The sequence below is a fragment of the Pleurodeles waltl genome, chromosome 5 (genome assembly GCF_031143425.1).
Source record: "Pleurodeles waltl isolate 20211129_DDA chromosome 5, aPleWal1.hap1.20221129, whole genome shotgun sequence".
NCBI lineage: Eukaryota > Metazoa > Chordata > Amphibia > Caudata > Salamandridae > Pleurodeles > Pleurodeles waltl.
Genome location: NC_090444.1, coordinates 1,282,250,232 through 1,282,538,589, shown reverse-complemented (window position 1 = coordinate 1,282,538,589; position 288,358 = coordinate 1,282,250,232).

The following is a 288,358-nucleotide window of genomic DNA, read 5'->3' as shown; positions in this document are numbered from 1 at the left end:
TTTTTATTAAATGTGTATATTTAAATTAATCAAATATTTAATTAACAATTAAGTTAATAGTGCTACATTGTTTAATGTTCTACATTCAAAATAAATATACTAAATTAATTTACATTAATTATATCAATTATGTAACTTGGGGCCAGATGTATCATGCATTTTACTGATCGCAAACAGACAGATCCGCAGAATAAGGCCGTTTGTGACCAGTAAAATGCATTCGGGTATGCATGAACACTAAAATGCGATTCAGTAGCATTTTACCGAATCGCAATTTGGAATTGTGAATACATACCAATTTGGTACAAGGAAGGTGAGTGTTCAGGGCGTCCCTGCCTAATACTGAACTGCAGCAGTATGCAAGAATGTTTTTTGACCGAAATACAGTCGCTAAACATTTTCATTATACCACCTACTTCAAATAGGTGTTAACCCATTTGTAAATGAATGCTTGTGAATATATTTTTCAAGATACTCTTAAAAAATTAAAAGAAAACTTTTAATTTTTCTTTTCTAAATGCTGTCCGGTTTCCTTTAAGTAAAAGGGGCTGCATTTAAAAAAGAAATTCCCTTATTTAAAAGCAATCACAGACATGCTGATTTTTGCATTTTCAAATTGGTCACAAATTGCAACCTACCTCAATAATGTTAATGAGGTAGGTCAATTTGCGACCCATTAGGAAACATTCAATGAATCTCTACAAGTTTCATACATTAGGAATAGCGATTACCTAATTGTGATTCACAGAGGATTGCAATTAAGTAATCGCTATTTCTAAAAATGATACATCCGGCTCTAAATAAATTAATGTAAATTTTTGTTTTCTGAATTTTATATTAAAAACATATTTTAAAGTAATTTGAATTATAATGATACTTATTTAAAATGATGTGTATGAAAACTTAACAGCAATTTAATTATATTTGAATAAAAATGTTTATTTTTTAAATTGAAAAGGGTACAAATACTGTGATCCTAGGCGAATATTTTTTTTTTTCCAGAGCTGCCTTTTTCTTCATCTCACATATGAGTGCACTTTCAAATATATGAGTTCAGCATTTCAGCTGTACAAAAAAACTCTTTTGTTTGACTAAAACTAAACGGTTGCTCCATGCATAATAAGAATTTTGCCCACATGTAGGGTACAAATGATCCCTGACTTGCCTCTTAGTACTATTAACATTGCCATCAGGGCAGGGGCAGGAGTGTTTCTCAGTTTATGTTTAAACACTCACTTAAAAAAAATATATTGCTAAAGCATGATGTGGAAGTGCACTGTCACTCACAGACAGTAAATTCCCCATTCAAATGGCCAAACACATTCCCACTAACTTGCAGCTTTACCGATAAAAATATATTGTGTATTAACAATAATATGTGACAACTGGGTTTCAGAAAACATATTTATCATTTGCACATCACCAAGTAAAGTGCTCTGATTTTATTTAATCGTATTAAAATATTTTTTCTTCACATAGAAGTACAAAAAATGGGCATTTACAACTACTGAAATATATTTAGAAATATTTGTACAGTAACTATAACTCGTGCCCTACGGTAACTATAGCTCACGCCCCCGCCATGCACAATTTTCTTCTCAATAATTTTACTGAAAATGTTCTGTTGATATTATCAATGAGGTTATTAAAGATGTCATGAATGATGTGATATATGGGGTAAGTAGCAGTGCATGGCGAGGGCACCATTTATAGTTACCTAAGGGCACGAGTTATAGTTACTTGATCTAACCATAACTATAGTTGTTGAATTTTTCATTTTTTCTGCGAGTAAATTCACATCCTAACTATATTTCTATGTTTTACATTTTTTTTTTTTAAAGTAAAGTCATTTTAATTACTATACGTTAATCCAACCACTGCCACGCACAGCCCTTGGCCATGAATGGCAGGGTTGGCTGCAGGCCTTGTAGCCAACCCGCTATATCTATCTAAACCCACCTTTGGCCGTGCAATGCGGGGGTTGACCTGCTGCCAGGCCTTGCAGCTAACCCCTTATAGCTACCCAACCCTGCATGCATAAGTCGCTGAGTGGGTCTGTGAGTGTGTTCATGAGTACCTCAGAGGGCTTGTCAGTGGGTGCATGGGTCTGTGATTGAGTATACGAGTGGGTGCATGAGTCTCTAAGTGGATGTGTGAGTGGACGCATGACTCTTTCAATAGGTCTACGAGTGTTTGCATGACAGTTTGAGTGGGTCTCTGAGTAGAAACATGATTGTCTGAGTGTGTCTATGATTGGGTGCACGAGTGTCTGAATGGGTGCATGAGGGTCTGAGTGGGTATGTGAGTTGGTGCAAGAGGGTCTGAGTGGGTCTTCAAGTAGGTAGTGATTGTTTGAATGGGTCTGTGAGTGGGTGTGTGAGTGCCTGAGTAGGTCTGTGTGTGGGTTCATGAGCCTCTGAGTGTACAAGTTTTTGAGTGGGTCTGTGAGTGGGTACATGATCCTGAATTGGTCTGTGAGCTGGTGCATGAATGTCTGAGAGGGACTGGGAGTTAGTGTGTGAATGTCTAAGTGGGTCTATGAGTGGGTGCATGAGTGTCTACGTGGGTCTGTGAGTTGGTATGTGAGCATTTTTGATTGAGTACATGACTCTGAGTGGGTCTGTGAGTGGGTGCATGAGTATCTGAGTGGGTCTGTGAGTGGGTGCATGAGTGTCTGTGTGAGTGTCTGAGTGAGTCTGTGAGTAGGTGTGTGAGTGTCAGTAGCTGTCTGAGTGTCTCCACCACAAAGGAACCTTACCTGTCCCTTTATCCAACAAGAGTCCACAGCCTTGCACAAAATATCTAACCAAGTTGAGTTATTTCTGCCTCCTTGGGTAAATGTCCAGTATGTATTCCACACTACAGCTGTGTAATAGATCACAAGGAAATGTCACCTGTGACCTTGTGTGCACTTTGGCAACATGATTTTTCCTGGAGCGTCTTTCTCTAGAATTCTGTGATAAAATGAATCCTCCTATAGACCAATGAGACTACAAAGACATAAATCTCCATCAAACCAGGGTTCTTCCGTGTATTTATATGAGGAAAGAGCTTCTTTGTTTTGTGGAGATGTCCTCGTATTGCTTGTCATAAAAAACGCAACACTAAAATCGGCGGAAATGCACTGGCAGGCCACTTGGTAAGCTGTCCATCATGACAAAAGGCAGGAAGACCTTTACATACTACTAAGGTGGACGGTGCAAGGCCAAATGGGCAGAGCTTCCAGGTGATTTGCACATTTGCATACCCTTAGCAATTTAAAGGGAGAACCATGAACTCTGGTCTCACCAGGAGAGGACAAGAAGAAACCCACTGATCACTGTCAGTTTAACAAGTACCAAGAAGTCAAGAGAGCTGCGTCAGTTGGCAAAGGCTCCTTGTTTAGGCCATAAATTGTGGCATCCAAGCAATGTAGATGCAGGCTAGTGGCTGTAATTGAGGATGAGGAGGCCATTAGGGAATCTAACTGTGATAAAAAAGAGGAAGCCTCTGGTGCTTCTTATTTGCAAATGTTCATGGCATTGGCCACAAAGGCCGTGTAAAAGTAGTATTGGCTGGGAGCAGGAACCAGAGCTGTGAGCCGGATTGGGTAAACTAGAGGCATAGCAACCCTGTGCATCTCTCCTCTCCTTTCATTTCCTGTGGCCCAGCACGCTGCTCCCACAGGCTCTTAATGGGAGCTGGGTGGAAGGGCCACCATCTTTAAGTCAGGTAGTTAGGCCTCAAGGCCTCAAAAAGCATCAGGCCTCTCCGGTGGAGTAACGTTCCTCTGAGGGGAAGGAGGGTGTGACAGGTCTGGCCCCCTGCCACCGGTCTTGAATCTGTGGCCGTCCCAGGTAAATGCAGCAGAGTAAGTATTGACAGGTGTGTGCCGCGGGAGGGCTCCATGCCAGTTTTCACTGTAGGCCCACCCATAAATGAAGCAGCTCCCAGTCAGCAAGGATAAGTGTCGTCTATGCTTCCTGGCGATGTCCTTCCTGCACCGCAGATCCTCCTGGCCCCAGCACGTCTCTTATATGGGGTGTGACAGCTTACCAAGTTTCAGTGCCATGAACGGGAATCAGGAAGCAGCGAGATCGTCACTGCGCTTTCGCTGCCTGCGCCTGGCCATCGCAAGTGTGTGGTTGCAGCAAGTGGGGTCCAAGCCTGCCCCTCCCCCGACTCCCCAAGCTCCTCTTCTGGTTACCCCTCATTCCTGGAGAGATTCGGTATGAAGGCATAGGAAAATGGCCTGCAGTGCTCGTCAGCAGCCCATGGTTTTCTCCAGTGCTAGAGGGGAGCACTCGTGGATTACATCCACTCAGGCATCTTGGTTGGCCCCACCCTGTAATTACAGCTTTTACAATGATTTTGCCAACATGTAGTGAGTAAGTATTGGGCTGGCAACTGGCAAGATCATCAGGATATCGTGTAGGTTTGTTCAGGAATGCGGGGATCTGGCCTGTCTTTAAAGCTTCTGGGAAAATGCTTAAGTGAGGGAAGCATCAATAATAGTAAGTAGGGGGAAGACAGTGCCACCAAACATCGCTGATGAAGGACAATGGTGAAACATCATATTTAAAAGAAGTGGCTTTAAGGTGTTTAGTATGTTGGGAGATCTGCAAAAGATATGGGTTTCAAGGATAACCATTGTGGGATTCTATAGGAACAGATAGGTGTAAAGTGTGAAACAGGCTTAGTGTTGTCGATGTGCTGTTGGATGTTCTATATTTTATCACTGATGAAGAGGTTGATGGCATTGCACTTTTCTATGGAGTGAGGAAGAGGTGAGTCCAGAAGGGGTTGATGCAGAGCTTGATTGTCTGTCTTGAAAATAATTCTGCTTTTGTTATGACCTCTATAGCGATTTTGGTATACTAGTGTGGTTTGTCTGATGTGATGGCTTGTCAATATTTTGTGCAAAAGGACTTCAGTATTGTGGAGTCTTTGGAAGTTCTGTGTTTCTTGCATTTTCCTTCCTGTCTATGGATGGACAACTTATTGTCAGCAAGATCTTTAGAGTGCCAGGGTATTAAATGTGTTAGCCTGCACTTGTGTTTTAATTTGGTTATGGATTCAAAAGCACTTTGTTAACACAATTCATAGATATTATAATGATGTATGAGGCACTTGTCAGTGGAGCTAGTGGAGTTGAAAGACACCTTTCGGAGAAAGATGCTTAACATGAAGTTTCAGTATATATTGGCCTGTCAATATATTTAATTGATTAGAACATGTGAAATGGGCAATATGTACTTCTGCAGAACCACAGAGGCTAAACTTAGAAGACAATAATGTTTGATAGCCCGGCAAAACACTGATTAGGACATTACATTATGGGGGTCATTACAACATTGGCAGTAAAAGCCACTTACCGCCGTCCAGAAGACCGCCAACACACCGCAGCGGCCGCGGAATTCCGCCACTGTCATTATGACCCACAGCTCGGAATCCGCCAAAATCCAGACACCCACACAAGTCCGCCACACCAAAGGTCAGTGATAAACTGGCGATAACAAAACTTCCACCGTCACGCCAACAGGAATACGCCCACACTATCACGACCCATGAATCCACGCGGCGGTCTTTCAACCGCGGTATTCCATTGGCGGTACACACATTTACAAAACACAATCACATTGGACAAATCGAAATATACACACCTGATACACGTACACACACCACTCCCACACACCCAATACAATATAAAACACACACCCACATCACCCACAAACCCTTATGTCAACAATTGCAACTGAGGGCCAGAGAGAGACACCACCATCTACAAACTAGCATCCACAGGCACTCCACACCATCATTCACACAACATCCACGCACCTCACACAACACACCTCTAAATATCACCCCACACATCACAACACACACCACCCCACACATCACCCACACCACCCCATGGCACCGCAAAGACACCCCAGGTTCTCTGAGGAGGAGCTCAGGGTCATGGTGGAGGAAATCATCCGGGTAGAACCACAGCTATTCGGATCACAGGTGCAGCACACCACCATAACTAGGAAGATGGAGCTATGGCGAAGAATCATGGACAGGGTCAACGCAGTGGGACAGCACCCAAGAACTAGGGATGACATCAGGAAGAGGTAGAACGACCTACGGGGGAAGGTGCGTTCCGTGGTCTCAAGACACCACATCGCGGTTCAGAGGACTGGCGGCGGACCCACACCTCCTCCCCCACAACTAACAACATGGGAGGAGCAGGTCTTGGCTATACTGCAGCCTGAGGGCCTCGCAGGAGTAGCTGAAGGAATGGACTCTGGTAAGTCAAATCTTAACTATTACATCCCCCACCCACCTGCATGCTATCACATACCCCCACCCTCGCCCTCACCCCCATCACTCCAACTCCTCACGTATGTCCCAATATCACAAACCACACATCCCAAACTCAAGCCCTGCATGTAACACCAAAGCATGGACACCCATGACCAATGCATTGCCACTACACATACCCATACACCCTCCTAAACCATTATCACACAAGGTCCTACACAGGAATGCAAGCACTGGGGTACACGGTCACCCACCCATTGCACACCATGGCACACACAGATGCAATAATCATGCCTTTACACCCCTGCAGGACCCCTACCCAACGTCACCGGACAGGAGGGTCTAGATATGTCCACTCCACCCACAGAAAAGGCCCACAGTGATGACAGCAGCTCTGTCCAACTGGATATAGATGACCAGTCCGGCCCATCTGGGACCTCGGGACAGTCGGTTCCCCTCACACTGGCACAGGCCACTACAGAACTTACCCCCTCTGGAAACACCAGTGCAGCACCCACCCAGCGGGCCCATACCTCTGTCCCCAGGACATGTCAATCAGCAGTGTGTCCACCACTACAGGGAACCCAGGCTAACCCACCACCCCAACAATACCAGGGACCTGGGGGCAGTGGTAGTGGGCACACGGTTCAGGGGACAGAGGCCCAGGAACACAGGGGAACTGGGAGGGCTGCTGTGCGACAGGGGGAGGACAGGCCCAGGGAATCCATTCTCCACGAGTCCCTCTCCAACATCATGGGAGCCTACCACCATTCCCAGGAGACGATGGCAACGGTACTGGCCAAGTTTCAGGAGACCCAGCGGCTGCAGGAGGAACAGTATTTGGGCTTCAGGGAGGAACTCAACTCCATCAATTCCACCCTGGGCACCATTGTGGGGTGCTGAAGGAACTCGTCAACACCAGGAGGGACACTGTGGCACAACAAGGGGGCCCTGACACTAGCCTGGACGATGAACTGCCCACCACCTCCACCAGCGCTGTTGGACAGGAGGCACCGCCACAGGACCACCACACCAGCACTCCACCCCTTGCAGATGGAGAACCAACCCGCAAACGGTCCCTGAGATCCAGGACAAAGTCAGAGAACAATGCCAAGACCCCCGCCAAGAAATGAGACCACCCTGATTGTCATCCTTCTGCCCCACTTTGTCACCGTGTCCATACTTAAACTGCCCCAGCTCCACTTCCTATGCCCCTTTGGACAATGCACCTGTGAGACTAATAGACTGGACTCTGCCATGGACATTCCTCTACCATCACCCCTGACCATTTTACAACCGCCTCCACTATTGAGCACTTAAATAAACACCCTTAAATCAAAAAGCAATCTGGAGTCAGTCTGTGCTTTCGAAAATGTGTATTTGCAATAACAGTGGCAAAATGCTATATCAAATGTAATGTCAACATACCTATGTCACACAGCTCTAGTCCATGTGGAAACAAAGCAGATGTCACACAGTAGGACTCACATCTGTGAAATCGTAAGGGAAAGTGACAACTCAGTGACCATACAGTGGGTGAAAATGACGGTTATATGACGGAACACCGAATCTTAAACTACTACTAACCTTAACAACGAGGTCGGAACACCGACCTCGTCTTTACTACTAATGATTTTACCACGAATGCCTTAACAACGATATTTCGTTGTAAAGGCATTCCTGATAAAATCATTAGCAATAGGCACCATTCACCCTACATCCCTCACCCCACCCCCCCAACCCCACCCCAAAACCTAAAACCCCCTGACCCCCCACCCACTCCCCAAAACCAAAAACGCCCCACCCCCCCAACCCCACCCTAAAACCTAAAAACCCCTGACCCCCCACCCACTCCCCAAAACCAAAAACGCCCCACCCCCCAACCCCACCCCAAAACCTAAAACCCCCTGACCCCCCCACCCACTCCCCAAAACCAAAAACGCCCCACCCCCCCAACCCCACCCTAAAACCTAAAACCCCCTGACCCCCCACCCACTCCCCAAAACCAAAAACGCCCCACCCCCCCAACCCCACCCTAAAACCTAAAACCCCCGACCCCCCACCCCCTCCCCAAAACCAAAAACGCCCCACCCCCCCAACCCCACCCCAAAACCTAAAATCCCCGACCCCCCACCCCCTCCCCAAAACCAAAAACGCCCCACCCCCCCAACCCCACCCCAAAACCTAAAACCCCCTGACCCCCACCCCCTCCCCAAAACCTAAAACCCCCCACTTACCTGATTCGTCACCTTGTCATCTGCGTCGTCCTCCTCAGCTGACTCCCTTGTTTGTACCTTAACCATGCATGTTCGTTGTTCAGGACATGCGTGGTTAAGGCACAAAATAACGAAGTCGTGGTTAAAGAAAGCATTGTTCCGCTTTCGTTAACCAGGACTTCGTTATAAAAAATTCGGCATAAAGGTTGTTTACCGAAAATGACAGACAGATGAGAGGTAGTAGAATTAAATCAGATGTAGCAGGCTGTGTTGTCTTCTTACCTGTGTCCCACTGGAAGTATTGCAGGATCACCGTTGTGAAGCATACAGCAGGTCACGATGATCTGGCACACCTTTTTTGGTGAGTAGAATAGGGAACCACCTGTCATATGGAGGCACCGGAACCTGGCCTTCAGGAGGCCGAAGGTCCTCTCTATAACCCTCCTAGTTCACCCATGGGCCTCATTGTAGCGTTCCTCTGCCCTTGTCCTGGGATTCCTCACTGGGGTCAGTAGCCATGGCAGGTTGGGGTAACCAGAGTCACCTGCAAATGGCGAGGGACAACTGTTAGACACACACTAACTCATAGGGACATCCCCAGACCCAGACAACTATTCACACTGTATTGGGTCCATGTCCTCACCTAATAGCCACACACGGTGCCTCTGGAGTTGCCCCATCGCATAAGGGATTCTGCTATTTCTCAAAATGTAAGCGTCATGCACTGAGCCAGGGAATTTGGCATTCACATGGGAGATGTACTGGTCTGCCAAACACACCATCTGCACATTCATCGAATGGTAACTCTTCCGGTTTCTGTACACCTGTTCACTCCTGCGGGGGGGACCAAGGCCACATGTGTCCCATCTATGGCACCTATGATGTTGGGGATATGTCCCAGGGCATAGAAATCACCTTTCACTGTAGGCAAATCCTCCACCTGAGGGAAAACGATGTAGCTCCGCATGTGTTTCAGCAGGGCAGACAACACTCTGAACAATAAGTTGGAAAACATAGGCTGGGACATCCCTGATGCAATGGCCACTGTAGTTTGAAATGACCCACTTGCTAGGAAATGGAGTACTGACAGCACCTGCACTTGTGGGGGATTCCTGTGGGATGGCGGATAGCTGACATCAGGTCTGGCTCCAACTGGGCACACAGTCCTTGGATTGTGGCACGATCAAGTCTGTAGGTGATGATCACATGTTGCTCCTCCATTGTCGACAGGTCCACCAGCGGTCTGTACACCGGAGGATGCCGCCATCATCTCACATGCCCCAGCGGACGGTGCCTATGGAGGAGAACAGCGAGCAGAGAGTCAACCAACTCTGAGGTACGTAAACACATCATACTCTGAAATATTAGCAAATCGACATATGCCTGTATGAGTGTTTAGGCAAGGCCTAGATATGTGTAACGCAGTCCAAAATAATGGCATGTGGGCCCATGAAATGGCGGCTGCCTGACCTGTAAAGTGGGACAAAAGGATATGAGGTAACTGCGCTGGCGTTGTACACCGTCGCGGTATGCGGTCGAAGACCGCGGCGCATTCCTGCATTGGTTAACATTGGACCCTATGGGTCCCAGGAGCCAATGACGATGTACGCCGGCAGTGACGGTACGCACCGCCGTGGACGTGACTGCCATTTTCTCTCTGTTCATTCACTTGATACCTGATCTACGACAGGAGAGGACCTACACTGCAAGTGCTGCTGTGACCTTAGTCTGGAAGAGACAATGGCGTGTGTGTCTGGGGAAAGGGCCCCTGCCTTCAGCATGGAGGAGTTGGAGAAACTTGTGGATGGGGTCCTCCCCCAGTACATGCTACTCTACGGTCCTCCAGACAAACAGGTAAGTACACTGTGAGCATGCTGCATGGGCAATGCCTGTGTGGAGTGGTGTGGATGAAAGATGGGCGGGTGAGAATGAGGCGTGCATGAAACGACGGTGAGTGCATTTGCGTCATGGCAAGGGTAGGGATGCGGGCCAATGACTGTGACGGTGCGGACGGTAATAACTTCTCTTTTTCCCCTATACTATTCCTGTAGGTCAGCGCCCACCAGAAGAAGGACATTTGGCGTGCCATCGCCAAGGAAGTCCGGACCCTGGGGGTCTACCATAGACGGAGCACCCACTGCCGGAAAAGATGGGAGGACATTCACCGCTGGAGCAAGAAGACGGCGGAGCCCCAGCTGGGGATGGCCTCCCAACGTGGGAGGGGTGCCCATTGCACCATGACCCCCCTGATGTTCAGGATCCTGGCGGTGGCGTATCCGGAGTTGGATGGGCGCTTGAGGGCATCACAGCAGCCACAAGGGGGTGAGTACACTCTCATTCTGCTGATTCAGCACGCATTTTAGGTGTCTGGGTGGGGGAGGTGGGCTGTGGGTTTTCCTAGGCCAGGGCGAGTTTAGTAGGCAAGGACCCTTCTTAAGGCAGGCCCTGTGGCACCACACCTCACCTGTGTGCAGTGCCAACTACACCTAGTCAGGCTCCTGTGACATCCATCTGTGCAGTAATCGGGCATAGCCTTGTAACCCATGTCCCTGGGATTGAATAGGGAACTCCAAGTGCACGGCGTAGTGCAGGGGGCTTCTGTGTCTGTAGTGTCCGCCAACGGTAGCGGTATTGCATGCACTCAACATGTCTTTCTTTTGTCTTCCCCCCCCTTTTTGTTGTCTCCCTGTTCTTGTGTGCATTAGCATCATCAGGCGGAGTAGCAGTGGCACCGGAGCAGGAGGGAGCTGCATCCCACATGGCCCTGGAGGGCGACACTACGGAGTCTGAATTTACCTGTGGGACGGAGGGTGAGGGGAGCTCCACGGCAGTGACAGGAGCTGACACCAGCGATACGGACTCCTCCTCTGATGGAAGCTCCCTTGCGGTGGCGGGCCAATCTATGCCCCCCACATCTACAGGAACAGCCACCACCCCCTCCCAGCAGCCCCTCAACGTGTGTCCCGTGCCTGCTCACCCAGGAGGGTGGGCATCTCCTTCGCACCAGGCACCTCAGCTCCTGCCCCTGTCACCCCTGCTGCCCTCAGTGAGGAGGGCATTGACCTCCTCAGGTCCCTCACTGTTGGGCAGTCTACCAGTTTGAATGCCATCCAGGGTGTAGAGAGGCAGTTGCAACAAACCAATGCATACCTGGAGGGCATTCACTCTGGTCAGGCAGTCCATCAGCGAGCTTTTCAGACTCTGGCCTCAGCACTGATGGCAGCCATTGTCCCTGTCTCTAGCCTCCCCCCTCCAACTTCCTCCACCCAGACCCAAACCCCTGTACCTCAGCCTATCCCAAGCACACCATCAGACCAGCATGCACACACCTCAACACACAAGGGAAGCTCTGGCAAACATAAGCACCACACATCCCACAGGCACTCACGCAAGCATCACACCCATGCAGACACACCAACATCCACTGCCTCCACTGTGTCCCCCTCCTCCTAATCTCCCTCCTCCCTCCCTGCCTCGTCTCCACTCACACCTGCATGCACACCATCCTCAGCCACTACCTCCATCACCAGCACACCCACTACCACACCCGGCTCATGTGCAGTCACCACCTCCACTACAATTCACACGTCCCCTGTGTCCTCTCCCAGTGTGTCTGTGAGGCCACCTCCCAAGGTACACAAATGCAGCCACACACCCACCCAACAGCCATCCATCTCACGACAGCCTCCAGCCCATGCACCTTCACCCAAAGTCAGCAAACGTACACCTCCTACAACCACTACCTCTTCCTCCACTGCCAAACCCCCTCCATCTACCCGTCCCAGTGTTCCTGAGAAACTTTTCCTGTCCAACCTTGAGCTCTTTCCCTCACCTCCCCCACCCCTTCAGTCTCCTAGGGCCCGACTCTCCAGGTCCCAACCCAGCACCTCAGCCACAACATCTCCGGGACCAGTGGTGCCAGTAGTAACCGACTTCTGGAGTGCGCCAGGCAGCAGGGCAGCCAGTGTGGCAAGGAGCCAGAGCACGGACAGTCCTCCACCTGTAAAGCATAAAAAGTTGGCCAGTGTCCGGCAGGAGAGGGGAAAGAAATCAGCCACCAAAGCAGCTCCCAGGGGTACAGTTGGGGGTGTGGAGACAGCTGCGCCTCCATCCAAGGTGGGGAAGGGGCACAGTAAAACCGGCAAGTCTGGGAAGATCTGTACGGCGGACAAGACCGCCACCAGCCCCGCAGCCCAGGACACCGCCGCCAGCAGCACCGCTGCCCAGGACACCGCTGCCACCAGCCCCACTGCCCAGGACACCGCCGCCAGCAGCACTGCTGCCCAGGACACCGCCGCCAGAAGCACTGCTGTACAGGACACCACCGCCAGCAGCCCCGCTGCCCAGGACACCGCCGCCAGCAGCCCCGCTGCCCAGGACACCGCCGCCAGCAGCACCGCTGCCCAGGACACCGCCGCCAGCAGCACCGCAGGCCAGTGAGCGCCAATGATTCCAACGCTACTGAGGCTGCCACAGGCAGGATGAAGCACTCTGGGCACAAAGCCCCCTCCAGAACCAGTGGAGTATCACATCCACTACCTCTGTCCTTGGCAGGATGAAGCACTCTGGGCACAAAGCCCCCTCCAGAACCAGTGGAGTATCACATCCACTACCTCTGTCCTTGGCAGGATGAAGCACTCTGGGTACAAAGCCCCCTCCAGAACCAGTGGAGTATCACATCCACTCACACAGTCCTTGGCAGGATGAAGCACTCTGGTAACAAAGCCCCCTCCAGAAACCAGTGGAGAATGTTATCCACTTGAGAGACTGTGGCTTTGCACTCCCCAGAATTGAACAGTGGGCAAACCACCCACTGTAGAGACTTGAGAGACTGTGGCTTTGCACTCCCCAGGATATAGCAGTGGGCAAACCACCCACTGTAGAGACTTGAGAGACTGTGGCTTTGCACTCCCCAGGATATAGCAGTGGGCAAACCACCCACTGTAGAGACTTGAGGAGACTGTGGCTTTGCATTCCCCAGGATATAGCAGTGGGCAAACCACCCACTGTAGAGACTTGAGAGACTGTGGCTTTGCACTCCCCAGGATTGAACAGTGGGCATGGAGCCCCCTCGTGGATCTGGCGTTGTGCACTCATCCGGCTGAGGTGCCCCCCCTTCCCTTCCCCCTGAGGTGCCTGAGGTGCCTGTTTTATTTCTATCTGATGCCCCAGCAGTGTTCTCTCCGTCTTGTTCGGGTATTGAGTTTGGGCCTCGCCCATGCCTTTTTTTGTGGCCCAGTGGTCCACGGACTATGATTGGTGTATATATTTGTTTATAGTGTGAATATCTTAATATATGTATGTATTTTTGATTACTGTCTTCGTATATATTACAATCATTCAACTCATTTCCTTTTGTCCTTGCATTCTTCCAGGGGGGGTTGGGGGGTGTAACTGTGATGTATCATGATGTATTAGTGTGTGTGTTGTCATGGGTGAGGGTGGGGGTGGGAGTTTTGCGTGTTGCGTGTGTGTGTCACTGTTTTTTTCCTCCCCCCTCCCCTGTGTCGTAGGTGCAGTACTCACCGTGGTCTTCGCCACCGGCGTTCGTGCTCCTGGTAGAGGAGCAGGAAGATAAGGGCTGGAAGAATCTGAAGTGCCGGTTCCTTGGAGTCCTGGTTCCTAGTGGGATGTGTAGAGGTGAGCGTTTTCCCTTCCAAGTCCTGTTTCCGCCGTGTTTTTGTTTGCAGTGTATCCGCCCCGGAAAAGGTGGCGGATTGGTGGCTTGTAAAAATATGGGTGGTACATTGTCTTCCGCCTGTCTGTTGGCGGTTACCGCTGCGGTGTTTGTTTGTACCACCTTGGCGGTCGGAGTGTTAAAGTGTCTGTCTATGTTGGCGGTTTCCGGCAAGGTCGTAATTCCATTTTTTTTTCTGCTGGCCTGTTGGAGGTTTTACCGCCGCTTCAATACCGAATGCCAGGGTTGTAATGACAACCTATGTCTTTTGCACCTGTAGTGGTATATCATGTTTGTGCAAAAGTTACAGAAATAGTTCTTTTGGCATTGAATTACACATAAGACCACCCAGCAGGTCAATATCTGTAAGTTAGAATAATTAGATCGATTCCTGAAATAGTGCTCAGAACAATATATATTGAGGGCTATGAGAGTGGCCAAAGAAATTTGATTAGGAAACTAGGGAAGCAGTATATCTCCTAACATTGATGACTGAATTCAGCACATGTCCAGACTGGTAGCAATGGAAAACGCTTTTATTAGACACAATCTTTATCTTTGAGGGCTTATGTGATCCTGGATTGAAATTATCCATAAAATGAAGTATATTTGTTGGTATGTGACTTGTGTTAACATTATTTGACTCATCAAATCTCTCTTTATGCTCCTTGTGATTACCCATTTTTCCTCCTCACATGTGTTTTATGTGCTTTAGCTTCTTTTCACAGATGTTTTACTGGTTATGGGAACTCCATCTATCAATTGTGGGTGGAGCTATGGCTCTGTATGGCTAGTACCCCCACCAATACCAAACCGGAAAAAATTTACTTGGATGGATTATATCAGCTCTCCTGTTCATCATTAAGGGCATCAATGTCAGGATAAGGTACTCCTACTCACCATCTAAGATAGATCTGACATTGATGGCTTCCTCAATGTGAACGTAGAGGAAATGCGATGTTGAGGACCCCTTTGACACTGAGAACCCCTTTAATGATGGAACTCCTGATTTTCTCTTCAACCTTCAGCATCAAAGCACCCAGTACCACCTACAAGATGATTTTTTTTACCTCAGGTTCAGACTATTTCAAATGTTACTCTCCATCAAAGCAAGGCATACTTGGTATTGTGATTCCTTTATCTCAAGCAGAGGTGCAGCCTAAGGCTCCAAATCATAGTGCCTCAAAAATCACTGTCTCCAAAGAAGACACATTACTCTTCATTTATCAATTTTTCGGGGTTTGTCTTAGGTCCTCTACGCGGTGTGCCTGTACTTTATTCTAAAATTCCTAACAAAAAATTTGCAAGGGTTGGAATGCATTATTTGTTATAACCAATGCACCATTTAAAGTGTTAAAGTGCATGCTTAAGAAATTGGATAATTGGTTGGGGGATAGAAAACCCACTCAGACAAGCACAGTCCTTTTCAGGAAAAATCACAAAAAGTCACTAAATTACTTTATACTTAACCCTCTGGTAGTCAGGTTTAATTTAGAGGCAATGTGTAAAGTATTTATGGAATACACAAACAGTAATAAAGTGAAAACATAACACAAGAAAAATGGCATACATGTTTAGAAAAATTAAGAACATTTTTATAAATTAAATACATTCAATCTAATGAGTAGAACCAGAGTTATACATTTTTAAAGTTATTTGTGAAAAATAGTGCCATAAAGACTGAAGAACCAACTGTGGGTATTTGTTGGTGTGAGACCGTGCCAAAGTCACAAGTTAAGGCAGACCACAATAGAGTGCGAGTCAGACACCAGCAACAGGATGCTCCCGGTCAAGAAGTACCTTTGGACTTAGAAGAAATTCTGCAATTTCCTGTAGTAGTTAGGGTCCACAGGCGGGACAGGCAGGAGGCTGTAACTGAGAGGAGGGCGTAGATGATTGGAAGCTGCTGTATGACGTCTCGGTGAAGCCATGAACAATGGTGGGAAAAGCTCTAAGTGGAAAAACCTGGATCTTATGATGCCGAAGAGGTCATTGTCGTTGATAGAGTTCTGGTTGCTATCAATCCCGTAGTTAAATGTTTTTCTGGAGGTTGAAATACCCCTGGACAAGGCTTCAGGCTATAGCCGAAGAGGGCTACTCAAGGCTGGATACAGTAGTCAAGACTTCCCACTGAAAGGGAGTTGTTGCTGTGGAGAAGAACAAAGTTGGAGCAGCGGCAAAGTCAATGCCACCTTCAATGTACCTTCTGCGGATTGGCTTGCAGGTAGGACCTGGTCTGCTGTCAGTTCTCAGAGCAGTTTTGTTTGGGAAGTTTTTCAAGTCCTAGGTTTTGGGTTTTGGCAGGAGGCGGCAAATTTGGCACAGCACCCAAGGTTCCAGGACAAGAGGGGTACCACTGTTGGGCTAGGACACATTCCAGTAGTCACCATAGAAATAGCAAGCAAATGCGTTTCAGGGTATCTGGAGCTTGGTGTGTCCCTACAGCTCACACAGGAACACAGCCAGCTAGCCCTTGGAGTCATGCTGGTGATTCTGGGTTTAAGGAGCATTTATAGTTTTCCTTCCTAAGGCAACAGTACAGTACTTCCAGCAGCAGGTCAGTCTTTGTTCTGGGTCTTCCACAGCTCCAGAAATTATCTGATTTGGTGGTCTGAGAGTGCCACCTTTTATGTCTACTGCTAGCCTTTGTGTGTGGGCAACACGTGGCTCACTCTCCCTTCCTTCCAGGTTTTGCTCCCAAATGATGTTATGGCCATGGCAAGCGTCTCAAGGAGATCTGGGAATTCAGATGGTGTTCTGTCATTATTCACTTGTCGGTGGTGAGACAAGACATCGTGTGGCAATATACATGGACCCATTGCCATAGCCAAGTACTGGTGGCATTGTCATCAAAGGTCTGGTTAAGTTAAGCACACCCTTTCTGATACTGTTGTGACATACTTCTCATACTGTTTATTATGCCTATCATTCTCATCTGTACTGTTAATTGCGACTGTTATTCTCCAGCACTGTGTTTATGGACCGTTATGCTATTTTCCCATAGTATTATTGTTACCTGATTGTGCCTGGTATGATAAGGACTTCCTGTGCAATCTTGTTGGCAGCCTTTATTCACAGGCTGTTTTCCTCCCTCAAAAATGCTCCCATGCTCCAGACTCACTGCAGGTATAAACTGCCCAGACTCTAAAGTATGGGGCCATATTGGAAGGAGCTCTGGCATAAAACAAACCCCATCCATGAACATGTGCTCACTATTCACCTGCCTAGCCTCCAGAGCAGTTCCGGATGGAGTTCCTGGTTGCCTCTACAGCTTTGGGCATGGTCTTCAGCCTCTGGCTTCATCAGGGATCCGAAGGCTGCCTTCTTCGGAGGGTAAGACAGGAACGGCTGCTGACATCCCAAACATTGTGAACATCTCAGGTTTGAGATTGGACATATCTCAGGGGTAAGAGTGCATCACACTTCTCTTTCAAGAACGCATCCAAGAGGCATCATTTTTGGAAAACTCATGTTTATACTTTGGAGGCAGATCACACATGTTTGTTGCGCATTCTATAACTATGTGATAATTATTTGAGAAAAACCAAGTGATTCTGCTACGAGCTCAGAACTAAAGCCAAGAGTAACAATGTAACTAAACTGTTTTACAGAATAGGTATCAAGGCGTGCTCAAGCCCACTAGAGAGTGGAGCCTGGTAGGTATCACAGAGGAAATGTCAAAATGTTTATTGGTGTAATGTTACCAACCCCCGTGCTGTATTTCCTGCTCATGATCTGAACTATTGCTTTAAAGAAAACCCATCTACCACCTCTTCACTAGGAGACTGTGAAGCAGGGCCCAAGTGACTATCATAGGGGGTTTAAGGGATAGAGAGCATAAGGGGAAACTCCAGAAGGATTTAGTTATGAGTCTATTTTCTTCCCTTACAGGTCTTCCTCCCCGCAGTTCCTTCCCCAACACCCTTTCCCTCATCTGGCACTCCAATGGTCTGCACTGTAACAACATTCAGACTTGGTGGTGCCTGGAAGTGGAACCTTCTGGCATCGAGCAAGCTCCCACAAATTGCAGGGTTGATAATGTCTGAAGTGACAAAAGGCTAGTGTCAGGTTCCTATGTGTGTGCTGCAGGAAAGGTCTTCAAGGTGTAATTCAGTGCTGGATCAGCTCCTACCCCATTTATCCTGCCAGGATTGCCCAATCTGTCATAAACAAGACCCTTTTGTTCCCATGTATGAGAGGAATACCATCACAGAAGAGGCACACCGTCATGTGACCTTCTTTACTGACAAAAGGCACTGTAAATGTGAGCATAGAAATGCCAGCTTTCTAAAAGTGGCATTTCTAGAATTGTGACTTAAAATCCAACTCTGCCATGTTTTGGGTTGTGATAATAAGCACTTTAGCACTGATTGGCAGGGAAAAAGTGCACAGAGTGCTAATTCCAACAAAAATGGTGCACATAGCAGAAGGCAATAAATCTGGAGGTGACCCTGCCAAGAGGGCGAGGTCCATGATGACCACCCCCAGCCAAATCCAGGGTAGACTAAACAATACCTTGAAGGACTTCCCAGCTTAGGCGATAGAACATGGACAAAGACCATCTTATGCAGTGGTACCTGTCAGTTCTATGCCCTTCTAGGAATAACTGCATCCCTCTGCCATATTCTGCTTGGGTCACTACACTAGCCCAATGAGGATCCCTTCTCCTCATCTGTGGACCCCACCTGTGAGGCTCCTAAGCGTGAGTTGCTCCCAGAAGCATCCCAGCAGGCAGAGAGTACCACCATGACAAACAAGGTGATGTGGCCCATTCAATCCCTTGTGTCATACTTATGTCCCCAACCAAGGCACAACTCTACCCATAAATATAGTAACCAACAGAGGCCATTGAAAGCTGTCAGTGCCAAAAGCCAGGCCCGGGCCATCTACTGTCAGGTGGAGGCTCCAAGCAGAGGCCTTGGGTAGGCCTCCCCTCTAGTCTTGGGGCAGGCAAGGAGTACCCTACTTGCTCCTGAGGTTTCCCAGACCTCTGAGATTTCTTAGAGTGGAGGGCATCAACCCCAAATGTTATACACCCTACTGCCAGTCTTCCATCCACCAGCTCAGGGAGGTATCCTGAAGCTGGTCTCTCGGCTCAGGTCTGTAAACTGATGGTGAAAAGGGGCCAGGGGTAAACCTTTCTTCCTCCTGCCCCTCCATCTGGGCCTCTGTACCCTCCGTTTGGCAGTGTTAACCCCAGGAACCTGAGTTTGGAGGGCACCCTGGGTGGCCAACCCATCCAGCTCTTCTATCGCCAGTTGTAACTCATTTCCCAGTCAATGGGCATCTCGTGACTGACTATGATTCTCCTCTAGGTGACTTCCTAACCCCATTCCAGGGGTACCAGAGCCAAAGGGTGGATAAGGTCCAGCATCCTATCCACCCTATGGATCATGGCTGGTACTGAACTGGGGAAACCAGCTTTGCCACCACCTTGGTATGGCTCACACCAGTATCTTTTAGAGCAATCACAGGTATTCTATTCTCTGCGATCCGGTCGCAGTAGGCAGCCTCCTCCCTCTAGGTCACAAGCTTGCCTTTGAGTCTATCTCCCAACTAAGAGAGGTTAGGGCCTGTTCTACACTCTGCTGTTGGGACAACTTTCCCCTAAGGCCACACTGGCCATCCCTGTGGGGTTCCCATGAGTGGGTGGTCCCTTTGCTTGTGTCCTAACTGGAAACAAAGCAACAAGGTTGGGAATGGGCTGCCCTGGGCCACCATCCACCAGAACCTCCTCCCTGTTTCTCAGAAGGGGCTTGGGAACCTTTTCCCATAACTTATTCTGGGACCGCCTGTGTTACCTTGGACCTCCCCCTCACTCTGCTGGAGGAAACCTGAACCACATTTCTCAGGGTCACTCTCTTGTACCTTCTTGTCAACCCTGGTGCTGAGCCAACAGTCAGCTTCCCAGGCAAGCTACCTAGAACTGGTGTGTTTGCTATCTATCAGGTGTTGCGGTAGCCCGGAAAATAATGCCTGAAACTGTGCTCTCTAGAAAACAGATTATACGATACTCATAAGTATTTACTTCACTACTCTTCACCCAACAATCCAGTGTGTTACTGGAGTTTTCAAGAAAATATATCCAGGACTGGTGTGACAGCCTTTGGCTGTCCTTAAACTTCAGCATATAGTGCTCAGTGGTGAGTCCATATTTCCTGATAAGGTCTGCCCTCTTAAAAGGGTATTTCATTCTGTCACCCTTCCCTAAGGCCACCAAAGGATCCCTTCCTTATGTGCCAATCTGCCTCCAAAGACTGGCCCCCCAATCTTGCTCAAGGACCTGGTGCATTTCTAAGGCTACCTTATATGCCTCAAACCAGTTATCTACGTTGTTCCTCACTATAAAGCTAGGCAACAGATCTTTAAGTATGTGGACTCTCCTTTCTTCATGAGACACTGGAAAGACACTGTCACCAGTGTTGCTGGACCCTGTGTGTTGTTTCACTTTGTTCTCCAGCTCTTTCAGACTCACATCATGAGCCAACAGAAGTTTTTTTCCTTCAAGGCCCTGTCAGTTTGTTTCTCTAATGAGGCCTCTTAACCTTTTGTCTTCCAGGATCAATTTCCTTGACTGTAGTTGTAACTTGGCCAGCTGAAGCTTTCAGCTCCATCCCAGCATGCCTGTCCTCCAACTCTGCAGGGGACAAGTTGTGCGAGGAAAAACTGCTCCCTACTCTGGTACGGGACCTTACCCCTGAGGGCAAGTAGTCATCCTCCTCCTCAGGTTGCTGCAGCTCAGGGCCCGTGGCCAGACCATTGTCCTCCTCATCCTCCAAGTCCACATTTTTCATGTAAAAGACAATTCCACTAACCTAGATTATCAGGACTCTGCAGCAGCAAAGACTGTTTGCCTATGCCCCCTGAAGCCAGACCTCGACCTGTTATTGTCATCAGCTAGGTTCAGGAATTGCAACAAGGGGAAGGGGAGAATTGGAATCAGAGATTCTGTTATGCTCACAGGACTGGAGCTTGAGTCTCAGTAAAGTGTGGGGGCAGGACTTGGTCTATGTAGCTCCTCTACTGAGAATGTCTTGGAAAGGTATAGTGATGTCACTGAAATACAAATGCAAGAATTACTCATGGAATGTCCAAAACCTAGCCCTCATACCTTATACCACCCAAATGGCCTGTTCTTGGTTTCATGGGTATGCAAGCTTGTGCATATTCAATACCTTTCTCCGTATCTAGGGATGCTGCTTAGGATGTTGGCATTACATTTAGCCTTCTTGGCTCTTTGTTTACTCATTATCTAGTTGCTTGAGAGCCACTCTTGTCTTGGAGTCATTCAGGAAGTAGCACTTCCAAAGTTCAAATATTGCGGCAAAGTATGTCCAGTTCAAAATTCAATTGCTGCCACACAATATTTGCACATCAAAGTTCAAGTTGTTGCTTCACAAACTAAAAGAAATTCACAGTCTCAAAATAGGTTTAGTGCACTAACCTTTAGCCGCTACATGCTTGCTGCTGCTTTTGGGGAGGAAGGATGTGGTAATAACACTTACCACTTTTCCCTTTCTTCCTTTAGGTGCCAGGGCAAGAGCAGGCCAGATACCGTTGTTGAGAGGTCTCATTAAAAGGGATTTGCTGCTACAGAAAAAATCAATAGGCTGCTGAAGTGTAGTCAGTCCCGCTGGCAATGCACCTTTGGCAGATCTGCTTGGAGATAGGTCCTGGTGCCTGTCAGTTCTCAGAGCAATTTGTACTGAGAAATGTCCCCAGGTTTTGGGGTTTAGTAGAAAGAAGCCAAAGTAGTACCACAGCAAGGACCCAGAACCTGGAGGCACCACTTGTCAGCTAGCTTTCACTCCAGCAGGGACAAACAGCAGAAGGCATGCACGTTTCAGGGATTCTGGAGCTTTGTGGGTCCCTGTAGCTCACAAAGGAGGCCAGCAAGCTAGCCCTTATAGTTACCCTGGTGTACCTGGGTTCAAGGAGCAGGTCCAATTATTCTTCCTCAGGCAGCAGGGCAGTCCTTCCACAGGTCCAATAGTGATCTGATTTGGGGTTTGAGTGTGCCACCTTTTATTCCCATGGCCAGCTTTTGTGTGGTGGACAATACGTGGCCCTCCCCTGTCTTTCCTGGGTTTGGTTGCAAAATGTCTGGGGTGGCAAAAGACTAGTGTCCAGTTACTTTGAGTGTACTGCAGGCAAGGTCCTTGAAGTGTAATTCACTGCTGGGTAAATCTTCCCCAGCCATCCTGCCAGGAATGTCCATCCTCTCACAAATATTCCCCTTTTGTCTCAAAGTATGGAAGGAATTCATCATAAAAGAACTCATCATTTAAGATCCCTATCATAGAAGATACAGCCAGAGCCATGTGACCGTGTTTCCTTGCAGAAAGCAACTATAGATGTGGGAACAGAAATGCCAACTTTCTAAATGTAGAAACAATGAGGTGATGTATGGAATGCTTGAATTAATCACTGCTCCTTGCAATCACTTGCCCTCCATGCCTCCTCAGTTTGAACCCAGCAATATGCAAATCTGTCTTGATGCTGGTACTCATAAAAACAGTCCATCCGCAAACTACCTTGCCAGGTCCTCCCTGAACTGGGACACAGGCAGCCTAGGACCAGTTTTGTCCTAGTTGATCGCAAGTTTTGACCTGTTTGGGCAAATAAAAAATGAGGACTTAGCAGCAGGCATTTACTAAAGGGCTAACATAAAGTCCTAATAATTACACTGTCGCATAGGTTCTCATTGTCCTAATGAGACTACTGGATTTGGGCGGCAGAATCACTTGTACTGCGGGGGACTGAGTCTGAACCCACACCAGGTGACACCTATCGGTCTAACCCCGGTTTTGTTCTGACTAGCTAGCAGTGCCTCATCTCCACCCAAGAGCAGGGATGATTGGGCAACTGAGCGCATGAAACAAATGACTCCTCAGGGAAATCGTGGTCACTCAGATCTCATCCGTTTCTCTCAGTTACATTAGTCTCACATATGCAAGGACAATCATAGGCAGAGTATAGTTCAATAAGTTTTATTTAAGCAACTGCATCTTAGATAATAAAGCATGTATTGCAATAACTAGGACGATGAAGCATGACAGGGTTAAAATTGTGACAAGGAGAGTAAAACAAAAATAACGTTACCATGTTGTCACTATGTTTTTTAGAATAGTTCCTACCAAGACTATGTTAGCACAGCATGTTAATCTCTAATTCTGTCCTTCAGGTTCCCCTAGGAAGACATCATCCCTCATACATGAGCAAGAAGCCTGTAGTCTACATAAGCAGCTGCAGCAAAGCACTCAGCAATCAGCATACAGATGTGGTCATCTGGCTGGAATCTCCCTCTAACATACATGCCTTGAGAAGAGCACAGAGTGAAAGAAATGTCTTTCTTTAAGAATGCAGTGCTGGCCTAGGCAATGTATAGCTAGATAGAGAAAATACAACAAGACCACAAATGTGGCTATTGTTAAAATTATAAAAACAAAGCTGAATGAAATATATCTAGGTTAAAGTGCACAGCGTCAGGCCTAGTTTGCTAGAATAACATGTATAAAACTGTAGCTAAAATGGCTACACAACAACACTAAATCACTATATTGACTATGCGTTATATACTCTGAACTTGGAAGGATGTATTGTCCTATGAAGAACAAACCTAGTGTTGAAACATGCCACATTGCATGAATGCGTGTTCAATATCCTTATAAAAAGCTTTCTCCTACCACACCTTTACATTTCACCTCACAGTAGCTTACTTATATAGGTCCTGAGATTTCAGAAAGCCAGTCAGTAGAGCATTTCCATAGCCCACACATGAAATGACTAAAGCTTGGCCAACCAGCTATAGCATTTTTTGTGGAAAGATCTCAATCAATCAATATCTATTGTTATGGTTTGCAAATTTAAGCCGTACAATATAAAATTCATAATAGTACAAACATTGAAAAAAATCACTTTACAGATTAAATTTAATCAATTTTATAAAATATTCTGCTTCTACAAAGAATTAAGCTTATGAAGGATGTATGAATATAGTTCAATCTCTTCCTTGGCATCTGGGATCACCTTATTCACCTCCTAAAAGGCAGATTTGCTTACCAATTGATTTCATATCCAATGTTATACCCCCGGTTTACCCAGTTAAACACAAGGCAATCAAATCTCATGATTAATTCCTTCTGTTCATAAAGATTTTACCTTTCCCTCACCTTTGCCCTTTGGGTGTGTATATGGCCTATATAATTCAAAATACATGCATTACAATGAGGAATCCTCATGGTTGTGTCTCTTTATCTAGATTTCAGTTCAGCACAGGTCACAGCTCAGGGAGAAATAACATAAATAATTTGGGGTTTTGCATTGAAAGTAATATAATTAGAGATCAGCCTATAGTTGGGCATGTGTGGATACATTTCAATTTGTTTTGGCAGGTTTAGGGCTCTAGTAACTTTAGAAGTACATTTTCTCAATTGCTGTGGTCTTACTCTTTTGTGGGTGTGGGTTTTGTATTAGCATGCCTCTCCCAAGCTCCTCCTTACTTTTTCTCTTAGCCCGACCCAGCTTTGTGCAATTTTTCCCAATGTTCTCACTCTCTCCCAGTCCGACTTAAACTTGCTACAAAATAATGTACTTATGTGTGTGTGGACCTCTCTGCCCAGAAAAGATAGGAGTGGCAGACATTGAGATCTAAGTAGCACTTATGAAGTACTACATTACATAGGATTAAGAGCTTTCAATAGAATGGGAACCAGATTGTAAGCCTCCTAAGATGGACATCAAGGAGGTATAACAATGACTTTAATGTGCTCAATTGTGAGTTGTATGGGAGGGTGTTGTAATACCAGTGGTTGGCAATGTTGTGCTAGAATTATTCCAGGCCTGAGCTGGAGTACATTTATGGCTTTTTTAGGTTCCTTTTTGGCTTCTGTAGCAACTATAAAAATGCAATTTGTGAGTAGAACAGGGCTTTACTCTTTGTTGTGCGTGCATGTCCCTCCCTAAACTCCCCCTCGCCCCTCCTTACTCCTCCCTAAACCCCTCTCATTTAGTTGTAATTAGACTCCATTTATGCACTCCCCTGTCCTCCCACATTTATTTAAAAAAGGTATACCTATCTGTGTGAAGGTTTCTTCAGTTGGGGCGTAAATCTCCCCATATAGAAGATGTGAGAGGGAAGACCTCTGAATGTAGTTTGTGAATAGCATTTTTTGTGCATGACAAGTACTATTGTAGGGCTTCTAAAAGTATTACAAAATGCAGTTTGTCAATAGGCCCCAAGAAACTGACAAGCACTGTAAGCCCCTGTAAAACTGCAGTATATGTAAATTGTCTTTTATTTCAGGATGTTATTGAATGACTATTTTAGGGATCAATGACCTTGTCATAAGTAGGAAGACTTTAATTGCAGCATCATAAGCGCAACAATTCGATAAACAGCTCGGAAATGGTGAATTGCTTCCATTAAATGTATGAGCAAATTTAATGCATTTTTACAAAGCCCTGCTTTCCAACCAAGAAAATTACACTCAACTGGAGATGAAAAGATCATTAATGCCAACATCAGGGCAGATAAACATGTTACTTACGGTAGATTTGCAGATGCACTCCATTAAAAGGCTAAATAACGACTTTAATTACACCGAAGTTACAAAACAGCTCCCCGGGCTAGTTCTGCAGAACGAACGACCTTTGTCAAGGAGGAAATATGCTAATTTACTTTCAGTACAGTGCAATATGTCATTTAAATAATCACATACATTGTGAGTCGTCGAACATTTAGTCCATTAAACATTCATAGTGTAACGGTGTTGTTTCGAATTAGAATTTAAATAAACGTTTAGGGTTTGCATATGTAAATATGTAAAAAAAAAAAAAAGCCCTTAAATAAATAACAATCAATAACTTTACCTTTGTTGTATAATATTTAGCCATATTAAGATAAGACACTGAGGATAACTTTGGGCTAACATTCTTTATTGCTTCTCACCATAGCAGCATGCATTTTTTAAATATTGCAACTTGGACATCTTTGAGCTCATTGCCTCATAGTTAAAGTCATTTTTTACTTTTTTTTTTTTGAAAGTTCAATAAACAGAATATTAAAACGTTAACTAACATAGATCATAAATCCACATACATTAGAATCAGAGATACCAATGCCATCTGTCTCTGTGGAGTGAAACATATCATAACACCAAATGTTATCATTGCACATTGCACTTTGTTTTTTATTACAAGAGAACATTCAACTATGACGTTTGAATTCCTCATCCAAGACCCTGCCAAAACTTAAAAAATCTATCATAGGATCCAGATCTTGAAGCATATTTCCTGTCAAGCTCCTTAATTTTGCCCAATTCCGACCACCATTGTTGAAACAACGGAACTGATTCCGTGCGCCAGTTCTGAAAAATGAATGAACTGTTCATCAAGGCAAAAATAAAGTTTTGCTTACAGGGAACTAGTTTTGTTTGCGGGGCTTACAGAGAACTAACATTAATTTCAGATGAATATCTGAGCACTGCTATCTGAACATCTATCCCAGCGTACAGGAGCAATACCTTGCAATTTCTATCCACAATAGCCTTATTTTGGAGCAGCCCCATATGATATGAGTCCAACCATCCGCTTCCTCAATTGAGTAACAAAAGTATTTATCGGAAATTTTAGGATGAATGTTATGCAGGAAAGCTGCCATTCTATACAATAGCGATTTAGTATAGAAGTGCATGGGCCTGAAATTTGCGCCCTTCAGTAAAGAAGTGTTAAGCTCATCAACTTTATTCCAGGTGGCGGCTGTGAGCTGGAGATCTTCTCTAACCTACAATTTATCCTGAGCTTTTGTATATACTACATTTACCTTCTGCTGTCTAACTAGAGCAACCCAGCAACTGATGAACTTGTGGGTTCTAGACTCCATCAATTCTTCTGCCAGATCTAAAGTTGAGACTATCATAATTGAGTCAATTTCATTTAAAAATGTTGAATTTTAATATAAAACCATTCCAACACAACTTTAAAATGTCTAATATTAGCCTCTACTTCACTCCAGATCTTCCAGGATTCAAATTGTATAAAATCCCTAATTGTGCTGTAGCCATTGCTCTCCCATTTAGAAATATATTTTTCTCAAGAAGGGGTCGATCTCTGATAAATGTGTCTGCCAGTTAAGTGACATCATTAATATGGGGCATATGGAAATGTTTGAACAATTGTGCATTATGTTTTAACACCCACTGTAGGATCTTATATGTAACTTTCTTGAGGGTTTTCGTAAGCCTTAGGAAACCAAAAATCTCATATTCTTGGAAAATCAAACAAAGAAAAAAATTGTTGCTCATATTTACATCTGGTGAATTATGAAGTCGGTATGTATGTGTGCAAAGTTCGCAAAATAATATTCCCTTATATCTGGGAGATTAACACCCTCTTCTCTTCTAGATCAGCATAATGTATCCAGAGACAATCTAGGAATTGTATTGGCCCATAAAAGGTGGAAAACATTCCCTCCAGCTCCTTAAAAAATGTAATCTGCAGAGCTCAAGGAAGAGCAGCAAACAGAAAGTTACATAAGGGGAGGACAGACATGCAAATCAAAGCAGCGTGGCCTAGGATTGACAAAGGCAAATTGGTTCCTTTAGCAAACAGTGTCTTCATTTTAATAATTAAGGGGGCGTAGTATAACATGTATAGATCGTTTATATTTTTGGAGACAAACACCCCAAGGTAAAGCTTGGGTTTGGTGCTAATTAGTGGGTGAAACTTGGTGAATAAAGTATCTAACACGCGATTGCACAATCAAATCTCACTTTTAGACTTGTTTATTTCATAGCCTCCGAGCTCTCGAAGTTCTTGGAAAATCCCAAAGACCTTTTTTTGAATTTCTATCTCTGGTTTTAAAAACAGGGCTATATCATCCACATACAGTTTAATACTGGTCATCCGACTTATTGGTGGTGCCACTTCCGTGTTAGTGCTAATAGCTATTTGTTTGTTCAGAAAGCTTTTTCGATTTCATATAATAAAATCATAAAAACCATAAATCACTAAGGGCCTCATTATGACCTTGGCTGTCTAATGACCACCACATTACGACCGCAGCGGTAGCGATGTGGCTGGACCACCAGCACCGCCAGATTATGACTTAACATCGGTCTGGCAGTGCTGGTGGTCCTAATCCACCAGGGCAGCGCTGCAAGCAGCTCTGCCCTGGGAATTACAACTCCCTTCTCCACCAGAGATTTCATGGCAGTAACGGGTTGCAGGGGGCACCAGGGGGGCCCCTGCAATGCCCATGCACTTGGCATCGGCACTACAGGGGACCCCCAGCCAGTCCGTCGCAATGTTCACTGTCTGCTCTGCTCTGCAGACAGTGAACATTGCGATGGGTGCTGGTGCACCCTATGTACTACAGCATTGTCGCCAGCTCTATTAGGAGCCGGAGACAATCCTGACTGAGTGGGAAACTCGTAATGGAGCTGGCGGGGAGACGGCCACACTGGTGCCAACCTACCCGCCAGCACCAGCCAGATTACGACTTAACTTCGGTCTTCGAGATTATGACTCCTTTCTCTGCCAGCGGTTTCATGGTGGTAGCACCGCCATGAAATGGTTGGTGGGGATGGGGTGTAATGTGGCCCGGGTGAGGCCCTTCATTGCCCATGCACTTGGCAGTGCAGGTGCCACCCTGGCAGGCCCCGTCACAATGTTTACTGTCTGCTTTGCAGACAGAGGAACATTGCGACGGGTGCTGGTGCACCCTATGCACTACAGCATTACCGCTGGCTCTATTATGAGCCACAGACAATGCTGTAGGCCATTTCTCACTGGGCCAGAGGGCGGAAACTCAGTTTCTGCCCGCTGACCCAGCGGGAAGCTCGTAATGGAGCAAGCGCGGAGGTGGCTGCATTGGCGGCAACCTACCCGTTAGGACTTCGGCGGACGAGCTTTTCGGTCCGTCCGTCTGCCGAAGTCGCAGTGACCCCCTAAGTCATATGCACAAATATACATTCATTGAATACTAGAACATATACAGCAGTATAAAGAAGATGAGAATATATTACAGGTAAAAAATCATCAGTAAGTTCCTACGTTTAAACACTGCCCATAAAAAAGTTGCCATGCAAAGACAAATATGTATGTCCGAAAGAAACTGTAAGAATAAATAGGCAGGATGACATTGTTTAAAACCAAGGGACCTAAAAATTGGCAAAATCCCCCAAAATTTACAAAATAAAACACAGTGCATCATACTCAGTTCAGAGATATGGTCATAGGGGTATTTGTTTAAATTCCTAGACCAGTCATTGGTTAAAGAGAAACTGATTAAACAATGAACTAGAGCTAACCTGAAACGTGTTAAAATAAATTTATGCTGATCATTGAGTACAAGTAGTAGGTAAGGTTGCAAATTAGATGTAATCAGGGTAGTTACTGTCCTACAAACAGTGAGCATCATCAGTTCACAAGTTAACCTTTGATCATCGCACAAAGACAGGCAATCTGCTCTAAGTTGCTTTCTATATCTGGACATTAATAGTTCCAGCTGGTCAAAATATTCTGCATGCCCCAAGTCAGTCATAACATTTTTGACATATCTTACCCAGGGAAACTGAGAGGAAGCTTCTAGCTTTAGGCAATCGTTGACAATATCCCTAATTAAAGCAGCTTGCTCAGTAGTCCAAATCTTATGTCATTGTAAAATAGGTTCAGTTTTGACCAGATCACTAAGGAACGGAAGCCCCAATTCAGCGTGGCACACATAAGTGGAGCAACTGTCAGGAACTGCAAGAGCGAACCTGTAAAACCACATTTTTTAGCTGTTGACAATCAGAATGTTCCCGTACACCAGCACTGTAAGTAGCTGTGGACACACATTTTGAGTTATAAATGGCTAGAAGCTCCTTCACAGGTTTCCTCCCCAGCTTTCTAGAAACATTAAGAAGTGCTGTGGTAGATTTACTATAATGGAACTTCCTGGTATGTACAGCTGGCTTCCAGCTACCCCTCTGATCAATCATTATGCCTAAGTATGCAAAGGTTTTGGTAAACTCAATACAGGGGCCTTCAATAGATGGATTACTACACTTCATAACAAAAGTTTTCCTCTTGTTAATAGAAAGCCCCAAGTTACGCATGTACTTCGCAAACGCATTCAACAAGCTCTGTAGGCCAGTAGGGGTGCGGGCCATTAGTACGGTGTTGTCCGCATAGAGAAGGGATGAAATAGGGCATTGCCCAACAAAAGGGAAATCAATATACTGCTTAGTCAGAGCCTATCCTAAGCTATTAATATATAGGGAAAATAAAAAGGGTGCCAAGACACAACCTTGCCTGACACCCTTCTCTATGCGAAACGTACGTGAGCACTTTCCCTTAATCCCATATCTTACCAAGGCTGTGTTGTCCACATACAAATGCCTCAAGAAATCAACCAAAGGGGGGTCCACTCCAATTTCCATCATTATGCGCCATAATTCACTGTGAACCGTGCAGTCAAAAGCAGATGATAAGTCTATGAAGGCCAAATTGAGATTGCTGTTTTTAATCTGTGTATATTTCCCTACGATAAGGGCCAGGTTAAAACCCTGTTCAACTGTACTAATACCGGATTGAAACCCATACTGGAACTCAGATAAAATTCCCTGTGACTCAGCCCAATTCTCTAGTCTGTTCAATAACACATACCCTACAACCTTCACCAGAGAATCCTATAGGGATATTGAGTGATAACATGCAGGATTTGGGCAGTCTCTCTTCTTATAAACTGGGACAATGAGGGATTCAGACCAGGTGATTAAGAACCCAGAGTTGGCGCATGCTTGCAACACCAGGGATAACAACGGAGCCCACAAGGAAATTTGGCCTTGTAAAGATCAAGTGGGATGGAATCAGGGCCGAGGGGCCTTTCCGCCTTTACTTAATAGTGGAGCTAATGTAATTTCCTCCACTGTAAATAGGATTTCACATAAACCTGAGGGTGGTTTACGAGGGAAAGACTTGTCAATATCCAAATGGGGTGATGTCCCCCAGGGTTCTTATAAATACCTGAAAAGTAATCAACCCATTTGTAATCCTTAAAGACAATCTCCAACCTAGGGGAAACGTCAGCTTTCAAAATAGGGGTATTTACTGCTCACCAGAACGTCCTATTGTCTCCTGCCAGGCTAGCTTCAAGAAGTGACTCCCAGGCCTCATCTTGCAAGTTTATCTTTCTCCCGGCCAAAGCTTTCTTGTAATCTCTTCTGAGGATCTGCACTTTGGCTCTGCACCAGGGCAAATTTTAACCTCTTGTGAGCATGTGAGGCCAACGAGCCAAACCAGCCTCCGCTTTTTGCTGAATAATTTTTAGTATGCCCAGATAAGCCACTTTTAACTCCCTCCATGATTTTAATAAAGGCCCCAATAATGTCCTCCTGAGCATCTGTCTCCTCTAAGAGGTAGTGAATGTGTCTCTGTGGAAAGCCACCAGGTGTTTTTGGAATTTATCTGAATCAATCTGGGTCCACCAAGGACGATAGCTCTTAGTACTGGTGGTTTCAATATTATCCATGACATGCAGTTTACAACTACATGGCAAAAGGTCATTGTCACCCCATACTACAAGGAAACTCTGGGGGTAGTGGTCACTCATGGCAATCCCATCGGACAAACTTCTGTACTATCCCAGAATAACGCACCTGAAATAACGTGTAGTCTATAACTGTGTTGGCCCCCCTACCAAAAGTAAAATGGATGGATGTATGACAAAATTCATTACAGAAACCCAGATCGTACTGAGATAAAAAATCATTTAGGAGGTCACCATATCCAGAGTGAGTAAAATGTGATAATGCCCAATCATCGTAATTAGAAAGCCCACAGATTTTAGCTGATTGAGATCAAAACAAATTAACATTTGACCTGTTTTAGGTCTAGAGCTCGCCCCCGCGTCCTCAGCACCAACCTGCTGTCTCCTGCCTCTGACCCCCGCCCACGCTGCTGCTAGCGTGTTCGAGGCTCTCTTGATCCGTTGTGCCGTGTATTCCGCCGTCCTGTAAGTGGTTTCTGTTTTCTTCTGCGCCTCGCCTATTGCGCGTCTGCCCCCGTTGTGCCCCTCTGATTCGTGCCCCGTTTGTAGTTTGTGCCAATACTGTATTTTGTGACTGTTTTTCCGATTTTGTGCCCGACTTTCTTGTGCATTGTTTAAGTTGTTTTTCGCCCCTTGGGCGTTCCCCCTTGCTCTCCGCTCCCTGCCGCTGCCTCCCTGCGGCCCGCCCCCCTCGTGCCCCCATTCGCCGCTCCCTCCCGCCTCCCAGCTGCTCCTCCCTCCCCCCTCCCTTCTTAATGGCTGCGCGTCGCGAGTGAGCGACCTCTGACCTGTTTTAGGTCTAGAGCTCGCCCCCCGCGTCCGCAGCACCAACCTGCTGTCTCCTGCCTCTGACCCCCGCCCACGCTGCTGCTAGCGTGTTCGAGGCTCTCTTGAGCTGTTGTGCCGTGTATTCTGCAGTCCTGTAAGTGGTTTCTGTTTTCTTCTGCGCCTCGCCTCTTGCGCGTCTGCCCCCGTTGTGCCCCTCTGATTGCTGTGCCCCGTTTGTAGTTTGTGCCAATACTGTATTTTGTGACTGTTTTTTCGATTTTGTGCCCGACTTTCTTGTGCCTTGTTTAAGTTGTTTTTCGCCCCTTGGGCGCTCCCCCTTGCTCTCCGCTCACTGCCGCTGCCTCCCTGCGGCCCCGCCCCCCTCGCGCCCCCATTCGCCGCTCCCTCCCGCCTCCCGCCTCCCAGCTGCTCCTCCCTCCCCCCTCCCTTCTTAATGGCTGGCGCTGCGCGTCGCGAGTGAGCGACCTCTGACCTGTTTTAGGTCTAGAGCTCGCCCCCTGCGTCCGCAGCACCAACCTGCTGTCTCCTGCCTCTGACCCCCGCCCACGCTGCTGCTAGCGTGTTCGAGGCTCTCTTGAGCCGTTTTGTCGTGTATTCTGCCGTCCTGTAAGTGGTTTCTGTTTTCTTCTGCGCCTCGCCTCTTGCGCGTCTGCCCCCGTTGTGCCCCTCTGATTGCTGTGCCCCGTTTGTAGTTTGTGCCAATACTGTATTTTGTGACTGTTTTTCCGATTTTGTGCCCGACTTTCTTGTGCCTTGTTTAAGTTGTTTTTCGCCCCTTGGGCGCTCCCCCTTGCTCTCCGCTCCCTGCCGCTGCCTCCCTGCGGCCCCGCCCCCCTCGCGCCCCCATTCGCCGCTCCCTCCCGCCTCCCGCCTCCCAGCTGCTCCTCCCTCCCCCCTCCCTTCTTAATGGCTGGCGCTGCGCATCCGCGCAGCGGGCGCGCCAGAGGCAAGCCTGTCTGCGCCCGTCCGCACCTGGACCACGCCCAGCACCACCCCCCCTGGTTCTCACGCCCCCCGCAACTCCTACTTCCGATACTCTGCCAGCGATCTCCTCGCCCTCAACCCTGGCCCCTCCATAGAGTGCTTCCTGGCCACCCCGAAGCACACCAAAGGACCTTTTTCCTGCCGCACCTGCAACTTCTCCTGCAACAGAACAACGAAGCCAGCAACAAACAACACTAACCACCTGCACTGCATCCTCCTCAACACACGCTCCGCACGAAAACACGCTATCGAGCTCTGGGACTTGCTCGACACCACCGCCCCAGACGTGGCCTTCCTGACCGAAACCTGGTGGAACGACTCTTCGGCCCCTGACATCGCTATCGCCATACCGGACGGATACAAGATCACCAGAAGAGATCGAACCAACGGAATCGGCGGAGGAATAGCCATCACCCACAAATCCACCCTCAAGATCCACACCCACACGGACGACACTCTCAAGACAGCCGAACACCTCCACTTCCAGATCCACACGGACCCCAACACGACCCTCAGAGGAACCCTCATATACCGCCCTCCAGGACCAAGAGCCCCTTTCAGCGACACCATCTCCGACCTCGTAAGGAGATCTAAACTTCCACCTTGAAAACAACAACGACGCCAACACCGCTTCACTGACCTCCAACCTCCACAACTTCGAACTCCACCAACTGGTCAACACTCCCACCCACATCGCCGGTCACACGCTTGACCCCCTCTTCACCTCAAGCAACCACATCTCTTTCAGCCACACCTCCGAACTCCACTGGACCGACCATCACTGCGTCCATTTTACCTTCAAGAAAAACACCGAACACCACTGCATCCCTCTACCACCTCACCGCCGCTGGGGAAAAGTCACCAAAGACCAACTAACCAGCTCCCTCGTCAAACACCCACCACCCGACTCCAACGACCCGAGCGCCGCCGCCATCAACCTCCATCAATGGATCCTCGACTGCGCCAACACCTTAGCTCCACTCAAGAAACCCACCACCAACCAAGGAAAGAAAAAACCAGCCTGGTTCACAGAAGAACTGACCACCTCAAAACGCACCTGCCAGAAGCTCAAGAAGAAATGGATCCTCAAGCGCACTCCCGACAACCTTGCCACCCTCAAAGACGCCAACCGTGATCACCACCAACGGATCTGACTCGCCAAGCGCGCCCATTTCACTGAACGCCTCAACAACAACGCCCACGATTGCAAAGAACTCTTCGGCATCGTGAAGGAACTCTCAAACCCTAACACCAACATCAACCACGTCCCACCCTCCCAGAAACTCTGCGACGACCTCTCCACCTTCTTCCACCAGAAAATCGCAGCCATCCACAACAGTTTCAACACCGCTCCTCCGCCAGACCCCACCCCTGACAACGCCGCCCACGCCTGCCGCCTCACCGCCTGGACCCAAGTGGACGACGCCGAAACCCTAACAACCATGAACTCCATCCACTCAGGCTCTCCCACGGACTCATGCCCACATCACGCATTCAACAAAGCCGACGCCACCATCGCCCCCATACTCCGCAAGATCATCAACCTCTCCTTCAACACCGCCACCTTCCCGGACAGCTGGAAGCACGCAGAAATCCAACCCCTCCTCAAGAAACCCAAGGCTGACCCCAACGATCTCAAAAACTTCCGACCGATCTCTCTCCTCCCTTTTCCGGCAAAAGTCATCGAGAAGATCGCCAACGCACAGCTCGCCCACTTCCTAGAAGCCAACTCCATCCTAGACCCCTCTCAATCTGGATTCAGACGAAACCACAGTACCGAGACCGCACTCCTCGCCGCCACTGATGACATCAGACAACAAATAGACAACGGCAAAACCTCAGCCCTCATCCTCCTCGACCTATCAGCCGCCTTCGACACAGTCTGCCACCGCACCCTACTGGCCCATCTCCACGAAGCCGGCATCCAAGACAAAGCCCTCAACTGGATCTCATCCTTCCTCTCCGACAGAACCCAGAGAGTCCGGCTCTCCCCCTTCCGCTCCAAAGCCACCAACCTCATCTGCTGCGTCCCCCAAGGCTCCTCTCTCAGTCCAACGTTGTTCAACGTCTACATGGCCCCCCTTGCAAAAGTGGCCCGTCAACACAACCTCAGCATCATCTCCTACGCCGACGACACCCAGCTCGTCCTCTCCCTGACCAAAGATCCTCTCACCGCCAAAACCAACCTCCACGAGGGACTAAAATCCATCGCCGAGTGGATGAACAACAGCCGCCTGAAGCTCAACTCCGACAAGACGGAAGTCCTCATCCTCGGACGCTCCCCCTCGGCCTGGAACGACTCCTGGTGGCCCACTGCACTCGGACCCCCACCCACCCCAGCCAACCACGCAAGAAACCTCGGATTCATCCTCGACTCCGCTCTCACCATGTCCAAACAGGTCAACGCTGTCTCCTCTTCCTGTTACAACACCCTCCGAATGCTCCGCAGAATCTTCAAGTGGATTCCAATAGGAACCAGAAAGACGGTAACTCAAGCCCTCGTCAGTAGCAGACTTGACTACGGCAACGCACTCTACACAGGCATCCCAACAAAAGACATCAAACGACTCCAGCGCATCCAGAACGCATCCGCCCGTCTGATCCTCGACTTACCCCGCCGATGCCACATCTCCCCCCACCTGAAAGACCTCCACTGGCTCCCCGTGGAAAAAAGGATCACCTTCAAACTCCTCATCCACGCTCACAAGGCTTTACACGACACCGGACCCACTTACCTCAACACCAGACTCAACTTTTACGTCCCCACACGTCAACTCCGCTCTGCCAACCTCGCCCTCGCCATCGTCCCCCGAATCCAGCGCAAGACCTCTGGCGGCAGATCCTTCTCCTTCCTCGCCGCCAAGACCTGGAACTCTCTCCCCACCTCGCTACGCCAGACCCAGGACCTCCTCACCTTCAGGAGACTCCTCAAGACTTGGCTCTTCGAACGCTAGCAGCTCCCTCCCCCCCCCCCCCCCTCAGCGCCTCGAAACCCTGACGGGTACATAGTGCGCTTAATAAGTTCTCTGATTGATTGATTGATAAAATCACCACCCCACAAAGTTAGTAAATCCACATTAGGTCTCTTGAGAAATGTTGTAAATTCACAACTGAATTGCTTAAGTGTGCTGCATACTTCCAACATACCTATGTTATGATAAAAGTTTACCATGGCTAGAAGAAGTGTGGCCGACAACTTGGCAGTGATAATCTGAAAGCACACATAAGATACTGCCAAGCCGACCTCAGTGAGAGGGTTACTAATAACCACATAAGTACAAAGGCCCCCTTATGCTCTTCCAAAAGTGGATGTGGTAGCCGGTTTATGAAATGTTTTATAACCGTTTATGTGTATAGGGTCCACTTGCCAGGTCTCTTGGAAGCACAATAGTTGAAATCCTGCATTAAACTCAAGCTATTCAATAATCTGTAGTTTACTTTTTAAGCCAGCTATGTTCCAAAAAGCGATCTTAAACCTCCCGGAAACTTTACAAATGTTGAGGGCATTCCAGCTAACTGAAAGAGTAGATGTTCCATTGCTGGAAAATGGTACTGATTCTGGACTACATAATTAACAGTGTGTGTGCAAATTACATATGTCCCCGGTAGAAGGACTCAAGACAGTTCTATCAGACTCTGATCGAAACCGAGTTAAAATACAGTCAGTCAACACCATCAGAGTGAGCCAAACAGCTGAATCGATTCATTATGAGGACTGTAAACATAGAACCCTGTGTAAAACTGGAATTCAGAATATTCATTACCTCTGAGAATCCCGTGGCATAAAGGTTTGGTAAAAGAAACCTGTTGGAAAATGGGTTATTGATAGGGCAGGTAGGTACCTACACCTAGCAACAAGCCACAAACCTCCACAAAAGTACAGTTAGGTCTCAGTAAATTAATCCCAGCTCTACCCTTGGTAGCTTGGCATCGAGCGTCAAGGCTTAACTTAGGAGACAAAGTGTAAAGCATTCAAATATCACAAAACAGTATTTAAATAAAACACAGGAAACAGTTTAAAAATCCAAAACCAATTTATAAAAATAGCTTATATTTTTATCTTTAAAATGACACAAAAACGATTAAAATCGGTTCAGGGGAACCGGAGATATGAATTTTTAAAGTATTATTATTTTCTAGCGCATAGAAACAAAAAGCGCCAATCGGGTCATCTGGTTGCACCAGGACCGGGACAAGGTCAAACTTTCAGGCCGACCGCGATGGAGCCCTGCTCGGATACAGGTCGCGGGAAGCCTCGGTTAAAAAGTTACCTTCTGACTTAGTCTTTATTTTGAAGTTTTTCTTCACCGGGACGAACCTGCCAGTTGGATCCGACCTCCTGGAGCCCTTGTCCGGATACGCGAAGTCGGTTTCCTCGGTGGTGATTTCTACCTTCGGACTTAGTCGTTTTTTCGAGATGAAAATCCTTCGACCGGGGTAAACCTGGATCTTGATCCGACGTCCGTGGAGCCCTTCTCGGATACGATGGCTGGAAGGTCCCGGTCAACTTTTTACGTTCGGACTTAGTCTCTTTTTTGGATGTTTTTCTTTACCGGGACGAACCACGAAGTCAGGCCGGGTCGCGGTTGAGGCAAGCCGGCTAGAATTTCCGCGTCGGGTCGGTCACTTTATGGAGCTTTTTTCCAAAATTTCTCCAATCTTTTCCAAACTTCTGGGGCTTCACCCAGATGTTCTTTTAAGGTTCTTTTGGGGTCCACAGCTCACCCCAAGGGTCCAGAAGTTCTGTGATGGTCCTTGGGGGTGCGGACTTCAACTCCCAGAATGCACCTGGCGCAAACTCCTTTTTGGCCACTGGGCAGTGGTCAGCTGGTCGCTTCTTTCAGGAGTTGGTGCAGGGGACTCTGGTTAGCAATTTTTCACCTGTAGCAAACAGGGAGTCCCTCCTTGAACCAGTTGAAGCCAGGCAAAGTCCTTCTTGTGGTGAAGCCCAAGTGTGCAGCTGGTGCAGTCCTTCTGAGTGCAGGGTCCAGGTGCAGGCCAGGGGTCCAGCAGGGCAGTCCTTCTTCTTCTTTAGTTCCTTTCTTGTTGAATTCTGGAGGGGATCTGAGGCGTGGGTGCAGGTCTGCCAGTTTTATCCTTGCTCCTGGGTGAAAAGCAGGGGGGCCCTGGTCCTCCAATCAGGGACAGGGTCGTCCCCCTGTGATAACCACTTCCTGGGAAGTGTGGCAAAAATCCATCCCAGAAGGCAATAGTCTCTAAAAATCCAAAATGGATGAATCTGATTTTTGGAGGAGAGATCTGGCTGAGCCCACCCACTGGTGTGGCTAAAAATCATAAACACACCCCTCTCCTGCCCTCTCCTAATCTAATCAAGGGGGCACCTAGCTGTCTGGGGTTGCAGGATGTGGGGGTGTTGCTGGGTGCTCCAGATGTCCTTCTCTGCCTTTGAAGACCAGTTTGGCAGCCCTCCCCCTTCCTGCTTCCCCATCTGCTGAGGGGAGATTCTCTCCCCCAAGCACATTCCTTTGTGTGAAGTCAGGCCACTTCACACCTCATTAAAGTAGCCTGGCAGAAGCTGCTGCAGGCTGGCCAATCAGAGCACAGCAGCAAAAACAATGCAGAGCTGAAATTGGCAACTTTTTAGGTAAAGTCTAAACTTTTTACCTGCACTAGTTATATTAAATCCAACAACTGGAAGTTGTGGGATTTATTATAACAATCAATTTGATACCAAATTCTTGGTATGTAACATTTAAGGAGACTTTAAAATTTAAAATAAAGTCTGCCCATTCTAGCCTATGAAGGCCATTTACTTCAATGAGGGAAAAACGAATTTGGCTGTTTTTTACCTCACCAGGGCTTATAAATCTATTTTTATAAAGTCCCTGCTTATAGTTACATTGCACCCAGCCCTAGGGGCACATAGGGCACACCTTAGGGGTGACTTATATGTAAAAATAAGGTAATTTAAGACTTTGGAAGTACCTTTAATTCCAAAGTCGAATTTGCATATAACTTTAATTTAAAAGCAGCCAGCAAGGCAGGCTTGCTTTTAAAATGACACTGGGCACCTCAGCAATGCACCTAGGTGTGCACCACCTATGCTGTGGTCCCTAAACCTACATGCCCTACCATATACTAGGGACTTATAGGTAGGTTAACTTAGCCAATTATAATTAGCCTAATTTGCATATCCATTTTACACAGAGCACAGGCCCTGGGACTGGTTAGCAGTACCCAGGGCACCATCAGAGTCAGGAAAACACCAGCATAAAGTGGAAAATGGGGGCAAAAAGTTAGGGGGCCTCTGCAATCAGCCCCAGTTTCTCACACAACCCCCCCCCAGCCCACACGCCCAGGAGACTCAGCCCAACCCTGGGAGAGTCTTCCTGGCTTGTTAGGCGAGGAAGACAGTGCAGAAAACTGGCTGTCCCTTTGCAGGGCCTACTCTGCCTTATATCCTCCTGTCAGGGTCACTCCCTCTGGGTAGTGAAGCCATCCCAACAGTAAAAGGACCCAACCCAAACTGAAACTTCCCTCTAGGGGGGTCTTCCTCCTCTCTCTCTGCCAACTTGGGTAGTGAGGTGCCCACCTCCCCTACTCCTAACTTTGCTAGGGCAAGACCTAGTTTACCCAAAGAGGTCACCCAACACTTGAGCAACCCCACCATGACCAACAGGGTCAGGGGGCCTACTTTGCTATTGGCCTTGGGGTCTGCCTCCCAGGCCAAGTACAGTGCTGCCAGGAAGGCTAGCACCCAGCAGAGGCTACTGACAGCTGTCAGTACCCAGAACCACACCCTAAGCTCTCCACTGACAGGTGGCTGAGCTGCTTTAGGGGCATCTTTGGGGTCCTGGCACCCCTCTTGCTGTCTAGAGTGGGGGGCTACCACCTCCTGTGGCAGACACCCTCCTTCCACTCTCCCTTCTGTCAGTGCAGGGGCAACACCTTGCATCTGGACAGCTGCCTGACTACTCAGGACTTCCTTGGGGTCAGGTGAGGCCTCACCAGTGCCAACTCTGGGCTCCCCCCCTACTGGGGCAGAAGGCCTTTGGCTCCCTGGAACTCTCTTTAAGAGTGGCCTACCCTTCCTTTTCTTCTTTCCTTTTTTTGTGGACCCCTGTCTCCTAACTGTAGGGACTGACTCCCCAGGACTTTGGGTTGGGGGGGCGCCCTGGGCGACCACCCCATCTGTGACCAGACTCACCTCTGGGAGGTCATTGCCCAGGATACAATCTAGGGGAAGGTCAGCACTGACTACCACCCTAATCCAGTCAAGGATACCCTCCCTCTCTAGGGGCACTATGGCTACAGGTTTGGAGGTGACCTCCCCTGTGGCTATCCTGACTTTCTTTGTCTTTCCTGGGACATACATGTCTGGGGTCACTAACCGGTCACTCACTACAGTGTGACTGGCACAGGTGTCTCTCAGGCCAGTGGTAGGGATCCCATTCACTTGAATGTGGTGGAAGTGCCTACTCCCACCCTCAGGGATCACCAGCTTACCATCTGGTCCTGTCTCCCAGCACAATGCTAGGAGGACTTCATCATCTGAGGAATCCTCCTCTATGGCTACACTGGACAGCCCAGTGCTAACCACCTTCTTTGGACAGGCTGCATCTCCTCTGAAGTGACCTGTCTGCTGACAGTCAAAGCAAGCCCTACTGTCCAAGAGCTTTTTTAACCCTGGGTCTCCCTGTCTCTGCATGTCAGATTGGGAGTGGGATTTACTCTCCTCCTTCTTAGGGTTCTGGGGTACAGAGGGAGTCTCTGTGGTGGGCTTACCACCTCCCTCCTTAGGTTTTTGGGGACCTGTCCCCCCCTTCTTGGAGTCTCCCCCCTGGGACTTGAGAACCACCCTGGTTCTCAACCACTCATCAGCTGCCTCCCCTAGCTCTCTAGGGTTGGTCAGCTTAGAGTCCACTAGATGCTGGCGTAACCTTTCTTGGATACAATTGGTCAAGATGTGCTCTCTCATGATCAGATTGTATAACCCCTCATAAGTATTTACTTTGTTGCCAATAATCCAGCCCTCCAGTGCCTTTAGTGAGGTGTCTACAAAGTCAACCCAAGACTGGGTACTGACCTTCTGGGTGTCCCTGAACTTCATTCTATATTGCTCTGGGGTCAGACCAAACTTCTTGGCTAAGCACCTTTTCATACTAGGGTATGAATCTGCCTCCTCCCCCCTTAAGGTCAGAAGCCTATCCCTCCCTGAGTTGGGGACCAACTCCCACAAAAGGGAACCCCAGTATTGAGGCCTAACCCTTCTCATTTGGAGTGCCCTCTCAAAGGCCTCCAGCCACTTATCTATGTCATCCCCCTCTACATAAGTAGGGACCACCCCCTTGGGTAATCTGGGGCAAACTCCCCCACCCATGGACACCTCAGCTTCTTTATCGCTGCTTCCATCTCTTTTTTCTTTGTATGCCCACTTTTTCTTTTCTAGGGCCAGCTTTTCTGCTTCCAAAGCTATGTAGGCTAGCTGGGCTTCCAGCTCTCTTTCCCTGATGGATGGGTTCTCTCCTCCTGAAAGGACCCTCTTCCTACCACTAGCTTTGGGTCTGCCCCTAGTGACTGTATCCATTGAGGACCGTTCCTCCTCTTCCTCACTTGGGGTCTGATGCCTTCCCTCCCCTGAGTGGTTAGAGCTAGCATCCTCCCTTCTTTCTCCCTCCTCTGGAGCTTCTTCTGACTCTACCTCTTGGGCCTCAGCCCATGCTGTCAGGGATGTGATCAGGATTTGCTTCCTGAGATCAGTGGTTGCAGGCAACCCTCTTTCAATACACAACCCCCTAAGCTGGACTACTGTCAGTGTGGGTAGGCTAGCCAGATCAAGCTCCATGGTTCCCTAGTTTTGTGTCAACAAAAACTTTTTGCAAAAATTGGAAACAAGAATTTAGAAAAATTACAAAAATTCAATAATTGAAATTAATCCAAATTAAAAATTAAAAACAATTTTTGCACTAGGACAATTTAAAGGATTTTTAATTTGTTTTACCTAAAACTGTAACGTGATATTGAACACAAGTACAGGATCCCGTCGCTGCTTCCAATTATGTTGGAAAATGGGTTATTGATAGGGCAGGTAGGTACCTACACCTAGCAACAAGCCACAAACCTCCACAAAAGTACAGTTAGGTCTCAGTAAATTAATCCCAGCTCTACCCTTGGTAGCTTGGCATCGAGCGTCAAGGCTTAACTTAGGAGACAAAGTGTAAAGCATTCAAATATCACAAAACAGTATTTAAATAAAACACAGGAAACAGTTTAAAAATCCAAAACCAATTTATAAAAATAGCTTATATTTTTATCTTTAAAATGACACAAAAACGATTAAAATCGGTTCAGGGGAACCGGAGATATGAATTTTTAAAGTATTATTATTTTCTAGCGCATAGAAACAAAAAGCGCCAATCGGGTCATCTGGTTGCACCAGGACCGGGACAAGGTCAAACTTTCAGGCCGACCGCGATGGAGCCCTGCTCGGATACAGGTCGCGGGAAGCCTCGGTTAAAAAGTTACCTTCTGACTTAGTCTTTATTTTGAAGTTTTTCTTCACCGGGACGAACCTGCCAGTTGGATCCGACCTCCTGGAGCCCTTGTCCGGATACGCGAAGTCGGTTTCCTCGGTGGTGATTTCTACCTTCGGACTTAGTCGTTTTTTCGAGATGAAAATCCTTCGACCGGGGTAAACCTGGATCTTGATCCGACGTCCGTGGAGCCCTTCTCGGATACGATGGCTGGAAGGTCCCGGTCAACTTTTTACGTTCGGACTTAGTCTCTTTTTTGGATGTTTTTCTTTACCGGGACGAACCACGAAGTCAGGCCGGGTCGCGGTTGAGGCAAGCCGGCTAGAATTTCCGCGTCGGGTCGGTCACTTTATGGAGCTTTTTTCCAAAATTTCTCCAATCTTTTCCAAACTTCTGGGGCTTCACCCAGATGTTCTTTTAAGGTTCTTTTGGGGTCCACAGCTCACCCCAAGGGTCCAGAAGTTCTGTGATGGTCCTTGGGGGTGCGGACTTCAACTCCCAGAATGCACCTGGCGCAAACTCCTTTTTGGCCACTGGGCAGTGGTCAGCTGGTCGCTTCTTTCAGGAGTTGGTGCAGGGGACTCTGGTTAGCAATTTTTCACCTGTAGCAAACAGGGAGTCCCTCCTTGAACCAGTTGAAGCCAGGCAAAGTCCTTCTTGTGGTGAAGCCCAAGTGTGCAGCTGGTGCAGTCCTTCTGAGTGCAGGGTCCAGGTGCAGGCCAGGGGTCCAGCAGGGCAGTCCTTCTTCTTCTTTAGTTCCTTTCTTGTTGAATTCTGGAGGGGATCTGAGGCGTGGGTGCAGGTCTGCCAGTTTTATCCTTGCTCCTGGGTGAAAAGCAGGGGGGCCCTGGTCCTCCAATCAGGGACAGGGTCGTCCCCCTGTGATGACCACTTCCTGGGAAGTGTGGCAAAAATCCATCCCAGAAGGCAATAGTCTCTAAAAATCCAAAATGGATGAATCTGATTTTTGGAGGAGAGATCTGGCTGAGCCCACCCACTGGTGTGGCTAAAAATCATAAACACACCCCTCTCCTGCCCTCTCCTAATCTAATCAAGGGGGCACCTAGCTGTCTGGGGTTGCAGGATGTGGGGGTGTTGCTGGGTGCTCCAGATGTCCTTCTCTGCCTTTGAAGACCAGTTTGGCAGCCCTCCCCCTTCCTGCTTCCCCATCTGCTGAGGGGAGATTCTCTCCCCCAAGCACATTCCTTTGTGTGAAGTCAGGCCACTTCACACCTCATTAAAGTAGCCTGGCAGAAGCTGCTGCAGGCTGGCCAATCAGAGCACAGCAGCAAAAACAATGCAGAGCTGAAATTGGCAACTTTTTAGGTAAAGTCTAAACTTTTTACCTGCACTAGTTATATTAAATCCAACAACTGGAAGTTGTGGGATTTATTATAACAATCAATTTGATACCAAATTCTTGGTATGTAACATTTAAGGAGACTTTAAAATTTAAAATAAAGTCTGCCCATTCTAGCCTATGAAGGCCATTTACTTCAATGAGGGAAAAACGAATTTGGCTGTTTTTTACCTCACCAGGGCTTATAAATCTATTTTTATAAAGTCCCTGCTTATAGTTACATGGCACCCAGCCCTAGGGGCACATAGGGCACACCTTAGGGGTGACTTATATGTAAAAATAAGGTAATTTAAGACTTTGGAAGTACCTTTAATTCCAAAGTCGAATTTGCATATAACTTTAATTTAAAAGCAGCCAGCAAGGCAGGCTTGCTTTTAAAATGACACTGGGCACCTCAGCAATGCACCTAGGTGTGCACCACCTATGCTGTGGTCCCTAAACCTACATGCCCTACCATATACTAGGGACTTATAGGTAGGTTAACTTAGCCAATTATAATTAGCCTAATTTGCATATCCATTTTACACAGAGCACAGGCCCTGGGACTGGTTAGCAGTACCCAGGGCACCATCAGAGTCAGGAAAACACCAGCATAAAGTGGAAAATGGGGGCAAAAAGTTAGGGGGCCTCTGCAATCAGCCCCAGTTTCTCACAAAACCTAGGGGAAGTGCCATAATGTGGTTATCCAATATCCTTGGGACATTTAACTGAGATATAATCATTTTAACCAAACCTGAGGATTTAAAAAACAAAACAACACAGTCCTACTTCATGCTTTTTCTTTCTTGTCGACTCGTTTAACTCTTCCGACCATCTTAAAAGTGAAAACAACACTTCAATTAAACCCATATGTTTTCCCACCCAATGCAAAGATTTATTTCTTAGCAAGTCCCAAGATTCTTGACCACTTGATTGTAGGGTGGGGACGTTAGTTAAAACTACTACGTAGGGGATGCCTCCGGCAGAAGGTCAAGTTAGTTAGTCCGCAGAAGACAATACAATCTTACTTGTAGGGTGACCATTTACTGAGTGTGGGGGGGCTAGAGGGTGAGAAATCCCATTGCCTGTATACTAGTTTCCCCTATGAAAAATCATATCACTCTCCAGAGTACTAATATTGCATTGTGTTGCACGGATGGCAAATTGGGGAAAATTTGTAATGGTTCTAGAATTATTGTCCTCTCTGGGACGTATGTTGTCTCCTGACTGGAGTAAAGCGTATCCTCCTGCTGTATCATCTATATCTCGAACTGCAGAGGGCTGTCAGTCCTTCCCTTGAAATATTCCAGACACACAGAAACCGATCTCTCAACCTGATCCATTTTCATAAATATAGCCTTAATTTCAGATCTTACAGTAGAATCCAAAGTATCATCTGGAGAAACCTTGCTAAGGGATTTTACAGGTTCCTTCTTATGTCTTGACTTTACTGTAGCTGGGCTCAAAACAGCCTGTGACCATGTGGCTAACTCAGGCTCATGGTTAATAGAAGGGAGACAAGCCACAGTGTGTTCCGTGCCATGGGCAAGTGGGTCTCAAGTATAACATCTCCAGGCACTCAGCTGGTTCGAGCGGCCTCCTCCGCCCCAAGGAACGATGGAGATTGGAGTCCCACTCCACCCCAGGCACAAGGCAGCGCTAATAGCTTATGCTTATGGTGTAGTGAACAAGGCAAAGAGTGTAGGCGAGAGGGGACAGCCCTGACATGTACCCCTGCCCACCTTGCATGTGCCAACGTTGTGGGAGTTAATAACTATTTGTGCCGCCGTGCCCCTATAGAGACGCATTACTGTCTGTATGAAGCTAGTGGGAAAACCAAACTCCCTGAGATTAATAAAAGGCTTTCCCAGCAGACTAAATCAAAAGGTTTTCACAACCACCTCCAACATGAATTTGGCTATCAAAGACTGAGCTTGAATTAATTTTATCTTAGGGATAGGAAGTTTACTTAAAACACCTTAGTCATGTAACGTCTACCTGCTGCTGCTTCTTATAAACTTCCGTATAGTGTTTGAGGAATGCATGTTGTACCTCTGCAGGTTCAATTATAGAAGTGTGAGTGTCTGGGTCAACAAGAGATGTAACTCTATTTTGCGAAGAGTGCTCTTGTGCTTGACGTGCAGGGAATTTTACCTGCATATTCACTTTCTTCATACACCTGCTGAAGGTACGCAAAGTTCGCAACATGCCCCTGTATATAATAGTAGTCTAGCATGCACATTATTGCTTGCTAAGCACTTCCTTATCAGCAGAACGTCCATTGCGCAAGACATTGATGCTTGTGAGATTCAGAGATATCTCAAGCTCTGCCCTCTGGGGCGCTAAGCTTTTACGCTTAGTGATTTCTTTGGAAGTAATGTGGCTATAGATATTGTTGACTTAAAGGCCTCCCAGATATTCTCAACCTGGGCCTAGTTTATATTGGCCTTAAAGTAATATGTGATTTCAGTGCAACATCTTTGACCCATTCTTGCTTTTGCAGGTTAACTTTGCTAAAAGACCATCTACCATCTGCCCTTTCAATCTTAATGCCAGATACTTCCATTTTCACCCAAGCATTGTCGGAAAATCCGTTCTGGACATTCCCATAATTTTTTATTGAAGATTGCGCGAACAAAGGAAATAATCCAATCTGGACGCAGAGTAATATTTAGCCGAATAGCCTGAACAATCCTGGGCATTTAAATGTTTATCTTGCCACGGATCTATGAGATTAAGTGCTCTGGTGTACTGATCTAAGCATCTAGCCATACAAGGCTTATTCTGATGGCGCATGCTAACAATGAATCCAGCTCAAGGTTTTGCAGGAAGTTAAAGTCAACCCCCAAAATAAAAAAAACCGGGACATTAAGTAGCGTCTGGCCAAGTTCAGTCAGGGGCATTGGATCATCTGAGGCTGGTGAATATATGCTGCTGTAGTAAGCCTAGTTTTGTTAAGCAGTCTACTTACTAGCAGCCACCTGCCTTCTGTGTCAACCTGGGAGGACGTAAACTGAAAAGGGGAATGCCTATTAATATAAAGGGATACTCCTCTGCATGCAGCACTCACATATGACATACAACAGTACCCTGCCCAGTGCTTAAACATTTTATGTAAATCATTACTCTTATCCCCGAAATGCATGTCTTGAAGGAGCACGACATCCGGAGACTGTCCCCTAGTCGAAACATCTATAGCCCAAGCCTTACGTTTATTATTAAGACCGTTTGCATTTAATGTTACTCGTCTTACATAGTCCTTATGTGTCTTTGTTATATGTTCTAATAAGTTACAATGTGTATGGCCTACTTTTAAACTGTATTTGGAGTATACCTAATAGCATTTTTAATAGCATATTTCTAAGCGAATAAAGTGACTGAGTGGCACTGTAGCTGAGCGCAATCCTAGTTTGCCTTAACATAATAAAGTGTTGCAAATGCCTAAAATACCTGAGGTAGCTAACTTTGTCATCAACACTCTGAGATACATATACTGCAATTACACCATTTCAATATGCAGATAAATAGTGTGTCTACCATCTAGGACTAGAAATGTTATAGTGTCTCTGGAGTGAACCATACCTGGGCCAGACGGTTTCTCCCTTCTGTAATGCATGCATCACTTTGAATTATGCCATTATCCAACTCCATTGAATATTTCTAACCTTTGTATATTGAAATAGAACTCTCTCATTTTCCACCCTGCTCTGACCCAACTGCCCCATCTACCCTTGCCCCAGGTCGTGCCAACCCAAAGGATGAATTTCCCACATTTCCACAGGAGGTCCTAACAACCGAACGGTTTGTGTGGATGTAATTTGTGACAGGGGACCTGCCGTATTAGAGCCATCTGGCTCAGAACTAGGACGAGTAGGCTCAGTTAATCTCTCTGAAGAGCCATCTGCTGCTATTATGTCCCCCGAGCCTCAAACAATACCCATTATTTGTGAAGCAATCAGTTAGACCACTGGCACTGGTGGAACCTCAGGCAATGCTTCAAAATACACAGAGGGGCAGTCGAGAGGGGGGATGAAGAGGACCAAGAGGGACTTTTGCAGACTATTGGTGTAGTGGGGTAATGTCTTCACTGCCAACAGAAGACATGGCCGAGGTGGGACCCCAGACAGCACAACAGACACTAAACACAAGTGATCCCGAAGAAAGGTTTGCACAATCTGTGAAAAGCACTCTAGATATTAATTTGACTGAAATCAGGGATTTGAAGACCCTGCAGGCACATGAGATAGCTATGATTCATGAGAGGCTGTCAAAGATAGAGGAAGCCATGACTTTGATCCTAGAGAAGTTAAAGAAGGCAGACAGTTGAATTTCGACACTAGTGGGAGTTGCAGAGAGAAGAGAAGGCCCCCAAGTAAGGGAGTGGGCAGAATCTCTTTTGAAGCAGGCAGACCCAGAATTAACTAGTGACAAAGGGCCAGATGTATGAAAAAGGCCTTTTGCGAATCGGAAATAGCAATTTTTAAGAAATCGCTATTTCTGATTCGCAAAATGCAATGTATCACATTTGTGATTCGGTAATAGCGATTTCTTAAAAATCGCAAATGCTATTACCGAATCGCAAATTGCCATACCGGCCCCCATTCGCATCTATGGGCTTGTCGGTCCATATTTGCGAATATTTTGCATGTCCCAAATTGCGAATTCCTAACTGGAATTCGCAATTTTGGGAAATGCAAAGTTCAGGGTGCTGGGGGCCTAAAGCCCCCTCTGCTGCACCCCAAATTTTTTTTAACAACATGTAAGGTGCACACATGCCAAAAGGGCATGTGTGCTTTACATGTACATTTTTAAAATGCATTTTAAATGCATTTTTTAAATTTGCACATGGTTACCACCAAGTTCAACTTGTTGGTAATAGCGATTCCTTAATGCCCAATTCGCATTAAGGAATTGCTTCATACATGTGCTTTAGAAATCGCAAATAAGGATTCCTTATTTGCGATTTCTTATTTAGAGAGTTGCAATTTGCGACTCTCAAAACAGGGTCGCAATTTTAAGGAATCGCTTCTTTAGCGATTCCTTAAAATTGCATTCAGAATGTCTTTGATACATTCTGAAAGGGCTTTTTGCATTCGCAAAAGGGCATTCGCACCGTTTGCAAATGCAAAAAGCTTTGATACATCTGGCCCTTAATGATCACAAAAGCACACAGAGTCCTGACTTGAAAAATCCCTGTGGCAAAATATCCACACACGATCTTACTAAATGTTGCCGACTATTGTGTAAAGGAGCTTATTGTAGCTAAGGCTATTGCAAAGTTAACTCTCTCAACTCCGGAGGTGTCCCAATTTAGAATTTTTTCTGACATGTCAGCAGCCAAGGCATGGAAGCGCAGAGACTTTGGTAAATTGATAAGGTGGTAAGGTGCTTCTTCAGGAGTTGGCCAGCAAGGCTGTATAACAGACTGTTGCACTAGTGTGCGTACATTTTAAGATGCCCTAATGGTGTTTCAAAGCATTCAAAAAAGTTCTGCTCTTCACAATATTCGTGTAGAAAAGATATGCGGGGAAGTCTATTTCTATAAAAGACTGCTTACAATGTATGTGGGAGCAATGTCAGAATGAAAGAAACTGGGTTTGAACTTGTATGGTGCTTAGCATGGCGTGTGGGTGTATGGAGGTGTGTTTGTTTACATGCCTAATTAAGTGCAGTATCTGCATTGAAACTCACTACGTGGGAAGTGCGTGCCTGAAATGGGATTTATTGTGGATGGCAAGTAAAAAAATTTTAATGGAGACTGGTTACTTTCAGCCACATTTCAGTATAATACAGCAAAATGGATTTGTAAGCATTTGCTTTTTTCCTGGTAACCAGGATGATGGGTAGTTGGAGCTAAGTTGTGTGTGACTTACTAATGTTGGATGTTTGTGTTGGTGTTTACTTATTTAATGGATGTTGTGTTTCATGCTGATTCTCTATAAATACTCTTCCTGATTTAGACATTGGGTATGTGTGATCATACCATAAAGAGATTATGGATTGAGGTTGAAAGTTTGGGATATAGGATAGATTGAGACTTGTTCGATGCTTTTAGTTATGAAAAAAATCCTTATACTATTTTGGGCACCAATTATCTTTGGCAAGTGGAAGAAAGGGTTGTAAAGGAAACGTGCTGCAGAACAGTGCTACAATGTTCTCAATCCGGAAACTTTGCCTGAGGTTTTGCATATATGATGCATGTGCCATAGACAGAGCTCCTGCAGGTCAGAGATCTTACTTACTAGTAGGCCTGGACAGAAACTCAGCTCCGCTTGCAGAGTTTTCAGAATTCAGACACTTCACGCTACGCAGAGTAGCGTGGAGTTCCTGAATTCAGCCAACCGTTGCGAAACAGTTTTTCGTTTCTGTTCACATGTGCAAAATTTGTTTTTGGCACTCGCAAGCCCCATGACACCAGTGAGTGTGCACAAGATTTCATGGCAGCTCATGCGGCTTCCGGCCAAGACAGTGCCAATATAGTGCATTTTCCAAGCAGGAGCACACCTCAAGTAGATTTTCTACTCGTGAAGCAGACAAATCTGCTCAAAAAGAGGTTTTTGAGTGGATTTTCTATGCAACAGACCTTTCAAGATGTTTTTAGTGCGTGAAGCCTTTTTCAAAACTTTTTTTTCAACAGGATGGGAGTGCCCCGAAGACTCCACTTCCTGTTCCTGTCCAGCAGGCTCCTCTCATTGCTTTGTCCATCTCCTGGTCACTTCTTCCTTGAATTTCAAGGTGGAAGGATCTTTCTACCTGCTGGATATAGACCTTTTGATTTTTGTTTTTGTGATATCACACAAGTAAGTTAAAAAACTATTGTGTAAGGGTGTTGTTTGATTGATAGGGCATGCACCAGTATTTCTTTGTACTTTTATTTGAGTTTTAAATTCCGTTGTGGTGGGTGGCCTGGAGTTTAAGTAGGGGCCTAGTGATTTTTTTGTTTGTTTGTTTGTTTTTGTTTGGTAATGTGGTAGGTGGCCAATTTGTGCATCCAGCCAGTGTATTTTTCCTATATGCTTGCAGGTGTTCTTTGTTCTCCATGCCTCCTTGCTTGCTGTTGTTGTTTGACCATGTGGCTGGTGGCCATTTTGTGCATCCAGCCAGTGTGCCTTTGCCGTAGGCTTTCATGTGTTCTTTGTTCCCCATGCCTCCTTGCTCGCTGTTGCTGTTTGACCGTGTGACTGGCAGACATTTTGTGCATCCAGTCAGTGTGCCTTTGCCAGAGGCTTGTTCGTGTTCTTTGTTCCCCATCCCTCCTTGCTTGCTTTTGTTGAGTGACCATGTGGCTGGCAGCCATTTTGTGCAACCAGCCAGTGTGCCTTTGCCAGAGGCTTGCATGGATGAATGTGATATCAGTTTAGTAATATGCTTGAGGATCAGTGTTTCATATGTATATTATGAATATGATTTTGATGAACAGTGCTTATATTACATGCATTTTTTGCATGTTTCTTTGCACCTCTCTGCCTCCCAATAGGTTTCTTCTCATCCTCCCATACAAACATAAACAATTATTTAGCACTTTTTATTTTAATTTTTTGATAGGAACACGGAGTGGACTCCTGCAGAGCCCGGGAAATGCCAGGAGAGGCAAGGGAAAAGAAAAATTCCTGAAAGCCTTAGAATTATGGAAGGGGATGATGAGGAAAATGATGACAATGAGTGAGTCTTTGTGGGAGCTGGCACAGTGGAGTCTAACGTTACCATTTATCCTGCTCCGAGGGATGTGGCACAGGTAGCACCACCAGCTCCCATATTTGTAAGGCCCTAGCTGAGACCTGCACCAACCCCTACCTCACTAGAAGTATGCACTGCAGAGAGGCAGTCAACAATACACCACCTACTTCAAGTTCTTCCTCAGCATTATCAGTGGCCCTCCAAGAAAGTACTCCTTCCCAGTTTGGGACCTTTTTATGCCTAGCAAACAGAATGAGGACATTGCAATATGCTCCATTTGCCATGCAAGTGTTTGTCGAGGTTAGCCTGATTAACATTATGGTATTGGAGGCCAAACGACCCTTATGAAAAAAAATCATGCAATCCGGTGAGAGGAGCACCTTATAAAATTGCTGAAAGTGATCATAGTCATGAAGGTGAGGCAAGCCCGGAAACATCAGCTACAAGTCCAATCACGGTGGGAGGTGAGGATGAGGAAGAACAGGGTGACATCCTCATTCAAAACACCCCTGTCCCCAGCATTGCTACAGAATCACATGCCTCAGTGACCTCACAATGGCACAAGAAGACTCAGAGTCAAATGGAGATACTATGGCATACAGTGACTGCCCTATGATGCAAATTGAGTCTACCACCACATACTTCTTAAAGGTAGCCTGTGTCAGTGACCCCTGAAAAGAATAAAATCCAGGCTACTATTACAGGTAGTTTAAGCAGGAAGGGCCCTGTGACCACAACCATCCAATGGCACATTTGCACAATGGGAAGTTGTCAAAAATGTGAGCGCTGGACCTCCTCCCTTTTTTCATTTGTGGAAGGAGTGGATTCTTAGTATTTGTGGCAGCCATCTCCCCAGAATGGGAGGTTCCAAGTCATACCAATTTTGCCAGAGTTGCTGTATCAGCACTGCATCACAAAGTGCTGCAATTGGTTGGACAAGCTTTGCAGCAAAGTGTTGTTCACACTATCCACCTGATGACAGACATACAGACCAATTGTCAGGTGACTGATTGCTGCACGCGGGATCTCTTTTGCAGGTGTAAAGCAAAAGCTGTATAAAGGTCTTGGCCCTGAAGGAAGTTTTAAGAGTGTTCAGTGGCATGCAATGGTAGCCATGTTCACCATGGAGAAATCACGTAGAACTGCAAACATCTTTGATGCATTTAACAGCAAAGTGTCTGAATGGCTTTGACCAGGAGGTCTCAGAATTGGATTTGTTGCAAGGGACAATGGCAATAACATAGTCAAGGCCATGGCAGATCATGGCTATTTCAGGATTCTGTGTTTGGCACCTTGTATCAACCTGGTTGTGCAAGACTTTCTAAAAAAAGAAGATATAATCATCAACATACGGACCACCTACAGAAAAACCTGTACTCATTTCAGCCATTCTTTTAAAGCCTGTAAGTAGTTGCGGATTATTCAGCATGCTAATAGAGTACAAGTTAAAACCCTGACACAGGGAATGCAAATGCGTTGGAACTCAGCCTATTTCATGTTGCAATGTCTGTTTGAGCAGTACAGACAGATCAATTACTATGTCATTCAAACAGGAGGTCATACAATGTGGAAACCTATGACCATGGATGCAGACAAATGGGGTCTTATCAAATGCCTGACACAGATGCTGCTCCCTTTTGAGGTTTTCACATGGGAAGTTAGCAAGGAGGGCAGTATGATGGGCCAAGATATCCTGTTGTTGCATCTGCTTCAGGACCAGCTAAAGAAGGTGTCTGAAAGGTTTGCACTTGCAGATGTGAACGAAAACACAGAAACGCATGTCTTGGTTGAGAGCTTAATCTTTCGCTTGGCTTGTTATGCAAGACTGCAAAATTACATCATCTTGTCCAAAGAGTATATCTGTGCCACCCTACCTAATCCACGATACAAAAATATTCTAGCCACTTTAATTTCTTTTTCTAAAGGAGATGTTTCAAAATACAAGGGGTGGATGATTGAGCAAGCTGGAAACCAGGAAGAAGAACAGCTGGAACTTAAAGTCCCGCTCTGCAGTTCTGGGGTGCAGCCTTCAACTTGTAGAGAGGGCAGTCTTCTTTCATCACAGCAGCCACCACCAACAACAAGAAGACAATCAACAACAGCAACAGACGAAACTGACCCAACCTCTGCATTGGCTTGGTTTCAAGTGGCAGGTCTTAAGTCCAGCGCAGAGGTGAAGGCAAAAGATATTGAGCAATTGGCAGCATCAATGACCATTCAGAGGATACTCCAAGAATATCTGGATTACACAAAAGAGGTTTATGTGGAGCAAAACCCATTGAATTATTGATATGGGAAGATCCGCAAATGACCAGAGCTCAACAGACAGGCAATAAAATATCTGACAGTGTGTCTGATAAGCATGTGTTCAGTGCATCTTGTGAAGCTGTTACAGTGAGGACCAGTCTCTCTCCTCAAAATGTGGAAAGATTGACCATGATCAAAATCAACCAGAATTTCATACCACACGATTATACCATTCGTGAAACAGCACAGGAGGAGGATGATTGGTCAGAATCAAGTGTGTTAGCTGACCAACTTGTGGGACGAACTCTACTTCCCAGGCTGAGTATGCCAGTGCCACCATAAACTTTTTGATTAATTCTCATTGAACCTCTTTCTTTGAAAAAAATAGCTAATGGAACATTATGTTTGTGGCAGTTTCATGCTGCCCCACCATTGTTTAGTTACATATATGGCCGGATTGGAGTTGGATCAGTTTGCAGTGTAAAAGCAAACTGCTAATGAACTGGGCTGTTCATTTAATTGTAAACTTGATTTTGATGAATTTCAGTGTTTGGTGCCTGATGGGTGATCATGTTTCCTGAAGAAGGGTGGTCTACACAAACTTCCTTAGCGAAGATGTACCTGTATGGCCCACTCCATTTTTCTGGTTCTTCAGCGACCAGACCAGTCACTTCAGTTAACAAACACAAGTCTATACAAAATACTGCAAGTCTGTTTCTCTACTTGTTGTTCAACAGCAGCACTACAGCTCCTTTGCTGGTGTAGGGGCTAAGATGGAGTTAATCGGAGTCAAGAGGAGGATGGAAGGACTCAGGGCGGGACTACCTTATTAACAGCTAGAAGAAAGAAGTTATCAACTTCAAAGGGAAACCCTAACTCTGAGGCCTATTACTCAGTTGGTTGGAATGGAGAGAGATGTGAGGATTTGGACAATGCTGCTGAGTGTGTGTGTTACAATGGTGGTAAAAGTGAAACTCTGAGTTCTCTTGTTTGTGCTCTTCCTCTGAGTCTTCTTGGTACACTCCTCATGAAGTTTACCTTCCTTCTGTCCTTCTCCTTGACTCTATAATACAGTTTATGTTTTACAATTGGCAGACCTTCTCCTTTCCTCCATGAACAAAAGGCGAAAGCTGAGCTCAACACTCCTGCTTACCTACTGGACCGGTTCAGATAGGCACCCAAGAGTGACAGAAATTACAGAGGAGAATGCAGATGCACCACCCAAGTTTGCAAAACAGTATAATTTTTCTTTCAACAATCATATTTTTAGAAGTGAGTGGGTTCAAATCACTCCTCCATGATTTTATTTTTTCAAACCTAGAAGACAGAACATTTAGATATCTAATACTTAGGTCTCTGGGGCTGAAGGAATGTTTGCAATACATTTAACTGAACTGTGTCATTCTCATTCCTTTGTTTCCTTCCACAACAGATTAACGATGATGATGTGCTGCTCATTGTCCTTAGGAATATTGTTCTTTTATTGTTTATGTCTTTTTCACACATTTCCCCAAATACCCTTTCCCATCGATTCCTCAAACTACTAACCCGGGCTGCGTGATGTTTCTTAATTTACACCAAATAGATCACTCACTTGGTGGTGCAGATGTGGTTAAATGTGAAAGACACAATTAACTGCAGGATCTTCTGTTACCTGAGCAACAGCCCACACCAGCCCCACTTACCCAACCACGCATAAGAACATCATTCCTCAATGTCAACATCATCATTCAGGCCTTTATTATGCATAAATAAAATGCTTAACCTTGTTGATTACAGAGTACAGACTTTGAGATGGGGGCAGGGGCCTTCCACTCTGCCTTGTTTCAAAATGGCTATAACATACACATCAGGAAAACTATATCCAATTAAGAGACAGAGGGTAAACAACTGTAGGAAAGTGCTCCTCTTTCCTTTAAAAACTGTGATTTGAAGGCGGAGCACTGTACTACACCAGCAGAAAAGGCAGATAAGTTTAAGGAATTTGGCATCCTCAAGTACTAGCATGTGTACTTATTAAACTTGAGGTCCCTTCCGAAGCACAGCACAGAGCTCTTCATTCTTCTTGAGGAGAACTATCCGGACGCTGTGTTTCTAACGGAAACCTCACTGGATAATGAGTCCACTCCTGACATAGTGATGACTCTCCAACAGGGCTATAAAACAACCTGCAGAAATAGGAAACACGAAATGGGGGGTATTGCTATTATTTTTAAAAATAATGTATGGCCAGTTTTACACCTCTAGTTATAGCAGGCTGTGAATGCCTCCAGTTCTCTGTGGGGTTCACTCCCACCTTTACCGTCTCAGGAATGGTAGGAAATCACCCCCTGGGGCCTCCTCTCTATTAGTGACAACCTGACTTGAGCTGCTTGCAGAATACAGTCCCCAGAAAGCTAATTTTACCCTATCAAGAGGCTTAAATCTACACATGGAGCAAAAAAATAACACTTCAGAACAGGGTCTTATAGAAGATCTGCAAACTTTGCAATTTTGACATATTGTAAAATATCCCACACACAATAAAGGTCACCTCCTGGATTCAGTTTTTACGAATGTGAATGAATTATTGACAGGGGACCCAATTCTTATTTTATGGCCTGATCATTTCTTAGTCCAGACTGGAAGCCATCTACATTAAAGGTCAGGCGCATCTGTTCGAAACTGGATGAAAGGGAGTGGCAAGTCACGCTGACTGAGTCATTACAGACTCTGGTGGGAGATACAGGCTAAAGATATGGGAGATTTGAACATTGTTTATTTAATTCTTTACAGTTAAGGGTTCCCTGTAAAACTACCAGACCTAATCTGGCAAAGTGTAGAGCTCTCTGGTACACGCCAGAGTTAACTTTGTTATAGAAGAAAGCAAAAAAAGGGAGAAAGAGTGGAGGAAAGACTATAACGGCAAAAGTAAAACTAGCTACAGAACTGCCTTTAAAAAATACAAGAGTGCTATAAAAGAAGCTACAATTACTTATTTTGAAGAAAAAATAGATAAGGCCCAGAACGCCTTCAAAAACCATTTAACATAGTCAAAGATCTGATGCAGCTCCCTTGTGGTTCCTCAGGCCTTCACCCATCGGTGGAACAATGTGATTGGCTAGCCGCCTTTTTTGCTAACAAAGTCAATAAAATACTATGTCAGTTACCTCCCCCTGCATTATCTGTCCCACTGGAAAGTACAGCCTCAGGGAAGACATGGCAGAGCTCAGCCCTTTCTTAGTTCCCATTGATGACTCTAGAGGAGATAGAAAGTATAATAAAATCAGTTAAATCAGGATCCCCACTGGTTTCCACCCTTCCAATGTTCTAGTGAGAGCCAGGAAGACTCCTTTAATCGTCTTGATGGAAATTCTCAACCATTCATTGGCCACATGTTCTACTCCTCAAGCTTGGAAACATGCGATAATAAAGCTGGTAATTAAAAAACCTGAAGTGAAACCTGTCACAGCAGACGAGCTACAGACCCATCTCCTTCCTTCCATTCATAGCCACGGTCTTAGAACAGTATGTAACTAAGCATCTTTCATGCTTCCGAGATGACCGTTGTTAGAAATGGGGTCTTTGGTTGACAGTCTGGTTACCCCCTGTTCAAGCAAGGACCCTCACTCTAGTTAGGATAAAAGAGAATCACCCTCAGCTAACCCCTGCTTACCCCCTTGGTAGCTTGGCAGAGCAGTAGGCTTAACCTCAGAGTGCTAGGTGTAAAGTATTTGTACCAACACACACAGTAACTTAATGAAAACACTACAAAATGACACAACACCAGTTTAGAAAAATAGGAAATATTTATCTAGACAAAACAAGACCAAAACGACAAAAATCCAACATACACAAGTCAAGTTATGATTTTTTAAAGGTTTAAAATAAAAAGAGTCTTTAGGTAGTTGTAACACCACACTAGCGCTGCTAGCGTGAAAATGTACCTGGTTTGCGTCAAAAATAACCCCGCACGGGCGGTGTGCGTCGAAAGTAACCCTGCACGGCTGTGTGCGTCGAAAACAACTCGGCACGGCGGTGTGTGTTGAAGAAGCCAGCCACACGACGATCCGAAAGTCCCGCGGCGCAGGGTGCGATCTCTCAGCCTCCGTCAGCGATGCTGCGCGTCGTTTCTCCTGCTCCGGGCGTCGGTTTTTCGGTCGCGTTTCCTGCGGCGTCGTTTCTCAGCTGCGGAACCGGCGTCGCGTCGTTTTCTCAGCCGCGATCGGATTCGCGTCGATCTTTTCTCCGCACGGCGCTCGGTGCGTGTATTTTTGTCCTTAGGCTGCCAGCCTCTCCTTTCAGGGTCCCAGGAACTGGAAGGGCACCACAGAGCAGAGTAGGGGTCTCTCCAGAGACTCCAGGTGCTGGCAGGAAGAAGTCTTTGCTATCCCTGAGACTTCAACAACAGGAGGCAAGCTCTACATCAAGCCCTTGGAGATTTCTTCTTCAAGATGGAAGGCACACAAAGTCCAGTCTTTGCCCTCTTACTCTGGCAGAAGCAGCACTGCAGGAAAGCTCCACAAAGCACAGTCACAGGCAGGGCAGCACTTTTTCCTCAGCTATCAGCTCTTCTCCAGGCAGAGGTTCCTCTTGGTTCCAGAAGTGTTTCTAAAGTTTGTAAGTTTGGGTGCCCTTCTTATACCCATTTTAGTCTTTGAAGTCACCTTTCTTCAAAGGGGACTCACACCTTCTTGTGAAATCCTGCCTTGCCCAGGCAAGGCCTCAGACACACACCAGGGGGCTGGAGACAGCATTGTCAGAGGCAGGCACAGTCCTTTCAGATGAGAGTGACCACTCCACCCCTCCCTCCTAGCAGAGATAGCTAATCAGGAAATGCAGATCACACCCCAGCTCCCTTTGTGTCACTGTCTGGTGTGAGGTGAAAAACAACCCAACTGTCAAACTGACCCAGACAGGGAATCCACAAACAAGGCAGAGTCACAGAATGGTTTAAGCAAGAAAATGCTCACTTTCTAAAAGTGGCATTTCCACACGCACAATCTTAAAATCAACTTTACTAAAAGATGTATTTTTAAATTGTGAGTTCAGGGATCCCAAACTCCACATGTCCATCTACTCTCTAGGGGAATCTACACTTTAATCATATTTAAAGGTAGCCCCCATATTATCCTATGAGAGAGAGACAGACCTTGCAACAGTGAAAACGAAATTGGCAGTATTTTCACTGTCAGGACATATAAACCACATTACTATATGTCCTACCTCATCCATACACTGCACCCTGCCCTTGGGGCTACCTAGGGCCTACCTTAGGGGTGCCTTACATGTAAGGAAAGGGAAGGTTTAGGCCTGGCAAGTGGGTACACTTGCCAAGTCGAATTTACAGTGTAAAAATACACATACAGACACTGCAGTGGCAGGTCTGAGACATGATTACAGAGCTACTTATGTGGGTGGCACAACCAGTGCTGCAGGCCCACTAGTAGCATTTGATTTACAGGCCCTGGCACCTCTAGTGCACCTTACTAGGGACTTACTAGTAACTCAAATATGCCAATCATGGATGAACCACTTACATACAATTTAAACAGGAGCACTTGCACTTTAGCACTGGTTAGCAGTGGTAAAGTGCCCAGAGTAACAAAAACCGCAAAATCAGAGTCCAGCACACATCAACAACCTGGGGAACAGAGGCAAAAAGTTAAGGGAGACCACGCCAAGGATGAAAAGTCTAACACGTGTCCCCCCCAGCTAAAAGTGGGGAGCAACTACCCAACCTCATGGGAGTTCTCATCACTAAGGCGGAAGAACCTGGACAGACCATCAGCATTGGCGTGCTCTGTACCGGGTCGATGTTCCACCGTAAAGTCCATCCCCTGTAGGGAAATGGACCACCTCAACAGTTTTGGATTCTCACCCCTCATCTGCATTAACCATCTGAGGGGCCTGTGGTCGGTCTGAACTCGGAAGTGAGTCCCAAACAAGTAGGGTCTTAGCTTCTTCAGTGCCCAGACCACAGCAAACGCTTCACGTTCTATGGCACTCCACCTACGTTCCCTGGGTAGTAACCTCCTGCTAATGAAGGCTACGGGTTGGTCTAGGCCCTCTTCATTCAGCTGTGAGAGTACTGCTCCAATACCATGCTCTGAGGCGTCTGTCTGCACAACAAACTCCGTGGAGTAGTCAGGTGCCTTCAGCACAGGTGCTGTGCACATGGCAGCCTTCAGGGCATCAAAAGCGTTCTGGCAAGCCTCTGTCCAGATCACTTTCTTGGGTTGCTTCTTAGAAGTCAACTCAGTTAAGGGGGTAACAATGGTACCATATCCCTTAACGAACCTCCGATAGTATCCTGTGAGACCTAAAAAGGCTCTCACTTCAGTCTGGGTCTTGGGAGGCTCCCAAGCCAGGATCGTGTCAATCTTAGGCTGTAGGGGTGCCACCTGGCCACTCCCCACCTGGTGTCCTAAGTACACAACAGAACCCTGCCCTATTTGGCACTTGCTCGCCTTAATAGTGAGGCCTGCCTTCTGCAGGGCCTCTAACACTCTCCAGAGGTGTTGCAGGTGTTCCTCCCATGTGGAACTAAACACAGCAATGTCATCCAGGTAGGCGGCACTGAACTCATCCAGTCCTGCCAACACCTGGTTGACCAACCTCTGAAAGGTGGCAGGGGCATTCTTCATCCCAAAGGGCATCACATTGAAGTGGAAGTGCCCATCTGGGGTAGAGAATGCTGACCTCTCCTTTGCCCCTTCAGTTAAGGCAATCTGCCAGTACCCAGATGTTAAATCAAACGTACTGAGGTACTTGGCAGCTCCTAACCGATCAATGAGCTCATCAGCTCGGGGGATGGGGTGTGCGTCAGTCTTGCTGACCGCATTGAGACCCCGGTAGTCCACACAGAACCTAAGTTCTGGAGTGGCACCAGGAGCAGTAGCTTTTGGGACCAAGACCACTGGGCTGGCCCAAGGACTGCTGGAGTGCTCAATAACCCTTAGGGCTAACATTTTGGAGACTTCCTCCTTAATGCAAGCCCTCACCCTGTCAGTCACCCTGTAAACCTTATGTTTAACAGGTGTACTGTCCCCAGTGTCCACATCATGTGTGCACAGGTGTGTGACTCCTGGGATCAGGGAAAACAGTGAGGCGAACTGTCCCAGCACGTGGCGACAGTCCCTCTGCTGTTCCTCAGTCAGGGAGGGGGAGAGGATCACTCCCTCCACAGACCCATCTTTCTCTCCTGCAGACAGGAGGTCAGGAAGAGGCTCACTCTCTTCCTCCACCCCGTCATCTGTCGCTAGGAGCATGGATAGCTCAGTTCGCTCAAAGTGTGGTTTGAGGCGGTTGACATGTAGGACCCTTAAGGGGTTCCTGGGGGATTGCAAGTCTACCAGATAGGTGACTTCACTCTTTCTTTCCACCACCTCAAAAGGCCCAGTCCACTTATCTTGGAGAGCCCTAGGCTCCACTGGTGCCATGACCCACACTTTTTGCCCAGGCTGAAACTCAACCAGAGTGGCATTCTGGTCGTACCACCGTTTCATATCCTCCTGGCTTGCTTCCAGGTTCTCCTGAGCGAGACTCCTGAAGCGGGCAGTCTGGTTTCTTAGTGCCAGCATGTAGCTAAATACATCCTGGGGTGGTTTACTAGGAGCTTCCTCCAAAGCCTCCTTCACCAGACTGAGCGGTCCCCTCACAGGGTGGCCATAGATGAGCTCAAAGGGGCTAAAGCCAAGTCCCTTTTGAGGCACCTCCCTGTAAGCGAACAGAAGGCATGGCAAGAGGACGTCCCACTTACGCCTCAAGGGCTCTGACAGGCCCTGAATCATGCCTTTCAAGGTGCGGTTGAATCTCTCAACCAGACCATTACTTTGGGGGTGGTAAGGGGTGGTGAACTTGTAGGTTACCCCACACACCTTCCACAGAGACTTCATATAAGTGGATATGAAGTTTGTACCTCTATCAGATACCACCTCCTTGGGGAACCCCATGCGGGTAAAAACCCCCATCAAGGCACGTCCCACCACGGGGGCAGTGACCGTCCTTAGAGGAATAGCTTCTGGGTACCGTGTGGCGTGGTCCACCAAGACCAGGATGAACCTGTTGCCCATGGCTGTCTTGGGATCCAGAGGCCCCACAATGTCAATTCCTACCCTTTCAAAGGGAGTACTGACTACCGGTAAAGGTTGGAGGGGAGCTTTGCATTTCCCCCCACTCTTGCCACTTGCCTGACAAGTCTGACAAGATCTACAATAAGCAGCCGACTGCTTGTTCATCAAGGGCCAGTAAAAGTGGGAGACAAGCCTCTTATAGGTCTTGTCCTGCCCTAGATGTCCTGCCAAAGGCACATCATGAGCCAAACCCAGTAGGAAGGTCCTGAAGTCCTGGGGTACCACCAGCATACGAGCTGACCCCGGCTCAGGAACCTTAGGCTCACTATACAGGAGGCCATCCTCCCAATAAATCAGGTGAGTACCTGGCGCCTTGCCAGCCGCCTGGGCTGCAGCCTGCTGCCGCAGTCCCTCAAGAGTAGGGCACTCCTTCTGCGCTGTGCAGAATACTTCCCTGGTGGGTCCCCCTTCCTGCTGCCACTGCGACAGCTCAGGGACCTCCCCCAGTTCAGCCACCTGTTCCCCTGTAGGTTCCGGGGCATCACCCTCAGGCTCTGCCTCCTCCCGGACCGTGGGAACTTCTGGGGCGGGTTTCCCGCGCCTCCTGCCTTTCCTCTTCTTGGCGGTCCCCTGGGCCACTGTTTCAGGCTCCAGGGGCTCTTGACTACCCTGATTGGCTGCCATAGACCGGGTGGATACGCATACCCACCCAGGCAGACCCAACATCTCCAAGTGAGACCTGTGTTCCACCTCCTTCCAAGGGGAATCTTCCAGGTCGTTGCCTAGCAAACAATCAACAGGCATGGTTGGACTCACAGCTACTTTCCAGGAACCTGAGACCCCCCCCCCATTCAAAGGGAACCTGCGCCACTCTGCAGAGGCGCTCAGAATTGTCTACTGCAACTACTTGGTGAAGTACCCGGGGATCAATCTGCTCTTCAGACACCAGGTGACTCCTCACTGTAGTCACACTGGCTCCTGTGTCTCTTAGAGCCTCCACCCTCTGTCCATTGATGGTCACCCATTGCCTGTACTTCTTAGTGTTATCAGGCACTAGGTTTCTCTGGACCATCTCACTGTCCACTAGTGAGACAAGGGTCATTTCTGCTGGTTCCCACCCACCTGAAACCAACTCCTCCCCAAGCGCTACACTGGCCAAACCCTGGGACGGTGCACCAGTGGGTGCCGGTGTACTTTTGGGGCATTTGGGGTCCCCTCTCACATGACCCACCTGGTCACATGAATAGCACTTACGTAGGGGACCACCTGTCACTGGCTTCCCTTTGGAAAACCATGACTTCTTTTCACTGGGGGGTTGGGAATCCTTACCCTGGGAATCAGTTTGGGGCCCTTTAGAGAACTCATCCTGTTTGCCCTTACCCCCCCCTTTCTTCTGAGAGGGACCCTGCCCACCCTTGGCGTGGTCTCCCCCATACCTCTTCTGGACCCTGGTGCTCTCCCAGCGGTCCGCTTCCTGTGCAAGCTTCCTGGGGTCAGTCAGCTTGCTGTCAATAAGGTGCTGGCGCAGCTCTGGAAAACATAAACTGTACAAGTGCTCCCAAGCAATTAAATTGTAAAGCCCCTCATATGTGTTTACCTTACTGCCCTTCACCCAACCATCCAGTGACCTGCAACAAGAATCAACACATTCCAACCATGTTTGGGATTCCTTTCTCTTGTAGGACCTAAACTTCTCCTTGTACTGCTCAGGGGTGAGACCATACCTGGTAAGTAAGGCCTCCTTCATGGCAGGGTAGGTGAGACTCTGAGCATCCCCTAAGGCCGTCAGTGTGTCCCTCCCCTCTGCCTCAAAATGCTTCCACAGGGCTGCCCCCCAATGAGCTTCAGGGACCAGGTTCATGTGGAGAGCTGACTCATAACCCTTGAACCACAAGTAGATATCATCCTCCCTCTTATAATCCCTTACAAGGTCTTTTGGGATGTGTACCCTTCTCTCAGGCTGCACTGTAGAATTGCTGCCACCATCCTTACTGGACTGACTCCTCTGATCAATCTCTTTTAAACTGAGCTCATGAGCCATGTTTATCTTCCTTTCCTCAAGGGCCAGCTTTCTCTGTTCCACCTCTAGACTGAGCTTTTTCAGCTCCAATTGGTACTCCCTCTCTGCCTGTCTGTCCTGTAACTCTCCAGGTGTCAGACTCTTGGAGGACACACTGCTACCTGCCCTGGAGATTCTCCCCTGAGACATAGCAGGCCCACCCACTACATCAGTGTGAGTGACTTGCAACTCCTCTTCCCCCTCTGGCTCCTCATCTGTGTGCCCCTCAGCTGCTTTGGCTGTCACCCAGGCCCTCAGCGCCTTTTGCAGCTCATCCTTCTTGGATGAGCTCTTAATGGGACAGCCAACATTACTACAAAACTGCTTCAACTGAGCCACTTTGTAGCTCTCCAATTTCTCCAAGTCAAAAGCAGCTTCAGCTAGGGCATCTCCAGACTGAGACATGATGAGAGGTTAAAAAAAATATGCACAGTTCCAAAAACAGAAAAGCAAGTTCTCAAATGAAGTTCCAGAAAAGTCAATCACGGGATCAGCGAAAAAAAAAGAAACTGAATGCAGAGAAAAAACAGTCCAAGTAAAAAAACAAAAAAATCACAAGACTAGTAGTATGTGGTCACGTAGTGGTCTGAGATCAAAACCGTAGTGTACACTTAATTACTGTATGTCAAGTACAAATACAAGTCCAATCCCGACCGCTGGTCACCAATGTTAGAAATGGGGTCTTTGGTTGACAGTCTGGTTACCCCCTGTTCAAGCAAGGACCCTCACTCTAGTTAGGATAAAAGAGAATCACCCTCAGCTAACCCCTGCTTACCCCCTTGGTAGCTTGGCAGAGCAGTAGGCTTAACCTCAGAGTGCTAGGTGTAAAGTATTTGTACCAACACACACAGTAACTTAATGAAAACACTACAAAATGACACAACACCAGTTTAGAAAAATAGGAAATATTTATCTAGACAAAACAAGACCAAAACGACAAAAATCCAACATACACAAGTCAAGTTATGATTTTTTAAAGGTTTAAAATAAAAAGAGTCTTTAGGTAGTTGTAACACCACACTAGCGCTGCTAGCGTGAAAATGTACCTGGTTTGCGTCAAAAATAACCCCGCACGGGCGGTGTGCGTCGAAAGTAACCCTGCACGGCTGTGTGCGTCGAAAACAACTCGGCACGGCGGTGTGTGTTGAAGAAGCCAGCCACACGACGATCCGAAAGTCCCGCGGCGCAGGGTGCGATCTCTCAGCCTCCGTCAGCGATGCTGCGCGTCGTTTCTCCTGCTCCGGGCGTCGGTTTTTCGGTCGCGTTTCCTGCGGCGTCGTTTCTCAGCTGCGGAACCGGCGTCGCGTCGTTTTCTCAGCCGCGATCGGATTCGCGTCGATCTTTTCTCCGCACGGCGCTCGGTGCGTGTATTTTTGTCCTTAGGCTGCCAGCCTCTCCTTTCAGGGTCCCAGGAACTGGAAGGGCACCACAGAGCAGAGTAGGGGTCTCTCCAGAGACTCCAGGTGCTGGCAGGAAGAAGTCTTTGCTATCCCTGAGACTTCAACAACAGGAGGCAAGCTCTACATCAAGCCCTTGGAGATTTCTTCTTCAAGATGGAAGGCACACAAAGTCCAGTCTTTGCCCTCTTACTCTGGCAGAAGCAGCACTGCAGGAAAGCTCCACAAAGCACAGTCACAGGCAGGGCAGCACTTTTTCCTCAGCTATCAGCTCTTCTCCAGGCAGAGGTTCCTCTTGGTTCCAGAAGTGTTTCTAAAGTTTGTAAGTTTGGGTGCCCTTCTTATACCCATTTTAGTCTTTGAAGTCACCTTTCTTCAAAGGGGACTCACACCTTCTTGTGAAATCCTGCCTTGCCCAGGCAAGGCCTCAGACACACACCAGGGGGCTGGAGACAGCATTGTCAGAGGCAGGCACAGTCCTTTCAGATGAGAGTGACCACTCCACCCCTCCCTCCTAGCAGAGATAGCTAATCAGGAAATGCAGATCACACCCCAGCTCCCTTTGTGTCACTGTCTGGTGTGAGGTGAAAAACAACCCAACTGTCAAACTGACCCAGACAGGGAATCCACAAACAAGGCAGAGTCACAGAATGGTTTAAGCAAGAAAATGCTCACTTTCTAAAAGTGGCATTTCCACACGCACAATCTTAAAATCAACTTTACTAAAAGATGTATTTTTAAATTGTGAGTTCAGGGATCCCAAACTCCACATGTCCATCTACTCTCTAGGGGAATCTACACTTTAATCATATTTAAAGGTAGCCCCCATATTATCCTATGAGAGAGAGACAGACCTTGCAACAGTGAAAACGAAATTGGCAGTATTTTCACTGTCAGGACATATAAACCACATTACTATATGTCCTACCTCATCCATACACTGCACCCTGCCCTTGGGGCTACCTAGGGCCTACCTTAGGGGTGCCTTACATGTAAGGAAAGGGAAGGTTTAGGCCTGGCAAGTGGGTACACTTGCCAAGTCGAATTTACAGTGTAAAAATACACATACAGACACTGCAGTGGCAGGTCTGAGACATGATTACAGAGCTACTTATGTGGGTGGCACAACCAGTGCTGCAGGCCCACTAGTAGCATTTGATTTACAGGCCCTGGCACCTCTAGTGCACCTTACTAGGGACTTACTAGTAACTCAAATATGCCAATCATGGATGAACCACTTACATACAATTTAAACAGGAGCACTTGCACTTTAGCACTGGTTAGCAGTGGTAAAGTGCCCAGAGTAACAAAAACCGCAAAATCAGAGTCCAGCACACATCAACAACCTGGGGAACAGAGGCAAAAAGTTAAGGGAGACCACGCCAAGGATGAAAAGTCTAACAACCGTGGTATGCTGCAACCCACTCAGATTGGTTTTAGAGCAGTTAGTAGCACAGAGACAGGGGACCTGGTGCACTTCTAAGACACTCTTTGAAGTCTCCACCACTTCAAAGTCACATTTGGGTATATAAACAGGGCCTCTGCCCCTTCCAACTCAGACACTTCCTGGAGAAGAAACTTGTAACCAGAACCTGCATCCTGCCAAGAAGAACTGCCTGGCTGACCAAAGGACTCGCCTGACTGCTTTCTGTGAAGGACTCCTGCCTTGCTGTTGCCCTGCCTCCTTGCTGCTCCCTGGCTGTGATGAAGAAGTGCTCTCCAAGGGCTTGGATAGAGCTTGCCTCCTGTTCCCTGAAGTCCCAGGACCAAAAATACTTCTCTCTTGCAACTGGACTCCTTGTGCGGTAAAAATTCGACTTCGCTCCACAAGCCCAGGATTCCACGCACAGACCCCGGGGTGTCGGAAAACCCTGCAACCCGAAGAGGATCCACGACCGAGCGTCGGAAATCGACGCACAGCCGTCCCTGCGTGGAAACAGAACGACGCATCATCGCGTGTGGCCCGAGAAATCGACGCGCACCTCCTTTGTTTCCAATCTTCTCCTCCTCTGCGGCCCATTGTGGAGATTTTTCATGCGAACCAGGTACTTTGTGCTAAAAGGAGACTTTGTTTGCTTTAAAAAGACTTAAGACACTTTATATCACTTTTCAGTGATAGCGCTACATTTACTTATTGCACCTTTGATCGGTTTGACCTGCAAATATCCAGATAAATATTATATATTTTTCTAAACTCTGTGTGGTGTATTTTTGTGGTGCTATATTATGTTATTGTATGATTTATTGCACAAATACTTTACACATTGCCTTCTAAGTTAAGCACGACTGCTTACTGCAAAGCTACCAGAGGGTGGGCACAGGATAATTTGGATTGAGTGTGACTTACCCTAACTAGAGTGAGGGTCCTTGCTTGGACGGGGGTAACCTGGCTGCCAACCAAAGACGCCATTTCTAACATCCTGTATGTAAAATTCCACGACTGTGAGCAAGCACAGTAAACAAATAATCTTTGTCTCCTCCACTAAAGAATTCAAGGAAATTCACTCATACAGGAATCAACACTTTCTGACCTTCACACACAACCAGATAAAATCTTGACCAGCAGAAATCACCCTGACTGATGTAGCTTCACCTTCTCACAACAGGATCTACCAACACCAATCACTATTGGTGCTTTCACAAGCATCTGTTTTAGTAGCCCTGACCCCTCACCTGCAAAGGCCCACTGGGAAATTGGTATGACGCGCTGTACGAAGTAGAAGATGTGGTCTATGAAGACAGGAGTTGCCCCAGGAAATTCCAGAGACTTTTGGGATAATGGTGGGCACACCACCACCTTGTCTGGAATAGCTCCCTCCGTTGCACCAAGATAATCAAAGAGAGGGGACGTCCGGGATAGTGGTTGGATGGAAAAAGTGGGGAAAGAGACACCATCACTGAGTTCTAAATTGCTTAGTGATTTTGTGTAAACAGAAATGTTTGCCGGAGACAGGGACTGGAACGTTGTTTCTAGATGACGCAATACAGAAGGTGTAGTGGAGATTTGAATCCAAACATGTTTTGGTAGTGTGAAAGAACATCAAGTTACGATGATGAACGTATATGGAATGGTTGGTTTCTGTGCCACATTTTGAACATACAAGCAATCTATCTTGTCAGGGATGATCCCACAGCATAGAATTTTGTGATGATGTGAAGCCTAATGTATGGGTATTTTTTGGAGGGACACTCAATCAATCAATCAAGGCATTTATAGAGCACGCTACTCACCAGTGAGGGTCTCAAGGCGCTAGGGGGGGTTACTGCTGCTCGAAGAGCCAGGTCTTGAGGCGCTTCCTGAAGGCGAGGTGGTCCTGGGTAGTCCTGAGGTGGACAGGAAGGAAGTTCCATGTCTTGGCTGCCAGGTAGGAGAAGGATTTACCTCCAGCAGTGGTTCTGCGGATTCGAGGGATGGTGGCGAGAGCGAGGCTGGTTGAGCGAAGTTGACGGGTGGGCGTGTAGAAGGCGAGGCGACTGTTGAGGTATTCGGGGCCCTTATTGTGGATGGCTTTGTGTGCGTGGGTAAGGAGCCTGAAGGTGATCCTTTTGTCGACGGGGAGCCAGTGCAGGTGTTTCAGGTGGGCGGATATGTGTCTGTGGCGTGGTACGTCGAGGATGAGGCGTGCAGAGGTGTTTTGTATGCGCTGAAGACGTTTCTGAAGTTTTGCGGTGGTTCCTGCGTATAGGGTGTTCCCGTAGTCCAGGCGGCTTGTGATGAGGACATGGGTAACAGTTTTTCTGGTGTCGGAGGGGATCCAGCGGAAGATCTTTCGGAGCATTCGAAGGGTGTGGAAGCAAGAAGACGAGACGGCGTTGACTTGCTTGGTCATGGTGAGAAGGGGGTCCAGGATGAATCCGAGGTTGCGTGCGTGGTCTGAGGGGGATGGTGCGGTGCCCAGGGCCGTGGGCCACCAAGAGTCGTCCCAGGTGGACGGGGAGTTTCCGAGGATGAGGACCTCCGTCTTGTCTGAGTTCAGTTTCAGGCGGCTGAGCTTCATCCATTGTGCGACGTCTTTCATTCCATCCTGCAGGTTGGCTTTGGCGGTGTCTGGGTCTTTGGTGAGGGAGAGTATCAGCTGGGTGTCGTCGGCGTAGGAGATGATGATGTTGTGTTTGAGAGCGATGTTGGCGAGGGGGCTCATGTAGATATTGAAGAGAGTAGGGCTGAGCGAGGAGCCTTGTGGGATGCCGCAGATGATCTTAGTGGGTTCTGAGCGGAAGTGCGGGAGGTAGACTCTTTGGGTTCGGTCCGAGAGGAACTAGATGATCCAGTTCAGGGCCTGTTCTTGGATACCAGTGGAGTGGAGGTGGGTTATTAGGGTGCGGTGGCAGACGGTGTTGAAGGTCAGAGGTTTTACAAGATTCTCTGGTAATGGTGTTGTGACGTGTGGCCACATATTGCTTAACTGTAGATCATATTGCTAACAGTAGGGTTCCTCAGCAGTTTGGGGCTTATGATTAATTTTATTGAATCTAAATGTATATTTTCTCAGGTGTTCCCCCTTTTGTTTTCTATATATTTACACAGAAGTGTGTTCTTAAGGTAACTTGGGACAAACTGAGAAAGTTGGGAAAGGAAATATGCAACATGATTAGTTTGCAGATGATGTCATTAGTAATGTTAGCAGGAGTGATAGATCTACTCGCTTTAGCTTTCCAAACTATTTTTCTGATCCCAATATATTACAACATATTTCAGAATTAACAAATGTGTCCCCGGTAGATCCCTGCTGTTCCTGTCATTGGGTGTGCCATTTATGGCCCTCTTCCCCCATCAACTGAGGTGTGCTTCCTCCTGACCTTCTGATTGCTAGAATCATGCCTGTGTTCCACCCCCCATCCTGACAGGTACGTCCCTCCTCCCCAGCACAACTAGCCTAAGTGCATACTGTCTGAACAACAGCTCCCCAACATTTTCTTGAACTTCCAAAGCAGCCTCTCCCTTTATATGCCTCTCTCTCCACAAGTTTACAGCATTCCATGACAACCTCCCAGTCCTGAAACTGAGGGGGAATGCTGCTGCCTCATTTCTGGGTGATATCCTGCTTTTCCACCATTCACATCATATTCATTAGGATTTTCGGATAGCGCAACAAGTCTGTAGGCCCCTATATTCTGGAAAAGGCAAACATGGGTTGTAGTTCTATTTGTACCCCAATGGCCTCGTCCAGTGATTTGTTGATTGCCTCCCAAAAGAAATGCAGCTTCAGGTAGAACCAAATCGTGTGGATTAGTGTGCCTTTCAGTTCACATCTCAGTAGACACAGCACGTTCTCCGCATTCCCAATTTTATATGGCAACGTTCTTGTGTAGTACATTCTATGGAGGAGTTTTAAGTGGACCATTGTGACACTTCTGCAGGGAAGCCCAGTGCTGTTTGCCAGTCCTCCTCTTCCAGTTCTCCCAGATCCTGTTCCCATCTGCCCTGCAGTCTTGACAGTGGTCCCTGTGTGTTCCTCATTAGTGCCCTGTGGGTCAGGGAGATGAGCTTTCTGTAAACATGTCCATCCAGCAAAATTCCCTCCTGCGGGAGTCCTCTTGGTTCTCCTCTTCCTTGTATATACACCCTTGGAGTGCATGCCACAGCTGACCATATTACAACCACTGTATTGCAGGCATCTGCATTCCTTCCTTAGATATTGACATGGGCAATGTCATTTGCATCCCAGACATCTGGCAGCATAAATAGGCCAATGTTATCCCATCCACGAAAGCCTTTCAGCACCACAATCCATCCGAATCTGGTCCCTTCCCACAGTGGCGTCCTAGAGGTTAACCTCTTGTCCCATCCCGTTTCTCTATACAACCTATGCCATGTTGCTATTACCGTCACTGTAGTCAGAATCACTACGGGAGTAAGTCTCCCCACGTACAATGCATGGATATAGCTCCTTGTGCCTATTCCCAATTTGTCCATACAAAATGCTAGTTCGTCCCAGGCTGCATAGGCTCAGTCTTTAACCATGCTAACATGGTATGTCTCGTAGTACTTAGTGATATTCAGCCACTTTCATACTTAGAGCATTGCAGGGCCACTATTGCAATGCAGAGTCCCTCTCCCACCCAGAGAAAGGTTGTCATGAGCATGTGAACCTTGGCAGAAAAGGCATCCTAGACCTTATATGAGCTGTTTTGTAGAATATAGAGTAGCTTGGGCAGTGCAATCATTTTAAACATGCCTACTTTGCCCAAGATAGATATCGGCAGCGTGTTCCAATGATTCACATCTCTTTCCAGTTCCTTAACTATTGGCAGCAAATTTGCCTTGTAGTGGGATGCAGCCTCCAAGGAGATCCATATGCCCAGATATCTGAACCTGTGGGGTTCTAGCCTAAGTGGCAGAGTCAAGTTCCCATCTTGCTCCCACCCCTCCATAGGAGACAGCAGGGACTTTTCCCAATTTCTTACAAAGCCGGAGTACATACAATATATCAGGAGGATATCTCTCAGTTGGACTAGAGATTGGTCCGTTTGGGTCAGATACAGCAGGATATAAACCGCATAGAGCGATATTCACTCCTCCCAGCCCATATCCATCCAACCACATATATGGGTGTTTATTCACGCCCACTCTGCCAATGCCTCCACTGCCAGTGCAAAGCGCATCGGCGATAGGGGGCATCCCTACCTGGTGCCCGCTTTACTGCTGCCGTTGCCATTCAGTCTAGCTTTGAGCTCGCTATACAGCAGTTTTATCCACTTGGTGTACACAGGCTCAAACCCCATCTTTGCCAGAATCTCAAACAAAAAGGGCCACTCCACAGAATCGAAGGCCTTGATGGCATCTAATGATACAATGGCCCACGGTTCTCTCTCCGCCCCCACTTTAGCTTTATTATTGTGGACTAGATTCACCCTAGTCGAGCAATATGGCATCAATCACTTTTGATTCAGGTGCACCAAATCAGTCAGCCTATATTCTAGTACTTTTGCCAGAACTTTGGTATCTGCATTTAGCAGGGATATTGGCCTGTATGAGTCGCATCTATCTCGGAGTTTCTCAGCTTTGGGACTGAGAACAGCTGTTACTGTTTGCATATCCACTGGCAGCTCCCCAACTCGGAATGCCTCTACATACAAAGCGTTCCAGGGGGCTTGCCACCCTTCTGGAAATTTTACAAAAGGTGAGGGGGATCCCATTTGGGCCTGGGGATTTCCTTGTTAATATTTGCACAAGGGCCAATGTCACCTTTGAAAGATCATCTTCCAGTTCCCATCCCTGGTCCGGCCTCAGGTGTCTCAATGGGCAGTCCCTTACAAAATCCCTGATTGCCTCATCAGTGGCCAAAAACCTTGCCTTATAAAGATTTGTTTTGCAGCTTACGAATGCGTCAGGTATCTGCTTGCTCACTCCCATCCCATCCCTAGTGTGAGCTCTCTGATGTGCATTCCTTCCCTTTCCCTACTAGCCAGCAATGCCAGCAGCTTCCTTGCTTTCTCCCTGTTATCATAGATTTGTTTCTGCTTGGCGAGATAGATGGTCTTGCCCTTGCGACTGGCTGCATGCGTTATTCTTTCAGATCAACACTGTGCTTCAACTAGGGTCAAGGGAGGCTGCGCTAAGTCCTGTTCTAGGGTGGTTTGGCATCTACGTCTTCATCTCTTATCTCCTACCTCACCAGAAATTATAACACCCCTAGTCATAGCTCTGTAGGCTTACCACAATGTGATCAGTTTCTTCACTGTCCCCTTGTTTTCCTGGAAATAATGTTTAGTGGATTTGTCTAGTCTCTGTATTTCTGTTTTGTTCATGAGGTGCCAGGTCTATCTCCTCCATTCCCTGGGTTCTAGTGGTCTACTCTATTGGCTGTGATCCCCGTGATCCCCTTGCCAGATATCTGGCTTCAGAAAGTCTTTGTGACATTCCCCATGGAGTGAGACAGTAGTCAAGTCCAGACGGCATGCTGTGTGCTTTAGAAAAAAATGAGTATTCCTTCTCTTGCACATGGAGATCCTTCCAGATGTCCCACAATCCCAGTGCCCGTACAAATCCCTCCAGGTCCCCTGCTGTAACCTCACTTTCCTGCCTAGTGCTCATCCTATCTAGGTGTGTGTTTAGCACCAGGTTAAAGTCATAACCAAGTATTGTCAGGGCCAGAAGCGCTTCCGTCAAGATATCTCCCAATTTCTGAAGCACTGCGGTCTGAAGCCCTGGTGGGGCATATACATTAATCAAAATTACGGTCTCACCCTTCCTTTCACCAACTAATGCGGTATAGCACCCACTTTGATCCGTCCATGTACGGGTCACATGGAGCTCCAGCGATTTCTTGATTAGGATTCTCTTCACTTTATTCCCCAGCCCATTGACATTCCACGTTAACAGTGTCAGGTTCTGCCTCTGTGCCATGGTGTCTGTTTTTCTGCCCTTCTGCACACCCATCCTGTGCCCATGCGTATGTATTTAGTTGATGTTCCCATGTTGTGGTGTCCATGTGTGCTGTGAACTTTCCCATAAACTACCCCCCACCCTACCTTACCGTGCTGTGTTCCTAGAACTGAGCACCCCCTCAATTCATGGTACATGTGTTCCCGAATCTGACACAACATCACAATGTTATGCACATCTTGTGCAGGGGCACAGTCTCTAAGCTATATAGGAGCAATATAAATATTTCTGAGTCCCTCTTGCCTCAATCTCTTAGTTCTGTGCCCGTTTCATCTCCCTCACTGCCATTTGAAGCACCAGTTCTGGCATTTGTACCAGGAGGACAATACCTTACCACTTGCGGATCATCCTATAAACTATCCTCTGCGGTCATCATGGTGACCTTCGGAAGTCACTCCTCCTCGGTGTCTGGCTCTGTCCCTGTACATTCAGGTCCAATTGCTATCCTTTTCGGAGACTAGTGCTTGCCATTTGTTGTTGTTGATGACATCACTGCAGTGCTGGACTTCCAGTACAGTTTTTACTCGCTCTGCTCTCATGTGCATTTTTGTTGGTGAGGCTTTGTATCTGTTGCTGTTCATGCCCCGGATGACTTCATCCACCATTCAGTTTCACTCTGGAAAAGGACCAGCGGGGCTGTGCACAGTCCCTGGTGTTCAAGACAGTTCCATGCCTCATGTGCTGATTTCAGAAAGTGGGTTTTTTCTTAAAAGACGACCTGAAGTTTTGCTGGGAACAAAAGCGCATACTTCAAGTGCAGCTAGTGAAGTTCTCTTTTGTACCAGGTTAGTGTAGTCTGGGTGTATGTTGATCTCATGGGCTTCCATGTTCCATGTGCCTTGTTGCTGCTATGCTTGCAATATGATAACCCGATCTCTAAACTTCATTAGTTGAACTGTGACCGGCCAAGGGATCATCCCAGGGGCAAGAGGTAGTGCAGGAATTCCGTGGACCCTTTCTATAATGAAAAACCGTGACTCCCGACTGTGCAGTACAGTCTCTGCCAAACACTCCTCCACAATCAGTTCGACATTAGGGCCCTTGGCCCCTTCTGCAACTCTCACCAGTCTCACATTGTGTCATAAGGACCTACCCTCTGCATCCTCCAGTTGCCCGCCCAGCACCTTCAGTTCTTCCACCATATTGGAGCATATCTTTGTGAGGTCTTTAACAGTCAGCCGAACTACACATAACTGCGCTTTTGTCTCTTTCACTCATGTCACCAGCTTCTTGTGATCCTCGAGCAGCATGGCCCACATTCACAACTGCAGCATTCTGGGCCGCCAGGGTCACTTTGGTATCCTGGGTGGTTGCCAGGATTGTCGCCTTAAGAGTAGCCAGGGAGGCCCTTGCCTCTTCAGTCACCAGCACCTCTTCTGTGCCTTCATACGCCATGGAACCCTGGGTCTTGCTCTTTGCGGCCCAGATCTTCCCCATTGCAGATCGTCACAGTACTGTGCAGGAGGCCCTTCACACCTATGGCCTCTCTAACCCCAGTTCCTCTCCTTTTCCAGTGTCTGACAGCCAAGGGCCACTTGCCTGCATAACTCTCTGAGCAGGGCTATGGTAGTGTGACTGGCTGTTCCTCAGTCTGCATCTTTCGCAGTGCACTAGTTCCAATGACTAATCCTCACACTGTATTGTGTCCCCCAGGGCATACTGTGGATTTTTCTGTGGCCCATTCATGTCTAGGGTGGGGAGACTCCATATCTCCCCAAATGACACTCTGGGCAGTCCAGGTGGGGCACGACCACCTCAATTACCACAGTTCTCAATGTAGGGCAGCCCCTTTACCTTATGGGCCAGCTACGGTCTACTGCAGCAGTCAGCTCCTTTTACCTGCAGGCCCTCAGGGATTCGTCCCAATGGCTGCTGTTGTTTTGCCGCTCTCGTCAACAGGCCGAGGGTCTCATCTCTCCCTCCCTGGCTATGCTCAGCTAAGCGCCTGCAGCTTCAGGAGCCCCGGCCCCTCTTCACGAGTGACGGGTCCCATGACTGCACTCACCATGAATCATCACACACCGGCCTTCGAAGTTGCTGATTGTTACAGCCCGGCCCCAGTTGCATTCTCAGGCCACCTCACATTCTCTATGGCAGTTCATGCGGTTGCGAGCCCCCATGGCCACCATCTGGGACACATGTCATGTCTCCTGCTCCTGGTTTAAAGCGCTTGGCTCCAGCAGAATGGCTCTGTATTCACCTCTCACCCCTCAAAGGGTCAGTGCCTCTTGTTGCCTGTGAGTCATATCTCCAATATTAGCCATATAAATGACTCTAGGGCTCTGTCATTGGCAGGAGCTCAGCAGCACCTGTCGCATGCCATCGCTGATCGGGCCACGCCCCCAAATTCTCACATTTTGCAGTAGTTCTTTGCTTGATGTCTCAGATGACAGTCATAAGTTTTGGTGGTATCTCTGTAGTGGTTACAAATGTAGATCAGCATGTAGTGTTCTAGAAGGGCTATTTTCCAGTGGTCACTGTAATGTGGTGCGCGACCCCTCTCCGCGCTGGATAATAATGAAGCACTCTCATGGATGATTCCTCCAGAACTGCTAGCCCCGTCTTTATTTAACACCTTGGGTGATGGCCCGCCCTCCTGCCCTTGCTGGGCAACAAAATATAGGAGAGCCCGAGTGTATAGCATCCATTTTAGGACATCCTCATTCCTCACTCCTCATCCCTACTTCTCTTCCATCATCCCTACTTCTCATCCCTCATCCCTACTTCTCATCCATCATATATTACCCCTACTTCTCAGCCATCATCCGTACTTCTCTTCCATCATTCCTACTTCTCATCCCTGCGTCTCATCCCTGCTTCTTATCCATCATCAGTACTTCTCATCCATCATCCCTGCTTCTCTTCCATCATCCTTACTTCTCATCCATCATCCCTACTTCTCATCCATCATATATCATCCCTACTCCTCATCCATCATCCCTACTTCTCATCCATCATACATCCATCATACATCATCCCTACTTCTCATCCATCACCCCTACTCCCCTACTTCCTACTTACGGGGGAATCCTCCATGGCGGCGGAGCGCGCTCCGCCGCCATGGGGATTCAGACACCCCCTACCGCCATCCTGTTCATGGCGGGAAACCCGCCATGAACAGGATGGCGGTAGGGGGTGCCGCGGGGCCCCTGGGGGCCCCTGCAGTGCCCATGCCAATGGCATGGGCACTGCAGGGGCCCCCGTAAGAGGGCCCCGCAAAGTATTTCAGTGTCTGCTATGCAGACACTGAAATACGCGACGGGTGCCACTGCACCCGTCGCACCTTCCCACTACGCCGGCTCAATTCTGAGCCGGCGTCCTCGTGGGAAGGTTGATTTGCCCTGGGCTGGCGGGCGGCCTTTTGGTGGCCGCCCGCCAGCCCAGGGCAAATCTCAGAATCACCGCAGCGGTCTTTCGACCGCGGTGCGGTGTTCTGATGGGGTTACTTTGGCGGGCGGCCTCCGCCGCCCGCCAAAGTAAGAATGAGCCCCCAAGTTGTTTCTGGTGATTATGCAGGAGAATGAGGAGGAAGGAAAGAAAGCTACTAGGAAAACTAATAAAATAAAAGTCCTTTCGAAAGTAAGGAGGCTAGAAAGTCTTCAAACTATGAAGAGGACTTGGACTATTTAGTGAAATATGTGTTTTTGACTATTGACTTTGTGTTGCACCACTTTGCACCTGGATTAGCTGTCTAGTGTTCACCAGTTTAAGACTACATTTTTTTTTTCAGTTTAGCTGCCTATTGGCTTTATCGTAGCATTAGACACTGCCATGTTAAAGCTGACCGTACTTTTCCACATTGTAAACTGTGCATTCTCTCTTGTTTTCGTGCTTTTTCTCACCAAGGGCTTTTGTTGATAAGGATGTACTCAGACGGCAGAGAACAGGCTTGTTTTGATTTGACACCTTGGGATTGTGGCCAAACCCCAACACGTTATTTTCAAAGCATACCTAAACTAGCCAGCATGTTTGAATTGCAAAATGAGGGTTTTTTCCCGAAAGCTCCTTTTGGTTCTTTAAGATATAAAAAGACCCAGTGTGACAGGAAGAGAGAGAGTGGCCCCAATCAGGATCCTAAAAGTTGGATGCCTGATATCTGTCCCGTGAGGGTGGAAATCTCTTTCTCACAGTCGAACAGGGTCATCTTCTTGCTGGCATGAGAAAGACAAAGAGCTTGGCAGGGCCTACTGTGATGAATTACGTCATTATTTGCTTTGCATTATAACATAATATAAATACATATATTTGCTGTGTACATTGCAGTGGAGAATCATTTTGGTATGTTTTCCTTTCATTGCTGTGACAATTGTTGTACGTGTGCTTTCAACATGCTACTCTCCTTTTTAGGAACCTCATGGTGAAATAATAATGAATGTCTTCTTTGAACTAAGAGGTGCATTCCAGAGATTTTTGTCAGCTTAGTCATTAGTGGAGAGCAAAACAGACTATGATGAGTTTATTACAAAGTTATTGAGAGATCGACCACCACCATATACAGTACATGAGATTGGTCCAAGTACCAGTGTTGATCCGACAGCTTAGACACAGATAAATGGGACAGTGAGTCCAGTGCAGGTTAATGCTAGCCTGACACAGAATGCGATGCAAAGAGGCCTTAATGTGCCTACCACTCCTGTAGTGCAGACCCAGGTGCAACTGCCACAGGCTGAGAAAATGTATCCTGATGTGCCCATTATGGAAACGACTTTGAACTTAGTGGTGCCAATGGAACAGGTCTTCCCGAGACCGATATTGGTTCAGACTGAGCCAGCTCCAATTTTATTGCCCCAAGTACAGCCGAAGGTAATGCCAAGATTTACTCCAGTGACAGGGACACAGTCAGATATGACTCCGATGATGAATCAGAATATGGGAGTTACTCTCCCACAGAGCATAGGTGCCAGAACAGCCCCAGATGCTATGTAGCTACCTATTACTGTTGGTCCAATGGGACCAATATTTGCACAAAAGAAGCTGACTGCAGGTGAGCAGGGAACAATGTCCCAGAACCTAATGAGGGAAGGACATAATGAAGATGCTCGAATAGTCTCTCCTGTGGGACAGACATTTGACGGATCAATCTCATTGCTAGACCTTAGTCCATTTGTTGCACTTCCAGATATGGAGACAAGGGCAAACGTTAGCCGGAGCTTGAAATTATTGACACAGCATACTCCGAATGCAGTTGCACAGCAGGTGCCACCGGTCCAAGCAAGTAACATTTAGTTACAAGGATTGACAGCTCAGCAATTAACTGAATGGTCAGACAAGCTAAATACCCCACAGAGTGCCCCTAAAGGAGGGGAGAATTTGAATTATACTAGGCTAAGCATGTAAGCGGGTGAACTCATTGAGGGAACGATGGGGGTAAATAGGTTGGAATTCTACACAGAGGCAGAATTAAGATACTTGTGCCCAAAGATTATGAGAGAAGTAAGCAATGTGAATCAGAGATTAGCAGACTTGGCAGAGAAGTACGGCATAGAAATAGAGAAAACAAAGCATTTGAAAAGGAGTTAAAGATCAGATTTTGAGGCTAAAGAATTTGAACGCATGAGATCTGCCAGTATGATGGCACACCTCAAAGATTTGCTCCAAAGTGCTCAGACCTGGGGAGCATTAGAGAAATAGGAAGGCAGATGGGTAAAGAAAAGAGACAAGAGAAAAAGGGATTCTTTGGAGCTGACTGAAAATGTGCAGCAGGATAAAGATCCAGTAAAGATTTTACCAATGAGAGAGATTCCCTGTGGGAATTTTGTTTATGTCCTTTGGAGCAGAAGTGACATTCTGTCATTTACAAATGATTATCCAAAATTGAGAGAAAAGCCAGTAGAGTGGTATCAGCAGACAGACATATTTGTGAAACTTGCAAAGTGTTTGTGGGAAGACTTGAACACATTACTAGAGATAGTGGTTCCAGCTGATCTGTGGATCGAGTGAGGGAGGAGTGCAGATTGGCCAACACGTTAACCGGAGAGAGACAAGAATACAGGTGAACCATCTCCTGAGGTAATGAAATATTACTATAAGGTGACTGAGTTTTCAAAAACAAGAATTTCGCCCAAGAATATTGATTGGCAGAGGATTGATAGGACAGCTCATGAAGCAAAGGAGTCGATGCATGCATACCATGAAAGATTGTTGCAGGCTTTCAAGCATTATTGTGGTACAGAGTCAATTGAGGTGAAAAACACTTCATTTTATCTTCATATTTGCGGAAGGACGGAGACCTGAGATTAGCCAGATGATTAAGAGTCATTTGATTTGCTGCCAAGCAAAGCCGATTGATGAGCTGTTGCAGTAAGCAAAATACTGTAGTGATGAGATTGAGTTGAAGCAGAAAAAGTTGAAAGAGAAGGCGATAGTAATGCAGATTAAATCAGCTCAAAAAGGAGTGCAAGGGAATTTTGCACAGCCATTGCCGCAGTAACAGCAGGGAAACATGATGTTTGAGCCTCAGATGAGAGGTAGCACTCATGGAGGAAAAATGAATCGTGGTCCAGACTTGAATACTGTAATGGTTCAGAATGATGTACAGAGAATGAAGAAGCTAGTGCCATGTCACATTTGCGGAGCCATTGGACATTGGAAACAGGAGTGTACAATGATGGTGCAGGAAGGTGTTGTTCAGCAGAGTAATTACTTCAATTCATTCCAGAATGTGAGAGGACCGAGAGTGAGAGGTTCTAATACACATTTTCAGAATAATGTGAATCAAATGCAAACTTTTCAGCCCATGCAGCAGGTGCAAATGCCAAGGTGCACAAATGTCACAGTTGCAGCCGATGCAAAAGCAGATTCCCATGGTACCTAGTCAGCAAATTCAAATACCTCAAGCCCTGATGGAACAGCAACAGATGATGCTTTCTCAGCAGATCACAGGTCAGAGGCATAATAGAAATAGTAACACAGTGCACCAATTCCCGTTACACATTGAGAATGGAATAAATGATGAATGGACAAGTGACAGTTCAGATGAGGAGCCGCATGTGCTTACAAACTCCCTAGAAGTAGATCAAAGAGAACCCTATATGCAGGGAAAGGTTATGGGTCACAAGGTTTCATCCTTGGTTGACGTAGGAGCTACATGCTCTATGGTGAAAAGTGCAGGAGTTCCAAATTTGCCCCTTTCAGGTAGAACAGTACAAGTTGCAGGAGATGCGAACCAGTATTTGACAAACCTCCATTACAGATCCAGTTCAAGTTGAGATTGGCAATTTTCAGGGATTGCATAAATTTGTAGTCTGCGTTTCAAGTCCGGTATCACTACTGGGAAGAGACTTGCTGTGTAAAACAAGGTGTTTGATTACTTGTTCAAATTATGGAATTGAGATTCATACGAATAGTGATGATGAAGAGGACCAAGTCCCAGAAAGAGTATGTGAAACCACAAATGAGGAGTACCCTTTGATTGAATTTTTCCCGATGTTCACAGTGAAAGAGCTTCATCCTGATTTGCAGGGAACGGTTAAAGAGAAAGTGTGGGATCTGACAGGAAAGGAAGTAGGTCTGATAAAGGGAGTGGGGCCAGTCAAAGTTACTGTGAAGGCAAATGCAGTTTTCCCTCAACATCCACAGTACCATATATCCTGATAAAAGTAACCCAGATAATTGCAGACTTTGTAAAGCAAGAGGTTCTGAAAGAAGTATTGAGCAGTCCATGTAACTCACCAATAATGGGTTTGAAGACGCCCTGTGGGAAGGTTCGGATTATTCAAGATTTGAGAAAAATAAATGAGATTGTGGTCAAATATTGTCCAGTGGTGCCAAATCCAGCTGTGATAATGTTACAGATTCCATTTAATGAACAGTGGTTCACTGTCATTGAGTTGTCACAAGCATTCTTTTCTGTGCCTCTTCATGAGGATAGTCAATTTGTCTTTTGTTTCAAATTTCGGGATCGAGTCTGTTACTGGTGCAGAATTCCTCAAGGGTTTTCAGAGTCACCTTCCATATTCAATCAGATCTTGAAAAAGAATTTGGAGTTGTTGGAATTGCCTTTCCAATTGACCTTGGTGCAATACATTGATGACTTACTGATTGCGTCCAAAACAAGGGATGAGTGCACGCATGATACAATTGCCCTGTTGAACCACTTAGGAAAGAATGGTCACAAAGTGACTCCGCTTAACTTACAATACTGTCAGAAAGTAGTGAAATATTTGGGTCACCAGATTGAGAAGGGTTCAAGGAAAATATCCAGATAAAGGGTTACAACCATATTGCTGATAAATCCCCTGATTACACAGAGAGATGTCAGGATGTTTTTGGGAATGGTAGGCTATTGTCGGCAATGGATTCCAAATTTTTCAGTCATTTCAAAACCATTGCAGAAGATGACTCATAAAGAAGTCACTGATCCCATAGTGTTAGACCAGGATGAAATGAAAGTGTTCACTGAATCGAGAGAGTCTATGCAGGGCTCCAGCGTTGGTATGCCTGACTTCACGAAACCTTTCACATTGTTTGTCATGAGCGTGATGCATGTTCTTTGTCTGTATTGACACAGGTCCATGGAGGTGTTAACCGCCCAGTAGCATATTTTTCATCTACTTTGGATCCAGTCGCAGCGGCCTTACTGGGTTGTTTGCGCGCAGTTGCAGCAGTTGGTCAGAACCTTACACAGTGTGAGGGCATTGTGATGGGACATCCCCTGACTGTATTGGTCTCTCACTCTATCGAGATTCTACTCACAAGGACGAAAACCCAATATTTGACTGGTGCAAGGTTGACTAGATATGAAACGAGTATTCTAGGGTCACCAAATGTGTCATTGAAAAGATGTACAGTGCGGAACCAGGCAACCTTACTTTCGAGTGGAAATGCTGAAATTTAGAAAGAAGAAGATGTTGAGCATGATTGTCTGGAAGTAACTGATTTGTGCACAAAACTGAGACCTGACATTAAAGATACCCAATTGGACCAAATTATCTTTGTTGATGGTTCTTGTCTGAGAGACAATATAGGGTCACTGAGAGCAGGATATGCTGTGTGCACAATTACAGGTAACTTGGAAGCTTCTTGGCTTCGAGTAGTGTATTCTGTCCAAGTAGCGGAACTCATAGCCCTTACGTGGAGAAGTGTGACACAATGGTTAGAACGGCAGACCCTGATGCAGAGATCTGGCCCGGGACCAGGGTTCAATTCCCACTTCAGCGTGTCTTGGGCTTAATTCCCTTGGACCAGATAATTCTCGCTTCGGTGCCTAATCTAATTAATGGGTCCCACTCTGTAATTCTGGGCAATATCTTGCTTAATCTCCACACTGGCCCTCACAGCGCTTGGATGCCTGGCTTCACCCTGGGGCTGTCCAGGAGTGGGCACCTCACAGGGAAAAGCAAGGTGGGGTTCTACAGCGGTATGTGTACAGTGCCTTGAGACCCTAATGGGTGAGTAGTGCGCTATACAAGTGTGAAGTTTAGAGTTTTTCTAGAGCATGCCATGTCTCTGCTTAGCTAAAAGTTACAATGTATACAGATAGCCAGTACGGATTCGGAATAGGCCGTGATTTTGGTCAGTTGTGGTCACAGAGAGGTTTCCTGACCTCTTCTGGTTCACCAGTGAGAAATGATGAGAGAATTAAAGAATTGTTATATATTATTCAAATGCCTGAAATGATTGCCATGGTGAAATGCAGTGCACATCTGAAGTCACAGGACTATGGGCCTGATTCTAACTTTGGAGGACGGTGTTAAACCGTCCCAAAAGTGGCGGATATACCACCTACCGTATTACGAGTCCATTATATCCTATGGAACTCGTAATACGGTAGGTGGTATATCCGCCACTTTTGGGACGGTTTAACACCGTCCTCCAAAGTTAGAATCAGGCCCTATGTGTCATTGGGAAATGGATATGCAGATCAAGTCGCAAGGTTTTGCACATTGAACTGTAAATCGTTCAAAGACAAGTGGGAACTATTACCGGAAGAGGATGAAACTTGTACAAGCTATGCATTGTAAATAATTGACACTTTGGAAGAATTGAAAACGTTGTAGAATAATGTTGACAGGGAGGAAAAGCGTTCATGAAGCAAAATGAAATCTGTGCAGAGACAAGAAGAATTGTGGGTTTCCGAAGAAGGTCAATTGGTTTTGCCAAATTGCCTGTTGTCTTACATGGCGAGGAACAATTATGGTCAAGCGCATATTGGGAGGGATCCAATTTTTCGTTTGTTTAAACATGATTGGTTTAACCCAAAGTTTAGACAAGTTGCTGAAGCAGTTTATCATTGATGTGTCATTTGCCAATAACTAAATGCAGAGAAAGGGACAGTGGTTAATTTGAGCTACATTGGAAGAGCAGGAAGTCCATTCAGCAGAATGCAAATGGATGTTATTGAGATGCCTGTGTGTGAAGGTTTGAGATATGTATTGGTGATTGTTTGCATCTTTAGTCACTGGTTTGAAGCTTACCCTATACGGAGAAATGATAGTCTCACAGTCGCGAAACTTAGGGAACTGATACCGCGTTTTGGGTTTCCTCTCTTTTTAAATCAGATAGGGGAAGTCACTTCAACAATGAAGTAATTAAATTACTAGGTGCAGCATTGAACATTGAGAAGAAGTTGCATTGTATTTACGTCCTTAAGCATCGGGACTAGTGGAACAGATAAATGATATATTGAAGTCAAGAGTTGCAAAGACATGTGCGTCCACGAATTTGAAATGGCCTGACACATTGCCTTTAGTGTTGATGTCAATGAGAAACACACCTGACAGGAAGACAGGATTGTTGCCGCATGAGATCCTCATGGGCAGAGCAATGAGGTTACCAGCGGTGCCTGCAAATTCACTTGTCAACATTACAGATGATATGGTGTTGGATTACTGCAAAGGTCTGGCTGATGTGGTTCGCTCTTTTTCTCAGCTGGTGAAAACACCACACTGCCACCGATCCATGACCCAGGGCACAACCTGAGAGCAGGAGACTGGGTTGTGGTCCAAAAACACGTGAGAAAGACGTGTTTGGAGCCTCATTGGAAGGGACCTCATCAGGTAGTTTTGACAACTACCACAGCTGTGAAGTGTGCAGGAATTCTGAACTGGATTCATGCAAGCCATGCAAAGAAAGTGACATGTACACTGGATCATGAAGAAGCGTTGTTGAGAGTACCAATAACAGTGAGACAAGTTTCAGGGCAGGAAGGAGAGACAGACAGAGCAATTGCCAGAAGGGGAAGAAGTTGAGGAGGATCAAAGTCAATGTGATGTGACTACTCCTGAACCGGTTGCAGGTCCATCAAGAGAAAACACCACAGAACAAGGAGAAGGTTCAAGTTCGATTCTGAAGAGAACACTGACAAAGGAACCACTGAAGGGAGATAAGTGGCCAGAGTCACAGATAGAAAAAAAGAAAGAAGTGATTGTTGAACCAACAATCGAAGAAGATGTAGATACCACAAGGAGAGAAGATCTAAGTGAAGGAGAGCCTAATGGTGATCAAAAATTGAAAAGAAAGAGAGTTGCAAGTCGAAGATACGCAGGTCCTGAATGGACGCATGCAACTACAAATGAATGGCAGCAAGAGTTTTTGTCTTTTTGTTTTGATAGAGAAGTTCCGGGTCAGTATTTTGGTATGTGAAGGAAGCTAATGAACTGAACTGTTGAAACAATCTGAGAGAAATTTTTGAGAAAGAGACTGTTGAAAAAAAACAGAAGAGACATTGATAATCTGATTTGACTTCTGAAACCTGAATTTGACAAAGCTGCTAACTGATTTTGACAAGGGATCCTGGAAGTGAAACTGAATTGCTGAAAGAAGAGTTTTCTATTTTTGATTTTTGCTTCAGGTTTTTCTACATTTCTTCTGCTTTCTGATTCTTTACAGATCATGAGTATCATTAGCCAACAAGGTAGATATGCTAGGTGCTGTAAATACATGAGCATTGGTTTGGCGATTATGTGTGGGATATTTTTTGTGGTGTTGATTGTGGGTGTGTCTGTTCTTAATAAAAGGAAAGCCTACCATCCTTCTGCTTTTGAGACAACTACTGCACTAACGGCATTAGAGAAGTTTAGGTTCGATGAGAAATATTTGCATGAGGATACTAATGATCAAGGAGAACTTTCTTCTAATGTTTTCTATTGTTTATTGAGTGAGTATGCTGAGACAATGGATGTGAAGAATTGTTTTGTGTGTACGCAGGTTTCTTCATCAGTCGAGGAAGGAGTCATCTATCATAGTCTGCCTTTAACCTGCGGGATAAGTTGTAGCCTGTTACCAACAAGATTTTATAACCAGGAGTACATTCAATACTATTATTCAAATTATGATGTGTTTTCGTTTGTTCCTATAATTAGGTATTGGAGTAGAGTAGCTAAGGATAATGACATAGTAATAGTTAGAGGCTTCTTTGAACCTACATTGACGTTTGGCACAGCTAATGCACATAGAAATAATTTTACTTGCTTGCTTACACCTTTAAAGAAAAGCTTCTTAGATCACACAAATTATGGAAGAAAAGCATTAATAGAGAAATTAGAAAGGGCTTAGAGAAAAGGACTTACAAAATGATTATGCTTATAGTGCAATTAAAATGCAAGGGAAATTAGCTTTAGATGCACACACGTAGGGAAACTCTGTATATATAGGCCTAAATCGAGCACTGACACTTTATTTGTGGGAACAAGTGAATGTATGTTTTTGTTTTTGTTTCAGAGTAAATGGGCATTTCTGTTGAATGGACAGGACCCTGCAATTCCAGGGATTTATTACATCTGTGGTCTTAATGCTTATTACCATCTTCCAAGAGGATGGTATGGGACATGTTAATTGGGGATAGTCTTCCCAAAGATTTATCAAATGGAGGATCTGAAATGTTTCCGAAAGTGACTGAATTACATCATAAGAGACAGAGGAGGGAGTCCTCTTCTGCTATAGTGGGAGATATATTTGGAGCAGTGATTGCTTCAGTGGGAGTCATTCTGAATTTGATTAAGATTCGGAAGTTCTCTAATATTGTGGATAACATGCTGACAAATTTTTCAGGAGCCATACTCCTGATAGATACTGAATTAGCTGCTGATAGAGCTATGACTCTTCAAAATCGTGTTACTTTAGACATTCATTTAGTGAAGGATGGTGGAGTCTGTAGAATGATTAATTCTATGCATTGTTGTTCGTATATACAAGATAACGGTAAAGAGATCAGGGCCAGATGTAGCAAGGTTTTGCGAGTCGCAAATGGCCCGATTCGCAATTTGCGACTCTGCAAAATCGGAAATGGGATGCAAAAATCCCATTTCTGAAGTGCAAATTGCGATGCGAGCCATTACCGACTCGCAAAAATAGCAACCTGATTTTGCGACCCGCAAAGAGGAAGTCGCAATTTGCGAGTCACAAACCATATGAAAAAGCCACTCGCAAATTGCGACTAGTCGCAAAAAGCCCATTTTGCACACCCAAATTACCACTAAGTCAGAGCAGGTGGTAACCAGAACCAAAGTATTAAAGGAGACCTGGGTTACTCAAAATAGCTGAACTGTATGTGATAGCAAGGAGGAGGAGAGTCCACGCCGCCCAGCAGAGGACGAGGAGGTGCCAGAGACAGGAGAGAATATACAGAACCAGACAGACACTTTTCCAACAAACTGAGGAGGAGATTTATGACAAATACAGACTCAGCAGTGCAGTAATATTAGACTTAATTGAACTACTCAATTGGCAGCTTCAAAGCCAGACAATGCGTGGCAGCGCCATCCCCGCACATGTGCAAGTGCTATGCTCACTGCACCTCTTGGCCTTGGGTAGCTATCAGGGGGTTATTGCAGTGGCAGGTGGGGTATCCCAAAGTGCACTCTCACGATTCTTCAGATGTTTCTTAGATGCCATACTGACACACATGTCCAGATACATATACCTACCCAGGAATGAGGCAGAAATTAACAGCACCAAGTTGGACTTCTACAGAATTGGCAACTTCCCTCATGTAATAGGGTGTGTGGACGGGGCACATATACAAATCTGCCCTCCTGCAAATCTGGAATATGTGTTCCGCAATAGGAAATGTACCCACTCACTGAACATCCAGGTGGTATGCGTCGCCCATAATGTCATCACTGACATTGTAGTCAAATTTCCAGGGAGTACACATGACTCATAAATTTTCAGGCACAGTGGGATACACCAACGCCTAGAACGTGGGGAGTTTGGAGACGGATATCTATGAGGTATTGCTGACTACACCCTGAAGCCATACACACAGGTCACTGTAGAAACCATCCATGCCCTGCTAACATTGCTTATTTTTGCCAAACAGGTGACAGTGCGTATGCTCTAAGACCATGGATACTTACCCCGTACCTAACATCTGGCAAAGAGAATGATAGGCGATATAACAGTGCACATCGGCGGACCAGAACTGTCATTGAGAGGACCTTTGGACTGTTAAAGGCAAGATTCCGATGCCTCCACAGAAGTGGAGGTGCGCTCCAGTATTCCCCAGTAACAGCATTCAAGATCATTGGCGCATGTGCAATCCTACACAACATTGCCACCAGACGTGGGCTACATCTCACCCCAGAAGACACAGATTCAGGGTATGAGGAGCAAGAGCTACCTCCTCGCCAGCCTGGACATAGAAGCATTGCAAATCAAGGCAGACAGAGACGGGACCACATTGCAACCCAATACCTTGGCAGGTACGTGGCAACTGTCACCACACTAACTGATGTCACACAAACCGAGCCCAGTTGTGTAGTGGAACAAACAAAACTTTTTTATTTGTGAACTGAATGTTGAAAGAAAAATGCTGTCCGTAAGGGGCTGTACATGTCCAAATGTTATGAGGACACATTGACTTCATGTGCCTCATGAGTCATGCTGTCTTATGGCCTACACCCTCCTCCTTGTTCGCCCAGCATGGCTCATCCCAGGTGGGTCTGCTGACCCCTGCCGTGCACTTCCACTCCTCAGCACACGTGAGTCACTTGCAGACACACTGCTGATTGTGGACCCCTCCTCACTGTCCTGAGGGGTCTCACCTTTGCCCCTTGCCACCTGCCTGGCTTCCAACATGTCCACTGCATGACTGATACAGCCTAGTCCATGTGCCACATCCCCAGCAAAGTGGCCAAGTTCGACCTGCAGACCCACGGTCCATCTTGACAGGCCAGTAGTGTTCGTAGCATGACCCCCAATGGATGCTGCCATGCGGTCAAAGCGTGTGACTAGGTGGCGCTCCCTGCGCCTTGCGCTGCGTCTATCAGCCACCAGTTCCATCACTAGTTGGCAGATGGACAGGGTGAGTTTGCTCACATTATCATTGAGTCTTGTGAACTGCGAGTTCACATCAGCCAGGCCATGGGTCATGTTGTTTTCAAGTCTGTGCAAAGCACTTGATATTGACAGCAATTGTCTTGTTTGCAGGCGCTGACCGGTAAGGAGGGATGCCTCTACTACAGACATTGCTGCCTCCCCTATCTCCTCCTGGGGCACCGCCTGAACTTGGCGTCTGCGTCTGCGACGTGGTTGTGCTGCTGGCTCTGGATGTCTTACTGTGGGGCTGGGGCCAGGGGTCGTGTGTGCTTCCACCATGTCCTGCACTTGTTCCGGAGGGGACTGTGGTAGTGTCGTGCTGGGCCCTGGAATATCTGCTGCAGCCTCCTGCACTGCCTCTGGCCTGTTGTCTCCTCCCTGGATGGTGTGGCTGCTGGGAGTGTCGTGTGGGAGACCTGTGGGACATAGGGAACACACTGTCAGTCTCTCACATCTGTTGTATGCCTCATAATAAACATTTGCCTATATGCTGACTACTGTACTACATTGCCCATAATACACCATTCTAGTGGTTGCTAGACTGGAATGGAGCTAGTCTGGTTGTGCCTGCTGCTGTGTACTGGGAGAGTGTGGATACTGCATTTGTAGGTGTGAATGCATATTTCATGGTACTCACTTTTGGATGTCCCTAGCGCAGAACTGTCCAATGCTCCCATTCCTGACACGGCCTCAGGCTCCAGGGTCTGCTCCATTTCTTCTATGGCTGTGGGTGGTGGGATGGTGGATGGGCCTCCTCCAGTGCCCCTTATTTCCCTGAGCCGCTCTGCCACCCTCTCCTTTGTTTTGGAGCGCAGGTCATACCACCTTTTTTTTATTTTATCCAGGGTGCGGTGGCTCACCCCAATGGCATTGATCTGGTCCTGGATTTGCAGGCAGATCTTATTTTTCTCAGTGTCTGGGACACTCAGGGCTGCCTTGCCAAAAAGTTGGTCATGGTGCTGGCAGCATTCCTCAGTTAGCACCTCAAGTTCTTTTTCTCCCTGCACTGCCTGTGTCCTCCATGGTAGCAGCAGCTCCTCTCTCCTGGGTGTTGCACAGCAGTTTGGAAAGGGTGTGGTCCTCCCTCCTCCCAGGTGTATTTGATGACTTCCTGGTTCTGATGTCATCAGCAAGAGCCAGGAAGTGTATTTCCCAACTGTTATGCTGCACCTGCATGCAATTTGCAGGCCAGTCGCAATTTGCAACACCCGACTCGCAAATTGCGAGATCGCTTTTAGCAAGGTCGCAAAAAGTGACTTCACCAAAAGCTAACTCGCAAACTGCGGTGCAACATCATTTGCGAGTCGCAAATTGGTGTCACTTTTTTTTCTTGGACCCCATTTTGCGAGTCCGAAATTGCGATTTGCATTGAATCGCAATTTCCGAGTCGCAGTTTTTTTCCTACCTACATCTGGCCCTTACTTACTAATCTGACTAATGAAAGTGCTGATTTGAAAGAATTGAAAGAACCAGGTGTTTGGGAAAAGGTTGGCAAGGGTTTCGCATCAGAGTGAAATTGGTTCAGCAACATTTGGAATGGGATTCTATTGGAAATATTACAAGGAATATTAATTGTTATGGTTTGTCTATTGCGGATAGGGGAATTGTGAAAATTATGCAAAAGAATTACATTGAAAAAGTCAAAGAATAATCAGAGGAGGGAAGAAAAGAAAAGGTAAACATTTTACAGGGAAAATTCAAAGGCGAAATAAAATTATGAAGAGACTGAATTGTCAGAATTTTAGCTGATGCAGAAATTTGTGGGTAATAGTTAGTGTGATAACATATTTAGTCATCAGAGGAGGGATTGCTAGCGCAGGTGTCTTAATAACATTTTTTAATGAGTGTTTATGTATTTTGAATAATAAGTTTGTGTAAAAATGTGATCACGAGGAATGGCCACCAATGTTAATGAAATGTACTAATCAATGATTTAATACTTATGAAATGTTGAATATATGTTAGACTAATTCAGTAATATATCATATTAAGGGTTATGAATTAAGCTTTAGCTTTATTAATTGTAGGCCTTAACTTAGCGAGTGTCTTGACCTACTTGCCAGGCCTCATGTAAAAGCTGTATTTCTTAGCGTTTAATAAAAATGGATGTTCTTGAAAGTTAAACTGTGAATTTTTATTGTATTTTTTAAATGTGCTCATAACAGAAGCTTCTCATGTGAACCGACTGCTAGGAGATGATATTCCTGCAAATGCAACATTTTATGTCTAAAGTGTGTGAGACTGACTTGCCCAGGACAAGAACAATGAAGATACTGACCAGAGTGGAAGCTGCAACAATATTGTTACCTGACAAGCCAGATGATGAGGACATTGCAAGACAAACCAATCAACAACATGTGAACGGACTAATATTAGAATTAATAGATTTGGGATTATAGTTTTATTGGACAGAGTGTGAACATACAATTAACTGACCAATAGGGATTTGGGGGGTAATTTGAACAGTTTTGACTTAACAGGATCACACGGGAAGAATTCACTCACTCTGCCCTTACTTTTGCCCATATTGCGTCTTGACAAGAGACGTGCTTAATGCCTAAAGACTTTGCCTTTTCCAAACTTTTATGCTGAATCTTGATGCCTTGCTGATCGACTGATGTCCTGAGGATGAAGACTGATTCTGCTTTGCTGATCCATACTGAGGATAGGTATAACAAAACTGTGATTATTATGCATATTTATTTTTTCTTTCTAGGTACCAACTGTGCTGTTTTGATAGAGTCATAGTTAGATTTGTTTCCAAATTTGTGTTACTAAATTGTTTTGCATGAAGCCCAACATGCTGATGCTAATCTGATGTTAGTTAAGGATTCTCACTAATGAATTATGAAAACAGGGACTAATGCTTGGTGAATCTCTCTGCTAAACTTCAGGTACATAATTACGTTGACACAGTTGACTTTGCTACCGATTTGCACCATAACCTTAGAATGTGTTGTAGTTCATGCTTTGATTAAATTACATTTCTTCGCCACTTTGGACAGCCAGTGTTGTTTCTGTATGTGTTTCATTTGATATTGGGATTAATTTACATGACCTTAGCATTGTTAATATAGGGAAATAAGCATTCTAAACTTTTACCAAAAGGTGTGGTTATTCATGACTGTAAGGTCATGGTGCGTGACAATTCCTGACTCCATTGATTATTGATGTTGTTGATGACTAATGATTATTGATTATTGTGTATTGATTATTGATTATGTACTGGAGCTATGGTAAGAACATCTTAATAGCGAGTCAAAAGGTTCATTGACCTATTCGCATCCCCTTGCAAGTTTACTTATTAAGGTCAAATGCGCTAACAGGAGTGTCAGGTCCTTTGCCTTTAGAGGTCACGGGAGTCAGCGAAAGGGCACCACCTGACTGTGGCAGTGGGGGAGTGGATCAATGTGGAGTGAAAGAAATATGCTGAAAGGGAGAAAACATGCTTTTAGTAAGACAGAATATGCAGGACTCACATACAGGCATGGAGCATTATAGCATACTTTTACGGAACAGTAAGTTGGTGTCAGTGTGCAGATTGTTTACTAAAGAAATGTGAAAATGGGGTGCATATGATATCCCTGTTTAGGTTAATGCCACCTGCACATTGATTGGCTTGGCCTTTGCGGAAACAGGGAATGCTGCTGGGGTAATGACTCCAATATGCACACGCCTTGATTGCAAGTCATATCTTGAAAGTCTAAAGAAATGTAAGCATGTTTCTGTGATGGATCCTCTAGCTTTCTACTGACATGGCATGTGTAACAAAAGCCACAGCCGGACAACAGATCGTCTGATCACCTTAGTCGAGGATTCTTCATACTTGTACGTAATTAGCAACTGAAACTCTGGTCTGATCACTCCCTGACGAAGTACCTGCTTTGCATCCGAAGTACACTGGAAATCCACTCGGATATGCTGAAGTCAAAATGAAGCTGTAGAATACAAACTTCATTATTAAAAGTATATGGAAAAAAATGATCAGCATTGAATAAAAAAATATGATTTTATCAAATTGATTCTTGTTATTGAAAATTACGGATAAAAGGACAAACGGATAAACCTTATAGGAGACTCCAATATACAGTTGTGCTCTGTGGGATGAACCCTTGTTTGTAAGGGTTTACCTAATTTATTTCAAGAACAGTCTCAAATATAGGATGTGGCCGCTCTGGCCTGAGCCACACAACAGGGTCTGCTGAGCTGCAGGACACAGTGGCCTAAATTTTCTCTGTGAGCCACTCAATCATCTGGAGCATGCGGGGCACCTCCGGCCTCTCCTAGCACCCTACACCTGAACTGCGCTTGTGAGTGGCCTCCCGGCAGACTTCTGAGGAGAACCTGGAGCCCTGGCATCCCCTGCAAGCACCTGCCCCTACATAGGAATGGCCGCCCGCTCTATGGTCCAGCAGGTCGGGCCGACTTCTTTGAGTCCAGGGCTCCACTATCTTGGGCTGCCCGCAGCCCACAGCCCATTTGCAGCCTGACACAACTATTTGATGCTGTCTGCTTTGCACACAGCACAACCTGGTGAGTGACTTGATTCTGGGACCTATCCCTATCCCTGTGGCCCTTGGAATCCTGCATACCTACCTGCTGCCTGATGACAGGGTGCAACTGCCTCTCCTGTGCTACCATATGGACACAGACCCTGGTCATCACGCTGTTCCTTCCTCTTGGACCTTATGCCCTGTGCAGGCCACTCCTGCCTCATGAGAAGGGTGTTTTCTCCCCGACTGGGCCTAATCCCCCATGGCCATAGACCCCCCATGGTCCATGACAGCCAATGAGGGCTTGCTCTGGAACTGCCTGGCCCCCAAGAGACCTACAGATTGTCCCAGCTCCTTATCGTTGCTCTACCCGGCACCCTACAGTCAGCCCTCTTGCACCACATGCTAACACTCCACCCCATCCCACATGGCAGCTCACAGCTGGCCTATTCCACCTGTGACCTCCTTTAAGCTGTATCCCTAACCAAGACTCTGCCCTGGCAGGCAGTGGACCCCATTTTCTGACTGTGGTGCTTGCCCCAGCCCCACAACAATTGTGTAGCCAATGGTGACCTTGGAGGAGGGTCCACCTGAACTAGCGACCGCCCGTCCCTCAAGCTGTATTGCTTGACATCATCTCTGGGTCCAGGTTTGTCCTTTCTGATTTGTGCTGTTGGAGTGATCCCTGCAGGTGGGCCATCCTTCTCCCATCCTTGTACATGAGAGGATGGAACAGGAACCTACCTTTTTGCCTGAGCAGCATCACCTGGGTGCACTATTTCACCAGACACTCCTTGCCTCGAAGAAGTCTGCCACTCACTGATCATCTGCACAGAGGGCTGACCATGTCTCCTCTGCACTTTGATGTGCCCTGCTTCACCCCACCTGGGAGCTTAAACGTTTCCTTCTTCTGGGTCCCTGGCTTGGAGATGACCACTGGTAAGATCTCTGGCAAACTGTCTTGCTAACTGCTCTTCCTGGAGGCTGTCTCTCAGCACTACTCCCCCCCAGATAGCAACTGCTGCTGGGCCCGCCTCAACCACTCTCTGCCGGCAACAGGATACCATGATGGAACGCATACTATAGGAGAGCACTGCAGTTGGCTGCCGCCTGGAAGATAGAAGCTGTAGAGACTTTGTACGATTGTTTGGATTCGCTGAATGTACCGAGGGCAGGGATGTCAAGGGTTTTCTCAAGGGCCTCCTCCTCACACTTCTAGGACTCACCTTCTTTCCCCTCCCCCTGGAGATACAACAGACTCATCATGTGGATCCCACATACCAGGATTCATCAGGAAGGGCAAGCCATAGCTTGCTTCCTCCGACATGAGCATGTGAAACAACTCCTTACTACTGCCTACTCCTATGGTCCCTATGACTTCAAGGGGCATGAGATTTGCATAGCCACTGACTTTTCACGAGAGACAAATGATAAGAGAAAGGTGTTTTTTGCACTTCAGCTTCAGTTGCATAAATTGGACATTAAGGCCCTCATTACGACCCTGGTGGTCGGTGATAAAATGGCAATAATACCACCAACGGGCTTGTGGTAACTACCACCAAATTATGACCATGGTGGAAAGATCTGAAAGATAGCCAATGTACTACACCCACCGCCAGGGCGGAAACAACAGGCTTCACTGCGGAGCCGCCTACAGCCAGGCAGAAGTCAAAGTTTCACCCACCATATTATGACTGCACAATCCACCACCTTTTCCATGGTGGTACCAATGACATCAAAAGGCTGGTGGAAACACTGCACAGAAGTGAAAGGACTCATCATTAGAGACACAAGGAAGAACCACGCCTCCATGGAACCTGAACTGCAAGGGTTTCCGATGATCTTCTACATTCTGCTCCACCACAAACACCAATGCCGGCGAAGCAGACGACGGTGAGTACAGCCACCTAGCACACAAGGGGGGGGAGGAAAACGAGAGTGACACACACACATGCACCAAATACACCCCAGACACACACACCATACACACAACCAGCTACCCAAGAAAACAAGTTAATCATTGTAAATCGGCTGAATAATACAAGGACAGCAGGAATTTACTAAAGTGATTGTAATAAGATCAACACAGTATAAATAATAATTTTGCCAATGCTACAGATATGTACAAATGTACAAAAAAGGGACACTGCCCAGTCCTCAGTTCGCGTGGGCCACATGGCCACAGGGCAAAGTCCAAGGCCCCACTTGTTACCTGCATTAATACGGAGCGAATACTGCAGGGGCATCAGTTTGCAAATAGGCAGGCATCTTAGGAGGTGTGGGGGGCACCTCCGCCAGATGCAGAAACAAGACCACTGGCTCTGGCGGGGGCAGCATGCCCTATGCTTGGTCCTGGGGATTGATAGGCCACAGTCTCTCAAGTGGATGACTTGTCCACTGGTTCTGGAGGGGGCAACATGCCCTGTGCTTTGTCCTGGGGAGTGCAAGGCCACAGTCTCTCAAGTGGGTGACCTGCCCACTGGTTCTGGAGGGGGCAACATGCCCTGTGGTCCTGGGGAGTGCAAGGCCACAGTTTCTTAAGTGGGTGACTTGCCCACTAGTTCTGGAGGGGAGAAAATGCCTTGTGCTTGGTCCTGGGGAGTGCAAGGCCACAGTCTCTTGAGTGGGTGACTTGCCCAATGGTTCTGTAGGGGCAACATGCCCTGTGCTTGGTCCTAGGGAGTGCAAGGCCACAGTCTCTCGAGTGGGTGTCTTCCTCACTGCTTTTGGAGGGGGCAACATGCCCTGTGCTTGGTCCTGGGGATTGATAGGCCACAGTCTCACAAGTGGGTGTCTTCCCCACTGGTTCTGGAGGGGACAGGCCGCACAGCAGCCCATGGAAGCAGGATCACATTGCATCCCCGGCAGTGACGGCTGCACTGTGGTGGTGGTAGTGGGAGGCTCCTGCACAGCCCCTGCACCCTCCGATGGCTGCACTGTGGTGGTAGTGGGAGGCTCCTGCACAGTCCCTGCACCCACCGATGGCTGCACTGTGGTGGTGGTGGTGGTAGTGGGAGGCTCCTGCACAGCCCTGCACCCTCCGATGACTACACTGTGGTGGTGGTGATAGTGGGAGGTTCCTGCACAGCCCCTGCACCCACCAATGGCTGCACTGTGTTGGTGGTGGTGGTAGTGGGAGGCTCCTGCACAGCCCTGCACCCTCCGATGACTACACTGTGGTGGTGGTGATAGTGGGAGGTTCCTGCACAGCCCCTGCACCCACCAATGGCTGCACTGTGTTGGTGGTGGTGGTAGTGGGAGGCTCCTGCACAGCCCCTGCACCCTCCGATGTCTGTACAACCACAGTTGGTGGTGGAGACTCTGTGACAACTGCTGGTGCAGCCTCCTTCCCCTTCTTGCCTGCTGGTGCAGGCTCCTTCCCCTTTCAGATGGCAGGTGCAGGCTCCTTCCCCTTCTTACCTGCTGGTGCAGGCTCCTTCCCCTTTCGGATGGCAGGTGCAGGCTCCTTCCCCTTCTTGCCTGCTGGTGCAGGCTCCTTCCCCTTCCTGCCTGCTGATGCAGACTCCTTCCCCTTTCAACTGGCTGGTGCTGGCTCTTTCCCCTTCAGTATTTGTGGCCTGGAATCCTTTTCACCATGAGTAGGTGCAGATGGATCTGGGCCCATGGACTGTGTGGATGAGGTGCTTGGCTGGGTTCTTGATACCCTGGCCATACGTGCAGGATGGGGGGGTTGAGAAGAGGTCAATGGTGGAAAGTAAAAGATTTTTAGGGACAATGGGGCGGGAAGAGGGAGACGTAATGGGAGTGGAGGAAGAGGGAGTGGTTGTTGGAGGTGTCTGTCTGCTGGATTTGGGTGCAGGTGCATGGGCTGTATGCTGTTGTGAGGTGGATGGCTGTTGGGTGTCTGAGTGCTTGTGTTTGTGTACTTTAGGAGGGGGGGACAGACACAGTGGGAGAGGACACAGGGGACGTATGCATGGACGTTGTAGAGGTGTCTGCCAGTGAGGTGTGTGTTCTGCTTGATGTGGTGGTAATGCAGGTAGTGGATGATGGTGTAGTGCATGCAGGTGTGAGTGTGGACGTAACTAGGTGGGAGGTGGAGGAGAAGGAAGAGGGGGAGACAGTGGAAATAGGGGATGTTATTGTGTCTGCAACTGGATGGTTTTAGTGTGAGTGCCTGTGGGATGAAGTGTGGTGCTTGCGTTTGCCTGTGACACTCGGGTGTTGTCCTGTGTGCATGCTTATCTGGCTGTGTTCTTGGGATGGGTTGGGGTTGAGGAGAATGGGACTGGGAAGTAGAAGTTGGAGGGGGGATGGTAGAAACTGGGACAATGGCTGCCATCATAGAGGAGGCCAGAGCCTGGATCGATCTCTGTTGGGCCACCAATCTACCGTGAATGCCCTCCAGGAATGCATTAGATTGTTGCATCTGGGCTGCCAGCCCCTGGATGGCATTCACAATGGTTGACTGCCCTATAGAGGTGGATCTTAGGAGGTCTATAGCCTCCTCACTCAGGGCAGCAGGGATTACTGGGGCGGGGCCTGAGGTGCCTGGGGCGAAGGAAATGCCCTCCCTCCTGGGTGAGCGGGCACGGGCAACTCGCTGAGGAGCTGCTGGGAGGGCGGTGCTGGTACGGGGGTGGCGGCTGTACTTGTATCTGGGGTGGTCACTGAAATGTCCGCCACCACCAGGGAGCTACCATCAGATGAGCTATCTGTGTCTGTATTGTTCCCTCCAGTCTCTGACGTGGTGCTCCCCTCGCCCTCCATCCCACTGGTGCCCTCATCGTCGGTGGACTCTGCCTCCTGGGTCCTGTATGATACAGCTACCTCTGTTGCCTGTGCCTCTGCTTCTCCGCCAGATATTGCTAATAACCATAAGGACTTGATGACAAAACAAGAAAGGGGGGGAGAGAGACAAAGGATACACTAGGTCAATGACTGCACCAACACCACAGTTGGCGTACACAGCACCCTCACACACAAGGACCAGGCCTACACACTATGCATTGCACCACCACTGATATTGCTAGTCACCAAGGCATGAGGAGGGGCACACACCGCCAACTGCAGCACACCTGGGTCCCACGCAGACCTGGCCAGTTGTGGATGCTAACAAGCTAGGTAGGCAGTATTATCCCTACAGACCCCTAGCCACCAGAGGACCTACGTTACTATGTTTGGCCTGGCCCAGGGGAACACAAGGACACACAACCACCACCCGGATACCACCCCCACCAGGCGTAAGTTGTAATGATAGCCACTGTACTCACCCCCTTGTGGCTGCTGTGATGCCCTCAAGCGCCCATCCAGCCCTGGATAGGCCATTGCCAGTACGTGGGCCATCAGGGGGGTCAGGATTTGAGGGGCACCCCTCCTTATTGGGAGGCCATCCCCAGCTGGGCCTCCGCGGTCTTCCATGCCCAGCGTCTTCTGTCCTCCCACCATTTGCGACAGTGGGTGCTCCGCCTGCCATAGACCCCCAGGGTCTGCTCCTCCTTGGTGATAGCACACTGTATACCCTTCTTTTGATGGGTGCTAACCTGCAGAGGCAAGACAGATAGGAGAACGCCATTATACAAACATTCCAGCCTGTCACACACATGGCCCACCATAACCCTTTCCATCACCAGTGGCACATACATAACCCAGCTCACAACATGTACACCGCCAACAGATAATTCCCCCCTTACACAATGCCTTCACACACATCTCTATGCATCCATGGCACATGCATTGTGCCCACAGTGTGCTCACCTGTTGGTCTTGAGGCCCATACAGCAGTCCGTACTGGGGTAGGACCCCATCCACCAACCTCTCCAACTCCTCCGAAGTGAAGGCTGGGGTCCTTTCCCCAGTCACACGGGCCATGGTAAGCTCCAGACACAGGTCACAGAAGCACATACAGTGTAGGTCCTCTCCTATGGAAGGTCAGGTAACAAGTGAGGAATCAGATAGAAAATGCAGGTCACGTCCGCAGCGGTGCATACCGTCCCCGCTGGCGTAGATCACCGTTGGCCACTATACCATATGGGGCCCAAATTTAACCGATGAGGAATTGCACAGCGGTTCCCGACCTCCTCCCACCACGAATTACCTCACTTCCACCTGTCCATCCACACAGGACAGGCAGACACCATTTCAGGGGGGACAGCCCTATGGAATAATGCTGAGTCACAGGAGAAATAGGCACATACTGGTCAAATCACACTGACCCATTACATGTTTACAGAATCCAAACTACTGTTGTGGCTCAATTGTTCAGTTTGTGACAGGCCCCTCACTCTTCTATCTCATAGATTCCTACCACTAAGGATGAATAGGAGATGGAGACAAACCCCCGTGTTCAGACCCCTGGTGGACTTGGCTACACTGTAAGACAGATTGACAGGGCCACAATCACAGAGCTGTGTGCTCAATTGGAACCTGCCTGATATCTGCTATCCGTCAGCCCACTGGGATCCCCCCTCTTGTGCAAGTGCTATCTGTACTCCATATCCTGGCAACTGGTTCTTTCCAAGTGACAGTGGGCTTGGCAGCAGGAATGTCACAGCCAATGTTCTCAATAGTGTTGACAAGAGTTTTGTCTGCCCTGATAAAGCACATGTGCAGCTACATTGCTTTCCCCCAGGTTGAGGATTTGGCCACAGTGAAGGTCGAGTTTTATGCAATGGGACATATCCCAAGTATAATTGGGGCGATTGATGGGACACATATTGCATTTGCCCCCTGCCGCCAGAATGAACAGGTGTTCAGGAATCATAAGACTTTCCATTCCATGAATGTGCAGATGGTGTGCTTGGTGGACCAGTACATCGCCCACATCAATGCGAAGTATCCTGGTTTGGTGCATGAGGCCTTTTCCCTAAGGAATAGGAGCATCCCAAATGTGATGGGCCAACTACAGAGGCACAGAGTGTGGCTAATAGGTGAGCCCTGGTTCCCACCCAGTAGATGTTGGTGTATGCCTATGCTGTTGGCCATATAGGATAATGTGTGGCTAAATGTTGTCCCTCAATATTTGGTGGTGACTCTGGTTACCCAACCTATCATGGCTGCTGACCCCTGTGAGGAATGCCAGGACAAGGGCAGAAGAACGTTATAATGAGGCACATGGGTGAACCAAAAGGATAATTGAGAGAACCTTTGGCCTCCTGAAGGCCAGATTCCAGTGACTCCATCTAACAGGTGGATCCCTGTGCTACTCACCCAAGAAGGTCTGCCAGATAGTAGTGGCATGCTGCATGTTGCACAACCTATCCCTCAGACCCCATGTCCCTTTTCTGCAGGAGGAGGAGACTGGAGATGCCCCTGTGGCAGCAGTAGACCCTGTGGACAGTGAGAATGAGAAGGCTGAGGATGAGAACAACAGAACGTCTGTGATCCTTCAATACTTCCACTGATACACAGGTAAGACAGTGTAACTTTACATTTCAGTGACTTTGGTTGTAATCTGTGTGGCAATGGCATTCTGATATTTCCCACTTCTATGCCCACTTACTGTTCCTTCTGGTAAATTCATTTTACAAATGTTGGTGATTTGACACTACAGCCAGCTAAAGGGCATTAATCTATGCTCATTTGCAATGTTTGTACCTGTTTAAAAAAATACATATTGGATATACATAACATACTCCAAATATATTTTTTTCTAAGGGTGTTTATTGAAGTGCTAAAATATCGGGGGAAAGTGCAATGTGATGGGGTGATGATGGAGGAAAGTCCAGGGTATTGTTCCAGTCTGTCTGTAGCACAGGTGCATTGTCCAAGGGGACATAGGAAGGGTAGCATTGGCAGTTTAAGGTGGTCAGGGTGATTGAGTGGGACACAAGGGTGACAATCAGGAGAGTCTCTTTTCCTGGCAGGTGTCTTGGCATGTATCTCTGGCTTCTGTCTAGATCGCAGGGAATGTTTGCGGGTGGTTCACCTTCTGCAGGAGTAGAGTGCTGGTGGCCTGTGAGTCCTGTGGCGGGGCCTCCTGGACACTGGCGGCAGCGGAGGTGGAAGGCTGTTCAGATGTCTGGCTAGTGGCAGGAACACGCTGATGTGAGACTGCCTCCCCCATTATGCTGGCCATGTCTGCCAGCACTCTTGCTATGGAGATCAGTGTGTTGTTGATGGCCTGCAAGTCCCCCCTGATCCCCTGGTACTGTCCCTCCTGCAGCTGCCTGTTCTCCAGCATGTTGTCCAGGATTTGACTCATTGTGTCCAGGAATGTTGGTAGGCTCCCAGGATCTCAGAGAACACCTCCTGGAGAGTCGGTTCCCTGAGCCTGTCCTCTCCCTGGTGCACAGCACTCCTCCCAGTTTCCCTGTTGTCCTGTGCCTCTGTCCCCTGAACTGTGTGCCCACTGCCCCTGACCCCAGGACTCTGATTGCCTTGTGTGCTGAATGTGGCCTGGGGTCTCTGTAGAGGTGGACACACTGCTGATTGACGTGTCCTGGGGACAGAGGTGGGGGTACGGTGGGTGGGTGCTGTGGTGTTCTTTCCTGATGGGGGAGGCTCTGTGGTAGTGTATGACTGGGCTTGGGTAACCGGCTATCCAGTGGTCCCTGATGGGCCAGGTAGATCGTCCAGATCCTGAAGACCAGAGTTACTGTCATCACTGTGGGCCTATTCAGTTGGGGGACTGGATAGTGCTGGCACCTTCTTTCTGGTGACATTGGCTGGGGTACCTTTGGGGATGTAAATGATGTGTTATGGTTTATGTGTATGACATTTTACATCCCTGGTTTCCCCTCTATGGTTGGTGTTGCCCTGCCAGCTTTTACTTGTGTATGTTGGTGTATGGTGGGATTGTTAGTTCCCTATGCTGTGCATGCTTTGGTGGAGGGTGTCCATGCAGGGCTGTGAGGGGTGTCCTTGCATTGGTACAGCATATGCAGGGCTTTGCATTGGGATTAGTGAGATGTGATGGTGGAGTGTGTGGGATGTAGTGGAGTGATGGGAGTGAGGGTGAGGGTATGTGATGGCATGCAGGTAGGGGGGTGATAGTAGTATGGAGTTGGCTTACCAGAGTCCAGTTCTCCTCCGACTCCGGCCAGGCCCTCAGGATGCAGTATTGCCAAGACTTGCTCCTCCCATGCTGTGAGTTTTGGGGGAGGAGGTGGGGGTCCACTGCCAGTCCTCTGGATAGCGAGTTGGTGTGTTTCTGCGATGGAACGTCCCTTCCCCCGTAGGTCGTTCCACCTCTTCCTGATATCATCCCTAGTTCTGGGGTGTTGTCCCACAGCGTTGACCCTATCCATGATTCTCCGCCATAGCTCCATCTTCCTAACTATAGTTATTTGCTGCAATGGTGCTCCAAATACTGTAGTTGTGGCTGTACCCTGACAATTTCCTCCACCATGACCCTTAACTCCTCTTCAGTGAAATGGGTTTGTCTTTGTGGTGCCATGGGTGTTGGGTGAGTGTGTGATGTGTTTTGGTGAGGGTGTGTTGGGGTATGTGATGTGGCGTGCATGAGTGATGTATGGGTGTGAGTGGTGTGTGGCTCTTGTTGTCTCAGTGGTCTTGGTGTCAGTCTCGTGCCAATGAGTTGTAATCGTAAAGGGTTGTGGGTGATGTGGGTGGGTGTTTTGTAGTGGTGTGGGTGTGTCAGTGTGGTGTGTGTATGGGTGTCAGGTGTCTCTTGTTTGAATTGTCCAATGTGGTGTTGTTTTGTCTGTGGGTGTCCATTGTGAGCGTGGCGGTATATACCGCCAATGGTTTACCGCCATTGTATGTATGCCGTGGTGATTCATGGGTCATAATGTGGTGGGCATTGCTCTGTTCGTGTAATGGTGTGGGTTTTGATACCGCCAGTTTATCACTGACCTTTGGTCTGGCGAATTTCTGTCTGTGGCTGAATTCTGTCGGATTGGTACTGTTGCGTAGGCTCTCATTATCCTAATGAGACTACTGGATTTTGAGCAGCAAGATCGTCCACAATGTGGGGGACTGAGTCTGACCCACGGTGGATGACGCTTGTCACTCCAAACCCGGGTTTTGCTCCGGCAAACTAGCAGTGCCTCATTTCTCCCAAATGGTAGAGGCAATTGGGCAGCCGAGCGCATGACATATCAGTACTTCTCAGGGAAGTCGTGGTCACTCAGGTCACAACTGATTCTCTCATACACAGTTCGGTCTCATATATAAATTACAATAAAGGCAGTATAAGTTTTAAAGATTGATTTAATGAAACAACTGCATTTTGGAAAGCAAAGCGTGAGCTGCAATAACCAGGACTACACAACACAGTAATATTAAAATAGTGACAAGGAGAGTGAAACACAAGAATAAGGCAATCATAGTGCCGCTAGATTATTCTCTCTCTAAGTTATATTTAGAGCACAGCATGTTAAGCTCTAAGCCTGCCTTTCAGGTTCCCCCGGGAGGACAACAACCCTCATACCTGAGCAAAGGCCTGTAATCTGCGTCAGCATCTGCAACGAGGCATTCAGCATACAGTTGTGGCTCCCTGGCGGGAATCTCCCTCTTGACATGTACTAGGACTAGAAAGTGTTTTTATAACTAACTCAGCAAATGTTCTAAGAAAATGTCCCTACGTAAGGATGTGTATTTTCTACGAATGTTGGAGACTAAACTTTTACCACGTTTACCGGCAATGTACCAGACTGTAGCCTTGACTGAAGCACAGGGCGATCAAGAATGCATTGTTTGAGAACACAGTGCTGAACGAAGCTAAACAGTGTGATAGAAGAAATAAAAACAAGACCGTAAAAACTGGTTATTGTAAAATAACAGTGTGAAGCTGAATAAAATATATCTAGGGTAAAGTGCACAGCGGCCTAGTATGTTAAACTAATGTGCATGGAGCTATACTTAAAATGGCTACACAACGCCCTCCCCTTGTCGGGGTGTCTTTGTGGTGCCATGGGTGTTGGGAGAAAGCCAAAGCTAAAATACCCTAACCTAAAATATATTTAAAACCCTACTTAATTTTGACAAGTTAAGAGTTCATAAAAGCATATTACTTGACAATTTATAAGTGAGCATGCGGCTTAGTGACGAATTATAAGAAAAAATATCAGTTTAAAACTGTTCCGAATTGAGCAATAGTCATGGAACGCAGGAGACCATCCACTTCGGCAAATGACAAAACCGGTAAATCCGCGCCAAAACCCATTAAGGAGCAGGTGTGTTCCATAGACCCAGTATCAACCAAGGTGGCATCCTGTGCAGTGCCAATGAACCAGTCAATATCAACTTCCTCCAGGAAGAGTAGCTCGTAATCAGCCTCTCTCAGCAACGCAACCGCAGTGCGCATGTCTGGTAATGAACCCTCAATGAGAATATCAACAGATCAGCATTAACCACCGAGGGGCGTTGCTGTGAAAGACAAACTTCCAATGCATGTTTAAAAGAGCACCAACGGCACCGAAACACGGACTGCACACAATCCAAAACTGGTCTGAATGACAAAGACCAGTCACACCCCAAATGTTCCAGGAGTGTTGCTCCAAATTGCTGTATCATGCGCTCACGACCTCACGACACAGCTGTGCTGATGGGAGCACCTTCATTTGTCCTTGTTGCGGTGGGACAGCCATTGCGGAAAAACAACATCAACAGCAAAATGCCGGCTAATAAAGCCAAAGTTATTGGAAATCCCCCAAAAATACTTCAGAAAATTGAATGAATAGCTGAAGGTATCAAACCGAATATAGAGGAGAAGGTGTGAACAAAACCAATACCAACAGCTTTGAAAAAATGTGCTAATCCAGCCATGCTGGATGCATTAAATATACATCCCACGAGTTCACCAAAGTGTCTCGGAAAGTTCGTACTTAACAGGGACTGTATTTCTGCCAACGACCTTGCCACCTGAAGCGCGTAGGTCTCACGAGCAGAAGTAAGGGCTGCATGCTTCTGAAAGATTAAAGCCTTGAGTCTACTCAACTCGTCAAAATTCACCTTGGAAGTAGCAATATGAGGCCATATATCAGCTACCTCCCTTAATTTAGTGGGGGGAAACAGCACGTTCCCGCAGCATGTAACAACCTTAGAGACCGAAACAACGTAAATTATGCCGGCCCGCATGCCACAACAGTCTTCACTATTGAGAAGGACGTAGCTGCCGTTTGAAAGCATCTGGAAGGTGCGTTTAATTAGGGGACTGGAACTCCCTTCAGATAGCAAGCCAAATTTGCAACCGAGGCATTACATGCCCCATGCAAGGACAGCTGCTTGCAAATCATCGAATGGCTGACTGAAGTCTTGCACTCACTACCGCTAAGAAAGACCTCTTTCATGCCACTGAGGCATTTGTATGAGAAGGGAAGCTCCCACACCTCATGGATGTAACTATCTCCCAACTTTTCATATCTGCCTACCGCAACGTATTTCAAACAAGAAGTGAATTGTAATGTTGAAATAGGCAGATTAATAAGCCTGTGTATTAACCACTCTGCTGAAGGAATCTCGGCCACAGTAAAAGGCAGTCTTTCTATTTTTTCAATGTGAAGCATAACATAAGTCGCTTCTTTCTTTGCCATTAGTTGTTGTTGTCGCGTAGGTTAAAGGAAAAAAATATTTCCCTGGCACTGATGTGCTGCCACGGAACGCAACCCGCCTTCAATGTTTGAGGTGTCCAACCCAACTGCATAATGGACCTGGTCTGACTCTGTCCATGGTATAAAGAAGACATATTGAATCGTATAATGTCTATAGCAGAAGAAACAATGTTGTTAATTGTATATATCTGGTCGGACAAAGTGTGAATCGCATTATCCACAACAACTAATGCCTTTTTCAAATTTTCCTGGTCTATTTGCCTTAATCGGGCAGCAGCCTCTTGTTGAGAAAGTTTCCATATTTCATTGTATACTTCATACAAGAAACGCTTCCTACGTGGTATCTTGGGGCCTGACAAAAAATCTTGTAAGTCAGTGTTGTTAGACAAGAGATTGAGGTGTGCCTTAACCGCATCAAGTGAGGACGATTTTAGCCACTGTTGGCACAATTTTCCTACACTCTATCTTGTAATTATGTCAGCATGTTCTGGTGATATATAGCGAGGGTCTGGCCTACTCATCCGGAAACCCCCCGAGGAGGTGACAAAACTTTGATTACACCCGTTGGTATCTCTGGGCCACAATAATCACCTGCCTGGACGTGTCAGTGAAGCATTAAACATACCATTCTGGACCCACTCATTGAGCTTGTGTATGGTTGCATTTGTGTACTTTTGCCAGTTGTCAAATTTTGCAGGGGCAGGTATACTGGGCATATTTAATTCTCTGATTGTTGCTAAGCCTAAGCAACTCGCTTGTTGCACTGTTTCATTCAAAAAGGTCATTTGAACAGGGATGAGACATGCTCTAAACAATGTTTCTGTACCCTTGGTCTGCCAATTTTTTGTTCCCTAAACAGTTTTCAAATCAATATATTTGGACCATTATTCACAACCTTCTATTGATAACCGGGAAACAAAGGATTCCGAATATATACATTTCGTGTTGGTCAATAACATATGTATATCCTTAGTAGGAGTTACTTTAAAATAATATGACTCAGCATTTTTTTTTACGATGCCCAGAAAATACGCAAACTTTTCAGTATAAGTTTTTTAACTCCCTTGTGGTGGAGTTGGACAATGTTCCCATTGCGTGTAATTAAATATCGTTTTTGGACTGCTCGCTCTATGTATGAAGTGGTGCCCATAATAATTATAGCAAAACATATCACCATAATATTCTTTAAATTGGTAAACATCTTCGTTTTCATTGACAGTATAATATTGCAACTCTGTCATCATAGAATCAACTGTTTTCACATCCCAATCATCAGATACAATACCTGGTATGACTATATCATTCATTGATCATTTTAACACATATGGTATTTGAATAATTTCATTGGGACCATATATATATCAAGCATTACTTTGTCCCACACAATCCCATCAGGAATTGGTACTGCTGAAATGTTCACAAAAGACAAGTCTCATCGAATCTTATGTGATAAAAAATGTGGTTTCAAAACCTCCTCCACCTGTTCAACCGCTGATCTCTCGGGAAGAAAATGACCATGTATTAACAAGAAAAAGGTCATAACAAAACCAATCCAAAGCAGAAAGGCTAGGACAGTCAAAGAAAGCCATACATAGTTCCATGGAAAAATGAAATATGTGTCTTTAAGCTAATGTATTAGCTTACGTGCACCTGACAGGTCAGCTGTCGAAGAGGGGAACAAATCCGATAGACTGTTGTTAAAGTTGGCAAAGCAACCAGAGGCAGTTCATGCAAATGGGGTAGCCATGGTCAACGGTGGTGGTGTTTCCTGTGGTGGCACACTGCAGACAGCGCCATCCGTCTTGCTTGTAGTCGAGGTGACTTGATCAAATGTTTCTAAATTGCTTGTTGTTAGTGGAACTAATGCACGATGATCATCCACCCTCCCCAAGCTCGGAGAGGTGTCAGTGTTGGTATAAACAACTTGAAGCGGAACTTCTTCTCCAATAGTGAGAGGGATTCAGGAACTACTGGATGTTCCTCTTGGTCGGCTGTGCAGAATCAGCCACATGTTGTAGTTTGACATTGTCAATTGAAACATAATGATTTTCTTTGGCACCTGGCAACGGTGGTAGAATAACAATTCTGCTACCGTGTATCCCTAATACAGGGACTGGTGCCTGATAAGAAGGGCCAAATTATTTTTTTACTGAGACCTTTTCACGTACAAGATCCCCAATCCTGGGAATCCAGCCGGTAGATGTTACAGGCAAATCCTTAATTCCTGAGGAGGCAGCACTTTTCGAAGAGTTATCTTCACGAAACTGTTGTAATTCCTGTAAAACAGTGATAAGATCATTTATGTCAAAAGGTGTTTCAGCTGCCTCCACGCCAGGACCATCAAGATCCGGAACAAACATTTGAGCCCCGAACAGGCACTCATATAAAGTACGACCCCCCAGGGACCTTCTAGGCAGGTTATATAGTGCTCTCTGAACTCCATACAGGTGTGTTAGCCAACTACGACACGTATCTAAGACCCTGGTTGTTAAGGATTGCTTTAAATCGTAGCTTAATCGCTCTATGACACTATTTCCCTCGGAATGAAATGGAGACGAGTACTGCAGATGGACCCTCAATGAAGCCATGGTGTCCCTGAATGCCACTGAGGCGAAAGCAGGGCCCTGGTCCTAATGGAATGCCTCAACTGCATATGTACCCATAAAGTCTTGCAAATCTTTAATAACAGTCCGAGCGTCAGCCGAGCATTGTGGCCACACCCATACAAATCTGGAGCATGAATCAACAGCGACTAATATGTATTTGTATGCACTATCAGGTGTTAGTGGACCGCAATGATCCAAGTACACACACTGTAACGGTCTGTTAGAAATTAAGAGGGGTGTCTGCGGCGGGCACTTGGCCCTAGAAACTTTCATTTGTTGACAGATGTCATAACAAAGGACATACTGCTTAGTCTCTTTGTAGAGACCTACGCCTGGAATTTTAACTTCAGCATTCAGCATAACTCCCATATAGTATTGATATTTGTTAGGAAATCCTTTAGGATAAGGCGTACCATCAATCGCAGCTTTTATGGCAGCCAAAGTGTCTGTGTCTGGTTTGGAACTCGAACGAGTCACTGCAGCTACAGTGGCTACTGCCACTGCTGACTTTGCGGCTTCATCAGCCAAAGTATTTCCAGCAATGTGTATTCCAACGCGCTGGTGTCCAAGTGCATGCACAACATGGACTTTCTGTAGCGTCTCTTGTAGGTCTGCTACCTTCCCCCACAGGAGTCTGTGTTTTATGGTGTTGCCTTTGGAATCTCTGAACCCATTCTGACGCCAGTAATGCAGATATTCATTAAAAGACTGGACACAGTAATATGAATCACAAACAATCAGCTTGGGCTGCGCTGGATCCGTATGTTCTAGTACCATCAGCAGAGCTTTTAACTCAGCCAATTGTGCTGTACAATCCCCTAAGGTCTGTGTATAGGTATGCAAGGGACAGAATTTCTCCCCCTCCATTTAGCCGCTTACGACTGCGCAAGCAGCAGAGTACTGATGTTTAGTTCCAATCGCTGGTTGCGCAGAGCCATCGGTGTACATGACTCCAAGATATTGATCAATAGGCAAGGTATTCGCTGGAACTGGATATTCTACTTCATATTGTAGAAATTCTTGAGTTTGTAACTTTGGATCAAAAATGTAGTGCACATCAGTGGCTGTTAGAGACGTAGCCCATTGTATCCAACGTGGATGAAGTGCTTTTGCGTTCGGAATGCTAGCTTTTGTAACAGCCTCTAGGGCTGGAATTGGAGAAACAACAATGATGCCTTTCCCTTGGGCACGAGGTATTTCTTTAATAACAGCCATCTGTACAACAGTGAGAATTTTCTCCGTGGGTGCAAAGCGTTGTTCAGCAGCTGAATACAAATGTGATTTGTATGCAATCGGGACTGTCTCACCTTCATTAAATGTCACATAGGTGAAACCGATGGCCCCAGCTATTACCCTGATGACCAAATGTGTTTTGTTGTCCCTTGTGTGTAAATGTTTTGCTGCTAGCATGTCTGTCTGCAATTCTTGAAGAGTGGGTGTATGTTCAACTGTTCAGAATTTACTTAAAAAATCAGGATGTATTAAGTCATATAAAGGTTTTGTGCGCTTTGCATAATCAGGAATGTATGTTCTGCAAAAATTTAGAAAACCCAACAATGATTGAAGTTTTTTAATCATATTCGGTGGTTGTAATTGTGCTAATTTTTCTAAAAATGTTGGCGTTAGGCTCTTCCCTTCACTCGATAGCTCATATCCCAGGAACAGGACGCTGAGGAAGGCAATTTTTGATTTTTTAAAGTTACATTTGTAGCCAAGTTCGGCAAACCCTACAACAATGCGGGCTACCCGTCTTAAATGTTGTAGTAACTCGTCATCCATGAGATATATCTCATCTACATATGACAATGCTTGCTTCAGGGTCTATCTCGTGTAAAATAGCAGTCACACGAGCCGCATCAGTCCTGGGCTGTTCCTATTCCCCTGAGGCAAACAACAGAATTTTTTCTGAGAGCCTAATGCGCTAAAGCTTGTTAAGTCCCTGCTTTCAGGCGCTATATTCTGGCAGAAGAATCCATTCGAGATGACTAAAGTTGTTTTGTATTTTTTCCGCACTATGTTGCTCATTAGTGCAGTGTTATGTGAATTTTGTATAGCATATGTACGTGTATGTCCGTTTAAATGTCTGTAGTCTAAGACTATTCTGTATGAATGGTCCGGCTTAGCTACAGGGAATAAAGGGTTACTAATCGGTGAGACACAGGGTTCAATCACACCCTGGTATTCTAATTGTGTGAGTATCTCTCTCACCGATGCCCTTGCTTAATGTTTTATGGGATACTGCGGTTGTGGCTGAGGTTCACTTTTAATGGGAATGACATGGTAGGGAGAGTCCCTATCCTTCCCCATATGATTTCTATATAACGCGGATGGTAGAGCCCATTCTATAGAATAGGACTCAGCGAGTTCCTCTGGGACAAGGGGTGAGAAAGAAGGTTTAATGACCTTTTCTCCATATGGGCAGGTGCAGACAAAATCAGGTGGTCAATCTTGTTCAGCCAACAAGATATCAAATACTTTGACTACACGGTCCCAAAATATTGCCTGTATTGTGCATTCAATGTCTCCTTCTAATTGTAGTGTTACTTTGTACACCCTAGCAGGCTCGGAGACACGCATGTCCGCAGTTTCTACTTGTATAAAGTCATCAGTTGCTTTACCTCCAGATGCTCTCGAAGATTCAGGCGAACTATTGTGACCTCTGCCGCGCTGTCTAGCAGTGCTAGAGCCCAGTTCTTGTTCTTCAGGAGGACCCTCTTCCTGTGTGGCATGTCGAACTGAGACTGCTGCCACCTTTTTCGTTTTATGTTGTTGTTTTTGTTGTACTGATTTCTCTTCCTTTTTAACAGAAACCTCCAAAGAGCGTTGTGACTCCTGTCTCGTTTTCCCGTACTCTGTTCTTCGCTCTGATAGCCCACCTCTCTCATTTCTTTTTTCCGATGAGTCTTGAAAGGAACAAGATTGGAGTGTATCAGTATATTGATATCTATCAGGCGTTTTTATATTATCTCTATTCCTGAGATTATATCTATTCTGTGGGGCCTCCATGCGTGGAGATTCTACCCTTCCTTTTTTTAGGTGTTTGTTGCTTTTTATCCCAGCATTTCTTATTACCCTCAGGTTGTTGTTTAGTATTATCTTTATTAATTTTACCGTGAAATTGAGGTTTTTGTGGTCTAGCCCCAAGGCTATCTCAACCGATACTTGAATATGTTTCCGCTATTATTTTAGACAGCTCTCGTTCCTGATCTTGTTGCGGAACGTCACGGAGCCGCATGCACACTGCAAGTGCAATTGCTTCCCCTTTAAGATTACTTAGGATGATTGAAGAAACTGTGGCAAAATTGCCCATCAGTTGCATTCCCAAATCTAGGGCCGAGGCAGTCCCGTATTCATCTTGAATTTGTTTAACCACATCCGGTAAGTTGGCAAGTGTCGGTGTACCGTGTGCTGTTGTATAGAGCGCGGCAGATACCGTGCCCCATGTGTTACAGTTTTCAACTGTAGGGACCATCCCAAAGGGCAAGCACATAGATAATATCCTATGTTTATCCTGAGGTCCCGTATGGGGAAATACTGCTTCCAGCGTATTAATTTTTTGTGCCAGCCAAAACGGAGTCCCTTCCCTTTTGGCCGGGACCTTACCCATAATTGAATGTACCGCCACCGGATTTATACCTGGTGTTACTGCATGTGGTTGCGCTGGAGCAGCACGCACTGGGTTTGTATTTAATGTTTGCATCACAAATTGCACTAATCGTCTGTATGTTGCTATTAATTCAATATATAAACGTCGAACCTCAGCTACTGCTAAATTCGCAACCGCAGCATATGGTGTGTAGGTGGCCAATAAAGGCAAGGTAGGACCATCATTACTTAGTGGACCTAACCTAACTGGTAATATCGTATGGGGTAGGGAGCCATCAAGCCAATTATTATGTTCTTGATAAGATAGAGGAATCTCTAAATATGCGTACGCTCTGTATTGTCCAGGCGCGTTCGCAATTGTATATGTGTGAATGTATTTGTTTTCCCATCAACTGCTGGAAATGTGACCCAGGAGTAAAAAAGCTCTGTTCTATAAGCTGCGTGGGCGTCCACCACAAACGTGACTGGACCTCCCTGGGCCGTGAGGCCATTTGCTATTAAGTGTGCTGTGAAAGGTTGTCTCATGTTTACAGCTATTTGTACAACTTGGGGATTCGCCATCACAGAAGAACTAGGAGTTCAGGGAAGGCACACCAAGATGGGGTTTTTCCTTTTAAAGATCAAGCTTGAACAACCGCCAGCTGAAATAGGATTACCTATACGGCTGTGGTGGAAATCCTCAGTACCACGGACGTCTCCGTATACAGAACTGAGGTGTCAGTATATAAAATGAGACTGAGATATTCCGGTGGACCTGAAAATTAGAGCCTGACCAAATGTTGGCGGCGCCATGTCGCATAGGCTCTCATTATCCTAATGAGACTACTGGATTTTGAGCAGCAAGATCGTCCACAATGTGGGGACTGAGTCTGACCCACGGTGGATGACGCTTGTCCCTCCAAATCCGGGTTTTGCTCCGGCTAACTAGCAGTGCCTCATCTCTCCCAAATGGTAGAGACAATTGGGCAGCCGAGCGCATGACATATCAGTACTTCTCAGGGAAGTCGTGGTCACTCAAGTCACAACCGGTTCTCTCATACACAGTTCGGTCTCACATATAAATGACAATAAAGGCAGTATAAGTTTTAAAGACTGATTTAATAAAACAACTGCATTTTGGATAGCAAAGCGTGAGCTGCAATAACCAGGACTACACAACACAGTATTATTAAAATAGTGACAAGGAGAGTGAAACACAAGAATAAGGCAATCATAGTGCCGCTAGATTATTCTCTCTCTAAGTTATATTTTGAGCACAGCATGTTAAGCTCTAAGCCTGCCTTTCAGGTTCCTCCGGGAGGACATCAACCCTCATACCTGAGCAAAGGCCTGTAATCTGCATCAGCATCTGCAACAAGGCATTCAGCATACAGTTGTGGTTCCATGGCTGGAATCTCCCTCTTTTCGTCTACTAGGACTAGAATGTGTTTTTATAACTAACACAGCAAATGTTCCAAGAAAATGTCCCTACGTAAGGATATGTATTTTCTACGAATGTTGGAGACTAAACTTTTACCACGTTTACCGGCAATGTACCAGACTGTAGCCTTGACTGAAGCACAGGGCGATCAAGAATGCATTGTTTGAGAACATAGTGCTGAACTAAGCTAAACTGTGTGATAGAGGAAATAAAAACAAGACCGTAAAAACTGGTTATTGTAAAATAACAGTGTGAAGCTGAATAAAATATATCTAGGGCAAAGTGCACAGCGGCCTAGAATGTTAAACTAATGTGCATGGAGCTATACTTAAAATGGCTACACAACAGTATGTGTGTGTCAATTATGGTGAGCGGATATCTGCTGCCGCGGCAGTAAGTTGTCGGCCGTCATTGTGGTGATAAGTGGGATTTACCACCAATGTCATAATGAGAGCCTAAGTTTGGTCTGTTCAAACCTGCCCATCTGTGGATTACATAGGACGGCAGGTCTAAGGACTTCTTTGACCCAGATGCACTACAACTCTTCCTGGAAGGACTATCCAACCATACTATACACTATACCCCCTAGGCAAACTGGTTGCCCCGACCCACAAGCATGCCCCCTCCTCCTACCACCTCTGGTGGCCACTGGAGCTCTGGTGGGAACCGCAACCAGGGTAGAGACCTGGAAAGGTCAGCCAGAATCCCAGGATGGCAAGGATATGACCCTTAAGTCGGTGCAGCCCTTACTCAGTACCAGGGCCGTGACAAATCTCAGTCCCCGCTGAAACTCTCCCAATCTGATGGCTAAGACTTGGTCCCTACTACCGTGGTTACTGCTTCCCTGAATCAGCTGCTGCTTGATGATGTCCTTGGCATCCTCAAGATGGACTGATGAGGATAGTTCTTTCACCTGTATATCTATTATCTGACAGTTTACATTGCCATGCCACTTGCTGATTGCTTTTGAACACCTGTCATTCGTTCTGTTCTGAGTTACACTGTTTTGCATTTCTGTGTTCCCACGGGCTTATGAAATTCTACAGTGTTTTACACAAATGAACAACTTTTGATACTGCTGTACTCACTGTTGAAATGTGCTTTAATGCTGGTATGTCAGCAATGTAGACTCAACCTGCTTGTCCTTGTCTCTCCTCTCTTCCCCAGCCCCACTCTCCTTTGCCCCTAGCCAATTGTTGAGCCACCCAACCAGGGCCCTATGCCTACCCTCCTTTCCGCTGTCCTCTACCCCCTAATTAAGCAACACGTGGCCCGATTCACAAAGGTAAACTTAGACCAAAAGTCTAAGTTTAGACCAAAACTATAAACTTGACCAAAAGTCTAACTTTAAGCGACACCGGGCCCAATTTACAAAGGTAAACTTAAACCAAAAGTCTAACTTTACTATGAGTAAAGTTTGATTTTTGGTCCAAGTTTAGAGTTTTGGTCTAAACTTAGACCAAATATCTAAACTTAGACCAAAAGTGTAACTTTACTACGAGTGAAGTTAGATTTTTGGTCCAAGCGTAGCCTTTTGGTGTAAGTTTACCTTTGTAAATCAGATCCATGGCTGTTTGCTGTTTGTTTGATGCTTGTTATCAGCATTGATCCTTCATGGGATGGCGATGGGTACATGATCGTCTGTAAGTCACCCTCCCCCCTCGAATCCACTGCAGACCTGGTTTCCTAAAGAGTATTTTCTTGTCTGCCCCTCTATGTGGGAACTCTGGTGTGCCTGATCCACAAGCTTAGACCCGCGGTTCATAGTCTATGGTTCCCCAAGGCCTCGCCCTTGGCTTAGTCCAAGGTTATTCGCATTCCTTCCTCTTCTTCCCTTTTCCTCTTTGTCACTTCTTGAAGAAGACATCCCATCCTTCACCGTGTCCCAGGAGTTCCTAGTGCAACCCCCCTTCTCTTGCTCCTCTTTCTTCTTGCCTCCTCCTATTGTCATTCTTTTCCCTCCTTCTCTCTGTTCTTCCTCCTCCTCCCTTCTCCCTTCATACTTCCCTCTGCTCTTTTCCATTCTATACCTTGATGCCTATGCTTGAAATCGCCACTGTTCAGCCATCTCCACTACCCCAATAGCTGCTCCTTCCCCCATATGTTCCTCTTCCCTGCAAACCATCTCCTGAAACATTAATAGCCTGACACACAATATAAAGCAAAAGAAGGTGCTGTACTATCTGTAGTTTAAACATGTGGATATGGCTCTCTTGCAGGAGACACACCACTCACACCTGGAGTCCGCAAAACTACGATGGGTCTTGGTGGGATGAGTGATTCACTGTAGATGCCCAGCAATGCTAGCAGCAGGCTTTGGACCCTCCAGGAAGTGCGGAGCGGTGATTTTTTTTGCAGATCCATGCCCTTTACTAATCTCAACATCTTGTTCAACCCGAACAGCCACTATGTCTTTGCTGAACTTAAGCTCGGGAGCGAACACTCTGTTTTGGCTGTACGCACCCTCAGGCTTCAATCCTCTCTTTTTTCTCCAACTCAACCGCCTCCTTACAGAAATTGAAGCCTCCCATTACCTCATCAGGGAGGCTTGAATTTGGCATGGGATGCGGTGCTTGTGGAAAGAGCTCTCCTAGGGCGCTCTTCAATCACCTATTGGTAGACCACTGGCGCCTCTCGCACCGGAAGAACAGGAATACACCTTTTCTTTTTTCTTTTTTTCTATTAAGAACTTTATTGGCTTTTTGCAAAAACAAATGAATACACAATACAAAACAAAACAAAATGGGTCACCTTCTGCTCCTTCGAGCAAGCTGCCAAGCAATATTGATCACTAAAGATAGATAGCACAGACACATATTGAATGGTAATTGGTACTTGTGGTGACAGATCTCTCCACGGCGAGTCGCCTAAGGCCCAGGCCCGGACCTGACACCCAAGGCGGCCTTCCACTTCCCCCATACTCTCTTGTATCTGTTCAGGCATCCTCTCACTTCGTATACGAAATTCTCCTGCTGGGCACACCAATCTACCCCCGGCGCCATTTGGCCAACGTCGGTGCCGCCTCCAGGTTCCAATCAGCCACAATATCTCTTTTGGACACCAGACATGCCACTCCCAGGAACATTCGATCAGCTCTACTAGACCCCACTCCCTCCATGACCCCCAATAAGAGTGGCAATGGGGCCGTGGTCACATCCTCCTGCAAGAACCCAGAAATCTCAGTCACCACCGCCCTCCAGTAAGAAGCAATGCCCGGGCAGGCCAACACCATATGATAGAAGTCAGCATCAGGGCCAGAGCATCGGGACAGTCAGCGTGGGATATGAGACCTGCCGTATGTAGCCTGATGGGCGTGAGGTATGCTATGTGTAGGTAATATGTCTGTAACGTGTGAAAGCGCGGGGCCATGGTCAGGGTCCGCCTCCCTCCAGTCCTCCTCATCCATGGGGCCCAGTCACTCCTCCCACCTCTGACAGAGCTTGTCCAGTGATCGAGCAGTGTTGGTGACTAGGGAGTGGTAGAGCCGCGACACTTCCCCCTGCCCCCCAGCACCCCCCCATCAACACCTTCGCCTCCATGGGGCTAAACTCAGGGAGGACCTCACCCGTCCGCAACATATACGCTTAGCACATGCCAGAGTTGCAGGTATTTGTGGAACTGGGTCTTATTAAGCGAAAAGTGCCATTGAAGCTCTTCAAAGGACCGCATGTGCTACCCCACCCAGAAATCCCCAAGTAGGGAGATTCCTATGAAGTCCCATCTCTGAAACCCCTCCAAGGCCGAGACCTCTGCCAACCACCCTGTGCCACAGTGGGGTTTGCTGGGTGAGGCGGGCCCACCAACCCAACACCCTCTGAGCCTCACGCCAGCCCATCAAAACCACCCTTGTCACATTCAGAATTGCGCAAGGATGGGGCGGCCATACAGCACTCCAAGCACCCTGGGAAAACCATCATCTGAAGTTCCAGTTGGTACGCCAGGTCTGACCAGCCCCCCCCCCATCTGGTTGTTTATCACCAGCAGGTGCATTGCAAGATAATAATAGTAGATGTTAGACAGCCCCATCCTGCCCTCATAAACATCTCTTTGACAGGTGCCAAGGGCTAGTCTGGGTGAGGCGTTGCACCACAAAAACTGTCGCGCTATTGAATCCATTTCTCTAAACCATCTCCAAGGCACTGGGTGAGGGAAGTTCTGCAACAGGTAAAGGAACCATGGGAGTATCATCATTTTGTAGACTGCTATTCTGCCCAACAGGTTAAGGTGCAGGGTCTGTCAGCGCTGAAGATCATCTTTGACCCATCGGGTGAGTGGGGAGATGTGAAGCGCTAGGCCAGCTCTGGCAACAAGGCCACCTGCACACCCAGGTACCTGAAACTGTTACGCTTAATATGGATGCCTTGCTGCCAATCCACACAGTCTCTGGAAGGGTGCATCAGCACCAGCAGGGATTTAATGGGATTAAGGGTTAAACCAGAAGCCTCTGAGAACAGGCCCAGGATCTGCAGTGTCTGGGGTCCACTGCGGGCGGGGTTGGCAAGAAAAAGAAGCACCTCATCTGCATAAAGTGCCACACGGTCTTCATGCTCCGCGGGCCAAGACCATCCATCCATCAGGGGGTCCTCCCTCAGAAGTTTCGCCAAGGGCTCTATCGCCAGCATGAAGAGAAGCGGGGATGGGGGGCACCCCTGGCGGGTGCCCCGTCAAATGGGGAACGGGTCTGAGATCACCCCATTTACCTGCACTTGTGCAGTCGGATTGGCGTAGAGGAGTTACACTACGCCACGAAACCTAGGACCGAGCCCATTACTCAATAACACCTGAACCAGGTAAGTCCAGTCCAAGGTGTCTAAAGCCTTTTTGAATTCTAGTACGAGGAGCACCAATGGAGGGGTCAGAAGGCCCCGGTGGGCCAATGCTACATGCAGGCGCCTAATGCAGTGCAGAGTGCTTCGCGTGGGCATGAAGCCGCATTGATCTGGGTGAATCCGCGAAAGCAACACCCCTTTCAATCTGGTTACAAGGATCGTGGACAATACCTTGATCTCGGTATTGAGAAGGGAGATGGGGCAGGGCAATGCTGTGACAGGGGGTTAGTCTTGGGAATCACCACTATTGTGGCCTGATCAAGGCCCGGGGGAAAGCCGTCTGTCTCTTTGGCCTCCTCATACATAGCAAGCAAGTGGGGCCCTAAGATATCACTACATTTACTGTAAAGTTCTCCAGGAAGCTGTTTGAGCCCGGTGTCTTGCCTGATGCTAGCTTTGCAATCGCCTCCCCCACCTCCTTGAGGCTGACTGCTTGATCCAGGCTGCGCCTCTCCATCAGTGAAAGCTTAGGAAGGACAACATCTCCCAGTAGGGGGGCCTTCCTCTCTGACTGCAGCTGGGGCCGCTCTTCATAAAGTCGCGCATAGTAGATGACAAAGCTCTGCTCTATTTCGCTAGGCGTTCTGGAAAGAGCCCCTGACTCGTCAACTATCTCGGGGATTACTTTATCCGCCAGCGGCCGGGTTGCCAACCAATGTAGGAGTTTTCCATTTTTGTCCCCCCAACCGTACACACGGGCTGCTGAGGCTCGCCACATATGTTTTGCTGCTTCAAGAACCGAGTGCCTAATCTCTTCTCTGATCAGAGTAAGTTGCCTCGTTGTGGAGGCTTGCGTAGAGACAGTGAGCTGAAGTTCGCGTCGTAATGCCTTGGCCTCAAGGTCTGACACCTTGAGGTTACGTGCTCACTCCTGCACGCTCAGGAGATGTTTAGCTTGCCCCTGGAGGGTGGCCTTGCAAGCCGCCCAGATTATGCCAGGTGATTGCAACAACCCCAGATTGTGTTCAGAATAATTAGTGAGGTGATCTTTCACCGCTTGGGTACACTCCCTATCTTGGAGGTACCAGGCATTCAGATGGCAACATCGGGTGCCGGGTGGGGTGTGTATCCTTCAGACGGATTTTTAACGGTGCATGGTCCGAGACCCCATGCGGCAATTTCTCCGCCCCAGTGAAACTGGAAACATCCAGTGCTGGCATGAAGATGAGATCAATGCTGGCGTGTCTATGATGTGCTGCTGACGATATGAGTATACTTATGGGATGCCATATTTGCCATACCTGGCATAGGCCAAGGCTCTCAGCCCAATTGCTCAATCCCGACACCCGATGGGAGTGACTCATGGACATGGGACCAGAGATATCCAATGCTGGATTCAGAACAGAGTTGAGGTCTCTGCCCAGTAGAGTCAACCCCGGCGAAAGCTCCAACAGTACGTCCCGGAGAGCGAGCAAAAAGCAGTCAAACGCTCCGGGAGGGGCGTAGGCACTCAGGATATTAATAAGTTGCCCCCGGAGCATACCGGACACTATTTTATAGCGTCCTTGCGAATCAGACTGGGTAGCAGTTATCACTATAGGCAGGGAATGGTGCAGCAGAATCGCCACCCCTCTGGAGCCCCTGGAAAAACCTGCATGGTAGACTCTGTCATACCCCCCTCATGCGACCATGGGGCATTTAGTACCAAACAAATGGGTCTCCTGGAGAAAAACCACAGAGGGAGCATACCTGCGAAGAGTATTAAAAACCGTGGACTTCTTGATTTTGTCCAACAGCCCGTTTACGTTCCATGAAAAAACCTGCCTCAAAGGGGGCTCTGCGTGGGGCGCACCAATGAGACTGTCTTTCGCATGCCCGCCAGTGGGCCCAGGAGTGACCACCCAAAAAAAGAGGAAAAGGTAAAGTAACAACAACTTAACCAGGGTGAAACATCACAACTTAGCATCCTAAGTAACTCCCCTCCCCCCAACCACTCCCCACCTCGTACTTCTACCGATGAAGCATCTGTCGCCCAAAGACCCAACCAAAACCTGAAGACAAAGTGGCCTGTCATTGGTGTGGAGTGGTGGACCACTCCATTCAGCCGGATTATCTGCAATCTAGCCCACTCCCATCCGCACCAGCCACAGTCAAGAAGGATGCACTCTCAGGCGACTATACCGGCATGTAGGCCACACTTCCTCCCATCAGGAGAGCGCAGGGGTCTGGCTGAGACAGTACTCCTCTTCCCCCACTAGTGTGGGTCCCTGGACCCCAGGGGGTTTCTCCAGCCGGGCGACCGGGCCCCCGTGATGAATCCCTGTCAGCCGGGCTGCCCGGACCACTCCGCCTCCTACGGCGGGACCTGGTGCATCTGCGTCCCCCTCGCGTGCCCGCTGGGGCGGCAGGGCCATGACCCGGTGAGCCCTCCCCAGACCTGGGGAGGACCTCTCCGAGCCAACCGGCTCTCCTCAGTCAGCCAATCCCATGCTGCCTCAGGTGACTCGAAGAAGAAAGACTTCCCATCCAGGAGGACTTTCAGGCGAGCGGGGACGAGGAGCATATATGTGAGCTGCTTTGAGGTTTTGCTTAACACTTTCGTATGAGCGGCGTCGGGCCTGGACCGCCCGGGTGTAGTCTGGGAATACTAGGATCTTGTGCTTTTCCCATCGGAGGTCTGGACATAGCCTGGCCTCTCTAAGTATGGTATCACGGTCCTTCAAGTTCAGGAAGCGGGCAATCATTGGTCTTCTAGGTCCTCCAGGTGGGGGTCTGGGCGCAAGCGCCCTGTGCGCCCATTCGATTGCAAACCAGGGCGAGAGACGCTCCACTGGCATCCCGGATCGAATCCAGCTCTCCAAGAACTCAAGCACCTGGTTCACCTCCACCCCCTCCGGGAAGGCAACGAAGCGCAGATTATTGTGCCTGGAGCGGTTCTCCGCATCTTCTGCGCAGCGGTGCAACTCACCCGTGCGTGTCAGCAACTGGGCCACTTTGGTCTTGAGATCTGCAAGCTCATCCTCCACTAGGGAAATGTGGCCTTCTACCCCATAATACAACCCACCGCGGTCTGGAGGTCTTTCTGCAACAAGCCCACATCCTCGCGCACCTCACCAATCTTAGTTTCAACTACAAGTTGTGAGGACTGGATAGCCTGGAGGATTGCACTCACTCCGTCTGTTGTGGACCCCCCCAGATGCCAGGTCTGTTGTGGACCCCCCCAGATGGGGAGTGCTTGTGCGGTGGACTGGTCAATATGCTGCTGGGATGCCAGAGGCTGTCTGCCAGCTCTGTCTTTCCCCGTAGTGCCTCACTGGGTCGAGCGCCCCAAATCTTCGTCCAGCACATTGTTTTTCCCTCTCAGGGCCGCCTCAACCGCTGTCATTCCGCACAGCACCACAGAGGTAAGGAATCTGGGGATGGGGGACCTTCTCGCCGGCAGTCCCGGTGCACCCCGCACCTTCTCGCTGGGGCGGCCGTGAAGTTCAGGCCCCAGGGCCTGGCGCGTCTCGGCCCTCCGCACGCTGGGGCCTCCACCCATAGGCCCCACCCGGGGCTGGCACTACGCTCCCAGGGCTCCTGGTCACTGCCAGGAAAGGGGGGGCCGTACACCGTGCCCAGGCCGGCACTTCCCGCGGGGCCCCAATGATACCTCCGGACCTGGGGTCGCGGCTCGACAGGCCACTGTCACGCCACCTCTTTCCAGCACTCGGGCCCCCGCCCTGCTTCACTCACCGGGACAAGCTCAGGCCCAGCTGCTGCTTCTACCTGCTTCCCTGCCGTGCGGGCCCGTCTCTGCCCGGTACGCTGCTGGTCATCCCCTGCTCCGGCATCTGCACCTGGGGCCCGTCACCACGCCTCCTCACTCCACCTTGGGCCAGCCGGCCAGCCACTGCTACGCCTCTGCTGTTCAGGCCCCCACTACGCTTCACTCGCCCTCTTGCCGCGTGGGCCCTCTCCGTCCACCCGCCCCAACTCCAGGATCTGCCCCCGGGGACTGCCGCTACTCCTCTTCAATCCACTTTTGAAGGGTGTGGACCCGCCAGTGCCGCATCACCGCCGACCAGGCCGCGGGCCCTGGCCTCACTACACTCACGGGGGCAGGCCCTGTCACAGTCCCAGCTCGCCTTGCTGCTGCGCGGCTCTTCTCCACCCGCCACGCCTCCGGTCACTCCCGGATCCGATTTCTGCCCTGAGGGCCGCCTCCACACCCCCTCACCTCGCTCTGGGGCAGCTAGACCACCGAGAGCTGGGCTCCACACCAGTCGCAGCGTGATGCCTGAAGGGCGGCCTAAATCCCCAGCCGTGGCCACCAAGGCATCACTGCTGACCTCGGCTTCACGCGGTTCTTCTGCCGCTCCTTCGCTGTGCTCACCTAGCCCACACCATACCCCCAGAGGCACCACTCGTCCAGTGACCGGCGGGGGCAATTTGGGTACGGGATGGCAGGGTCTTCTGCGGGCGGATGATGGAGGGGTCCAAAGCACTCTTAGAGTGCAACCGCCATCTTGACGCCCGAAGCTACGACCCCAGAATACACCTTTTTATCACCAGTCCATGGTACTCAGTCCAGACTGGATTACTTCCTGGTCTCTCATTAGGTGGTTGCCATTATAAGGGGCTCCCGGATCATTGAGGCAGCACTCTCTTACCACTCCCCTGTCCTATTTGCTCTGGACTTTGGTCTTGTCTCTCCAGGTCGTAAGCCATGGTGTTTGAATATATTGCGTTATCACACTCCCCAAGGGCAAAGCCAAGCTTCGTTTCCACATACTTGAAAAGTAACAAGGGCTCGGTTTGCTCCCATCAGGTCCTGTGAGCAGCCGCTAATGCCATCTCATGAGGGATACAGCCCTAGCCAATGCACAGAGAATGACCCAGCTGAAAGACCTGGAGGGTGAATTTGTGACTGTCACAAATCTATACCAGGCACCCCTCATAACTTACCCGATGCCCGTATGGACCTAAACGACCTGTTCACTTCCAAGGCTAGGTACGCACTCCAGCGACTTAAGGGTCATCATTACGAAAAAAGAGAGAAGCTGGGTCGTCTTTTGGCGGTCCAGATGCAACAACAGGAGGCAGCGCTTGCTATCTCAACTATTCAATCTTTGCTGGTGCTATTCTTACCTGCCCACAAGACATTGCCAACAAATTTGCAGATTTCTATTGGGTCCTTTACACCCCAGAGGTGACAGTGGATGCTACCTTTTTAGATGCCCTCTTTGATGGCGTGCATTTCTCTAGCCGCAACATATCAGGTAGGGAATTACTTGATGGGGAAATTAGCAAGATTGAGATACTGCAGGCAATTTCCCAGGCTTCCCTATCATAAAGCTTCCAAATAATATGGCTTCTCTGCGGAGTTCTACAAGTGGGCGGGCAAAGACGTAGTGGAATCCCTCTATAAAACCTTCTGTAAAGCTGACCATATGAGCTACCTAGTCTCAATCTCTAATAGAGCAGTGATAGCAGCCCTGCCTAAGCAGGGGAAGGACGCCTTACTCTGTGGGAGCTACAGGCCTATCTCCCTGCTCAATGGGTATATCAAAATCATTGCTCATATCCTGGTGGCCTGCCTCCAGAAAGTGATTCTGTCTCTGATCCACCACAGTCATATTGGGTTCACACTGGCTGTTCTTCCAGGAACCTCTTTCGTACCCTCGCCCACACCCTGTGGTCAGCCAAAGACCTGCAGGATGAAGCCCTTGCCCTTTCCCTCGATGCCAAGAAGGTATTCAACTGTGTGGGGGTACCGCTTTGTAACCCTGTGACGTTTTGGCCTGGGGGAGGGATTTATAGCCAAAATCCTCTGGCTTTATGACTTGCCTACTGCTCAGGTTAACTGTGGTGGCTTCTTTTTGGACCTATTACCGATCCGGAGGGGGACCCAGCAGAGCTGCAATTTGTCACCCCTGTTGTTCCTCCGGGCCAAAGAACCCCTTTTGGCCTCTATTTGCCAATTCCCGTTCATCTCTGTGTGGACAACGTACTGCTTACCCTCATGGACCTTCCTCGCACTCTTGCAGCCATGTTGGATATCCTTCTTAACTTTGTGGCACTCTCGGGCTACTGAATGTACTGGGACAAAAGTGAGGCATTGATCACAAGTGTGGTGATATCTGGCTATCCTTTCCGCTGGAAATCATCATCCCTCAAATATATGGGGGTATATGTCAGCAGAGGACTGGACTGCATGCTGGCGGACAATCTTGATCCCCTGATGGCCCGCATGAAGCTAGACTTTCAGAAGGGGTCCCACCTTGGCCTCTCCATTTTGGGGAGAGTACAATCAGTGAGAATAGTGATGTTACCACGGTATACCACATTCTTGGCATGCTGCCCTTATTGGTCCACTCTGCACTCTATGGAGAGAAATATATGGTCTTTTGTTTGGAAGGGACCTCCCACCCCTCTTACTAAGAGCCAAGCTTCTGGCTTATCAGTTGTATGACGACTTGGGCCTTCTTTTGGTTGAGCACTATGCTCTGGCCTTCCCACTTCAGTCAGCTTTCATACTTGCTCCGCGGGACACAGGACCTGCCATTATCGGTTCTGGCGGAGCCTTGCTATTGGCCTGTCAGCAGGGGCTGTACTTACTCTACAGAGACGGAGTGCCTATGCCATGCTCTACCAACCTGATGCTGCAGGCCATGACGAAGTCATGGTGGTGAGCCCATCACCTCTTTGTCTCTTTGTAGAAGACGTAATGGACTGAGAGGTGTGGCACACGACAGGCATCCGCAGCCTAAGCCAGATCAATGACGGGGGTACCCTCAAATCCCTCACTGCACTCCGCGAGGAGTTTGGTCTTCCACCACACCAGTCTTGGAGATACCTCCAACTACAGCACTGTCTTAGCCGTCACATGGGAGCGCAACCCTGGGCACTCCAGTCCTCTCCTGTAGTCTTCTATCTTAGAGTGCCTATGCCATGCTCTACCAACCTGATGCTGCAGGCCATGGCGAAGTCATGGTGGTGAGCCCATCACCTCTTTGTCTCTTTGTAGAAGACGTAATGGACTGAGAGGTGTGGCACTCGACAGGCATCCGCAGCCTAAGCCAGATCAATGACGGGGGTACCCTCAAATCCCTCACTGCACTCCGAGAGGAGTTTGGTCTTCCACCACACCAGCCTTGGAGATACCTCCAACTACAGCACTGTCTTAGCTGTCACATGGGAGCGCTACCCTGGGCACTCCAGTCCTCTCCTGTAGTCTTCTATCTTAGAACATGGGGCCATTTTCATGGGGTAATGGCTGATTTCTGCAGTCTTTTGAACTGTCAGCTTTTCTCGCTCCTCTCCGTATAATCTCTGCATTCAATGGCAGGCTAAACTGCAGACGGACTTCGAGGGGTAAGACTAGCCAGAACTCCTGGAGGCCCTCAACCATGTGGCGAGGAAAGCATGTTTGAAATTCTGCCTGTTTAAAACACTGCATGACTGATATTGGACCCCTGTGAAACCGTGGGTAGCGAGCCTGCCGCTCCATGCGTATTGATGGAGCTGCCCACTGTAACCTATTACACATCCTCTGTGACTGCCTCTTGGTATGGTCTTATTGGGACGTGGTTGGAAACACGCTGAGTGAGACCTTACCATTTGCGACTCCTATCCCTCATCCCCTGATCTTTTTACATGACCCCGCGGACTCAACAGACCTCTCCCATCTACAGAACCATCTATACAGCAGGTCACCACGGCTATGATAATTATACTATGCCATTGCGCTCTGCCACAACCCCCTTTCATTATGAATGGCTGTCAGCAAAGTACCAATTGACCTCCCATGAGTGAGGCCTCTTCAATCTTCAGGACAGAACAGAGACCTTCCTTCAAACCTGGGCATCCTTCCTCTGTGATGCAATGTGTTAGACCTTGGTCCTGCATACACTCCCCCCATCAGTCTGCTTTGGGGGGGAGTGTCTCATTAAATCCCATGGCACGGACTGCATGGATCCGCAAAGGTGCATACCCCTCCCCCTGCTGATATGTTCCTCTCACCTATTCCCCACCCCCATTTTCCTTCCCCGTTCCCCCCTTCCTCACACCTCTCCTCCCCTCAGACGCATGAATACGAATGCGAGCACAGGTACCCCGGCCTGGTTATCATACAATCCTCACCCCTTCTGTAATTATGTCCTTGCATACCCTACTTCCCAGTGTTGTTTCCTGTGATTTAGTCATCCCCGTTGGGGCTCTACCTTAATATTTTACAGGGGACTTGCAGTTCTGCTCCATTTAGGACTGTATTCATTGCGGATGTGTAATGATTTGCTACCTTTCTCTTGACATCTTCTGTTCCCTCCCCATTTTCTTGTTTTGATCCTTCAATTACGAATTGCAAAACAAAAACAAAAAACATAAGTTTAAACTTTAACAATTAGACATAACCATTAATTTTTATAACTGAACAGCATTACATGAATCAAATGAACAAGCAGTCGGTTCAACACAATAACTGCAGTAGAAGACAGTACCACTCATGCCACTTCAGCTGACAATGCAGAACAAAGAATGCCTTCACTACCTGCAGTGCAAAGAGGAAGAAGACCTGTAAGACAGACTGTGAGGTCTAGGAGGGATGACATCCATGAGACATCGCCTACTCCTGCACAATTTTATGCACTGGACCAACCAATGCTGAAAATACAATGCAAACAACACAGAGCAATAGGTTAAGTAGATTGGAGAGGGCTATTAGAGAAGGCAATGATGTAACCACAACAGGCTTTGGGGAGTTAACTGGGGCAATAACTAAGATCACTACTCAAATGGTACAAAACTCTGCTTCAGACAGACTCAACAATTGTCAACATACATTTGGAAGTTCTGTGGAAAAGGTGGCTACAGTGACATCAACTATGTGGAGGTGATCACGCTGGTTGAGGTAGCACATCTCAGCGATAATGTTGGAAAGAGCCTTGGACAAATAACCAACACTCTTGAAGAAATAAAAACTGCTAATATTGGAAATAGGCCAGCAAGGTTTGTTGGTGCAACTGAGGAGGGCTCAAGTGTGAAAGGTATGTTGGTGGGTGAGCCTGCTACATCTATGACCGCTAGGAACCACAGTGTTGAAGAGCAAGAAAGGCATGTAGAAAAATGACTCTTTTTAACATGGTCACCCACACCTTTTGCTCACTGGTACTGATATTGCTGATTGGTACCTCACTGGGGCACTACCAACCAGGCCCCAGTATCACAGCTCTTTCCCTAAAAATTAGACAAATGACAATTATAACCCAGTTGGCAAGGACTTTAGCATCCTTGTAAGTACCTGATAAATGGTACCCATGGCATGGGTACTCAAGAGGGTCCCTAAGGGCATTTGTTATACCACCAAAAGGGACCCACATGCAGACTGCAGTTGCAGAATGTGTGAGCATACCCACTGTTTGTAGTATATGTAAGTCACTACTACAGCAGGTCTTAGAACCCTAAGGGAGGGTATTATAGTGTAGTGTGGTTAGTTTTACATATTCATTGCGCTTTAGCTTCAGGCTTTAGGCCTTTGTGCACTCTGCCCTGAATATATTTTATTCATTTGCTGACAGCTTAGAGCCTCTGTGCACTTTGCTCTACATGCTTTTTATTAGGCTTCGTACTGTTATTTTTCAAATAGCCAGTTCTACGGTGTTGTTTTTTTATTCATATCACACTGTTTTGCCTACTTCAGCACTGGAGTTCTCCATAACATATTTACTCTGTGCTTCAGTCAAGGATACAGTCTGGTACATTGCCGATAGACGTGGTAAGAGTTTAGACTTGGCATTCCTGCGTAGGGACATTTTGTGATCACGATGACATGTTAGTTATAAAATCACTTCCTTGTCCCAATACACGCAAGAGGGAGATTCCGACCAGGGAACCACAACTAGACGCTGACTGCCTCGTTGCAGATGCTGAACCAAGATCACAGGTCTTTGCTCAGGTATGAGGGCTGATGTCTCCACAGTGATTCTAATAGGCAAGCTAGAAGCTTAACATGCTGTGCTCTAAATAGAACAATCAGAGGGAGAGTAGAAACTGTTAGACAATATGATAGCTTTGTTCTTATGTTTTACTCTCCTGGTGACTATTTCAATCCTACTGTGTTGTATCATTCTGGTTATTGCGGCTCACGCCTTAATATCTAAAATACAGTTGTTTTATTAAAAACATTATATAAAACTTATACTGTCTTTGTCATTTGTATATGAGATCATATTGGAAATAAGAGAGTTGGTTTGGATCTGAGTAACCACGACTTCCCTGAGAAGTTCCAAAGATGTCATGCGCTCGGCTGCCAAATCATTCCTTCCACATGGGAGAAATGAGGCACTGCTAGTTAGCCGGAGCAAAAACCGGATTTAGGGTGACAGAGTTCTTTACACGTGGGTCAGACTCAGTCCCCCACACCGTTATAGATCCTGCTACCTAGAAATCCAGTAGTCTCATTTAGAATAATGAGAGCCCACGCGACAATAGTACATGTGAGGGCATATCTGCCTGAGAAGACATACCCCTATGGTACATGGGTCCATCACTAGACATTGCAAGTGTTCAGGAAGCCATTTTAAGGACATGTGCTGGGCACTGGTCATTATGAGTTTCCCAGCTACATGATGATATTACTGAAAATACTGGTGTTTGGTATCAAACACTTCATCTTAATAAATCTGTACGTATGCCAGTGTCATTCAGACTTATTAAGACATGCATCCAGAGGGCACCTTAGAGGTGCCCCCTGAAAAAATCTGAAAATCTGCTCGCCCCTTATAGTGCTGACTGACTGGTATTGACCAGCCTGCCACCAAAGATGAATTTCTGACCCCCCTGCGGGTGAGAGCCAGTGCTCTCAGAGGCCAGAAACAATGCCTGTTCTGGAAGGAGGTGTTCACACCTCCTCCAGCAGGATGGCTAGTGATTTAGCATATCAGAGCCAGGGGCTTCAAAGCCCCTACTGCCTTTGATGTGTGACCCTGACTTCACCCAAGACCTGCGGAATAGCACCCAAGACCTGCGGAATGGCACCCACTTCCCTAAGGCCCTTTGGGCACCAGAGCATTCGGGAAATTAGATAGTCAGAAGGCATGTCACACTTACAGGCTAGGCACACCCCAAAGGTGGGCCACCTGAAGTGGACAGTTGAGGAAGGGTTTCACCATCTTGGTTTTGGCTAAACTGGAGAATTCCGGGACATGGTTATGCCCAGTCTCCACAGGAAGGGGTGTAGACACCGCAGGTGTAAGTGGTTTATTGCCTACTACGCTACACTCCCCTTCACACCCCTAAATTGAGTATTTAGGGGACCCCTTGACACCAGATCAACAGATTCATCTACCTGGGAACAGAACAAGCCAAAGAAGAGCAGTCACTGCAAAAACTGAGGACTTACCTGAACTTAGTGCCAAACCCTGCTTTGCTCCTGGTACCTTGACAAGTGCACTGACTCAACTCTTTCAAAAGCTGTGCATCCTCTCAAAACCTTTGAGAACTGCCCAGTGCTTTGACAACCACTTAGCATCTCCCTTGGGGTGGAGGAGTCATGTCACTACATCTGCAGGCCATGCCCACACTTGTCCAGAAATTTGTTTTGCTGGCCATCAGGCCCACCGAGAGAGCATCTCACCAGGAGGAAGTCACTGTGTTTTGAAGAGGTCAGCCCCATCTCCAGTGAGTTTCACAATGCTAGACGTTCCTGCAATAATACCCTGGGTACCGGAACATTTGCCACAGCCAAGGCTTGTGGAATGTCCAGCCTGGACACCACATCCATAAAAGCCGACCTACAGACAAGGGACTTCAGTACCAGTGACGCCTGCATCAAGAGTGGCCCTGCTGTCTTGTTTTCTCTCCTTCTCCAGGTCATCCCAAGGACAGTGAAAGCCTCCAATGCAAGTGGCCTGCCAGTCAAGACCCTCTGCACCTGAGCGCCACAGCCCAGGTTCATGACTTCTGACTGCGTCCCCTTGGCCTACAAGCCCCCATGAACCAAACTCTCTTTGGGGTTCTGCTGGACTCGCCCCTAAGTCCCTCTATGCCACATTTGTTGATTTGACAGGTCACTTTAAACTTCTACCGCTGTAGCATTCGAGGCTACCAACGCGACCAGCTCCTCTACACCTGGACACACCAGGGCAGGAAAACCCAAACTGCTGGTGAAGCTTTAGACCTTGGCCCCCCAGGCAGCTTAAGTCCTAAAGGGCCCCTTTTGACAAACACTTGCAAGTGTATGTGTGCAGTATATATATTTTCCTTCCATAGGATAACATTACCACGTTTGAAGCAACCCCCTCAAAACTGTTATTTGTGTAATATTTGCGTTACTTGCAAAATTCATATCTCCGATAGTACTTTCCTGATATCCATGATCATAGGGTCTAAAAATATATAAAAATCTATGGTGTTTTCATAAATTGGTCTTGGATTTCTTTTTGAGTGTGTGTTTTATTTATTGACTCTGTGTGTGCAGCAAATGCTTAATACTCCCCCTCAGATAAGCCAAAGCTGCTCTGCCACCTCACCACTAATAGAGCACTTGGGATTATTAAAGTAAGCCCTGTAAACCACATAGGGGTCATCTGGACTTTTTGCATGATGTACCCTAACATTGGTCCACTACATAAAAAGCCAGCTTCCTACAAGGTACAACCACCGTTCTCCACAAAGGCCAAGAAGTATATATCAAAGGCGGAAAAAGTCACATAACCTTTTCCAAAAATGTATATTGTGCTTTATTTTACTGTCCAAAATTGTCAAAAGAACATTTGTGTTTGCAAAGAACAATTGAGTGTTTTTGTCCATCTTCTAAATAATCTGTGAATAAACAGAATAGGTTTTGTCGATGATGCATCATGTTTTGAGTTATGCTCTTATTTATGAGTTTAACATTTTTTCTTTACCTTAATAATAGTTATTAGTCAGATCATCTTAATGTGCACCTCCCTCTGCTGCCCTTGCTGCATGCAGTCCTGGCAAGTGAGGGGGGGGGGGGGTCCATCATTCTCCTCTTCTGAATCATCACTTGCTGACTCCATGCACAGCTAAGTTGTGTAGTACTGCACATATGGCAAGAGTATTACAACACTTTGTAGTGTCATACTTCATGCCACTCCCACTTATATGTAGACATCAAAATCAACGTTAAGTAGGCTGAAGGTCCTTTCCGCAATGCTGTTTTCCGTGGCCCTCCTTTTATACTTTACACCTGGTTACCACCTGATTCCAATCCATGGTATTTTGCACGTGCACAATGCAGTGTTTTAACAAATTTCCTGTTTCCAAATGCTTTGTAAATTAAAATAGGAATTTGCTATTTGGAGACTGTTTTTAGGTATTCTGAAATTCCTATAGCAAAAATAAGCTATCAGTATTTATTTGATGTGGTATGCAATTTTAAAAATCACAAATTTAGAGAGACTTCATGCATTGTAAACTGCATATTTTGCCGTCCCTAACCAGTTTGCAACTTTTTACTGAATCACAAACCTTTCATAGACTAAGCTCTATGTTTTATTGCTTTCACCTTCTGTTTGAAAGATAAGTTAGGGTATTGTGTTTCCACATGACTGATCCCTTCGCACTGGCCATTCGTATGTGGATCATAACCTATGCATAAATAACCTTTATCTGTAGCACAACACAATACATTCCAAATATTAGATAAAAGATTGAGGACGAAAAGTTAGATCAAAAAATATAAAACCTCTTTTTACAACTATGATGCTTTACTTGGGCTATTGATAATCGAATGGCTACTCTTACAGTACCACATGTCACAAATATAGTGAATTACTCTTTATCTAGAGCCAAATTCCCTGGTAGCCTAAGAAGTCAGTAGTGACCACACTGATAAAAAGGCATCACTCTATCCATACATCTTGGAAAACGATGATCCTATTGCAAGTCTGCTTGGGTATCAAAATTCACAGAAATGACTGTGACAAAGCAAGTCAAAGATTTCCAAGAGTCTTATCAGATGCTTAATGCTTATCAGTTAGGATTTAGACTACCTCACATAGCGAGAGTGCTAGTGGGGCTGCTCGATGATTTGTGTGCTACTGCTCATCTTGCCACATCTGTTGGCAGAGCGTGACATGGTATATATGGCTGAGATCAAACGCTGCTGTGCTGGATGGAGCAATGTGGTGGGTTTAATCAATCCCGTTTGGGCATACAGAGAGTCAGATTCTGCTCTTTCTACTCATCTGAAACAATGATGAGTTCCCCGTAGATCTCTGTTATCCCCAATCCACTTGAACATTTTTAGCAAACTACTCTTTGTAATCATCAAGGCTAAAGGATATACATACTACTCTAATCAGGTGATAGATCAATTTATCTGTGTATCAGTTTCCCTGACGATAACAATACATACTTAGAAAGGAATTGTAAGAAGTGGCCGCTGGATGAAACACAGTGGACTGAAACTCAGTGAGGCAAGAATGGAGGTTATCATCATGAGACCAAGCCAAAAGATGTGGGCTAAAAGTAATATTCTTTCTACAAAGCAGTAGGTAGAGGCCTGCCACTGCCCCACCTATTGTGAAGGATTGGAAGATTTTTCAATGGAGAGGATCAGAGGATACATTCTCCCTTTAGCATAAACACATCACTTGGGGTATCCCTAGCCAATCTAAAGTAACTCATATCCCATGTCGATACTCAATCTAATTTCAATGGAAAAAGACAATTCTTTATATCTACATATGACATACATGATATATATTGTGCTTATATTTCATCCAATATCAATAAAAAAGTTACTTTTAGAATAAAAGAAGACGTCACATATGAGAAATGGGAGGCTGTCTCGGAGATCTTTGCAGTAATATTAGTGAGCTGCTGTGTCCAATATTGAAAACACACGTCATTATCCCTGAATGTTAGACGTAAACACATTTAGAATTTGGAGGAGTGTGTGTGCACTGTCATTGACCTGGCTTAAGAGGGCATGAAGGCCCTCAAAGCTATTCCCAACAAGGGCCCCCAAAGTATGTTTGGCTCAGGGCACCCAAAATCCTTAAGATTTTCCTGTCCAAAATCTTTTTATCAATATTATATTTCGATGATTAAAACGTGCATTGGTGCAGGAAGATTCAAAATCATAATTCATATTTAATTTAGTTTGCTTTCGCATCATATCATCAACACTGGTTCACATGGACTTTTGAGAGTACCAATCAAGTGTTGAACAAAATCTTCTGTACATCATCTTGTAGTGATGTGTCATCAGTATGAGCTTGAAATGAGCAGTTTGTACGCATGCACGCATGGATGCATATATTGGTATTGCTATAGCACAAAACAGTTTGAGAAGTAGGAGGGCGCTGTACATACCAGAGGGGAATGGAATCGCTCTTGCTGGCAATTTTATTGTGTATACATTTCATTCATGTTCATTATGCCAATGTATCGACTAATAAACTCCCTCTAGGTATGATAATCCAACAATTATCCACTGTAATTAATGCTGGTAAAAATAATACAATATCCTGTCCTAAGTTTTGGCATTGCATAACAACCGTTTAAAACAATAAAATTGATAATTTTACTGAATATGCCCTATCTGCTTATATTCAGTAATGCTGCATTGAAAGGTCGGTGTACGACAGAAAGCTGGAGAAAATGTTGTTTGTGGCCGTTTTGTAGCATTGTGTTAAGTACAAACAGCTCTCACTCGCACTTTGGTGTTGCCCCTACCGAAAACTTAGGTGTTAATAATAGCTAGCAAACGTGGAAAATGTAGCCATCACATGTGCCAAATGGCCGCTAAAACTGTTTCTGCCTGTTATTCGCCATCATTATTGTGCTATGAAAACGTGTGCTCCACGTGCCTGGCCCCCACTTATCACTGTTTCTGTCCGTGACTTTTAGCATATGCAAGGTAAAGGATAAGTGACAAAATACTGAGAAATGTGTTGCCTGAACTTGAACTCTTAAATACAATGGATGTGTCAGAGTCCTCTGGAAATGCGGCTTGTTTGCATGCTGGTACTTGCTACAGAAGAAACAGCATGCTGGTGCCCTCACCCGGAAACATCGTGAATCCACTTATCTAACCATAGATATAAAGAATGAAATGTGCGCAGGACGATTCCCAGAATTTGCTGAGCAGAGTTTGACTGAGAAAAATTAATTGAGGATTAATTGAGTCTTTCATAATAACTGTGTTGCACTGAACCGCCATTCCACTTTGAAAGTATTAAGTTGAGACGCGTCAAGGACCAAAATGCCGATGGGCGTGATATCAGAACCTGCAATTTGTAAGGGAGATAATTTTCCTCCGCTTCCCTCGTTTTGAAGTCCCCCTTATCAGGTTGCCGCCCTTGATGATATACCCTACTTTCCATCTAGGCTTTATGCTTGCACGCATGCTCAGGTTCCAGCCATCACAGCACAAGGAGAAGCTTGGCTCTGAGCTCATCTGTACGCAGACAAAGTCCACAAATGCAGAAAGGCACGCTGATTAAAAAAATAAATAAATGATGTTCACGTGGCCCACTTAGTCTTGGTCCAGTTGTTTTTAATATGAAAGTAAAGCCAGGAATAAGAAAGCTATTCTGATCTTAACTAGATAACAGTCATTTGCAAACTCAAGCTACTTTTTTGAGGACCCTATTTCCAGTAGTGTAGCAAGGTTGTCACGAAGCCTCACTCAAACTTGAAAAATGGCTCCCGTACCACTGAGTTTCAATAGTGAGGAAAAAACACTCATAAGTAGGGTGCAGTGGCCTCATACAGCCTTTGGATTCCAGTCCCACTGCACCTGCACTGCTTTTGATAGCTCCACCTCTGCTCTGGGAATGGTACAGAAATCTGAGAAGACGGTGAGCAGCATGGCCAACACCCCTAAATTGCAGTTGTGACTTTCTGCTGAAGAAGGATGAATATAACTGGGGTTTCAAGTCAATTCAGTGAGCGCTGCTTGCTTCCACATCCTATGAATTGCACAACATTCTTCAAGTGGCTCTCACAAATCACCAGGGGTCATATTACAGAAGTGCCCAAAGGGGGTGGGGGGGACGGCAACAGACGTTTGTGCCCGTTTTACACCTCGCCGGCACTTAAGTATTACAGAAGGGGCCGCAGAAGCTTGTGCGGGCCCTTCTGTAATATCGATAGCATTGCCGCACATATAGCGCAGGCACTCTCACCAGAGGGTGCTCTTCATTTGCATGGGGGCGTGACCTCATGCCAATGAGGGAATCTTTTTGCCACTACGCCCCTGCTGTGTTATAGACGCGGGTGCAGAGGCAAATAAGCTATAAGGAGGAGCATTGACAGTGCGCCACTTCTTAGGTGGCACACTGTCAGTGCGCCCCCTGATGGCATCCCTCTGGAGGGTTATGGGGGTCCTATGGACCCCCCCCCAGACATCCCCTTTAAAATTGCAGGCGGGTTGCCGCTTGCACAGTGAAACACAGAGTGGTTTTTAAGCAGCTGCTTTGTTTTTCACTTGAAAGCGCGGCCCTGAGGTCATTCAACATAATAGGGTGCACGTTCTCTGTTGGCGCAAACAGAGAAAGTGTGCCCTATGCATAATAGGGCCCCAGACCTACCGCCATGCAAGCACTCATCATTAGCAGGCTCGGCTATGGCAATGCACTCTAGACCAGAATCTCCAATCAGGTACTAGACAGATGCCAGACCATCCAGAATGTCCCTGCAATACTCATACTCGGCTTCCCATGCCGATCTCAAATCTCTCTCCCTCTCGGAGGAGCTCTGTTGGCTCATCATTCATAAATGCTGCCTGTTCAAACTCCTGACGCACATATAAAAAGCCTTACCCCACACTGGTCCACCATACATCAACAATCACATACTCTACAACCAGCCTGACAGACACCTATGCTCAGCCTCACTTTCACACATATCCCCCACATTCACAAGGGCAGAAAACAAGGTGGTTAGTTCTCATACATCTCACCAAAAACATGGAGCAGCTTCCCACAACACATCAGAGCCTCTGCCTCACTTCTTGGGTTCCGGAAAGACCTAGCTCTTCAAATTACTCTAAGTGGACACTCACCTACACACCTGCACAAGTGCCTGGATACCCTCATGGGTGATCAGTGTGCTATACAAGTAGACATAAGATAACATCCTGATAAACCTGTGATACACAAAAGTGGCTGCATCAACAGTGGTGAATACTAAAGACTTTCAACTAAAGTAAATGTAATTATGCACTGCATTTACCACACTTTATCTGTGTGGATTGTGTACTGATATGCCAGGCAGTGTGCTCCTTTCCTGTTTTACAAAGGATGCCACAGGAATCCACCAACCATTGTCTGTTTATTTGGTATTCGATCTAGCTGTTTGTATTTGCAAGGCCTCTGTTTTGATTACACAGTAATTTGTGAATGTGGGTGGAGTAGGGCATAGTAGCTAAGTGGTAAAAGTCATATGTAAAACTCACTTTCAAGCTGGGAGTTCTGGGCCTATTCATACAGTGTTAGCATCGTAACTTCTAGTTCTAGACTTGTTAGTTAAAAAGCCATGACTGGAGGAAGGTGTCATACGTGACTTACCACTCACAAAGGAAGAGTGGACTGATGGGTTACAAGATTTCGAGTGGCAGATGGAACAATTTGAGTAAACCAATGAAAGCATTCATGTCATAAATATTGCATCATTTTGGGAGTTTTCGGGAGATTAAAGGAGTAGTCATTTCTGAAGATAACAATGGGGCCAGATGTATCAAGAATGCCTTTTGCGAGTCGGAAATAGCGATTTTTAAGAAATCGCTATTTCTGATTTGCAAAATACAATCTATCACATTTGTGATTCAGTAATAGCGATTTCTTAAAAATCGCAAATGCTATTACCGAATCGCAACTTGCGATACCGGCCCCATTCGCACCTATGGGCCTGTAGGCCCATATTTGCGAATTTTTTGCATTTCCAAAATTGCGATTTCTTAACTGGAAATCACAATTTTGGAAATGTAAAACCCCAGGGTGCTGGGGGCCTAAGGCCCCCTCTGCTGCACCCCCAAAATTGTTTATGGACATGTAAGGTGCACACATGCCAAAAGGGCATGTGTGCTTTACATGTACATTTTAAAAATGCATTTTAAATGCATTTTTTAATTTTGCACATGGTTACCACCAGGTTCAACTTGGTGGTACATAACGATTCCTTAATGCCCAATTCGCATTAAGGAATTGCTTCTTACATGTGCTTTAGAAATCGCAAATAAGGAATCCTTATTTGCGATTTCTTATTTAGAGAGTCGCAATTTGCGACTCTAAACAGGGTCGCAATTTTAAGGAATCGCTATTTTAGCAATTCCTTAAAATTGCTTACAGAATGCCTTTGATACATTCTGAAATGGCATTTTACATTCGCAAACGGGCATTCACACCGTTTGCGAATGCAAAAAGCTTTGATACATCTGGCCCAATATGACTTAACCTGTGTACTTTAATCACCTGGTGATAAACTGTCAGTCAGTGTCAAACATAAAACATTGAAATGTCACTCACACACTTTCTTAAAAGTCAAGGTTTTCAACAGTTTCATTTCTCTGATAAACTTCTGAGATCTATATTTCCCCCTCAACATGCATTTCCAGCCTGCCTCTCTCTAAACCCATTTGAGAATAGAGGTTTCTGTAGCTGTGTAAATGATTTTAAGTATGTAGATACTGCACAAAGGACTACGGGTATGCAACAGCTTGCTTGTTGTGTTCTTTAACACTCATCTCCTGCAGGTGACATCAAGTTCTAGATCTCTTAAGTGGTACAAGGTTGTAGTTCTCTTAAGTGGTAATTAAATGAAGGGTTTGAGTTATGTTCATGGGCTGGGGGACAGTTAAGCCGGGGAGTAGAGAAGATAACCTGTGTGGATGCTTACTCCTCAGTAGGGTGAAATAAAGAGCGTTTATGTGAAATCCAGTTGTGGAAGTGTCTTTAATATACACATCAGAAGTGGTGACTAGTGTCAGCTCCAGCAGAGAACCTGGCATATTTACAAGCCCCTAGCACCACCGGATTGTCACTTTTTTCTTTTACCCTCCGGTGGCGCTGTGCAATGTGCTGTATTTGCAAGGGGGCATTAAGCCACTTTTTGTGTTCTTTTAAATACTGTGCATCCATGCATTTTAGAAGTGAAGCGCAGCGCTGCCAATTGTGGTGCAGCGGCTCCCCTGGGCCACTTCAAGTAAATATGCACCTGCCGTTTTGGTGGTTGGCTTCTTTTCCTGCAGCCAGGCTTTGGAGATCTTTGACTGTTGTCAGGCAGCAGTGCAGTATTGGAGGTGGGACCTAGATGCGGCTGAAGATAGTGGAGCTGTATAGCGCTGGTTCGACATGGGGCGCTATCCTAACAGCCGTGAATTGGAGCGCATGAATGGCAACAAGCTCAATCTGATCTGGTGCACTGGAGTGCAAGCAGTGTTCTGCGAACTCGATCCTGCCTGGTGCATTTGGACACCTACCGCATCACTGTGAGCATAAGTGTGTCCCGAGTATATGCAGTACATTATTGCATGTGCTGCCTTTTCAACACCTGTGCGTGTTGGAGTCCACTTACTATAAATGGCACGTAGCACCAGCATGACATCACGCACTGCGAGGTCAGGTAGCATGAACCCTAGAGACGGACACCTTTTTAAATTCTACTTTCTTCAATGAGTGCCTTAGAGTTTAGGAAAGTGTTGTGTATGCACAGTACATAATTTATTCATCTAAACCCCACTTTAAATCCCCCTAGCTGTGGTGAGACTATACTTTAAGTATTTTACATTCACTATTGTTTACAGTGAAGCTATTCAGTTTTGGAACGATTCCTGTAATCACAGGGCAATAATCTTTTCATCTGCTAAACCCCACCTGAAATAATTTATCTATAATGAGACTATACTTGAAATATATACATTTACTATTATTTACAGTAAGGTCAGACAGTTATGGGATTATTCTTGAATGTTCAATGAGAAAGTGTGTCTTGTACAGCACATATATAGGTGAATGAGAATCCTCCTTGACGTGCAGGTATAGCTACAAGTACAGGTATTCACAATGTGTGCATCACAGACTTTCTCCCTGACACCCCCACGACCGTTCCTAGCAGTACCGGGGGATCAACGATTAAAGTGGCAGGAATGGAAGGAGATTTTCTTGCATTATGTAGGTACTATTGAGGATGAGGAGTTGAGTCAAGAGAGGAAAAAAATGGTGTTACATTGTCTTGGGCCATATGGCTTAAAGGTTTACAGTAGAATAGAAAAACAAGAATTCCAGAAGAAGTAGATGTATTTGTGAATACCTTCTCTGGTCTTGACAATTACTAGTCACCATTGGTGTGTATCACTACAGAAAATCTAGGGGTAAAAAGTTCTAGTGAGGAGGTGACAAAAATTTAATCTGGAAAAAAGAATGGTGTGCAGGATAAGGAAGGAAGAATGGCAAACAAAGACTGTAATATTAAAGGTAAGACTGGTGGTCAGAACACTTTTGGGGAAAATAATCCGCTTGAAAGATGTTTTAGATGTGGAAGTACTGAACACTTAGCATTCAGCAAATATTGTCAAGTAGTCAACCAGAAATGCTCTGCATGTGGGATTTAAGGGCACTTCACCAAAGTGTGCAGAAGGAAAAACAGTGAATTGAGATTGAAAACCATTAAAGACAATGGTAGTTCTGAATCTGAATACACACTATGGAGGGAGAAGTCTTGTAACAAAATAGAATGTGTGTTGAGCATAAATGGATGTGAAGAAACTTCTCTAGGGGTTCTAAGCAGTTTGACAAAAAAGTGTAGAAACAAACCTGTATGTGAGATTAAGTAAGAAGGGGTACAGACTTTGATAGTGGCAGACTCTGGGCCACCGTACACTGTAGTGGACAAGGAAGTGTGGAAGGAAAAATTTCAGGGAGTGTTGGGTCCCCATCAGTTACAAGCATATGTTGCCCCTGAGAGTTTTACAGGTGAACCAATACCTATGGTGGGATACAGATCAGTCAACAGTGAAATTACAAACAGGAAGGTAATGGGTGAGTCATATGATTAGGGGAAGCAATCAGATCAAAAGTAATATATTCCTGGTGTTTCCAAAACTCCAGACACAAGGAAGGAGTTGTTTCTCTCACGGGTCCTGATGAAAGAGGTGTACCATCTACAGTATGGACCTGCTCAGGTGTTTCCTTGAGTACCAAAAAAACAAAAGTACACAGTTCCAGCCAATAGACTAGTACAAATGTATACAGTAAGTAATAGAGTCTATGAGTCTGCTCTTATTAGAACAAGAGCCCTCACTCACCAAATGGTGACATGCTTCATCATTGGGCTTTTGCTCCTCGTCAGGCCGGCACTGCAATGCCTGATGGGCCCCTCGTGGGGGCTCTTTGCCGGAGATCTTTTAAGTGTAAAGAATGCCGGTAGCTGAGTGCTAGTATGTGGGATTGGTATATGGGTATGTGAAAATAAAAGTGGCTAGAGGTCTGGAAATATCGTATTTAATCAACCCAGACCCTGTCATGTTTAAAAACAGAGTGTGGGTAAGGATTAGAAGTAATGTCTAGTCCCCCCTCAGAAACAAAAAAACTGTCAGTCCCTGAATTGGGGGAATGTGGAGAGTTAGAGTACAGAACTAACTATACTTCTATCATCGGGGTCAACATGTTTCTCGAAAAAAATGTCTGTTAAGATCGGTGCGATTCGTCAGGACCAAAAAACGTACCTAATCCACATGTTATAACCCAATACGGGATGTGTTCGTACCACAAAAACCCTCCTTGTATTAAAGGATTGGCCCTATCGGGATAGCGATAAGCATCAGTGGTCCAGGCTTGTATAGTCAACCCGCTCGTGTGGCCACTGGGTGGATAACCTACCCCTGCTCCGCGTCCCAGAAAACACCAGGTATCTTCCTTTCCATGGCCCATTCCTAATCAAGATAGATACCACTAGCACCACAATCCAATAAGGCAAGGGCTCTTTCTTCTCTTCTGTTCATTAATTGTAACAACATGGGCAGTAGGAAAAGAGATGATGTATGTACCTTAGAAGAACATATGGAAGGGATTTCCAATCATCCCATACCCCCCTTCCTACAGAGAATTGTAGTTGGTGTTTCCCATAGTTTCCAAGGGACGTGTGGGACAGTTAGGAATCAGATGACCTGAATTGCCACAGTGAAGACACAGTCCTTTCTTTAGTCTATGCTCATGTTCCATTTCAGATAGCAGTCCACAGGCCAGGTAAATTTGCATAGGTTCTTCTCCAGAGGCAATGATGCAGTAGCTTGAGTATCCTCTTAACGGTGAGCCACTGTGTGTGAAGTTCCCATATGGGATTGAACAAGACCTTTCCGTTTCTCCAAACGGTGCTCATGAAGGCAGTATTCTATGGACAATGCAAAGTCCATAAGATCTTTCATGTTGTGTGTTTGAGAACCAGTTTGTCTTTTATTTCTTCACGTAACCGTCTACGAAAAAGAAGGACGAGGGTGCGTTCTACCCAAGTGGTCTCTGCCGCCAAATGACAACCTTGTAATATATTGCAGGACATCCTGATTAACCACCTGGATGTCACATAAGGCTTCTTCTGCTGAAGACTCCAATCCAGGATGCTGAAATATTTGGTTAAAGGCCTCAACAAAAGCAGTATAATTATACAATAAGGAATCATCTGTGGTCACCAAAGAAATTACCCAAACTAAAGCCGGACCAGACAGGTCACTTATGAAGTAACCCACCATGGTCTTCTCCTAAATAAATTGTGACGGGCGAAATGCAAAAAAGACTGTAGAAGAATCAGGGCATTTTTTCAAGTTATTGGGATCCCCAGAGAAAGGTGGCGTAGCAGCAGAGATTGATGGAACATCCATAGTTCTAGAGGCCAAGGCTTGTCGTAATGTAGCATTTACAGAACGTAATTGTTGCAGCTCTTGGGCATATTGTTGTACAATATGTACTAATTACTGAGCTGTCTCCACCATCTCGTCCAAAGGATCATCCTTTTGGCCAAAACGGGGTCTTTGGCATTGCATTCTGACACGATCTGCCCCTCTGTTACAGCCTCTGTTAGATGAAAGTACAACTTCAGATCTTGCACGTTCTAGGCTAGCCAAGGTAGGGTTGACCCCTTCCAGTAGCCATGGTGCTGCTGACAAGGTGGATGCCAAGGCAGTCCGTGCCCTCTAGAAGGAGCTCAGAGGAAAATCAACAAGGGAAAAAACCTCCAGAGAGGAGCTCCAAAGAATCAGAGAAGGCACATCTGAAACCAGAACTCCAAGGGCTGGAACAACAGGAAGCGGCAGGGAAAAAAAAACAGGAACAAACAACAGGAACAAAAAACAGGAGCGAGGACCACCACCAACAAGGAGTGTTGCAACGCAAAGAAGAAAGGAACTCAAGCTTCTTATTTACCAATAGACAGGAAGTGAAAAAAAAGGAAAAACGAAAAACGCCATGTTATATTGGGAAAGTGCCACAGGAAAAACTAGGCAGAACAGCATCTTGGAAAGGGACTAAAAAAAAGGAAAAACATGCATGCTGGAAGAAAATAGCATTCTGGAACAAGGAAAGTATTGCCCCTATATCCAGAGGATGAACAGCCCAGGAAACAAGAAACAGCTGAGTACTATGTATGCGTCGCGGGGGCAACCCGTGACACAAGAGCAGACCATGAAGCAGTCACGGCAAGATCCGCTGCCTGACCCTGGGCCACTCGATTTTGCTGTCAAGAAAGGAAAAGATGCTGCGGGCAGACACGTGGTCCGCGGCAGGCTTCATGGGCCGAAAAACGGACTGCGGGCCGCACCGCAGAACGAGAATGGAACGTTGTGGTTTGGAAATCTTCCCGCAATGTAACAGGAAAGTGTTGACAACTTTACAAGAGAATGGGTTGTCAGTAGAATTCTCTAATTAGAATGTGAACATTAAACTATTTCGGGCATGAGGTGAGCAAGGATGGCATAAAACCAAAGAAGGAGTTACTGAGTGCTATTCTGGATGCTCCTGTACCAATAAACACAGAGGAACTAAGGTCCTTTCTGGGTCTGATGGAGTTTCATGCAAAGTTTGTAAGAACGTTTTCTGAGAAGACGTATGGAATGAGGCAACTGTTGAAATGCAAGGTCAAATTTGAATGGACAGAAGTGTTACAAGAAGAGTTTGAGTCTATCTAGGACTTACGTAGGGCTAATTCTCTCCATGGATTTGACCCTGACATAACATGTATTATTACTACAGATGCAAGCTGCAAAGGAACTGGAGAAGTAATATATCTAGAGGATAATTGTGGCATGGAAACAGCGGTAGCCTTTGCATCCAGTTCACTTTCTTCTGTCGAGGAACGCTACTCAGTGGTGGAAAGTGAGGAATTGGCCCTGGTATGGGGACTGGAGCACTGCAGGAATGTTGTGTGGGGTTTTGAAGTGCTAATTGGATGTGATCATGAACCCCTGGTTACATTTATTTGCACTGAAGGGTTGTTAACAGCCATAACCTGAATTGCCAGGTTTTCCATAAGGCTTATGGATTATAATTACAAGGTACAGTATGTAGCAGGTGTGAAAAACAAAGTGACAGACTGTCTTAGTTACCTTCCCTTGCTGTTATGTGAGGGAACTGGGAGGTGTTAAGGGTGGCATGGGCAGGAGAAGAAAAGTGTGTCATAACTAAGGATGAAGCAGTGAGCTTGGATACTACCCTGCAACTCGTGAAATCTCATGTGATAGAAGATTTGATAGATTATTTTCTTTTACAGAAGAGTGTCGTACATTTTGGGATGTTTTGGGAGGAATTATAAGCATGGGATGGTAAATGGCCGAGGAGAGAGTAAATGGTACCACCACAAAGTATAAAAAACAAATGTGGAGTTTTGTAATGAAGGTCATTGGGCATTGTAAATAGGAAATAATGGGTGAAAGAAAGGTACTGGTGGCCTGGGATGGAATGGCGATGTGGAACATGAGGTGAGGAAATATGTGGAATGTTAATGTGTAGACAAATCTAAAGTCACATTTTGACCACATTTAGATCCAGTGGAAAGTCCCAGTATGGCTTGGGAAACCATCCGTGTGGACATTATGGCCCCTGTGGGAGATTAGAGGGGTAAATGTATCTATGTGTTGTTTGCCTTTGACTATTTCTCCAAGTGGCTGAAGGTACCTTTTACTGCCAATGCTGAAAGTGAGCTTGCATTTCTGGACAGGTCGTTCCAGAAGGAAGGTTTACAGAAGAAGGTAATTACAGAAAATGGTCTACAATTTAAGGCAGCAGAGGTTAAATCATTTTTTCAATGCAATGGTGTGGAGCATAAATACACTTCTGTGCATCATGCAAAAGTGAATGGTGAAGTTGAGAGATTCAACCAAGTGATCATTGATACTATGAAGATGGCTAGTAACAAAAGGAAGAATTGGATTCTAGAAGTGTGGCAAATGATTTGGATGTATCACATCACACCTGGCGTAACAGGGTACTGTCCCTTCACAATCATGCAAGGAAGAATTCCTTTTACTAAAGATACTCATGGGTAGATAGAGAATTGCAGACAAGTTCAGTGGTAACCTGAGGTAGTAAAAGTTACATCAAGGTTGCGCAGGATTAGTTTAAAATGTATAGCAACAGTAAATCAAGTGCCACAGATGTGAGAGTGTGAGTAGGTAAGATGTTACATGTAAAAAACAAGGAAAGGGAAGAAAGAGGAAAGTAACTTTTCTAGATCTTTGGGAGTGGAAGAAGTGCATTTAAATGCTGTGAGATTGAGTGATGGACGTGTATGGCATATGAGCAGGATGGCAAGATGTAGTGTGGTTGGAATGGAAAGTGAGGAGGATATGAGAAAAAGGCAGTGTGAGTGGTTGAATGAGGAGGATACTAAGGGCTTGATTTAGAACTTAGCAGATGGGTTACTCTGTCATAACGGGGATGGCTATCCTGTCTGCCGAAATGTAAATCACATAGGACAGAATAGAAATTTGATTTCAGGGGACAAGATATCTGTTACCGTTGTGACAGAGTAACCAATCTGCAGAGTTCCAAATCAGGCCCTAAGTATGGAAAAATTGTAGAAGAAATGAATAGGTAGGATGTGGAGGATATCTACTGCAGTAGGGGGCAGGAGGATGAAGGAAGAAAGGCAACCTGGGGCAACCTAACACCAAGTAAGTCTACTCGCAATGTTAGGAAACCAGTGCATTTGAATGATTATATCATGTGACTGGCTTTTTAGTCATTTGCCATGCAGTTATGTAATCTGTATCATAGAAAGAATTTGTAGTTTTAGTTTTTTTTATTGTTCTTTTTAGTTTTCTTTTGGCTATTTATATTTTATTGGTGTTGGAGGGGAACATGTGGGCTCTTAATTAATGTAATTTTTTTAGTGATGGTTTACTTTATTAAGGAAAGGGGATGTGGTGTGTTTTTTAATACTCCTCCTGCGTGAGACTTTAGGTTCTAGATCTCTTAAGTGGTATATGGTTCTAGATCTCTTAAATGGTATTGGAATGCTGGGCTTGAATTGTGTTCATGGGCTGGGGGACAGTTATGCCAAGGAGTGGAGAAGAAAACCTGCATGGATGCTTGCTCCCCAGCGGGGCCAAAAAAGAACACTAACTTGAAATCCAGTGGTAGAAGTATCACTGCCTTTTGGGGCTGGAGCTAGAGCTATGGACAGTAGCCTAAGGTGATTAACAGAATTCTGAAGCACGGGCCGGACACAATGAAGGCTACTTCTGTTCCAAAAAAGTATAATACAGGGTCTTGCTGTTTTACGCTTTTTATCACTCCTATCACAGACAATGATCCTGTTTTGAGTTGACTGGATCAATGTCTGGACCATTATTTGGCTTCTCGCTTGCATTGAAAGGGCTTTAGTGTGAGCAGGAAAGGAAAGCAACCTTTAGTAACAACAGACTAATCACTAGGTCGAACAGTTTGCATGTTTACCATCCATAATCATGATTTTAGTTCTTAATAATGTCAATACCAGGTTTCCTCTCTCTCTCTCTCTCTCTCTCTCTCTCTCTCTAAGTTCTCTTTCTTCAGGAAAGGGTGATAACTGTCCATTTCTGACTCCACCTTACTCCCTCTAAATAGCTAGAAGATGCAACAAAATGATGCTGAAAAGGAGAAAGAATGGAAGTCCACTTGAGAGGCTTTCACTGACACCTTGTGAGGAGAAAAAAAGCATTAAACTGAAACACCTCTCCAACAATAATCATACAAAGGTAAAAAAATCATCCACATACCTGATTTGACACAATGAAATGGCACGAGGTGGACATAGAGTATGACAAAGAAGTAGCATACCTGAGTATTGTGCAGCAAGATAACTGCAAACAATACTTGCTTGAACAGTGTTTCTTGCTAGGACTTCCTTTTGTGACCAGGAGTGCTGTTGCACCACCTTGATGGGTAAGCCTTAATAAGTGACTTTGAGATAGAGACCATTATATTTATGGCCTGAAGTATAAAAAAGTGACAGATGCAATGCTATACTTAATCTCAGCCACTGGTAATTACTTGGGGCCGCATATCAGTTCAATGTTTTTTTGCACAACATATGTAGGGAAAAGCCTCTTTTTGCATGATCACCCCTGAACCTTTGCACTGCTGCAGCTGGCGGGGGTACATGCTCCTCCGCCATAGCAGAGGATCCGCCCCTGCTATCCACCATTTCTTTTAATCCATCTTTCACCCATCTATTTACCCAATACTCACCAATGCACCCTTTCATGAAAGTGCACTGAGTTCTGTCAAACAGGCCTTAGCACCAGGGCTCTGACCCTTAAAAGATATATGTCTAATTGGTTTACCCACATTTGGCATAAGTTAACTTACTTATAAATCCCTACTATATGCTACCAATGGTACCTGCACTTTTTGTGTCACCACAAGCTTGACAAAGCAAAGCATACCTCCCAGCTCACCTTTGTAGGCAGGCAGAATATTTTTGAAACTGCTGACTCACACTTGCCATTTTAACCAATGGCAAAGCCCAAAACATTGTGCTAGAAATTGGGTTACTGATTGACTGGGGTGTGACCCCTGGTCAAGCAGCAACCACAATCTTTGTCGGGTAAGGCAGAATCAAATCCCAACCTGTGTTCAACCGCCTAGCAGCTTGGCACAGAGCAGTCAGACTTAACTTAGAGGCATTGTGTAAAATAACTGTGCAACACTTAAGGTAAAATAATAAAAACACAACATAAAAAAATCCCACACCAGGTTGGAAAAATAGAGCAACATATAATAAATAACACAATACCAAAACTACAAAAATACAATTAGCAGAACCAGAGTCAAAATGTTTTAAAGAATAAACTGTAAAATAGCACCTAAAAGCATAAAGCACCAACTGCTGCTAACTAGTTATGCTGGAGAACGTCAAAAGTTCAGGTCTGACCGCAATGGAGCACGGTTTGGATACAGACCCCGATTAGTCTAGCTGAAGTTTTACCTTCTCATGTTGTGTGCCAAGAGTCCTGTTCATGTTGGATTAGGTTGCCTGAAGCAAGGAGAGCAGTGCAGGCGTTGATCCTCATGGTGCCATGAGCAGACCAGGTGTTATGAACAGGCGGGTTGGAAATTTGTGTTGGTGGTCTTCCTCAGGCGATCTATGCTTGCAGTGTGAAGAGAGAGACTGGCGGCAGCTCGTGCTGATCTTTGGTGCAAGCAGTACATTTATGGTGAAACTGAGTCCATTTGTGAAGTACCCAAAAGCTTGATTTCAAGAGCCTGTGAGCCACACCAAGGGTCCAGGACCTGAGAGGGACCACTTGTGGAACAGGAATTAGCTGCAGCTGGTCCAGAAGCTGGTTAGGAAGCCTTTTATGTCCTGGAGGCTCTGATTAAGAGGCTAGCAGACTATCCCTTTGAGTCACTCTAGGGTCCTGGGTTGGAGATGAAGTTGCAGGTCCAGTTCTTCTTCCCCAGGTAAGAGGGCAGCAGGCCAGTACTGCAGGGCAGCAGTTCCTTCAGAGCAGCAGTTCAGTAGCATGGCAGTCCTTGAGGCACCACAACAGTCCTTCTTCTTGACAGAGGATCCATATGTCCAGAAGTGCACTGAAGAGTTGTGTCTGAGGTCCTTCTTTTATACACTGTTGTGCATTTGAAATTGGCAGCATTTCTAGAGGCATGCCTTTGAAGTGCGCGATGACCTGCCATCCCTGCCCTGGCTCCAGACTGACTACAGCGAGTATGCAGCCCTTTGTGTGGAGACAGGACACAGCCTATTCAAGTGTAAGTTGGGCTCTGCCCATTTCCTTTCCTCATTCTGCCAGTGATGGCCCATCCAGTTACATCCCATTGTGCGTGGCTGTTTAGGAGGAATACACAAAGCCCAACTGCTTCACACCCAGTTGTGTGACCCAGAGAGAGGCTATAGGCACCAAATGGCAAGGCAAGAAAATTCCAACTTTCTAACAGTGGTATTTTCAGAATTGCAATTTAAGATCCAACTTCACCATAAGGTAGCATTTTAAATTGTGTTCTCAGAGATTCCAAACATGAACTAATTAACCCTTCCCTTTTGGAATTACACTTATAAAATGTAATAAGGTAATTTCAATGTTATCCTAAGGGAGAGATGGGCCTTGCAGTAGTGAAACATGAATTTAAGAGGTTTTCACTACCAGGACATGTAAAATTTAAAAGTACATGTCCAGTTTTTCAAATACACAGCACCCAGCACTTGGGGCTGTCCACGGCCCACCCAAGGGGTGACTTACAGGTAGGCCTGGGTGGAGTGCCTGGAGTTGCACTACGTGGAACTCTGCATAGTGGCAAAATAACTCTGCTGCACTTGAAAGAGTTTCGAGGGTGGACGGAGTTCCCCGTCGGGCCTGTTCACATTGCGTTTCATGTCAAACGCAATATTAAGTACGTTTTCACATTCAAAATAGTTGTGAACGCACAATCCGGTTTGCATGGTTGCAGCCATCTTGTTTTTCACTCTGTTTATGGTGCTGGGACTGTTTTTTTCATCCCGTACTAATCTTTTCAATCCTCCACCCTCCTAATTAATCTACCCCTAATTTTTATTTATTGTATTAGTGTGGCTTTTTGTGTCTGTGTATTTTTATGTTTTTTCATTTTTTTCATGCTTTTTGTGAATTTTTGTATTTTTTTTCTCATTACCTTCTTAGTTATTTCTTCCTTCCTTCCTTCTTCTCCTAGTTCTTTTCTTCACCCCACCACCCAGCACCATGACAGAACAGGGCGGCACCGGTGAACAGGGAGTGGCATCATCAGGCCCCCCCCCCCAAACAGCCAGCATCAGCCATCTACCTTGTTGGTGGTTGCACCTCCAGTGGGTGTGAGAAGGAGGTGGCAGTATTGGTTTTCTATGTGCAGCGCCACCTCCCTGCCACGCTGGCAGCAAGAGGCATTCCTGGCAATGGTTACCCCCTGCGGGAGCATCAGCTGCGCTGGGCTATGGTGTGCAGGTGTGTTCAGGGCACCACCCAGGTCAGTGCACCACCCAGCAGCTGACGCACCACTGGATCGATATCATTAACTGCAAGCAGGACCTGTTTGACCTGCTAGATGTGGAGATTCTGGGGCTCGGTCAGTATTAACTATATTATTGTGTTTATGTTCTACAATGCTATGTTTTTTCCCAAATAGCATGCTGCTCACACTCAGAGGTAAGTTATGTTTAGTTTATGTAAAGAATATTATTTATTATGTGATTGAGTTAGAGGTAGGCAGGTGCTCAGCGCTACATCATTGTACTTGTAGGCACTTGTTTTGGCTGCTTATTTAAGAAGACATTGCAATGAAGACTCCTCTGTCCTCCTATTGCCATAGTGAATTAGTGATATCAGTAAGTTAGTGTTCTCAGTGACTTTCTTTATGTAGCTCGAACAGTCCCAAGCAATTTCACAGTGATGTGTAGTACTAGTATGCACCTACGCATTGCAAACAAGGAGAATTGGTCCATCAAGGGGGTTGAGAAATGAGAATGGAATCAATATCATTCACTGCAATGCATTAGTTCCAAATGTTGTTTTTTGTTATGAAAATTTGGAATAGGGATTTTAGGAGTATAGCCAACTCAACAATAGTCGATCATACTAGTACCATTGGCGACCTTATTTAAGTACAATGTTACTGCATTTGCCTGTTACATATTAATTTTGTGGAGATTAACTGTACCACTAATCTATTTTTTTATCTTCTTTATTCCTTACAGTAAAACGTAAGGGCAATAAGAGGGGCATCACTGAGATGGGTCCAGCAGGAGAAGGGGAGGCACTGACCACCAGAGCCAATGCTGAGGGCTCTGCTGATCCAAGTAAGTTCCATTATTTCATATTAGTATTATTTCACTAGCTTTTACCTTTTCCCACTATTACAATATTTTTTCATTTTGCCCTGTTTACATTTTTAAACTGTCTCTTTTTTTCCAACTCCCTTATCCAATTTCTGTTTAATTAATTGTATCTCTGTGTTATCTTTATTTCGGTCTTTCATTGACCATTTTTATTCCATCCCTTCATTGTGCTTCAATGATTCTGAGTCATCATCATAGGCTACAGCTCTGCCTCTCCATTACGCAAAGTTTTTGGTTGGCTTCATTTACCTGGCTTTTCTAACATTATAAACCTACAAAATGCCCAGAGTGATATTTTTGATAGAAGATACTGCAGTGCTAACTGAATTGTAAGGATGTATTGTGGTTGCATTTTTTTGACTAAAAAAATTAAGAGGAAGTGTACCTGGCAACGAAAAACTGTATAATGTTTTTTTCTAGCCACACCAACCACCAAGTTCTGCTGCTGGACCCACTGGAACAGGGGGAGAAGCGGCGGCAGGGAGGGGCAGTGGTAAGTCACAACGCTTGCTTATTGACAATCACTATTACTCACTAGCTACAAGAGCGTCATCATGATTGTGAACCCCCTGCTTTTCAGCTAAAGTTGTGGTTGGGTATGGCCTCTTCTATCTGCAACTCAGCAAAATCACCCATAATGTTTGCTAAGAATGATGGCTTGATGGAAATTGGAAAGAATGGAAGGTTAAAAGAAAGGATGTGTGAAATGAGTAAAAGGAAAGGATGCATTGGTGGATGAAAGGGTGCGTGGGTGAGTATTGGGTAAATGGATGGATGAAAGGATGATTGAAAGAAATGGTGGATAGCAGGGGCAGCTCCTCTGCAATGGTGGAGAAGCATCGACCCCCGCCAGCAGCAGCAGCTGCAAAATATTTATAGTAAAAACATATAATAAACTCTGTGTATTATGTTTTTACTATAAAATGGGCAGGGTCACAGGTGTGTTGTGCACTCCCCCACAGTGCGCATGTATGTTTGTCCGGCCGTCTCAGACCAGCCAAACACACATGCGCACTGAGCTCTCTCCAACCCGGCACTGCATTGTGGGGTTGGAGAGAGCAGACTGAGGCTCCTACTGTGCTTCAAAGCCCCCTGGATGGACACTCTGTCCAATCCTACCACTGCTTTTATGCTGCCAGTAGCATGAAAACAGCTGTATCATTGGACCCAGGGCAGGCTAGGAGTCTGTGACTGTAGTCCAGTCGAGGAGAAGATTTCTTTTATTACTAATATTATTTTTGGTCTGTACCCCGCCACGCTCCATGCCGTCCCGCCCCTTTTCTTTACCACGAGCCACGCCTGTTAGATAATGGATACTGAATGGATTTGAAATGGATTGTGAATTTTGATGAAAGACTGGATGAGAGAAAGTAAAGCTTAAATAGCGGTTGATATGGGGAAAAACATTAAGAAGAATGAAAGGATGATTGAAAAATTGTTTGGATGAATAAACAAGGGAGCTCTTATGTAGAGGGGCATGCTGCTCACCTACTTCGCTTACTTTGTGTTTTATGGTTATCAAAGCTGTGGCTCAAAGTGAGGGGTATTTTATTTGCGTTCTAAAACCTTGACTCACTGTATTTGTTAAACGAGGCAGACATGTATTGCACCCATCATCATCATTCACCAACCCCCTCCCTGACCAAGGCATTTTGCCACCCATGACCGAAGAAGTGCAGGATGGTTCAATTTGTGCCTGCAGTTTTCGCTGTACAATGTGTGCCTGCTTCAGTTTGTGACATTTACAAAGTATTCAATGCATTGCAAACCAAACACAAACGCCCTCATTACAACCCTGGCGGTAAATCCCGCTTTCTGCTGTGCAGAAGACCGCCAACATACCGTTGTGGCAGCGGAATTCCGCTACAGGTATTACCACTCACAGCTCGGAATCCGCCACAATACAGACAACCACACAAGTCCGCCACACCAAAGGTCAGTGATAAACTGGCAATACCAAAACCTACACCGTCACGCCAACAGGAATATACCCACACTATCACGACCCACGAATCAAAGTGGCGGTCTTTCAACAGCGGTATTCGATTGACGGTACACACCGCCACGCTCAAAATACACACACATTTACAAAACACAACCACATTGGACAATTTAAAATACACACACCTGACACACATACACACGCCACACCCACACACCCAATCCAATATAAAGCACACACCCACATCACCCATAAACACTTACAACCAATATTCTGAAAGAAGGCCAGAGAGAGAGACTACCTAACACAACACCAGCATCCACAGATACACAACAACACCACTCATACAACATCCATGCACCTCAAACAACACACATCAACACATCCCCTCACACATCACAATAGACAACACCTCACACATCACCCACACCACATCATGGCACGGCAAAGACACCCCAGGTCTCTGAGGAGGAGCTCAGGGTCATGGTGGAGGAAATTGTCCGGGTAGAGTCACAGCTATTCGGATCACAGATGCAGCAGACCTCCATTGCAAGGAAGATGGAGCTATGGCGGAGAATGGTCGACCGGGTCAACGCAGTGGGACAGCATCCAAGAACACGGGATGACATCAGAAAGAGATGGAACGACCTACGGGGGAAGGTACGTTCCGTGGTATCCAGACACCAGATTGCTGTACAGAGGACTGGCGGTGGACCCTGACCTCCTCCCCCACAACTAACAACATGGGAGGAGCAAGTCTTGGTGATCATGCATCATGAGGGCTTTGCAGGAGTAGCAGGAGGACTGGACTCTGGTAAGGAAAATCTTTACTACCTCATCCCCCCACCCCACCTGCATGTCATCACATAATCCCACCCTCACCCTCACACCCATCATCCCAACAACCCACAAATGCCCCACTAACACAACCCACATATCCCAAATGCAAGCCCTGCATGTAACACCAATGCATGGACAACCAGCACCAAAGCATGTCCAGTAGAGAGACTCACTCATGCCCCAAAATCAACAATCACACAAGGGCTACGGCAATAATGCAAGCACAGGAGAAGAGGGTAACTCAGCCATTGCACAAGATGGCACACACAGATACAATAACTATGCATTTACACCTCAACAGGACCCATACCCAACGTCCCCGGACAGAAGGTGCCAGACATATCCAGTCCCCCCACAGAAGAGGCCCACAGTGATGACAGCAGCTCTGCACACCTGGATCGAGATGACCAGCCCAGCCCATCAGGGACCTCTGGACAGTCGTTTCCCCTGACACAGTCACAAACCACCACTGAACCTTCCCCCTCAGAAAACACCAGCACAGCACCCACCCAGTGGGCCCATCCCTCTGTCCCCAGGACATGTCAATCAGCAGTATGTCCACCACTACAGGGAACCCAGGCAACCCTACTAACACAGGAGGATCAAGGGCCTGGGGGCAGTGGCAGTGGGCACACAGTTCAGGGGACAGAGGCATAGGATAACAGGGAAGCTGGGAGGACTGCTGTGTGACAGGAGGAGGACAGGCCCAGGGAACCCACTCTCCACGAGGCACTCTCCAACATCATGGGAGCTTACCACCATTCCCAGGAGACCTTGGGCACGGTACTGGCCAAGTTTCAGGAGACCCAGCTTCTGCAGGAGGAACACTACCTGGGGATCATCGAGGACTTGCAGTCCATCAAAACCACCCTGGTCACCATTTCAGGGGTGCTGGCAGACCTTCTCAATACCTGGAGGGACACAGTGGCACACCAAAGGGCCCCTGACACTAGCCTGGATGATGTACAGCCCTCCACCTCCGCCGGCGCTAGTGGACAGGAGGGACCGCCACAGGAACAACAGGCCACCAGCACCCCACCCCCTGCAGATGTAGAACCACCACGCAAACGGTCCCTGAGATCCAGGAACAAGACAGAGAACATTGCCAAGATCCCCTCTAGGAAATAAGACCCCCCTGAATGTCACCCTTCTGTCCCACTTTGTCACCCTATCCACCTTAAACTGCGATTGCTCCACTTCCTATGCCCCATTGGACAATGCACCTGTGAAACAAATAGACTGGACTCTGCCATGGACATTCCTCCACCATCACCCAAGTCCATTTCTCACACCCCTCCGCTTATTTGCACAGAAATAAACACACTTGAATCTCAAAACAATCTGAAGTAAGTCTGTGCTTTCACAAATTTGTAATTGCAAAACCTCTGGAATATAGCAATGTCAATGTACTTGTTCACATACCAATATAACACAGCTGTAGGCCAGCAGTAAACATAACAGAGGGCACAAAGTGGGAGCCAGATCTGTGAAATGGAAAGGCAAAGTAACAAGTCAGGGTCCATACACTGAGTAAAAATGACAGACTTATGCTACCTCCAACAATAGTATGAGATGTGGGAAGCAGTTACATCTTCTTACCTGTGTCTCACTGGAAGTATTGTATTATGATGTTGTTTCGGTTGTCGACATATTCTTCTTCTGCCTCCTCTTCTTCACTGTCCACAGGCTCCACAGCCACCACAAGACCACCATCTGGCCCATCCTCCTGCAGAATAGGCACCTGGCGTCGCAAAGCCAGGTTGTGCAGCATACAGTATGCCATGATTATCTGGCACACCTTCTTCAGTGAGTAGTATAGGGAGCCACCTGTCAGATAGAGGCACTGGAATATGGCCTTCAGGAGGCCGAAGATGCGTTCTATAATTCTCCTAGTTCACCCATGTGCCTCATTGTAGCGTTCCTCTGCCCTTGTCCTGGGATTCCTCACTGGGGTCGGTAGCCATGACAGGTTGGGGTAACCAGAGTCACCTGCAAATGTTGAGGGACAACTGTTAAACACACACTAACCCTTAGGGACAACCCCATACCCAGACACCTATGTCAACTGTGTTGTGACCTTGGCCTCACCTATTAGCCACACACGGTGCCTCAGGAGTTGCCCCATCACATAAGGGATGCTGCTATTCCTCAAAATGTAAGCGTCATGCACAGAGCCAGGGTACTTGGCATTCACATGGGAGATGTACTGGTCTGCCAAACACACCATCTGCACATTCATCGAATGGTAGCTTTTCCGGTTTCTGTACACCTGTTCATTCCTGCGGGGGGGGGGGAACAAATGCCACATGTGTACGATCTATGGCACCAATGATGTTGGGGATATGTCCCAGGGCATAGAAGTCACCTTTCACTGTGGGCAAATCCTCCACTTGAGGGAAAACGATGTAGCTGCGCATGTGTTTCAGCGGGGCAGATAACACTCTGGACAACACGTTAGAGAACATTGGCTTGGACATCCCTGATGCCATGGCCACTGTTGTTTGAAAAGACCCACTGGCCAGAAAATGGAGTACAGACAGAACCTGCACTAGAGGGGGATTCCTGTGGGATGGCGGATAGTTGAAATCAGGTCTGGCTCCAACTGGGCACACAGTTCCAGGATTGTTGCACGATCAAGTCTGTAGATGAAAATGATGTGTCTATTTCCCATTGTCGACAGGTGCACCAGGGGTCTGTACACGGGAGGATGCTGCCATCTCATCACCTGCCCCAGCAGACGTGCCCTACAGAGGAAAACAGGGAGCAGAGGGTAATCCAACACTTAGGTATCACAATGTGTTATTTGCTAAAACGTTGGAAAATCGCAATGTGCTGGTATCTGTCTGTATTCCAGGCTTAGATAGGTGTGACGCAGTTTTTTTCCATCCCATGTGACCCCTGAAATGGAGGCTGCCTGACCTGTAAGGTGGGACAAGGGGAACTGAGGTAACTGCGCTGGCATTGTACACCATCGCGGTGGGTGGTCGAAGACCGTGGCGCAATTCAGCATTGGTTAACATTGGGCCCTATGGGTCCCAGGAGCCAATGACGATGTACGCCGGCTGTGACGGTACACACCGCCGCAGAAGGGACCGCCATTTTCTTACTGTTCAGTCACTTGATGCCTGACCTTCAACAGGAGAGGACCTACACTGCAAGTGCTGCTTTGACCTGTGTCTGGAAGCAACAATAGCTACACTGCCTGGGAAAAGGGCCCCTGACTTCACTTTGGAGGAGTTGGAGAAACTGGTGGATGAGGTCCTCCCCCAGTACACGCAACTGTACGGTTCTCCAGACTAACAGATGACTACACTATGAGAATGGTGGATGGCACTTGAGTGTATGGAGTGTCGTGGATGAAAGAGGGTGGGGAGGGGCACAGGCCAGCATGACAGGACTGTGTGTGTATGTATGGCAGGGCCAGTGTGGGAGGTGTTTGGCAATGCGTGAGATGAAATGTACGGGCTAGAAACATCAATTTTTACTTCACTTTTCCTCTAGGTCAGCGCCCACCAGAAGAAGGGTATTTGGCATGCCATCACCAAGGACGTCCGGACCCTGGCAGTCCACCATAGACAGAGCACCCACTGCCGTAAAAGATGGGAGGACCTGTGCCGCTGGAGCAAGAAGATGGCGTAGGCCCAGCTGGGGATGGCCTCCCAGCGTAGAAGGGGTGCCTGTTGCACCATGACCCCCCTGATGTACCGGATCCTGGCGGTGGCCTATCCGAAGTCAGATGGGCCCTTGAGGGTATCACAGCAGCCACAAGGGGGTGAGTACACTCTAATTCAGCTGACTCTGCACGTATTACGAGGTGTCTGGGTGGGGGAGGTAGTCTGTGGGTTCCCCTAGGCCAGGGTGAACTTGCTAGGCAAGGTCCCTTGTTAGACCGGAAAAGAGAAGAGAGTCCAGCCAAGTGACTTCCTGAGAATGCCAAATTTGTGAAAAAGGTTGTAGGAACTACAAACCGGAAGGCCTGGACCCTTAACCTCCCAATAATAACAGTACTAGGTTAGTTGGAGGTGAGTTCCCACATCAAGAATTTCAATTAGTAAGCACAGTGCTTAATATTGAAGAATGTTCAACAGTTGTTTATTATAATTAGAAAAAGGAAACGTGAGTAGCTGCAAGGTAAAACATTGCGCAAATTCCACTGTTACCAGGGGTTCCACAGATTAAGAGCCTAGTTAGTTCATGACAATCTTGAAGCAAATGTTAAGTTCGAAGGATCGGCAAGAAAACAGTCCATTGAGTAATGCCAAAGTTGGAGATAGATCAGGTAGCAATGTTCGGAGGAGTAACAGCCAACACGTGCTTTGCCCCTTTAGCGAATAAGCAAGGGCTTTCTCAAGGCTGTGGGAAATATATATGGACAGTATGAGTCACATACCGAACAAGAATGTTACCAGATTAGTAGAATGCTATCGGTGCAAGTCATGCGAAACATAATGTGCTCCCTTTGGGTGAAACCAATAAATATAAAAGTGTATCCCGGACAGAATCCCTAGTAAGAACCTAAAACTACAGGTCATAAGAAAAATGATGAAATAAGGCCATATGTGAAATTAGGAGAAATAAGTATACTACTCATTGATGTGAAGAAGAATGAAAAAAAGTTCGGTAGAGCAAAATAGAATTATTACTGTCCTATCATAGTAGTGAATAAAGTAAGAAGGTACATGCTGGCACACGCGTGGTGTTAATGCATACATGCTTAACAAAAATGCAGGCAAACAATTACTATTTGAAACATACTGTAAAAAATATGTAAGTGAAAGAGAACTGGAATAAACTGAAGAGTAGATAGCATACCTAGTTCAGTACATATTGAAAAGCTTCTGACATCAATTGTCTCAATTATAGGTATGGATCTAGACATGGAATTATATGTAGCGTATTTAGAAAGAACTCATATAAAGACATTATTGACAAAATAGCAAGAATAAGAACACCCTAAAATGTATGGAGTCGAATGGTGGCCCCTTCTAACATGGCACGCTGGGGGTCGCGTAATTAATATTAGTAAACTAACAATGCTAAAAAGACTGTGTAGCTAAAAACAGATAAGGAAATATCATGATGTAAAGAATAAATGTGGGCAACATGCTCGTTATTTACTATGCATAGAGTAGCCTTAGGTCTTGAACTAGTACTCCCCATCTATTTAGCTTAAATGGTCTCTGAAACAAAGTTGCGTGACTGAATAAACGGAGTCTAAATACCCAGTAAAATACGAATGAAAAATCTTTTACCATTATGTTTCGCATGACTTGCACCGATAGCATTCTACTAATCTGGTAACATTTGTTTTCGGTATGTGACTCATACTGTCCATATATATTTCCCACAGCCTTGAGAAAGCCCTTGCTTATTCGCTAAAGGGGCGAAACACGTGTTGGCTGTTACTCCTCTGAACATTGCTACCTGATCTATCTCCAACTTTGGCATTACTCAATGGACTGTTTTCTTGCCGATCCTTGGAACTTAACATTTGCCTCCAACTCACCTCCAACTAACCTAGCCTTGTTAGACCGGATCTGTGGCACCCCAAACCCAATACTGGAAATAGCCATCAACACCTAGTCAGGCTTGTGTGGCTTCCAGGTGTGCAGCAATTGGGCTTAGGCTTTGTCCCCCTTGGGCAGGTGAATTTGCTAGGAACTGTTAGTGCATGGCTTAGTGCAGAGGGCTGCTCCCTGTGTGTTATGTCCGCCAATGGTAGTGGTGTTGCATGCACTGAACATGAATTTCTTCTGTCTTTCCCCCCTCTTTTTGCTTTGTCTCCCTGTTCTTGCATGCAGTAGCATAATCTGGCTGAGGAGCAGTGGCGCCGGAGCAGGAGGGAGCTGCAACTGACTTGGCCCTGGAGGATGAAGCAACTAAGTCTGAAGCCACCAGTGGGACAGAGGGCGAGGGAAGCTCCACGACGGGGACAGGAGCATACATCAGGAACAGCAACTCCTCCTCTGATGGGAGCTCCCTTGTGGTGGCAGGCACCTCTGTGCCCACTGCATCAACAGGTACAGCTGCCACCCCCCCACCAGCACCGCCCTCCCAGCAGCCCCTCAGCGTGTGTCCCGTGCCCGCTCACCCAAGAGAGTGGGCATCTCCTTCACCCCAGGCACCTCAGCCCCTGCCCCAGTCAGCCCTGCTGCCCTCAGTGAGGAGGCTATTGACCTCCTGAGATCCCTCACTGTTGGGCAATCTACCATTTTGAATGCCATCCAAGGTGTTGAGAGGCATTTGCAACAAACAAATGCATACCTGGAGGGCATTCATTCTGGGCAGGCGGCCCAACAAAGAGCATTTCAGGCTCTGGCCTCAGCACTGATGGCAGCCATTGTCCCTGTGTCCAGCCTCCCCCCTCCAACTTCCTCCACCCAGACCCAATCCCCTGTACCTCAGCCTATCCCAAGCACACCATCAGACCAGCATGCACACTTGTCAACACACAAGAGTGGACATGGCAAACATAAGCACCACACATTCCACAAGCACTCACACAAGCACTATCCCCATGCAGACACAGCAACAGCCACTGCCTTCAATGTGTCCCCCTCCTTCACATCCTCCTCCTCCCTCCCTGTCTCATCTCCACTCACACCTGCATGCACTACATCCTCAGCCACTACCTCCATCACCAGCACGCCCATCACCACACACCACTCACGTGCACTCACCACCCCCACTATCATTCACACATTCCCTGTGTCCTCTCCCAGTGTGTCTGTGAGCCCTCCTTCCAAAGTACCCAAACGCAGGCACACACCCACCCAACAGCCATCCACCTCAAAACAGCCTCCGACCCATGCACCTTCACCCAAATCCAGCAAATGTACACCTCCTACAACCACTACCTCTTCCTCCACTCCCAAACCCCCTCCATCTTCCCATCCCAGTGTCTCTAAAAAACTCTTCCTGGCAAACTTTGACCTCTTCCCTTCACCTCCCCCCCCGGCCTTCTCCTAGGGCCAGGCTTTCCAGGTCCCAGCCCAGCACGTCAGCCACCAAATCCCCAGGCACAGTGGTGCCAGCAACTGCAGGGTCATCGAGTGCGCCACCCCTCAGGGCTGCCAGTGTGCCACCATGCGAGGCCAAGGACATTTCGTCACCTGCCAAGGTGAAGAAGGTGCCCACATCCCGGAGGGCGAAGCCGCACCTTCCAGCCACCAAGGGCTCCGCCAAAACTAAAGGGGACAGTGGCAAGGCACCTGCGGCACCATCAAAGGTGGGGAAGGGACAAAAGCAGAAGAGCAGGTCAGGACAGTGCACGGTGGCACAGATTGAGGGACTAGTGTCACCCCTTCTGTCAATGACTACACAAACCTGTACGACGGCGAACACCGCAACCTACCCCACCACCTGCACCGCCACCAGCACCGCCACCTGCACCACCACCAGCACCACCACCTGCACAGCCACCTGCACCACCACCTGCACGCCTGCAGTCTCAGCAACAGTCCCCAGTATCTACCCCAGTGGGCAGCCATCCGAGGCTGCAGGAGATGTCCTGCTGTGTTCCTCAACAGGTGCTGACACATGCACCACCGCCAGCACCGCTACCACAGACACCGCCGCAAGCACCGCCGCAAGCACCGCCACCAGTCCTGCGACGTGCTCAGACAGTGGCACCACCGATGACATGGCTAACATTCCCAGTGGTCAGCCGACTGAGGCTGGAGGAGACTTCCTGGACCCTGCCCAGCTTCCATGAGGCATGACTTTCATCACTGTTTGCACCTGCAGGTGAAAGGCGAAGCCGCAGGAGGGTGGGGTATGTCTCTGCCTCCATGGCGTGTCATGCTTCCTGTTCCTAGGCAATCTCATGGCACACACACCCATGTGAGGGAATGGGACCGGCCACACTGCATGTGGAGCACTCTGGGCACAATGCCCCCTCCAGAACCAGTGGAGAATCACATCCACTACCTCAGTCCTTGGCCGGATGAAGCACTCTGGGCATAGGGCCCCCTCCAGAACCAGTGGAGAATCGCATCCACTACCTCAGTCCTTGGCAGGATGAATCACCCAGGGCACATGGCCCCCTCCAGAACCAGTGGAGAATCGCTTCCACTACCTCAGTCCTTGGCAGGATGAAGCACCCAGGGCACAAGGCCCCCTCCAGAACCAGTGGAGAAAGGCATCCACTACCTCAGTCCTTGGCTGGATGAAGCACTCTGGACAAAAGGCCCCTCCAGAACCAGTGGAGAAAGGCATCCACTTGAGAGACTGTGGCTTTGCACTCCCCAGGATACAGCAGTGGGCAAACCACCCACTGGAAAGACTTGAAAGACCGTGGCTTTGCACTGCCCAGGATACAGCAGTGGGCAAATCACCCACTGGAAAGAATTGAGAGACCTTGGCTTTGCACTCCCCAGGATACAGCAGTGGGCAAACCACCCACTGGAAAGACTTGAGAGACTGTGGCTTTGCACTCCCAGGATACAGCAGTGGGCAAACCACCCACTGGAAAGACTTGAGAGACTGCAGCTTTGCACTCCCCAGGATAAAGCAGTGGGCACACCACTCACTGGAAAGACTTGAGAGACTGTGGCTTTGCACTTCCCAGGATAAAGCAGTGGGCAAACCACCCAATGGAAAGACTTGAGAGACTGTGGCTTTGCACTCCCCAGGATACAGCAATGGACATGGAGCCTCCTCGTGCAGCAGTGGCGTCATGCGTTCATCCGGCTGAGGTGCCCTCCACCCCTTCCCCCTGAGGTGCCTGTTTATTTTCGATCTGATGCCCCTGCAGTGTTCTCTCCATTTCAAGTCAGGTATCTTGTGTGGGCTTCGCCCATGCATTTTGGGATCACTGCTCCACGGACAATGATTGGTACACTATCAGGACTTGTGTAGTTGGTGTACATATGTGTATATACTACATTTTGAACTTTCACTATCAGATGTTTCATGATTACAAGTGTTACAATCATTTAATTTGTTCCTTGCATTCTTCCAGGGGGTGGGGGGTAGTATATGTAATGTTGCTGCATGTATTTGTGTATATGGTGTTGTGGGTGGGGGTGGGGGTATTGCGTGTTGCGTGTGTGTCACTCTCTTTTCCCTCCCCCCTCCTGTGTGTTGTAAGTGCAGTACTCACTGTGGTTGTCGACGGCGTCTGTCCTGCTCCTGATAGAGCAGGAGGAAGACCAGCATGGGCAGGACCTGTAGTTCAGGCTCCATGGTGTCCTGGTTTCTCAGGTGTCGAGAGGTGATTGGTTTCCCTTCTGTGTACTGTTTCCGCAGTGCTTTTGATAGCATTGGTTCCGCCCCAGAAAAGGTGGTGGATAGGCCTATTGTTGTACAGTGGGCGGTACTTTGTCCTCCGCCTGTCTGTTGGCGGTTACCGCCACGGTGTTTGTTTCTACCACCGTGGCAGTCGGAGTGTTAAAGTGGCTGTCTATGTTGGCGGTTTCCGCCATGGTCGTAATTCCACTTTTTTTTTCCGCCGGCCTGTTGCCGGTAATACCGCTGCTTTACCACCGTCTGCCAGGGTTGTAATGAGGGCCAAAGTGTTTAGTTTTCCCTGCGGCATTAAGCCACCCCTTAGTACTTCACTCCTTTATTCTTTCCTAAGTTCTTCCATCCACGACTACCAAACAATTGAAAAATTAATTCTTGCAATGTGCTATGTGAAGTGTTTCCAAAATATACTTCATGATTTCCCATAACAGATTTATTTTACAATTGTTCAGATTTTTCCCTTTCAACTTTTGTCTATGCAGTGACTGAATAAGCCAAAGCTTAGGCACATGATGAATCGATGATCAGTGACATCCCTCTATTCTATAGCAAAAGCTCTACCTACTTTCCTAATCCCTCTGCCTTACTTTGTATTAGAGTAAGTCAAGTTTCCTTTCCTTTCATCTATACAGTGACTGAATAAGCCAAAGCTTAGGCGCACGAAGAATCGATGATCAGTGACATCCATCTATTCTATAGAAAAAGCTCTACCTACTTGCCTAATCAGTCTGCCTTACATTGCAGTAGAGTAAGTCTTTTCCTTTCCCTACGACCCAGCAAATGAATTTGTTGGAAAGAATTTGTGGTGGTGGGTGAGGCCAGTGAGTTTAGTGGGACTAGTAAGTGCCCGATTTGATTTCAAGTTTGGCGTAAGGGATACTCTGTGATGAACTTTCCAAATGCAATCTATATAGCCTATTCCTATCCTGATAGTGCAGAGCATCGTTTTCTCCACCGTATACTTATGGCAGACAGGATAAATATATCTGCATTTTATACATGACATGTGTAACATATTTATTCATCTGCCTCTTTGGAGTCAGGGTAGAAACTAAGTGAAAGGCATTTGGTAAGAGCAGAGCCATTGGGATTAAAGACAGATAATTGTCAACTACAGATGCCCCACTTGAAGCACTGGCTAGCATGCCTCCATAAATTTAGCACAAGTTGTACTCCATAGTGCAAAATGCTTTACTCATAACTGAGAGGTAATTCATTTTTATTTTTCCACCAAATGTTTCTGTTTAGTTACCTAAAAAGCCTTCAAAAGAAGAAAAAAAATCACTGTTTTTTTAACCCGGTGTTATTCTGTCTTAATTCCTTTCTACCAGAGAGTCAGTGCTTTTTATGTGAGGCATGTGTGGGTAAACAAATAAATTTGGCCCTGTGACTCTATTAATCATAATAATATTAAATTCCAATGTTTCTAGGGGACCAGCAATGTAGTGCTACTGTGCCACCCACTACCTACTTTTGAAGAAGTGTTTGTTTAGAGTATTGTTTACAATTTGTCTTTTTTATTTTTGTTTTTCTTGATATAGCTATCCCTGCTGGACGACCACCAACCAGGCAAGGGATAGTGGCCCACCTGCAGCATCAGAGGCTGGAGAACATCCAGGTCGAATACCAGCATCTAGTGGTCCTGGAGGAGGAAGCGTGTGAAATTGCTGCCTTGGACCCAGGACCCAGCTCTGCAGCACACCAGCCCCAGCCTTCCAGCCACTACATTGATGCGATGCTACCAGCTGTCAGGGTCCTGACTATACCTGCTGCCACCCCTCCTGGTCTGACAGGGCATTGCTCCACCATATCCTGCAGCAGAAGGTCCAGATAGAGAGCTGTCTTGCCGGATTGAGCAGAGCCTGGACCAGCTCAGGACCCATGTAGACAGTGCCCTCTTCCAAGCCCTTTTTTATGTTTTTGTTTTGGCCGGAGGGACTTGTTGTGGGTGGGGGAGTTGGGATGGGGTTTTCATATTGGAATTTTCATTGGACTTTTTGTGGGAAGAGGGGGGAGCCTGTTGTGGGTGGAAAGAGTGGGTTTTTGTATTTGATAAAAATAAAAAGGGGATAATTTATTTTACTTGATTTATGCTTCAAATGTTTATTTTGGTGTTTTAGTTTGCACTGCTGTCTTTTAATGTAGCCTGTTTTTTAAATCTGCTAACAAAAGTGTATGTCATTTATTTATACCCTTGCTCTATTGCCCTCTGTAACTATATTGACCACTATGGAATCATTGTTATTGCCTGTTTTGCCTTCAAAAACCTAGGTACACACAGACAACATCTTCAGTAGGAGTTAATTACTAACTAAACAAGTTCACTTCAATCCACAGTTCTTCTCCTGCCTGAATAGATGAAGCAAGGGAGTTTTCTTATTGCAGGGGTTTTCCCAAGGTGACATCTTGAGGGGTTGGTAGGTAGTAGATGTAGCAGGCTAGCGTGCTAACAGGAAAGTCAAAAGGTACCACTCCCACCTATGCAAACTCCAACTGCAGGATTAATTAAATGGTTTTTCCATCACTGTCAACTACATTGAAAGAAAACAGAGAGTTAGTGGGTTATATCACATCAGAACTTTAGGAAGACTGAGACCAGACTACCACAATGACAGTAGTTGACACACAACAAAGAAAACCTGATATAATAATAAGTAAACCTAGCAACATCAACCTCTTCTGAACAATGGTGGAGAGCTAGTATTTAACAACTAAGCTTAGGAAATTAAATCATGGAGTCAGGAGAAGTGGGCACACAGTCAAGAGTGGTTGGACAAGGTTAAGCTTTTACGCAACACACAACACCAGGCATGAATGATGTTGATGCAGCTAGTGTCGAAGATTGCTGAGGCAATAGAAAGTTATGATGTGAGTTGGTGTTGCTTTTACCACATCGGCCCTAGCAAGTGTGTGATCCATTTATGGTGTACAATTAAGTCACACCTCAATAGATCACACAGCCCAGGGGAAGAGGCTTAAGGGCTTGATGAATGGGTAGGAAAGGGGATTTGGGGAAGGTTGACAGAGACAAACACTACACAAAAGAAACCACAACACTAGTCATCGGGGTGCTGAGCAGCACACATCACCAATCTGTTGTGGAAAGAAACGATGAAGGGATAGGTAGGACCCAGTTCATTTAAATGCATTGCAAACACTCCTTCTGCCCCAGAGAGAACCAAGATAGTTTATCTCTAAATGTTATGTCTTCTAGGTTTGAAAAATACAAATTCTGGAGAATTGAAGATAACCCACCCAGTTCTAAAAATTATGATTGCTAAAAGGAAAATTATATTGTATTGCCTAACTGGGCAGTGCATCTCCATTCTTCTTGGAATGTCTGTCACTCTTGGGTACCTGGCTGAGCCTATCTGGTAGGTAAGCTGGAGTCTTGAGCTTTCACCAAGTTTTGTTTGTACAGGAGAGGAATAGGAGAAGGCCTGTGCATTGAAAAAACAGTCAGTGTATTATAGAGTAAAGCAGAAGGACAAAAGGAAGCAATGTAAGCTTCATGAGGAGTCAGGAGAGTACCAACAAGACTCAGAGGCAGATCAAGAACATAAGACAAGTTTGATATTAGAGCAAGCAATGCAGCAAACACATCCTCAGCAGCATTTCCCAAATCAATGCACCTGTCTCTAGTCCACAGAGCTGAGTGAGCACTAGGCCTCAGAGTCTTCACTATCATCATGGTTTCTCTTTGAAGTCAATACTTTCTCCTTTTAGTTGTTGAGGTAGTCCCACCCTGAGTACTTCCATCTTCCTCCTCCTAATTTTGAGTAACTCCGTCCCTGTCCCAAACCAAGTGAGGTAGAGCTGTGTAGTGCACAGATGTTGAAGAACAAATTGAGAAACGGAGCTGGATTATTTTGTATAGATTTGTGTTTGCTAACTAAAGTGACTGGTCTAGTCTGAGGAATGAGAAAAAAGTAGAACCTGCAGGTAAATTTCACTAAGTTTGAATAACCAATCACTTTCAGGAAAAAATGATCAGCCATCAGACCCCAAAAATTGCAAATCAAAAGAATCAAGTGTACTCATTTGGAAAACTCCCTCCCTCACTGTCAGCCACCACATACATAATCAATCATCACTCAGAAGCACTCATAATACACCACTCATTGGTGTAGTAGCTAGTAACTACCTCTTCCAATCCAAGCACGGTGGTCGAACAAAGTATTATCTCCTCCTTGATGGTAGCAAGAAGTAACACATTGAAATTTGGCATTTAGCGGTCTTTAAATCAATGATCTTCAGGGGCAACCTGGCTAGGTGATGTAAAAAATGGATAGGCAATGGCATGTGAGGGAGGCAGGCATCGTTTACAATGTCCTTAAGGGACTGTGGGGGCTTCTTCACTACACACAGGCCCAACTCTAATCCCGCCATATAATATGTGAGTACAAAATGATGGGGCAGTGAATGTCCAACACAAACATATTGTTCCACTAGCATTTGTTTTTTGCAGAGAATGAAAGAAGTTCAACAAAAAATAATTAAAAACTTCAATGGTGGCACTGGGATACTCAGTCCTGGAAGTAGAGTTTATCCTCAAACTCAGGTGGTTCACCCAGAAGTCAGTGAGCAAACACACTTGATTCTGATCATTCATCCTCTTCCTCTTCCTGTGGTGTTTCAGGAATTGTGTAATCAGGTGGCATAAAATGCTGGTTCATTTTAATCATAGTTAGACTCTCCACATTTTGCGGTAAGAGTCTGGTCCTTCTCAGTGTTACAACTGCACCAGCTGCACTGAACACATGTTCAGCAAACACACTGGCTACAGGACAAACCAGATACTTTATTGCTAGACTGCTAAGCTCTGACCATCGGCCCATCTTCCCATAGTAATATATCAGTGAACTGTGAATCAGATACACCTCTTTTGGGTCATCTAGATTAGGCCTGGGTGGAGTTCATGGAGTCCAACTTTGCGGAATTCTGTGGAGTTGAATAAAAACTCTGTGGAATACTGCAGAGGCGGAGTTCTGTGACCCGCGGAGTCCTGAATGTGCCCAAACTCGGAAGCACTAATCAGAGTTGGGCCTGGTTAGCCAGAACTGACACTGCTTAGTGCTTCCAAGATTGGGCACCTTCAGGAGAGCCGTAGGCAGTGAAAGCTGCCATTTCAGAACTCTTGTGCACCGGCCTGGCCTGTTTGCAGTGCACAAGGAGCAGGGTGGTTCACAAGAGGCCTGAAATGGCAGTTTTCTTTCGCTGCCTATGGGCCTGGTCTGAATTGAGGCCAGGGCTGATGGCAGCGAAAGCTGCAGGGCTGTTGTGCACCGGCCCACCCGGGACAGGCCGGTGCGCAAGAGGCCGGAAACGGCAGCTTTCACTACCGTAGGCAGCAAAAGCTGCCTTTTCAATTCCTGGTTGTGCACCAGTGTGTACAAAGAATGACAAAACAAATAGAGAGATGAAGACTTACTTGGGTCTTCCAGGGGGTCCTCCTCTCCTTGTCATCATCTCACCTCCCTCTGCCCTCTGCCCTCTGCTCCCAGGTTTCGGTGTGTGCTGCAGCCCACTTATGGGCTGCACAGCCCAAGCGCAGACTGTCTGCGTTTGCGCTATGCAGTCATAACTGGGCTGCGGAGCACACCGAGTGACCTCTGCTCCGCTGGTGGGGCTAGTGGAGTTTTTGACTGACTCCCCGCTCCAAGTAGATCATGGAGTTCCAAAAACTCCATTAGCCCCACCAGTGGAGCTGCTCACACACCCCTACTATAGCTACTCATGGAACATGCTCTGAAGTGTCATTGGTACTGCCACTTGCTCAACCTCTTTTGCCTTTGCCTCTGCACTGGCCTTAATACTGGCCACTTGAGATCAAGCCAATGCAGAGCTTGGGTCTAATTCCTCTGATGCTGTTGTTGCAGGTCTTCTTGTTGTTGGTTTTGACTGCTGTGACACAAAACTGCCCTCTCTGGAAGTTGAAGGCAGAATCCCAGGATTGCAGAGTGGGACTCTGAGTTCCGGCCATTCTTCTTCGAGTTCTCTGACTTGCACAACACTCCACCTCCAGGAGAAGGATTAAGCTCTCAACTAAGGTACGCAGTTCTGGGTTTTTGTTCACACCTCTGAGTGCAAACCTTTCAGACACCTTCTTTAGCAGCTCCTGTAGCAGATGCAACAACGGGATAACTTGGCCCATTGTACTGTCCCCCTTGGTCATGTCCCGCCGCAAAAACCTCAAAAGGGAGCAGCATCTCTGTCAGGCATTTGACTAGGTCCCATTTGTCCACCTCCGTGGTCATAGCTTTCCCAATTGCATCCCCTATTAGAATGACATAGTCATAAATCTTTTTGCAGTGCTCAGACGTTGCAACATATAATAGGTTGAGTCCAATATGTTTCCACCTCTTGTATCAGGGCTTTAACTGACACTGTTACCATGCTGAATAAGCTATAACTGCTTCCGGGCTTTAAAAGAATGGCTGAAATGAGTGAAGGTTTGTCTGCAGGTGGTCAGAATGTTGCTGACTATGTCTTCTTTTTTTAGAAAGTCTTGCACAACCACGTTGATGCAGTACACCAGACACAGGATCCTGAAAAAGCCACCGCTCGCCATGACTTTGACTATGTTATTGCCATTGTCCTCGGCAACAAATCCAATTCGGAGACCTCTGGGTTGCAGCCATTCTGACACTTTGCTATTAAATAAATCCAAGATGTTTGCAGCTTTATGTGACTTCTCCATGGCGAACATGACTACTGTTGCATGCTGTTTAAGGGGCAAGACCTGTAGACAGCTTTTGCTTTACCTCCGCTAAAGAAATCCAATTTGCAGTGATACACATGTAATCAGTAACCTGACAACTGGTCCACCTGCCTGCCATCAGGTGGATAGTGTGGACAACACTTTGCAGCAAAGCTTGTCCAGCCAATTGCAGCACATGGTGATGCAATGCTGGAACAGCAACATGGGCAAAATAGATCTGACTTGGAACCTTATATTTTGGGCAAGTGGCTGCCCAAACTCTAAGAACCCTACTCCTTCCACAAAAGAAAAAAAGAAGGAGGTCCAGTGCTAACATTTTTGCCAATTTCACATTGTACAAACATGCCATTGGGTGGTTTTGGTTGTAGGGCCCCTCCTGCCTAAACATGCCCGTAATTGTAGCCTGGATTTTCTTCTTTTCTGGGGCCACTGATGCAGGTGACTTTTGAGATGTAGGTGGAGGTATACTCAATGTTCGTAGTGGTGTAGTCACCATATGCCATGGTATCTCCATCTGAAGTGGGTGATTCTGGTGCACTGCAGGGGACGGGCTGCTTTGCATGAGGATGTCACCCCCTTCTTACTCACCTTCCACTGTGATTTGACAAGTTGTAGCTGATGTTTCTCAGCTCTCCTCACCTTCACCACTGTGACCATGTTCAACAATTTTTTTTAGGTGGTCCTCCCACTGGATTGCGTGATGTTTTTTCATATGGGTCATCCGGCCTCCAGCACCATAATGCGAACCAGGCTTACCTCAATGAACACTTGCATGGTAAATGGAGCATATCACAATGTTCTCCTCCTGTTTGCTAATTATAAAAGAAGTCCCAAACTGGGGAGTAGTACTTTCTCACTGGCCCAGTGCCAATACCTGAAGAAGAACTGGAGATAGGTGGGTGTGTTGATTGCCTCTCTTCAGTGCGTACTTCTAGTGAGATATAGATTTGTGCAGGACTCTGCTGGGGCCTTACAAATATCGAGGCTGGCCGTGCTGCCTGTGCCACTTCCCTTGGAGCAGGTTGGATAGAACTGTCAGACTCCTCTGTGACATCTCCCACAATGACTGCCTCTTCGTCGTCATCCGCCTCATCACCTCCTTCCATGATTCTAAGGCTTTCTGGCACTTTTCTTTTCCCTTGCCTCTCATGGCATCTTCAGGACTCTGCTGGGGACCACTTCATGTCCCGATCATCACAATCAGAAGTGGTGCTTGAAGAAGATAGTGGAGCAGTACCCTTCCTTTTTCTTGCTGGCGATCTGGAAGCCATTGATTCTAAAAAGGATGTCCTTGCTCTGCAGGAAGCTCGACATCATCTTCTTCTCCAATTGCAGGAAGATCTACTATTGCTTGCTGCGGGTGCTGTCTACTTTGCTCTGTTTTCTGCCACATGGTCAAGCAATTAATCACTGCCTTGATTGCAGTGGTTGCCTCACTGACAGGCATGGTCTTGGGCTTAGGTTGGGGTGGTGCTGCTACCCTGATTCTCCCTGGAGGCTGTTGTGGCAGCCACACGTCTACCAAAAAAGGTTGCAGTCAGCACATCACTGGTGGAAAGCTGCTTCTTCTTACTGACGTATGTGGGTGTGAGCCCAAAAAGCGAGTTATAAAGGGAGAGCTGCCTTTGAACAGTACATGTTAGTTAAACTGGGAAGGGGCTGCTCTTTTAAAAATAAATCTTGGTTTTGCAAATGTAGAACACTGAAAAACATGAGCAGTTATCATATTAGATGTTACAAAAACACACCAATACTTCAGTTGCATGATTAACAGCAGGGTGCACGTTCAAATATACTGCAGCATTTGACCGGCCCAGGAGATGATCCTAATGGGAAGAAAAAATGTAAGATTAGGTATGGCTTTGTTCTGGCAGAAGATAGAGGATTCTCCCCTGGGACTAAAAGGACGGCCCCCCCTTCTGGTACACGGAGGACCTCAGTCTGGTTCCCTGGTCCCAAGAGTTTCCTACATTGCTACATCCACCCCTGACATCACTTATATCAGGCTGTGACCGGAATGGCTCCCAGATATCTATGGGCCGGGAACCAGGGGAATGAGGTCCCAACAATTAGCCAATTGCTCTTGACAATATGTCATGTCTTCTAGCCATTTCTTCATGATGGGAGCTAGTTACCGACCCCAGTGTACGGCTACCCTGCATTTGGCGAGAAGCAGGATAGCAATAAGATTATGGTCCTGTGGGGGTATGTCTGCTATAGAGCCTAGCAGACTGGTCAGTGAGTGAGTAGCATCCTGCTATCTGTCATTTTGTGGACTATGTTGTATACCGCTGACCAGAAGCATGCCACCGGGAGACACTGTCAAGCTAGATGGAGGAAAGTAGCCCGTGGTGCGTTGCACCATTGGCATCTGGTATTGGGGAAAGTCCCATCTTGAACAACTGTGAGGGTGTGTAATAGAGGCAGTGTAGGAATATAAAATTTATGCGGTGCAACCTATAATTTGGTGAAAGCGTTGTCAGTTTCTTTCAGCAATATGCCCACAATTCCTCTGTTGGTGGGGTCTATGTCTGCAGTCCATGCGTCCCTCGATCTCAGAGTCACAATAGGAGCATTAATCTGTGTGTGGGCATAGAGCCTGGTTATTAATTTGCAGAGTGAGGCAGACGTTAGCATATGTTCCAATGGAGAAAGGGGTGGTAGGGGTTTTGGGAACATGTCGTGTTCATGACACGTGGCCCTCATCTGATGGCAAAGAATTGTGTTTGAGAAAGGAGGCTGTGAAACTGCATGGCCCTCAAAGGGCAGCAAGAAAGTGTCTTCTGGGTATAACTCAGCAAATGTTGTTATATTCCACTGGCAGGCGCATATATTGGCCCTTTGGTCTTTCAGTGGGGGAATGTCGAATTGTGCACCAATGGGATTGAATGGATGGGGCATAGAGTGTTGTCATAAAATGCTGGTTCATTTTAATCATAGTTAGACTCTGCACATTTTGAGGTAAGAGTCTGGTCCTTCTCAGTGTTACAACTGCACCAGCTGCACTGAACACATGTTCAGCAAACACACTGGCTACAGGACAAACCAGATACTTTATTGCTAGACTGCTAAGCTCTGACCATCGGCCCATCTTCCCATAGTAATATATCAGTGAATTGTGAACCAGATACACCTCTTTTGGGTCATCTAGATTAGGCCTGGGTGGAGTTCATGGAGTCCAACTTTGCGGAATTCTGTGGAGTTGAATAAAAACTCTGTGGAATACTGCAGAGGCGGAGTTCTGTGACCCGCGGAGTCCTGAATGTGCCCAAACTCGGAAGCACTAATCAGAGTCGGGCCTGGTTAGCCAGAACTGACACTGCTTAGTGCTTCCAAGATTGGGCACCTTCAGGAGAGCCGTAGGCAGTGAAAGCTGCCATTTCAGAACTCTTGTGCACTGGCCTGGCCTGTTTGCAGTGCACAAGGAGCAGGGTGGTTCACAAGAGGCCTGAAATGGCAGTTTTCTTTCGCTGCCTATGGGCCTGGTCTGAATTGAGGCCAGGGCTGATGGCTGCGAAAGCTGCAGGGCTGTTGTGCACCGGCCCACCTGGGACAGGCCAGTGCGCAAGAGGCCGGAAACAGCAGCTTTCACTACCGTAGGCAGCAAAAGCTGCCTTTTCGATCCCTGGTTGTGCACCAGTGTGTACAAAGAATGACAAAACAAATAGAGAGATGAAGACTTACTTGGGTCTTCCAGGGGGTCCTCCTCTCCTTGTCATCTCACCTCCCTCTACTCTCTGCTCCCAGGTTTCGGTGTGTGCTGCAGCCCACTTATGCGTTTGCGCTATGCAGTCATAACTGGGCTGCGGAGCACACTGAGTGACCTCTGCTCCGCTGGTGGGGCTAGAGGAGTTTTTGACTGACTCCCCGCTCCAAGCAGATCGTGGGGTTCCAAAAACTCCATTAGCCCTACCAGTGGAGCTGCTCACACACCCCTACTATAGATACTCATTGAACCTGCTCTGAAGTGTCATTGGTACTGCCATTTGCTCAACCTCTTTTGCCTTTGCCTCTGCACTGGCCTTAATACTGGCCACTTGAGATCAAGCCAATGCAGAGGTTGGGTCTAATTCCTCTGATGCTGTTGTTGCAGGTCTTCTTGTTGTTGGTTTTGACTGCTGTGACACAAAACTGCCCTCTCTGGAAGTTGAAGGCAGAATCCCAGGATTGCAGAGTGGGATTCTGAGTTCCAGCCATTCTTCTTCGAGTTCTCTGACTTGCACAACACTCCACCTCCAGGAGAAGGATTAAGCTCTCAACTAAGGTACGCAGTTCTGGGTTTTTGTTCACATCTCTGAGTGCAGACCTTTCAGACACCTTCTTTAGCAGCTCCAGTAGCAGATGCAACAACGGGATAACTTGGCCCATTGTACTGTCCCCCTTGGTCATGTCACGCCGCAAAAACCTCAAAAGGGAGCAGCATCTCTGTCAGGCATTTGACTAGGTCCCATTTGTCCACCTCCGTGGTGATAGCTTTCCCAATTGCATCCCCTATTAGGATGACATAGTCATAAATCTTTTTGCAGTGCTCAAACAGACGTTGCAACATATAATAGGTTGAGTCCAATATGTTTCCACCTCTTGTATCAGGGCTTTAACTGACACTGTTACCATGCTGTCAAGCTAGATGGAGGAAAGTATCCTTTGGTGCGTTGCACCATTGGCATCTGGTATTGGGGAAAGTCCCATCTTGAACAACTGTGAGGGTGTGTGATAGAGGCAGTGTAGGAATTTAAAATGTATGCGGCGCAACCTATAATTTTGTGAAAGCGTTGTCAGTTTCTTACAGCAATATGCCCACAATTCCTCTGTTGTAGGGGTCTATGTCTGCAGTCCATGCGTCCCTCGATCTCAGAGTCACAATAGGAGCATTAATCTGTGTGTGGGCATAGAGCCTGGTTATTAATTTGCAGAGTGAGGCAGACGTTAGCATATGTTCCAATGGAGAAAGGGGTGGTGGGGGTTTTGGGAACATGTCTTGTTCATGACACGTGGCCCTCATCTGATGGCAAAGAATTGTGTCTGAGAAAGGAGGCTGTGAAACTGCATGGCCCTCAAAGGGCAGCAAGAAAGTGTCTTCTGGGTATAAATCAGCAAATGTTGTTATATTCCACTGGCAGGCGCATATATTGGCCCTTTGGTCTTTCAGTTGGGAATGTCGAATTGTGCACCAATGGGATGGAATGGATGGGGCATAGAGTGTTGTCAATCACGCCCACTTTTGCAGTCCCTCCCAGGCCTTTGCACACACTCAACCACGACTGTTTCACCTTTGGATGTCTCATACAGAAGGAAGAGAGCCATCGAGAGGGGCCAGGGGTCTGCACGATCTGCCTTGATGGCTACACATGGTTGATATGGAGTGCAGTGGATCCAATACTGCAAAATATGTACCTGTGCGCATAGTGCATAGATGATCATGTCTGGGGCTCTCAGTCCGCCCTGTGATAGTGGCAGTGTCAAGGTTTCATAGAAGATCCGTGCTTGTTTTCCAGCCCAATACAGTGAGATCAGGTTAGATCCTAGTCGTTTGAAGAATTAGGTCAAAAGGGGGAGTGGGATGTTTACAAACAGTTATAGCAGTTTTTGTAGAATAACAATCTTAGCTATAGCAATATGCCCTGATATGGGGTAGTTGTGACTAGATGGGTATGCTGTCTTTGAGCCAGTCTAGGGCTCAAACATAATTTGCTCTCCATAGTTCTTCCACGTCTTTACTAATCCAAATGCCCAGGTATCAAATGTCTTTGTTGCCCAAAGCATCGGACATTCACATTGAACGGGTATTGTGGAGTGCATAAGTGGAAAAAGGATGGATTTGACCCAGTTGACTGAGATTCCAGAGTATCCGCCAAACCGCACCACCTCCCAGATGAGAGGGCTGAGGATTTCCCCAGGATTACAGACGTATAGAGTCATTTGCATACAGAGAGACCACGAGGCCCCTAAAGCTGAAACTAATACCTCTAATGGCATGGTGTTGGCGAAGCCTTGTGGCTAGAGGTTTCATCGCTATAGTGAATAGAAGGTAAATGGGTAATGGGTCAGATATGAGTCTGTTCAGCCACACTCGAGCCACCAGGCTTGCATAAAAAAGTCTATTTTGTTGAATGAAATGCAGACTTACCCAGATACGTGCGAGGAAGGAAAACATTTAGTCCCATTTCAGGAAATCAAATGCCTTGGTGGCATCTAGCAGTTCCGCCGGGGCAGGAAAGTGAGGGGCGAGGGGGTGCATGACCGCAAAGATGGTGTGGAGATTGTGGGAGGTGAACCTTCCAGGTATAAAACCTGATTGATCGGGGCGAACTATCAAAGGTATTGAGGGAGAGACGTTAGCCAGAGATTTGGCATAGATCATGTTGTCAATGTTTATGAGAGATAGAGGCCTATAGGAGTCGCAGCCCTCAGCAGGTTTGTCCAGTTTGAGTAAGTTGATAATGACCGCCTCTCTCAAAGTGGGTGGGAATGAGCCCACAGAGAAGGAGTCCTGGTACATTGCCAGGAGGTAAGGGGGATAGGAGGGGTGCATGTTCTACATAGAAAAATGAGGTCAATCCATCAAGTCCCGGAGCTTTATCTCCTGGAAGCCCTTTGATCACTTGTGTGATCTCATTGACCATTATGGGCACTTCAAGGTACTCATGATGTGCCAGTTCCAGCCATAATAGTTGTATAGAATCAAAGTATGAGTTCAGCTCAGCAGAATCCAGTAAAATTGGGTGCCAATAGAGGTGGTATTGAAAGGTGGACGTCACCTCCAAGAATTTAGAAGGGGACGATACCGGCTGTGAGTTGGAGTCTAGATGTCGGGTAGTATAGGTGGAGACATGGGGTTTACGGAGGAGCCCTGCTAGTGACTTGCTTAATATGGATGTTGGCTAATATGGAGACGTCTCCTGTTTGGAAAAAATCCAGCTCCAGATCGCATATCTCCTGTTCCAGCTTTGCCACGTGGAGCGGATCAACTTCAAAACTCTAGCCTGATGGGATATACACTCCCCTAGAATTACTACATTGAATGCCCCCTACAGTGTAGAGGGGGACTTGGTTGAGTCCTTGTTGTGTGCAAAGTATTCCACTAGGGCAGCCCTGATCGCCTCGTGGCCTGTCTCAAAGTGCATCAGATGGCATTCACCATCTGAATGCTCTCTGTAGTATTTGAGAGGTCTGTAGTGTTAACTTGACTGGTGTGTGATCCGATAAAGTATGGGGGAGGTGTAAGATGTCTGTGACCCAGGTGGAGACGTCCTGCAACACTAACCAGAAGTCTATGCAAGACCAAACAGAGCAGTGTGTCGAGAGGCACATACCCTTGCGTGTTGTGGGGTGCACATGTCTCCATATGCCTAGGAGGTAATTATCAGATATGATACAGTTTAGAGCCTTAGTTGCTAGATGGTGTAAGCTGCTAGTGCTACCCTGATGGTCTACTGTGTCTTGTGGTACGACATTGAAGTATTCCCCCCATAGAATTGAGCAGGTACTGAGTTGTGCGATTAGTCTCCAAATCTCTGTGAAGAAGGCTGGATCATGTATATTTGGACCATATATGGCAGTGAGCTCCACTGGGTGTCTGTATAGAGTGCCAGTAAGTTTACGTAATGGCCCTCCCTGTCAACTATCGAGTTTGTGTGCTGCCAGTGTAGCATCGGAATAGCCACCTCCCCTGGCATATTTGGAATATGCTGCTACATAAGTGTCTCCACACTATCCACCTCTCTGTCTAGTGTCTGTTACATTAGCTAGATGTGTCTCCTGTAGGAAGCATGCATCTATTTTGTTACTTGTGAGGTATGACTGTACCAGGCACGCCGTACAGCAGTCATTAAGGCCCCAGATGTTCCATGTTATACAAGTGCTTTGGGCCATACTGCCGGTGAGCTCCCCTATGTGTCTGAGGCTGGAGTAACTGTGGTGAATGGCTGGGGCAGAGTTGTGTGTGCGTTATGTAGTGGGTGCAATGAAGAACCTCCCTTGTGGAGCTCAGGAAACAATAGCAAAGAACAACATAAAAAAAATGTCTGGATTAGTCAGCCGGCTGGGTTGAGTATAGGAGTGACCTTGTTTGGGGGGAATGCCTGGCACAGAAGGCGGGTGAGCTTAGACACTGTCGCTGAGACTTGGGTCATCCGTGCCATGTCTGGTACCCTGGGGGGCCCTTCCAGCTTTCTCAGCAGTTTTTGGGCATTTCATAGCTGCATTAGCGTCAGTAAAGCAGTGATGTTTATCGTGCACACTTATCCTGAGTTTGGCTGGATATAGGAGAGCAAAGGGAGTGTGTTTTTTCTGCAAGAGGCCTTTTACTGGCAGGAATTTGTGTCTGGCCGCCTTAACCGTTAGGGTGAAATCTGGGAGGAATGAAATGGTGTTGCCTTGGTATGTTAGAGGGCCACGTTCCCTGGTGTGTCTCAGCACCCTGTCCCGATCTTTGTAGTTCAGGAGGCGGGTGATTATTGGTGCCCGGGGGGGGCCGTGGTACCAGATAGTAATGAGCACGTTCCACAACAAACACAGTGGAGAATTTGGTGGCAAAAAGATCCCTAAGAAGTGTCTCCACAAAGTCTTCCATCTGAGAGATGGCTGTTGGTTCCGGTATGCCAACAAGGCCGATATTGTTACGCCTGGAGCTTGCCTCCAGAGCTTTGTTCTTGGCCTTAATTAATTCTAAAACTCTATCCATTTTCAGTAGATGTTCCTTGCTGTTAGCTCCCAGGTTGTCTGCTTCTGAGACATGGTTTTCCAGTGCATCCAGCCTCTTTTCCTGCTTGTCTATGCGTTTCTGGACTTGATCCAGCTTGCTTGTGAGGAGGTCCAGCTAGGCGTCTAAGGCCTTTTGTGCTGGATTTGACTTCAACAAGAATGTTCTTGAGCCCATCCTCTTGTTGGGTATCCTCCTCAGAGGTTCAGTGGGCATTGGCTTTCCCATAGTCTAGGTCAGCTTGATGGACGGCCCACTTCTGGTTGAAGTGTAGTTTTGGTCGTTTAGTGTCATGCTTGCCCATTGTAGCCTGTGTAAGTGTTTCTCAGTCCAGGGGGGGCTTGGTGGTCAGGCAGTTCCAGTGGTTGAGTCCTGGGCAGCTAGGAGTGCCAGGAACACAGCTGCGACAAAGACATATTGCACATGATAGTATACACCACCCACAACAGCAAGTACTGCTGCACACATTGTGGTCCCACCTCACCCTGGGGCAGACGTCGTCCAGGGGGCATGAGCAGACCTGGAAGGATCCATGTCACAGCTGTTCATGAGGGATAAGCACCTTCAAACAGCTCTGGTCCCAGAAAGCCTCATAAGGGGTCTTCTGTGGGTGCTATAGCCCCTCAGTTAGTACCCCGGTATAATTATAGTCTTGTTCACTAATAGTAGTGAGTGAGGAGGTCATGGAGCTTCTGAATCTCTTGGGGCCAATCGTGGTCCAGGTGGGGTTAGTGGATTATACAACAGTTCACGGAGAACTGATTGATGTTGTGGAGTGGGGCGGTCCTCCCCATGTGTCTCAAGCTTCGGTGGCCCTAGGAGTCACAGATCTCATGCGATGGCTGGAGCTGGACGAGCTGTATGTCTGTGCCAAGACACAGCTGGAGCCTTTCATGGGCCTGCCTCCTGTGGAGGTACCAGGGTCCACTTCAGTATGCAGTGTAGGCTGCGCATCTAGTGACCAGGCCTGCTGGCAAGGCCCAGCAGTGGTGACACCCGTTCGGCTCACAACCCAAGGGCCAAGGAGCACCACAGTGTGGCCCAGCTGGTAGCGCAGCCCTCAAAGTACACCACCTCTCCCAGCTCCGGGTAGCTCCGGGCACGGCAAAGGCTATGCCCACTCCACTTGCCACAGCCGTGCCACCCCCCTGCCTCACCATGGTCCCTGTGCAAGATTGTAGTGTAGGCTCCTGGGTCTGCAGTCAGCCCCAGCAATGTACTTTCTCCCTTACGGCCTCGCAGATCGAGGAATTCAGCCACGTCACATGATAGGTGCCATGCGTCTTGGGCACTGTCGGTCCCCGGTGTCTTGCAGCCGTGGCAGACAACCTGCTCTGCAAGTGTCCAACAGCCAGCTGTCCACCCAGCTAGAAGGGAAGTTGTTGACGGAGGGCAGCAGGGACGTTTTGCCATCTGAAGGATTCTGTTGTATTGTTAGGTCAGCCAGCAGAGCCACTTTAGAGGGCAGCCATCTTGCCACTCAGTCAAATCACGACCTCCAAAGGGGCTGCACTTTTGTTTAGGGAGGCAAGTTGGCAACTTAAAAAGTGATGGAAAAGCAGTTGTCAAACCGGTTTTGCAAGAAGAGTGTATCCCCCAGATAGCCACACCTATGGGTTGGGCTAGGAAGCCCACACACCAAGGGAAGGGTTCTGCCATGTTGGGAGTGGACAGGATAGTGCATTCTGGGTTAGCTAGATGCAAACCTTTGAAGGAAGTCATCATTAGGCAGGAAGGGATTTGGTAGTCTATTGCTAGTTACTTGCCAAATTGCCCTGATCTTATAGCATCATAAATGGGGCACCTATGGCACCCAGTCCTCAGATAACATCTTTACTGGAGAGAGGACCAAAGAGCGACTGCCCTGCTGTTCCTCAGACCCAGCAGAGAGAGCCTGCACCAAAGACTGGACAGTATCTGCTGTACCTTTTGACTAGCAAAGAAAGGACTGTGCCTGTGGTGTCCTGCTCATGGAAATCTTGTCCACCAGGCCCAGAAAGAGAAGGTGACTCCAAGAGTCAGTTGGGTGTCTCCCTGATACAGCTACAGGGCCAAAAAAGCTGAGACACTTGCATTCTTTGGAGCCTAGCACCAAGAAGCCTAACTGTCTCTGGATGGCAATTTGCAGCCTGGAAGACCGAGTCCTGACCATCACAAGTTGCACCAGAGTCTGCTGGGCCCAGGATAGTCCTCAGTGTACAGTTTGGTAACCCAGCACAAAGGTTATTGCAAGTTAAAATAAACCCTATTGTTGTTGTAACTAGAGACCAGTAAACTAGTGTCAACTGGACTTTGATTGGACTTCACCTGGACTTTGTGGGACATCAACCCTTGAGACCAAAGTCAACCGCCAAAGGTTGTAAATAAAGTAGTACAGGAAGAGCCCACAACACCAGCTCAGCATCCGTGAGCATCCTCAGCATCCTATATCCCTTGCATAAGGCCACTGCATTGACTTCAATGGCAGCTTGTCAACAGTATTCAGAACTGGGCTGCGGACTACTTTAACCAACAGTGGCTCTCTGTGACTGGCTCTCTGTTGTATTTGGCAACCCCTAAGGTGCCCATATAGCTGTTTTCAACTTGGACCAGGGACACCGGATGCTTGGTTGAGGACCGGGCATGCGGCGGGTTCCTTCACTCAGAATGACCTAATTGACATGTGAGGGACTGGGAGGGGCATGATGTGAGAGACAGCCCTCCCGAGTGGGAAGCCATGCCTTTGCAGCACGTACCTCATGGTAACCGAATTGCAGTTTCTCCCGGACAATAACCCCCTAAAAGCCCTACAACCTGGGCCATTTGGTGCCTGATCCTGGCCTGCTCTGGTTTTGAGTGACTGAGGAGTGGTGTGTCTTGGGAGGGAGGGCACTCTGCATGAGAAGGAGCTAAGTCCACAATGGAAACCTGGTTAATCTTGGCAGAGATATTGTGTCCCCTGAAACGAGTGTGATCTGCTTTGAGAAGTGAGAGGAGAAGCCTCTTGAGCTTCTACGGATGTACCAGAAGCAGATGAGTTGCTTTGATGATATGGGAGGACCTAGCACTTCTCCCCTCAGTGCCTTCCAGCAAGGCGTGGGGAAACCCAGCCCACACGCATGGCTCGGGCTGACCCCTAAGCTGAGAGCTCTTGATGGGTAGGGATCGAGCCCTAACTCCCACTGGCTCCTTTGGGTGCCGGATGGCTGACATGCAGTTGGGCCAACCCTCCCTTTTTTCCAGGTACCTAGTAGTCTGGTCCTGTGTGGCCAGGTTCAGGGGTTCAAGACTCATGCGGCTCTGTCCAAGAGGGCTGGTGGTGGAGCTGCCTGTCTCTGCTGCTGTGGGAACCTCCCACTTGCCCATCTTTCAATGCGGCACTGTGAGGCTCCTAAGCTTAGCACCTAGCGACACTCTTTAAATTGTGGGTGCTAACTTCAAGAGGCGAAGCCTGATGGAGTGCTGAGCTGTCTCACCATGTGGGCGGTGGATGACTGGAGATTACTTTCTCCCACATTTCCTGCTTTTGCCTAGGCACTCTGGTCACCAGGTCAGCCTCAGCTAACTGGTCACAGGGGAGGCCAACCAAGAAAAACAGTCAGTGGGTAGATAACCAGATGACCTGTTGGTGGCTTGATGTCTAAATGACGAGAGGACAGGCTGGTGTGGCTAACTGACTTGTGTGTTCCTCGGATTCTGTAGGCTCAAGGGGGTTGTGTGGGGGTTTAACCCTCATTACCTCCCCAGCCTTGGCCACTGGGAATGTAGAAGACATTGACCCAAATCACCCTTAGCCAATGGATTGGGGTGACAGTCAACCATGACATGGTGGCATGCAGATTGGGAAGGACTCTCATGTCCTTCTGGAGTGCAGAACGGAGACAGGATCCCTGTGAAGGCCCAACCACTGGGCAGATCCAGGGGCAAGGAGGTGTTGGACAGAGGAAGTGTCTGAAGCTCATGTAGGCTGAACAGTTCCAGTAATTCCAGTAATTCCCAATGAGAGGGGACAAAGGTATGGCTTTCACTTTGTAGTCCCGTTCTCTGTAGACCCAGGCTGCAGGCACAGGGCAGGATCACCTTTTCTACCCAAGCAAGGTGTCATCAACCAAGGAGGCTAAACAGCTCCCGTCTTCCTTGTGAGAGGTGGTCAAAGCCATGGCTTTTGTCTGGGAGCCTGGTGCCATCCAGAATGACCTGCCCAGGCCAGGGTAACGCCCCACCCTAAAAGGTTTGTGAGGTTTCAAGATGTCCACCAGTTTGCTTGTCGGCTGTGTGTTGGCAAAAATGTCACCAGTTCTCAAGGCTAATCCAGCCACAGGACAACTATGGGTGTGCCAACTCAGTGTATCATGTCACCAACTAATTTGAATTATGCCCAGGCAGTATTAAAGAGGTTCAGTCAAGTGGCTATAGGAAAATATAAAGGAACTGCAAGTTCTCCTGGTCCTTAGTAAGTAAACTTACAAGGGGGCGCGTATAGGCCGATTAACCTTTTGGATCGCATGGAGTATCCTAGCCATGTAGTGACCAATGTTATCCATATTCAATATAACTCTTCAATAGCCACTAAGAGAATCAATAACTATTAGACAATTATATCAACATTTCATGAATAACAACAACTCAATACACGTTTTAACAATTTTTATTTCCCTATTAGTAACAATTTTAGTGCATAAGGTTAACTCAAACTTTATTTTAATCAGCTCAGAATTAGTTTATTAGCAACCACCTATAACACAATCTAATCAGTACTTGGAAAAACATTCACTCTAAAGCTTCAACATAGGCTAACAAAGATGAATATACCAACGTTAATAGCAGAGTTCACCAATTGGTTCATCAATCATTTGTCACTGTCAGCGTCACCCAAGGTAACCTTACCTATCCCAGATTAGCATTAGCATGTGGGACTTCATGCGAAAAAATATCTAACTAAGAGAGAAATATAAAACAGAGCAGTTGGTACCTATTAGGAAAGGCACAAAAGTTAATTAGTCACATTGTCATAACTACCTATCCACAGAATGGATCAGCAATAAAGTCAGTCTTCATCTTCAGGTCATCAATCGATCAGCAACACATCAGGCTCACAAGCACATAAGCCCAATGACAGGATTTCGGAACGCATCTTATGACGTCATCAATTATCACCTCGCATCTCCCTAAATGTTTCTGAAGTTTTAGCTCTTTGTCATGACTTTTTATTAGAGTTTTTCAGTCCATCCCCCTAATTCCTAATTGGTCAATTAATCTCCATATGTGAGCTACCCAATGCATTTAATTCTACAAATCTATGAGTTCTAGTATTTTGTCTTTCTCAGTTCATTGATTGGTTCACTGTTCGATGTCCTCATCATCTGGCTTGTCAGGTATTGAAAATGTTGCATCTTCCTCTTCAGTCAGTGTCTCTATTATTTGAGTCCTGGGAAAGTAGATCATGTCTACTCTACACATAATTGTAGCAATTTGATTCTATCATCTCCTGTCTGTCGGTACATTGCAGAAAATACTAGCCAAGCAAACTTTAACATTGAGTGGTTCAGGCTCATTTTAGCATTTCAACTTTTCTCCAGCATGCTCTAATAATTCAGCTTCTACATGAGTCCTGGCAAGACTAGGCCACAAATTTGGCTAAGTTGACTCTACGATATAATGCAAAACATAGATTATACATCTTAATATGGCACATTCTTACATTATTATTACACATTTCCATTATTTTAAGCATTTTTAATCATTCTAGTACAACTTTCGTATAAGTGGCTGACATTCTCTGTGGGCACATTTTCAAACATTTCCTCTACGATTAATTTCTCTATGAACTTTTTGTTACTCAAAACACATAAACATTCATTGATAATTTCTAATTAGCATATCTGCTTCAACAGAACTAAACTATTCAACGCAGAATCCATCCACAATGCGTTCCTTAACCTTTACTTTTCTTTGGCAATTTTCAGATCAAACGATGTTTATAAGAATTTCCAATAACTAGTAATATTATGCAGAATTCAGAATCTTCACACAAAGACAGGTTAGTATTGAATCCATTACTCATGCACACTGTTTTCTGCACATCCTTTAACATTGCATTAGTCTAAAATGTAAAGCGTTGCATCTGAAATTGGTGTCATTCTAATGGCGGATGAATACACACACAATGGGCTGTAAAATGTTCCTTACAACTAATGTAAATATTTTTAAGACATAAAATCCACAACATCGACTTTATGGGTTTCATGGGCGTACAGCAGTCTAAAAATTGACCTAATTAGATAATTCAGCAATATGTATTAAATCGTTCTGTCTCTCTCAACATGATAGACCACTATACTACGTATAAGAACCCACAATATCATAACAATATTTAAAAAGAAAGAAGTACAAATAGATGGACTATAACTAAGCGATTTTATTGTGCTGTAATTTAACTAGTCGACATATTAATGTTAATCTGGGCGCGCACTTCGCCATGGAAATTGTCAGACAGAAGCGGCACGTAGGGTTGCAACATTCAGTTGAGCACTCACTGCCCCAGCTGTGGTACTATCTAGGTTTTGGAAAGCAGCATTATCCCCGTTGTTGTGATAAAGCTGAGTAAATATGCATGAGCGTTGAATAATTTGCCTCGAAGCATGGAGTGCTTGAAAGAGAGCATTTTTAACGCTTGGACATTATGGGGTCAGAACATTTCTCTTAGCAATGGAGCTGTCAAAATCATTTGATGGCCACGTTGTACACTATGGAAGGGCTATTCAAATGTTTTTTTTCGTTGTTTGACACTGTTAAGGGAATTACATTTCATTTGTTGAAAGAAACAACATCAAACTCAATTTACATTTGAATTTCAATCAGCATTCTTTGTAATGTTATACATAACGTTTTCTGCGCACCATCTAATTGAACTGTCTCTAGAGGTCTCTACTTTGACACAGAAATGAATTATGTGATGATTGATTCATAAACGTAAAATGCACACTGTGCATGTCCCTTGCTATTTTAAGAAAACGCATTACTTCGAACCAGTCTCACATAGTGAGTACAGTAATACAGAAACGGCTGAGTGCTGCTATTAAGAGAGGTACATGAAAGAAAAATCCATCCAGGTAGGATTCCGTTTTATGTCAAGCAGCGTTAGTTTTTGCAACAGTAGTTCAAAATTTAAACAATCAACGGGTACATATGGCGTTTTTCGATCGTGCGTGCAAACACTTTGACCTGTTGTAAGTATTATGGGCTTTTAACCACGCCCTTGTCACGCCCATCACTTTCACTCGTTTGTGGGCTTGCCTTTCAAAAATTACTTGATGTCATTGGTAAATGCTTTACATTTGTTCCACCGTGATGCTGTTTTTGTCACACCTTGCAGACTGCCCCTGTTACATAGATTATTATTGCCCATATACTTCAGCATGGGCAATTTTTTTTTTGTCTGTCCTCTTAGTGCTGCATGGCGGCCATGTGGCTCATAGCGCAAACAGGCACAACAGCATGAACTCGATCGGTGGTATCGGACCAATTGTCACTATGTTCACATACCTAATCAGAGTCATTTCTTGTGACTTGCTCCCTTAAAATACTTGAAATTGGTAACTGCTTTATGTAAAACAGTAATCCTTAAAGTGATGGCTCTCCTGGTAGGAGAGCCCATACTACAATATTCACTGCACTCGGAAAAAATGCCCCATAATGCTTTGCAGGGCATTACTTTCACAAAACATGTTCATAACTCAGCCTGTGGTGGTCATAGGACCACCTTCAAAACAGTGATCACAATGTGCTCTTTCTGTTTACATCTTCTCTGGGTCCCCACACTATGTTAGTGGGGACTCCAAAATAATAACCCCTGCCACCATTCATTAACTTTTCAAGCTCTCTCATGGATGGAGCTTTAGTTTTATAGGTAGGCAAAGTTATGTTTTTGGGTCTTGTTTGTAATATCATTGCAATGGTCCTGCTAGCCTTGATAACATTTAATGCTTTACACCTTCTAGAGGCTAAATATATGGTTACACTGCATTATTTTCTCTCATTCTTTTTTCATGTGGTTATGCTCTCTAAGTGTTTCCTGTATGGTTGCATGACCATGCTTATTCCAAATGCTATTTTTATTGTGGTGTACTCTAGGGGCTGTTCTGAGCATTGCAGTCAACATACCATATTATTTACGGCACAAGAACTCACCCCATAATGCTTTGCAGGGCATTACTTTTACAAAACATTTGTGCTCTTAACCCAGCCTGTGGTGGTCCTAGGACCACCTTCAAAAACTCTTTCTATCTAGATCATCTCTGGGTCCCCACACTAGGTTAGTGGGGACCCCAAAATAATAACATCTCTCACCATTTAGTATCTTTTAAGCTTTCTCATGGCTAGAAATTTTGTTTTACAGCTGGGTGAAGTTTTGTTTTAAAGGTCTTGTTTGTAATATCATTGCAGTTGGCCTGCTAGATCTAAAACGCCCTCTAGTGGCTAAGTATATGGTTACACTGCATTACTTTCTCTTGTTATTTTCATGGGGTTATTCCCTCTAGAGGCTATATGGTTACATGACCATGTTTCTTAAAATTGATATTTTTGTTATGGTGCTCTCTGGGGGCAGTTTTGAGCATTATAGTCTAATGCCAAAAGGTTTATATGATAATTGTATATGTTTTAATAATCTCTCCTTATTACAATTATGACCATAATTCAGGCCAATTTAACATCCTTATTACATTATGACTGTTTGAACACTCTTAGTATGTTTGGGTGACCCTTCTTGTTTATTTCTCCTCTGTGGCTGTCTTATGTATTGTTTTCTTTTTTTAGGGAATTGTGTTACCCAGTCAGCAAATCTGATGGCGTGGTGGTGAAAGTGGTTTAAATTAGCATGCCAGATTGAGATTAGGATGCTAAATGGCAACATTTTCATTTTTCCAGCAGATAGAGGAAGAAGGTAAATGAAAGTGCTCTAGTTATACCTTGAGCCACTGGAATTATATGGCAGGAAAGGGCGAAATTATGAGGCATGGTTGGCCAATTTATTTGGCAAGAAAAGTCCAGTTATGAAGTTACAATGGCAATAGCTCTAACTCAAGCAAATGCCAGACCTATTGCATTTCAAATGCTTGTTTTGAAATATATACTTAATATTACATTATTGCATGTTACTTATGAATAATGTCTATCCAGTTGTGCATAGTAAGGGTATTAGAAGTATTCAAAGAATTCTGTGACTCTATATAGGCACAAAATCAAAGGCCTTGATCTTTTATGATCTTTTATGAGGCCACATACCTCTGAGGTCCCTTGCTCTCTTCTTATACCTAGTTGGGGATGATGTTAGTCCACCTAATAAGTGTTCCAATACCTTAAGGCAGTGATTCCCAAACCTTTTTGACCTGCGGCTCCCTTGACCTATTGGCTGTTGGCTATGGCTCCACATTGAGTTACTTTTTTTTGGTGGGTGGGGGGTGTAAGCCTGGCCTCTGGAGTACTTCCATTTTACTCCATGAACATAATTGTGATGAAGCCAATGAAGGTAATATACTTATGGATGTAATCCTATTGCGACTTGAAAGCTTCTAAACACGCCCATTGCCACGAATTGCGCCCACAGGGACTAGTGTTTAGTCTTATACAGGTCAGGTCCACATGCTGAAGAAGTAGAAGCCAACAGTGCCCCATTCCGTGGCTCTTCAGATACCCATTTACCTAGGCCCTCCTTCTCTTAAACATTCTTTTATCCCAAAATCAATGTTGTTTACTTTGTAGTAACTGTACTGTAAATATTATAGCACTTACTGTCCCTGACAAGGCATCAAAGTGCTTTTTCAGTGGACAGTTAAACCCTGGGTTAGTGGACAGGCTTATTAGAGGCTAAGACAGAGTGGGGCAGATGAAGAAGCATTGTAGTAAAACTAGATGAGGAACTATGGAGGCAGTATGTAGTCTAACGGCCAGAGCTGCCAACTATTGAGCTTGGGAACCAGGTTCGAGTCTCGACGTCTGCTCAACATCCGGTGATTCTTGGCAAATTGCTTGAGCTCCCCTTGCCACAAAAAAGAAGGACATAGACCTTCATCAAGGGAGCAGGCCTTTATTGGCCGGTATAGCCCAGCTACGGCGGACTGTAAGGCTAATAGAACATTCCGGCCCTAGAGGGCAGAATCTTTTAATTAGTAAAACAAAGGCCTCACAGACCCCAATGGAGTTAAAATCTGTGAGGCCTTTGTTCACAGCGACAGCTGTCAAAGACAAACATTGAAATGCTGATGCTTCGAGCTTTTAGCAGCCATTAATAGCCTGGAGCACTCCATTGTCTTCAATGAAGCGCTCAACATTCCAATGTTCTAATACATAATGCATAATTCAAATTGACAATATGGTAAGTTGGTTGCATTCCTCAGTAGCATTAAGTCTTTGTCAATTGATTGTAATTGTTCTAGCCATTTGTATTCATGGGCAAGCAGTTTTGCTTCATAATTACCACTTCTGGAATTCTTCATGATGACCTAAATCGCTTCCCATCTCATATCATCAAAGAAATATCCATGTTGCTTATAGTTCTCAACCAGGGGTGCTGCAAATGGCCCACAGTGTATTCGGCTCTAATGGTGGAGTAACCTTGTCTTGACTTTTTGTGAAGCCTTTCCCAAGTAGGAGTTTTGAGAATAGGCACCAGACAACAAGGATCATTCCACTAGTATTACAGTTGGAATGTGCATTAAGGACAATGCTTATTTGGTTGTGTTCAAACTCTTTCATCTCAAAACAAAGGCCCAAATTTAAAAGGGCGTTGTGCCACATTATAGTAATTTTTTATGACACTGTGTCTCAACTAGGCCAAATTTGCTGCACCAGATTTACAAATGGCACAATGCATGCATTGCTCCACTTTGTATCCTCTTGTGCCACATTATGCCTGGGCCAGACATAATGTATGCAAGGGGGCGTTTTCTCTTTATGGGGACTGCAAAAATGGTGCAGTGGAATCTATGAGAATGAAATTTTAGACGCTATTGTCCCTAACCTGCACCATGGTGTGCCGCATGTTTATTATGGCGCACACAAATAGTGGCATTAGGGAGGCACTGATGGGCCCAAAAAAAGTGGCAATGCATATATGCACTTGCCACCTTTGAAATGTCCTATTATGGATGTAAGTCCTCACTGAGAATATATAGATAGTTTCACAGGGGAGGGCCACCTTCACTACCTTGTCCCTGAATATAGGCCCTCTTCTGAAGGATCAAAGCAGTGTTTCAGTGCAATTGAGAGTCTCATTAATCAAGTACCATTGTCTCAATACCACCTTTTTGATGTCATTACTGGTGGTATTGAAAATACTGACAAAGATCAAATGGCCCTGACCAATCCCTCATGTTCTGGGTATCAGTAGTGCCATTCTTTTGGTATACTGAGCCCTTTTGCATGCATGTTTGAGTAGCCTGGGGGATAACCTTTTCCTAGCAAATTGTTTAACAGGAGATCTGATTCTCAGAAGAAATCATTTTCAGGGTGCAATTTCTGCATATTATCCTGAAGTGCTCTGGGGTGATGACTGGCGTACATCAGTAGTGAATAGTGGGCTTTCTATATGCGGTCATGTAAAGAAAGTTGTCACCTACTTTGATGTTCAAGTCTAGAAAGGCGATAGTATCACTAACATGCTGTATGTAAACTGGATTTCAGGTGACCCCCCTGTTCAGACAGAGTAAGATAGGGTTCAGAGATGTCATGCTCCTATCCCAAATCATAAAAATGCATCAATGTATCAATGCTACATGAGGATGTTGGATATATGGGGTTTCCTAGTTGTACAGATATGTGTGTTCATAGTCATCCATAATAGATATTAGCTAGATCAGGGGCAATCTAGCTCCCATCACTACTCTTTTATTTTGAAAATAGAAGGTGTTCATGAATTGAATAAAATTATTGAGCAATGCAATCTCAGTGAGTTTGACTATAAAATCAGAAGGGACACAATGTAGTCTTTCCCTTGATCCAAGGTTTTTTTTGATCACCAATAGAGCCTCCTGCTTAGGGATGTTCGTATAAAGAACTTGTATGTCCAAAGTCACCCAATAAGCTCTGGGGCTATCAAAAGGCATGCCCTCTATTTGTTGAATCAAGTGTATGCTATCTCAGGTATAGGAACAAGTAAAAGGAACAAACGGTTTGACAAACACATCAATGTATTGGCATGGTGGTTCCAATAGTAAACCACACCGTGAAATAACTGGTCACCCAGGGGGGTTCATGAGATTTTTGTTTATCTTGGGTAAAATATATATGATGGGAATTCTAGGTTGTTGTACATTGAGAAAGGCATGCTCTTTTTACTGAAATATCCTTCTTCCAAACTCCTACTGGTGACGGCTTGTATTCTAGCTTGTACCTCTGAAGTGGGGTTGTAGTTCAGCCTTGAGTAGTGTTCTTCCACTGACAATTGTCTCAAATGCTTCTCACAGTAGAATACTTTGTATAAAACTACAATGCCCCCGCCCTTGTCAGCTGGTTTAATAACAATCAGGGGATTAGTCACCAGTGTTCTGAGTGCAAGATTCTCTTCTCTGGATGTATTGTATTTAATATATCTACCAGTATTAATAACCTTGTCTATGTCCCTCAGGACCATTTTTAACAATTAGGGGTGGGTGGTGAGTGGCACTCCACTGGGGAGGTTAATGGAGTTATTTTTAGCACTCCAGGCTCTGCTTGGAGTATGGAGTTCAGCCAAAAACTCTGCTAGCTCCAGCAGCGGAGCAGAGCTCACCGCATGTACACTGCAGCCCAGTCATGGGCCACACAGAGCTAGGGCAGACAGTCAGTGCTTGTGCTGAGTGGCCCATGCCTGGGCTGCAGTGCGCACTGCACCCAAAGAGGTCACATTGGTGGCAGCAACATGGAGAAGCAGCAAGTGACTGCACCAGCGCCAGGTCTGGATCCAGGCCTCCCTCCAGCCTCATGTCCTTCACAGCCCAGGACAGAGCAGGGGGCAGAGGAAGGCAGAGAGCAAGGTGGCTGGCAATGAGGACCCTGGGAGGGCTCAGGTAAGACCCTTGTTTGTCTGTCTCTTCTGTGTGCACACGGCTAGGGTAGGCTGGCGCACAAGAGGCCTGATATGGCAGCTTTAGCTTTCGATGGCCCTGGCCTGAATGCGCCCGAACTCAGAAGCACTAAGCAGGGTCGGGTCTGGCTAACCAGGCCTGACCCTGCTTAGTGCTTCTGAGATTGTGTGCATTCTTGCCAGGGTGCTAATAGGGCTGACGGCACTCTGTTTCATGCAGAACTCCCTGGAATTCTACTGAGTTTGAAGCCAACTCTGTGGAATTCCGTGGAGTGGAACTCCTTGAGCTCCACACGCCCCTGTTAACAATCTTTCTGGGGATACTGTTCATGGGAGGATAGAAGGTCGAGTTTGGTCTAAGTCCAGTGACACTTTGGTTGCTTTTAGACCTCACACCCTTAGGGTGGTCACCCCGAAACTTTTGCCTGCCTCCCTCCCTCCACTTTTTGACACTGTTTTTGCTGGTTTTAGGACTCTACGCACTTTACCACTGCTAACCAGTGCTAAATTGCGTATGCTCTCTCCCTTAAAAAACATGGTGACAGTGGTTCCTACCCAATTGACATATTCAATTTACTAGTAAGTCTCTAGTAAAGTGCACTGCATGTGCCCAGGACCTGTAAATTAAATGCTACTAGTGGGCCTGGAGAACTGATTGTGCCACCCACATAAGTAGCCCCTTAACCATGTCTCAGGCATGCCAATGCAAGGTCTGTGTGTGCAGTTTCACTGCCACATTGACTTGGCATTTAAAAGTATTTGCCAAGCCTTAAACTCCCCTTTTTCTACACATATGTCACCCTCAAGGGAGGCCCTATGTAACCCATAGGGCAGGGTGCTCTGTGGGTAAAAGGCAGGACATAAACCTGGGTGTTTTATTCGTCCTAGTAGTGGAAAACTCCTAAATTCGTTTTCAGCTGCTGTGAGGCCTGCTCCTTTCATAGGCTAACATTAGGCTACCCTCATATACTGTTTGAGTGGTAGATTCTGATCAGAAAGGAGAAGACAGGTCATATTTCGTATAGCCAAAATGATAACACAAAACCCTGCTGACTGGTGAGACTGGAACTTATATTACTATTTTAGAAATGCCACTTTTAGAAAGTGAGCATTTCTCTGCACTTAATATCCTTCTGTGCCTTAAAGCCTGTCTCCCACCCACATCTGGGCTGGGCTGGTTGACAGCTCCCTTGTGCATTTCACCCAAGCACAGGATGCTCAGTCACACCTGCACACACCTGCATAGTGAATGGATTTTCCTGTGCTAGAACGGTGGAGAGTCTGACACTTACATTTCAAAGGACAGTGGCCTGCCCTCACACAATGAACTGCCAAACTCCCTACTGGGACCCTGCAGACCAGATTGTACTGAAAGGGGTCCTTGTGCACTTCACAACCACTCTTTGAAGTCTCCCCCACTTCAGAGGCATTTTTAGGTATGTCAACTGGGTCCCTGACCCTACCAATTTAGACACTTCTTGGGACAGACACTCTGCACCAGAACCTGCAACCTGCCAAGAGAAGCTGCCTGGCTGCCCAAAGGACTCACCTTGACTGCTTTGCTGTAAAGTACTGCTGCCTTGCTGTTGCCCTGCTTCCTTGCTGGCCTCTGGCTCTGCTGAGAAGTGCTCTCCAAGGACTTGGATTGAGCTTGCCTCCTGTTTCCTGAAGTCTCAGTGCCAAAAAGACATAATCTCTGCAAAGAACCACCTTGTGCGACCAAAATCGATGCTCAGCCTGCTGGAATTGACACACAGCCTGCCTAGCAGTGAAATAGTCACTGCATCGCCGAACCAGAATGACGCAGCCAAGCTTCCCGAGTGGAGATCAACGCAGCACCAGCATTACGGCTGGAACTTCGATGCACAGCCCACTGGATCGACTCATTGCTGAGCCCGAATGACGCAGCCTGACTTCCTGTGAGAAGAATCGATGCAGCGCCTGCCATGCGACAGAAAGTTTGACGCATCGCCCACCGGATCGCCGCAGCACCTGTGACTTCGCCCTGCATGCCCAGGATTTCCACGCATCGTCCCTGGGCATTAAAGACTCCACATCGTAAAGAGGATTCAAGCCTGCACGCTGGAATTCAATGCAAATCCCTTGCTGTGTGGAAAAGAATCAACGCATCGTCTGTGTGCTCCCAGAAATCCAACGCACAACTACCTTTTTCCACCATCTCCTCCTCCGCGGTCCTCTAGCATGTAATTTTGACGCAAATCAGGTACTTTGTGCTTGCAAAAGACAATTGTTGCTTTTAAGAACTAAAGACTCTTCTTATTATTACAAAAGTGATATCTCAACTTGTGATAATCAAATCTTGACCGTTTTGACCTTAATTTAATCAGATACATTTCCTATATTTGTCTAAAGCTGTGTAGTGTCTTTTTGTGGTGTTCGCACTGTGTTATTGCATGATTTAATGCACAAATACTTTACACACTGCCTTCTAAGTTAAGCCTAACTACTCAGTGCCAAAATATCAGAGGGTGGGCACAGGATAATTTGGATTGTGTGTGACTTACCCTGACTAGGATTGTGGTCCCTACATGGATAATGGTGTATACTTCTGCCAACTACAGGCCCCATTTCTAACAATCGTCCACATGCTCACTGCTGTAAAAAAAGTGTCTGAGTCTAATTTTCCAGAAAATATACTGTATCTAAAGTTTTTTGTAAAAAGGGGTCAAGTCTAGTTGTGAGGTCTAGGCTCAGATTTTTATTCTAAAGTTTAATTTCATGGAAAGTGAATGTTTGGTTAGATAAATTGCAAATAAGTAAAGTAGGCGGATCGTTAAATGTTGGTTTGGGATTCACCAGTGGTACCTCTGCATCCATGTCTGTCTCTCCCTGTGTGTGTGTAACTGGAGGAAGCTCCTTCCCTGGCCACGTCCTCTGCTGCATCCATGGCCCTTGCTTCTCTGAATACTGTAATTCTGACCTAGGGGCCATTTGGGTGCTGTGACCTTTTTGAGCAGGTATGCACCGCTGGTTAGATCCCATTATTTGAAACTATATCCCCCCTTCACTATTGATGTTATTTAGGAGTGATAGTATGTATTTACTTTTTTCAGATGTGCTTTTAAGATTGGATCCATTGTGCTATCACATTTCCAACTTATTTGAAGGCTTTCCATTTTTTTACAGTAAATCATTTTCTTTTTTTCCAATATATAGCGTGATCTGTCAGGCATGAACCATGACCACCACTCCCTTAGATATTATTTTATTTTTCCGACAAAAGTCTACGTTTATACCTAAGACTTTTGGTCTTAGTTTGGACCTAAAGTCTAAACTTAGACCAAAAGTCTACCTTTACTCGTAGTACAGTTAGACTTTTGGCATAAGTTTAGACTTCTGGTCTAAACTTAGGCCAATAGTCTAAACTTGGACCAAAAGTCTAACATTACTACAAGTAAACTTTAGGTCTAAGTTTACTTTTGTGAATCGGGCCTTATGTTTAGACCAATAGTCTAAAGTTAGACCAAAAGTTTGACTTTACACAAAGTAAAGTTAATCACTCAGACTAAGTTTAGACTTTTGGTCTAAACTTAGAGCAAAAGTTTAACTTTACTATGAGTAAAGTTAGACTTTTGGTCTAAGTTTGGACTTTTGGTCTAAGTTTAGACTTCAGGTCTAATCGTAGGCTTTTGGTCTAAGTTTACATTTGTGAATTGGGCCCCAGGTCATTTTGGGAACCATTTTGTTTCTAAGGTCCATACTGCAGGTCCCTTTTTTGGTACACATGTGCCGTTTCCTGTTTACAAGAAATGCTTTTGGGAGGCATCTCTTGCTACTCGCTTTGTGGGTGGTGAATGTGTTTCTTTTCCCTTTTTTCACACTCTTATTACTTTACATCACTAGAAGTAGCTTTATATAAAAACTCATTCCACCAGATGTATGTCTTATTTTGTCCAGAGGCTATATCTATTTATCCTATTTTGGACCTTTGATGTCGACCTAAGAGAACTTTGTGTTTCACTTTTGGTCAGGAGAGCAATAGTACTTTATATACTCTCTTTCTTGAGGAAACTCTTTCTATTATTCTATTCTGACAATTCCTAACTCTCTTTCTAGGTTGCTGCATCTGTCCTGAAGAATACCCTGTTAAATGTATGCTTTGGGGTTGAAACGTTGACTTTTGTGTCTTGACCACTGATTCATTTATGGAAGGACTCAAGGAAAATACCTAGATTTGATTTCAGCTTCTTCTTGTACAGGAAGGGACATGTTAGTTGAAACCTTTTTGTATTATTATGTGCACAATATGTATATTGCTGTACTTTTTTTACCTACTTTTCACTTGCACTGCCTTTCACAAGTAGCAGCTTATCGGCGTTTCAAATTTTCTCTTGATTTCTGTTGACAAATATAATCATTAGAACTGTTTATTCATGCATATTCTGATACTGTGATCCCATGCCAATTCATTCAGTTTCCTAAATGATTACCATTGTTTCATATGTTATATTAACAGTGGCTGTTCAGGAAGCAGGGGCCATGGGTGTGAAGTTTGTGAGATGCCCACATAGAGGGGAAACCACTTGAAAATCTGATTGAGGAGACTGAGGGTGGTGAAACGGTGTGACTTGGCTGGTCATCAAGAATTGTTTGTCCATCTCTATGCCAAAGTTCCTGGCTTGATTGTTGGGGGTGGGTGATTGACTAAGTTTGGTTAGCCACCAGAGAGTGGTATTCTCTCCAAAGAGTACCACTTCTGTTTTGTGGAAGATGACCTTGAGACGGCTGACCTTCATCCAGTTGATGAATTCAGATATGCTGGTGGCAAAGGTGGTCTGGGTGTAAGTGAATGTGGGCTGGGTGTAGGTGGGCTGGGTGTTGTTGGAGAGAATGAGTTGAGTGTCATCCATGTAGGAAATAATGTTGATTCTGTTGTGTCTGATGATGCTAGCGAGCAGAGTCATAAATATGTTGAAGACAGTAGGGCTGAGTGAGGATCCCTGAGGAGATCCACAGATCAGGTCAGTAGCAGTGGAGGTGGAAGGTGCTAGGCTGCCCAACTGTGTGTGGTCTGTGCTGAAGGAGCAAGTTCATTGGTAGGGGGGCAGGTCCTCTAATTCTGGATTCGTTGAAGTGCTGGATGAACATGTGAGGATAGGGTAACTTTATAAAAAAAATCCATCCTTTTGGATATTAATATTTTGCCATGATTGCACCAATTCAAAACAAATATGTAAGTGTAGACACGTGCTGTTTCAATGTGCATAGTTAGCCAAAACCTAAAACAAGTGTGTACTGCACTTTCCAGACCTTATTTTATATATTTAATAAATTGAATGTATTAGTTTGATGAGCTGTGTAGCAAGACGTGACAGCAAATTCATGAAGAAAGGATGGTACCTGAAAAATGTTTTTTCAACATATTACTACTCTTTCCACAGAAGTCAATTTGTCGCACGATGGTCTACAGTGTTTTGTACTCACTTGTCTTTTAAAGGAGATAAGTACCATGACATCTGGTCATCCCCCTTGCATTGTTTGTTGAAAAGGAGGCAGGTGTATAACGTTCTCCCTTGTGTGTCCAATTTGCAGTTCAGAGCAGAGCTATGATGCAAGTCTTTGGAATATGTGTAAATTACAGTACCTAGTGTGTGGCGGGGCTTGTACTAGTCCAGTAGACATGGTGTTTGGAAGTGATGACACCTTTGTTTGGAATATTTTCCTAATCTTTCAGTCATGGTATTCGGAGGTACTGTCATTTGTGTTGGGAATATTGCTTTAGTCCATTAGTAATGGTGTTAAGAAGAGATGACATCTTTGTTTGGAATGTTTTTACCTAGAGTTTCCTTGTTTTGTACATGTTATCCTATAACAGCTTGTGGTTTGGATGGCTGTTGATTTGTAAGCAGGATAGTTTGTTCTGCTTTGTTCTCCATTGTGCATTTGTTGTATTGACATAGACATGTAGCATGACATTCAGTCATCCTCTGTACAATGATCACTGAAAAGGAGGAAGGTGCATAGCGTTATCCCTTGTAGTACACCGTCTTGGCCAGATTACCTGGTAGATATCAATAGTAGACTGGATCAATACAAGAAAAAGACTGAAGAGAGACCGATTTGAGAAATCAAAAAGTGGCACGTTAGATTGCAAACTGGACATTGTGTCCACTTGGTATGAGTATTATGGCAAAACAGATTACAGGAATGCAGTATCAAGCAAGCGTGATACCAGAAGTGATGAGGATTCCAGATCTAAAAAGACCTTGGAGGATAGGAGGCTAAATGAAATTCAGAGGAACCAAATTGTAACACCTGCATGAGATACACCTATAACAGAGATTAGAAGGAGCACACAAGCACAACTACAGAAGGACAAACAACTCATAATGAAAGTTAGAAGAAGTAGCCAGCTATGGCTACAAGAGAAAGAGAGATCACCAACCAGACCACCACATTTTTTTTAGAGATACGACACAGCTCAAGAGAAGGACTAGATAAAAAAGAAAGTGCACATTTATAAAAAATTTGAAAAATTAGTGATCTACATTTCTCATTATATTCTTTCATCATTTCAAAACTAATCACTAAAGAATGACACTTTTTTTCAACAAATGACATAGCACTATTTGATACAAAGATGGAGTTACATAGATTATTGAGGAACCTGAGATTGAGTTTTTTTCAGTGATACCTAAATCAATGCCACCGAAAGAACCATCAACTTTAGAAGAGTTCAAACCAAAACTAACATTTGACCCAATGGTTTCACGTAAAACACTGAATTTATTTGAAACTTTGCCCAAGAGGGACTTGAAGACCATTAGTTAATTAGAAAGTATTGAAATAATTTGACTACTAACATGGTGTGCTGTCTCTGTCAACTAGGAAAGAAACCAAAGGATATGGTTAAAGTTGTAGCTAAAGATCGGGCAGTAGACAATGTTGGAAACGTCTTATTGTGATCAGTTGGCGAAAGAACATATAGGCACTATTTCATTACTTTCCAATTATTGAATTCGGATCCAACCAACATCTTAAAGTACATACTATAAAGACTGCTGGAAAAATCTTCTGAAAATGGGAGGATAACAGACCACATCAAAGACTCTAACGCAGTCACCTCAGAATCAGTGTACTATATATCCTTCCTAAAATGCATAAAAGCTTAGACTGCCTACCTAGAAGATCAATCACATCAGCAGTGGAATACATTCAATAACCTGTTGGTCTTTATATGTAGAGACAAGTCATCGCACAGGATGCCTTGACATACTGCTGGCACGCCTGCGGAGGTCTTCTTCCCGCCTCGGGTTTGGAAACTGCAAGCACTCTGGTAAGACAACATCACAAATTCTCACCCTCAGAGGTCAACTGAATCTTTTGACTTGTCGAAGAGTGTAGTAAGCAGAATAATACAATCACAAACCATAAAACCCTAAACAATACTAAACACCATAACAATTCAACACTAAATCAAAACTCCAAACTGAATACAGTTCCAAAACTTTATTACAATTCCAAAATCAATGTCACATAAATGGTGCACAAAACTTATTTATAAACATACATGAAAACCATAGGCTGACCAAAACGTCTGAAAATATTCAACCTGCTAAACATAATTACTGCTAAACACTCCAAAAGAATGATACAGATTAGCAACAATGCAATATGAACATTATTATCAGATTTCAAAGCAGATGATGGTGACATCAGTAAATCATCAAAATACTATTTTAACAATGAATTTTGGAGCTGGGCCATTCCTAAAACTAACCAAAATTCAGACTAGCGTGTGTGGGAACGGGCTAATACATGCAGACAAAGGTAAAATAAAATAAAGACAAACATAATTTGGAAAAAACATCTAAGTATGGTAGCTTACTATAACATATGCTGGTGTACGTGACTGAGCTAAAAGGAAACACAAAATCACATTTAATTATACCTCTCCTCATGGGACAGCATACAGGATGCTTCCACAGAAACAGTCACCTCCTTTCATCATCAGTTGATAGTAGCATCAGGATGATGCAGAACACGGGCTGCACCTAGGACAATTCAGCAGTTCAGAATTAGTTGGCCATATTAGTACTGAAACTGCATTGGGTAATGATGACTATGATGAGAAAACTCATCAGGGAACTTAGAGAGGAGAATGGGACAACAGACTTAAACAAGCATGGAACTGACTTTAAGGAGATCCCAAAATGGACTGACTTCAGTTTCAAAGTTCTTCACTAATTAAAATATGCACAATTCATTCATTGGTTCTTCAGGTGGGCACACTCTGTGCATTGATTTCAGCATCCAATGGTAAGCGATGGCACCACCAACTTTCAGAATACTTTCAAGCAATAGTTTTTTTGTTTGCTCTATGAGATCATACAATTGTGCTGAAATATTACATTTTCTAATAATTTGTTTCTTACAGTTCCCTTCTCATGACACAAATAAACTAAACCAATATTTTTTCACATGAACACTATGATTTCCTGCCCGATTCAACAACTAGAACAAATATTGTTACATTAACTACATTTGAAACATGCTCTTCTTCTGCAATACAATAAAACATTCAATATAACATTAGCAACCTAGGAAAAGAATTCAGGTCAGAGGGGATGGAATAAACAAGTGATTTTCCATTGGTGTTTTACAAAATAATACTTGAGGCCTAGTCAAATTGAGAAACCTAAATGCACATTAATAAAATTAATACATTAACAAACCTATTGCACACCTTACAATTCATATATGCAACACAAATTATTTCATTGCAAACATTAGCCATAACATGTTAGAACTAATTTAAACATATATTTATTATTCAACACATGTGTAAACTGCAATAGTAAAATTCATTTATTCGAATATAAGTAGGATTAATTCATATTAATTTTAACACTCCAATTATTAATCTTTATTTAAAAAAACAATCTTCTTACATTTAACCAAATGCAAAACTCTCATGTTAAAACGTGGTGCACAATACGAATGGTAGGCACAAACGTCCACCACAATTTCAATGTGTACATCTTCATTTCTAGGTTATTTTCTCTATTAGGTCTCTGAAACTACGGATTTATTAGCTGCCATATAGTTTGCCACTAGTTTATTAGTTAATGTTACTCTCTCTCAGTCCCTCCTCTGACAGCAATCTGTGCCGTCACAAAATAACTTTTCTCATTTACAATGAAACAAAATCAAAACCTTGTAGTTTGATAACGCATTGATCTAAGTTTGCGATAATCATCAGTGTTCTTCATCCTCTGATAATTCCTGTTTCTCATATTCTCCATTTCCATTTCCTCCCTCCTGTGTTTATTCTTTGCTCTTTGTTTTCTCCAGAAATTGTATCCTTTGTAAAATCCAAGTGCACAAATTGTGCACACTGTCATAATCAATAAAGGTTTCAGGATCATCTTCACAAAACCATTTCCTAAGTTTTCAAACCAAGATCCTATCTTAAAGAACCCTTCACCTATTGTTTCCCAAATGTTTGTTTCTTTTAAGTCACTTAAATCATTTGACAGACTTGTCAGATTAGATATGTATCTCCTTGCTGTTATTCGATATGTAAGTGCAACAGTGTTGTGATTTCAAAACTCTGCAGACTCTACCCTCCTTTGCTAAAATAATGTCTAATGCAAGGTGATTCTGAAAAATCATAGACCTTGCCGCAACCATTTCTGTGTCTGTTAGGAGCATTGAACCTGAAAAATCAGTTGACATCTTATCTACAATCGTTCATAACCTTTCTTATCTTTATGCCATTCAAGATCACACCCACTGATGGAATAATAGCTTAAAAAATATCTCCTTTAATCTCAGAACAACTTGCTGTTTTTTTAAATCTCATTTTAGGTCTCTCAATTCCTTCAGGATTGTTGATGTTTTCCACTTGGTATATTTTCACAGAAATCACTCCTAAATAGCATCTGCCATGCCAGCCTTTCGGAAGCTTATATTATAGCCTTAGAACCCGCCGTAGCGGGCTCTATCGGCCATTAAAGGCCCGCTCCCGCGTTAAAGGCCCTCGCCAAAGGGTTCTAAGGCTATTAGAACATTCTGCCACTCAGGGCAGAATGTTCTATTCAATAAAACAAATTCCTCACGAAGCCCGAGGGGATTAAAATCCCCTCGGGCTCCGTGAGGCTTTGTTCACAGCTCTTGCTGTGAACAAAGAGAACATTGGAATGTTGGCACTCCGGGCTTTTACCGGCCAGTAAAAGCCCTGAGCACTCCATTGTTTTCAATGGAGCTGCCAGCATTCAAATGTTCTAATAAGCGTTATTACCACAGATATAATCGACACCAGGTACAACTGGGTCTTGTCCATTTAACACAAAATCCCATACACTCTTGAAGAGGAAAACGTCTGCAGTCACTCATTCCTACAAACTTGTTGTCCACTTTTGATTGTGGCTGAAATATATAAAGGTTTCCTACATGTTGCCAATCTAAAGCTAAGCATCCTTGTGTGTCTGGTGTGTTGTGAAACAATTTCTTCTTGCTACCTATACCCTTGTCTTTCCTTTTTTCATTGCTTTTCTTCTATCATCTACCTGATTAAAGAACTCCTTCTCTACCTGTGTGAGAATACATATTAAATTGTTCTGGTGTGCATAAACTGTACCAAAAGTCTGTGAATGCTCAAAAAATCCTCCTACTAAATCCATGTTTCTAGCCTTTGCAGTGCTCAAATGGGAACAAAAGTGAAAAGTAGATCAAAATATGAGTAAAAATATTGAATGTACTCTTGATTATATAGACGTGTTAATAATAAACTTCAACTAATCCCATAAGTTACTAGTAAGCTGTGATAAGTGATTTCTTCTTGTACTGACAAAGGAATTTATGTACACACATAACAATCACGCACATTCATTGTGTCCCCCTACTCATACAACAAACTATATATTGGAGGATAAAAATCTCTTCGTATCATCTAAATGAAGCCATCTCTCATCTTTGTAAAACTTATCCCGCTTAGAGGTTTGTCATTTTCTGCTCTGGGGTTGCTGTTCTTTGCACCTTTTCTTTCATTTGGAACACTTATTCCCGCAGTTAATAAAATGCACGCAATCGTGCACACTACAATCAAACCAACACACACATATTGTCCATCATTCATGACTTCTATAGAATCAGAGGGAAAAGAAGAAAGAAAAATATTAAAAAAGCAAGAACAAGCAAAATCTAAAATCGAAAATTTTCTTTCAACGTCTCTTTGCACTATTTACAGCAGTTCTCAATCTTCATGAAACTTCTTGAACTCAGCAAAAGGTTGTCAAAAATCAGTTCAAATATTTGTTCTCAATAGAACATGGTCTGTTGATCACTAATGATTACTTCCAGAATATAGGCCCATATTTATACTCAGTTTGGCGCACAGGAGGAGGCGGGCCTTAAACATGGCACCCAGACGGATTTGTGCTGTTTTTTAATGCCTGGGTCAGGGCAGGCGTTAAGGGACCTGTGGGCTCATTCCCATGGTGGGAGACCATGGAAGCAGTCCACAGGTGCCCTTCCCTGCACCCAGGGACACCCCTTGCCACTCTCGCCCACCCCTGGAGGACACCAATGGATGGGGGGGGACCCATCCATGGTGAGTGCAAGTAAGTGCAGGTAAGTATAATTTTGTGGCATGGGGGGCCTAACTTGGGCCCCCTTTCACTTACATGCCACTGTGCCCAATGGCCATGCCCAGGGGACAGAAGCCCCCTGGGCATGGCAATTAGGCAAGGGGGCATGACTCCTCTCTTTCCTAAGACAGGAGTCATTTCCATGGGGGTTGTGCATCAAAAAATGGCGCAAGTCAGGTTAGAGCCAATATTTTTGACTCTAACCTGACTTGCACCATTCTTTGGCGCACCCCCCCCCCCAGTCTTCCCTTTGCCTCCACTGCCCAGTGGGAGTCATTTATTTTTATGCTAACCAGGCCACAGCGCCGGCTAACATCATTCCATAACTAAGGCACCGGCTGGTGCGTTGGAATGGCGTTAGCCGGCGGTAAACTTTTTGACGCAAATCTGCCCAAGCGCTGATATGCGTCAAAAAGTATAAATATGGGCCATAATGTCTCTGTTGATCAGTTTGCAAGGTTGTTTAAAAACTCAGTTCAAATGCAATTTCAAGTTCCAGACTGAGGGGGTCATTATAACTCTGGCGGTCCTGCACTGCTACGCCATTGGGGCGGCCAGACTGCCAACAGCGTGGTGGTGCAGGACCGCCAAATTATGACAATGGTAATGAACTCGCTGCATTGCAGCCAGTTCACCACCTGTACCTCCAGGGGGTAGGACAGCCTGGCTGAAGGTTTTCCACCTTTGACCCGGCAGTCCATCTAACACCGCTTGCGGTATTTTGATTATCCTTACTGCCAGGGATTCCGTGGCGGCAGCCCCGACACGAAATCCCTGGCGGTTAGGATACTGGCGACAGGAATACTCATTCCTGTTCCCATTACAGGACTCCCCAACACCCCCGTCTATGTCGGAATGCCCCCACCATGACCCCATTAGAAGTACCCCACCCCCCCAAGCAGGTAATCTCCCCTCCCACCATCCCAGTACTATACCCCTTATCCCCATCCACGCACGCACACACCACACATACATACATACACGCACACATCCACGCTCACTCAATCACACACATATGCACACATGGCCACGACACTCTCCCCACCACCCGCATACATGCAGTAACACAAGCACACAGACACTTGTACATACACGCACACAAACACCTACAGCATTCCCCCTCCCCTTCATTCACACACACACACACACACCCATTCATGCAAACAACACTCAACACCTCCCCTCCCCTGTCAGTCGATCACCTTACCTGGTGGTCATCCAGGAGGGAATGGGGTCCATGGAGCCTGCTCCACTGCCAGCACCCTGCCAACACAACAACGCCATGCCGTCTACAATGTAGTAATACAGTGGGCGGTGTTGTGGTGACGTGGCGGTGGCGACGGAGCAGGCTCCACTAGAGCACCGACCACCAGTGTGGCTGCTGGTGGCTTCCCCGCCAAATAGTGGCGGAGAGCAGCCAGCAGCCATAGTATAGCGCTCTAAAGACCGCCAACACTGGTGGTCAAGTGGCGGGCATGACTTCAGTGGTCTGCACTAAAGACCACCGAAGTCATAATGAGGGCCTGAATTCTCACATTCAAAACAACAGGCCAAAAACGTGTTCTCCCATTCATTTGTGACAAGGTAGAGCCATTCAGGTGAAGCTGCAAGCCTTTTGTTTCCTTTCACAGTTCTCTTTCCAGGTGCACTGCTTTTACAACATTTGCTGCACTTGCAGGAATACGTTGATTTTGACTTTGACTTTGTTCTTCTGCACTTTTGTCTGTTTGCAGTCTGCTTGCACCTTTGTCTGCATCTTTATCTGTGCCTTTATTTGCATGAAGACTGCTTGTGCCTTCATCACTTTGCCTTTTTTCTGCTTCAGTCACCGGTTACGTCCTCAAAGCTTGGTCAAGTCGAACCTCTTCTTTCTCAGCATTCTTTCTTGCGAGATCAGACGCTGTATTTTCAAAAGGACACTGAACTTTGCACGTGTGGCTTGCGTGTATCAAGTTTGGCAGACCAGCACACTCTACAGGTGTCGTCGTCACTAAGATAACTTGAAACGGACCTTTCCACCTTGGCTCTAGGCACGTCTTCTGCATATATTTGTTAACAAGTAGCTATTCACCAGCCTTCAGGCTGTAGCATTGTTCTTGAGCTAGTTGAACTGTTGCTGCATCAACCTGATGAGACAAAGAGCGAACCACATCAGCTAGACCATTGCAGTAATCCAGGACTGTCATCTGTTATGTTCACAAGTGCATTTTCAGGTTCTGCTGGTAGTCTCACTGGACAACCCATCAAGATTTTATAGGAAGACAGTCCCGTCTTCCTGTCAGGGGTGCTACGCATTCTAATCAGAACAAGTGGCAATGCATCAGGCCATTTCAATGCTGTAGAGGCATAAACCTTGGCCAATCAAGCTTTCAGTGTTCCATTCATCTGCTCTACCTGTCCATATGCCTGTGGTCTGTAACTGCAGGGCAGTTTTTGCTCAATGTTCAGTGCTGCACACAACAACTTTATGATAGAATTATTAAAATGAGTTACACGATCTGATTCCAAAGAAGTCGGTAATCCATACCATGGAATAAGTTCCCTGAGCAGCAGTTTAGCTATAGTGACACTGTCATTCCTACGTGTTGGATAAGCCTCAATCCACTCCGAAAACACACACATGATGACCTTCACATACTTCAATCCATTACAGGCAGGCATCTCAAATCAAGCCTATGCATGATTGAATGGGCAAGTGGTGACGGACAAAGAGGTGAAGTGAAATTCAGTTTTAGATGGATTGAGTTTTATATAACACACAGTCATCCAGTCATGAACAGATTTTACAGCCTGAGCTAGGTGGGAGACATTACAGAGGCAACCGTTAGCTAATCCCCATATAGATGAGGGATCCCCATATTCTTTAGTATGATTTCAAGTGGTTCAGTCCATAGGTTAGAGAGGGTGGGGGCTAGAACAGAGACTCGAGGGACCCCTCTTTTTAGTTAACGCAGCTAATGGTGAGACACTGGAATCAATATTCTCCTCTGAAATCAGATCAGTAGAAAAGAAACCACTTGAAGACTACTCCATCAATGCCCATCTGTCTGACCTCATTCAAGAGGCCAGCAGTTAGGCAGGGGCTACTGGGCCATAGTAGTGGGGACTGGGGTTCTTTGCCTCTGATGTTCAGGGTCCATCCTTCTATGGCTCTGCAAAGTGGGCCATGGAACAATCCTTTCAGCACTTGACTCTCAGTGATAGTAATGACGAGCAGTCACAGGCTTCTTGGGGGCTACTCAGTCTCATCATTTAATACCACCTCCAGTAGCCCAGTGCTTCTCTGTATAAAAGACAAGTACATTATTATACAGAAAGCAAAATACTACACCCTACCATAGTGCTGGGATGGCTGACTTGTAGGTGTGAGTCTCTTATTCTTCAAGTGAGACTCCATTGCCTCCCCAGCCACTGTTCCCAAGCTTCCTCTTCCTTTGTCTCAGTCTCATGGCTCTCTGGGACAATATGGTCTTTACTTTGGGTTCAGTGTTTCCCCCTTTCTTTCAGCAAACAGTGTCAGGGGCACTATGCACTTTTCAGTCTTTCGTTTTTCTGCAGTGATGCTGCTTTCGGGCCCTGTGGAGCCTACCCTTATCAGTGTGTTTACCAGTAATATGTGAAGCCTTCTGGCATAGCTAGCAACATTCCTTCTGGAGGTGATCAGCTGATGGTTTCACAGGGAAAGGTTGTGGCAGGAGCAGGTGCTTCTGGTATAGGAACTCTTCTGGGGTCTGACGATCGCTCAGTGTGGGTGAACATCAAGGATTCAACAGATCCAGCCCTGCCCCTCTGGAAGGTATTTGGTCAGTTGTGCTCAGGCCTCCTGGGTGGAGAAAAATGGTGCTCCTCTTTTCTATGTGTGGGGCTCTGGAGATAAAAACACATTTACAGGTGACGTCCTGTGTCATGGTGGCAGTACCCTGATTGGGCACTGAGGTGGTCTACATCATAGGTGGCAATCCCCGTCTTTGGCATTTAGTGCCATGAGGAAATGGTGTGGGATTTTTGTAGTGGGGCTTGGGGCAGTGTCACCTTTTATGCTCAATGAGAGGTATACCTGGCTGCACATTTGTATTGTAATCCTTACTTCCTTGGGGCGGTTGTGATCATATGACATGGGTAGGCAGGACTGCGGTCACACCATCTATACTCACTTTCACACAGCAGGTGATACAGGCATCTACTTATCCCTTCTTCAGTTAGGCTAGTCAAATGGACATACAAGCTGCAGTACCTTGGTGGTGACAATTGGGATAATATACAGAAACCACTGTCCCAGCACAATATATCAGTGCTGCAGTTTCTCCGAAGAAGCTGATCAAATCAATCAGCACTTGGCTCAGGTTGCAAGCCTCTGCTGAATAATCCCCTGTAGCAGGGTCAAATGCTCAGCCCCTACATACAGTCTGCTCTTCCTTCAGGGTTGTTTCTTTTCTTTTCTTCCCTCTCAATCAGGCAGGTCTCCTTGGGTCCCAGGGCAAATCAGCAATTCTTCTTTCAGATCGCACTCCTGGTGATAGTATTTCACCTCTCTGAAGATGGCTATCAGGCAGACACCAGCCCTTGGTTGTTCAGTGCTTATTTGAATACCCTGAAGAGTACACCTTCCTTGACTGAAGAGAAATTGCCCCTAGAACATCAAGTGGGTCATTTGGCCCCCCTTTTTTACAGAGTTAGCAGAAAGGGTATGTGGACTCCCAATTTGCCTTTTCAGATCAGGTTTGTGGCTGTTCCCTTTTTATGTGTCCTTCACAGGCTGCATTCTATACCTGGTGTTTGTCTTGAGTGATCACAACAAGGTTGCTTCCAGGCTGGAGCACCCACAAAATAGTGGCAAGGAGGTTTAAGAAGGCTATATCTTGACTCTCAACAGCCACATCTGATAGTTTGAAGGGAGAGTGACAAAGACCTGCTCCTATTTAAAGAATCCTGCACACTGACAACAGATTCTGCAGCCCCACTGCACACCCCTGCCCTCTACCAAATGGCAGTTACAGGAAGACTAACCAGTAACCCTGTGTATCAGAAAGGACCTACTTGAATTTTCAAAGGAAACACTTTGTTCTCTTTCCCCACTTCAGTGTCTGGGTTTCCTCCCTCCAGTCATTTGAATGGCAGCAATTCACTTCAACAGCCAGGAAAAGCACCCCCACTTTCATGTTGTGTGCATGATCAGGCCAAAATGGAACCCACCGGGCTGTGTCTCCCTGATTCACTCATGCTAAAATAACAAGGTGATAGATGGAATACTTGATTTAATCTCAACCACTGGCAATCGCTTGGCGCAACATCCCAATCCATTGGGTTTATTTTGCCCACCATGCCACCTCAGTTTGGACTCAGTCATATGCAAATCAGTCTTGACCCTGAACCTCATTGCAACAGTCCAGCCAGAACTGCCAGGCCATGTCCTTTTTGAACCAGAATAAGAGCAACCTAGGGCCAGTTTCGCCCAAGTTAGGGCTCTTTAGCGAGGTATAGCTTGTTTCCCCAGGCACAGTGAGCCCAGGACCGAAGTCTGCGCATACCCAGCACAATTGGTGCAACAAATGCAAAAACAACAAGTTGATAGATGGAATGCGTGAATTAATCTCAGTCACTGGCAATCTCTCGGGCCACATCCATTTCAAATCCTTTTTTGTCCACCATGCCACCTCAGTTTGGACCCAGCTACATGCAAATTAGTTTTGACCCTGCTCCTCATGGGAACTGTCCAGCCCGAACTACCAGGCTAGGTCCAACCTGAACCGGAACCTAGAAAACCTAGGACTGATTTTGCCATAGGTGGGGCTCTTCAACCAGGTATAGCTTGGTTCCAGTGGCTCAGTGAGCCGTGGACTCAACAATACAGAACTTTGTACATGGTGCAGTCAATGAACACACTCAACATCATATGGAAAATCATCATCCTTCATTCTGCCAACCTCCCAAAATCATAAATGAACACAGCACAAAACCACCAGTATAAGCCCACACACCCTCCATGACACAACCACACAGCAAAATTTATATTCCCATACCCAACAAAATCCATACAGACCTACATCAACCATCAAATGCCTACACACCAACAATCTTACATCCACATTGTCCTCCTAAAATGCCAACACATCCACCATATTGATATTACTTTTAACACTACAGTCCTATACAGCTTACATTTACTGTGTAAAATGTGTGGCTTTTTAGCATGGAAATAGCGTAAGCACCAGAGGCAGGTGTAGTTGTGCAACTTGAAAGTTACATGGTGCACTGTTTATAAATCACTAAAGTTTGGTGTGCAAGTAGCTCTACAGGGTAAACAAGGTAACAGTTGAGCACACCTGATGTAGGTTTCAGAGGGATGTTTTAGAGTATGTTGTGGCTTAAAGCCAAAATCTACTGCAAAAAATCTGAGTAAAGCAAAAGCTTCTGTTGGCAATAGATTATCGACAGTGGATATCTGGGTAGATGCCCTTGTTAAAGAATTGTAATTCAGTGCTATAGACAACTTCTGCAGAACAAAGATGTTTAAAAGGTGTGGACATTTATTTCCAGAAATTCGCTGAAGATTCTGATGTATTGCAGATTGTTAAATAAAGTAAGATATACAGATGCCCCGCTTAAAGATGGTTTCTCTCATGCTGGTGAGGCCAAGATGCCCATCTCAAGAATGCGTGTAGTGTATTTTATCAAACTACAGAGGATTGTCCATAGGGCTTGGCAGAAGGTGTCTTTTCAGTTTCAAGTACATGCCTGTCCACACCTTGAATTAAGATTGCTGGTGAAGAGAGGCCTTTAAGAGGGTAATCCTGTTAAGGTGAATAGAGTACGCATTTTGTTTTTGAGCGTAGTTAAGGTTTGAAAAGGGAGGGCCCCTTTTTTTAAGTCTGTGGATGCGCTGTGCTTATTAAGTGGGTGAATATCAGTAAAAAGAGGGTAACGTCCAACAAATGTGTGTTACTTCATAGGTATGTGCCCAGCTTATGATAATATGTTATGTCCATTATCACACAATTGGTGATAGAAAATGATAGAAAATTGGCCACAGGTGTACCATGTTGAGATCCTTACTGTCCAGATACCCTAAAGGACACTGTCACAATGACTAGAATCAATTATGTCATATAACATGGCATGAGTGAAGTAATATGTGAGGTCATAGCAGTCCATAATAGGCATAACTTATACGTATCTCAGTAATATATTGCTTGTGAAGTTTAGTATTGTCTTGGTTTTTAAACATTAGTTTTTACGTAAACCAACACCTAACAGGAATGGCACTTGTTTAGTGCATTTCTGGAATTTTTGTTAATGTAAGCTAAGATCCTATTGCCGCATGTAACTATAACAGCAATTTTACCTTAGTTTTTTTCACTGAGTTTTGTTTTTTGTCGTGTTTCGCGAATGCTCCTGCTGACACATCCTTTGGCATGCACAGCAGGAGGTTGGCCGCAGAGCCAGAGACCAACCCTGTGGCACTGGCCAACCCCTGCTGTTCATGGCCTTTAGTCTTCACACAACCCCACTGCTGGCACCCAACCCCCTGCTGTCCATGGCCACCCCACTGGAGCACTGCTTTAGCTCACTGGAGGGCCACACTTTTTCCTGCCGGAGTACTATAGTACATTGTAAGAAAGAGGGTTACTGGGTGAGTGGAATTAAACCCTACTGAATCAGCATCTACAATCCTTACCTGGGTGAAGTCACAAGCAAACGTCAAGTCAGCCTGTGCTCATCCCTCTAGTAGCTGTCCACAGAGCAGTCCGTCTCAACTTAGACACAATGTGTAAAGTATTTATACAGCACTTCAAACAGCAATAAAGTGAAAACACAACACAAGAAAAATCCCACACCAGTCTAGAAACATAGAGTACATTTTAGTGAATAAATCAAAATGACAAAAATGCAATCACCAGAAATGGGAGAATGCAAGTTTGAAGGTTTCAGAGAAATTTAGTGAAAATAGCGACAAAAAGCACAAAGTGCCAACTTTAGTTAACTGTTCGGGCATAACCAGCACAAGGTCACAAATTCAGGCCAACCACAATGGTGCACAGGCTAGCTACAGGGACTCACGAGGCCCACTGAACAAAATACCTTAATCCTGATTGGGAAGAATTGCGGAATCCTGTGTTGAGGCTGCACAGGCAAAGCGAGGTTCGAGCGAAGAGATGTCTCATGCAGCTCTGGGGGAGCTGTGAAGTATGATGTGATGTTCTTCTGTGGAAATGTGTTGTGCCGTAGTGGTTCCGATGGGCTGTGTTGGGCCAAGTGATGACCTTGTGTGGAGATGCATTTATGGTGGGCTGCAATGGCGATGCAAAGTCCTTGCTATAGGGAAGTCCATGCAACAGAGTCAATGTGTCAATTCAGAGGGCAATGCATTGAGCAACAAAGGGAATGTGCTTTTTGTGCAGGAGATGTGCCGTGGAGGAGATGCATCAGTTCTGCTGAATCCTGAAACATTCAGGTCCACTTCCAAGAGTCTAGGACTGTGGTGGCACCACGTAGGAGGGCAGAACTCCCAGATGGCAGAGTTCTGGTGCTTGGTTCAGAGTTGTTGAAAGCCTGTTCTGTCACTGAGGATTCTGATCAGGAGGCAGCCAACCAGACTTTCAAGTCACTTTGGTGTCCTGGGCTTAGAGTTGTAGATCCAGTACTTTTCAGTAAGGTAAAAGTGCAGCAGGACAGCAAGTTAGCACAGTAGGGCAGCAGTCTTTCCGGGCAGAAGACCAGCAGAGAGGCAGTCCTTTCAGCAGCTCAGCAGTCCTTCTTCCTGGCAGAGTCCACATGTCCAAAGGTGTACTGAAAAGTTGAGTCTAAAAGTCTAATATTCATACCTAGTGCCCTCTTTGAAGTAGAGAAAGCCTTTGTAGATTCTCACTGCCTTGAGGTGTCAGGCACCCCCTTCCTCCCTGTCCTGGTCTCATCTTTTCTGGGCCCACAAATGACTATTTTCAAACTCTTTGTGAGAGGGCTCAGGCAGAGTCTTTGTAATGTGCAAGTATGGTAGGTGACAGCCTCCCTATTAACTCAGAGTGGCCCATCCTGCCAACACATAGCTTCCCTTTGTCTCACCTAGTCATATAACCCAGGATCAGGCTGCAGGCACCGAATGGTTAGGACAAGAAAATGTCAAGTTTCTAAAAGTGGCTTTTCAGAATTGTGACTAAAAACTCCAACTTTACCATTAAATGTTTTAAATGTAATAAGGTAAACCAATGTTATCCAATGGGAGAGCTAGGCCTTGAAGTAGTGAAAAAATATTTAAGGAATCTTTGACTACCAGGCCTAATCTAAGGATGACTTTTATGTATTAAAAAGGGAGGCTTGGCTTACCTTGTCAGGCCGAACTGGCAGTTTAAACCTGCATACAGGTTGAAATGTCTGGGGCTACTTAAGTGGATGGCAGACCTGTAGCTGTCGTACCACTCTGCCAGGGACTTATAAATAAATTAAATATGACAAATGGCTAAAAATTCTTGTGTGTCCTTCACATATGATGAGAGAGCCCCCACAAATGGCCTTAAGAAAAATTCTACATACTGTGAAGTGTTTTCCAACTGGGAGCCTATAGAGGATACTCTAGGTCTCCCAGGGGCATTGACAGGTTCTTTGTGTAACTTTGCCAGGAAATATATTACTGGGATCCTGGAAAGGACACACTTGAGTAACTGATATTCCTCGTATTCCAACAGACTTGTTGCATGCCACTCCATTAGCTTCTCGTAGTAGGTCTGATTGGACCTATTTATCTCATTTTTATTCAGCATAGAGACATTGGTAATCTTATCTGATTTCTCTTTGAATAAGTGGCAAATTGAGGCCCTCTCCCTAGGTCTATCCCATTGTCCCACCACTGGCTTAAATTATACTGACTGTACAATAGTTTTTTACGGATCATTGAGGGAATAAAAATGGGAGATAACTATTTAATGATAGGCATGGATTTAAATAGTTTGTACACATGTATTCCACATGAGTTTGGAGTGAAAGCGTGCCACCACTTTATGAGAGCCTGCTCATTGTTCTACCTTCTCCATAATGAGACGTTAATAGACATGATCTGGTATTGCCTGAATAATAAATATTTTATGTTTGATGAGAAGGTATACAAACAGACCCAGGGTAATGCAATGGGTACGTCTCCCGCCCCCACTATGCTTGTTTATATCTGGGCTGGTGGAAAGAACAGATAGTATATAACATCCATCATTTTGATGACCACGCAGTGCCCTGGGTGAGGTATATTGACAATATGTTTGTCATTTGGAATGGTACAAAGGAACAGGCATTAGATTTTGTGAAAACATTGAATGGCAATTAATTGAACTTGTATTTTACAAGTCAAATTAGTAGACACTCTGTAACTTTTCCAGATCTAAAAGTAGAGGTGAACGGGGATTCTCTTGCCACAAGACTATTTAGGAGAAAAACAGCAGGTAATAGCCTCCCCCATGCTCACAGCCACAATGCTAAAAATGTAATAGAAAGTATACCCTTTGGGGAACTCTTGTGTGCAAGACCCAATAGCAGCACTTGAGTTGCATTTCAGGAGGAAAAGGAAAGCATGACTAGAAGCTTCTTGGAAAGGGGCTACACCCTGGGCACAGTCCAGGGAGTTATTAAATTTGTGGAAGGCACAAAAAGAGAAAAACTTTAATTCATAAAATAAAGAAAAAAGATGAGCTTAATACTATCAGGTTTATAACAACTTTTAATGGAAGAGCCTCTAAAATAAAACAGGTAGTCAAAGACACTGGCATATCTTACGGACAGACACCGTTTTGGACAACTATTTGACCACACATCCCCGTTTGACTTTTAGAAAATGTAAATCACTAAAAGACATGCTATGCAAGAATATGATTATGACTAAGATGCATGACAAAGGGAATTTACCAAAGAGCTTTTTCAAGTGTACCTGGTGCAAGGCTTATGAATACAGTGCAAACATGAAAGAGATAATATTTCCTGAAATTGAAAAGCTGTTTGTTATAGAAAAACACCTCTCTCGTAATTCTGATTTTTGCAAACATACCTTAAAAAGTGGTTATAACAATTTTACATAGGGAGCACATTTCATAAAGCAAAAAAGAAAGAACTTGAACACATAAGAGCAATCGTAAATGATGACAATCAATTCTCCGTGGCCAGACATTTTAAAGAGTTCCATGCCAGCGATGTCACAAAACTACAAGTGGTAGTTATGGACAGACTAGCACTCAATCCAAGAGAAGGATACAGGGTTTTAAGTTTAAGACACCTGGAATCATGGCACATAATCAAATTTAATGCTAAGATTCCAGTGAGTTTGAATTCCAATGAGAAATTGTCAAAATGTACACAAAAGTGTATGTGGATTCGGAGAGATTATCCACAGTACATTGTTGGCCTGACTGTCTCCTGAACATGATGTAGAAATTTTATATCTTGGATTAGGTTTGTGGTTTCTAGTTTACAGTTTGATTGGGATTTTATTTTTGTTTTACACAGGTGATGATTAACCAATGGACTATAAAGTAGTAATTTGATTTCTATGATTTGATGACTTTTTGACTAATGTAGATATCAAGCAGCAAATATGGATATGAAGCGGACAGGGGTTTTGAGGCATTAATGAATGCATAATGATCTTGTGAAAGTAGAATGTAGTAGCCCACCGGGGTGGAATTGTGTAATGTCACCTTTCCCTGGTAGAAGCCAACTAGGGCACTATTCATCCTTATTATTGGTATCCTCATCGAAATAGTGGTTACTATTGCCAACAATATGTTCAGAAATGCAGCTTAAGGGAACAGTGGATTCTAGGAATGTGTCACGAATTCAGAAATATGTACTAGGATTGTGACTATATACTGCATTTAACCATTCTGTACAGTATTTAGTGCCAATACTAAGGATGTTGCATGATTTCATGACCACAACAATGGGAGCTCTGATTAATAACCTAACAATGAATGTAACCAAGTGGAACATTGGATTTCAGGAATATGTCAAATATACAATAATATATATTACAACTGTGACTATTTACTGCATTTATAATATTCCATGCAGTAAATATTGATGATATTAAGGAATTTGCATGGTTTCAAATGATGCAATCTAAGATGCCAACTTCACAACAAACGAGTATTTGGCACCTATTGGTGGACGACCATCATTTCCTTTTATATATGCACCATCACTTTAGAATCACAAAGTATATACAGGGTTTCAGGAATGTGTTGAACATTCAAAAATATGAAGTAGAACGGTGAATATTTACTGCATTTTTTATATTCCATAGAGTAATCGCTGGCAACATGAAGGAAGTTGCATAGTTTCCAATGATGTAATTGGACTGAATGGTGTACTTTAAGATAGTCAATTCAAAACAAATACGTATTTGGCACAGAGTGGTGGAAGTTTGTCATTTGTTTTTATCTATGCATTGCCTCTTGAAATTCATGAAGTCATTTTGTTTGTGAAACTTGAGCTGTGAACAAGGGGTTGGATTCCAGAAACACGTTGGGTGGCAGGTGTTGCTGTAATAAAGGACTGAGCACTTTACCTCACAAGAGCTTGCATCTTGTGTTTTTTAAGATGAGAATGCTGGTGATGTAAGAATTGTGAATCGGGCTCTTCCATGCTCACCGAAGTGAGTTGCTGCACATAAGCGGCATGGGTATTTGTAAACGTTGGGTGCTAGAACTAACCACAATGTCCCTGTAATGAACCCTCCCTTAGGCATCTATCCTCATGCCACACACAGCCTTTCGCACAGTGGGGGTTGGCCGCTAGAGCTGGTTTTTAGCTAGATCGTGCACCCAACCCCCATAGGTCCCTCGGGTGGAGGGGAGAGGTTGAGGTTTAATTTCTGTGAAATGAGGATCAGTACCAGGAAGCATACTAACCTGCTTATTTTTCCAAGAAGAGGCCATCGTTTTTCGCAAAATGTCTAGCAAACTGGAGTACTTTTTACTGGCTAATTAGTAAGTACTACCTCATTGTGTAAATGTATACTGCATATTCTACACTATAGCTGCATAAAGGACCCCGAGATATTGTCTCCAGTGACCTTGTGTATCTGTAATTTTGGCAATGTTATTGTTCCTTAAGCATCTTCATTCAGAAATCTGCAATAACATGAATTCTCAGGTAGAAAGACGACAAAACTACAAAGAGTTGAACAAAGAAGGGTACTTCCTTTTATATGTAAGAAGTGCTTCTGTGATTGGTGGAGACATGCTCAAAGTCATTTGAATTAACAATGCATCTCCAGAATTGGCAGGAAACTTGCTGAGTGTGTCGTTTGATAAGCTGTCCATCATCCTGGAAAAAGGTGGGAAGAAATTGCATACCACTAACATAGATGAGGCGGGCTTATAGGTGATTTTTCATACTCGTACTGGTTAAAAGTTAGAACAAAAAAACTCTGGTTCAACAGGAGATGACAAAAAAGAATCCGCTCATTAAGACACTACATAACATATAGCGCTTGAAAAAACAACAATGGAAACACATTCTTCAATGATTTGAGATAATGTTTTAAGGTGGCGCTACCGAGAAGCACACAAAATTTCCTGGAGACCCTGGGGAGGGAGCCATGAGGCCTCACGGTCCCTGACACCTCTCCCCTCCAGTGAGAGCTAGCACTGCTACCGGATGCATGGAGAATCTAAATATGTTGCACCCTGTATGTCAAAATGAAAAGTCCGCTCCCAGCAAGCGGGAGCAGTTTTCCTGCCTGTGAGGAGCAGAATTACAGTTGCTTCCACTTCTCACACAAAGCAAAAGCAAACTGCTATCTCCTGAGGGTGGCCACTTAGGGAGATAGGGAGCTGGCCCTGGGGGATGGCAGTCCCCAGGGCCATTTAGGGTTCCTTTCTTCTTCGGGGCCAGCTCCGGGGAGTTGGTGGTCTGAAAACGGAACAGGACTGATGAGTAGGCCCCCCTTCTTTTACATTTATGTTCCCAGGGAGGTGGTGGTCCCTTTGGCCCTCCAAGGCCAAGGAATGGGGTCCACAAGGCTCCTTTCCTATTTCATTTGGAAGCGCCAGGTAGTTGGGGGTCCCCCCGGGCTCTTCTTCTGAGCTAAAGGAGGGGGAGTCCACGTGGCCCCCCTCCTATGTAATGTTAAAGCCCCGGGAGATCGTGGTCCCTGAGGCTCTTCCAAGCCAGAGGAGGAGGGGTCTACCCAGCTCCACTCCTATATATAATTAAAGCCCAGAGACAGTGGTGGTCCCTGGGGCTCCCTCAAGTCTGAGGAGGAGGGCCACATGTGCCCCCCTTCCAAAATAGTACAAACTGTCATGTCCCTGGGACCTGGCCCACCTGGAGGCTTAAAGAAAACAAGCGCAGAAGACTGTTTTTTAAAAAAAAAACATTTTTCTGCAGATTAATGTATCTTCTTCGATTGTTTTTTTTTTAAAAAACATTTTTCTGCAGATTAATGTATCTTCTTCGATTTTGTGGCAAAAGGATAAAAAAAACAATGTTTTTGCCCCTTGTGTGGTCCCTTGGGGCCCCAAGCACCAGGCCTTGGGGGTCAGGGTATTTCTACCCTGCTCCCTTTTCTTTATTTTAAAGTTTTTGTTTGGGATGTGGCTGGGTCCAGGTCCCAAAATGGCTTCCAACACTTCCTGGTTTAAGTGTTCGCCGCTAATCAGATATCAGCATGGGGACTGTTGGATCTGCGGATATCTATATTTCTGTTTTCCTTCATTTCTCAAAAACTACTGAATGGATTTACACCAACTCACAAAAAAGCATGCTTTCTGGACCAAGGGCTAGCTTTCTGCCAAACTTGGTGTAATTCCTTCTGGCTGTTTTGACTGTAGTCATGACTAATATCTCTATGAGAAATTGCATGGAGAAAGCACACTTTGCGACCCCCTTTTTTTCTCACCCAGGTTGATGAATCACCCGGATACTTCCAAGACAGCAGCTGAAGTGAGTGGCATACTAATTTTGAACATTTTGTGAAGATTCGTCAAATGGCGCCAAAGTTATTGGCAAAACAAAAAATGCTTTTCCTATGGAAATTAAGTCCTAGCTATAACCACAGACTTCCAGTTGGTAATATATGTAGCTCAGTGCAAAAAGCTATAACCACCCAACCCCAGACCACCCATGAAGTGCTTCTTTGTTTGGTTGAGATGTAATCATATTCCCATCCATCAAGCATGTGTCTCAAAAATCAGTGGGGTAACACGCTTGGGCGTCTTTTAGTAAGCTGTCCATCATCCTGGGAAAATGGTGGGAAGATGCCACTAATGTATATGGCATTGGACCAAAAGAGCAGGGCTTCTAGGCAATTTTAATACTTGTAGTTTTTAAAAGGGAGAACACAATATCTGTCTCAGCAGTAGATGACAAGAAAGAACCCACTTGTCACATTCACTACATGAGATATTGCGCTCAAAAAAGCAAGGATGCAAACACCTCCATCAAGGTTTTCAGATAATGTTTCAAGGTGAAAATGCAGAGAAAAAACACTTGCTTTGCATTGACCATATGCAAAACAAAGTAGGATGAATACTACTTTACAGAAATGGAGCTTCAACTTGAGTACCTCCTCTGTTTATATCTGTCAGTGCTTCCCATTCAGGTTTAATTTCTGTAAAAAGAAGATTGTGCCAGAATGATTTCTGCCCTGTGTATTTATCCACGAGGAGGCCACCATTTTTTTAAAGGTGCCGTGGGGGAGCCTCAGGGTTCCACAGTCGCAGCAGATTCCTCGCCTCCTGTGAGAGCCGGAATTGCTCCAGCATGCAGGGAGCTGCTGGAAATGCAGCTCCCTGCTTGCAGGAGTAATACTTTCATCGGTTTCCCTGCCCGAATGTCTATGGACAGGGACACAAAAGAAAACTCAGATTCCAACAAGCAGGAGCATTTTGACAGTTCCAGCTTGCTGGAAACAGAATTAGTGTTTGCTTTTGCTTGCAGGGAGCTGTCACAGCTCCCTCCAAGCAAAAGCAAACAGCTATCTCCCAAGGTGGGGCATCTCAGACGATAGCAGAAGCAGGCCTTGTGAAGTGGTGATCCCCAGGGACATTAATGGCTTCAGAAACGGGGCTGCATGGCCCCCCTGCTTTCATGGCAAGGGCCAGGCCCGGGGAAGTGGTGGCCCTGAGGCTCTATATGGTCTGGGAAGGGGGTCACACGGCTTCCCCTCCATGTTTTAGTCCTGCAGTGGTAGTGGTCTGCGGGGCCTGGGGTCTGCGTGGGCCCCCTCCTCCACAAAGTAGCGTCACCAAGCCCAGTCCAGATGTGTATTAGAGACAGGCTGTTAGGCACACAGAGCAGTGAGAGAAGAGAAATGCTAAGTTTCTAAAAGTGGCATTTCTAAAATTGTAGTAATAATAAATCTGACTTCACCAGTAAATGTAAATAGGATTTATCATCACCATTCCATATATATGAAACATGACTCCTTTCTGATCAGGGATTACAGTTTACAAGTATATTAAAGAATTCCCAGTGCTGGCCTATGAGAGGAATGGTCCTCACAGTAATGAAAAACAACTTTGGGAGTTTTTCATTACCAGAACATGTAAAACTTAAAAGTGCATGCCTGCCTTTTTTAGGGTCGAGCGCAAAGCACTCTGTCCCTGGTGTAATCTCTCTGTGGACTTTTAACCACCCCCATGTCACGCCCATCAGTTTGGTTGGTTTGTGGGCTTGCCTTTTCAAATTTGCTTGATTTAATTAGTGAAAGGCATGCATACGTCATGCCTTTTCTGGTGTTTAGCATGCCTCAAGTGCACCAGCCAAATACTGAAAACATACGAGGCTCCATGTTTTTGGTGTGGTTTCTGGACTACTTTTTCTCTTTATTTTGTAGGCAGTGCGATCTCACTGGGCACTAGTCGAGCACTTTGCATGACATCAACCCTGTTACATGGAGATTTGAACTTTTGCCGGTTACATGGATAATTGCACTTTTGCTGGTAATTTTCACTGCAAGCAAACTTCTGTTTCCTTTTGTGTGTCTGCATTGTGCTCATGGCGGCCGTCGGCTCCCTTATATGAAACTGTTTTACTTTTAATTTTCACTTTATGTGGCAAGAAAAGTTCGGTTAGTTATGTGAAACTGTTTGACTTTTTCAGTATATTTTCAGTATATGTAGGGAGAAAAGTCTGGTTAGGAGTTTACAACGCTAATAGCTTTAACTGGAGCAAATGCGAGACCCATTGCATTGCAAATGCTTGATTATACATAGCAACCTGTCCTATGGGCTACCCAGGGCCTCCCCTAGGAGTGACTTACATGCCATAAAAGGGGAGTTTAATGCGTGGCAAGACCTCTTAAATGCCATGCCAAGCCAAGTGAAACTGCACACTCAGGCTCTGCAATGGCAGGCCTGACACATCTTTAAGGGCTACTGAAGTGAGTGGCACAATTAGTGCTGCAGACCCACTAGTATGATTTAATCTACAGACCCTGGGTCTATAGTATACCACTTTACAAGGAACTTACAAGTAAATTAAATATGTCAAACAGGTGTAAACCAATGTTACCATGTTTAGAGAAGCGATCACATGCACTTTAGCAATGGTTAAGTGGTAAAGTGCTCAAAGTCCCAACGCCAGCAAAAAGAAGGTAGGAAAAAGAGAAGGAAGGCAAAAAGTTTGTGGTAACCCTGCCAAAATGGCTATTTCCAACAACCACCATTGGCGAATCGGATAGCAAATTGGCCCACGTTTGCAAACAAAACAGTTTTTAACTTTTAATGACACGTTGTGAAGGTTTTTTGCAAGGTATAGGAGACTGCATATATTTGTACTTGAACTTGCAATGTTTGCGGAAGTATTAGGAAGCTCACCACTAAATACTAGAACACTAGACCATAAAACAGGCAGTGATGGCTCCTCCGTTTGGGTTGAGGAGCGTCGCCCCCCACCAGCAGCAGAAGCTGTTAACCTCTCACAAGGAAGGGACAATAAACTGTGTTTACTGTCCCTTCCTTGTGAAAGGGGTGAGGCCATGGGGTGACGAGCAGTGAGGGGAGTGCACTGTGCACTCCTCTCGCTGCGCATGTAGGTTTGGCCCGCCGTCGCAGGCCAGCCAACCATACTTGCGCAGAAGGCTGTGAGAGCCTGCGCAGGCTTCCAGTCTGCCTGGGAGCGCCCTGGCTGGGCTCTCCCAGCCAATCTTGATGCTGCTCTGATCAGCGTCAGAATTGGCACAGGTAGGCTGGGAGCCTGTGCCTGCCTGCAGGGTGAAAGAGGAGCGGTGCAGCAAGAAGAGGCGCAAAGGTACGTTTATATTCTTTTTTTTAATTAAACTTTTTTTACTTCCCACGCGCGCCACCCCGCCCTGCCCCCTGTAACTCCGGCGAGCCGCTGCTGAAAACAGGCCCACAAACTTGTAAAACAACTAGCCCACAAACTGATTTATCAGATCAACCCTTTGTGCACTGCCTGGTTGCCATATAGGGCTCTCTCACCCTGGCCGCGAATGTAAGCAAAGTGCAAACTTGCCAAATGACGGCCAAGTAATCATAAAATTAAGTGCAAATAAGGAATCCAATTTACTTACCTGACGGTTGCACGATGTGACACCATCTCTCCAAAGGAGGCAGACAAAAGAGGATGTGTTGTAGGAGGAGAAGACGTTATAGCGTAGAGAGAATAAGTAGGCCTTAAAAATAGAAGCAAGGACTCAACTGCCAGTAGAGGACTGTTGACAAGTAAGGGGGACGAGAAAGTAAAAGCAGCAATAGCGCGCTGCAGGCTGCAATAGAAGTACAGTATTCAACAGGGTAGAAGCTTCATTTGTAGTTGAGATTCTATTTCACAGAAGAGCTCCAGTCATTAGAAGTAACGCATATTGAATATAATATTCTCTCTTTTTCACAAGCGATATCTCGACACAGAGCTTTTAGAAATGTAATACCGTACACACAAGAATGTTGTGAATCAGGCAAGCCGGTCTTGTGGCTCAGACTATGAAAACTGTATATCTGTGAGCTAATGTATGATCTTCTTTTTCTAGTTGTTAATATTTATGAGTATTTTTTATTATGTCTCTTTTGTATTTGCTTGTCGTGCTCGGGGAGCTGCAAATGTTTGTTTGTAATGAATTTACATTCATTGTGATGCACAAATTAAGCAGTTCGGGATCTTGACAAGCATGTCTAGAACCGACCTAGCAATAAAGTAGTCATTATCATATTCTGCTCATCTGCAATGTTAATTTGTATTTAGATGACTTCTTGTACTCTGAAATGTAAAGTATATCCTGTTTAGAATTTTTAGTAGGATTATTTTAATCTTCATTAATGCCAAATATGTTAACCATGGGAAGCTTGAAGGTCGTGAGTTCTTTTTTCTTGACAATGCCTTCAACATTGAATGCATTTTAATTCCATAGAACCCGCTATACATATGTATTGCATGTTGATTCTGGATAGTGCAGCAATCTAAATCATATTTGTTTTTAGTTAATTACATTTTCAAATAATGTGGCTTGTTTTACAGTCTGAACTATATGTGAAGTTTCTGCAAACGGGAGACTCCACATTTTAATTATTTAAAATACATAACAATTGTAAAGTACATAATAGATGTATTACTCTCATTCTTCTCCTCTATTTTTATTACATATGGGATAAAGTACCCCCTTGCCGTACGTTATAAGGATATTACCACTCACTGAAGAGGTCTGAGACCAAATGGAGTAGCTATAGTCAGGTTAGAACACAAACTAGGCCTACACACCAAAATAAAAGTGTCCCCCATTAGTGATTCAAATAGCTAAAAAAAATGGCCATTATTTACAGTTTTGGACTTGAAAAGACACACTATATAGAGGTGTTTTACAAGTTATGAGAGAATACATGCATTGTGTTAGCTGCACTTAATGTTTGTGGTAATATCTGGGAAATCAAAAGTAAATATCAGCCTTCGTGAACCATAAAGCCCTCAAGCATCCAGATAACTGGCCCACAAACTGATCTGTCAGACCAGCCGGCCAGTCTCTGCCTGACTGCCTATAGGGCAGTGCAAACCTGGCAGGAACGAGGCCAAAGGCTCAGTCACTGTGTGTGTGCATGTTGGGCGGTAGGTCATCAGTTTAAGGAACTGAGGAATGAGGTACACGTTCTGTTCTCAATCCCTGGGAGTCCAGTGCATTTGTTAAATTAAGTGGGGTGTGGAGAAGGAGTACAGAAATGTGCTTGAGTGAGGTGGACAATAGCAAGTGTTGTCTTCTCCTGGAAAGGTATGAGGGGAAGTGTTGGTGCAGAGGTGACTGCTTAGGTGGTGTCAGCTTGCATTGCCTTTGAACTTCCACTAATGAAGCATTGTCTGAGGTCTTGTGCATTCGCAGGAAGCATAAACTGGAAGCTGTTATGTAAGTGGAAGGGCGAGGTGATGATATTGGAAGCACACCACACAGTGTACTCAGGTTCAAACTGATGACTCATTTCTTAGTTGCATATTCATTGCTGTTATGCAAAGAAAGTAAGCGAGGGATAGCTGATGGCTGCTAAGAATGGTTCCGGCTGCAGAGGGGATGATTGCTCGATGGCTGTTTCAGTCTACTCCATTGCTTTAGTGCGAAATTTCCATTTTCATCCTTGTATCTTCAATGGACTCTTCTCTCTTTTGTATACTTGCAGCAAACCCTCAAACGTATGACACCAATATAAACCATTAAGTACGTGCCCAAACTAGGCCTATGTTTAGTTTTTGCTTTGTGTGTGAAGTGGAAAATTGGTAATAGCCCAGTGCAGAGACCAGATTACAGTGCAGTTCTCAACTAGCCCAACTCAAACGTGGTGTTACCCTTTCAGGCACCAATAATAGAGGTACAGAAGAACGCTGAAAATGATAATATTAAGTGAAACAGTGATATGGTAATTTTTGTTCAAAATGCTGGTTTATTTCCCAGAAAAATGCGGGTAAGTGTGACAGTTTCCTCACAGAGCAGCAGCCCGCACGTGTTTCATCCCTTGGACTTTTTCAAGGCTGAGATTTCTGATATAAATGCTCTTTAAGAGGGAAGGTTGCCATTCACTTTGCTGCTCTGCACGAGACTTTGATGGCCATCCTCCATATTTAAAATACCATTTTCCGAGACTCTGCTTGGACAATTTCTGTTGCATATGGTCTATCCATATCACAGGCAACCCATATGACAATCTTTGACTCGACAACTCTAGTTGCACTTTTGAAATATATCAGAAATCTCAACCTTGAAAAAATCCAAGGGACGAAACACATTTCGGCTGCTGCACTATGAGGATATTTTGCTACACTTACTATCCTTCTTTTGGGAAATAAATCAGCATTTCTATAAAACATGACCATATGTCTGTAAGAGTTATTATCCTTTTCAGTGTGCTTTGGGACCTCCAATATTAGTCTTCCGTTCTAGAGCTTCCAGGCCGAGCATCTTTCACCCACTGTGGCAGGGTGATTTGTAATAAGCTAGCACCTGCTTACATTGTGTCCACAGGAGTCTCTTTCGTGAATACTTAAACCCATTATGCTAGGCCAGTCTTGGATGTGCATGCTCTCCAGCACTCTCACCCTTTCAGACACCCTCTTAATTTACGGTCAAAAGTAGGTGGGATTGCGTCCGGGACAAAGGTGGTGGTGATATTGCAGGTGCAACTTTATCCCTGCCGTGAAGGGTCATAGGGGAAGTGGTTTCTGAAGTGGTTCTCCAACACTCTCCCACTTCCTAAGCACTGCCCTCTCCCAGTTATCACTGCATAACCATGGTCAGTTGTGACTTCTTCGCCTATAGTCCTGTTACAGAATGTGCATCCGTCCTAACAACACTGGGGATTAGGATTCCTGCCCCACAGACTACCGGAACAAAGCCTTTAAAGGCTACAGCAAGAAGCCACTCTCGTCAATAGAAACCCTGCCTGTGATGCTGGGCTTCATGGATGCTCTGAACCTGCTTAGGACTAACATCTGGCAGATAAAGGGAACATTCAAGGGAGACTAATCCAAACGAGGTAGATACGACACCCAGAGAAGCACACTCATATTCCCTCCTTGAACGGTCCTCATGACTAGCTATTGGACTTCTTAAATACTGTTAATATCCCAGCTCTGCCCTACTGGGTTCCACAGGTGTTCCCTGATAGTGGCACATTTTGATCTTATTTCTGGATTTCTCGTTTCTTGGAACTGGTGCTGTGCCCCTCCTATTATGCTCTTTTCCCTTTGCCCAGACATGCAACCTGATCTCGTTGATTGTGAATGGTCCCTACTTGTTGTTTGCTGCGCATATGCTTCTTCACGACGTTCTGTAAGTCACATCAATTTGTATTCCCCATACCTCTAAGCATGCACAGATCCTGCCCAATTTGAGAATTTCTTGCCCTCCATATTGAGTTGTAAATTTCCCACAATTTTTTTGACCCATTTGAAAATTATCTATCAGTTGAGATGTATTGCTGCACATGCCGCTACCCACTAATTTATTCTATGCCCCTCAACATTCACTGTTGTTCCCGGTGCCTTGTACATTTGGACTACATACATTGTAGATTTTCATTGGCAATGACATTTTCAAAGCATTGTTTTCATCCTTCTCAATGTAATTTGTCATGCAGCGATACATACATGCCAAAAGCAATAAACTTGTAAACATTTTAAAGAGGGACGTTATGGAGACCCTTTCCCTTAAATCTAGCGTTGGCCAGCTATTTTAACCGGACTGTAGGTACCTTAAAGCACACAGGTGGTTTTAGCTGTGAATAGCGTGTTTGTTCACGATTGCCAATTTGGAAGACGGGTGAATCATGTGGTGGTAAAAATTAGGCCCTTCCTACATAGAATACCTGGCCTCTCAAAGATGTCCCACATCAATATAACAACCCACAAATCGCACCTTTCAACAAATAAGCCCAAGTCAGCCATATCCGAATTCGTTTAAAATGCTTCAGCTCCTGTATATTGACAAACAATTGCATTGCTGTTAGCTATAAACCAAAGAGATAAGAAGTAGAATCTGGTACTGCCTAAACACTCAGAGGTTGATTTAAAAAAGCATATGTAAGTATGGGAAGTAATAATTCATACTCCTACATGCCTTAGGTCCCAAAACCTCCCACACACTTTTAGGAGAAGTTCAAAGAGGGGACAGTTATTTCTGCCTGTACGAATTGTGTATGAGTATTCATTAAATATTCCTCTGATTTTCCGAATTCCGTTGAGATATTGGAACAATATCTCAAAGGCAAGTGAGAGCAGATAAAAGATTACTTCAGGAGTACTATTTTACATACACAAAAATGTCTGTGTGAATATATGCTTCTTAGGTCCAGATTCACATACAAATAAAGTCTTCACCTCCCAGTAGTAATCCTACAAGCAGGCACAAATTCAATCCTATTTGCAATCCATAAATATTGCCTACAAATTGCCTCAAAAGTTGCCCCAATTCCATGTTCCCAGACATAATACTGGCAATGTCATAACCCATTTTTGCAGTCTTGCTTCAGATAGCTCCAGCTATTGTATCCAATACTCCACAGAGCCAATCCTTGCTCAAGTTTCGATAGTGTTCATGTTAGACTGAGTTGCATTGCTCTTCTATGTTACTTTCCTCCTTTAATGTGTTAGACCCGTCCACAGCAGCTTTTTGGTTTCGATGTCTACATGTTAGTCAATCGCCCTGCTCCACATGCAGCTTTATGCTATTTTAAAACAACACCAATTTGCTGCATTTTTGTGTCATCTAGTCACTAGACAAACTGCCGCAGAAATGTGGAAAGATTAACATCTTGACAGACATTACAGACTACTATAAATCAGCAGTGGCAATGCCAATTGGTGTCGCTTGTCTGTAATGTTAAGCAAGACCAATTGTCATCGCCAATGCCGGTTACATTCTGCTACTTTTTCACTACAGAAAAGTGCACTCATTATAACTGTGATTTAGGGAATGGAGGCCCTGATGTGCAACTCAATATTTTTGTATTTTCTTTTTTCACCAGAGAGAAAACGATTTGCCCCTGGAGTTACCCCTTGGCCTTCACCCCCCCAAAAAATTGGGAATTTGGCAGTACCCTTTCCACCCTGGAAGGGGATTTACTCCAGCCGTTACTGGAGCAAATATCTGGGCATTTTCAGGGTAGGCAGGGGTCAGCGATGAGTCTAATGGTGTTTAAACACTTTACAAGAAAAATCAAATCTTGGTCCACCGACCCCTCATCCCTTTTGTGGATTCTGCTGCATGATTGTATGCGGTGGGGTACAATCACACAGTACCAAATGCATTTCTGCCTACTAGGTGTTCTTTTGTGGACACGTGAAAGGCGTAATTATGGCTCTTTTTAACACTAAAGAAACGTTTAAGGCTGAAAATTGCTTTGTGATTCGGACCTGTAACATTTAGAGCAGTCATGCTTTCTTGAGTCAAGGAGAAAATACTGAAATACCTGGAGGGAAGCATTAATGTTTGGACACCATTAACCCAGCTACCGAAATAAGAACACCTTCTGCTAGTGTTTTTACGTTTCTCTAGGTTTGCCTCTTATTTAATTGTATTACTCTCACCGGAATTCTGTATTTTTTATTTTGTTTCCGTGTAGTCTGTTTTATTCAACGCAAGCTTATGGTGTCATTCGTCTGTTCGAGGTAAGAATGCATTATGACTGCTTGAAGAGGGCATCTTATTTGTAACACTTTTTAGGTGCAGTTGTTGTTTATTGCACTGTTATCGCCTGCATCGCTCCGATACCCAAGCTGCTTCGAGACAACATCTAAAGATTCTTGATTTCTAAGTTGATAGAAACTGCTGTTGCTTGTTGAGCTTTTGAACCCAGGTCTTCCGTGCCAATGAATTGCTGTGTCGTAATAGGTACCAAGATAATAAATTGCGTAATGAGCAAGGCTCCAAACATTTTGCCTTATCATCCTACGTGAATCAAAGTTGATCTTTCATCCTGGCTTCTGCTTCCGTGGCAGAGGCCTGTCCGTCACGTTATACTGTTCCAGCTTTGCTGGCAGGAATCTGTGTAATAAAGGTACATCCCGCCACGAGGCTAGGATTTTTACTCTTTTTACTTGGTATGGCTCCCTTATTACTAAGTTGTCCATAGTATATAAAGCAGGGACAACTGTTTTGGGATGGGAGCATGCAGAACATACACTTATCCAAGAGTAAGAAGTGAATAACGGGGATACTTTTCACCCTAGATATTCTGAGTGCTTCAATTTATCCCTTTCTATTCTATGTCACCAAGAACCCCGCTGTGAATAACACCCCTATTATTAACAGTCATCCATCTATTATTCTTGGTTTACAGATGATGCTGGCTACCCAACCAAGCCAAGGTTCCTGACCTTTTCAAGTAAGGTCTAGCTATGTTATGTCTAGTAATCTCTAGTTATGTAATGTCTAGTCATGTAATTTCTAGTCATGTCTAATTTAGTCATGTCTAGTCTAGTTTTGTCATGTTATGTGTACTATCACCCACACTGTTGTTTCTCGATGTGGTTCCTGCCTGGAACAATACACATTAGTACCTCTGTTCACCAGGTATTTTCCCATTGCTAGACATAACATAACGAGACATATCATATTTCGGCATAACTAGACATAACAGAACTTGACATAATTAGCTATAACAGATATAATTAGACATCACATAACTACACATTATATCATAATTAGGCAGAACATAACTTAATTAGGCATGATGTTTAAATTATATTTAAAACATGCACTAATTATAATAAATATATAACATATAATCACTTTTTACTACATACATAAATATATCTTTGCAGTTATCTAATTTATAATATTTTGTCTCTAGATACAGGTATATATTATATTAAAAATAACAAAACAAATTAATAAAAAAACTCACATTTTCTTTTAATTTTAAAAATATAAATGTATTTTAATACAAAATAATTACTGCAAAACCTTTGAAGGAAGCATTTAAAAACATATTCAAATTCAAATGTAATATTTACTTATTTTAAATCCAAAATAGTTATTAATAAATTAAATTTGTATTTATTCCTAAACTCAAACCATAAAATTATTTATTACAATAATGTTTCAGAAAAAATAGATAAACATTTGAAATACAATTACATTAGTAATTGTGACCTGCTTCGGGTCAGTACACTTCGGCTCCACCTGCCTGCCTCCGTGCCCCTGTCCCTGCTGTGACTACCATAGCCTAAGTTCGAGGCCCTCCACCACCCCGCAGGCACTCGCCAGCTCCTCATCCTTGGTGCCTAGTGGTAGGCGTGTCTGTTATTTCCTTCTACAGATTGCTTTTCATTTTCTGCATTTAGTTTTCGTTTTTTCAGAAATTGTATTTGTACCTGACTGTGGCATTTTGTGCCCTGCTTTATGCCCGTTTCACTTTTTTCCGGCGCTCGCCGGTTCCTGGTTAGCCCAGCTGCTGCATCCCCTGCGGCCCCCCTCGTGCCCCCATTGGACACACCTTCCCGCCTCCCACCTGCTCCTTCCTCCCACCTCCCATTCTAAATGACGGCCACAGCGTGGAGCCTAGTGTGACCCCCTAACCTGCTTAGGGCCAGGTGTACACTGCAGCTCCACCTGCCTGCCTCCGTGCCCCTGTCCCTGCCGTGATTGCCACAGACGAAGTCCGAGGCCCTCCACCACCCGCAGGCACCCGCCTGCATCTCATCCCTGGGGCCTGGTGGTAGGCGTGTCTGTTATTTCTTTCCACAGATTGCTTTTCATTTTCTGTGTTTAGTTTTCGTTTTTCAGAAATTGTATTTGTACCTGACTGTGCCCTTTTGTGCCTCGCTTTGTTTCGCGCTCCATTTTGTGCCCGTTTCACTTTTTCCTGCACTCACCGGTTCCTGGGTAGCCCAGCTGCTGCATCCCCTGCGGCCCCCCTTGTGCCCCCATTGGACACAACCTCCCGCCTCCCAGCTGCTCCTCCCTCCCACCTCCCCTTCTTAATGGCGGCTGCTGCGCGGAGCCTAGTGTGACCCCCTGACCTGCTTTGGGCCAGGAGTACACTTCGGCTCCACCTGCCTGCCTACATGCCCCTGTCCCTGCCGGGACTGCCATAGATAAAGTTCGAGGCCCTCCACCACCCGCAGGCACCTGCCTATGCCTCATCCCTGGTGCCTAGTGGTAGGCATATCTGTTATTTCCTTCTACAGATTGCTTTTCATTTTCTGCACTTAGTTTTTTCATTTTTCAGAAATTGTATTTGTACCTGACTATGCCCTTTTGTGCCCCGCTTTGTTTCGCGCTCCATTTTGTGCCCGTTTCACTTTTTCCTGTGCTCGCCGGTTCCTGGTTAGCCCAGCTGCTGCGTCCCCTGCAGCCCCGCGCCCCTTGCGCCCCCATTGGCCACACCCTCCCGCCTCCCAGCTGCTCCTTCCTCCCACCTCCCCTTCTTAATGGCAGCCGCAGTGTGGAGCCTAGTGTGACCCCCTGACCTGCTTTGGGCCAGGAGTACACTTCGGCTCCACCTGCCTGCCTCCGTACCCCTGTCCCTGCCGTGACTGCCACAGACGAAGTTCAAGGCCCTCCACCACCCGCAGGCTTCGCCTGCACCTCATCCCTGGTGCCTAGTGGTAGGCGTGTCTGTTATTTCCTTCTACAGATTGCTTTTAATTTTCTGCGTTTATTTTTTGTTTTCCAGAAATTTTATTTGTATCTAACTGTGCCCTTTTGTGCCCCACTTTGTTTTGCGCTTCATTTTGTGCCCGTTTCACTTTTCCTGGTGCCCGGTTCCTGGTTAGCCCAGCTGCTGCGTCCCCTGCGGCCCCACCCCCTCACAGCCCCATTGGACACTCCCTCCCACCTCCCAGCTGCTCCTCCCTCCCACCTCCCCTTCTTAATGGAGGCCGCACCGCTGGCACGCCAGAGGCAAGCCCGTCTGCGGCTGTCTGCACCTGGACCGTGTCCAGTGCCCGTCCCCCTGGTCCTCCCTCCTCCGACCCCCTGAAGTACCACTACTCCACCACAGAACTCCTTGCTCTCAACCTATGCCCGCATCCCACCTGCTCCCAGGCCAACCCCATACACACACACACAGATCTTTCTCATGCCACTTTTGCCATTTCTCCTGCACTCACACCAACACAAGCAACACCAACAAGCGCTGCAACAACACCAAACCACACAACTACCTCAACTGCATCCTCCTTAACACCCGCTTCGTCCACAAGCACGTCATCCAACTTTGGGACCTACTCACCACAAACTCTCCTGACATCGCCTTCCTCACTGAAACATGGATGACGCCCTCATCCGAACTCGACATCGCCATAGCCATTCCAGAGAGTTACAAAATCACCTGTAGAGACCGCACCAACAAACCAGGAGGAGGTATTGCCATAATACACAAAAACTCCATCAAAATCTCCACCAACACCAAGGACTCCCTAGACAACACAGAACACCTACACTTTCAAATACACATAAACGGTAACACCACCCTTAGAGGAACCCTCATCTACAGACCACCAGGACCCCGCCCCCCATTCTGTGACACCATTGCCGATACCATCAGCTCCCATGGCCTCTCCTCCACATACTACATACTCCTTGGTGACCTCAACTTTCACCTGGAAAGCACCCACGGCTGCAACACCACAGCCCTGCTGGACAACCTCACAAACCTCGGCCTCAAGCAACTGGTCACTTCACCCACCCACTCAGCGGGACATACGCTAGACGCCATCTTCACCTCCAGCAACCACATCACCTTCACTCACAGCACCGAACTCCACTAGACTGACCACCACTGCGTCCACTTCTCCTTCATGAAACCCACCACCAACAACTCACCACATCCTACCACAAGTGGAACAAGATCTCCAAGGAACACCTAATCTCAACCTCTCACAAGCTCCGCCGCCCATCACCAAATACCCCAACACTGCCACCCACAACCTCACACGATGGCTAGAAACCTGCGCAGACTCCCTCGCCCCATTGAAAACAAACAACAACACCCGCACCACCAAGACCGCCCCTTTGTTCACCACAGAACTTCAATCATCCAAACGAGAATGTCGAAAAACTGAAAAAAGCCTGACGCCAAGAACCCTCAATGAGCAACTTCTCCGCCCTCAAAACAGCCATGCGCAAACACCACCAACTCATCCGGACCACCAAACGATCATTCTACAAAGAACGCATAGACAACAACACACACAACAGCAAGGAACTCTTTGCCATCCTCAAAGAACTCACCAAACCCAAATCCTGCATCATTGACCCCCCACACTCCCAAGACATCTGCAACTCTCTCTCCTATTACTTCCACCGCAAAATCGCAGACATACACGACAGCTTCTGATCACCCTTATTATAAGCACCCTCCACCACCGACACAACCAGCACCACAACACCCTGCCGCACCAACAGACTGAACACCTGGACCCCCAACAATGACGAAGAAGTCGGCAAAACCATGAACTCCATCCACTCAGGCTCCCCAACAGACCCGTGCACCCACCACAATTTCAACAAGGCCAGCCAAATCATTGCTCCCCAGCTCCCTGCCGTCATCAACAGTTCCTTCGACACCGCAACCTTCCCAGACTTTGGCAAGCACGCCGAAGTCAACACTCTTCTCAAAAAACCCAAAGCAGACCCGGAAGACCTCACAAACTACCGACCCATTTCTCTTCTCCCCTTCCCCGCAAAGGTTGCCGAGAAAATAGTAAACGTACAACTATCTCGCTTCCTTGAAGAAAACAACACACCCAACGCCTCCCAATCTGGATTCCGCAAGAACCAAAGTACTGAGACCGCCCTCATCGCCTGCACAGACGACATCAGGACCAGAGTGGACAAGGGCTAGACCATCGCCCTCATCTTCCTTGACCTCTCTGAAGCTTTTGACACTGTATGCCACCAAACCCTTCGCGCACACCTGTTCGACGCCGGAATTCGCCACAAGGCCCTGAACTGCCTCACCTCCTTCCTCTCTGAAAGATCCCAAAGAGTTCACCTCCCTCCTTTCCGGTCTACAGCCACCAAGATCATCTGTGGGCTCCCCCAATGATCCTCCCTCAGCCCCACCATCTTCAACATCTTCATGGCTCACTCGCCAACATCCTCCACCCCCATGGCATCACCATCATTTCTTATGCTGACGACACCCACCTCATCATCTCCCTCACGAAGAACCTAGCCACCACCAAGATTGACCTACACGCCGGACTCCTCGACACCGCCAAATGGATGACAACAAGTCACCTCAAATTGAACTCAAACAAAACAGAGATCATCATCTTTGGCCCCAACAAGACAGCATGGAACGACTCCTGGTGGCCCACCACCCTCGGACCACCCCCAGCACCCACCACCCATGCACGCAACCTTGGCATCATATTGGACTCATCCCTCTCCATGACCCAGCAAATATACGCCATATCATCCTCCTGCTTCAACACCCTGCGCATGCTATGCAAGACTTTCAAATGTATACCCCTAGAAACAAGAAGAACAGTCACCCACACCCTCATCAGCAGCAGACTGGACTAAGGCATGCCCTCTATGCTGGGACCACAGCCAACTTAAAAAAAAACTCCAGCGAATCCTGAACGCAGTCGCACGACTCATCCTTAACCTCCCTCGCCACAAACACAAATCCACCCACCTCAGATCCCTACACTGATTGCCCATCAACAAAAGGATAATTTTCAAGGTCCTTGTCCACACTCACAAAGCCCTCCACGACACTGGATCGGCCTACCTCAATGAACGAGTAAACTTCCACATACCTACTCGCCAGCTCCACCGACCTCGCCCTCGCCACAGTCCCCCGCATCCAATGCACCACCTCCGGTGGCAGATCCTTCTCCCATCTCGCTGCCAAGACCTGGAACTCCCTCCCCAACAACCTACGCAAGACCCAGGACCTACTAACATTCAGAAAACACCTAAAAACGCAGCTTTTTGAGCAGTAACTGGCCACTACCCCCCCAGCGCCTTGAGACCATACCGGGTGAGTAGTGCGCTTAAGAAATTATTTGATTGATTGAGTAAATAATTACATCATTGCCATTTTGTTGAAAATTAAAAACAATATTCAATTTTCAATAAAATAATGATTCTATAAGCATGTAAAATGTAAAAAAATGGAAAAGAATTCTTCAAGATTATTAAATGTTATAGATGCAAATATACATTTTTTAAATTTTTCATAAATACTAAAATTTGAATATACATTTAAAAAAAGTAAAACAATTAAAATAAAATATTAATCATTTATAAAAAATATTTATCCATTTCTAAAATGAATACAATAGATTTAATATATTAAACAAAGCTTAATATACAAGCAAATTAATATTCACATTTTTTTAATAATCTCCCCAGCCTTTGTCCCTAAAAAATCCAACATCACACTCCTATAGCATTATTACATATAGATTAATAAAAACATCATTCACATTTAGAATAAAATGTATATTACAACTTTTTTAAATTACTAAAAATTCTTAGAAATTAAAACATGAAAGCAATACAACATGCAACAATATTTTTAAAACAATATGTGTTACAACAATATTAAAAACAACACTTAAATTATATTCATACCTTTGGAATTCCTGCCTATGATATTTTTGACATCACAATATTCTTGACACAATGTTTATGTATCACAATATTTTAAGTTCAAGATTTTGTCTAACACGCTTGTGTGGGTATGCCTATTCCAGTTGGACTGCATACCTCGAGATCAACCATAACCATCATATGGGTGCCAATGGAGGAAGGGGGAATAGCCAGTGGAGGAAGAAAAGTCTGCCAAAGGAGATTACTCCAGAATTGCGACTGACATACTAGATCAACCATTCCCAAAATAATGCTGATAGTCATCCATCAGCTCGAAAAGTCTATCACCATTCACCCAACTCAAAATAGGGCCCCAAGTGTTTCCCATATGACAGTTGTCATGTGAAGCTTTAGAAAAATAGATGAGCTTGATCATATTGACACACTTGTTAAGCCTGATCCATTGGTACTTTGGTTGCACAGCCCTTCTGTTTACTGACCCACCACTGTTATGCTTCTGAGCATAGTTTTCTTTATATAGTGTAGTTCTTTGATTTTGTGTATAGCTGTAATAAATCCTCAGTAGTTGGATCACTTTCTAGAATAATTAGAACCATTCTGAGGACCAGCCCACTTTCTATTAGTGCCCTGGCACAGGAAGAGGCACATGTCTTTGCCTTGTGCTTTATCAGGGTTGACAATTCTCGCCATCACCTTCATCCCATTGCCCACAATAATATCTTTGAACTCAACCTTCATACTCAAGCTCTCTTAGTGCTGGCGTAGGTATTAGAGTGAAGTCTCTTGTTGCCCTTGTCAACTCTGTGTTTCCCTGCCAGGAAAGGTCCCACGATGGAGCATTTCCAGGATCTCTTGAGCCGGCATTTGCCAGTGCATTTATCAGAAAAAGCAGTCAACAATTGCCCATCATACTTCCCCTTGATAAATCTAACTGCTGGAAATGTAACTATGTTTTATCCCTCAATAAGTGTTAGTTGACACCGAGCCTTCAGTGTAAAATACCCCAATACTTTCTAGGATGTTTGTGTTATTAACACACCCAGAAAATAAAACCTGATTCTATATTATATATGACTGGGAAGGAGGGACTCTATTCAATGATACAGATAATGATTTAGATACATTAGTAATGTAAAATCCTCTCATTTGAAATGTAAGTGGTAAACCTTAAGTTGAAGTTAAGGTGACATTTCTTTTACTGTACTATCAATATACTGGAGGAAATTCCACTGGTAGATTGTCCTCCACAGTGAATAAAGGCTCTAGAAATTGGATTATATTGCCTAGCCTCCCACCACTAAAAAATGCTTATAGATCTTCATTCTCACTGTTTCAAGTTGGTGAAGCTGATTGGGTGATCAGGGCCTTGCAACCTAACTATTCATTTCTGCTCTAGTTCCACCAATAATGAGACAAATGTGTATATTTTTAGTGGCATGCATAACACATTTATCAGTATAACATTACACCAGTATTTTGCACCATTATGTGTGGTCCTAGGCTACATTGACATGTTAACAATGAGAAATGCAATCTTGAAGATGACCTTATGATCGATTATTGCCATGGTGACGTCTTTTAATGAAAATGCCAGAGAGTGTGTTAATTTGATCTTTCAGGGAATGTGAGCCCAGGAAAACAGTTCAACTTTTGTTGTGGTATACTGTGCTGGCTCCTTCCCTATGTATATTTAAGTCCCAGTGAGCTCAGCCACTGTTTTTCCCATTTGTTCTTGGGCGAAACTGAAGAAACATTGCACAAGTCAATGGTCAGTACCTTTGTTGTGTGATTACTAAAAATCAATATAAACACATCTAAAGATAAAAAACTAAAACCATACATAGCACTGGAGCAGTCTAATGGCTTAGGAGCTCAAAACAATGGCAGCAATGTAATGTTAAATTGGAGCCACACCAAAAGATTTAGAAAAATATATAAAACTAACAGATTAAAAAACGTGTGTAAATCAGGCCTGTGCAAACCACACCCTCCTCATTGTGCATGCCAATCCCCCAACCAGGGTACTTTTGAAGGGGGGGAGGTCAATGTAAGCAGTTGTGGATAGTCGAGATCTGTGATCTATTCACTAATATAGCGAAGTGAAACAAGCTAAGCGAAGCTGTTAGTTAAAGTGCTACATACTGGTGCTCGTGGAATAAAGTGCAATGTGCCTTAACATAAATGCTCTTCTACGTCTTAAAGCTGGATTATGCAGCCTATGCACTAGGCATTATCCAGCCTCTGCTGGTTCAATAAACTGTTACTAAAGTGCCACATGCAAGATAGTATGTAAACATACATAATGTTAAAGAACATAGGGCCATATGTACCAACGAATTTTCCCATAGACACAGAATGGGTAAAACCCTTTGCTACATCTGGCCCATAGTGCTCTGATGAGGAACTGCTTCTGCAATCTGAGGCCTTATAATCAGGGGCTTTGTAAACTTGCAGCATTAAAATGCATGTTTCTCTGTCATGGAGCACATTCCACATGCATAGAGTTATAAAGCATGGTCCCCTGGATGGGACCTCCTACTGCAGTCTGAAACCAGATAGTCAAATTCTATGTAAACATGGAAAGCAGTTCAAGTGCATGCTGCTCTGACGAGTAGAATATTCCCTGTGTGGCAACAGATGGTCTACACATTCCATTGATGAAACTAAGAAAATTTAGTTGTCTGTCCTGCTCTTTTGGTGGATGCCATGCAGGCACCTTCAAGCCTCAGCAAAGAACTTCCCAGTCCGTGCTAAATCTATTGGGGCGGCTGTTGTATAGATGTAAGCCTTGTTTTTGATGGCATTTGCTCCTAAGGCATTCTTAACGTTGCATAGATGGAGTATGTCCAGAACCCTTTTCATCCCGATTCAGGTTTGGTCCAATAGGACAAGATCATCATCATACTTAATGATGAGAGTCTGAAACATCCTAACTTGGGCATAAAGATATTCCCTTTCAACAGTTCCGTGCCCAAGTCGGCTGTCTATTAGTTAAACAAGGTGGGGCAGTAACACATCTTTGTTTTAGGCCCTTTTTTGTACAGAATTGTTTCTGTATTCTGTTTATACGTGATGTTATTCCGGAACAAATTGTCCATGTACAGCGCTGTTATGGCCATGAATAATTCTTGGGTATACCCCAGTGAGCGAGTTTTGTCTAGGTGATGTTTTGATCTTTACCTTCAAATGTGGCACTATAGTCCACAAAGCAAGCATCAGTGGGGGCATTGTTGTTTTTATGCCTTAGCACCTAGATAAGCAAGAGCAATCACATCTCACAAGACACTTCTAAGTACACCTTGTTGCCAACAAGGTAGGTATTTAAAACTGTAACAGGTGTGAAACTGAAATTGGCATGTTTGTCCACTGACACAGCCCCAAAAGCTACTTTCACTGTCTGGGCAGTAGCTCAATCCTAGAAAATGTCAAAGTACAGATTATAAACTTCATTCTGTAGCTTTTGACAGGAAAGGGCTACAAAAGTCATTCAAGGGATTTTTTGTATTAACATTTTTATTTAATGGTTAAGTCAGATTTAAAATAAATATTTAGGGAAAGTAACATTTAGAAAGTTATCTTTTGCCTGCCTGAACCTGCAGAAGGGTAATTAACATTAGCCTACTGACAAGACAGCTCGTTTTCCCAGTGTTTGGCCTTAATGAGGTTAGCATTAGCCTATTCACAGCTGTTTTTCCAAGTGCTTGGCGTTAATGGGGTGTGAAGGCTGCTCCCAAAGCAGAAATACTGGCCTGGGTGTAGAGTGGTGTTTGGCTTTCTGTTGCAAGAAGAACTGTTAGGTTTGATCCAAGAACATAATTAACTTGTGAAGGGGCTTACTCTTTCACAATCAAATGTAAGGTGGACCTGGAGAAGGCACAACTTTGTCCTCAGTCATGCTGGCACCAAACCCAGTGGAAGGGGAGTTACCCCCAGAACAGGTTTGAGTGACCACAGAGGAAGGGGCTGCTTATTACCCTGGCCACACCTCTGAGTGAGAAAAGAGGCTCTGCACCACAGAAGGTGGGTTTCTCCATCTTGAATTTTAGTAGCAAAGTACACTGTGGGATTGTGTCAAGTAGGGCAAACAAGAATTGCTGAAAAAGTGGGTGCAGTTGCCCCTGGAAACGTTTGCTCCTTTGGTTAGGGAGGAGCCAAGTGTCACCCCCACTCACTAGCTCATAGCAACCATAAATGTGGCACTCCAAGGTATCCTCCTCTAAACACTTGCTGGACCTACAAAAGATCAGACGAGCACTAGACCTGTTAATAGTGACCTGGGAGAAGCCCTACAGGATTGCACCAGTTCCCTTCCAAACCCAGGGCAAGAAGTTGACTCCGTGGGTCAGTTAGCTCACCTCCTGTGTGGCTAAAAGGATACAGAAAGCTGCAATAAGCACTTTTTCCTGAGTGACCAATTGACCAGTAGCAACTGACCCTGGAATGGACCTTGATGGTGGCATCTGGCCTATCCCTGAGGTCATGGGAGCATTAGAAGTGACACAGAGGAGCTGCTCCTGAACCCCTGAAAAGGTAGGACTTAAAAAATCTTTAGACTTTTAAGAACTTGGGAGTCGTTAGGGGGATCTCATGGAAGAGATGTGCTTTTCATGCACCTTGATCAGATACAGCTCCAGACTTGCCCTGCTGATAAATTTTGAGCTCCAGAAAAAAGGCTAAGGGCCTGATTTGAAAATTGGCAGATGGATTACTCTGTCACAATGATGATGGATACCCCATCTGCCGAAATCTAAACCCCATTATATCCTATAAGATTTAGATCTCGGCAGACGGGATATCCATCACCGTTGTGACGTAGTAACCTGTCTGCCTAATTCTAAATCAGACCCTAATCCAGAAGGTAAAATGTTAGACTGGAAGAAATGTGATTGGTCTATCCGAACCAAGCTCCATAGCAGGTGGCTTGAAATTGTGCTTTGGTTAAGGCCACCATTTCCACAGACTATCATTAGCACATAGTGCTTCTTGGTGCTATTTTCACTTAAAACTTCGAAAATGTATATCTAGGATTTCTCCTTTGTGGATGATTTTTGTTGTTTTGTTCTCATTCATTTGGTAAAATGGACTCTATTTTTCCAATTCAGTTTGCGATTTTTATTATTTAGCGTTTTGAATTTATTACTCTTTTGGTACTACATCAATACTTAATGCACTGCCCAAAGTTAGGCTTGTATGCTCTGTGCTACAGCTACCAGGGTGTTGAGCTTAGTTTAATTTACTGACTTTGGTGTTCATGCTTTCAAGTTAGTGTTATTATTTCTTGAGGTGGGGGACCGCTCACCCCAAATAATAATCCATTTTCTTACACTCTGTTAATGTGGTTTTATGCCTGTGGTACAGTGAACATGCAACTCACACCTGGGCATACATGCTATACTCAGGCATTTCTCAGAAAAATACAAAAATGTAGTGGTGGGTATGCTTGAATTAAGCTCCACAACTGATAATTACTTTGGGCTATTTTCTTGTTTGTATTATTTTTGCTCACTGTGCCACTACAAGCAGGAACCAAATCTATGCAGATCTACCAGGATCCTCTGCCTACATGAAGAATTCAAAACTGCCAGACCAAATCCCTTCAGTCAATGGTACAAAAGCAACCCATCTGAGCTTTGGCCTTGTTGCTCTTCATTGGTGAAGAGCTGCTTGTTTCCTAAGGCAAAACGAGCACTGGACTAACACTGGCCATGCCCATCACGCAGAGGTCACCTCAATGGAACCCTCCCTGAATCTAAACCAAATTAAGATTAACAGAGAAACTTCACTTCTGGAACCTTTATTTCCTTGGTTCCTGCATGGATCTTGGGCCCACCCTTGCATATGCTCCTTAGAGTGTGCTCCTTTAATTGCATAGTGGCTTTATTATATGCCATAATTTATTTCTTGGCTTGCTTTTGACCCATGGTCAGGTTTAGAATGTTTTACGTTCTCGGGGCTCTGTTGCCTTTACTGACACTAAACAAATTGAAAAATGAACAAAGCATGGGTGTGGCCTAGATGAGTGATGTTGCAGACTCCCTCTGCCAGAGCTTCCACCTTAATCCTGCAAAAAGTTTTAAAACTTGCTAAATTACATAATTCTTTTTATCCACGTCTCTCAATTATTGTGAATATCAGATGTAGATTTAGGTCGTTAAGAAATGTTGACATTGCGATTCACCTAATCAGAGAATTTAAACATGCTTCACCAGGACATAAAGCTAATATACAATTTCTTCAAAATCTATCTGTTAGTTTTGCTAATCAGCTCCATTCACAGCACTGAGTGAGCAAAAACCTGCCTATGATTGTGGTGCTATGTCGGTGAGGCAGCAAGTTGCATCCCCTGCTCCTCTAGGGAAAATTGTCTATTCTGTATTGAGTGGCTGGTAGTCCTTAGGGCCCGCACACTGAGGCAAAGAAATTTTCTTTTTGTGGCTGGTAGGAACCTCACAAGGCATTGAGCCAGTGGTAATGAAGAGGAGATGAGCAGGCCAAGAAAGAATGGTTCTGAACGGACCCAGAATGCGACAAATGAGGTGCTGCTGTGACAAGGGTGAGTAGCACCTAACATAGTCCTATGCTCATCACTCATTACAAAACTATCCTTTAGTCCTGCATACCCTTCCCACGCTGACATGCAAGAACTTTCATCTAACTAGTGGCTCTCACTCTGCAGTGTGAACTTGAGGTGGGCTTCAGGGTAGGGCAGAGGACTTTGGGTCTACTGAACAGCTAATGATCTGTGTGTGCTGGAGAGAGTATTCTCCTCAAACAGACTTCCTTTGTCCTGACGAGAATCATTCTACATGCATTGACTGGTGTGGCAAATGTGTTGCGTGGGCCCTAACAGAGGCCAAAATAGAGATTCGCAAGACCCCACTTCGCAGCTGCATGTGGGCCCCCCTTACTTGTGTTCCTTCCACCAACATCATAAATGACCCTGTGTGGGCACACTTGAAGATGCCTGGGGTGGTGATAACATGAACCATATAGCATGAACAATAAGATGTTGGTCATGAGCCAACTAGAATGTGCTCCTATCTAACTTCTGAAAAGTTATAACTTGTTCTGAGAAGCACCAACTGTGATCTGAGAGGCCTGTGTACTGATATCTGACTCCTGTGGAATGTTTATGCTAGTCCGTGAGTCCTGGCACTTGTCTGCACCCTGTCGGGAGTAGATTTTGGAACTGATAAGGCAGTGAACAAGCCCACAGCATATCATCCTCCTGCAAAGTCTATTGAGCTGCATATGGTGCCCTGACTGGGCATAGCCTCACCTCCGTACAACTACCTTGTTAATCAGGTGCAAATAGTGGGACTTGCTTGTTGATACACGATTTGTACAAAATGACTACTTTCTAGAGTGTGAATGGCTATATAACCAAAACAAGATGGACCAGTTCACCAAGAGCACCCATTCTAATGAACACAACACATCTGGCAGGTGCCGTCGGAAGAATCACATCTGATGGGTTCCAACACCTCAACAAATGATTTTGAAGGTTGTTAAAGACACTTGATCCCTTTTGGAGGGGAAGATCAGGGAATTAACTGTTAACATCTTATTAATGTGCCAGGACCTACAAGATAGAATAGCGGCATGGTCAAAGAATTTCAAACCATGGTCGTGAACTAGTTGAAGTCTTTCTGGACACTTGAGGAGAGGGTAAGATGCAGAAGGAAAGGCCTGTTGAAATAACTCATGCATAGCTGGCTTTCGATAGGTACTGGAGGGGAGCATACTAGAAGAGTTCCTAGACCCCTGAGTCAACATTTTCCTCACCTCAGAGAAAATCGCTACCTTTTTAGTGCCTACAGCACCGAAATGGCTTTTCATTGCTAAACATATCAACTACAAAGACTGATGCAACATACTAAAAGCAGCCTACTACATATGCCTGATCATGGATCATCATGTGCTAGGATTGTTCTATACTAACTAAGACTAAAGGCTACATAGGAGAGGTCCAAAAACAGTGATCATCATTAGAAGGTAAACTTGAAGTCTATGCTACGAACGCTGCTGTATAGCAAACCTGAAATTTTTCTTGAGTTTCAGTGCATGTTTTTTTTTACTCCACTAGTAGGCATTAGACTACGTGATGGAGTACAGGAAGTTTACACAACATCGATTTAGAGAAAGGCAATTCCAGGGAAATAAGGGAATACTGTGACAAGAATGAAAGAAAGTGTGATGACTTAAAGATCGAAAAGTGTGATATTGCAGACATCATCACCGACAAAGAATTTGACTTATGGGTGACCTACCAGTGAGGACTTTGAGATGAGTGGGGAGAGCTCCAAACCACAGGCCAGTGTCTAGTTTTTGAGCCTGCAGTGCATAAAATGAATTAATTTAACGCATTATTTCAATGAATTATTATTTTCTTTTCAGAAATTGAAGCTCTAATAAAGTGGCCAGGGTTGTCTCTTTCAAGTTCAAAGCTGTGCTGTCTGAAAATAAAGCACTAACTTGGAGAAAGGACAGTGTAGGAAGTTGGCTCTGTATGCACTATTTCAAAGTAAGGAAAAGTATGCACAGAGTCCAAGGGTTCCCCTTAGAGGTAAGATAGTGGCAAAAAGAGATCATTCTAATGCTCTATTTTGTGGTAGTGTGGTCGAGCAGTCGGCTTATCCAAGGAGTAGTGTTAAGCATTTGTTGTACACACACAGCTAATAAATGAGGAACACACACTCAGAGACAATTCCAGGCCAATAGGTTTTTGTATAGAAAAATATATTTTCTTAGTTTATTTTAAGAACCACAGGTTCAAGATTTACATGTAATACTTCAAATGAAAGGTATTGCAGGTAGGTACTTTGAATTAGCAAAATAGCATATACAGTTTTCACATAAATCACATATAGCTATTTTAAAACTAGACACAGTGCAATTTTCAACAGTTACTAGGGGGAGTAAGAGTTTGTTAGTTTTTGCAGGTAAGTAAACCGCCTACGGGGTTCAAGTTTGGGTCCAAGGTAGCCCACCGTTGGGGGTTCAGAGACACCCCAAAGTTACCACACCAGCAGCTCAGGGCCGGTCAGGTGCAGAGGTCAAAGTGGGGCCCAAAACGCATAGGCTTCAATGGAGAAGGGGGTGCCCCGGTTACAGTCTACCAGCAGGTAAATACCCGCGTCTTCGGAGGGCAGACCAGGGGGGTTTTGTAGGGCACCGTGGGGGACACAAGTCCACACAGAAAGTACACCCTCAGCAGCGCGGGGGCGGCCGGGTGCAGTGTGCAAACACACGTCGGGTTTTCAATAGGTTTCAATGGGAGACCAAAGTGTCTCTTCAGCGATGCAGGCAGGCAAGGGGGGGGCTCCTCGGGGTAGCCACCACCTGGGCAAGGGAGAGGGCCTCCTGGGGGTCACTCCTGCACTGGAGTTCGGATCCTTCAGGTCGTGGGGGCTGCGGGTGCAGAGTCTTTACCAGGCGTCGGGATCTGAGGAGCAGGCAGTCGCGGTCAGGGGGGAGCCTCGGGATTCCCTCTGCAGGCGTCGCTGTGGGCGCTCAGGGGGGCAACTCTGGCTACTCACGGTCTCGCAGTCGCAGGGGAGTCCTCCCTGAACTGATTGTTCTCCACAAGTCGAGCCGGGGGCGTCGGGTGCAGAGTGTCAAGTCTCATGCTTCCGGCGGGAAACGCAAGTTGTTTCAAAGTTCCTTCTTGGTTTCAAAGTTGCAGTCTTTGGTGAACAGGGCCGCTATCCTCTGGAGTTCTTGGTCCTTCTAGAGCAGGGCAGTCCTCTGAGGATTCAGAGGTCGCTGGTCCCTGGGGAAAGCGTCGTTGGAGCAGTGTCTTTAGAAGTGGGAAGACAGGCCGGTAGAGCTGGGGCCAAAGCAGTTGGTGTCTCCGTCTTCTCTGCAGGGTTTTTCAGCTTAGCAGTCCTCTTCTTCTTAGGTTGCAGGAATCTAGTTTCCTAGGTTCTGGGGAGCCCCTAAATACTGAATTTAGGGGTGTGTTTAGGCCTGGGAGGGCAGTAGCCAATGGCTACTGTCCTTGAGGGTGGGTACACCCTCTTTCTGCCTCCTCCCTGAGGGGAGGGGGGCACATCCCTGTTCCTATTGGGGGAATCCTCCTTCTACAAGATGGAGGATTTCTAAAAGTCAGAGTCACCTCAGCTCAGGACACCTTAGGGGCTGTCCTGACTGGCCAGTGACTCCTCCTTGTTTTTCTCATTATCTCTCCTGGACTTGCCGCCAAAAGTGGGGGCTGTGTCCAGGGGGCGGGCATCTCCACTAGCTGGAGTGCCCTGGGGCATTGTAACACAAAGCTTGAGCCTTTGAAGCTCACTGCTAGGTGTTACAGTTCCTGCAGGGGGGAGGTGTGAAGCACCTCCACCCAGAGCAGGCTTTGTTTCTGTCCTCAGAGAGCACAAAGGCTCTCACCACATGGGGTCAGAAACACGTCTCTCAGCAGCAGGCTGGCACAGACCAGTCAGTCCTGCACTGAACAATTGGGTAAAATACAGGGGGCATCTCTATGATGCCCTCTGTGTGCATTTTTTAATAAATCCAACACTGGCATCAGTGTGGGTTTATTATTCTGAGAAGTTTGGTACCAAACTTCCCAGTATTCAGTGTAGCCATTATGGAGCTGTGGAGTTAGTTTTTGACAGACTCCCAGACCATATACTCTTATGGCTACCCTGCACTTACAATGTCTGAGGTATTGCTTAGACACTCTAGGGGCATAGTGCTCATGCACATATGCCCTCACCTGTGGTATAGTGCACCCTGCCTTAGGGCTGTAAGGCCTGCTAGAGGGGTGACTTACCTATGCCACAAGCAGTGTGAGGTTGGCATGGCACCTTGAGGGGAGTGCCATGTCGACTTAGTCATTTTCTCCCCACCAGCACACACAAGCTGGCAAGCAGGGTGTCTGTGCTGAGTGAGGGGTCCCTAGGGTGGCATAAGACATGCTGCAGCCCTTAGAGACCTTCCCTGGCATAAGGGCCCTTGGTACCAGGGGTACCAGTTACAAGGGACTTACCTAGGTGCCAGGGTTGTGCCAATTGTGGAAACAATGGTACATTTTAGGTGAAAGAACACTGGTGCTGGGGCCTGGTTAGCAGGATCCCAGCACACTTCTCAGTCAAGTCACATCAGTATCAGGCAAAAAGTGGGGGGTAACTGCAACAGGGATCCATTTCTTTACACAAGCCCCCCAGCCCACAGGCCAGGAGACTCAGACAAAGCTGGGAGAGTCTTCCTAGTCTGTCAGGCGAGGAAGAGTAGAGGAAATAGGCTGGTTTGTTGCAGGGCCTACTCTGCCTTACATCCTCCTGTTCAGGTCATTCCCTCTGGGGAACTGACCCACTTCCACAGTGATAGGTCCTAGTCTGCATTGCCTCTTGTCTGTGTCTTTAATGTCTCCACCCATTCTCTCTATTTTGGGGTTAGAGGTATCCACCTCTGCTACTCTTATTTTAGCCAGGGTCACCCCTAGCTTACCCAAAGAGGTTACCCAGAGCTGGAGTAACCACACCATGACCAACAGGGTCAGGGGGCCTAACTTGCTATTTGGCATGGGGTCAGACCACCATGCCAAGGATAGTGCAGCCATAAAGGCTAACACCCAGCAGAGGCCACTGACAGCTGTCAGTGCCCAGAACCACACCTTTAGCTCTTCACCTACAAGTGAAGGGGCTAAGTAACAGGCTTCTTTGGGTTCAGGGTGCCTGTCTGCTGTATTAGAGTGGGGGGTTACCACATCTTGTAGTAAACACCCTTCTTCCACTCTTTCTTCTGTTAGCTGAGGAGCCACCCACTCAGGCTTAACAGTTGCCTGAGTAGCCAGGATTTCTTGTGGGTCAGGTTGGACTTTAGCAGTGACACTTTTGGAGTTTTCCCCTACTGGAGCAGAATCTCCTTGGCTTGCTGGAACCTTGGCTAAAGGTTGTCCACCCTTCCTACACTGTTTTCTTTTCTTTTTCTTCTGGGGCCTACTTGCATTTACTGCAGAGGCAGGACCTCCAGAATCCTTGGGAGAGGACTGGCACTGGACCAGTTCCTCTCTTGGGCTCTGACTAACCTCTGGGTAGTCATTTCCAAGGGAACAATCAAGGGGGAGGTCTGTCCTGACTACCACCCTTCTCCAGCTAAAAGTCCCACCCACTTCTATGGGCACAAAAGCCACAGGCCTATCAGTGACCCTGTCTGGGCTAACTCTTACTCTGGCAGTCTCACCTGGAATGTACTGGTTTGAGAACACCAGCCTGTCATGCACAATAGTGTGACTGGCACAAGTGTCTCTCAGGGCAGTGGCTGGGATTCCATTCACCAGTAGGTGGTGGAAGTGTCTACTTCCCTCTGGAATCTCCAATTCACCTGTTGGGCCCTTTTTCCAGTTGAAGGCTATGAAGACCTCCTCATCTGAGGAGTCATCCCCAATGGCTACACTGGTCACCCCTGGGATTTTGCTAGGGGGTTTGGTTTTGGGACAAGAAGTGTCCTTGGTGTGGTGCCCTGTCTGTCTACAGTTTTGGCACCATGCCTTAGTGGCATCCCAGTTCTTACCCTGGTAGCCACCTTTGTTTTGGGTTGTGTCTCGGGGCCAACCCACCTGGTCTGGTTTTTGGGGGCCTACAGAGGACTCTTTTTCTTTGTTTCTAGTGTCACCCCCTTTCTCCTGGGGAAGCTTTGTAACCCCTTTCTTTTGGTCACCCCCAGTGGAAGTTTTTTTTACCCTAGTCTTGACCCAGTGGTCTGCCTTCTTTCCCAATTCTTGGGGAGAAATTGGACGAAGGTCTACCAGATACTGATGCAACTTTTCATTGAAGCAGTTACTTAAAATGTGTTCTTTCATAAACAAATTATAAAGCCCAACATAGTCATGCACTTCATTTCCAGTTACCCAACCATCCAGTGTTTTCACTGAGTAGTCTACAAAATCAACCCAGGTCTGGCTCGAGGATTTTTGAGCCCCCCTGAACCTAATCCTGTACTCCTCAGTGGAGAATCGAAAGCCCTCAATCAGGGTAGCCTTCATGAGGTCATAGGATTCTGCATCTTTTCCAGAGAGTGTGAGGAGTCTATCCCTACACTTTCCAGTGAACATTTTCCAAAGGAGAGCACTCCAGTGAGATCTGTTTACTTTTCTGGTTGCACAAGCCCTCTCAAAAGCTGTGAACCATTTGGTGATGTCATCACCATCTTCATATTTAGTTCAATCCCTTTTGGGATTTTCAACATGTCAGGAGAATCTCTGACCCTATTTATGTTGCTGCCACCATTGATGGGACCAAAACCCATCTCTTGTCTTTCCATTTCTATGGCTAGGAGCTGTCTCTCTAAAGCCAATCTTTTGACCATCCTGGCTAACAGTAGGTCATCTTCACTGAGGCCATCCTCAGTGATTCCAGAGGTGCTGGACTCTCCTGTGAGAGAAGCAGCATCTCTGACTAACACATTTGGAGTCAGGGTTTGAGGGACCCTCTTCTCCCTAACTAGGACTGGAGGGGGGAAATTCTCCTCCACATCACTAGCTTCCCCCTCTGTGAGGGCATCATCAGAGGGGTTGTTTTTAGCAAACTCTGCCAAGAGCTCCTGGAGCTGTTCTTTGGTAGAGTTTGATCCAGTTTTTATTTTTTTGATTCTGCAGAGAGTCCTTAACTCTGACATCCTAAGACGCAGGTAAGGTGTGAGGTTGAGCTCCACCACTGTCTCTTCTGCAGTAGACATTATGGGGATGGTGGATGACCACAGAAGCACCGCCAACAGGCTGGCGGTGCTTCCCTGCCCATTCTGACCGCGGTGGTAAAGCCGCGGTCAGAAAAGGGGATCCGGCGGTTTCCCGCCGGATTTCCCCTGTCTGGGCTGAATCTCCATGGCGGCACTGCAAGCAGCGCCGCCATGGAGATTCCGACCCCCTTCCCGCCACCCTGTTTCTGGCGGTTTTTACCGCCAGGAACAGGATGGCGGGAATGGGTGTTGTGGGGCCCCTGGGGGCCCCTGCACTGCCCATGCCACTGGCATGGGCAGTGCAGGGGCCCCCTAACAGGGCCCCAGCATGATTTTCACTGTCTGCATAGCAGACAGTGAAAATTGCGACGGGTGCAACTGCACCCGTCGCACCCCTGCAACACCGCCGGCTCCATTCGGAGCCGGCTTCTATGTTGCAGGGCCTTTCCCGCTGGGCCGGCGGGCGCTCCTTTGGCGGGCGCCCGCCGGCCCAGCGGGAAAGCCAGAATGGCCTCCGCGGTCTTTTGACCGCGGAGCGGCCAAATGGCGGTGACCGCATGGCGAGAATGACCGCCTATGTTTCTAAAAGTTGGAATACTTTTTAAGAATCTAAAACTATCTCTAGAACTTAATTCAAACTTTTACAAAACTTTTAAACTCTAAAAGAAATGCTAACAGGGACTAACACAAAGCCCTAGCAGGACTTTTACAAATTTAGAAAAATAGCTCAAATTTCAAAAATCAGTTTCTAATGACAATTTTTTGAATTAGTCGTGTGATCAGGTATTGGCTGAGTAGTCCAGCAAATGCAAAGTCTTGTACCCCACCGCTGATCCACCATTGTAGGAAGTTGGCTCTGTATGCACTATTTTAAAGTAAGGAATAGTATGCACAGAGTCCAAGGGTTCCCCTTAGAGGTAAGATAGTGGCAAAAAGAGATAATTCTAATGCTCTATTTTGTGGTAGTGTGGTCGAGCAGTAGGATTATCCAAGGAGTAGTGTAAGCATTTGTTGTACACACACAGGCAATAAATGAGGATCACACACTCAGAGACAATTCCAGCCCAATAGGTTTTTGTATAGAAAAATATATTTTCTTAGTTTATTTTAAGAACCACAGGTTCAAGATTTACATGTAATACTTCAAATGAAAGGTATTGCAGGTAGGTACTTTAGGAACTTTGAATTAGCAAAATAGCATATACAGTTTTCACATAAATCACATATAACTATTTTAAAACTAGACAGTGCAATTTTCAACAGTTCCTAGGGGGAGTAAGAGTTTGTTAGTTTTTGCAGGTAAGTAAACCACCTACGGGGTTCAAGTTTGGGTCCAAGGTAGCCCACCGTTGGGGGTTCAGAGCAACCCCAAAGTTACCACACCAGCAGCTCAGGGCCGGTCAGGTGCAGAGGTCAAAGTGGTGCCCAAAACGCATAGGGTTCAATAGAGAAGGGGGTGCCCCGGTTCCAGTCTGCCAGCAGGTAAGTACCCGCGTCTTCGGAGGGCAGACCAGGGGGGTTTTGTAGGGCACCGGGGGGGGGGACAAGTCCACACAGAAAGTACACCCTCAGCAGCGCGGGGGCGGCCAGGTGCAGTGTGCAAACACGCGTCGGGTTTTCAATAGGTTTCAATGGGAGACCAAAGAGTCTCTTCAGTGATGCAGGCAGGCAAGGGGGGGGCTCCTCGGGGTAGCCACCACCTAGGCAAGGGAGAGGGCCTCCTGGGGGTCACTCGTGCACTGGAGTTCGGATCCTTCAGGTCCTAGGGGCTGCGGGTGCAGAGTCTTTACCAGGCATCGGGATCTGAGGAGCAGGCAGTCGCGGTCAGGGGGAGCCTCGGGATTCCCTCTGCAGGCGTCGCTGAGGGGGCTCGGGGGGGCAACTCTGGCTACTCACGGTCTCGCAGTCACCGGGGAGTCTTCCCTGAAGTGATTGTTCTCCACAAGTCGAGCCGGGGGCGCCGGGTGCAGAGTGTCAAGTCTCATGCTTCCGGCGGGAAACGCAAGTTGTTTCAAAGTTGCTTCTTTGTTTCAAAGTTGCAGTCTTTGGTGAACAGGGCCGCTGTCCTCGGGAGTTCTTGGTCCTTCTAGAGCAGGGCAGTCCTCTGAGGATTCAGAGGTCGCTGGTCCCTGGGGAAAGCGTCGCTGAAGCAGTGTCTTTAGAAGTGGGGAGACAGGCCGGTAGAGCTGCGGCCAAAGCAGTTGGTGTCTCCGTCTTCTCTGCAGGGTTTTTCAGCTTAGCAGTCCTCTTCTTCTTAGGTTGCAGGAATCTAGTTTCCTAGGTTCTGGGGAGCCCCTAAATACTGAATTTAGGGGTGTGTTTAGGTCTGGGAGGGTGGGTATACCCTCTTTGTGCCTCCTCCCTGAGGGGAGGGGGGCACATCCCTGTTCCTATTGGGGGAATCCTCCTTCTACAAGATGGAGGATTTCTAAAAGTCAGAGTCACCTCAGCTCAGGACACCTTAGGGGCTGTCCTGACTGGCCAGTGACTCCTCCTTGTTTTTCTCATTACCTCTCCTGGACTTGCCGCCAAAAGTGGGGGCTGTGTCCAGGGGGCGGGCATCTCCACTAGCTGGAGTGCCCTGGGGCATTGTAACACGAAGCTTGAGCCTTTGAAGCTCACTGCTAGGTGTTACAGTTCCTGCAGGGGGAGGTGTGAAGCCCCTCCACCCAGAGCAGGCTTTGTTTCTGTCCTCAGAGAGCACAAAGGCTCTCACCGCATGGGGTCAGAAACTCGTCTCTTAGCAGCAGGCTGGCACAGACCAGTCAGTCCTGCACTGAACAATTGGGTAAAATACAGGGGGCATCTCTATGATGCCCTCTGTGTGCATTTTTTAATAAATCCAACACTGGCATCAGTGTGGGTTTATTATTCTGAGAAGTTTGGGACCAAACTTCCCAGTATTCAGTGTAGCCATTATGGAGCTGTGGAGTTCGTTTTTGACAGACTCCCAGACCATATACTCTAATGGCTACCCTGCACTTACAATGTCTAAGGTTTTGCTTAGCCACTGTAGGGGCATAGTGCTCATGCACATATGCCCTCACCTGTGGTATAGTGCACGCTGCCTTAGGGCTGTAAGTTCTGCTAGAGGGGTGACTTACCTATGCCACAAGCAGTGTGAGGTTGGCATGGCACCCTGAGGGGAGTGCCATGTCAACTTAGTCATTTTCTCCCCACCAGCACACACAAGCTGGCAAGCAGTGTGTCTGTGCTGAGTGAGGGGTCCCTAGGGTGGCATAAGACATGCTGCAGCCCTTAGAGACCTTCCCTGGCATAAGGGCCCTTGGTACCAGGGGTACCAGTTACAAGGGACTTACCTAGGTGCCAGGGTTGTGCCAATTGTGGAAACAATGGTACATTTTAGGTGAAAGAACACTGGTGCTGGGGCCTGGTTAGCAGGGTCCCAGCACACTTCTCAGTCAAGTCAGCATCAGTATCAGGCAAAAAGTGGGGGGTAACTGCAACAGGGAGCCATTTCTTTACAGACAGGTTAAATGAATGCACTTTATGCCCCAAAGGTGCATAAAACTGGCGCTTCTGCAAGCAAAGCCCATCACAATGTGGCCCCAGATGACCCTAAAACAATTATAGATATTGATGACCAGGCAGTCTCGAGTTGGTGCAGAAAATCCATTTTGTAGTGTTAGTTGATGGCTGCAATTTGTGGGAGTGGTTGATTGTGTTTTTCTCGTTTTATTACTCCATGCAAATCTATAAATGTTGATTTGAGTCCTTTTTAAGAAGGCATAGTGGGATGCTGCCGAATTTGAGCCACAACGCCCTTAGATTTCACTGCCGTACTGTTGCTGGGAAAGCTGGGGAAGATACCTAAGGATAGTTGGAATTGTTTGGTTTCATCGTGTTTTAATCTAGGACGTGTGCTGGGAGTGTTCTAGAGTTGATGACCTATATTTCGGTCGGTAGCAGAAGTGTGAAATGGTGGGAGATGAGTCGGTGAATAAGGAGAAGGCTTTGTTTAAATTTGGTAGATATTTTTGTTAATGGGTATATCCAGCAGCCCACTGTCAAATTCTAAATGACACTTTTGAATACAAGTGCTGATCCACACCACCTCCAAATCCTCACATGAATGTTAATGGTCTTAATGATAAGATAAAGATGTGGGGGGTGCTAAGCTACTTGCCCCTTATGTACTGATAACGTAGGAGACCCACCTGTGTAATAGGCACTAAAAGTGTTTCTCCAGCGCACGACATAGAGGGGTCACAAAAGATTCTCAGGGGTTTGCTGTCTGATTTATATAGAGTTTCCTGTTTCTGGTACACTGCACAGTGTTGGACAAATTAACCATATAAATCATGGTTAATGTGGTGATCATGGGTCAGATCCCAGTGCTTTTAAACTTCTACACCTCTGCCGCTGTTGAACAGTACACTTGACATCCTAAACTCACTGCTTATGCTGGTCCCAAATGGCTTTACTGTCAATGGTGGGAGCTTTAATGTCATCTCTGACAATGCCAAAGATAGACTCATACCAAAACATAAAACTGTTTGACTTTGTGGCATCCTTAGGACTTTTTGAAGCATGGTTCAGCTGGCATCCACTAAAGAAAGCACGTCTATTTCATTCAGGTGTTTAATGTTCTTTTTCCAGGTTTGTCTATTCCTTCATATTGGATCAGGACTACAGCAACACAAATATCATTCATGGCCTTTTGGATCACATGCCAAGCAAATGAGATTGGTTCAGAAATGTGACATCTTAACACCTGGTGACTACTGGACAAACACTTTGTTAAGCAATGTTAAAATTATACCAACTATCATGATCAGTTAACACTGGATAAATGTGTTTAGGTTTAGGGTAAGCCGTGTCATTCCTCGGGTGCACAAATATTGAGAAAAGGTGAGAAAAAGCAGTGTTTGTCCTAAAATTGGAAAATAAATGTATCTGGTCTCAGGGCCTGATGACAAACTTAGACAGCCACAATGGAACAGGGTTACCTTCTGAATTAAATGTTGGTGGATGCTAGTGTCTTCTAGATGACATCTGAACCAGGCAGGTAAGTATCCAAAATACTGAAGGTATGCTGGTTATAGGTAGGCTCATGCCTGTGCCAACTACTTTAGAGCATTATATGGAATGGGGTGCGATGTGGGCGGCAGGAAGGTCTAGGGGATTTTGTACATGAGCTATTCATGAGCAGTCTCACTGGGGTCAGAGCTATTTGGTATAATGGAAGATCTCTGCCGTGACATAGCTCTAGTCAGAGAAACTAACTGAGCCAAATGGCTTTCGGCTGGAGTTACTCAAAACACTTTGAATAGTGATAAGGAATTTTGTATTAGTTATTTAAAACCATAAAAGCCACAAAGAGTTATGGGACATTCGTCAAGCTGTGCGCAATACAGTACAGGGTATTGACCTTAATACATTCTGTACACAGGGGCTTTGAATGGAAACGGGCTGCCTACGGTGACATGTTATAAGCAGTGGCTGAGAAATCAGCATTATTGAGAGACTGAAGAGAGGCGATAATAACAGTAATCCCCAAGCTAGGTTACCCTCTGTAATTCTGTGCCTCTTGTAGGGCTGGCTATTTAATTGATGAATAGAGAGTCCAAAAGGATTGTGAAGGCCCTAGCTTATAGGCTACTAAAATGATTGGGTTGATGGTCAATCAGAATCAAATGTGGTTCATGCTGGTCGCAGCCAATAGAAATAATGTATATAGTTTCCACAAAACACTTGCCCTACACCATAGTCTAAAATGCCCCATGGCAGCGATCATAGTTGAAACTGAAAAAAACACCTTAGAGTGCAGGCATTTAACTTTTTCCCTTTATTTAAATAACATTGATTGCACTTTTCTGATATACAATAATTACTTAATGTGTGATCTGTGTTAAAAATTCATATGAAAGGTGTGCTGTAGAATCCTTTCCTCACTAGCAGGGGTATAGGAGTACTTGACCTGGGTGTCTTCAGTTACAACTGCTTTTTGCATTGAGGTTATATCCACTTGCAAAGTGGATCAGAGAGGACACCGAAATATAGAGGTTCAGGTGGGCTCTGGCCTGAAAACAGTGCTTCGTTAGAAGTGAGTGTCATGCCCTTGTACGTTATTTGAGGAGTTTACATGTCTCCATCTGAACCGGTTCAAATCAATATGATTCCCTGTCCAAAGGAGTAAAATGTTGCTCCCAGGACTGGTTCAAATCAATATTGCTCCCTGTCCAAACGAGTAAAATGTTGATCACTGGAAATTGAGTTGAATGCAGTAGGTTAGAAGCAGCTGTAATGGCAACACAACATGGTTCCAGTAGTAGACTCACTGAAAAGGGACATAAAACAGAGATAATCCTTTTTGAAATGGCAGCTATCTCGAACATTTTATGTTTCCTCTATCATTACCTTTAGATAGTAACTAAAAATTTCTTCTTGCAGCTCACTATGCAGCTTTGTTATTTTCTGTGAGCTGGGGGAGGGCAGGAGGGGCCGTGCCTAGAGAGCCATAACCAAATCAACATCATCATCTAATGGGAGTCTTGGAATGTACTGCTATACATGATTGTTTTAAGTGACTGGCTATTTCAATCAAAGACAGACCCCATTGTAAGTGGATTATGTGAGCTGGTTGTGGGGTATGTCAGCCTCACCAAATAAACACCTGAATAGGAGCTTGGCTCAATTAGGCCTCTGAAACTGGGTGATTTAGGGGTGGAACCACATTGGAATTTTCAAAAGGCTGACATGTTGCACGTGGGTCACTTAGTATTGTTCTAAGACCTTGTAGAAGAATTCACACTGAGTAATAACCAGTTATTTGTATACTTAAAAGTATAACCCTTCTGCAGCACCTATCCTAGCACAGCTGACGTGGTTCCAGACATAAGGCCTGATTGAGAATTTGAGGGACTGGCTACTCCAACCCAGAAATGACGGATGTCCCATCCACTTTATTGCAAGAACATTTTATCCTGTGGCACTTGTAAAAAGGCAGATGGAAAACATGTCATGTTGGGGGGAGTAACCCATCCTAAAATTTTTTAACTAGGCCTCTTGTCTGCAGAAGAACAAACAGACAGCTGACGTTGGAAAAAATGAACTTCCAGTCCTACAACTCACTTACCATTAATGGCTCTGATCTATTTGATAAGTAGCAGAGTTCTTAGGAAATCATTGTGGTGAACTCATAGGTGATGCCTGAAGAGAGGTGAAGATGGTCTCTACAGAAATTGTCAAGTCAGCCAGATAGAGACTAGTCCAGTCATATCAGCATAATTTATATGGGTTAGGCAGTGAAACATAGTGTGGGGCCATATGCCTAAAACGCTAGCAGTGCCTGAGAGAAAGGGTGATGTTCTATACATTATTTGTGGATGAATAGTTATTTAAGCATTTTGGTGGGAATGTGGCAGGTTCCTCTCTGATGTGGTGGGGTGGATTTTAATAGTAAGCCCGAAAATAGTGCTTCTTTGGCTTTTAGAAGAACTGGAGACTGGGAGAAGTATAAAGACATTCATTAACTTGGAGTTACTTAAATCAAAGTGGGTTATAGTACAAAAGTGGAAAAAGAAGGAGGCACTTGATGTTGTTGGATAGATTTGTTGGATAGATTTGTGGTATGGATAACTGTGTGATAATTGATTCTCAAATGGACTGTGCAAGGGGTTGGCCACAGAAACACAATAGGATACGAAGTTGTAAAAACATACATTTTAACATTACTTGTCTGTCTTTGAATGATGACTTTCTCTTAGACAGTTAGTTGGCACTAGAATGAATCTGCTTTACTCTTTGGAGTGATACATTTTATTTCTAGATATTTTGACTGTAAGTCTTGATGTTGGCATATTTGATATTAATATGTTCTAAGTGTTCTCCTACCTGCATTTTTGCCACTCCTTTTTGTAAAATAATTCTCTATCTCACATCAGCATGCTTTCCATGTCCACTGCAAATCATTGCTATGATGCAATATCCCCATGAGCCTCATACCCTTTCCCCCGTGGTGACATAGGCAATGACATAGGCAGTGATGTGGGTGCCCCTGCCCCGTGATGACGTAGGTGTAGGTGTGTCACGTGGTTTGTGACCTCATGGTGTCACATGTTATCCATGTGCCGGTGTCCTAGCCCCTTGTGTATTGTTCTATGGGCTGTGTAAAATGAAGGCCTTGGTCGTGTGCAACCTGTTTCAGAGCCTAAGAGGACAGGTCTGGCCAAGTCAGACATTCAGGACCAAGTGGCTGCTTGGGGGCCGCCTCACAGGGTGGAGCATTGGGAGTGCAGGCCAAACCTCCTCACTGCTGGCTAATCCAAAAAGAGGGGTGGGAAAATATTGATTGTGTTAGAGCCAGTTATTCACTTTAGAAATGCAAGCCTAAAACAGATGTAGCCCTAAGTGTTCCCAGACCAAGGTTCAAAGATTCTCAGCATATGTCAGAGTCTAAAGTGACCATGCATTTAAAAAGGTTTTGAAATAAACAGGAGACAGACACTGCAAGCCTAAATCAGATGTATCCCTAAGTGTTCCCAGGCCATGGTTCAAAGGTGCTCAGCATATGTCAGAGTCTACAGTGACCATGCAATTAAAAAAGTATTGAAATAAACAGGAGACGGACACTGCAGGTCTAAAACAGATGTAGCCCTAAGTGTTCCCAGGGCATGGTTCAAAGGTGCTCAGCATATGGCATAGTCTAAAGGGACCATGCAATTAAAAAGGTTTTGAATTAAACAGAAGACAGACACTGCAAGTCTAAAACAGATGTAGCCCTAAGTGTTTCCAGGCCATGGTTCAAAGGTGCTCCACATATGGCAGAGTCTACAGTGACCAGACAATTTTTGAAACAGATAGAAGACAAGCAATGTCCCCCCTAAAACAGATGCCTATTTCTAAGCCCAGCCCCCACAACAAAAACCTATGCATAATCAACACAGTGTGGGCCGTATACAAACACCCCCATATTGACAGGGTCTTTTTCTGAACCATATTCTGGCCGTATACAGAGAGCTTGGGCTTCCACAGCACCTCAAGGAGAAAAATATGAAGGGCACAGCACAGACTGGTGATGCTAAACCTCTTCTACCTAAGGTCTGTAACAATGTGATGCTTGTATATGTTCTAATGTAGTTTAACATAGATGTTAGCCCCAACCTTTTTAACTATTCATAGCAGGGTCAAATGTACATGTTTTTGTACAGGTTATTTTGAGACGTATATTTATACAGTGTTGAAAACAGTTGTTTAATATGTAGAGATGTACAGTATGTTTAAACGCGTAAAAACAATGGTTGTTGTAAAAATAGAAGTTTCTAAATTTATAGAACAATATACATTATGATTAAAATGTTTTTAATATTGTAATACTTAGCTATAGTTTAGGCCAACACAATTTTATTACTCAGTTGTTTTTTTATAAAAATAGGTTAATCAAACAATGTATGTTTTAAAAAGGTTATAGCAGTGTCTACTTTAGGGTTGGTGGTGATGTGGACAGGGTGGCGCAGGTCTCAGGGATCGCTGTGTTTAGCAATAAATTCTGAAGCTAACAATTTAAAAACACATACTATGAATTGTATTTAAGATGCATTTATAATGTTAGATACAGCCTGTAATTAACATTCAAGCCTGAGTTTCGTTTTGAGGGTGTGTTGATGATCTGTAAAGTAGCGCAGAGGGTTAAGATGCAGACTACAAAGAACAGAACTATATGTGTATAGTTGAGTTGCTAGGTAAAGCCTACCTTCACTAACACTTTTTAAAATGATATTAATGTATGTTGGAGGAGGCCTATGGCGTGATGGGGGGGTACAGTGTTCAATTTGTGCTTGTTTGTTCAGTTGCTAAGCGTTTGCACCTATTTTTTGAGGGTCTGCACTTATTCTGGAGGGTGGAGGCCATGCTTAATTTTTACTTGTTGGTTCTGGTGCTGAGCATTTGCACTTATTGTGGAGGGTTGAGGCCATGCTTAATTTGTACTTGTTGGTTCTGGTGCTGAGCATTAGCAATTATTTTGGTGGGTGGAGGCATGGCTTAATTTGTAGTTTCTGGTTCTGGTGCTGAGCATTTGCACTTGTTTTGGAGGGTCTGCACTTATTTTGGAGGGGTGGAGACCATGCTTAATTTGTACTTGCTGGTTCAGGTGCTGAGCATTTGCACTTATTTTGGAGGTTGGAGGCATTGCTTAATTTGTACTTGCTGGTTCTGGTGCTGAGCATTTGCACATATTTTGGTGGATCTGCACTTATTTTGGAGGGGTGGAGACCATGCTTAGTTTGTACTTGCTGGTACAGGTGCTGAGCATTTGCACCTTTTTTATCAGTGTTTTGCACTTATTCTAATGCCTCAAACATGTACTGATAGCAAAAGACACATATAGGAAAAACGGTGGAAGAGAAAAATGAAAAAGTTTTACAATGGTAGAAAGCAGAAAGCTGCAAGAGTGAGCTGTGGGGGCTGGGAGCGGCTTTAAGTGGATTAAAGAGGTCCGAGATGGAGTTAGGATTACTCAGCCTCAGTATTTAGTGTTCTCACCTTTAATTGCCACAGCCGGATGTTTAAGAGGCCGGCTTTGGGCAAAGGCGTGTTTTTATTTCCCAGTTAAGCCCTGGGATCCCCACGTTGGCTCTGAGAGCAGAGATGTTAAGTTAATAACGATGGTCTCTGAGCATGGTGCGGCTCGGAGACCTTCATTATCAGCAGAGCCGATCTGATCTCAGAGGGCGATCAGTTCTGTTGATAACAGAGGACTCCGAGCTGCACTGTGCTCGGGGGCCTCTAGTTAATAATAAAATGGCCTGCTCTCAGAGGCAGCACGGCCTCTGTGGTCAAATCAGTTTCTATTATTAACTAGAGGTCTCAAAGCCTCACTGTGCTCAGATGCCTCTAGTTAATAATAGAAATGACCTGCTCTCAGAGGCTGCGTTAATGGCAAGAAGCCTTGCACCGCGTGTTAGGCCCCCTCCAGCCCACCTTGGGGGTTAGAGGGGGCCTAGCACGTGATGCGATGCCTCCTACAACCATGTGGTGCGGGGGAAACCGCAGATGGTGCGAGGTACGGGCCTGAGGGCCAGAGCCTCGCGCGCTTGGGCCCTCAGGCCCTGCTAGTATCAAATAAGTTTGGGACCCTTGGGATCCGAGCACAATGCTTGGGGCCCCCAGGAGCCAATCGGGCAACATTTTTTTATTTAAATAACAGAAAATAAAAATAAATAAATTAATAAATTAATTAATTAAAAAATAATAATAACAAAAACAAAACTAAACTAACAATTAAAGGGGGCTACAGGGCTCAGGACACACTGTGTGTGTGTGTTTCCACGTGTGACATGTGGCCTCTGCCCTGTAACCCCCAACCATACAGCTTATCAGTGGTGGGGGCATTGAGCAGTAGGCTCAGGCCCCCAAACCCCCAACCACTCACCTTAGGTCATGGGCCTATTGTCCTAGGATGGTACAGAGAAAGGCACAGGGCCCCCACATGCTGCCTCCACAGACTGCCATTTTTTTAAAAAGACTGTGTCTAGGGTGTTGGAGCTGGCTCAGCCTATCTGCTCCACCCTGGAGGCTGGAGTTTAGGTTGAGCTCCGTCCCCACAGATGGTTCAGAGCATTGGAGAGCTAAGGTGAAAACATGGCGTGGAACAACCTTCCAGTCTATTGTACATGTATAAATTCAAGGAACTGTAATGTTTTTAAATTGTGTTGTGTTATATATTTTTATAAATAGTGCAATTATATGATGTTAAAAGACCATAGGCGGCATTGTAATATGAGTAAAATAAGGTTGTGGAGCCCTTAGAATGATATAAATAATGCCTTATAGAGAGAATACTAGAGCTTAAGGTGTACAAGAGTGCCACACTGGGGACTTTGTTTATTAAACAGTGTATAGTTTTTGAGAAAAGGTGAACAAATGGCTCAGTGTATTATACCTTCAGAACATTGGGGCTTAACAATGGCATCTTGAGAGACTTTTTTTTTTACAACCTTTTGCAAGATTTTATGAATAGGTTATGCATATACATTAAATGAGCTATACTTAAAGTCAATTTTGTCTATTTTGTACGTAGGATCCCCAAGAGCCTGCGTTGTCCTCAGAGGAAATGGAGGCAATGCAACAAGGTGAGTTACGGGTCATCGGCCGTTCTAAACAAAGATGTCATGATCGTTATTATTTGATTTTACCATTAATGGTTTCCTAGGTGTTTGTGTGCTTTTACAGGTTATGATGCAGAACTACAAATCCTCCGGGCTCAAGATGGCCCATGCACAGTTCTCAGGATGTAGCTTTTGCAGGTAAATAAAAGGAGTCCTTGTGTAAACACTGTGAAAACCTAAAAAGCCCCCATAAACGCAGCATCGAAGGAACACTAAGAGAACTTGTATAGTCTGTGTATTATATTGTAAATGTAACATTTTAATCTTTTTTTTTTTTCTAGGCCCGCCAGGGGGACAAGCGACTCCCGGGGTACGACCCAGAATGAGGTACGGAACATTAAAAAGATGGTCTGCAAAAGGAAGTCCCCAGTGTCTAAGGATGGTCCATCTATTAAGAAAGGTCCCTCACAACGGAACACCTCAGGTGAGTTTTTAGAAACTGTAGAGCCAGATGAATTCAATCCTTAGTGTGTCTCAAACCTATTTCATCCCCATGGTATATCGGCTATAACAACACCGAATATGTATTTTGTTATCTTTACATCCTAGAGTCATCACAAAAGAGCTCTGGAGGAGTCAGCCATCAGAATAAGAGGACAGCGTCATCTTTAAAGGTCAACAATGTGACCCTTCAAAACACCAACCGCATTTGTGAACATCGCAGGACCCCAGGACCAACCTTGCATCGGCTCTACAGACAGAGGCCATGGCCCAGGTACAGCTCTTAACTACACCGCATCAACAACCATAAAGGGTATGCTCAGTACCGTGAACACTTCTACAACAACTACCTATGTGCAGGGGCTTGGACACTCTGACATCGTCACGCTTACAACCTCAGACACACACCAGCTTGTACAATGTAAAACCTCTGGAAGGGGCCCTAAGCAGTGCAACAATCCTAAAATAAATCGGTTGTCCTTAAAGAACTGTAAGAAGAAGTTGCAGACCCTTGAGCTACAAGCCTTGCCTTTAGACCTGTCTTTTAAAAAAGTTGTTAAGGCTCAGGCTGCTCCACCCAACCCTCAACGTTCTAAATGTTCAACTCTTGTGGAGTCTAATATAGGTTGGGCCGTCAGCGACCTAGCAGCAACAACCGGTATAACTATCCCTCATAGTCTTTGGGACACAATTGAAAAATTATCACCCCATGGGGGATCCTTATTCCAGTTGTATAGGACTTCTCAAGGCACTATCGGGTATGGTAGAGAGTTCTGAAGCCACAGCAATGCCCAGTGACCCTTCTAATGCATCCACCGCAGGGTTGCAATCAACAGGGTTGCATTCACCATCACCCATCCACAACACTTCATATGCATCTGCGGCCTTGAGTTATTATGACCAACATTAAACTTCCCCATGTCTGATGTCACCAGTTACAACCCCTGGAGCGTACAACCCCACCAGCCCGACACCAAGTGCCTGCACGCAGTGGTCTTCACCCTCCTCCTCCTCAATATACCCCGCCAGCAGTATTGGATGTAGCGGTTCACAAAATCTAGCAATGATCAGGCCTCCCAAACCCCGGGGTGTTCACATTGGAGCCCTGCTTTTTTTTACCTGTTCCAGTCCATTTATTCAGAAAGGGGGTAATAATGTTAACCGGGGTCCTGTAGCTGGGGCGGCTCATGGAAATGTCAACCACCCAGCTAATGTCTCAAGTAATGACCCAGAACATGGTGCTTTGGACTGTACTAGAGTCCTGAACACAAATATAAAAGAAATACAACAATCGAATTAGACAGCTAAAATTCAGACTACGCCTAAAGACTTTAAAACTGGAGAAGAACAGCTGCAATACTGCATCCTCTAGAGCTACAGTGAGGGCTTTAATACAGAGGTTTGCACAGTGTAGAAACAAGGTGGTCCAATCTTGCGATTCAGCAGTTGTAGCCATAAGTAATATACCCGCATGACTATGCATGCAGGCCGATTTAGGGAATGTAAGAGCCACATTTATTAATACTGGTGTCTTTAAGTCTAAATATAAAAAGAAGACCCAGGATGTACTCAGTAAAGCTCTAAGTGTTTTGCGAGCGCTCAAAACCGAAAAGCCGCGTGAGCCAGCCCCTAACTGTTTAAAACTCCTAAAAACAGAACCCTCAACACCTAAAACACTCCCCATGAGGCCTCAAAATATAAAGTTAGGAGAGAATATAGGCATTTACAGGGCCTCAAGGGGTAAAGTTCAGACCAGGCTCAACCCAAAACATTCTGAAGGATCCCCTCCCTAATTAGGTGAAATGTCAGGGTCGCCTCTTATAAATACCCCAACTATTGTTCAAATAGGCTGTGGTCGGTTGCCAAAAACTAGCTGGGTTTGTAAGAAACAGAAGTGAGTTATTAGTGCAAGAAACAGTAAGCTTTTAATAAGAAAATTAAAGAAAGCCAGACTAAGCGTTACAATGAGGCATAAAAATACACCAACAACGAACCGTGGTCAACTACCATTGGATGATACCTCGGGGAGCCCTCCAACCTCCGACGGTTCTCAAGCTGAGGATTCAAAACAGGTGTTTTTAGAAAGTGTAAGAAGGTATAGTCACACTGTAGAGAGGTTTAACGCTACAGGGCACTATGAGGAGTTTAGGTTTGTTAATCTAGACAGTCTAAACTCCTCTGATCATGGTGTTATAGCTATACACCAGGCCGTGCAAACACTCATAGAACGATTGTTACACGATGTGGAGCCTAACGATTTCTTTCATATGCGTTTTCAGGGGCATGGCCTCAATAGTCCTCTGTTCACCAGATGGTCATCTTGAGATGTGTTTGACGCTGTGACGTTTCTAGAAAGCCTTTCTAAGCTTTTACAGAGCAAGGCTGAATTAATGGCGTATGGGACCTTTAGAATCATTGCCCTCATTGTTAGGGGTCATGAGGGGGGTGCTTCCAGAACCTTAAAGAGCGTCATGTACAGTAAAATCATCGGCAAAAAATATCAATGGTTGCTTGACTTTAACACCGGAGCTACGAATATGTGTTTGGCGGCGAGCATCGCAGGATTGTTGGTGGACGAGCCACCCCAGACAACGTCATTATGTCTATGGCGGCTGCAGCCCATGAGGCTCTTCAACTACTGCCCGACAGACTGGTTGGTTTTGGGGTCCTGGGCCTTTTTGAGAACCATTTTGCCATTACGTTAAAAGTTCTGTACCACAGTGGTTCTTGGGAGTACTTCACTACCAATGAGCGTGTCAAAAACAAGACCATTTATGTGCTACATCATGAAAAACACTTTTACGGTATCTTGAACCTGAAGGGTTTTCTAGGAGCAAAGTATGTGTGCGAGCATTATGACCACATATACAACAACCGGACCAGACACCAGTGTGAAATGCACTGTAGAATGTGTCAGCAGGATGGGTGTGTCGCCCATGACGCTCAGAAGGTGAACTGCTCGACGTGTAAGATGTTTTGTAAGTCACAAGCCTGCTTGTACGTACACATAAGCCTTGCACAGTGCGTCCGTAAGTCAGGCTGTGGGGCTTGCGGGCATTACAAGGCCGACAACCATGATTGTAAAGGTATGCAATGTCCCAGGTGAAAAGCGTATTTTATAGCTGGGATAGCACACAAGTGTTACATGCTTGAAGGATTCCCCCAGAAAAAAACAGAAGACTATATCATATTCGATATAGAGTGTATGCAGGAGACGGGTTTGCACCAGCCTAACTACATTTACTCCCATCATCTAACAGCCGATGAAAACTGGGAGTTTGAAGGCCAGTCGTGCGTGAACGATTGCCTCAACATGTTCATGCAGTCGAAATACTACGAGTATACAATGCTGGCTCACAACTTGAAAGCGTACGACTCATTCTTTATTCTCCAGAACCTGATTTGTGAAAAGCTCGTCGTGGAGCTTATCACCCAGGGTTCCAAACTGATGCTGTTAAAGGTTGTGCCTTATGAAATTAGGTTCATAGACACCTTGAATTTTTTGCCCATAAAGTTGAGCAAGTTGCCTTAAGCCTATGGTTTTAAAGGCTGCAAAGGTTATTTCCCTCACTTTTTTACCACAAGGGCTAATCAGAATTAAAGCGGTCGTATGCCTCCGCCCGACAGTTACACCGTTGAGTACATGATGCCGTATGAAAACATTTTCTAAAGTGGTACGATGAAAACCGTGAAAATTGGTTTCATTTTCAAACAGAGTTGAAAGCTTACTGTCAGGCTGAAGTCATGATCTTGCAAAAAGCAGGCAACCTTTTTAGAGACGTTGTGATGGAGATGACAAAACAGGTCAGGATTATAAAAGCCAAATCCTGTAAGAGAAAAAAAATCACGGAATACCTAGACCCATTTAGGAACATTACTCTGGCTTCAATGTGCATGTCTATTTATCAGCACATGTTTTTAAAACCTGAAACCAGAGCTCTAGTACCACCAGACCTCTATAACGGTAAACAGAAACGCTACTCCACCCCATCTATTCAGTGGCTCATGTACGTCTCGGAGAAAGAGAACATCTTCATTCAACATGCATTGCATGGCGGCGAATACCGCTTAGGCTGCTACTACCTAGACAGGCAATGCATTAATTAACGGGGTACCAACCGCCTTCGAGTTCAATGGTTGTTTTTACCACGGGTGTCCAAGTTGTTACAAACCCCACGAGTTTAATAGACTACAGGGCACCACATTTGAACATCTGCATCGTCGTACCCTGGCAAAGGCGCAGTATATTGAAAGGAGCAGCTTTGCTTTGAGAACCCTATGGGAACACGAGTGGCTAGACGAGCTAACAAAAGATGCTGAACTGGGCACTTTTATTAAGAGTCTGTAGTTATCAGCACCTTTGGAACCCCAAGACGCCTTATTCGGTGGGCGTACAAATGCCATACAACTGTACCGGGTCACTGGTGAGGGTGAGAAAATACACAACTTCCCCAGTCTGTATCCATTTGTGAACAAAGTGAAGTTGTACCTGGTGGGGCATCCTAGGATCATATATAGGAACTTTAAGCCCCTCGATGAGTACTTTGGGCTCCTAAGTGTCAAATTCACCCTCCGTGGAAGCTTTACTTCCCGGTACTTCCGTACAGAGTCAACGGCAAACTAATGTTCCCCCATGTCGAACATGTGGTGAAAGTAAACAGACTAGCGCATGTAGACATAGTGATGAGCAAAGGCTGCTGGAGGGGACATGGTGTACCATTGAGGTACAAACGGCCACTCGAGAAAGGGTACTGCCACGGTAAAATACTGGAGATTTGGCACTTCCCATACACCACAACTCAACTCTTTTCTGAGTACATCAACTTGTTTCTCAGAGACAAACAGGAGACATTGGGATATCCCGACTGGTGCCTCGATGAACCCTCGAAGCAAAAGTACATCGCTGATTACCATGCTCACGAGGGTATTATGCTGAGACCTGAGTTCATTAAGGTTAACCCAAGTAGACGTCAGTTAGCTTAGCTCTGTCTTAATTCCTTGTGGGGAAAATTCGCACAGCGTACCAATCTGTCAAACACATCCATTGTCACAGATCCAGACGAGATTTTAAGTATCTATTTGCCCCATCTTACGATGTGTCCAGTTGTGAATTTATTGACGATGATGAGACGCTGTTCTATGCTGGAAATACCCCAAAGAGTAGCCCACAATGTGTAACAATATAAATATCTTCATAGCGTGCTTCACAACCGCTCATGCTCGTCTAGAGCTTTACAGGCTGTTGAATAAGCTTCAGGATCGTTGTTTGTACCTTGACACCGACTCTGTTATTTTTGTGAGTAAAGAGGGTGATGAAGATCCTCCACTGGGTGATTACATAGGGGATTTGACCAGCAATCTCGAAAAGGATGAGTACATACTCGAATACACTTCCTTTGGACCCAAGACCTATAGTTACAAAACCTCTAACAACAGGGTTTGCATGAAAGTCAAGGTATCACTTTAAACGTTAGCAATACGGTTAAAATAAATTTTGACAGTCTGAAGGGTCTGGTGCACGAGTACTACGCATCAAACGATCACAAAAATAGCAAAGCAATAGTCGTAAACCATCCTAGCATAGTCAAGTCCAAAAAAAGGTGGGAAATTACAACACAGCCGCTGTTTAAAACACTGTGCGTAGTGTTTGATAAACTGGTCCTCATCAAGGACTACAAAACACTGCCGTACGGTTATTAAAAGACATTAGAGTGGCGAACCCCAACTGCTTTGGACACCAGCTACAACACCCATTCTCCTGCGTTTTAGGAGGTCCCTCAAATAGCGGTAAAATTTTATAAAGAAACTGTTAGAAAATGCTCCCTGTGTTTTATCAAAGACCCCTAACAACATTGTATGGCTTTATTCTTGCTGGCAAGATCTTTACACGGAACTCTCCCTAAAGTTCCCACACATCAGATTTATAGAGGGCATCCCCAGTAATCTCAACAACGACGACTTGTTACCTAAACACCTTGTAAACCTGGTCATTGTGGACAATCTCATGCGTGAAGGTGGGGACCTCCCCAAGATCGAGAGAGCTTTTACTCAATATTCACATCATCGTAATCTGAGCGTATGTTACATCGTGCAGAACTTGTTTTACAAGGGTAAAAGCAGTTGTTCTATAACTCTCAATGCCTCATAATTGGTTTTATTTTTTTTAAAACCCACGACAAGCTTCAGATATCAATTGTAGCTAAACAGATGTACCCCGGAAACACACAGTTTTTCATGGAAGCGTTTAACGATGCCACTGCGAAACCCCATGGCTACTTTCTGGTAAATTTAAAACCCAATACTCTAGAAGACTACAGACTACGCACTGGTATTTTCACCCCTGACTTCCCAGTCACTTACACGCCTAAAACAGTCTTCAAAGCCTATAAAAAGACACCGTAAGAAGACTTTTATAACATTTACACTCTAAACCTTGTAACATAAAGTCAGCACAATGTCTGCGCAGCTATGGCAAAATTTAGACCTCCTAAAAATGCTGGTCACAGCCAGCCCCCTGAAAAGAAAGGCTATCCTGTGCGCTGCTTCAGGCGATTTAGTGACAGCCATTTCAGAAATAGCCCTAAACACCCTGCAGGGTAATGTTCCGATATCAACGAGCCAGTACTGTGTGCTGAAGAAGAAGCGCAACATTATGAAGAAGCTTAGCAATAAAAGGGCATCGCTCCTTTCTTAAAGGAAACTGGTCAAACAGTCCGGAGGCTTTATAGGGGCGCTGCTGGGTATAGCTATACCCATATTAACAGGTCTCCTGTCGAGGACATGATGGAGCACTCCCAAAAAATGTACCTTTTGCCACGCCACCAGCTGGAACAGCTGGGCCCTTCTACCGCCAATGTCTGGGACGTACGCAGAAACGAGACACAGCGTCTCGATGCTGAGATCAAAGTCATTTTGAATTGAACCGATTTAAAAACACATGATAAAGCGGGTGTTTACTCAGGAGCCCTTCAAAACTTTGTACAGTATTACAAACAATTAGTTTCTGAAAAAACCAAATTGACTCTGTATACCCCTGCCACGGAACAGCGGGGAGTAGACCCCGTAGCCCCTCAAGACCCGGTCCCTCAGTTCCCGCAGACGCTCTTGTGGAAGACCTTTTAAGAAATATAAGCCAGAGGTATAGAGGGACGGCGCAGATGCTGCTCGGTAAAATGACTGCGACTAAAGATCTGACCTCTTGGAACGAACTGGGTGAATTCATTTACAAGGGACAACCGGTTTCTGGATCACACATGTACAATCTGGTCAGAGGTCTCACGTTTAGTAAAACCCTATCGACACAAAACACTCCTAGAGGATAGGAGCAGTTCTTATGTGCTGCCGTGGAAATCAACATCCCCTCCACAATCGTCGGTAACTCTGACCACCGGTGAAGGCTTGAAAGTTTGAAAGATCTGATCCCTGGTGTTTTTAAAAATGAGTCCCACCGTGCCGATGTCACCTTTCTTCCCTCAGCTAACACCGTCTAGGAGCACCGACGCTCTACATATGGATCCTAAAAAGAGACTGGTCAAAATTAACACATGGTTACCGCTCTAATGTAACCACGAAATTTGAACCGTTGTACAATTTTGTTAAAAAGGTTCACATCTCGAAAGATTTATATTTAATTGATTTCTTTACCCGTTTTCATATTTGTGCTGAGAACTGTTTGTAATAAACACTTTTAACTTTTCAACAGTCGTCAGTCATCTTTTTTTAAATGGTTTTAATAAATGTGTGGTGGGTGAATAAAAATGCATAGTCTGAATTTGTGTTTAAAATGTTTTTTATTGTGGACATCCATCAGTACAAATAGAGGCTTTACAGGGCCTTACACTTTTGACAAACACCGTACTCGGTTTTAACAACGCTCGACATGGGCCTAGTGTTTTCATTCACATATTTCATAACAATACCATCATTGTTTACTAGATCGGCAGAATACAGATAAAAAAATTCCTATTGTCATACCCTCAGACATTTTACTAATTAAATATATACAATGTACCCCACATGTGATGGCTAGAGAATCCTGTACACGTCGCTTGTTTTACTCAACCACGGGCAATGCTTTTTTATACATATTTGAATATCGGTTTTGTATAAATTTTATGCTCGGGGAACTCTGCTAAACTCTCAAACACTATAACCTTGTCTACATCCAGAAACATGGCTGGCCAATGTGTACCACCCTTGTAATGCGGGTCTGAGTTAAAGACTAAGGTTCGGGGTCTTTCTGGGTCTATCTTTTCAGGTAGCCCGTCGCTAGGAAATACACCTAAAAAGTATTTCTTAGCTTATTTATGTCGGCTTAAGAAGCCACGCATCTCTGCAGTGTCCAATTTACAATCTTTTAATGATAGTCAAACATAAGCTGTCAGGCGAGATTGACTTGGATAACGCTTTTGAATACCGAGAATATAATCATTTTCACGTTGGTAGCCAGCGCCCTTGTAAAGCGTATTTCAGCTTTTAGATTTCCGTTTTTGATCAAGTTATAATGGTCACCATCTTCCAGGTCAGGAGTCAGGTCGAACGCAAACAACGTGTAGCCAGCCCCATACCCCTCTGTTGAACAATGACTCCTGAGTCACACAGATGTTTCCCCGTTATCGAGACCAGACCGAGATATTCCCTGACAAAATTGGATGTTCCAAAACTTGTAGTGAATGGTTTTGCGGGGATAACAGCTCCCTCGTGGACCAAAGCTGCGTAGTTGATGTCATAGTGTTTGAAGTTGAAAGGGTTAGAGGTATAGAGCCCGCTAAAAGCTGTGTTTTCCACACACCCTGTGATGATGAGTTATGGTAGTTTCCCCAGAAACAGATTCTGGTGCTGTGTTAATCTAGTACCGGCTGGGATGCTGAATATCTTCAGAGCCACTCTTTCAATGGCATACTTGGCGTTCTATAGATGTAAAGCTTCAGCCTGGGCCAGTCTAATGTTTGGTGACACTTTCAGTCCCTTTACAAACAAGCTCGCGGACAATATAACCAGTTGAGACAGAACGCGTCCTTGTTGCGGTTGAAGTTGATCGTAAGATCTATACCAGTGGTTCCCAACCTTTTGACTCCTGAGGACCCCCAATGAATCATTACTGGAAGCCAGGGACCCCCAGCAATTTGTACGATTTAATTTTCAAACATTAAAACAGTAATTCGCAAAAAATATAACAGGTAGACACCAAACAAATGCTCAAAATACTAAAGATAAAATTCTTTTATATTGAAAAAAATATGCAAAAATTAAAACATTTTATTGGGAAGGTTGGCGCTGCATCTCGGCAACTACCTTTTCAATGTTTGGTTTTATTTAGGAAAGGTGAATCCTCAGGTCAGATTCTACATTTCCGGAGCAATTTCTGTTTTTATTTTTTAGGTATGCAAGATCTGAGAAAGCTTTTTCACATAAATAAGTGAAGGGGAAAGGAAGTAAACCATAAGGGCCTCTCATCTCTCCCTAGCCTCTGTGTCACATGTACTTCATTTGTTTTATAGCACCTCTCAAACCACTGTAGGGTGTCAGGGCACTTTACAGGGGACTACAAGGTGTAGGATTCAGACGTCATCCACACTGGTAGGCATTTTCTAAGAGTGCTTGGTCCGTAGAAGCACAAACTTAGAATTCAGAACACAGCACAGTGATTAGTGATGACGTTAGCACAGTGCTTAATTTGTAAATAAAAACATGCCGGTGCCCAAAGCCCTCCTCTTAAACACGTGGCTGCTGCAATTAAATGTGGGTACACAGAATACTGAGGCAGCATAATCCTAAACCATCTCGGGCCTCTTCAATCCCTATAAAGCCACTCCCTGCCACTTCAGCTCGCTCTTGCAGCTTTCTACTTTCTCCCTTTGTGACGCTTTTTCGTTTTTCCCTTCCTCCGTCTTTCCCATATGTGTCTTTTGCTTGCAGCAAATGCTTGAGGCAGAAGAATAAGCCCCGGCCCTCAAAAATAAGTGCCAGTGCTCAGCACCGGAAACAACAAGCACAAATTAAGCACTGCGTTAGCAATAAGAATGTATTTCTACACAAGCAAACCTTTTTATGCAGCATAAGGAAAATGAAAGACTAGAAAAAAACAACTTTCTAATTTGTGCCAAGCGGTTTGCATGCAGCTCTTTAATGGGAGTTCACAGCTCACTGGGCTAGATTACGATTATGAACTGCATAGTAACAAAAGAATCTCTGTGACAAAAGCAGCAACCCACTGTGCCATGCACATAAAATACTGTTTTTTGCATGATACACATTCTTTGCAGCAGGCATATTAACCATCTGCGCTAACTTTGTGTCAAAACTGCCACTGCACAAAACTCCCATCTCTCTCCAGCAGATACATTAATCACTTGAGTTAGCTTGACGCTTTTATTTTTGCAGTACAGGAAGCTTTGCAGTGCGTTTAAAACTGCTCAACAAAGGAAGTGATAAATATGAAAGCACGCACGCATGTGTTTGTCAGAGGCCCCAGCTGGAGAAGTGCCTTCCTTCCAGCCCAGGCCTGCGGACCCCCTGGGAATGTGTCACGGACCCCTGGGGGTCCGCGGACCACAGGTTGGAAACCACTGATCTACACTGTTGACTAAAAGCTTATCTTGGAAGAAAAGGTCTGAATGTATGCTCCCCAGGAGGTCAAACTGCCTACTGCTGGCGGCAAAGCTGGCTCTTTTTTTTAAACCATTGTTACCCCCGTTCAACGCCGTGTCCTCAAATGGTGCTTCAGTATCTTTGTAGAAGAGTCCCACTGAAAGCTGTGTGTCCAGGGCTTCACAACTGTAATTTCGAATACTCTCTATGTAGGCCTTGTAGGCATACATGTTATCACTCTGCGTGACAAGTTGATCGCCCACGTTAATATCCTCCTGAATAAACATGGTTGCGATAGGGTAGGCGATCAGCGGCACTTTAGCATCAGCCTCGATGTTGGTGCTAGACGAGGTGTAGCAGAATGTTGTTGAGACCCAAATACATACCCGTGGACCCCGACACATAAAACCCTATCAGCGCCAGAGGCGTCAGAGCCGCTAGAGGCGATACTTCCATGAAAAAACTGTTGTCTATGCTGGTCTGTCTGGGTTTAAGAGAAAACAAATCTAGCTCAGATTTGGCGCATTCACCCGAGGCGCAGTGTACGAAGGCCATGATAGCGGATTTAAAAAATATCTAGAGAGTGGTCTCTTCTTCTTCTTGGAAGATCTCCTCCGTCTTACGACTCTTCTTTTGTGTGGACCTTTTGAAGATGTCCTCCATTTTTTATAGGGCACTGGCAGGCCCCTACACCTCAAAGCACTTCGCTTCCTTTTAACACCCACATGCGCATTGTACAACAACCCAGCTTCTTCTTGGGGCTGTTTGTTCATGTACTCATGTTACAGAGCCCACAATGTCATGGCTATGTTCGTAGCAGCCACTTTCATGTGAGGTTTTGCAATTTCGTGTCCTCTTCTCAGGAATGGCATGGCCCCCAATCCAGCCCCATACATAACGGGGGCCCCCTGAAAGTAGTGTGGCGGTCATCCATAACCGGCCTGAGCTCTATAATAGTCCCTGTACATAGAGGGATCCCCGTACATTTTCATAATGACCATTGCAATTGTCTAATAGTCACTGTCGCGGTGCGGCCTTAAATTAAGCTTAACAATAACTTTCCCGTATTTAAAGGCCACCGGCTCTGACTGATCATCGTAGATCATGATGGTTATAGTGTCAAAATGTTTTTTGAAAATTGCCACGTAGTTGGGTTTGTGATGTTGTATATTAACCATCGTTTTATTTTTGCCCTTCACTAGGACCCATCTCAACAACGGCGAATAACTATACCCGATCCTCTGAGGTTCTACAATGTCACTATACACGTAAAGTGTATAAAATCTGCTGTTAATATTGGGACACGTAGGGTCTGGATCCACCTGACTTTTCACATGCTGTACGGTCCCTAAAACCCTTTGTAATTTACTGGTACAGATAACCCTGGTATTGAGCTTGGGGGCTTTCAGAAACACTTTTCATCTAACGTTATCCGACACCAGATGTATATTCGCATACTTTTCAACACCGGCTATGGCTCTGGTGATGGTGTCGACCACTGCCGCTACGGTGGTGTAATACCCGTGTGGGAAACTCACAGGGAAGCTCAAGAAGTCCTGCGAGCGCTTTATATGAAATCTAGCCTCTTGCTTTGTTAATGCATTCCATGTTCTAGGATACTGTATCTCTGTTAGGGCCACCTCCCAGGCCCCTTTCAGGTTCACCGGTTTAGCCAGTTTCACTGTATAATTAGAAATCAGATTGTCCGGGAACATGTCCTTCGAGGTGTTGGACGGTAGCGTAATATAAAAAGGTGAGGTATCCATCTCTGCACGACCTCACACACCGTGCAGCGAGCTGGCCAAAACCCAACTGTTAAATTTCTCAGGCCACCCCCACCATTTGACCAGCGCATGCCTCATAGCTACTTTGCCTTTCTTTTCAGAACCTTTTCAACCCTGTACACCCTGTTCATATCCTAGGGCACCCTTTGTAACTCTTCTTTGTACAAGACACCTGTTACCCTTTCCCCGTCGTAGTCCTTCAACTTGTAAATATATACCCCTTCTTTAAGCTCCACACTTTCCACTATGAATATCTCATTGCTAAATGTCTGTTGGTAGCCCTTGGTGAAGACGCCCTTCAACTTTGAAACCCGGACATGATCCCCTTCTTTTAAAGCAGGTTTCTTGACCTTCGCCTCAAGACGACTCCTGTACACAGTTCTCCACACCATTAACAAATTATCTGCCGTTACCTCCATAGGAGACATTTTGATGGTCCTATGGTAACACTCATTATAAACATCTATAAAAGCCTGTAGTACATCCACGTATCTGTAGGTATTGTTGGCTGTGAAATATCACCACATCTTTGATTTTAAAGTTCTGTTAAAACGCGCTACAACCGCTGCTTTTACCTCAGTGTGCATTACACAATGCTGAACCGCGTGCTGCTTTAATAATTTCTGAAAAGGTTTGTTTAAAAATTCCTTTACAGAGTCTGTTTGTAGTTTTTGAGGTACTCGACCTCTCGCAAAGATGTCTTTAAAGGCGGCGGTGACGCTGGTACCACTTTTATTGTATAACCCCTCTGCATAGGCATACTTGGACAATACGTCCATGACTGTTAATATATACATTACGCTGTTATTATGTTTTACTAGATCTTGAAGACTGATTATGTCCATCTGCCACTGATAATCTAGCTGCGCGCCAACAACTGTGGCCCTCCTCTTAAAACGTCTACTGGCTGGTTTGTGGAGTGAATACGCCTCTTCCCCTGCTAACCAAGTCTTCACCCTTGATCGGTTTACAGATTCATTTTCAACTTGAGCCCTTCTAAATAGAGCTTCTGAGCCTCCGAAGCTTCAAACCCCTTGTGTATTGAAATAAAGCTTCCTTAAAGCAGCCCCCGTCATGCTGTCACACACCGCAACCAAGAAATTAAAGACATTTGTTTTGTGTAAGGTCATTTTATTAAACATAAAGAAAAACAAGAAATAAAAGTGGGTCAGCACTACATAAACACAGTGTACTTGACATTTTGTGGTACATAGCTTATAGCTGTCGCCGTTGCTGGACACCTTGAGGCCTTTTGACTACGTATACATACTACGATACATGTTACACATATTACTCAGAGCAGTTCCTTTTACTGGGTCTCAGCATCACAAGCTTTGATATTTTTATTGCTATACACTCAATGGCTCTAGACATGACTTTCCGCTCCCCTGCCTATAACTCTGGACGCTCAGGACATTGACAGCATTCAACAGTTCATATAGTTCTAGGTCGGACAACACAGGACCTTTATTTGTGAAATAATCTTCAGTCAGGAGTTCCAAAGCACGGTGTAATCCAGTCAGTGGTGAAAGTTTTAACTCACACGCACGGTCTTGGGCCGAGCTCCAGTATTTATCCACTGTGGGTAGCCACACGTTGATACACCAGTTGTCGATACACACAGGGCTGTTGCACTGCAACATAGCCAGAGGTTCTGTATTGTTCAGATAATGCGGAGTGACAGGGTGTATTTCAGCTATTCTCTCTTTAACCAGCACATATATCAATCTCCCGATACAGATGTAGCATGGGTGTAACTCAGACATCTTGCCCCACGACACTCTGTTTCTCGTCCTAAAAGTGAGTAAGTATATAACGTTAAGTAACACTGTTATGATCTGCTATCCACAACCTCAGTTTTTTTTTTTTTAAACAACTTTCGGGGGGCTAAATACCTAATTCTTCTATTTTTATAATAAATATCACACATTCGTCTTTCTATGACACTTTCTATCAAGCTTTTGTCAAAATAGGTACACAGACCCTGCATACGTTCGAGGTTTGAGCAGGGCTCAGCAGCGTATCTGGTCTCATTGACAGCTGCTGCCAAGACCTTAATCATATCGATGTGGACACCTTTCTTCATAGCTGACAACCCGTACACCACCCATAACAACTTATATACCTTGGGTGGGTCTAAACGGCTACATATGTTCCGAATTGTTCTTGCAGTGTATGACTTATATAGACAGTTGTGAGCCTCCTGCTGTGGCTCATTAATTTCATGCCCGTAAAACAGGTTATAATAGTCATGTTTAACACATGTGTTCACAACGGTTCCTGCAAAACCTTTAACAGGCCATATGGCGTTGTAGGGTACGCCAGGCGTTTCCTTTTCAAAATTGGTGCTATTCTAAGTGCTGACACATTTCTTACGCTGCTCTTTGTTCTGGCTTGTAATACTTTCAGAATGTCTGGAACAGCATAAGCAGTAAAACTTTACGTTGTTAACCTTTGGCGTAGACCCCTCTGGAGCATCTCTTTCTGCAGTTGTTTTCTACGGTTCAAACAGAAAGCAAAAGACATACTATTAGTTAAAAGTATGATATTGGCTTATGCATGATAATTGTCTACAGAGTTTTTACTAACCTCAGCATTTTCACTGCACTCAGTGGCGGCTCTAAAATCTTGCGAATCGCACAGGTCCATCGGTGTATAAGCGACTTAGGGTTTTACATTTGTTGGCTGCACCACGACTGCCTCTGGATCAGGGTCCTCCTGAAAGCCCATGTCTTCATAGATCAGCGAATTTGGTGGTGCTACACCTTCTTCAGCATCTTCAGTGTTGTTGAAGTTGATTGCATCACTTAATTCATCTTTCGAGGCTTCGCTGTCGCTGCTATCAACCTTGATTGGGGATACCAGTTGCGGCAAATCCTTGAGTCTGAGCTTTTCAAGCCACTGGCAAAGTTCCTCTTGCAACCCAGTAACATCGGAACCCCCATCTTTAGGGGCAGTCTGCTGTGCTTTCTCATCCAACACAAGAGGTGCTATGGTCTGATAGTATCGATTGATAGGGTTCTGGGCTCCTGAGGCGGTGGCTTTTCTGGTGAGTGGATTGTATTTCTTCATATTGCCTAGACACCCTATTTCAGCAGTGGTTCACGGTTTGGGATGCTGCTCTAACCAACTCCTTATATATATTCTATGGTTCAAAAAGGGCATGCGCCTCTACAACATATAGCGGTCACATGCTCTCCTTTACGGCTTTAATACGCTGCTGGGGTTATACGTGGTGCTAATCACATGTCAGAGCTTTTGCTGCATTTGCTTACCCCTCTTTTTGGATTAACCAGCAATGAGGAGGTTTGGCCTGCACTCCCAATGCTCCGCCCTGTGAGGCGGCCCCCAAGCAGCCACTTGGTCCTGAATGTCTGACATGTACAGAACTGTTCTCCTAGGCTCTGAAACAGGTTGCACACCACGAAGGCCTTTATTTTACAAAGCCCATAGACCAATACACAAGGGGCTAGGACCCTGGCACATGGCTAACATGTGACACCATGAGGTCACAAACCACGTGACACACCTACACCTACGTCAGCAAAGGGCGGGGGCAAACACATCACTGCCTACATCATTGCCTAAGTCACCACAGGGTGTGGTACCTGTCAAAAGCTTGATGGAAGGTACCCTCTCCTACTACTTTTCACTACAAAAGTCACATAAATACAGCAATAGATATATTTAGGGCCAAGGTTTATTCAGCCTCTGTTGCGCTGATCATGTTGGTGGACAGTAGCAGAGGGCTATCAACAAAACAGAATGGGTTACGGAAAGCAAACTATAGCTGTTCTACTTCTCGTGATGAAGCTGTCTATCTCCCTATGATTGCAATGTTGTCTGTTTGGATTGAGAATTAGGTGGAAAGACGGGCCGCAGCGATCAGTAATGTTGTGATGCCTTCTGATGAGGATTACAAGAGCAGATAATTACACCACTTGAAGATGCTAAGAAATGTTTAAGCTACTGGGGGGGAACCAAATCATGTTCCCTGTAGTAAGGTGGAGGTGATGGGGTGCCTCCAGTGACCTTGGAGATCAGTGGTGAAAGCATTGGTAATGCTAGCATACAGCAGGTTCTGCTCTCCTCTATGGTCCTGGCTGGTGTGCTGCTCGCTCCACATCCAGGTGTTGAAGGCTACTGTCCATCCTACTCCTTCCTAGTCTTGCAATAAAGCATGAGGAGACATCACAAAATTGTCCTTTTGCACATTGCACTTTTTGTTGCCTAGCTGAGACATAAAAGAGATAAGCCCTTCAAGGTCTGATGTCAGGATCTGTGAACTGTGTGTCCTAGAAATGTGTCCCGACAGTTGTGCTTACTTACTTCAGTAACGGAGAGGAATGGAGGATCAACATTCCAGTGACTTCTATTTGTGTACCTAACAGCTGTTTATAGAGCACCTGTACCTCAGGGGTATTAGGGAGCTTAGCATAAAAATTATTTAAATTTCTTTGAACAAGCAACAATAAACTAACAGCAGAGCTACAGTAGAAGTCGTTCCTACCACCGCTTAAAAGCCACCATAGTAGTTCGGGTAGAGGTGGAAGTGGTAGTTTTCAAAAGTTTCCTAAATGTGAATCTGTTGATGAAAATTCTCTACTGCGTCATCAACATATAGCCATATGCTAGAGTTATAACTAACGTGTGCATTGTCATTAGGGCTGTGGGACACAGAGCATGTAGAACAACTAGTGCCACCCGCGCAGGTTTTACATTAGTGAATAGGGACATCTCTAGGCCTAGCTGTGCAAAGCATACAGAACATGACATGTTTGTGAACTGACCCTTAATTTTGAGTCATGGGTTTAGTATTTAAGTTTCTGTGAATCCCACCATTGTGGTGGTGCACATGACATTTCGTAGGATGGTATGTATATACCTTTGAGAAAATAATCCATCAATCGAAGTTTGCAAAAATGTAAATTCTAAAGAAGTTAAGCAGTATGTTAGAAAGGATCCAAGCGGTTTAACTGTCACACTTACGATGATGAGGTGTACGTCACAGGGCACGAACATCCTGTTTTGGGACACAAGTTAAGTCAGGTCCAAAAAAGTATATTTGATTAAAAATGAAAAACAAAGTCTTCCAATTGCATGGTTCGCCAGGTGTGTCAGGTCATGGCAGCTGTTCTGCATTAGGCCTGGGTGAAATTTCAGTTTCGTCAGAATATTCTGAATAATTCTGATAATTTTATATTACTCTTGTGATGCAAAATTACAGGAAACTAGGCAGTCCTGCCCACTTGCTTAATTTGGAGTAATTTGGGGTATAAATGACTTTGACACGAGCACAAGAACAGGCGTGAGTGGATTCTGGCTGCTGCTGTTTGGGTTCTGTTTCATTAAGTTTATTTTCTTGGCGCAAAATGCGTCCTCTGGTCCAGTTTGGATGTTAAGGGTTTATTTTGCGCAAAGAAAATATGACTAAATGCAGGGTTGAACTCATTGCATAATTGTGCATAATCTCTCATAATGTTGCTGTAATTATGCTAAAACAAAGTAAGCGAGTTATGTCCTCTCCGAAGTCGCCCCTGGTGTAATCTGAACATTCATGATGTTTAAAGGAAATAATCCCCTTTCTTCGGTACCTATTTCAAGGTTAAAAAGATGATGATACAGTAGTTGCAGTAGAAAAGTCCTTAAAATCTTACAGAAAAACATTATCACTGCCTCAGAAATTTCTTTTTTGGCTTGTTTTAACAATGGAGAGCAAAATACATACCAGCAGCCAGCTTTAAACAGGCCAGATCTGTAGTACATAATATACATTTGTGTTTAATAAAATGTTTTGACTTGGTCTTGCGCAAGAACAAGCATTGCCACTGAACACACATATACATGCCAGTCTGTGCTAACTTTATTAACTGTTGCTTGGAGGGCACACTTAAAGCCAAACAATGTGCAGGGTTTTATATACTGTATCTTTTTAAAACTAATGTCCATTTGTCTTTGTTACTTGTAGCCTCAAGTGTCAATTGATTATAGGTTGCTCTCGTCTGCAATCTTGAGATAAAGCGAGCTGTTTCCAGTAGATAATCTCCTCTCATTCAAGCTGCTGCTATTACTGTTGCCAAGGTCAAGGATGTCCAAAAATGTCTGCCGTTATTTTGGGACAAAATGTTCTTTGGAGGTATAAAGGAGGTGATCTGCTATACTTCGGTCAACTTTGCCCTCACGCACAATTGTATCAGTTTTCGTATTTGTGTGCTTCTGTCTTTGAGGTCTTTTTCTACCAAGAGCGTTTGATTTTACTCATCCTGCAAAGACAATGAGAGTAACGGTTTGCAATTCAGTTGTATTTAACGCTTGGACCCCGGTTCATAACTTTTTCAGCGCAATGCAGAGGCATAAAAAATACACACATGAGCCTCAATTGGAGCAAATAATATGAACCCATGGACATTTATGTCATCAGATGAAATTATCTGCCAAGCAGGTGACTTCTCTTCCTCAACAGTAAGTTTAGGGTTAGCAATGGGAACAAAGGGTTCTCAATGAAGGACATCATGGAGGTGGCCGTTTGAAAGTCAGTATTTCCCGCAAAGTCATTCATTTGAGGGTGCTTTTATCGAAACTTGACTTTTTAAAACCGTGTTTACACATGCAAATGTGCATTCAAGGAAATAGTGGAGTAGATACGTACACGGTAGAGAGGTAGGCGATATTCCTCAGCACATCTAAATCTATGAGACCGTAGGACGAGGTTTTTTCACAACACGAAAGCAATTCCTCTGGTGGAGTAATGCTTATTCCAGTCCTGACTTTGACTCTTATCCAGTCCAGCCTTTCCCTGAGACAAGTTCCTGTTTCTGTGTACCTTCCACTATTCTCCTTGTTGTTTTAGGTGTTATAAAATATTATCTTGATTTTCATTCCAAGAGTGCTAGCTGGACACAAAGGCTTGTGCCTTTGGCATAGAGAACCATCCAGCGCTTCTTCTCAATAGGAGCTGCTGGGTGTCTCTTTGAACTCTGTGAGATCAATCTACTACTTGTCATTTTCTAAGATCTTTTTCACCTCACAGAGAGATCACCTCTAAGGAGTAGACAAGTTGTCATTTATGATAGTTTGTCTATTGTGTCCCAGCTTTCCCCTTCCTATTATTTGTTCTCATAGTATTGTCATAGTTTCCACTGCAGACTTTCCAGTTCCCTGTTCACTTCCTGTTTAAACCTGCCTCAGTCCTGCTTTCCTCACAGCCTCTGGGTTCTCTCTTGTTTATATTTGGCCCCTTCCCTGGAAAGCCTTTGTGCGTGCAAATAGCCTTGCCTTGTTTTGAACTCTGCTGCTAGTGTCCCTGACAAGGACGATATTGCCTTGATATTCATGAAATTCAGCCACATACACATTTTATACCCTAGAATATTTGATTTCATGTACAATAATTACACCAACCAGTCAATACTGGCAGTGTCTTGCTCATTTACTTTCTCAGTAAGAGGAGTGCAGGGTTATTTTTATATTCCAGCACAAATGGGTACATTATCTTCTAGTTCTATTCCTAGAACAGGGGTGTAGAAGGTGCTGCATGGAATCCAAACTTGCGGACTGAAGCTGGGTCAAAAAGAAAAATGTTTAAAAAAGGAAAGGGGGCAGGGTATGTATACCCTAACCCCCTAGCCTTGGTCCAGGGGTTCCCCTGAGACCCCGTCAGGATTAAAAAAAAAAAAAAAAAGAATTTCGATGAAACCTGCAGCTGGATCTGCAGATTTTGCTGAGATTAAAAATGAAAGACAGTCTCGCACATTTGTAAGTGATTTTGGGGGGCATTCCCATTATATAAAGGAGGGGGACACTTGGGGACCCCTCCTAGGTGCCCCCTCCTAGGGTCTCCCCAGGGCAAGATGTAGTTAACATGTGGGGTGCCCCAGGGGCCCCCTCCTCCCTAAGGCTACAAAATAAAAAGAATGGGGGTCCCAGGGACCACCATCTCCCTGGGGTTACATGTGAAATATATTCGCGGGCCACACAAACCTCCCATGGGCAACCACCATGTCCCTGAGGCTATATATTGTGAGTGAAATTGGAGGGCCCTGGGGTTCACCACCTCCCCGTTGCTTAATTAAAAAATGTTGAGAGGGGTGCCACGCACACTCGCTGACCCTGGGGACCACCACCTCCCGGGGTCAATACGTTTTTCTTAAATATAGAACGGGGTGGCACAGCCCCCCTCCTTGGCCATATACAACCCCAGAGACCACCACCTCCCAGGGGTCGGCCTGTGAATTTAGAAGGAGGGGGGGCCACATGGCCCCTTTCCTGGAGCCCCTCTCCTGCAGCCGTGCATGGCCATGGGGACCCCACACCCTAGACTGGCTCCTGCGACCTCTTCGGGTGCCCATCCTCATGAGATAGCTGCTTGCTTTTCCTTGGTGGGAGCTAGCAGGTACGCCAAGCGAAAGCAAACATAACTCCGCTCCAAGCAAAATCTAATCCTGGTTCCTCGTAGCAGAGTTCTCATTTCTTTCCCTGCTCACAGACATGTGGGAAGGGAAAGAGATAAAAGTATGGCTCCTACATGCAGTGAGCTACATTTCTAGCAGCTCCCTGCATTCAGGAGCAAAGCCGCCTCCCACAGGAGGTGGGAAGCTGGCTAGGACTGCGGGGGCCTTGAGCCTCCCCGTGGTTCCCAACATGAAAAAAATAAAAGCAACATCCAAGTGTGTTATCTCTACAGTTCCACTTTGAAAAGTTATTTGATGAATATGCTCAAGGAACAATAAGATTGGAAAGTTACAGATGCACAACGTCACTGGAGACATTACCTCTGAGTCCTATATGCAGCTGTGGTGTAAAAGATGCACTAAATATACCCAACGAGGTAGCACTTCTTATTAGCCAGTTGCGTAGACATTCTGCACAAGATTGTGGCCTCTTCTTGGATAAATACGCAGAACAGGATTCATTCTGGCATGGTGCTCATGTCACAGAAATCAAACCTAAACAGGAAGCACTTACAGCTATAAACAAAGCAGGTGCCCAAGTTGGAGCTCCGCTTCTGTTAAGTACTAATCATCCTAATTTCTTGCGCATGGTCAAGTCAAAGCAAGTTGTTTTTCTCTGCATTTCCATCTTGAATAGTTATCTGTAATCCTTGATTGGGTGTTTGCACCCTTACTTTTTTTTAGCATAATATCTCATGTAGTGACTGTGATGAGTGGGTTCTTTCTTGTCATGTGCTGCTAAGAACAGAAATCATGTTCTCCCTTTTTAAAAACCATGTAAAATGGCCGAGAAGCCCTGCCCTTTTGTTCCCACCCCATATACTTTTATGGTCTGCAACGTCTTCCTGGCATTTTCCCAGGATGATTGTGAGCTTACTAAAAGGACCTCCAAAGTACATTTCCTGCCAATTTCTGAGACACGTTCTTGATACACAGGAATATGATCACATCTCCACCAGTCAAAGAAGAGCTTCATGAGAGGTGTGATGCTGGGTGGTCATAGGGGGTTGGCCGCAGGGCCTGGCCACAGGCCAGACCCTGTGGTCAACCCTGCCACGCATGGTGAAAGGCTGAAGAATCTGTGTGGTGGTTGTTGGATTAGCGTATTGAAATTAAAATGACTTTAAATTAAAAAAAAAACATTGAAATTCACTGAAAAAAGTGTACAGTTAAGAAATAGAATTTAAAAAAACACAAATTAATTTTAAAAACAACGATTACAGGGATCTTATAGTTAGACTCACATTTCAAATGTACAAAACCATAGAAATTCAGCAGTTATAGTTAGAGTTGTTTCAAGTAACTATAACTTGTGCTCTAAGGTAACGTGCCCTCGCCATGCACTGCTAATTACCCCAGATATGACATCACTCATGACATCTTCTATGGCATCATTGAAATTATCAGTGCAACATCTGCAATAAAATTATTGATGAGAAAACTGTGCATGGCAGGGGGCAGGATATCTATCTATCTATCTATCTATCTATCTATCTATCTATCTATCTATCTATCTATCTATCTATCTATCTATCTATCTATCTATCTATCTATCCATATATATATATTTATATGTGTGTGTGTTTATATATATATATATATATATGTGCATATATATATATGTATATATATATATATATATATATATATATATGTGTATATATCTATATATGTGTGTGTGCACTCCAGGAGACTCTTTAGGTGAATTTCATTTAATAGTCAACTCCAATTGATCACTTTGCAAGCTCCATATTAACTACAACGCGTTTTAACTTTTCAGTCTTCCTCAGGTGGTTTGAGTCTGCATGCACATGATGTTTCAACTAACCCTGCTTATTTTAGCACAACGGCATTGTGGGACTTGTAGTTCAGTGGCCCCCACCTGTGGGAGTCATATCCACATATTGCAAAATTAGTCCAATATGCAAATCAGCTCCTGCATAATTTCTGTATTCCAATTCGTATTGCGCCGTCGTGAGTTTCTGCAGAAGTATCTAAAAATGCTGATGCGGCCCGGGTATGGAAGGGTCTGAGGACATGCTGTCATTTTTGCCAATACAAAGAGCCTTCTAAGATCGATTAATTGGTAAGACAATTACTCTGCTATTGTGGAAGCATTGTGGACATGAAAATTCATGAATGAAGAACTTGATGGCGGTGCTTTATAAATGGTGATAGGAACATACCAGCAGTAGCGTTATGTATTTTTATGTAAAGCAGGATCTCATTTGCATATTGACCTAATTTTGCAGTATATGATATGACTTCCACAGGTGTGGGTCACTGAACTACAAGTCTCACAATGCCTTTGCGCTAATATAAGCAGAGCTAATTGAAACATCATGTGTCTGCAGACTCCAACCACCCGAGGAAGACTGAAAAGGGGAAACACATTGTGGTGATATGGAGCTTGCAAAGTGATAAGCTGGTGTTGACAAGTAAATGAAATTCATCAAAAGAGTCCCCTAATGCTCACTGAGAGAGAGTGTCTGAAACAAAAGACCTGACTCCTCTGGCTTTCCGCTCATGACTATCCACTACTTCAGGTGTTATAAAATATAATGCACAAGTGAAAGTGATAATCCTTCATTGAAAATGAGCGCTTTTTATTCTTTTTTTGTATGGTCGTTTAATTTTAGCACTTCTATTTCTATGAATACCTTGCTTTAAGGCCCAGACTTTTTTTAAAGAGGGCCTAGCACCATTCCCATGCCACATTAGCGTCATTTTTTTACATTAATGTGGCGTTGGAAGGCCAAAAATGGGGCGCCATGTTTAGAAAGTGGCGTAATTCTTGCATTGCACACTTTGTAACCCTATGCGCCACATTATGCCTCTGCCAGGCATTATGTATGCAAGGTGGAGTTCCGGCGCTAGAGGGGCCGAAAAAATGGCGCAAAGAAATCTAAGAGGTTTCTTTGCATCATTTCTATTGCCATTTTTAACGACTGCTAAGAGCAGGCATTAAAGGGAGGCTCCCAATATTTTCAATGGGCCTCTGGGTGCTTTGCAGGATCAGCTTTGTGACGCTAATCCTGCAAAGCACCGGACTAGCATAAAAAATGATGATGCTAGTACCCCTGATTACCTCCATGGTGCGCTGTATTTTAAATTTGATGCACACATGGTGGCATTAGGGGGGGTGCAAAGAAGTGCAAGAAAAGTGGTGCTGCACAAGGTGCAGCACCACTTTTCATAAATCTGACCCTAAATCTGCTGTTTCACCATCCAGAACTCACAGCTGAATGTTCTGTTTACTCAACAGACTTCCCTTCTCCTTATCCCTTCATTAGCATCGAATGACACTGAGCTGCTAACACTGCAACACATTTGTTGCCTGCACTAAAATATTTTAATCAGTTACCAGCAAGCTAATTTTGAAAGAACTATTGTGACACCCCAGGCACAGTGATATCCAACACACGCATTCCCTCTCTGCACGCTGCTCAGTACTGTATCCTTTCTATATTGAGCAGTAGTGTTCTATTTGCAAGAAAAAACACGTCCAGCACACACACACATTATGCACATGCTGTCAACACTTTACCCTTCATGTATAGTACTTCTCACAAGCACAGATACACCCAGCACATGCACTGCACAGCACTACATCTCTCATGTAATGTATTCCATGCAGGCGTCCGCACGCTCAGTATAAGCACTAACCAAGCTTGTACTGCACAGCACTGCTCTAATCCTGTACCGTATCCTTCCCAGGCACACATACATCCAGCACACAGTCACCACTCCTGCACTGTGCAGCTCTGACATCTAAGTGATGTAGGCCAAGGGTGAGCTAAGCATACATCAGCAGAACTTTAAAAAAAAGGTGAGTCAGCCTGTAGACGTCACTCCAGTGACCAAGGGTAAGAAGGACCTGTTCAGTCCTACTGATCACTACACTGTATTCTGCCACCACCATGCTCATGCTGCTTATCTTTTGGTGAAGGCAGTAGCCTTCCACCACTATGAGGGTAGGACTTTGGGTGCCCCTCCCAGTACAACAAGACTGCAATCCATTGCACAGGAGTTATGTCATCGTGCACATGCATGATCTGTGTTTGTCCTAACATACAAAATCAGCATTAAAGATCCAGACAAAAGTACAGTTGGGCACTTAGGGCAGGGACACACATTTTTTTTACCATGCATGGCGCTTTTCTGTTCCAACAACAATAAATGTTTTCAGTCCAAGTTACATTTTTACAATTCAGCATCTTGTGCCTCCAGCAAATACAAAATACAGCTTCTGGATGCATGTCTAGAAAACTTCAACATGTTTCAATGCTGTTTGCTCTTTTGGCTGCTGGTCCACAAGAGACACACATTTAAAACATCATGTATAAAGCACTAGTATGTTTTGTTACTATTACCACACTTTCTGCATAATTAAAGTATACCAAAAAGATCTGAGATCTGGTTCTTGCTTGTTCCTAAATGTTTGTAAATGCAAGTGTGAAATGTGGAGAGCAATAGCTTTTAATGTTCAAGGACCTAGATTTTAGACAGGGTATTTGGTATTATGCAATATTGTAATTTCATGTGAGTATAAATGACTGAACCCTTTTGGCTCATGAAGAACTCCGTAGAGCTGTGATGTAAGTGTTAGAACATTGTGGAGTGAATGCAGGTTTAGAATGCTGAGTTCATGGTTACACACAGATGAATAACAACATGTAATACATAGTTCCATGTGTGTCATATTCTTTGGCAGGCACCAAGGCTGGGGGGGATGCTACAACTGGAAATGAGATAGGAGATAACCCAAAGATCAACAGTGCTCTCCCAGAAAGTTTGCTATGGTCCAAACAAACTGCTCTTGCGTGCCACGTGTGCCTTCCTCGAAGTGCAGGAACAATGCTTGGTGTATGTGGAGTTAAAGAACAACTCCAGTAGGTGTGAAGCATTTGAAGATAAAGAAAGTGTATCATTGGTCAAGAATCTACTGGCAAGCCGTACAGAGAAGTACTTCACTACAACACAATATACAGCTACAGAGTAAATGACGCTACTGCTGAAGGTGGATACAACCAAGTTTTTGAAGTACTGCACTGCGAGGCAGATATCAACCAGGTGTCACAAAGAGCGAGAGAACACTTGTGTCAGGATCTCACCTGGATTTTCCTCAGTAGTGAGTGATGGCTACAATGCTAATTCCTAACTTCCCAATCAGACTAGAGAGAAACAGAGTCAAAGCTACTCCTGACCATTGGAGAAGATGGAAAGGGACAAGAGAACTTCTGCTTCAAGGAACGATTGTTCTGCAGGCAATAACACCTGTGTCTTCAGTCCCCCACCTGCAATACAAATGAAAATACGTTGCTGTCATAACTATATCCTCCTTCCCCTCAGTCTCCTTAAAGGTATATACTGGTTCAATGTTGTATACCTGATAATTCTCCTCTCCTATCACAAATAATGTGTGTAAAGTTATTCTGGCATTACATTCATATCTGGGAATAAAGAAAAAAAAGTTTGTTTTGGAATGATTCAATATGTACAACATCCTCATATAACATGCGATGATACTTCTGCCTACCAGTATAGGTTCCACTAGAGAAACTGCAAATAAACACAACTTTTAGTACAAATTATAACAGGTACATTTGGTGAGCATTACATCATGCATTATGGCCAAGGCCCACACCGAGAATTCCCTTCATGATATAAGTATATATTGATTGTCCATAGTAGAATGTCCTTGCTACTTTTGTGTGGCATAGTCAATAATAACATTGTTTGTTTCCACAGGTTGTTTCCTAAATCAAGCCTTATTCATTCACAAGGAAATCAGCGATGGTCAATTGAACACAGAAGAGAAGTATGTCAATTGGACCGTGCGCAACGTGTTACCCCTTAGTCTGTAATCTCACTTCTTTTTCTTGTTTTGTCTTCCTATTTCCAGGTTTGAAGCACTGGCTTCTTCCAGGATGTGGGCACTGCTGCCACACCACAGAAAGTTGGGGACCGGAGGATGCTACCTGAAAAAGAGCAGCTGAGAGAAAGGAGGACTCCAAGGGGACACTGCAACATACACCAGAAGACCCACATCAATGAGAGAGCAATAACAGAAATGCAACATCCAGGTATGTAGAAAATAGGAAGTTGTGGGCCAATGAACACTAGAATCGCAAGCAACTTCCTGTGGTGTGGCTCATAGCTTTATAGGATATGCTCTCTGCCTCAACTACATACCAAAAAACAGGCCGAGTGCCTGGCAAGCCCCAACAGCTTGAAAATGCAACAACTGAGATAGAAGGAAAGGTCATCTGCTTATAAAAACATATTAGAGAGTCATCATACTGCAGCACTGGAAAGTGCCTAGGGTTGAACGTGTGGAGTTGTCTACACATGTAGCGGCAAGAGACACTGTAGAAGGTTGTCCAAGAAAGAAGCTACATTTCGTTTTAAAGGATATAATGCTGCCACTTCCTGAAACCACCAGCATCATTTGATAACACCAAAAGCAAAATATTGGTGATAGATGGACTGCTTAGAAAGAGACATTTGATGATTTCACTGATGCACTAGAAGAAACGTAACAAAAATATTACCAAGTACCTGAAGAATCTTGATAGTGATGGTGTAAAAGAAGTCATAATGAAAATGCAGCGAGCTGATGAAGTTACGTTCTGTCA